The following is a 288,358-nucleotide window of genomic DNA, read 5'->3' as shown; positions in this document are numbered from 1 at the left end:
CTAACAGATCTGTACACTATCAGACCTATGTGTGTCCAGGTAAGGTTCCAGTGAATCCTGCCCTAAAGCATACCTCTCAGATAGCAAGTGAATGCAAACCATTGTGAACTTATCAGACTGGTCTATGCAGCACTGCACCCTCCTGATACATGTGTGTTAAAGAACTGAGACTTCAGGTAAAGCCACCTAGGCCTGGGAGCCTTCACATGACTTCCAAGTTGAGTGAATCACAGAGACTTCAAAATTGCACCAAGAAAAAAGAGTGGATAGAATGCAGTGCTCAGAGATCCTTCTTATCTACAGCCCCTGTTCTACAACCAGGTTTCAAAGGCTCTACCTGCACTTCTGCTTTTTGTGACAGAAGGGTCTGGCATCTATAGGACAACATATTTCAGTGGAAGTCCCACTTTCCTTGAGTTTTAGCCCTTGGTTGTGTGGAGCACAGGTATATACGTGACTTGTTATAGTGTGTTATCTTAGGTGACACTGACAGATGCTGGCTTGAGATATATTTTGATATGAAAACACCAAGGCTCTTATCTGTTGCCCAGAGAAAACCCCTGTTACCTGCAAAATACTTTGTTTAATTGGCTATAACAGGGTAATGCTGAGCCTTGTGAAGGAATGGATTCTTTAAAACATATGCAGTCAAAAGCAGAGAGCAGCACATGTAGTATAAGTTACTCTGTCCCACAAGTATGGCTCAAAAAGCCCCGGAAAGCAGAGTTACTGTAAATGTTATTTCATCCAGCCCTAGGAAAAATGCATGTTTCATCTAGATTATGTTGTATGCAGCCAGTTTTCCATACAGCTGTATTTACAACATAATGTAGCCACTGAATGCAGCTATGATACCATATAGAAACCTTTAATAAGACACCATAACTTTTGTGTCCATCCACTGGGAATGTGCTGCCAGGAGATATCATATTTACAATATAAAAGGGGACGTATTTTAGATTTGTCCCAATTAACCTTGTAATGAGATGTATTGGAGTGCTTATTAATGACAGTAATGAGATGCAGACAAGACAATGTATAAAACATCATTGGCATATAAATTAAATTCATATACACAGATACCTTTATGCACTGGACATGAAGGGAAATTATTAAGAGGCAATTTTGTAGGAAAAGTAGGTTAATTAGAAAAAAATTCAATACTATTCCTAGCTTGTATCCATCAATGTTAGGAAACCTGTTTGCCCACTGACCAAGGAATTGTTCCCAGTGCTTTTACTGTGCAAGTTACAAAACCAATTTTATGATGGTTCTCTTGGAAGTATTTGTCACAGAGCTACATATCCATTGTCCTTTGCCTATGTATTCCTGCATTGTTTAATTTGCTTTGGTATGGATGCACTGTTTAAAATGAAAACATCTCTTCTGTCTTTGAAAGCTACTCTAGGTACTTTTATTTCTCATTGACACAAGTTACAACCATCTTATCTTCAAAGATCCCACAAGTCTTAGGTTTTATAAGGCAGCATAAACACACTAGTCCCCATCATGAAAACTAACATAAGTGTTTTAATTAGTAGGTGGGAATTGTTCACCTAAAATTTGTGAAGTTATTCACACACAAGCGCTTTGTTGAACTATGACCTGCTTTTCCTGTTCTACCATTGCATATCTTCATCAAGTTATAGCTAAATCCCATCTGACTTGGAAAAATTTAAGATATGCCATTAGCAAAATGGAGACTTTAAAATGATTGTCATGACCAGCAATAACAACAAACTGATTACCATGCTGAGCTTCATAATAGCATTTCACTTTCTTTTCATTATCAGAATTATAATAAACAGATAAATTACATCCACACGTACACAAACAGCAATGTAAGCAAGGCTGAAAAAGTCACAAAATCACTTTACCAGAGGAGTGATTGGATCTCAAAGGATACTAGAAATTAGGTACAGTAAAAGTAATAGCTCATGCATGACATAGTGATCAGGAGAGGCAGGAGGCAAAGGAATAAAGCTTCAGATAACTCAGAGTTGTTCATATTATTACAATTGTATCCTGCCGTGTTACTTATTACTTCTTTAAAAATACTAAATGAAGGGAAAGGACCTTTTTTTCAGTGTTGTTTAACTCTGAGAACCACCACACCTCCCAGGTAACTTTAATGTCCTATATTTTTTAAAATAAGTTGGGAAGGGAGGAAGAATGAAGCCAAAGTGAACAAAGAATGAGCAGAAGAGGAGGAGAAGGCAGTAAAAGCCTCAAAAGAACTTAGTGCAGTAAGTTGCAGAGGTGATAAAGGGCAGTCCTCCAAAACATCAGAGCCTGTCCTCTGCCTTGCCTCTCTCTGCAGGGCTGTACTAAGGACTTGTACCAAGATGAAATTAAGTATAACAAACAAAATCAGTATTTTTCCCCTAATGCAACAGCTTCTGATCAGCATAGATTTGGAAATCAGTGCTGAGAAGTGAGACAAGTCCTTTCCCAGAAATTCTTATCTCAGACTAGTGTCTCTTTTCTAAGCTGCTGTGGAGTTTTTAAAGTCTACAAAACTTAGCACATGATGACAGAAAGGTTCAGTACCACATCATGCACTGCTTGTTTCAAATTCACTCTTTGAGTCAACATAGAAAGGTTTAGTGAAAGCTGCCCAAATTTTACACTCCTAGAAGACTTAACTGCTCATTCACAAAGGGCTTTAAATATGGGCTGGTGTCTACTGTGCACATTAACTTAACTTGTCCATTTTATTATGTGATACTGCATTGGTGAAATGATAAATGCAAAGCAAGGAATGGCTGAAGGACCTAAATACTGGGTTGGGACTATCCACTCTGCCAGAAGCCACAAGGTCAAATCTCAGCAGAGTCAAGCCAGCTCTTCTCCCTCAACTTAAACTCGACACCACAAACTGCTACAGGGTGTCTTTCATATATGTCTTTAGAAAGAACTTGTGCAGATGATCAAATCTCCTAACCATGTTTGAGGGTTTTGTTGCAGGAGGAAAATTTATTTTAGTGTTGTTGCATTAAGTTTCACAGCCATATGTCATTTTGCAGAGAGAGTTATGAGTTTCCTTTACCTGGACTTGGACACAACTGGATGCAGCACCTTGACTTACAGCAGTCAAGAGCCTGGCTCTTTGATGAAAATCAAATGGGCACTAATGTCTACTGATACTTCCCTACCTGTTTACTTTGGGTTTGCAGAAGTTTCACTCACTTTCAACTCATTTTGCAAAAGAGAAAGCTCTTACTACCATCACCACCTCCTCATATATAGTTATGACTGAAAACAGGAGATCCAGTAGAGCAATTAGCAAGCAAACTACTTGCAACTGATGCATTAAATGGCAGGAGATGGGATGGCATCAGGAATCAAAGCACGTATTTCATAAAGTCTGTTTTACGTTTCAGATGTTAGTTCTTTGCTTTTGAAAATCACAACTACTAAGTGAACTGAGCACAAAAATCTTGCTACTGAATAACAACAAAAAAAGCTAAATTAGTTACTGAGTACCCATTGCCAAGGGCAACACATTCAACAGAGGATGTGATAATGACAGACAAATTCTCACGAAATTTTCCTTCTACAGAAGCGCACAATGTCTTCGATATTTTCACTTATGCTCGAGTCACCTCCCTTCCACAGCAGCTGCTTGCAGCTCTGTCAGTGAAAGCCAACAGAGGTATGGTTTCCTGTCATTCATGACAGAATCATCCCAATTTTCAGCTGACAGGACTGGATTTTTATGGCTGTTCATGCCTTTCTTTCCTGCTCCTCCTTTGTATTTACTTTTTTTTCCCTGGGAATTTTGTTCTCTTCCTTTTACTGTTTCCCCTATTACTGTCCTTTGAGCCAATGTGGATTCCTGCACCTTCTACATCCCCTTTTCACCTTTTGTAGAGGTTATTCGTTGTTCCAGACAACAATAGAAATGAAGCAATGACAAGCACAAGGTGACTTCATTTAGTCCAGTGTACTTCAAATAGATCCAAACCACATTCTGGTTATGAGCAACACAATCTCAGCACTGAATAACAAGAAAAGATTGATCTGGTATGGGTAGGACTAATTCCTGAGTATTTTAAAGCCTAGCAGGAGGGCAAGTTTGTGGGCCATGTGGTGGTGGGTCCTGTGGGAAGAGTCAATCTTCCAGGAAGGGAGAAGCTCAGGTAATCCATAACTGTATTAACTGTACTCACAAATGGAGATTTCTGCTGTCAACAATTGTTGACAAGGATTCAGCATGGTCCCACTACCAGCCAAAAACTGTTTACCCAGTACATACACTAAGGGATCATAAATTTAACCCATCTCCATGCTTTTGCTTGGTACACGAAAGTCCTCAAGTTGCTCACTAGTCTGGCATGGGGACTTGCTAGAACCACACATCAAGGTCATTATATAGGAACATGTCTTGCTGCCTCTGACAAGCTCAGCCCCAACCACATCTGTGCCTCTATGCAGCAGTTGCTCACTGTACTGCAAGATGCAAATCCAACTTCCCATTTAAGTTAAGCAAGCACTTTCTCACCAAAACCAAACCCATCAAAACACTTACTAATTATTGGGAAATAAAATCACAGTCCATGCTGCCAGGTTCCTGAAATTACTGGAGGCCAATAAGCATGAAAGTACCTTTGTTAATGTGCTTTTTATTCCTTCATCAGAATCATTTTGTTTAGAAAGAATATTTCTCCTTATTTTCTTTTGTCAGATAAGCCCAGAACTGGGGAGCTTTTGTAACAAGGGCTAGCAAACAATGTAGAGTGTTGGAAAGAAACCATGTTTAGACAGACAGACCATGGATAACAGTGATATTGCATGTCAGGCAAGAGAAAGGAGGGACTGCAAACTAATAATGACAGGGCTATTTATTACTGAATAACCAGTCTCTAATTTCAGAAACACAAGATCTCCTATTTTCTATTGTTCATTTTAATTAGTATTTTCCCTAAATAGTCTCCTTCTTCCTATATGCTATTTATACAATAGCAAAGAAAATACAAAGTACATGCAATGTTAGCAGAACAGCAACAAAACATGATGTAAGCAGTATGTTAGCTGTGTGTTATCTGGAGAGGGGACAGTCTAGGGAATGATTTGTGTCTTTTGCAGCAGGACATTCTTGTTTCCTTTTAGAGACCTGCCTTTAATATCTCACCATATCACCACATCCCACAGAGATGCAGGCACTGTAAACAGGGTGAAACAGGTAAATGTTTCTGTGAAGAGTAGCTTCTAGCAGCTGGAGAGATCCAGCCCTGAACTGAGTTCTGTCTCTTTAAAATACTTTTTACGTTTTGGGTTTTTTCCTTAATAAGCTGACAAAATCCTTGGCAATGGCTCAGAGGCTGGTGCACTGCAAGGTACCATGTCTTGCTTTTTCCTTGCACTGCCCTCATCTGCTGTAACCAGTTGTTTACTGACGACTAGGCAAGAAACCCATGATCTAGTATGCAGGGCCCCTCCCTTGGCTACATCCTTACACTCACACAACAAAGGGCATTTGGGGAAAGGAGTATTTTCATCTTGGGCATACAGGGTTCACTTACCCTGTATGTGAAATGTCTAAACATGCTGTTCAGGATGATGTTGTATTTCTCCTTTTTCCTGTAAGATGGCACAAAACTTTCTGACAGCAGGAAAGTCAAACAATCATAAGAATGACTGTACTGGGCAAAGGTCCTTCTCACCCTGAGCCCTGCGTCCGTCACCAGACACAAGCAGTTGCCTGGGCAAGAGAGTAATCACAGGTCAGGCTTATAAGAAACTTCCTGGCTTAAATACTGCTTAGCTCTAGGTTTTATTTCTCTTAGTCATGTGTGTTTGCTGTTTAATACCACATACAAGTTCATTTTCCAAGGGCTTGTCCAGCTTCCACTTGAACTTGTAGAGTAAAGGTGTTATTCTGCAAGGAGCTTCTCAGATAGAAAAAAAAGGTACATTATTTGTCTGCTTGAACTCAGCTCCTACTAAGTTAATTTGATATTCACCTATCCTGAATTTGCATTCAGGGGTTTGAGAGCAGCTTTTCTTTGACTATAGCAACATATTTTCTCTACACTCTCCAAAAGTACCAATGCCCTCATGCTTATTTGTGCTAACTTGAGCCAAATAAAGGGAAAAAGAGGAAACAGAACTGGTAAATATAACAGTGGACACAAATAAGTACAACCTGACATCTCCTTTCCTTTTGAGTTTGTCCTGTAGTAATGAGGTGTTAACAGAAATAAGCGATGCTGCAGGATTCAGGTGCTTCTGTTACGTGGTGTCTCTCATAACATTTCCATAGGGAGTGCACGTGTAACTGTTTTGACACTATCAGCTCTTATTTACAAGCACAAGGAAAGGCAAATTTGATTCCCAACACAGGGGCTCTGAAAACAGTGTCCATCTAAAAACAAACTGTACAGATCAATATAAAATACTGTCTGTTTCTGAAAATAATCCAATCTCAGATATTTAAATACAGTGCATCTCTTATAAAGTCTTATAAATACATATCTCCCAGGATGGGAAAATAAATAAATACAATCTTTAAGAAGGGTATAGGTTTCAGCATAAAACAGTCCCTGGGCTCCTCTCACCCCCAAAGAGCCCCTGCTTATCTGCACACCTGAGGGTTTGCAGCACAGCATTTCCAACCATCAGGACCAACTGCAGTTGGCTGCTCATCCCACAGTAGCAAGAAAGCAGAGGAAGGCAGTACATCATGGGATGTTTTCCCCTTGGGCAGAGCTGAAATTCGTGTAAGGACTCGAGCATCTTCCTTCATTGACAGACTCGCTTCAGTGGTCGCCAAAACTGCACTGCTTCTCTGAGAGAGCTGGCAAAAACCAGCTGAATATTCAGTTTCTGTTGTGTTGAGCCATGATCCTCTACAAACTATTGGTGCCAAGTTTTAAGAAGCTCCATGTGCAGCGTTTTGTAAATCACTTCCAGATATGCAAATAGCATCATTAAAACATTTGCATATATCCCTAAGTTTCTACTTCAGGTCCATATGCCCAGGCTGTAGAAGAGGGCAGAAAATAACGCTGCAGCATGGCATGAGGCAGGTATGTGAGGAAGGGAGGGAACAGTGGGAGCAGTGAGATGCAGACAATCCCTGGGTGCCCTATGACAGTTGCTGCAGGAGCCCCTGCGAGCTAAAACCTATTTTGCAAAGGACCAAAATGCAAAACATATCCTCTCTGCTTTACACAAGGAGCAACTAGCATGAGCGAACAGTTCCTGACATCTTCAACGACCAGGGATCCCATCTCCAGACATACACAAAGGTGTAGCTTTTTGCCCACTCATCCCACTGCCTTTAATACTCTCCCATCCAGAAAGACTTTGTAGCATCAAGGCTTCCTCTACTACTTAAAATGCAGCGTGGAAACTTGAGAAATGTATTTGGAGAAAGGTGCAAACTACTCATATACAATCTGAAGAGTCTCTACAGGGCTAGAGACCATGAGGACCCCTGAGGAAATGAACAAACTAGGGTGGCTTAGATTTAAGAAGACAAGTCAGATAGGGCATAGGAGAGCAGCCTTCAAACATAAAAAAAACTGCTGCAAAGGAGGGAGGAATCTATTTCCCATGCCCATGGCAGAGAGGAGAAACGGTAATGGGATTAAATTGCAGGAGGAAAGATTAAAGTTAAACATTAAGGAAAATTACTGAACAATGAGGCTAGTGAAGCACTAGAATAGATTGCTTGGGGAGGATGGAGAGCCTCTGTCATTGGAGGTCTTAACAGATTAGACAAGTGTCCATCAGACATGACAGGTACAGGTGGGCTTGCCTTAAGTTGGAGAGATGGGGAAGACGGCCCCCTGAGGCCACTATCTGTCCTGCAGCCTGGGGAATCGTCATATGAATCATATCTATCCATGCTCACAATCTGCAATGATATTCTGAATAATGTTTTAAAACTACTAAAAAATATAGTCAAAATTGTAGCCCCCATGGAAAAAAAAATTACAGGGACTTTTACAAGTAAGGCTCCACTAACTTTTTCACAGCCCTGATTTGAGTTTTCACTGCTTTAGCTTTTTGTTTCATCAGTTGTGCTCTGATTAAATCCTTGGGATTTCTCGAAGCTATAAAGAGGTAGTTTTGAAAGATTCCAGTTTCTAGTGGGAACATTTTCATTATTATTTTTCCTAAAAGGAAAAGCACTGGGAAAGGACATTATTTCAATGATCAAATAGAAGAGGGAAAAGATTTTGTTTTCATTTCATGTTTTCTTCAATCATCTTCAATAAATGCCAGTTACATACTGTACTCACTGAAGTAGTAACACAGAAAAACAAACTGAAACTGTCATACTTATTGAAAAACTATCTCTTGGCCCAGTTCTATAGTAAAATGTGTATATAGATCTTGTCAGCCCTTCAACATGTGCCTAAGTCCCTAATAACCTTGATCAACTGGTCATATTCCTACATTTCCTATAACATGCATATTTGATAAAATGGCCAAAGTTTCTATCCAGAAAAGGCAAAACAAACTGCACTGCAGATGTTAATAAAAAAAATGAAATACTTTTCTCAGCTTTTTATTCTCCCAGGATCCAGAGCTGTTACAGAACTAAGTATTACTAGACATAGTTTTGAAGGATAAACCAAGCCTGCACAGCTCAACCCGTCCCACATAAGGAATTAGAGTCTGGAGAAGAAGCTGTCAGAGATTTTGGAAATTCAATGAGAATTTTCCATCCACTCCCATGAAGCCAAGTTTTCTACCCAGATCTACTGTTGCTCCAACAAGTAAGGCGTGCTGTCATGTGGCTTCCCTTACTCAAACATACAGACAGATGAGTCTATTTATGGATGATTAGAAATGAGCCTACAGAGCAGAGTCCTGGAAAAAAGTACAAGAGAGATTTGTCAGTGCAATCAGGTGTAGATCATAATGTGAAGGGGAATCTACAGTGTAAAATTAAGCACTTGGCAGGTCTACATTTGAGATAACAGCATAAACCAGTTTCACATCAATGATCAAAGAAATCTTAGTAGGCTAGTGGAGATAATATGTGGCTTGGACATTCACATGAAAAAGAAAGCATCAAATTTACTTGCAGTGCTGATTGAACAAAAGCAGTGACTAGCATGGCCTCTGCAGACCAGCTCTCCTACCTGTGTAGAAAGGATTGAAGCTGTATTGGTTCCTTTATGCAAAACCACACACTTCTGTTATCTGGTTCTAGCGCTTGGACTCATGAGACAACAGACTCAAAATTCACACTGCCGACTTCAGAAACAAATCTTTAAACTTCTGACTCAAAACAGCCACTAAAGAAACATTCCAGCCTGGTATTAACTCATTTACCTTAGCTCACTGAAGAAAGTGCACTTTTCTACTAACTTGCAGTAAAGAACATCAGCATCACCTTGTCCTCAGAATGATAAACCCACAACTGCCAAGATGACGACACCACCCCACTACCTCATGGCAGTATTTCTAACCAGAAGGCACTCTCCATAGAGACATATTTATCTAAATAGTCCAAAAGCACAGGAAGGTGCATAAATGATAGCAAGACTAAAAAGATAAGGCTAAATTCTGGAAGAATGAATTTCAGAAAGGTATGTGTCCCCCTCCTCCATCCCTGCAAGAACAGGGAAAGGTGCAGAGTCCTCCCACTGACCTGGTGTATATTTTCTCTTTAATCACTGTAAAATATTTAAATAAGGTCATAGTAAAAGGCATCATAAAAAAAAGTAGGACATGCTAATCCTTGAGAAAAAAATATATCATTCATAATGAAAGTTATCAGTTTGTGGAAGACTTTAAATTCCTAATGTCCCAAATTCTTTGTGAGTCATGTCCTATATCACAGGTTCAATGACACATCCCTGCAGGCCAATACAATTTTCTGCCTGTGCTAACAAGTTTAGTGGATAGCAAAAAGGATGTAGGACTGTCCTTTTAAAAGAAAACACGATTCAGATTACTCATCTAAGAGCACCAGTTATGCAAGTTTCTGTGTCAAAAGAGTTTCTGGAGAAAGAGTGTTCTGTGAAAATAACATTATAATTTGTTCTCCAATTAAAGTAACTGTAGGAGTAGTCATGTTCTCTAAAAGTTGGGTTTTGGTAGGGAACATGGTCAAGTAGCAGAAGGTTTGGCTGTGGAGGTCTGACCAGGCTGTTCCAGAGCTGGTATATGTGTGCAAATAGACCAGCTGAAACTCAAACACATACAGATTCCACGACTGAGTACCAAGAAGTCAACATACAAAGTCTAAGGTGTTTGTTAGTTCTTAGCAAGAAAAAGTATCAATATTCTGCTGGTTTTAAAAGGGGCAGCAGATTTTTGTTGTGTGCAGAATGGAACCACCACTGCCTGCAGCAGGAGCTGGACTGACTGGATCTCTGTCATGGGACAGAAAGCAAGACAAGAAGTGTATGACTTTTATCTGGTCATAATACAGACCAGCTTTGCTGTTGAGCATGCCTTTGCTTGGAGAGACTTGGAGAAAACCAACAAAAATAGGTCTTTGAGAGCAAAAAAGGTGATAAAAATGAAATGGAATTAATCACTGAAGACCACACAGAAAAAAATACAAGAACAGCTGGTCATCCAAAGCTAGGGAAAGTTGTATTTCCAGCATGGTAAAAAGTGCTAAGGGATACATAACTACACCAGGGAAAGCATCTTATTAGTAACAGATTTTTTAAAAACAATCCTAGTTTTAAGAAGTGATTTTCACCAGTGCTGCAAACACCTCAAAAGTTTAAAGGGACGATTTCTCTTACTCTCCATATCCATATATTACCATATCATTTAGCACAGAATAAAGACCCATCAGTTTAATTATACAGCTAAAGACAGGTGGTTGTTGTTGTTTTCTTTGATGATGATGCACTGCAACAATAAACAAGCCTGTTACTTTTATATTAGCATATGTGTTCTTTCTTTGATGATACAACACCTGGTTGGTGTGTATGTTGAACTGGAAAAAACACCTCCTGGAACCATCTCCACAGACTTAAGATTTCAAATTTAGAACAACAAAAGCTTCACTTGAATCCCTTGTTGTTGGAAGGAACAGCAATTAATTATTAAAAAAAGGAACCAAAACATTACCATCAATCCTGCTGACAAGAGGTGCTGGTGGTTACAGTGGACAGGGACAATTATGCACATATCACAGGGCCACAGACAACTTCTGAATTACAATTACACTACGAAACTCACTACAAATATCACAGATGAATACCACTGAAAAACATTATCAGGACTGGCTTCAAACATATGTTGCATTAAGTTCTGAGAGAAAATAAAGCATACACCAACTTCAGGAGAGATGTCTGTCTAGGCAAATTCTTATATGTTAAAAAATTCTGCAGTTCTGGAGTCTGTGCAGAGAATCACCAAAATAAATAAAGCAAGCAAAGCCTGGTACTGAATTAACTATTTGTACAACTGGAAGAAAGTGTCCAGTTCGGATTATTTTTGAGTGCAAGTAGAAGAAATGCACATTTGCAGGGTTTTTTTTTCTGATGATGACAGTCACGACTGTGTTGATGAATATATCAAAAGAAGATGACCAAAGGGTCCTTGCAAGATGTGCTGCAACTTGAAAAGGGATTATCATTGCAGATTGGCTGTCTGGCCAGCCCCTTTACCTGCATCATCTCACTGGCGATGGGGGATTGTCTTCATTTAAGTCCATTGCAAAATGAGGTGACAGAAGAACACTTAAATAAGAGTAGAAGAGAAATTATAAACCAAGTGGAGAAACAACAGCCCTTGAGATGGACTCTGAAGTGAGACAGTTCTTAATACTTTAGTATCAATATTTTAACATCCTGCAGGATAAAGGTCCCGAGTATTTGCTATAATGGGTTTTTAATAAGAGAAAGGAGGCAGTTAGCTCAAATAGAATCAACCTGCAAGACCAGTTGAATCAGTCTGGTCCTTCTTTCTGTCAGCAAAACCTTGGGTGAACAGAGAAATGACTAAAGTACCATCTGTACACAGAAAGTGAGGAAGATAGAGCAATATAATTGGAAAGGAGATAATTAAAGAGATGTGAAAAAAATCCTATAAATATAGATTCAAAGATGGAAAATTCAGCAAACAAACTTCAATAATTGGCATTTTTTATTCTCAGTCCAGGTTTCCTTCCATCAGTGGATCTCAAAGCAGTTTACAAATACTAGCTGATGAAATTTGTTCTTCTGCCAAGTTCCCATTGACAAAAATCACATCTGTTAATGCAACCAAGTACTGGAACAGAGTTTAGTCGTGAAGATTTGAAAAGCTTTTGGATGTTGTTTCAAAATATCATCTCCAAAGTTCCCTAAAGTAGCTGACCTGGGAAAGGAAGGCTTGCAGGCTGCTTCTGAAAAGTAGAAGTTCCATGTACAGGGAGTTTGAACCAATCCTCCAGTGTCCCAGTAAAATATCAAAGTGCTGATCACTGACAATAACTCACATATGACAGCATAAGCTTAGTTGTCCTTTGAACTAGTCCTTATTAATTAGGTATGAAATATGAACACAATGCTTTAGGTTGGCTGGTCAGACCCTCATCTGCTGTAAACTGGTATCAGGACAAATATCACTTATGTATATCTCCAACTACAAACTCTTGGTCTCACAGCACACACAACTTAAAATTCACTGTTTCACCAAACTCTTTCAGATAGCCAGTGTTAAAGAAAAAAAACCCCACAGAGATGCAGTATAGCCTGGAGTGGCACAATAGCATTCTGTGATTATACTGTCTTGACATCATTTACCACTTTTACTTCAACCTCTTTTTTTGCCCTGCTCCCATTCTTCCAGAAAATAAAATCTATAATATGTAATAATTTAGAATTAATATCTTGATTCCCTAGATCCTTTAATGAATTCAAATGCACCTAGGGAATCTAACCAAAGACATCTGTTCATGAATAGTGAGAATTATTACCAAGTCCTGGTGGAGACGGCAAGATGCCATCTCTTCCCGAAGTACCTCCCAGCTGAGAAATCAACTGTCTCCTGGCTGAATTTTCTTGTGTCAAGGTTTTACCGTGTTATGTCTCCTGAGATTACTTACTAACAAGAGCTCCCTCCCAAACTTTTACAACCCCCAGAAAGAAGGAAGATGAGCCTAGTATTTTTTTTTGTTGTCTATCTACACATGCATACTACCTTTATCATATAAAATAATGATGGCCTCAATTACTACTCCAAAGTTTCACAAATCCCTTTTTAATCATCTTTGGGTTTAACTGATTTACCCTAAACCCCTCTGACTGCCAAAAAATTAACATTTCATTAGACAAATCATAACCTACTCTCTATTCTCCAAAATCCAACCCATCTGGAAATATTCTACCTCATCAAATGTCAGACTTGCACAGTATAATGGGAAACTATTTTTATTTGAAAACCACACATACATACACACAGCAAGTGTGATATATCTATACTTATAGATGCAGATCTAGAAATATCACCACACCCACATCCCACCCACCGCTCACTACACTCCAGAAGATGTCCAGTGCCTTCATCAGTTACCGCTTTACTTCTTCCTCGCTCTTTACAAATCTTCTCTCTCCCTTCCAAACATCAATCACAGATTAATTTACCTCTACTGTCAGAAATGTAAACCATCAGCAGCTTGTTATATTGAAGAGGTTAAATGAAACTTTTGACATGACTTGTGTTTAAAATCCATCTTTAGCTGATGGCATGTCATCAGCTAGAAAATGTGTAATCAGGAGAGCAGACCTGAAAGTATGAAAAGTCAGAGAATGCAGAGTTCTGGAGGTTTTTCTTTCCTCTTTTTTTTTTTTTTTTTTTTTTTTTTAATTTAACAAGTTCTAAAATATATTTTCTATTTTTGGCTTCAAGTGTGGCTATGGTCTGAACAGTGACTGTGTAAAAATGGCACCTTCCTACTCAAAAGATCTGCTCCCTGTGTGTATTCTGAGGGGAAAAAAAAAAGCTGCTTTAGAAAAAAACTGTGGAACTGATCTCCAGCTGTTTAATCAAGGTATGGCAGTTCAATATCAGTTAAAGACCTGTTCTCTAGTTGTCTTACTTTGTAACTTTTGTAATTTCTTAGGCCCACATAATACACTCTTAGATGCATATATCTGAGTCTTTTTTTTCCCCTTTTACCATTTCCTTTTGTGCAGCTGTCAACAACACATCTGGTGGTAAATGACAGCAAGGGGCAATTACAACACTGGTTCATATCTTGTTCATATACATTCAGCATCACATGCCAATGTAAGGAGGATTCCTTGGTGCCTTCCAGCACCCAAAGCACTCAGGCTCATGTAGCTGCAGGGGTTTTACCTAAATTCTACTTGAAATCATCTTACATGAACATGCATCTTTTCTATGTTTTTATGTCCCAAATGCCTATCTCTGATCATTCTTATTGATGAAAGGTTCAAGTACAAATTGCACTGCAAATCTTTACCTTCAGATTGTGGTCCAGTGATACATGACCACCTAACTCCCACAATTGTCCTTAAAAAGATACCGAGAACCCTTTCTTTCAGCCTCCACAGCCAGGAGAACAGTAAATGTATAGACTCACACTTATAAGACACCAGCTTTGCATGCCTCCCTGCTCCAGGAGCTATCCCTGCAAGTTTTCTAATGAGGCAGACACACAGAGCAACCACAGAACCCCAAAAGACCTATTCCCATTGATTTCTAAACTACAGCCACTATTTAACTCTTGCACCACTTCCTCCCTGACCCAAATGATTCACAGTCGAATTGCTTCTAATCCATTCCTTTACCTGTGAAGCACAGATTAAGGGTATTCAACCCTTATTTGATATAATTCACATGTTCTGATACGTTTGTTGTTTTTCATGCTTTCTGACTCACTTTTATCCATAGTATTTTCATTCCCCACTAAATTATCCCAATGCATTTCATTAAAATAGCTCATCATCAGGCATATTATTCTCAGCTTTTCACCTTTTTTACCTCATGAGGATTGATTAAATCAGCATGATGGTAGCTGAGCAGTGTTTAGGACTCAGTGTGACCACATCTGATTTGTTCATAAAGGATTTTCCTTTCTCTGGATGCCAGAGGGGTGCAACTTGATGTTCACTTACTAGTACCTTTTCTATTTAGAAAATCAGCTACTGGAATTGCTCCAGATTAGTTTGTTTAATCAAAAGCACCGGATAAAATTAACACAATATTGACAGAAAGAAAACTTTAAACTCTGCAACTGTGCCAGTATTAGGTGTTCCAAGGTAATTCTTACAGTCTCGTTGCAACTTGCGGCAAACTTACAATAATAATACCTTAATAATAATAATACGTTAAATTTATACTGCAGTTGTTCTTCAGAGCTCTCCAAAGGCACTTTAGTGACTATATATAGTCATTAGTTCACCTACCACCAAACTGTGGCTACCTTAGGGATGGAACAAAAACACTCGCTTTCAGCTCTCTGCATCTTTAAAGATGTGGTTAGAAAGGAGAAAGAAATCCTCCATAGTTTCAGGTGAGCAGCTAAGTACACAGAGGGGTGATCTCCAAGAGAATGTTGACAGGACAACATGCCTTGGTCCTGGTAAGAGTTTCCATACTTAGCTAAATGTTTTAAATGCCTGGGATTATTGTGTTTGTTATGTATGTAAAATACCACTTGTCTCTCTTAGTGGAGATGTCTCAACCTGCAGCAAATCCATGAAGCAAGGATAGTGCCCAGAGGGTGAAATTACACTGCAGAACCTTTAGCATGAGCGTCTCTTCCATTCTGTCAGTCCGTAAAGCCCTGGCTTCCTGATATTTGCAGTTCCAAATTTTCAGTGTGTTCGGTTATTTTCATGATAATTTGCACCAGAATTTGAGCCTTTCACCATGTGCTTGTCACTAACTGCCTCACTGATAAAAGTGGGAAGATTTCATCTTGTTCCTAGAGTCCTCGCTTGCAAAAATACCTCTTTTTCTGCATGCAAACAGCAGAATTTGTTGAGTGAGAAGCCTTATTTCTACATGTGCTCTCTCTCTCTCCCGCCCGCCACAGTCCCTACATGGCTACTCGGTTTCTTGGCTACAGCAGCCACCAGCAAGTTAACAACATGTCCCCCTACATGCTTGGCGAAGATCCACGACGTATCTGCTGGCCCATTCTCTTGCTCGAGAAATGCTAAATAGCATTGCTGGCATTTACACGTCTCTCATCACTGCAATGCCATCGGCCCAAACACTCCTCCTCTCCTTCCCATCGGTTACCAAAGCGGAGGCAGCAGCCAAGGCTCGCTGTGCCCCCAGTTCATGTGGCAATTCAAGCCTCAGGCGTAAATGACAATCTTGCTGGAAGCCTGTTTCTGGAGAGAGAGATTTGCAGAGAAGAATTGGTGGAGAGACCCCAGGAGACTCACGGCAAAAACGATGGGCAGATCGTGATTTATAGAGCTTGCAAATGGTAATCTACCACAAGAAACTGCTTCAACCAGTATGAGCTTTCCCCAGAAATAAACACATTGCAGCACATACATATATGTTTATGGGCACAGTGAAAGCATTTACCCTCCAGAGAGCTGCAACGTGCAACAGCAAGAAGCCTGGGATCAGGTGACCCAGCTGCTCCCACCAAGTGCCATGGTGTCACCTCGAGCAGGTCTTTGTAAAATCTCCAGCTCCTTTTGTCTCCCCACAACCAGGAACTCTGTTGACTGAGCCTTAATTCAATTTGAATGCATACAACCAATGGAGTTGGAGTGAGGCTGTATTTAGCCTTTTATGGTTAGACTGAACCAGAGAATAGCACACTCAAGGTATCTTTCCCCACAATCGAGGCACATGCAATTAGATGACGGCAACAATATTACAGCATTGGGAAAATGCTTGCTTCAGAGCTCTTGTACCTGTTGGAGCAAAGTTCCCATGGGATGTTTACAAATGCTTTGTCAAAACAGAGCCCTGAGCACCTACACAGTGTCCTTCAGAGACACTGCTCACGCCAGTTAAGGGGATTAGCTGCGTTTGTGACACATTTGTCAGGTTTCCTGTTCCCCAGAGGGCACCAGATACTGGTGGCATTTGGTCCCATGGAGGTGCTACAAATATGCCAAGGTATCGTTGTTTAACTCCAGCCAGCAACTACACAACACACAGCTGCTTGCTCACTTCCCCCACGATGGGATGGGATGGGATGGGATGGGAGACAGAATCAGAAGAGCAAGAGTGAGAAAAGCCATGAGTTGAGATAAAGGCAGTTTAACAGGTAAAGCAAAAGTCATGCATGCAAAGAAAACCAAGGAATTAATTTACCACTTCCCATGGGCAGGAAAGTGTTTGGGCATCCTCAGCACAGCAGGGCTTCCTCATGCCTAATGGTTACTTGTGAAGACAAACACCATCAACTCTGAATGTCCCTCCCTTCCTCCTTGCCTGAGGTGCTGAGCAGGATGTCCTATGGTCTGGGGTATCCCCTGGGTCAGTGGGGGTCAGCTATCACAGCTGTATACCCTCTCAGATTCTTGTGTACCCCCAGCCTCCTTCCTGTTGGGGTGGGATGAGCAGCTTTGATGTTTTGTGAGCACTGGTTAGTAAATAATGAAAACATCCCTGAATTATAAACACTGTTTTCAGCATAAATCCAACACACAGGCCTACACCAGCTTCCATGAGGAAAATTAGCTCAATCCCAGCCAAAATCAGGACGTAGGGGACCTGATGTTAGCACCCCATGAGCAGCGAGCATTGCAGAAGGGATAGCTCTACCTCCAAACGGAGCAAGACCTGTGTGATTAACTCTTAAAGGCTGCTCTGTGCTCAGAGGTAATTTTGCTCTGGCATTGACTTGAGGTGTAATTTGAAATTCATGACAATCTATGTAAATGTGCTTGTGACACTGAAGAGGCACACAGTGCAGGTTATGTGTGACATCTTAAGAGCATACACATTTTTTCATAAATACTCATATAGTGTCTGCCTTTTATCTATCCTGGACCTTCTCTGCTCTCAAGTTATCTTCATCATGTTTAAAGTAACTCCCACAATTATATCAATACAAACGAATTTAGTTTGGCCTCTAATTCTATCTGCAGATTTAATAATCTTCTCTGGGTATATGTAAGAGAGAATAAAAAAAATGAAGGGTCACAGGTACTGATCATCTCTTAAACTGGAAGATACAAGAGGAAATGGAAAGGATGAGGAGAGGAAAGAACACATGGGGGATAGAAGGAAGGAAGCAAAATGCCCTCTCCACCGCTGCTCCCCTCGGCCTCAGTTTTCCCCGTGTGTTGATAAAGCTACTTGACCACAAACAGGACAGTGGTGATAATCTCCTGTTTCTTGGTGAATTTACATTCATTCCTTAACACAGCAGAGCCTTCCAAATGTCAATAAAACATTCATAAAGAGCTAGGGACAGACACTGACGTCCTAAAGCAGACAGCTTCCTGACACTGGAGATAACCTTAAAGAGGTTAAATCCGAAGCGAGTTAGAGAAAGAAGCTCTTTCATGAGCGAGATAAATATGACTAAAGTACTTTTGCTAGGGATGGTTAAAAATAAAACCTTAAAGAAGAAAAAACACGCATTCATTTTACCCGACAGACACTATTATTTCTACGTGTTTCAGATTCATTTGCAAGTTAGGAAAATTGTGATTGAAAAAAAACCCCATTAGCAATCACATTCACAAGCAGAAATTCTACTGTGTTGAGTCATAAACTGCCCTCTTGCCTCAGCTATATTGCTCTACAGAGCTAAATCTACGCTTGAGCTTTTGCTTCACCTCATTTAGCAGTGGGTATATCTTGCGGATTAATTAGAGCAATCCTCTCGTTCAATAATAGTCAATTGTTTGCCGTTCAGCCGTCGTGGGTAATTGTTTTCACGCAGCCGGTACGAAACTCTGGCTGCTTCTCGTGCTTCATTCAATCCCCTGCGGAACCCTGCGCGGAAGCTGCGCGGAGCCGCCTCTGCAGCGCCCCGCGGCGCCGCCAGAGGGCGCCCGAGCAAGAGCAATGCCGGCCGGCGGCGCGCGCCGCGGCGGCCTCAAAACGCCTGGTTTTCACCCACTTTTTTCTCCTCCCTCCTCGACAAAGCTACCCTCGGCTCTCTATATCTCACTGCTCCCCGACAGCTCTCTGCACTCCACTGCCTGCCCACCGCATCGCCCGGATAACGGACGAGATGTTTAAGAGACGCAGGAGGGGAAAAGAGCCAAAAAAACCCCCCAAACCCAACCTCAAAACAACAAAACTCCAGAGAAAGGCGACAAACCTAGTGGGAACCGACGTTTGCACAAGCTTCCTACTGCACGGTGTCATTGTAATAAACTGCAGAAATCAAGTCAATGCTTTGTATCTCCAAATCACACCAGCGAACAAAGAGGGCTGTGTTTCTGTGGCAGAAGACCTGCCAGCTCAGTCATCACTCCAGGGCTGACAGTCAAGGCTCGATCTTGAAAATGCTAATCCACACGAAGACTGATGCTTCTCTGACTATCCTTCAGGAGGTTACACGTGTATCTTTGTATAGTTATTTAAAACACACGCATAAGAAACATATATACACACTCAATTTCTTAATCCTACTTACTACAGAGAAAATTCTATTTCCTTAAGTTTTGCATATCCTTGTATATACTCCTATAGATCTTTTTAGGGAAAAAATTACTAGTTAAAAGAAGATTTCAGCCATCAAATGACTGCAATATGCACAACAGCACCAGAGCATTATTTTAGGGAAAAATCTAAAATGTTAAAGGGATCAAACTGCAAGGCTCTCTGAACTACTGTGCATGTTCAGCATAGTTAGGAGTAGTCAGCATGTCTTCCAGCTTCTTTAATGGGATGATTGATTGCTTATGAAAGTTTCTGACTCCCTTCCCATAGGCTTAGGAAAAAAAAGAGAAAAGCTTGCTTTGAGCAACCAAGATCACTTAGAATGCAAACTTTGACCAAAATGATCATGTTCAGCAATATATTTTACTTTTTTAATCTCTCCCCACCTCAGTTTCCACCTACCAACAGCCCCAGAGAACATGGGAGGGATAACTGGGGTGCTGCCTGATCTGCCCATTCCCTGAGGCTGGATCTTTCTCCTCTTTCCACCCCCTGAGATGCTGCATAGTGGGACCAGGTGGTGTCCCATGTCCAGGAACCTTTGTTTGTGCACAGCAAACAGCCTCCACCTCTTCCCCAGCTTCCTGTCCCTTCGGTTTTACTACGTCATTTTTTCTTTAAACTACCAAGCCCAGTTGGCTCTGCTCAGGCTGTGTTCAACTGTCCTAAGAACTTCCTGGGTACAGTAAAAAAAGGTCACCTCTAAGCCTGGTCTAAAACATCACCCATGGGGATGGGTCCATCGAGGCAATTAACCTCTGTGGCACCTATGCCATCCCACTGTACCCCTTGAGCATCCACAAAAGCAGAGAGAGAAGGGCCATCATTACCTCTTGAATACCAGCCATGGATGTGGCCCTGGTCTCACAATACCACAAAATTATTCCAGATTTTGGCCAGTTTCAGAAGGAAAAACCCCTACTTTTAGGTCATTTTATGAGCACAACACTGGGTGCACCCCTCTACACTGACCCACAGAGGACAGTGATTGTTTTCTTTTGTCCTTTTTGCAGAAGCCTCTAAGCAATAGACAAAGCTCCTGTCGAAAGAAATGTTTTTACAGCAGTGGAAATAATCAGTGCAAGGCTAGTTTTTAAAACCTGCTCCTAAAGTGCTTGGAACATTAAACAATTATTTATGAACACTTGAAACATTAGCTGTTCCACTTGAAACCATTGGCAGGGCTTTAATAACAGCCCAAGCAATGCTCTGGAAGCAACACCAAGGACTCTCGCTAGTCACAAGCCCTTTATTTCATTTTTAAAGCCGCTGTTGCTGTGCACCAAAATTAAAAGGTTTATCACTATGATTAAAACAAAATCTCATCACCAGCATGAGCATCTATTCCCTTCAACGCTCCACTGAGACATTCCTCTCACTTTTGGACTGTTTGGCATGCCTTTGCTTTCCTCTGCTTCTTCCTAAAACAAGTTATTCCCACAGAAAGCTTGTCTGGGGCACTGCCTACCCTCTCTCCCAGGATTCGGGCGGATTTTCACATCAAGGAGGCCAATTGACACCAGGTTAAATAGATTTCCTAATCAGGATTGCAAACTCTTTGATAATGCAAGTGCCCTAAACTTGTGCTATTTATTAAGAAAAAAAAAAAGTCTTTCTAGTAAGAGAGGGAAAGGGGAATTCAATGACAGAGATTGCTCAATGACAGGAAAAAACACATTTACTGAAGTTTGCAGCTATGCTTTTCCCTGCACTTTATTTTTCCCAGGGAGTCAAAAATTGTTCAACCTTTTAAATTTATTTTCATTTATTAACATCAAGATGTTCCAACTCAAAGCAGAATCCCATTACATGGGGTGCAGCACAGGCACACAGTCCTGTCCCTAGAATGGTATGTTTGAAGAGAAAGGGAAGGAAGAAGTTTGCTCATTTTTCAGTGAGGAGAGACTGAGACCAGGACCTGCAGGTGGGTTCCTGAACCCCAGAAGGGAAATCTAATTCTTCAGCGACCTACTCATGCTTCTGGTCTGGTACTTCCAAGCAAAATGCAAACCAAAACTCAGCCCTTTGAGTATCCAGCAGCCTAAACCCACCCTACACAAAGACCTAAGGAGGGAGAGGTTTCACAATGTCCCTTTAAATTTAAACAGCTTTATAGTTAAACAGTTTTTGGCCAAGATGTTAGAAAGCTCTGACCCTGCTCCTGGTTTGGGAGGACAGAAGCCTACATCACTGAGTCACAGTGAGCTACCAAGCAGGGCTCATTTGCCATTCTTCATCTTGTGGTTATGATGTTGCTCACAATTAGATCTCTGTATTTTTTTGCAAGTAGAGGGATGGGGGCAGGCAGAGGGCAGAAGTGCCTTTTCACTAAGTGCCAACGGCCCTGTGGTTAGGAAGTCAAGCAGCTACCACTTGACCATGGGTGCTAAAGCCAAGGCTAACAAAAAAAGGCCATATTCTACTGTGTCGAAGGAAAAAAACAGGCAGCATGGTGTTATGAAATAACTGAGGCAGAAAAAGCAGCATAAAGAGTCTGAAAGACATGAATGCCTGAGGAAATGCAGATTTTGGGGAATCTGTGAGTAAACAGGCATATGACTGACTGAGCCAAAATATATACAGGATTTCACAATATTTAAATCATGTATCTTTGTGTTCTTAAAAATAAATTAAAACTATACCAAGGCTTACACATGGGGAACTGATGCATGCTGGGTGCTACTAAATCTGTAGCAATGGCCTCATCCTGCAGCCCCCAGAAAAGCTCAACCACTGACACCAGCAGGAGCAAAGGCAAGCCAGTTGTGAGTGGTTTTAAACTCCCACATGAAGAGTCCTGAGATTCATGCAACAGAATGTGTTATGTATTGTGGACCCTGTGCTCTCTTTTTAAGATGGCTGTTAACTTGCAAAAGTTACTGTGGCAAAGGAGTGGAAAAACGATTTGATCATATGCAGTGATATTGCTCAGAGCAACAGGGAAAGACATTTGAAAAAGTGGCTTGCAGTCATTTATATACCTCTTTCCACATGTTAACCATTTTTACTTTCAATAACCATGCATCAGTGCTCTTGCTGCATTACCTTATAACTCCTTTTCTTCTTTATGGTCCTTTGTGGACACATTTTCACCTGCTTAAATCTCTGCATATCTACTAGGAAAAAAAAAGCAAGACACACGTAGGTAGTCTGTCCTAAGTTGTAAGTGTATTAGGGACATACACGTCACCCCAACCCTCAAAGGCAGCTTTATTGGCTCCTGCTAGAGACACACTGGGACTTGCTAGAAGTGCACCAGTCAGAATATGGGAAGGTTGCTAGGACTGGCACTCCTCTCTCATCCAGGTCATTTGTTACTCAGAGTGTGTTGATCTTATTAAAAGAACTATTCTTTCCTGGATGTCTGTTTGCTGCTATGCTACTTTTCCCTAAAGAGATGCTTTACATCTTTGTCTTGTTGGAGCTTTGGAACTGAAACCCTGGACTTAGAAGCCTGGCAATAACTGTATAAAGCAACTTCTGAAATTTTACCTGAATAAGTTTGGCCAATTAGATTGGGGGCAATGTTGTCATAAATCATGAATTTGCAAATAGAAATCAGACAGCTATCAGAATTTTCTCTCCCTTCCTAATTTAGAACCATTCACTCCTCTCTCTGTCATCTCCTGGAGATCTAGCTTCAACTCATCTTGCTCTTCCATGACATAGTTACAGAGATGTCTGCAAAACCTCTCAGCCTCTGAGTCACCTAATCTTACTCTTGCTGATTTAGAAGAGATTTTGAATCTTTCCTGAAAGATATTTTCAGAAAGATGCTGGCTCTTCTTTAGACACCTCTGATCACTATGTGTTCAGGAGGGTTCAGCATCCAGACTCTTTGGGAGTCTGGCTAGAATTGCCACACCTGGAGATGCTGGCCTCCACTCTCATGCCAATCTCTACTCCAGCTTTAGACCTGGAAAAGAAAATTCAATCTGGACCTATTTCAGATGTAAAGGCAGCTCTTGTAAGACTCTGAGCTGCCTCAAAGCTCCCTGGTACATAGATCTTCCACAAGGTACTTCTGCGTTTACAGATACTCCATAGCAAACAGCATGTTCCTCTGTGGTGGTATTAGTCACATTCTCACATTATGTAGAAACATTGCTTCAGATTTCAGGAGGATTTGGGGAAACACTGCAACAAGAGACTGGACTCCATCATTTCCTGTATCCTTGCTGAAACAATCCTTTCAAGTAGGTGACGCACCTACAAGCAGTCCAGTAAGGAGAGCTGAGATCTATGGAGATGTGGTTGAAACTTGGGTGAAGCATCTACACAGGAGCCAGAATTTCCCCTTTTGCCTACATCCTTAACAACTGCCTTTGGTAGCAGATTTTCCTGAAGGGAGGGGCTGAAAAAGCATATGAGTGGCTGTGCAGCAAATGGCTTTATCAGTGATTTCATTTGCAGTCTAGAAATACCAAAAGGCTTCACAATTCAAATTGCTAACACACAATCTTAGGCCTAGGGATCTTACCACTTAGAATTGAAAGTATATGGAAAACAAATGGAATGAATGAGATGCTTAGGGGGAAGATGTACAGAATAAATTAAAATTAATCCATCATACTTTAGGACACTAAGCTCTAGCTACGGTTCATCTCTTTCCCAGCTATTGATCAGATTGTAACTCACTAGTTCTTCATGAAGGAGACAAGACCATTACATTACTATGTATGTTTGAGAAATCAAAATATCACCAGCATATGAAGTAGTTGGATTTCCAGTTATGAAACATGCATTTGACTCTTGAGAATGCTGGAGGCTGAATAAAGGTTAAAAACTCAGAAATAATATTGTTCCTGCAACTTTTGCAAAAATCTTTCAGAGATGAATTTAGCAATATGTGGCTTTTAATGGTGTTACATTAAACAGCAGGATTTCCATATGGCGTGAATCTGCTGAATTGTATCGAAGATGGGGATTTTGTTCCAAATTTCTATGGCATTCTGTGATTGTGTCATTAGATACCCGCAAGCCTCTGCTACAATGCAGAGTACAGAATGTGCCAAGTAAAACAATCTTGAGTGTGCCTTCCAAGGGAAAATACTGAGACTAACGTTTAAAATTTCCTAGCCCCATTTTCTCTGAGATGCAGCGAGTTCTTTCTGGTAGAAAGGGGTTAAATGGAAATGTGTCATTTTCATAATAATAACATGGTTTATATTGAAATTTGTTCTCCTCGTCTTTTCTTTTCAGTATAAGTGTTGGTGTGTATGAGTGATATAAGGATAAGTTTGTGAGGGCAATTACCCATTATTGTTGAGTAGCTGAGTAGTCCCCTGAGCAAACTCATGCATAATTTGTTTGTTCATAAGATACCGTAGAGCTGAGGCTGCAGTATCTTCTATGCCCCAGCTTATGGGAAAATGGAAGCTTTTTCCCACTACTCTGCATTTCTTACCCTATTGTTTGAACTCTCATCATCCGTCCTGCCCCTCTATTATGGGCACCTTCCCTGAATAGGCATCGCATATCAAGCGGGTTAAGGTCAGAAATACATCACACAAAAGGGGAAACAGTGAATTCGTTTTACAAGATTCATTATGATAATCATGTCCAAATACATTATTAGAAGCATTAAAGAAATCCTTTTCTAATTTATTTTTGGGCCTTTTACTATCTGCACATCCTTGTTATCTAAGAGAAGCAGTGTGGTCTGCACAGTTGAGGTTACAAACGTGCAGTGGTCTTGGGATAGACAGGAATGGTTTGAGACACAACTTCCATGTTAAATAATTTTCCACTTTTTAAAAAACTCTAATCTTTTTTTTACACAGTTTTCTCCTCCTACAGCTCTCTCTTCCCTTATCTGTAAGAGGACTTGCCCCTTTTCCTCAGGTAGTAGCATCCCTATTACCTCTTTACGCTCACTAGAGCAGTGATTTCTTGCTTTACTGATCAGCTCTTCTGTAGCCTCACCCTGGAGAAGCCCCACAATTTAAATGTTGCTGTCTGCAGCCTTTCTTCTCTAAAGAGCTGCACACATTTAACATCACGCTGCATGGGCAATCTATTTTGTTATTAAAATTACTGTAATAGGAGTGTGAGCATTTCAAAATGATTCATGTGCACTAAGACAACTGCATATGCCTTGATTTGTAAGGGTTTGACACACACTTTTTTTTGTCTTTTAAGCCAGGGCAGTTCTATCTTATACCACAAGGAGGGAGGCAGAATGATAAACAAGGTATCTGTATCAAGACATCATTCCTTACAAGAGTTAATATTTACTGTTACCCATAAGACACTTAATTTTTTTTGCACAGGGGTTCACAGATTTATCAGTAGCAGCTCAGAAGTTGGAGGCAGCACCAGAAGCAGTAAGGAGGACACATGGAACCTTTGTACCTCTTTGGTATGGCTGTCATGCTGTGTTTTAGACCCTTTAGTTTTAGGATACTGTCTTTTAGATGATTTCCATCAACACTGTTAACCAATTACATAAAAGAAACTTCCATACATCTGTAACTGATTTTGGGTAAGATTTTCACAAGAGATCAGGTTTAGAAAACCTGCAGAAAGGCTATCCCTAGTTTTATTCTTCCATAGGAGCATTACTAGCCCAAGACAGAACATTAGACAATCCCAGCATTACTTTTTCATATTTGCACAAAGCATTATTGACAAATTACTTCTTTCTGAAAGTAATGGCACAAATAGGAGGATGAGGCATTATTTGATACTCAGATGTCAAAAGTATATATATTTTAAAATAATTTAATAATACAACTGTTTGGGAAAGACCCTTCTTTCTTGCTTAGGTACTTTGCATATATATCTCTCCTGATAATAAAGTAGGTAAGAACTTAGTTGCAGCATGATCAAAAGAATAGCTCTAACATAATTTACATCAAGTTTGGAAGAAATACTAGACCAATATGTGTATCCATCCCTCCGTAGCTCTCCTTAGGGAACTCCAGCATAAGGCATTTGTCAAATCAGCCCCCAAACTCACTCATATCTGAACAGAATGAGCTGAAGATTCAGCAAAACTGCATCCAAGAAAGAAAAAATATGAAGTGCTTGTATTCATTTATCAGCCTCTGCTTTTAATGTGAGATGCCCTAACAATCTTCCTACTAGCTCCACAGAAATTAAGTATTCTGAGAAGTTCCAAAATGGGACTCAGACTAACTTTTTCATGTTGAAGTTTCAGAGTAAATACATTAGGGTTCTAGGCTGATTTAAATGACAAAGCCAGTTATTAATTTTGATACAAGTTTTGGATGAGTTGTTCAAGACTTTATGACACCTTCCTTCACACATGGAACTCTGCCACCAGTGCTTTTATCTCCTCTTTTGCTCTGGCTGATGTTATTAGTATCAGAAGTGGTGTTTGGATGGAAAGAGGAAATGGACTTATAGATAATTTCGTAAAAGGTGGGGCCATTAATCGTGTCAGAGGAATATTTGGATCCTAAGGAAGTAGATACTCTCAGGCTGGGAGCTGTCAGTTATAGATGGACCTGAGCAGTCTCTAGAGTCAGTGCTGTCACCACAAAGCCCTCAGGTACAAGGTGAAGGCACAGTCTTTGTGGAAAGGATAAAAAAACCCTATCCTGGGAATCCATAGCTCACTCAGAAATGATGTGTACTCTTTTATTCCTATGCTGGAGAAAACTCTTTCACTACCATGAACAGGGAGGGAACTGTTGAAGAAAACAGCAGATTTTAGAACCTGATATGTTTATAGAAGGGTATTAGTGGTAACATTATCTCCTGGGGTCAGAAGAGCCTGTCTGTGGCCCAAGAGGAACTAGTTTACTTGTGAAGAACTGCCTCTCTTCTAGGTCTGCTTCCCCAGCTGATGAAATGCATTGGTTGTTTATACCAAGGCAACTTGTGCCAAAAACTGAGATCTATTGAGATTATAAGCAAAGAACAGGGAAGTGGTGAGACAAATGGGCCTTAAATGGAGAGTCAAATACCGACGAAATGGACACTTTTTCCCAGCATCTCTTAGTGACCCCAAAAATGATTCTGGGAAGGGTGTGATGTGTTTGAGTGAGACTGAAAGAGCTGTGCTGCACTTTGCATTTCCTGTGTCCATGACTCTCTAGGACTTTGTGTTAACTCACAACAGACAAAGTTTTGTGGCAGTAAAAATAAACCCCAAGCTGTATGGGACCTTCCCTGCTCCCATTCACTGTCTTGTCATCTTCTCTTTTCACTTTCACAGAGCTTTAACTTAAAATGCCTGAAAACAGATATGATACTAACTACAATGGTCCTACAGTCTCTATAGTGGATTTTTTTTCCTACCTGGATCACAACATATGATCTTTGTCTCTTTTACAGATGGGGAAATTAGAACTATTTAACCAGATCACTCATCATGCAAATGGCAGAAGGAAATGGCCCTCTACTTTCAAAGTACTTAACTGTTAATTTGTACTTGCAATACCACATCTTAGATCCAAATCATTATCAATTACCTGAATTTTTAGTACATTGGAGAATATTTATCACCATGAATCCAAAACAGTGACAGGAACACCAAAAGATGTACCAGGAAGACTTGCTATTGTAGAAAACTAGGTATTTCTGTGCTATGGCTGTGTGGGCTAAACAACAACAGGAACACCCTGATGTCTAAGAGAGTGTATCTGAAAACTTCAAAGTAATTCTTGATGTCCAAGACAGTACTGTTCCTCAGCAAGAACTCATAAGAGCTGAGAGGACACTGGGGAATCACTTGGAAAATATGACTTGCAGTTAAGCCCTTGATCAATCAGTATAGTGAAAGGAGCAGTATCACTCTTCGGAAGTTAATTAGACACTAAGAGTAATACTCTAGAAAGCTTTGAGAGCAGATTGTGTAAAGACAGATCCCCATATAAATCATTACTATACCTCAACTCTGAATTTCCATTAAATATTAAAGCTTTCTAGGCAAGCTAAGCAGATATTCTAAAATGCATATTTCAGAAATTTCCACATGTTAAAAATTAAGTACTGTCAAACAAGCTGGGTCAGGCAATGAGAGCCTTGAGGGCCTCACTGCAGTGTACTCATGTCACTCATCGTCATCTCCAAGGGCGGCGTCAGGCTCCCTGGTGATGCACAGTGCAGCCCTGGATCCCTCCAGCTCACTCCCTGCATGTCACTGCCCTACCCAGCCAGCTTGGGTTTCTTTTCCATGTATTTAGGACATACCTGTTGATACAGGTGTATCTGAGGATGTTCCAAACTGCTCCTGAGTTCTTCAGTGCACATTGTGCCAGCAGGCTTTTAGATCATGACATGGACTAAAAGAAATAGAGACGTGAAATAAAGGACTGGGCACAGAAGGGCTATGAAGAGCAGCTTGCATGAGGAGCCCAAGGCCTGACTGGGTGATAGGAATGTATTTCATCCCCTCCATTCTTCAGCTTTGCCTATGATGTTTTGCTTGGGTTTGTGATCAGACATGGAAAGAAACAGATCTGGACTGAAGATGTAATTTGAACAAACCCTTCTGACATTCTCAGATGTTGAGACAAGTCAGACTTCTCTGACCCTTGGCCTTGTTTTGGAGTTTAATTAGAAACAGAAGTCTACTAAAGTGCTCTCATTTGGGGTAACTGCATTAAGCCCCCTCTAAGACCAACTTCCCAAGAAAGTACTAGGAGCAGGGGGCTTGTTGCTGTATTTAATTGCATTAATTAAATAATTAAATTAATTATTTACAGACAAGACTAAGAAAAGTGCAGCTGAAAATTTTCTGAAATAGATTTACATCAAAGGTAGATATTTCTAATATTTCTACAGTAAAACAAAAGAAACAACTGAAGGGATCTTATTTAGTCATTGCAATAACGTAGGTAGATAATCCTCCATCCTGTTCTGTGGGGCATTTTTTCCTTACATTGAATACAAGAGTTGTTAACTTTATTTGTGAATTACATTGAGTCTTGTCCTTTTGTTGGAACAGACAGAACAGGAAAAGATGAGCAATGAAAATGTTCAAAGCAATTGGAGGGAATAGCAGACTAGATTTGCATGCAATGCTTTCAATGTGATGAAGTGTACCCAAATAAAGTGTCTCAGTTCTCGATTATTCAAATCAAGATGCTGCAATACTTTTGGACACTCAAGGCTTTGGGTTGTTTATTTATTCATTTTCTTTCTTTACTGCCTTTGTCCCCTGAGAAACCTAACAACTGAAATATAGCAACAGTGCAGAATATTTATCGGAGAAAACAAGCGCTTAACAGGATTGCAAAATTCCAGGTTCTTGAGAAGAAAAAGCAATAGGCATTAAAACAAAACCTGCTGATACTGTACTACTTTAGTGTTACAGATAAAAGAGACATCTTTTGCTTTCAAGAAGGAACCTACACATGGTTGGATAAGAGTATTAGACTGCTTTTCACCCAAGCTGCTCAGCAAAAGGAAGATCTTTGCAAAAATCCTCAAATCCTATTTTTCCACCTAGACACTATTTGGGAATACAGTCACTGCTGGATTAACTAGCAGCTAATGACTATTTAGATAGAAAACCAGTCGAGAAAATAGAACAGTGGTGAGTGTTTTTAAGCACTTTAGGCAATGATAGACAGAGTTTTCAAATGCAATTTAGACAAGGATAGATGATGCTTTGCAACTAAACCAAGATAATTCTTAAGAGATGATCCCTCTCTAGAAGTTAATGAACACCTGTCCAGTCAGAGAGATGCTGCCTGATGCGAGAACCACAGCTACAGACACCCATAGAGCCATGGGTGCAGAGACTGGGCTGCCTGGGTAACCCTTGGAAGGCTGAAGTATTTTCTTAAAAGAGTGGATGGTGTTCATGCTGGGATCTCATAGACAAACAGTTCTGCTCAAGCAAGATTTTGCCCACATTTGACAGATTTTTCAGAATGGTCACATACCTCCTGCTCCTTGCATTTTCAGCAAGGCATGTGCAATGTTTTAAAGCCACCCTGAAACCCTGTGCCCAGGCTTTCAACAGTAGGTCAAGCTGTCTTGCACAAATTGTTGTCTAAATCCAATATGTGGCCTCAACTAAAACTTAGTTGCTTCGACTGTGCAATCACCTAGTACGTTAATGAATGAGGGAATAGAAAAAAGGTTGCCTGAGCAACCTCAGTTCTGGTATTGCTTAATATCAGAGTTCTTGGCTGAGAAATCTGAACAATTCTTTTTCAATACCAAGCAGATTTCTTGGACATATCTAGAGACCACACTACCTTCACACTCTACAAGGAGAATACAAATATACATCACTCACTTCCACTACTTCAGCAAACTTGGAAAGGATCATCCCAGCTTAGAATCTGAGGTTGTCCACAGAACAAAGCAGCACATCCTAAGTTCTGACTGAGCTTGCAGCAGGGCAAGCTGTTCCCCAGAAGAGCTCCAAAGCACATTTTTTTGTTCTGCTCTTGCTCTTCCCTGACTCATGTCTCACCATGAGCTAATCAAACCTCATAGAGCAGAGAAGGTCTGGCCCATGAGATGAGAGTTGAAAATCCAGGGGAAATTTTAGTCTCGTTTGTATCACTTGCATACTGTTAGGACTGATGGCAATATATTGTCTATGTTCAGGTCTAGGATTGATTGCAGATATAATTTTGCTCTATTCTCATCTGCATGCTTTCTATATATAGCACTGTAATTTTTTTCTTCCCTTCTGGCAACTTTGACAGATTCTTTTCAAGCTCAGGATGGAAAGAAATGCCATCTTCAAAACAAAACAGGGAAAAAACGCCTAGTTCAAATTAAAATATGAATCTGATATTATTTCACCTGTGACACACCTTCCCCACTCTCCTCCAGCCTGCTACATACTTGAAAGAATTTGATACTTAAAAATATAAAGAATACCTACAAATGACTTTAAACTCCATGATCGTTTTTGAAGAACCACGCTACACTGAATCAGACAATTCTCCTCTTTTATCTACACTCCAGAGAACTGCACCTTTTTTTTTTTTCCTGAAATTCTACAGCATTTGAAAAGAAATGGTCCCAGTTTAGAGTGAGAATGCTCCAAACAGTTCTTGTGGTTTTCCATTAATTTTTGGTTGTACTGGTATTCGGTTCCAATTAGTCTCAGTTAGTGCTTCAAAGCTCTCTCTTATCTGCAGATAACATCAAAGATGAGAGCTTTGTGTTTTAAATTTGGTTTGTAGTCATTTTAAAGATATAAAGGCATCATTTGTGAATAGCTGATCAAATAGCATAAATAGTTCTTTGTTTTGGTTCCAAAGAGGCCAGAATACAACTCCTTTTTCAGAAGTTCAGCTTCGTTTAGACATCAGCCTTTATTTTCAGGGTGTTGAACTGCTAGAGCTCACATTGACTTTAGTTGCAGTTATGTGTACTCAGGCTTGAAACATACTTCCTCTTTCCACAAAAAACTTTGAGACTTCACAACTTGTCTCATTTTACTAGTCCACATCACAGACCCATACAAAACATATCGAAGAATTAGCAAGAAAAAAATCCCAGCTAACTTCCATAACCACCAATCTGTTGGCTTCTTCAGAACAACTTCATTGTCTCTCCTGTTAGACTTACTTCACTCCAGGTGGAATCTAACCTAATAATTCAGAAGGAGCTTGACCTGAAGTTTCTTTTACCCTACCCAAGAGTTCACAAAGCTGCTGTTTTCTCTCTGCTGCTGTCTTCTCTCCAGCCTGATAAGATTTTAAACAATGCCAGACGAACTTAGCAAGAGAAAAAGAAAGTAATTTCAGTAATGGTTAGCTGAGAAACAGTAGTGTTGATATAAGTTCCCTTGACTTCTTCCTGAAATAGGGTAGATGTCTAAGTATCTCTTTCTTATAAGAGTAATTTGTACAAAATCCCTCCTCCTCAGCACCTCTGAGAAAACAACCACATTTCAACCACTGTTGGGAAGCAGTTTATTTAGAAGCACAAAGGAAAAACACTTAAGTCAGTGCTCTCTCTGTTTAAAAAGCACAGTGCTTTCACTGACATCTTATCTGAGATAGTGCTGTTTAGGGAGGTGCTGTCAAGCTTTGCCAGTTAGCAAAGGAGTCCATAAGTGTTCAGATGCCACTTCATTAAAAAATGCTTGCCACTGGCTTTTTACACATGATGGAAGACATGTAGCAAATCACTGTTGTGCCTACCTGGCTTGCAAATAACTTTAACAACAGTGTGATCTGGCTGTCAGCAGCCCCAGTAAGCACTCTGCACCTGCTGAAAATAATGAAGGATTTTTCTCTGTGGCCCTACATATGTACTTAGGCACGCAGATCTGTCATATTGATACACAAGAAGCTGCCTCTGTAGTTTATCAAACCACGAAGAGACAAAGATTAAGGGTGTTTGTGGATTCCTGTAAACGAACAAACTGTGGAGGCACATACGTCATCCGTAAAAGTGCAGGTTGGGAAACAGCTTCGTTTCTGACCTAGTCCAAATGCCTCTAATTAGAGGCAAGTGATTTCCACAGGAACTCTGCAAACATCCAGCAGCCAAACCACAACAGATCTGTTCAGGGCTAACAAGCAGTGTAGAGGACAAGATAAGAGTTCAAAAAGGTCTTCACAAACCAGGGAAATAGTACAGAGAAGACTGGGGTAAAGTTCAGGAAGTACATCTGTGCAATCCAGAGCTTCAGCAGGAATAATCAGTCCCATAAAAATAAAACTGGTTACATTGCTACACTGCACAACTGAACCTGAAGAACAGGATGGATTATAAACCAAACTCAAGTCATCAACTTCATGCTGTTATGAGAAAGATAAACATCATACTGGGATGTATAAACAGGAAAAAAGTTTGTAAGACATGACAGCAACCTCACTGCTCTGTCCTGTGTGGGCAATGTCTTAGGAGAAATGTGACTGCTTTTGGATACTATATTAGCAGAAAGGTGAAGTTCCAACAGAGATCATAAAATTGATCATAGGATAATGAATGTGTGTTGAATTGTAAGAGCTGAAATAAGCTGAAGGAGCATGCAATAACATTCTTTTATCTGCTGAAAGGATTGTCACCAAGGGGATGCAAACTGGTTTGGACAAGCAGAAGAGGAAGGAAAAGAGGTAATGAATCAAATCTACAGCAATGAAAGAGTTAGGTGAGATATCAATAAAAGTTTTTGTTATGGGGATAGAAAAGCACTGGAGTAGGCTGCTTGGAAAGGGCATATACCTGGATATCTTCGTGGGACTCCAAGAACAGGTTGCCTGAGTATACTCAGAGGCTATATACCATTTTTGTTAAAAGCTCTTTCCACCCAAACAGCAAGGGAATGCAGAAGTATGCATAAAGACAACAAACAGAGAGGTAATGGAGAATTTGGCCCAGGATGGATGAAACATGAAACAGCATGGGAGGATTTTCTGCTTGAAGCCAGGATATACCAAGGCAAACATTCTTTCTGCCTTCTGCATCCCAACATCACATTATGATCCTCTCAACTTCATTTCACACTTACTCTTCATCCTCCTCTCCTAATAGTGTCCCCAACATCAATTTTTTAGTGCAGACATCATGTAACCTCCTTCATGCCCTCTTGTAAGGTCAAGAATATACTACATCTCTCTCTACTGCTCAGGGGAAACATTGAGCACAAACCAGTAAGATTATTAGGGCTCTCTATGCTAACTCAGCTTTGCAATCCTTTTCAAGGTTTATTCCATCCTACAGTCTAAGCCTATTCCAAACAGTCACCAATCTACACTGCCACTGAGTACAAGAGTGAAATAAAGTCCCATGTCTCCCCTTGCAGGACACAGTTGTTGAAAAATTAACCAGTGTCTACAAGGCAGAGTGATGGGGAGTAAAATCCTACTGTCTTTGTACTACTCAGAGCCTCTGCAGAATATAGATCATTTGTCAGTGCCAGTTTGAGGTAGTCTCTATAAACAGGCTGCTTTGCATTTGAAGCACTCACAGGACATGATAGTTGGGCTAAAAAACCATGCATTTTACATGTAATCACCAGGATAATTTGGCTGTATATCGTGTTCTCACAACTTAATATTCTACCTACAGATGCATGATCAAGAAGAGATTCCTTAACTTTGACAGGGCACATCACATTATACTCACTTTATTATTGGAAATGATCACCCCAGGGTGCAAAAGGGAGCAAAGACATGGTTTTATCATACTTTTTAGGGAAAAAAATCCACACATTTAGTGCAGTGTGGGATATTCCAAAGCTACAGAGCGCCACTTGCCAGTGCACAAGGGGCTAAATTTTACCTGCATTGTGCAAGAAAGAAATGACTGCTTAATCCAATGCTGTGCAAAATGAACACTTTAAAAAAAAACAATTCTAGGCACACACTTCATATCCTCAAGTAGAAAGTCACTTTAAGTAGTGAAATATAACGTTGTAACTGCTGTACCCATGGATGTAACCAAAAAGTCTCCTGGCTTCAGCTACACTTACTCTCAGATTCATGACAGGATCCAACTCTGGACTCCTGACCTAACATTACCTACATATGGAAACCTTGACATTTTTGATGCTTCCTAAGACCAACAGTATTTTTCCCTTTGATTTGATGGTTATTGCAGCCTATTAAAGTTTCCTATTCTCCAACTCTGCAAAAGACTTGAATGCACTCCCAGTTGAGCAGACCAGAAAGATATACCCTGGAATCTCAACAAGCACTTGATACAGTACATTTATCTGGCAGCTGATTGATATCACATCTATTTTGGCACTATTACTTTTTTTTTTTTTAATCCTCCATATAAATGCCCTGTTTCACAATCTGGAAGGAAAAGGAACAAGTGATGGCCCATAGCTATTTAATAGCTATAAAATAAACCTTATAAAATAAAAGTGAAATGAATTATCAAACCATAAACTAAAGTTCGGTGTTTAAAATGGGCCACAGCTTTAAAAATTCAATTACAGCTTTAATAGAAACAAGTTTACTCAATATTTTAATGACCTTCTCTCATAATGCTCTTTCCCCTCCTTTGCAAAGTCTGGCATTACTGAGGATGCATGGCAAACCTGCCTTTCCTCTAACTACTTTAAGATTGATTAGGAACCAGAAGTATTGATGCATTTATCCAAAATAACTTAATTAAATGAGGCAAAAAAAATAGCATAGAGAAACGTCTCAGTAGAAAACTGGAGTTGATCGAGATTAAAAAAGGTTACATTTAATGTTTCTGGATTGAAAACATTAGGACCACTAATTGAATAACAGCAAAGGAGAATAATCCTAATAGAAAAGTCATTCAATGTTTTCAGAACTCTCTGGTGGGATATTTCCCTGGGCTTCAGGCTAAGTATCATTCCCAGATTTGCAGGCAACCAACAAACAGAGGGGTCCTACAGGGCATCTCAGCTCAGAGGAGCGGAGGAAGAGATCATCTCAGAGTAGTAATGTGCATGATCTTTGTTGAAGCACTGATACAAAGTCAGGTTTGTCTCTGCTTGATTTTGTCAAACTGGTATTGTTGAGTTTTGGGGGATACATTCAGCAGTGGGCTGCCAGCACTGATGATTTCTTGTGCTCCTGGAGGCTGAGTCTAGACTCAGTCCTAGCTCCTGCTGGTATCGAGGAGAGCTTAAGTGGAAAAAAAATCTCCTTAAGGACAAAACTTCAGGGACGTTACTTCAAGCAAGAGCAGCTTTTAGGGCTGTGTTTTTGGAGGGACTTTTCTTGTCTGTTTTGCTTTATTTGGGATGCATTTGGATTTTCACACAATCTCTGGAAAAACAGGGAGGGGATGCTGAATTTTTTTCTCTCTGGTTTGATTTGGAAATGACCCATATCTCCATTTTAAACAGTGCTGCTGAAAAGTATAGTAGCATCAGGTCCAAGTTGCAATCAGATAGGTCTAGACTGATCTGTGTGGAGCCCAACTGATTTTATTAGGACCCACCAGGAGCTGTCTAACCCACCCTGACAAATCCAGATGAAAAATCAGTACCACCGAGACATTTAAAGCATTGCAGGTGCAACAATATGGAAAAAATAGGTAAGTGTTGCTGGGAGAAAGGAGGAAACTGCAATTGAAAATACATGTTTCTCAAAGCTGCATCCAAGGGAAATGGAACAAAGATCTTAAAATATTACCCCTAAATGTTTCCCCCCTGTGGTTGCAATTATTCCCAAAGTACCCTGCTTAAAATAGGTTTTCAAACCATGCAAGACTAATCATTGCAATTTGGAGATATAAGTAGGCACTTACCATGCAATTCACAATTAGCTAAAGATGGTAGAAGAATCTCAGTCATGTTGGCACAGGAGATTTAAGAAAAAAAAAGAGAAAGAAAACATTTTTTTTTCTTGCAAGAATGACATGTGATGGGAGAGTAGGGGAAGCTAATTGTCATAACAAAGGGAATATGTTATTATTTATTGGCCACACTTAAGCATGGGGATCTTGGATTATAGTATCTGGTGACAAATGCTGCTTGAAATTTTGTAAATATTGCTTAAAAGGTAAGATAACTGAGTAATTCCAAATGTGCTCTGCAACCAGCTCTTTCAAAATTCACTTCTGGGAAGCAGCATGATGTTTTCTTATTGTCCTATAGAGAAAGTAAGATGCAATATCTGGGCATCCTAAAATCCTCTTCTCTAGACTTTACCCTACTTCTGCTAATGTTTGAGCAACACTGTGGGTAATTATGGCAAGAGAATTTTTAAAGCCAGCTAATACCCTTACATTTTTAGTGCCCTCAAGGGTAGCACAGACTGCTCCCTGCCTTCTGTGCTGCTGACTGTCCAGCCCACCCAGCACAAGGGCTATCCCCATCAGAGACCCCGCAGCCTGGTTGCAGTGGATGTAGTGACAGTTGAGCTCTGCAGACCTACCTTCCTGGGTGATGATGGATTTCACCCTCCTGAGCTTGGGAGGGTCACAGCCCTCAGCTCTCCATAGGATTAGACCATTTCTTTGCTAAAGTCACAGCTGTAAACAAACAATTAAGGTCTAGTTTCTACATCCTTTGGTATTTTAACTGCCATTTAGCCAAAATATTGACAGATTTATCTGATTTGTCGCTATTAATTTCCTGCTTCCCCTTTTATTCTCCTTCTCCTTTTGCAGATTCACTGGGTTATGCAGTAATAACCTTTCCAAACCAATTTTTCTTTTTGCAAAGCTTTTGGCTTCTTTTCTCATCACTTCACTAGTGCTGGGATGCTGATTATTACCCCCCTTCTTTCTCTACCCTACCCAGCTCTAGAAGTGCATGCAAACAAAAAAGGAGGGAAAAAAAAACCCAGAAAACCCTCAGCAATAAGTTGGCTGATTCTGGCAGGAAGACAAATCTAGCACCACACAGCAGGCAGGCAGACAGTGCACTGCTCATCCTTTCGGTTTTGTCAGTGCATGGGAATGCTGGACATCAACACACAGCGAGGGATCCGGCCGCAAGCGCTCCTCCTTGGCATCTGAACCCTGCTGCTCTCACCCCCGCTTGGAATATACAGGTAAAAATAGAGAAATGCTTTAGCTAACTGGATTCAGTGAAAATATAAAGCAGTCAGAAGAAGCCCGGACAGCCCTAATCTTATTCAGGCAATGGAAGTAAACCACAGTGTACGGGCTGATAGCTACTGTGTACATAATACCCTCAGGTACTGTAACTTGCATGTGATTCTTTGCATTACAGTAAATAAATTGTCACAAGTGGCAGTAAAGATTCTTTTTTATATACACTTTGTTCAAGTTGCCTTTATAAATATTGATCATTATTTACATAATTACACCTCTCTCCTCAGCAGGCTTTACAGCAACTTTGAACCACAGTAAACCGGCAGACTGCATGCCTTCTTTTTAGCCAGACCAGATCTATTCTATGTGTTATATGTACATCTATTACCAGCATGCTATGAGCATATCACTCATTCATTTCATAATGTAATTTATAGATACATTACAAAAGAATCCATCTACAAACAGCAACTATGTAATATTGATAAAGCATTTGGAACAGAACATAAATTCACCGACTTGTATTATGTAGCATTAATAATCTGCAAAAAAAAAGTGTCTGTGTAAGCACAATTTATTATAACAGAAACCTAAACAGGGAAACATAATTCTTTGTCAGAAAGTTTCTTTTAAAGAACTTGGTGTCCCAAAATTCTCCTCTCCCCCACAGATGTCAGAAGCCGGGACAGACAAGGTAAAAATCAAACCAGCAGAAAGTTTTGAAAATGACAATCAAAATATTTCTTGGCTGAAGAAAGGTAAGTTACATTCCTGAGCTATTACCTACTGATTTGTGTTCAGAGATATTTCTCATTTATTGCAATTGTTTTTAAACTAAAAAAACCCATAAGAATATCTTATAGGCTGAAGTATGGCCAGAAATTTCTACCACATGTATTCCATAGCTTGACTTCTACAAAACGTACACTCTGCTTACGGTGCAGAAAGGCCTAAATTACCACATTTTAAAGTAACCTAAAGATCATTTTTCTAATATCTTTGCATTCCTGAGAAAGTTTTATTTTACCTGAACCATAAACCACTAAGAGGTATGGATCACCCTAATTCTAATGGAAAGTTTTTACTAATGGAAGCTACTGAATTCATATTTGTTTGGTTTTCCCAAACATGAGTAAAGATCAACCCTGAAATTGATATGTTAGAAAATAGGGGCATCAATTAGCAGAAACAACTGGCTCTTCTTTGTAAAGAAGTTACAAAAAAACAAGTATAGGGAACCTTTCCAGTTTTAAAGGCTGAAAAATGATAGATGTTAAGTAACTCATTTGCTTCACATTGTGGTGTTTTAAATACTACCTTCTATTTGTTAAACTAATTCAGAAGGGAGACGTATCTTTGCAAGGGTTTTCTTGTTGCATATCCCTGCACGCAAAGAAGAAAGGTTCTTAGGATGTATTTCTTGCTGAAAAAATTGATTTGCCAATACATAGCTTTTTTTAAACAAGAGCAGTTATATTCTAATACCAACAAAAATATTTTAGGAAGGCTCAACAAGTGACCTCATTTTGAAAGCATTAACTAAGGGAGTGTTGAGGAAAAGGCTCATTTATAGCTATTATTATGTCATCTGTAAAATGTGCATCACTATTTTAAGCTCATGTAGTTAACAGTACAGTAGATCTTTTAGTTGCAAGAGGGTTTGCAATAAAGTAGGCCTAAATTAACATCTCTGCCTTGCAGTCTTCATTGTTTATGCAGCACTTTGGCTTGAGCAGAGATGACTGGCCAACATGCAGACTTTGTTTGGCTGCACACCCCAAATCATCTGCCTGCAAGGTGTCAGCTAACCAGTAAAAACTCTGCAAGCAAATTTGCAGTTGGAGCATCACAGAGGCATACAGCTGAGAGAGACCTAGGTTTTGATCCTACAAGATAGCATTGCACTTCAGTTTGTAAACAGCAAACTCGGAACTGGATTGAGTATTTATTCCATCAGAAGAGAGTAGACTACAAGAGACTTGCAGTCTCTTCTTCTGCAGGGGCATAAAAGTACAGAAGACTTCAACCAGTCCATGTTTCTGAACAGGATAAGACTGGTGGTATGGACACTAACAGCACCATGTGGTTATTTAACCTCTGGTCCAGACTTACTCTAGTAGTCAGGTAGCCTCTTCCTGAGTTCATTTCACTTGGTGATGCTAATACATAATGTTTTATGTCTCCACTTCCTAAGGAGAGCCACCATCCAGTGCTTCTAGATGATTAGTAATGTTTTGATTGATTTTTACCTGGAGAAGTTATAATCTCTTTTAGAAAGAGCCAAATGTTGTCTACTGGCACCTCTTCTCTCTAAAGTGCCACAAAGCAGAATTGAGCCTTAAAGGTCTTGTGCAGCAGCTGAGTCAATGAACAGCTGAAATATGGCTCAAAAGGAAAGAACATTTCCTTTAAGAGTAGAAATTATCTTATGTTAAAGTTTGCTTTTAAAAAAAACTTTGTTAATTTCTTTGTTTTAAGCACTTCTGTGGGTTTTTAAAATATGGTGAACCAAATTGTCTGGAGCAGAAGCTTAACTTCTATGTTTAAATGTTTTAAAAATACCTCATGTATAGATTTCAGGCATTCCAATAAACAATGAATTGTGGAGAACAGACTTGTCAGGCACAGAAAGAAGACTATGTTCTTTTAGCATCCAGTTTTAAAGAAAAGTTATTTTTATTCATGGTTTTATATTGATTATTTGTTCCTTCTAAAAGAAACAATCATGAACCACATAGTATCAGAAATAAACAAAAAATATAGACTAGGCTGTGGCTTCAGTATCTTTCCTAGACTTCATTTTTTCCCTAATGCTTTGCAAAGTGATAGCACATGAGCAGGTAGTGCAGTGGGTCAACATGAAAATAAGGGAGTTATTACTTTTTTGTTGGCTTTCAGCATTAGAAGCTGTTTAGTCAGGGCAAGGGAAGGGGGGATTTTAATCTGTCTGCCAGTGATTTGTCTTCTACTTTTTTGGAAGAAGATATTTGGAGGTCTTGAAGTCTCTAAAAGCAGAAACCAAAGCCTCATTCTAAGGAGAAACTTCTTCCACAAAGCAGAACAGAAACCAAATCAGGCTTGTAAAAATTATTATAGGAAAACACGAGACTGTGCACATGGGATGCTGATCTTATAGTCTCACCAGGAAGAGCACAAATGGTCCTACTCGTGCCTCTGTTCTCAGGAAGTCATTTACACCTACTGCTGGACTCCTGCAGCCCTGCTACAACTGCACCAGACTGACAGGAGTTAAAGATGACACAGGGAACAAAATAATGCAGCACAAGCCAGCATAGTTTTGGAGAGAATCTTCTACACAATCATGGCTCTAGACTGTATTTTTTAAATGGACAACAGTGCAGTTGCCCTTTCTTTTTACTACTTACCCTACAAGTCTTTCTTTGCTGACAGGCATGAGGTCCTCCACAGCACCTAGCCTATGCAGAACTATAATGAAATAATATAAACAGGGAAGCAGATTGGTAAATGGATGCTCTAGGTTTGCTAGGCTTTCTTAAAGCCTTAAAACATCTCTGTATCTCCTAAGACACCGAGTACTTAAGTCTGGATGTGGACAACATGAGAGTGCAAATAAAGATGGTGAAATGATCACACTCCTATCCCAAGATGTCTCAGGGTCAAGAACATACACCATCAATCTTTTCTTAGAGTATGACATGTTCCTCAGGACTATTATTTATAAAGATTACACAACAGATTAAAAAAACCTGTTTGGAGGTTATGCATCAGACCATCACATACAAATCATCCAGACTTGATATGAATGAGCACTGAGAAAAAACAACTCTGTTTGTCTGACCTCAGCACTGATGAGAACCATCTCAAGGAAAGACTAGCACATAGGAGTAAAACCAGACAGTTACTCCCTATTTTGTGTAGGAGTGGAGAAAGTTCTCTACTTCTTCCTATGGGGAAGAGCTCATTCTTGGAGATGGGAGACAGTTTTTAATGGAGATGAAGAGTTCCCCATGACAACACCTGCAAAATGTCAGGGCAGAGCAAAACATGGGTTCATTTTCAAAGCATGTGCTAAGTTATCTGCCTTTCTACCCTGAAATACTAAAGCAGAAATCCTCAGCACACCTATTATCCCCATTACACATGCTTTGCCCTGACATGCACAAAATTCCAAATTACAAAATAGGCATACATATTTATATTTATAGAACAACCAATGTAACTTGAAAGTAACATTAAAGCAAGGTCCTCTGCATGGGTCTGGGTCCCCACGTTTCATGCAAAAGCAGACCATCACACCCCAAGCAAGAAACGTCTCTGTGAGCCCATAACCAAACACAGTTATTAGAAGATCCTGTGAAACCTGGAAGCCACACAAGATGTGCCTTTAGAAACATGGTATCCAAGGATGAGTGACACTCAGGGGCTGACCCAGAGATTGCACATCGCAGCTATGACAACAGAGCTGCCTCTCTTACATGGACTGGGGGATCTTTCTACCATGGTGGTGATTTAGTGCCAAATTAGCAGCCATGGAGGGGGAGGAAGGTCAAAACCAAGCTAAATTCACACTGGCCTCAGCATGTGGCTTTTGGAGTTCCTTAATCTCTTGATATCACTTGATGATTGCAGCCATATGGATATGTGGGAGCAGGCAGGAGCTTATCTGACTGACAAAGCTGTAAAAAAGGTGACACTGATTTTGTACAGGGAGCAGCAGTGGTCTGTTCAGTATTTCTGCAACTATTGTAAATGGAGGGGATAAAAAAAAGCGTGTGAGGGCCTAACATTGCCCTTCTACAACATCACCCAAAACTGGCCAGGAACATAGATCCAAGTTACAGAGAAATGAAATTTCATTTCAGGATATTTTCAAACAAAGCCCTCCTGTTTTATGCTGCCCAGCTGTGTACACAAATGCCCTCCATATATAACTTCCAGTGAAAAGTTAATGAAATGGCTTCCTTGCTCTCCTGGCAAAAATATAACTGAAATTCTAATCTCAAGACTTTCTTCAAAGTAGCCCCTTTTTGCACTAAAATTCCCATAAATCAAACCCCTTTTTCTTGTTGTTTAAAATAAGCCTGTTTTCATTGTCTTGCAAATAGTAAAAAGTCTAGCCCCAATTTCTTTAGTCGGCTGCTCTAGCCAGATTTTTGCTGTAGGGTGAAATTCAGCCCTGTACTGAGAGGTCAGTACAAGGTCAGCACTTAAACCATAAAATAGGGCTTAAGTGGTAAACACAGCCTCTGTTCAGGATTATATTTCACCCTTCCAAGGACTACAGTTCACGTGAAAAGGGAGATTTACTCATATCATAGACCTGGCTGTAGTGACATTATTCACGTTATTCGATTAATATTGTGTTCCAGAGGTAATCCCATTGGGTAAGATTGTGCCACATCCCAGGAATCCCATACAGGAGCAGATTATTCCTAACTGTGCTGCACCAAAACACCCCACAGCCTCATCCTGGGGTTATATTCCTGCCAGTAATAGCAAAACCTTCCTATATTGAATCACTCCAATGTCTTTCCCCAGCACGTCCCCTCACTGGTTACCCAAGGGCATAAACAGTCTTTTACAAGAAGTAATAAGCAGGAAGGACATAATGCCATGAGATTGGTTTTCAGGAGAGTTGTCCTGGAGAAACTCAAGGAATTTCCTAGGTTTTTCCCAACTTTCCAGCTTATTACCTGGTTTACAGGAGCTGGAGTAAAAGCACAAGGATAACACTTTTGTTGAGATTATTCTCAGCAGAGCATTCTGATCTGACTTATCTATCCCTGCATTTAGGGATCTAAATCACATTTTTAGAATGTCATTCTGAAATCTCAGAATTCAGTGAATGCAAATTTACAGACAAACTTGGACACTTGTTTCCTGAATTTTACTGACTTGGGTCCAGAAGCTTTTTTCACTCTTCTTCCAGCCTGAATTAAAGTCATTGGATTTAAAAGCTTTCTAGAAGGCTGATAGCAAAGAAATACCTCTCAGTTTCATGCAACAGAAAATGCCAAATGCTTATAAGATGAATGCTGTAATCCAAGCAGATCGTTTCCAGATAAGAACACCACACACACACAAAAAAAGCACATTTAAAAACTGATGACAAGGATCCCAGGGGACTCAAATTCCTGGAAGATGCCTTGTCAGCTTCAGAACTCTGACCAATTGAATTAATCAAGACAACCCTTCCTTTAAGTTGTAAAACAGTAGATTTAAAGACTCTCTTCCTACAGAGAGGGAGTATATGAAATCTGCAATGGTCCCAGCTTACCACTCCTAATTATAGCTTTATAAACTGACTGGTCCTTGATCTTTGAACTAGAGGGTCCTTGGAGATGTAAACTTTGAATACTGTCACAAAAGTGGAATGAATGTACAGTAAAGACAGTGGTATTCCTCTGGGTGACAGGGTCAGGTTTAAAGTCATACTTCCATGCTGAATGGAGTGGTTTGCTTCTTTTCAAGGTGGAAGTAGAGTCTAACTTTAGCTTCTTTAGTCAACTTGACTCCACATTTCTGAAAGCTCAAAAAAGTAATTATTGGTATTCCTTCTAATCTGTAGGAACTCAAGTGTTCTCAGGGTTATTAGCTGTTTCTTCTGGAGGAAGACAGTAAGACCTTTGAATCTAATTGGGTATGAGATGTTTAAAAGCTATGAAAAACAGACACTTCAAACCTATTAGTAAGCATTTAGTTCATTTAGAGAACTTAATTCCTTGATAGAAATCCCATCAAAACAACCACTATGCAGGCTTGATTTACTTTTACCCTGAGCTTGAAGGCAGGATAATCATGAGTATAAGCAGTTCAGTGCCAGTTTTCAGAAAGAGTTTTATAGGCCTGCAAGATTATACACTGATATTAGAGCCAGAGTGACAGTCACAGAGAGATGTAAAAAAATCCTTACTATTGGAAGGGTTCAATGAAGTACCTAGATGAAAGTTAATTAGATTATGAAATAAATAGGCCTCCCTTGGTTTCATTGAAGATTTGCAGTCATTCTCTAAAATACAACTGCTTCTAAGCACTCACAACTAAATGAATGCAGTGGTGGGCTAAACCCTGGGCATGCTGGTTGTCTATTGCTTATGAAAGGTATTACAGGAAAAGTCAAGAAGACCACCAAAAGTGGAATTATTTTAAACATTCATTGTTAGCTGAGGTTCAAAGGAATTATTTTTCCATCTGTTTTTTAAAAGAAGTATTTAGAAATAAATCCAAATGGAAAGGTATTTAAACATTATAACTGACTGCTCTAAGTGTCTGACAACAAAATACTGGACATAAAGCTCTTATCACAACAGCTTAGTGATGAGTAGTTCTGTGACTTCAGATCTGGGCTGAGAGCATATGATTGTATGAGAGGACTCAAATTCACACCTTCCAGAAGGAAACTGTCATCCCGAGCTCTCATACACTCTGTGTACTATCATGGTTTGGAGATTCACAAATATCTATGCCTGGATGGACTACTTAAAGTTCATTGCTCAAAAGAGAGAGGAATGGATACTACAGCCCACCAGGTGGGACACCTACATGAAGGACAGGAGGCTGGCTCTAGTCTTTGCCAGAGAGAGAACCCAGCTATCCAGTAAAAAGTACAAAGCCTTGAAGAGGTGGTCTCAACACACTGCTGAGAGCAGGTAGAGAGAAGTTTGAGCCTGGGTCATGCCCAGGCCTTGCTGGTGAAAACACTTGCATCAGTGGGAAGAGACTAGAACATCTCCTTCTGCTCTGCCTCAGGAGCAGTGGCTGGCAGAGGTGTCCAATGCAGGTGAAGCAGCCATAAGTACATTGAGGTGCTCCTTCTCCCTATTGCTTTAGTAGTTTTTCTACTTTAATGCCTCTTGTTTCCTCACCTCTCTCATCAACTTATCGCTCCCAGTTACCCAGTCCTCTGCATGTGCTGTACAGAAGGTGAGATCTGTGACTGGTATCTGCTGGGCAGAAGTACATCTGCAAAAATTAGGTGCTGAAGCCCTTTGTATCAGCTGAATTTTTTAATAGCTCTTACTACAAGTGAGATTCATCTCTTTAAAGAGAATTGCACAAGGACTCTTTACCACCTAAGCAATATTTAAGCACTACAGATCTTTGCTATCCCCCTAAACTAAATTAATTTTTATTTCATAGGAGTCACATAGTCTCTTAGGGTCTCTTGATTATAGAGTCTCATTTTAATTTCAGTCTTTAATCTGAACACATTAGAAAAACACAGACACAATTAACTTAATCATAAATTCCGATGGATTGTTTATTATCTGTCTACTTAATGTGCTTATGATTGCAGCAGTTAAACATCATAATGTTTTCTTCTCTCACACATAAATGAATATACACAGTACAGAAATATGTGCAGGAAGAAAAACTTCTCTGCCTGAATATGTGAGTAGGCTCCAGAGAGAGAAGTGGTTGCACTGCACACTGTTGTGCTCTACAGAAAAACACAAACATCGCCATGATAGCGTTGAGACATCTGAGAACTGATTACTGGCAAATTACATTCTTCCTGATGAAATATGCCTACAAGGAGTTCCAAAAGAAAATGCTCTTGCAGCAAAGATGCAGATAGGAACACACTTTGGCTATACCACTGCACCTATAATTTAAAAGCAGAGGTGCAGGTTTGGGGTAAATCAAATCACTTGAGTTCTTCAGAGTAAAATGCACATCAAACCAATATCTTCCTGCTGATGCAAACTCAGATTTCCAGGGAAGAGTTTTCTGCTGTGTGATTTTCATAAAGATACTTATCTTTAAAAGGAGTGAAACTCTTAACATCATATTTTCTGTTTTGTTACACACCCATGGCAACTAACACATATGCCAAAGTAGTATCACATATCCACAAATATTGAATGCCAAAATTCAGTTTGGAATATGATTCTTCCTGTTCCCACAGCATATTGAAAGCAAATCATTTCAAGCATGAATCCAGTTAAATTAGTTATTAATTTCTCTGTCATTAGACTGATTTTTAATGGCCACATAATACACCACAAGGAAGTTGCATTTGGCTTAGGAATTTTTAAGTTTAGCTAAAACTTGAAACTCACTACATTTGTCCCCCAAACAAGAATCATTAATTTTTGTTGCCTCACTCTCCATTCTCAGATGAAGCAGCCTGCAGCACGTGTGCTTATAATGTATCACTAAAGCTAGATTCAGACTGGTATTTCCTATTCCTAACCTTCCTAGTGTTTCTGACTTGGGTGTTGACAGTCAGAAAAAGTCTTCATGGTTTACTGATCTCTTTTAGCCCGCACTTCATGCTGACTCAATCATGACATTTACTCTTGCTAAATAAACCTCAGAAATAAGTTGAGAGGAGGCTTAGGAAAGCAGACTGCATCCTCAGGTAACTACAACCTTGTAGGACTGCTTCATATAACTCACTTGTCAGATACTGTTCTTTCAGCTTCCCATCTTGTGAGCTGCACTTGCTCTGTACACTCACTGAATAACAAAGTAGTCAATACTAAATCACAACTTCTTGTTGGTTAGCAGAAACCTAATATGCTGGGCAATCCACATTCTTAAATGTAGAACAACTCTGAATTGGACTCCAACAAACTGAACTTTGAGTCTCTTCGCTTTCATTTTGCTGCTTCTCAACAATTTCTCTCATATATAAATACTAAAACACCAAATAAAATTCTTCTATGAACTTGACTTTTTTTCCTGATTAAAAGTAGTGTTTTACTGGAATTTTAAGTTTTGGAAATCAATGCTTGTATTCCAGGAGTGAGCAAAACAATAAATGATGAGAGGCAGGAGAAAAAAGTTGAAAGAATCATAGGAACATACAGTTCCTATGAATCATAGGAAAAAACCAGTTATGGCACTGGGTAGTTGTTCTGGTTAGACACAGTTGTGACCAAATGTATTGTCTTTGGATATTTTAGATGTTTGCTAGCTTAAAAAAATATTATTGCTAATATAAAACAAGACATATAAAAATGTAGCATTAAGTATTTGAAATATGTCCCTTTCAGCTTCAAGCTAATCAGTGATTTTTCTAGTTTACTCAGGATTGAAATAAATAGCCTACAAGTAGATAAATAACCTTCAGGTAGATAAATAACCTTCAGGTAGATAAATAACCTTCAGGTAGATAAATAACCTTCAGGTAGATAAATAACCTTCAGGTAGATAGTCACTTGATGCACACTCCTGGTCCCTAACTTTATGATAAGGCCTGTTTCATCAGAGATGTTAATCACCAAGGAAAGAAATTCCAAACAGCAGGGGAAGCTTCCCCAGCTCTTGCTTGGAGGGAATCACCAATAGTTGTAGAAGGATAGTACAGTCTCCATGCCTGAACATTTTTTCATGAAAAATAAATAAAATATAAAACTAAGCAGTGGTTTTTACAGTATGACACAGCAGTATTACTTGCATTAGGCCAATTTACTACTTATGATAGCAGTAATAGCACTAAAAGCCAATAAAAGCGGTCTGTTCGTTCAGAGATTGGCTTTTATGGCTTATTCTAAATATTATCAAGTGAATCAAAAGCTGTCATTATAGTGTCTAAAAAGCCTTCGTACCTTGTAAGCAAACAGTGTGACTTTGACAAATAATCATTAATATGCCTATGTGAAACCAAGGCTAAAAGAGAAAGAAAAAGGAAAACCCAACATTTCACTTTACATAAATCATTAAGATCATTTCAGTTAAATTTCACACAAAATAACACAGTTTTATGCATAAAATGCCATAGTTTTCCAAAGTTTGTTTTTGTTTTATTAATCTGTGACTGTACTTCATCATAAAATAAAACTTGTCAGATAACTGAGCAGTGAGTTATTGAACTATAATGATACATCCTCATCAGTTTGGGAAAACAAGAGATGCACATGACCAGATAGTGCCTTTTGAACCAACATCTAATCTATTATTTCCTTGGCTCCCAGAAGCTCCAACAAGAACAGCATTGCTCCCAGCATCTTCTTGCTTTACAAGAGAATTGTGTTCCTATAGAACTAGAAAGGTGTAATTTATTTGTGATCTCATACCTGTCCAGTTACTCTCACAAGAAACTCAGGGTAGAAGAGACAAGGCAGCTCAGATGCACTTCATCCACCTCCTGCACCCTTAGATGTGAACAGGAATGTCCAGAGAGAACTGCACTCTCTACTGTATGTAGGGCAGACTTTGGATACACAGGATTTCCTCTTCCCAGTATTCCTTTCTGCTGCCCAGCAACACCAGGGAAAGCCTTCTTCAAAGCTGTACAGCCCAAGTCATTACCATTTGGCATTTCTAGTCTTTAAGCCTCTTGAACAGCACTGTCCAGCATGCAGTCACTAGCCATGGTTCAGGATGAAGGTGCATACAACAGCTCTGACTAGATAATCAAGGCTTTTCTCAGAGAACTTGGTTGAAACATGAACTGGACTAACAGTAAAATCTCAGCTGCATGCACAGTGTGACTCTTGCTCCTATAGGAAGTACAAGGTCAGCAAGAGTCTTTGAGAGCTCCAATTATTCTCAGCACCCTGGTCATAGATCTGCAGGCCACAGAGCTTCCTCAGCCCATAGAGTCGCCTTAGCCATGCCAGCAGACATCCAGGCTCTGGACTCAAGGCCAAAGGTATGCAACTGTGGCAAGAATTTGGGACAAACTAAGCACTTTGGGCCAGTCATGGCCACCTGTCAAGTCTGGTGCATTGAATACAAGCCTTAGGCAGTTGGCTCAAGCATTCATATTGCCACAGCGAGTGCTGTGTCTCTGGCAGCTTTCTTGCCTATTGCTATTTACAGTTTTGGGGGCCCCACTGGAATGGCAAGCTAGCAATGCTTGCAGTTGACAGTGTTATGTGATACGTCCTGCAGCTGCACAGAGTGCATGGGCTAGCAGAAATATGTGGTGCTGCACTGCCAGGGGAATTATCCCCCCAACACGGCCCTTATAAGGGCCACGTGTGTTTTGCAGGCAATTTATGTGAGCAGAAAACCAACAGACCTCCCATTCTAAGCTTCTAATTTCTTTTCCTATTATTTTCCATAGATTAAAGAACTTTCCAGAATTACTACGTCAAGAGTGAAATAGAAAGACCACAGGTAGAAACTGATATACAAGGTTTTGCCTAAGGTACCCTAAAGAACAGGAGGAAACCTTTTAGGATCCTCTAAAGGTGTATGGAATTCTATATATCTATACCAAATAAAGCTGCTTCTCTTAAAAACCCATTCCCACTGAATTATGGGTTTATTTCAACACAAGGAGTGAAAGAGTAGGTAAGAACTGTTTATCTCTTTACAAGGAAAACCCTTTGATCCATTTGAATCTCTTCTTTCAGGCAGAGTGTCTAGCAACTACTCCCTTCCAGCCCCAGCACACAAACTGAACATATTTGTGCCCAGTCAACAGTCAAGACCTAGAGAACATAAGTTGCTCACAGAATTTCCTAACACCAGTGTTCCTCTTCCATTTCCACCAACAGCATTTTGCAGTACTGATTCCAGTCTCAAGCACTCCTGTACAGTGGTAAGAAAAGATTTTTGCACAAAGGTTTGAGCAGTTTGTCCTCTTTGCTTTTCAGGTCAAGGTTCTGCAATGCATGTGTTCATCCCATACAGTTTTCTTCTATTATTTTTTCCCAAGGGTTCAATCCCCTTGTACTTTAGCCCCACCTTCATCTCTGTCACACACAAGTTCTTCATTGTTGCTGAAGAAAATCAGAGCACAGGACTCTACAGGTTGCTGTGCAACCTGAAAAAAAAACAACCTCAATCCATACAATGCTTACAAAAAGCAAAGATTGGATAGGATTCTTTTGACCAAGATTTCAAGAGTCAAGTCACTAGAATTACTCATATGCTTGAAGTTAGGCTTTTGCTTAGGCATGTTGCTGAATCTGCTTCTGACAGAAGAGGAAGATGAATGCTGTGGCCCAGATTAGAGGCCACATATTGCTTATAGTGTTGTCCTGTTTCTAATTGCTAGTGTAGCCAAGAAACTATATCCTTCCCCCCCCTTGAGACCAGCTGGAGAAATACATTTTTCCCCTTCAAACTTTGCACAACAGCTTAAAGCTTGTCTTTAATATAATACATATTTTCCTTTCCCCCCTCCAATGAGATGCATTGATATTCTTACCTACACGTACTGGGGTTTTTTTAAATGGGAAATGTTTCAAGCACTGTGTGGTAATGGACTGTGGGATATGGGATTATATATTAATCTCAAGAGCACTATGTAGACAGTACCAGTAAGTTACAAGCAGACTGGCAGAATAGGGTTTGAGTTCTTGCAGGAGGTCTCCTCCAAACTTGCCTGTTATGCTGCATTGAACTCCTCTTTAAAACCTGATGCTGAGCCACAGTGGCTTTGGTCAACTGTGCTACAAACAAGCTGCACAGAGCACTCTGTTCTGAATTACTGTCAAAACTAGGATGACCTAGTGCCCAAGGAGATGTGTTTTGAGCAGCTGACCACTATGGTTTGTTGCATAATACAAAAAAAAGCTGCTATATCCAGAGATAACAGCAAAAAAATCTGTTACTCACAGCGTGCTTCCATTGACAGGAAAAAGCTCTCTCCATCCATGGAGATTGTATTTACACACAGCAATGTCTGAAGCTGTTTGTGACTTCACACAAGCATCCTAGAGTTAAATACATCCTCACATTGTCTCCTGCCACAATAGGTCAACCTAGATTTTTCAGTGTGGTGGCTTTTACAGAAGGGAAAAGCATTTTTTGCACAACTGAAAGACTGTCATTTTAAGATGAAAAAGCCTGCTTTTCCCCCCTGAGGCAAAGTTGGAGAAAGTTTCATGGATTTGCCCTTTGTAATATTCTGGTTTGTCTGCTGCAAGAGGAGGAAATAAAAACTAATGGAAAGAGACATTTATTCTTGTATCAAAACAAAATATCTCCAAGAACATATTCTCAGACTGAACTCATAAGTATTTAAGAGACACAATTGCTAGGTCAAATGATTCACAGTGTCCAGCTCTGTTGGGGCATTTTGGTTTTTTCTAATCAGATAAGAAAACACTCTGATCAATTTTCATTTTTCATTTGAGTTTCTCAAATCCTCTTCAGCCATTAACCACTAAAACAGCCTATTTGCTCCATGAAAGTGATTCATGGGAGTAAAGGTGAAGCAATTACTTAGAAGTGTGAAATATGTTCTTTCCTAGATTTGGAAATCAGGACAGGAACATAACTCTACAGCAAAGCAACTGGAAGCTCAGCTTAGAAAAAAATCTTTACAACAGTTCAGGTTCCAACTTTCCAGACTTGTTTCATCTTCCCCTATGCCACCACTTCTCTTGAGGAATCAAGCCATCTTACAAAGACAGTGACATAATAAACCTTCATACTCAATGCTAAATTAGATATACCTTATATCTCAGTGATGTTTAATGTAAATATCCAGCTTTCTTGGATAACTGAGACCTATGACTGCAGTGACCAGTACCCAGCACTTAATGAATGCGAGCTTCACACGTTTCTGAGAAACAAACAGAAATAACTGTAGTACCCAAAATTAGCAGCTGTACAGGAGGTAAAGGTTAGAAAGGACTGTCATTGATTTCAATGACAGAAAAGTTGAGCCCTTAGTAAAAATGCTGGCACTAAATTATTAGAATCTGGCTTTGTCTGATTCTCAATCCAATTTTCTAATATTTTTTGTATTACTCTTCCAAAAAAAAATATCCCAAGTGGCAACACCTTTTTTTGGCCTGTGATAACCTAGTTTATGTAATGTCACCCTGTTCAAGATCTTCTATTTATCTTTATGAGCTCAGGACTGTGGCCCTAGAATTGTTTTTAAAGCAGCTAAACCTTCTCTCCAGAACATTCAGCTCTTTTGAAACGATGCTAACAGCCTTGTACATAAGGCCACACCGAGCTTCTCCCATCAGTGTGCCACTGGAATGCAGGTTAATGTAAAATCAGAACTGGGTCCTGTAAGTACCTCCCAGTCCTCAGTTTCCTTTGACTGCCAGGAAAGTGATGGTAGCCATCATCAACCAGGTATAACACTAGACTTAGAGATGGAACTTGGCTTGGAATCTATACAAGTTTACCCTGAAGTTTAGACAGCTTATTCACAACTACTTTCTTCATCTACTTTGTCCATAACACTACGCCCTATTTGTTTGCCCTATAATGAAGGATACCTCGACTATGGCTAGATAAGAAGTCTATTTGCTTTGTCTAAATAGTGCAATGTCTCATTTCCCATGACTACTGGAATTATTGTGTGATCTTTACAGCTCCTAATACATATTAATTTGTAATATACAAAACCATTCAAATAAATAATTGTGCAGAGTGAATAAAAAAGCAATTTAAACTTTTTCCCCCCCTAACTGGAGACACTTTTTACAAATAGTTCTTTTAAGTAGTCTTAATAGTATCTCTTTAATATTGCCATTAAAATTCACCAGAGTTCAAGAGCAGAGCAAATTTACATCTGTTAAAATAATGGAATTGACACTGATATTACATCATTGCTATTTTAAATAATCATTCTTCATAATTTTAACCTACTTGCTTTAAGTTGCAAATAAAGGGCTTGTTCCTACTTTCATCAAAGTCAATGGCAAAACTCCCTTTGGCCCTCAGGAAGCAACACCTAGCTCTGAAAATGTGGGCCTCTGGTGATATGCAGTGTGGTTTGCCTGCATTCACTAATGCAAGGAATAAATCCCTCTGAAGGAAAAATTACCAAGGTTGGTTGTATAAGCTCCAGTGAGACAGGATAATTGTACTGGACTAATCTGTTCCCCCTCCCACCACAATAAAGAAAACCCAAAAAACACAAAACTGTACAGACTACTTGGAATTCCAAAGCAGTCACAGTTGTGCTGCTTGGTTTCACAAGAAAGCAACGTTTTATATAGGTGGGTTGTGCCATTTTAGTGCAATTTTGTGGTTTTGCTTCCTTAAAATTTTGGGGGGAGACTGTATGACGAGAAGCATAATGGCAACCTTCACAAACTCACCTTCTCTTGGGAGAACATTAGAAGTTTCCCTGAAATTACATCAGGGTTCTTCTATGGAGAACTGAAACTGAACCTAAAGGAATTATAAAGACATGATACACAGCTGGAAAGCCACCTAGAAAGTGAATCAATGTACTCCTCTCCCCGATTATAGAAGGTAAAGAAAGAAGGATTTTAAAGAAACACAGGAGATAAGGTTATAACTGTCTAAAACTGGAGGAAAAGATGCTATTCGTTATCCATTTAACGCTCAGAAGAACAAAGTTCTGTACCTGTCTATTCCTTGACTGCCTCTGTGTTCTTCTTCAGAAGAAGAAAACTCTGTGTCCACACTGCAGTTTATCATTTGTAAAATCATCACCCACATAGACCTCAAGCTTTCACAGACAGGAATGTTTCAACAGCGTTTACACTGAGCATCTAGTTTGACAGATTTCTGGCCATGGCAGAAATCACCAGTCACTACAGTTAACTTTATACTAACACACTACTAAAATATGTTGAACATTTACTGGGCAATAACCACCAGCTGAGTCTTAACCATAATTTTGCACTGCACTGTAGGGCCTGTTAGATGTTATCTGGGAGCCAGAGAACTTTATTACCACTGTCATAAAAGCTAAAGCAGAATCAATCCCTTGTTCTATCATCACTGATGCCGCCTATTAGATATAAAGTATCTATCAAACCGTAGTAAATTTAGATCCTAACTGAAATGGCTATTGCCTTATTGTCTTCAGAGCAATTAGGTTTGAAAAATCCACCAGAGCAAAATGTGACCCTTTACTGTGAACAAACGCATAAACAAGCAGCACTACCAAAAGCAGGGAGGAAAGAAATTCCAGACAAATCTAGTTCTGAGGAACCTGCAGTCTTGAGTGTTTTACTGCACTTGGAATGACTTACCCTGTTGCATGTCTTTCTGCTTCTACAGCAAGATACCTGCCCCTACACTTATTTGGGAAATGAATATTATGTGGCTTGGAGAGTAGGGAAATATTTTCCAAGCAAAGACAATGGGGTGATGCTCTGCCTCAGGAGGCATTTCAGGCACTGTCACTTGATGATGTCTAAGAATAAATGAGGGAGAAAACACCTCAGGGATTAGCCCACAGAGATTTCCATGTCATGTAGGCTGGGACTAGCTGAAATGGGAGGTCCTTCCCAGATGCATCATCTATACTTCTTTTTGGTATCATTCCTTGGCTTTAAAATATATTGTCTTCCCCCTATGCCAGTGGCACTAACACAATAAGATTTTTAGTGCAACTCAGCCTTCTGGATAGCCTTGAATCACACAACAAAGCAGTGCTGTGCAGCTAAATAGGCTACAAATACAGCTTTTGTAAGCAATTTATTTTTCTGTAGCTTTCCAACCAAGCCAATGGAAGCAAACAGTATACACCTGACATGAAGGACCAGTTGGTGGCAAAACTCTTCATCGCTGGAGGAAGGAGGAACATTAAATATGTCTGTCTAACCATATCTAATCAAGCATACATTATAGGGCCTGTTTTTATATTACAGACATATCTGTCTAGATTCTTCATTCCCACACTATTCTCTAACATTAAAACCTGCTTATCTGAAGACTTCACGTAGCTGCAGAAATCTTCATGGGAAGAAGTATGTTCTCATGGCATCTATTTTTTGCTTTCCTGTGCCGTGACAACGGAGGCTGGCCTAGTGTTTCTATATATGAACACTTCTCAGGTAGCAGAACAGCTACCACAGATTGCCTGGCACCTGCTCGAGGATGAGGTGAACAGAAAGTAAAGCAAAAGTATTTTTGTTTCATCGAGAACATCTTGGCCAAGTCGTATTCATAGAAGATAAAAGTTGAGTAAAGTGTAAATCTATGAGGAATTAAAGCTTTTAATATTTGAGGAGCATGAAAAGGTGAAATCGAAGTTCTGAGCTCAAACAGGTCCAAGATGGCAAGGGGAAAAAACACAACAGTGCTAGGGAAAAAATACACTTTTCAGGAGAAATGTTCCAAAGTTGGTGGTTACATTTAGGTCTAATCTTTGTTTAATGGAATAACTTCTGAAAAAGGAATATAAAGAATAGGAACCTGAATGTCAACATATTTTAAGTATGATACATCAAGTCTACCACTGCTGGGTTAAGGAAAAACCTAATGCACTTAAAAGCTTTTTTTTTTTGCTTTCTAATATATTTTTTTAAGATCTGACTTTAATTCAGCAGCTATTAAGATAAATTAATTACAATTTGATTTTCAAGGGCCTGGATTTTCTCTTACATATATCATTCTAACTCAGGAGTAAGTCCATTCAAACAAATGAGATGAGGCTGGTGTGAACTAATTTAAATGAGATCAAATCAGACCCCAAGATATTTTTGGATTGAGTGAGTCATCCTTGTTCTGTTTGGGTGATTATATCAGTGAAGAATTAGTCTATCATCATGTAGGACTTAAGCCTGCTTTCTCTTACAGCACTGTACATCAGGAAATATTGTGTGGAGTCCACCACTATTTCACTAGCCTAAAATCAACAAAGTGGAAGAACTGATCCCACAGCCCCAGTCCCCAATACTAGCTGTATACTGGCTGCAAAGAAGCTGCCCCCATTTAAATCAGCAGATCTGGTCTTTCTTCCTCAGTCTGTTTTCCTACTAAAATTTTCATGTAAGTTATTTTAAGACTCCTTTCTCATTTAAAATATTAAGTAACTGTGGCCATAAAGGAGCACATATTCTTTTTCTGGCATCACATTCAAGAAGTTACTTTTCTTCCATCAGATCCCAGTAACACATCTACAAAGATGCTAAGGAGAAATTACATAGATAACATTTGACTACAACTCCCTCTACACAAAATGCAGGTCTGTGAGAAATCTTTAGCAGCCCAACTCTCAGCATTTTGCAACAATTTCTGTGTGAAAGTAAAACAACCATGCCAGACCTGACAGTATTATTCCTTTTTTTAGACACACACCAGGTTTGGTGGTGCTAGAACAACATGTGAACCATCCATCTTATGACTAAGAATAGGCAATACCAGCTATTCAAGAAGCCAGTTCAGGAAACATTGTGGTGGGCTGCTGTAGCTGTAGATTAAGAGAAGGAAAAATGTCTGGAAAGTCTCCAGCAACTATTGGAGTTCCTGAGAAGTTTTCCCCTCATGGTAGCGACTTTAAGGCTAATTAGAGGCAGAAAACCAAAATGGCAGTCTACAAATTCCTCAGACACCAGATGTTTACCAGAAAAATCTGTTCCCCAGCCACATACTGTCCCAGTTCTCAATGGCTTCCATGAGCCTCTCCCCTACCAGACACCAGCCAGTCTGGCTTCCCAGTACATCTGCGCACTTCTCACTTCTGAGAAACAGATAACAGTAAAACCACCTTCAAAGTGGAGAAAACCAAGTGTGGTTGCTTCTTGGATCCAGCTCAGCAACCCCAGAAACCGAGAACCATGATGGTTTACACCAGTTTCTTCATCCTACAGGCAACTACAGAGAATCATGTTTCACGGCTGGTGGTAGTCCACCAAGGATAGAGCTAGAAAACACTGGATTTAAACATTTTCCAGTACAGTTTTACTTTCTAAAATTGCACTTTTCTCTTAAGATATTTATGCACCAAGCATTACAGGTACTATGGTTTCATATTCGTGTTATACTTTGCTAATGCCATGTTGAGTTCCTCTGCATTAAGTGGTCTACTTTATCTTTTCCTCACAAGTTAGAGACATCTGTACCATAACATAACCTACAGGCAGCTCTTTTCATATCTAAATGCTAAGGATTTTAAAAAATATATATATTTATTCAGAAATTAAATGTGATTAGTAATTTTGAAAGTAATTTACAAGTAGCAATCAGCCTCAGTCACGAAGGTCAGAAGAAAAAGGACACATTAACAATCGAATGTCTTCCCTCCCTTTAAAGTTTTAATACTGCATACCTGTTAATAATGGGAAATATCCTTCTTCCAGAGTAGCATTTTCAAAACCTGTAGGATCCTTTTGCTAATTCTAATCTTCTTTTAATAAAATAATTTGTTAAAAAGGATTATAAAAAAAGGCATGAAAATGGAATGCCAATAGACATGTACTGCCCATACAATAAATAGTTAATGTATTTTCTAAATGAATGATTTAAAATAGCTATTAAAGTAAAGAGAATGAGCTTATGTTTCTAGTAATGACTTCTCTGCCTCAGAATGAAATCTGTAAATCCCTGATTGCAATTTCACATCCCAAAAGAACAAGCAGTCCTGGGACCCATGCTTATTGCCTTTATCATTAATACTAGCACATCACATATGTGGTTTTTATATCACTGCTTTGAATATTTAGATTTATACTTGTTATGCCTTATATTTTAAATCTCGTACAGCTATTCTGTCACAAAAATAAAGCTCTCCTTCAAGGCTTTTTTGTATGTACATGCATACATGTATACACAAGACTTTCAGTATAACTACAATTTTATTCATAAGAGTGCATAATGATTCAGGCTGTGATTGTTAATAAAAATGCATTTCTAACCATCAAATTTGAGTCTATTATTCTAAGTTAATTGCATTTGCCCTAAAGAGACTTGCGACTGGCTGTCAGCCTATTTGTGTCAGTTCCATTTTATTCATCAGTCAATCTTGTCTCCTCTTTTTTCACATCCCGTATATTGATCAAATAGATTTGTTAGCATGCCTCTGCAGCTTTAAAAAAAGTTTTTGTTATTTGTCAGGTTTATTTGATTACTGTATTAGTTTGTGTGTTATCTTAATTGTTATTTCCATAGAAAAGAAATACCCCTTGATGGTCCCACAAGATTCCCATTAATATAATCCGTAGAACAAGTTAGTGGCTGGAGTGACTGTGGTAAGAAAAATAAACACATTAAACCTATTTTAAAAGGTGGTATTAATCTACAACTGCATTGTACTTGATCCAAAAGCACGAACAGAAGTAAGTACAGTGTGAAACAATTTTGATAAACATCAGTGCCGTATCATTGCATATTATGCTATGTATAAAATACTTTAAGGAAAAGACATGCAATATAAAATAAACTGAGGTCATATCTGGAAGAATGGGTTTTGTGGTTAGGTGTGAAATGGAACAATATTATATATGGCTTTACAAACCAAAAATTAAACTAGAGAAACTGCTAGCAAAGGCAGGTATAAATGCTGTGTGACATGGGGAACATTTTTAGAGGAATTAAAAAAATCTGGCTTTTAGGAAGGTCTTTGTTGGAGCAAGGGATAAAGATCTAAGCAGGCACTTTCTCCCTCTTTAAAAATATGATGGTGTCCAGTGAAATACATAAATTAAGCTAGATTAACAAACTGAAGCAGTGCCTTGTGCACATTAGTTGGGTTTGGTAATGATTGTGTGAAAACACAGTTTTTATATCAATCTTCTCAAATGGGAAGGTGATGCAGCCAGCTTTTCCACACAAATGTTTCAAATGTGCCTCTGATACCTTTGTAATCAGCAAGATAACCACATAACCCTGGCTCCTCAACACAGAATCTAAAATCACATACATTTTAGGAAACAGAATGTTGTGTTCTACCTGTACTTAAGCACATTGACCAACCCAATTCCTTTCTGAAACATGAAGTTACCAGAGTCCAAATTTCTCGTGAAAAGTAAAGATCTTTCATTCATTTGTCTAGGAACAGTCTTTGTACTATCCAACTTTAGTCACCTTGAAGTTGGCTTTCTGGTCTGAGTAATTACAAGCATTTTGTCTGTAGTGAACTGCAGATGGGTAGAGCAAGAACAGGGATAAAAATCTTCCAAAAAGCAATTTTTTCTTCACTTAAACTCTTCTGTCAAGATGGGCTGAGTTAACAGCAGAGCAAGTTGACTCTTCCACTGATTATCGTAGGAGTTTAGGCCAGAATGAGCCTCTATCATACAGTTTCAAAGGCTATATGATGAACACTACCCTAAGAGAGACCTCTCTCGTTACAGCAGGAACATGTTTAAATGCCCTTACTTATCTGTGGACACCTGAAAATATCCGACTCCTAGGTTATTGTTTTTCTTCTGGAACCTCTTTGACAGTATTTCATCCTAAAGTACCATGCTAAAGCTTCAGGTGCCCTAAAATAAAGCTAAACTCACAATTGTCCTAGAGCAGTTGACAACACTCCTGTGATCCAGGAGCACACAGCACGATGAGAGTTTCAAGCCAAACTGTTATGACCAGCTAGTATGGAATATAAATAGGAACAGATGAGAAGAATACAGCCTCAACATTTAAGACAACAAAGAAAGAGTGAAATGATTGCTACATAAAAGACATTTCAAAGACCTCCCAGAAAAGCAGGCATAAAAATCCCCTATAAAAAGGCTCAGCAAGAAAACTGTCACACCCCCTAATCCTCAGCAGACTTTAACAAGATGTTTGCATGAGCCAGAGATTGTCTCCTTCCCCAGAAGACAAAAGACACAGAAAACAATACTGTCTAGCATAGGATTAGGAGGCAAGAGATAGATAAAAAGGATTCCTTACCCTTACAATTAGAAACCCCAACTCTCCAGCCAAAAGAATAATCAGAAACAGACTGCAAGCCTGTATCATAATAATTGCTGCATCTTTCTTTACTCTTTGAAAACTGATCTATTTTCTGAAGATTTTTTAAATTTATTGCCACTGCTAGAAAGGTTTCGATGGCCACTTAGCTACAAGACAACTGTTATTACCAAAGCATAGTTCAGCACACATGGCAATAGCCTTATTTCCCATTCTTTGTCTTTCCACCACCCCCAACCAAGTAAAAATTAGATGACTTATGTTCATATCAGCCTCCAGGTAAATTGTACAACGAAAAGCAAAGTTATATGTAACACATTAACAATGGATCAGCTATCTATGCCCTAAACTAGACACATATTCTTCATGCCAAACCTGGCATAAGCATGTGCTCTGATTAAAACTGAAGAAACTTAGTTGTTATAATGAGCATCTTTAGCTTTATTTGGTATTACTAATGCTTTTAAACAGAAGGCAGGGTACTGTCAAGATTAGAAAACAGACTTGAAGGGGGAGGAAATCTGCAGGCTAGAAAAAAAACTACAATCTCCAAAGTTTGACCCTCCTGCTGTAGCTAACTAGTGATCCTGAGCCATAATAGCTGTAGAAGTTTGCCACACAAAAATTCTTTCTGAAGCTGAACAAGGCAACCACAAGACACTGACAACTGCATCTCCAGAGTGTGTATTAACTTACAGACATGACTTCATCACTTAAGCAATCATATATGAAATAGAACTATACATGTCCCTGCTTTATAGCCGATTAAGGCTTAAATGGTTGGTGCAAGCAGTCATTGAGGGACAGCAACACCACCTTCAATAGGCAGTTGATGTTGCTAGCTTCTCCCAGTCTTTCCAGTTCCACCAGGAAAGGAAAAGTTAATTTATTTTTTCTTCAGGTATAGCAGACTTGCAAATTCTCACTCCATGCTCTTGTGATCCTACTGTCTATTGGACATGAAGCTTTCTGCCTTAAGCTAGTGTTCAGTAGTCTTGATCTGTGCAAGTTAGACACTACTATATGACTGCCTCACTCTGTGGCAGATTAAATAATCCCTCTAAATAAACTATTAGAAGCTACTTTCAAAGAGGTTGGTAGAGATGCAACCTTAACCATTGCCATTTGTTATGGAAAGACAAACAAATCAGACTTTGCAGAAGAATCATAGTTTGAAATAAACATATGGGAAATGGGACACATTTCTATTTTCTTTAGCAAAGCTGAAAGAAGGCATAAAACTTGGCTTAGACACGCTTGTAGAAGAAAATAGAAAAGTTATCTACAGAAATGTAAGTAAACTTTCTGGACCTCACTCCGGATCAGAGCTAGTAGTTCACCATGTACCTCACCAAAGCATGTAGCTAGCAGCATACCAGACAGCAACACAGGATGTGAATCAATGCAGGGTAGGAGGGGAGAGCAGCATGATCTGCATAGCAGCAAGTGCAAGTTAGTCTCCTCAGCCTCCCAATGCCCCAGAGAATTGAGGCATGGTGTCAGAGACTCACAAACCTGCACCTACCATCACACTTGTCTCCATGCCATGAGGGGCCCCTCTGCTGTCCTACTGAAAGGCCCGATATCCTTTAATCAAGAGCCTGGAAACAGGACCATAGCGCCCTCACTATTACCTAAAAATTACTTCCAGATCGATGTTTCCTCATTTCATAAGGAAGTAGGTTTCTGGCCACCCCTATTACAAACACAACTTGAGATTTACAAAGATAGGCTAGTATTTTTCACAAGTGCATTCAGATCTAGATTTACCAAAATAACACTGAACATCATTTCTTTGAGTGATATCTGCATGGCACAAAACCCCACATTCAGTGGGATCACAATGCCACCCAAGTATTCAATTACTTAGACAAGACTCATGTCTTTCCATCCAAACAGGAGAAACACATAGTACTACAAACACCATAGGGCTCTCTGCTTTGCCATCATTAAGGATTTAGAGTTACTCAGACGTCTTTTGTGGTGAAAGATGATATATGTAATACACCTAAAAGCTGAGGATGCATTACCACGCCAAAACATAAAATTAAAGATGGAAGAGCTAAACTTGAACCTCCACCGTGCCCTAAATCCAAGTTTCTGAAAACTAGACTGTGGGGATGTTTAATAACTTGTTCTGCTAGCTTAAAAAGCTGAAAGCTTAGCATCTTTATGTGTACCACTGGTAGAAACAGGGATGTGATGAGGCCTGTATTCAGGTTCATTACCAGTGTTTTCCTCGGTTGCGATTAATTTAATGAAGATTTTTGCCTAATTAAGATTTGCATGATTTGGCAGAGGAAACAGATACAACACCTGATATGGTATGCCCTGAAACCAAGCATTTCCATCAGCTTTAATGGGCACTAGGCTGTTCCCTTGTGGATCAGAAGCATTTCAATGATAAGGTATGCGAAGACAACTCGGACATGAGATGCCAAAAGATACAAGAAAAAAAACCATAAACTTTACTCACTCAGAAACTCAGGGATGAACAATGCATTAGTGAGCTGGGATCCTCATGGAGTCTGTTCCTTTGTTGTATCATATTGACCTTATGAAAAATGCCTGAGTCCCCTAAGGAGAAAAAAAAAAAGGAACATCTCAGAGAGAATACAGAGGTCACTGGATCCTTAAAGGGGAAAGAGATCTTCCAGCTTCTGTTAAGAGCTGCTTTTTTCATATTTGTGAAGCCAAGTAGGGGACTAAGTCTCCAGCCCCAGCAGCCTGATGTTTCTCTTTCCTCTGGTAACAATACAGTTATGAGGCACTCACAAAATGCTAATGGCTCCATGGAACAACAAAACCACCTCATCAGCTGAGATTTCCCTGCTTACTGAAAAGACAAGTAAGCTTCCTCTCCCATTCTTGTTTTCCAGAACTGGACAGTCCCATCCTACAGCCCCTTGGAGACTCAGGTAAGCCCCCCCACTTTCTCAGTTCCTTCTCCCCACAGTGCATGGCACTACACCTTTGAGACTCCTGAGGTGGCATGGTTCATGCAAGAGATTGAGCTCAATTATTCTAATTCCATAGGAGATATGAGCAACATTTTTTGCCTTAACACTAACCCATCAACTGTTTCAGCCTTCAGACCATCAGGAAAATAAAACTATCCTGGATATTAATGACTCACACATTTTAAAGTTAAAACAGCAGAACAAGCAAAGAAGTGCTGTGCAGGAGGCTAAGCCTACAAGCTCTTGAGTATGAGGATAACAAGCTCTTAACCTCACAGCTGTTTTCTTATGAAAATTGAGTAAAAACCCCAAAGAGTCAACTTATGAGCACACAAAACCTGCTTGTTTCAATTTGCAGGATCTCAGTGTATCACCACGGGTCTGAGAAACCCCCAAACTGACACCTAGCCACCTTACAAGGTCTTCTAATTCTCCAGCTTACCTGGAAAACAGCCATAACCTGGGTCTTTTCCTCTTGCCTTGATTTATCTGCTGAAGAATGAAGGCCCCTAGCCTCCTCCTTTCCCAGCTGAGGATGTTTTCCTGAGTGAGAGTTCTCAAACTAATCTATACCACCTGAAAACCTTTTGAAGGGAGAGACACACCCCTGCTGCTTCCTACTGAGCCCCAGCAGAAGTGGGCAATGCTTACCTGCTTCCTTTACTTCTGATTATGACTTTAAGTTGGCAAGTCTCTGCTCAACCCAGCCTGAGAGGTGTATTAGATTTTGAGAGTGTCCAACAGCCCTCACCATGACCATTAGTTTGCGTGTTACTGATTAGAAGATGAACACACCAGGTTGCATAGCATCCCTAGGCTAGGCTCCTCCAGTAACAATGGCCTGGCTGTATTGTCCTCTAAAAAGGTGTAGAAAGCACAATGACCCCATTAGGATCTTTCTTAACAGAGCATCCAAGACTGCTGTTGCAAGCAAAAAGCCTGCAATTGTGTAATGCAAACACTCACAATGTAAACTTTCTCAGCCAGTTAGAGGATACTGCTAGGGCTTTGGTGGGTGAGGTCAAGACAACGTTAGTCTGCTCTGATAAAACATGAGGACGTAAATAATTCTGTGCAACTCAGAAGTCACTCAGATGGTACTTCTGGCATTCCCCCCCCCCCCCCCGCTTTTGTTCTGTCAGTCTGAAGAGAACAGCTCGTGTGATGTAATTTAGAATGGAGCTTTTTTAAAGCTTTCACTCAGGAAAAGCTTCAGGAGCTCTGGGGGTATAGCTTAGCTCCGAGAAAGCAAGTTTGCATTGACAGCTTGATCCCAGAGAGAGGTGGCTGCCTGCTTGTCTAACAGGTCCTCTGGGTCTGGATGAGGCAGAGACAGAGGAGCAGTCATATTAAGTGAACGTGCGCTGCCAATGTTAAAGGAACAATTACCATTATTCTGCATAGTTCACTGTTTGCTACTGCTATTTCCTTCAATAAAACCTCTTTTCACTTGCCAATTGGAGCTTGTCATGTAACAATATTTCTTATGCACAATACACATACTAAAATGCCCCTGTGTTTTTAATACATTTATAGTTGTTAACAATAGCGGTATAGTGACAGAAAAAAATGTACTTGCTTTGAATACAGAGTAGACTGAAAAAAGAACAAACCAGAGGCCTGCTCCGAAGGATTAATGGGGGTTACATTTGGCCTAATCTGTGCTAAAATAGTGACACCTTTCCCACATCATTGGCATACACCTTTTCCTCTCAGGATCTGAGCTGTGAAGGGGTTGTTACACCTGAGCTTTGAGCAAAAGCTTCAGTGAAAGTTTTGATGTGAGGAAGTGTTGAGGAAAGGGTTGAGCTCTCACCTGCCCCATGCCAGAGCAGCCTTGAAAGGGATGGATGAGGGGTGCTGCTCCTGGGGCTTTGGTGAGCTCAATGAACTGAGGGTCATCCAATCAACCCTTTGATCTTTGTGCGTGGTCCACAGACAGGTAGAAGTGAGCTGACCTATCCTCTAGAACCTCTGAAACCTCTGGTGTTTGCTGCTCACATCATCAGCCACCTGCCAAACTCCTTGGGAGTGCGGTTTCTTGTGAAGCAGGACAAACAGCTGGCCCTGGGGAGGGACTGGCACTTCACCAAGGTTACAAGAGCTCTGCAGCTCTCCTCTGAAAGCTTGTACAATGAAAACATTGTGCTAGCACTGCACTCACCAATATTACAAAGCCAGGCGGAAATGAACACAGTGAAGGTGCCACAGTGAGAAGAAATTATGTGTTTGTGCTTGTGAGCGGGCTGAACCTAATATTTCATGCACCCAAATGAACAAGCAGCTGTTTGGAAACCTTTGTAGCACAGTTATGAAGGAAACTTTCTTCTGCTGTAAGATTTCTGTTTTCTAAGAACGCTGTTTTGCTCTGAACAAGTTAATACGCACAGGAAAAGACATCTTGAGTGTTCCTGGACTCTCCTACACTATCCAGGAATAGTGATAGACTGTGAGTTTAAACACATCCTTTCACTGCACAGCAAGAGAAATGTGTTTAATACTGCGAGCAGAACAGTTACCATGTTTGCCTTTGCCAGAGCTGGCAAGACTACTCTGTCCTAAAAGTACTTATCATAGTATTAAGGAACAGTGGATATCATCTGTGTATCCCCAGAGTAGATATTCTGCATCTTCAGTGTCCTCCAGGAAAAAAAATGTTCTGTGCATAGATGTGTAGAGTGATACACCTGCTTCAATTGCTTTGTCTACAACTCCTTCTGAGTCAAAGAGCAAAGAAGTCCAGAGAAGGATGCCATCTTGGAGGCTGTTTTGGAGCCTGGTCTGTTAACGTCCCTGGAAGTCTTTCCATTGAGGATACTGGATCAGGCCCTTGCAGAGCTAAATAAATGGTTTTCAGCATGGTCCAGCAAAGGCTGCTCAGCAGCACCTGGGGAAGTGCTCAGATGGTAATAAGACTAATAATGTCTCCTATAGTGGAAGAGTTCATCTGCCAGTTGCGTTCCAGTATGACATGCAGATGAAAGAGGAAAAAATGGAAGCGTTTGCTAGGACAGTCTGTAGAAAACATAAGACTCTCACAGATTGCCACTCATCATTGGATCCAAATCAAAGAAAAGCTTTTATAATTCATTAGAAGATGTGGGGTTTTGTAGTCATATATTATCACAAGTTAATTTACCACAAGTAGAGCTTTAAGGGCCACCTATGAGAAATGCTGCATCTTCTCTCATTTGCAGCTCTATTTGCAGCTTTTAAACTTTTGGAGTGTGTTTTAAGAATATCTTTTATGTTTCTCCCCACCAAATCAAAATGCTGACAGCCTCAGAGCTCCCCTGGCGTTAATGCTATGCAAGATTGTGACCATAACCCTGGGCAATGCCTACATTGGAAGTAAATTCTTGATGCTTAACTCTAGTGTCATTCAGAAAGTGGTACAGTTGCCAAAGACCTTGAGACATGAAAGGAAAACACTGTGCTATCTTTTCATTATGAAGTTCAGACATTCTGCCTAGAGATCTCTCTGACAATTCCACTTTTCAATAGATGGTGCTTACCAAAAAAACCCCCTGAGCATTTTAAGTGCTTTCCAAAATTAATGACACAGAGTTTAACATGGGGAAAAAATAAAATCTTTTGTAATAAACTCAATATATTCTGGTTTACATTACCTATAATTTTCAAAGCTAAACAGAGTGAGGGGTTACACGACCATGTCCATGGGTAAAATCTACCTTTAGTTACAGCATATTAAATAAAGCCCTGTCTACTTCTGGGTGCTCTGTTCTGGGTTAGGATTTTGTTTCTGTAACTCGATCGTATTGGCATACAGTCTTAACCTCATTGATGAGGTGAGTAATCAGCTGTCAGAGGAAGGAAGGAAGACTGAATTACTGCAGCACTGCTGTCAAGGCAAGGACTGTAACAATAATAATGTTTGATTTTTCTTAACTTTTAAAACAACATGATCAATTCAGATAAGATAATGCACCAAAATCTCCAGCTTTCTACTGCAGTGAGAAATAAAGAGAATTTGAGAGTTTTGAACTATCCTTCCAATACAGCAGGGAGTTGATCATAAGCATTGAGATGGACCTACCCCAGTACCTGGTGTGGGGTATCCATGCAGCCCCACCAACAAGATGCAGCTTTGCTTCTGAAATCTCTGCAGCCTTGGGAAAGGGAATGGTATGGCCTTAGGGTGGCAGGAGTGACCTACTGACATTAATAAAAACAGAGATGCTTAGCCCTCTGCTTGGAGGGAGGACAGGGATGTCAGTTTTCAGTTGAGGTTCATTTTGAGACTTGCTTGCTCTGAGTTTGTTTAACTGTCCTTATTAGTAAAATATCAGGAGAGTGCAGCCTTGAAATGAAAAGAAAGAAACAAAAGCATATGGAAAGAAAACTTTGTTCCTCTTCACAAAACGTTTTTAGGGCTGCTTCATGTGATAGAGCCACCAAACCACCTATAAGAACCAAAAATCCAACCTGGGGTTTAAATTCAGCTTCAGAAATAGCCACTCCTTCTTGGAGACTCCCAGAGAGGATGATGTTACTCCAGAGCTGCTGGAGTAATGACAGAGTGCCAGGATGCCCTGATCATAAATTGAAGAAATTAATTCAACAGAGGCAAAAGAAAAGGAAAAGTTACCTATCAGCAAGCAGTACGGGAAATGGCACAAGATCACAAGATCTATGATTCTATGATCTTGTTGGTCTTTGGACTAACCCCAACTACTGTAATGGATTTATACCACAGAGGCCATTTCATGAGGTCATAACAGTCAGGGCATAAATACAGACCTAAAGAAAAACTTGGTAGGAAAGAAAACAGCGGCTGAAGGGGCATTTGAAATATTCAATCTACAAACAAACTCTGGGGGCTCTGGCACATCTCTTCCAGAGGATACAAAGCCATATCCTACACCCTGGCCCATGGGTTTCAATGAGTCTATTGCTTGTTGACCAGCTGAGGTGCTACAGTTAACCCTTGATACCAACGCTGTACAGTTCCTGTGAAAATCAGGTGATTTATCTTGGTGCTTACCAGCTGAAGGCTCCTACAGACCTGACACCAAGCTCTGAAACAGAGTGCAGGTATGTGGGCAGGTACCTGTAAACCATCCAGTGAACATGCTGCAAAAACTGTTGGGAATTTTGCTACTGAGAGCACAAATTAGGTCCAGTGTCTAAATACAGACGATTGTCTGATGCAATAGAGACTTTTGAATCCCTACATAAAACCCTTTTCATGAAGTGTTTGGTTCCCCTTGCAAAATCCGTTGCAACTCCGAAGTGTAAGTGAGCCACATAAAATCCTCACTGATCCCTTCAATTCTTTTTTAAGCATCTTTAAATCCAAGGTGGGGTTTTTTTTTTTCCCTTCTGTACATCTTACTTTTTATAGTTAGAAGTAATTTTACAGCAAAAAAGAACATAAACAATATACACTGACTCTTGACACTCCATTGCTTTTTTAAACTAGAATAATACAAATTTGCAAATGAACAAAAGAGTGGGAGGAAGATATCTGATTTACAATGTTTTTGAGATAAAGAACACCATAAAAAAAGATCAATGTGAATAATAAAGCATTGTTAACTGAGTCATGACATTTCTATTCTCAGTGAAGATTTGAACAGTAGAGCTCTGCAAATGAGCACCTTGTGCCATTTTCAAAGTAGGAGGAAGACATATAATTATAATTTTTAAAGTGAAGAGAATTTCTTTAAAACCTCTGTGAAAAAGTTTATTGAAAAACATATCGACATATCAATATGACATAAATTACTTTAATTTTGTTAAACTAGGAGGGGGAAAACCTCTTTTTAAAGACTGGATGCAGAAAGCATTCCTTGAAAAGAATTTTCTTTATTAAAAACTCTTCTGTGAAGATGAAACAGCACTGAATGTCAGCACTACCGTGTATTTATTCTGTAACTCTTCCAACAGCTGAGATCTATAAAAGAAACATATTTTCAAAACACTTTTAACCTCCATTGTCTTGATCAGTCGTATTAACATTTTTCATGTCACCTACTGAAATACCTTAAAGGAACCTTTTATTCAGTCAGAATTAATGAAGCCGTTTTCTTAAACAGCCTAGAGAAAGTAGCAAGGACGTAGTGTTGTGCAGTTTGTTTGACATACGTTTTCTGCCATTTCACTTGTTTGTGTGACGAGAGCAAAACTTTGTATTTTCGCTATCAAATTTGCTGAGAAAAGAGATTTTGAGGGAGAAGAAAACTAACCTTGCTCTTGCTATATGTGCAATTTAAATCCACGGTGAAAATACAGCATCGATCAGATTACTCCAATTGAGTCATTTAGTGCTTTGGCATTCCTGAAGTTAGGGCCCAGCTGTGAAATCATAGCTGTGGCCAAACTTTGCTGTTAGGTGAGTGCACATGGCTCCCATTTTCTTCAAAGGGAATGACACACATGGCCAATATTTAACTTTCACCTCTTCCATTCTTCAGCTAGCAAAGCCAGAACCAATGGACTGTATGCAGGCAATTTAATAGAATTAAGAATATAATGAAGATTTTCCAGGACTTACTAGTTATTTGGGCTATATAATTCAATACACCTCAAAGTGCAGATGCTCAGCATATTCTGAAAATCAGGCCATCTCGAATGTCTTACTTTAAGCAGGTAAAATCATAAATCACTTGGCCTATTTTGGCCATGGATCCTAAGAAATGCCTCTTCAGATTCATAAGCTCTAATTTCTGCACTGGCAGAGATGGCTGAGACTTACCACATCTCAACCCTTTTTGGTTGTGGAGTTTGCACACATTTCTCCTTTGCCATTACCATTACGGGACTTGAATGCAGTGCAGATGTCCTTGAGAAAATCTAAGTGCTGGTTCTGCAGATCCCCTGGGATGGATGGGGCTGCTGGGATGGCCCGTCAGCCTGCAAGGTGTAAGTGCCACAGAGAGAAAAGAGGATGCATCCCAAAATCTAGCTGCCCCATGGTATGTGTAGATCTTCATTTCAACTCAAGGTCAAGTGGGAAACATTCCTGCCATCCTTGCTGACTCTCCTCTCCGCTTTCCCTCGATTCCATCTGTTCCTCACCCATCTCCTTCGTTCCGCACTCGCCTCCCTCTTCTTCCTGTGTCCATCTGTTCCCTTCTTCCTCAGCACAAGTTGGGGAAGGGAAGTAAATTCAGTCACTCACTGAACAGATTTCAAGATGAACCCCCTCCCTCACCAGTTCTAACTCCATTCATCATGGTAAAAATTATAATGAATAGAAATGTTGAAGGTGAAAATTTATTAGAGATTGTGTTGCTTTCTTATATCAAAAGCAGTTAAAGCTGCATATAAACATTGGCTTCATTCATTTGTCTTAATATATGGTATAATTAGGGAGAAATATTAGCGGAAGTGCTTGCTGTGTAGTCCATCAACACATGCCTGTCGGAGTTTAGGATCTGGGCCAAAACTTTTTGCCAGTCCCGTGATAGATTTATAATAAGTCTATAGAAGGCTTTGCTGTCAGTTAGGTCGCTAATTCATGAAGTTAAAACGTATGCAATGAGGTAAAAAACTCACTATTGATAAAATACCCCCTCCCAGGCTTGCACCATTAGCTTTGTTACTGTAACAATGAAACAAAGTAAGTCCAAAGCTCCTGTGAATTCCCAGCCCATCACCATAGATCAGAAGAGAAGCACTTGCACAAGTTTGTGATGTCATACGAAGGCCAATATGTATTTATAGACTTGTGTACTATTTCCTATTTCCTTGTGACAAAAATAAACAGTCTTTAAATCCCCTGTAATCTTATGCCCAAGCTCAGCAAAATGTAATGGACACGTAACCCTGAAAGCAGCCATGATATATTTGTCTAGAGCAGCTTGCTTCAGGTCAGCTGTGACTCCCACTCTCCCCTTGGCCTCTCATACGGTGATGAGAGCAGTTCCCATGGAGTTTCCTCCATCTGCTGCACTCGCTGTAAGGACAGTCCTGTTTGCCCCCAACATGACAACTCCTGGAGTCAATGACTGTCACTTAGTGGTTGGAGGTCATACATGTGCCAAACTGCACTTATTGAAAGTGTCTCTCTCTAATGTTGTTTTGTTCTTCCACCAAGACAGTTGCACCAGCTCCCTGCCTCTCCCAGTGCTCCTCGGGGTGACGCTGAGCAGTGAGGATCAGCCAGGTAAGATGCTGGCCCTGTGCATGTGTCACATCATGTAAAGATACCCCAGCATCTCCTTTCATTGCTGCTGGCAGAAAAACCATGTCCTCTAGACTGGCAAGCAAAAGTTAAGGCTTTTCCTTTTTTACTTATAATGGTTTTGAAACATGACCATCAACACCTGGGGTTTGGGTTTCATTTTACTCTGAGACTTTTCAAATCAAGTGAGTTCAGTTCAAGCCTTTATACATACAAGTTATCACCCATCAGGTCTAATGTAGCTCTGCCTGCTGCTTCTCCGGACTGAAAGAACATGGCACACAGTTCTTTCAGTGATGAGCATGTGGTATATTAAGTAGACAGGTAGCAATAGTGGTGCATGGGATAACGAAGGACAGGGAGATCAGCCAGGCATTCCTTTGGTTCTTTCCTTACACTGATACACAAAGATGCTTCCTGGTGAACTTAAAAAGTTATACAATCTAAACTGCTAGAGTTTTCCACACAGTTCAACATTAACCCTTGAGACTCTTTGCCACAGGGGTATGAGGAAAAGGGCCACTGCCAGGATGGATTGGGAACAAATGCTACCAGCCAGTAGGGACACAGGTTCTTATGTCTTTTCCTTGTAAGAGGTGTATGAGCCATATATAGAGTGATAGACCAGTTCTCCTTCCCTTTCAGTGTTAGCTCCCCATAATCAGTTGCTTCAAACTGCTCTTTGGTATTACCCATACTGCTGCATTCTCCATCCAGCATAATAGAAGACCTCTTATTCCCCCGTCCCCTGCCAAAAACAGACTTAGAGCCCTTATATGTCACTATATAATTTCAAAAGCATGCTAAGAAACTCCAGCCTCCTATTTTCCAGAGCTGTAAGACCCTGGTTTGTGCCTAAGCCAGAGAAGAAAAAGAGGTGTCCGGGGACCTGCAAATGCCAGTCTTGGTATCACTGCTCCTCATCATTAACCAGAGGGATCTGGGGCTGGCATCAGTGGAAAGTCAGTGATTTGCTCTGTGCTTTCATGAATTCAGACACTGTAGTCAGTTGTCTGAATCAGACAACTTTGAAAAAAAAAGACATTTCCTGTGAGCATTGAGACTATCTCTATCTGTAACACAAATATGGGTGAGTGATCCCAGTCTTTTACTGCAACAGCCAAAGCAAACCTCAGCTTCCCCACATGAGAAAGAAAGTTGCTACTTGATACTATTTAAAAATGGCACATTGTGGGGGTTCACCTCTAGCTGCCTCTGCCTAACAGTCTAACACTGAATAATCTGAGCTTTCCTCATCATGACACACTTACTTTTCCCTCTTAATGCACTTTAGTGTATGACTTCTACACATCAAAAACACAGACATTTGTGGAAATCTGGAGCTGAACGTAGGCTCTTAAAAGGCAGCAACAAAGTTTTACCCTCTGACCAGCTTTAATTGTAATTTTAATTTTTTTTACATTCTCATTTAGCAGTAACCATAAATAACATCAGTTATACATAATATATATTTAAAGCCTATCTGGCTCCATTTATGTGTTCCAAACTCCCAACCTACCACTGTTCCATGTAGCAACAAACTATAAAATAACAAATAAAAAGGGGTAACCACTTTTTTTTTTTTAAGGCTAATCTAGCAACATTTTTACATCTTTAGACATTTTGTGCAAACATTAAATTGATAAAAGACATAATGTAGATGGACCCACAGCTGAACAGAAGGTAATTGCACAAAAATGAAATGGAGACCTATAATTGTACATTGCTTTAGCCTCTATCGTGCTGTTTTCTGGAAGCAAGGCTCTCGCTTGTCATAGCAAGTTGTTGCTTGTTACAGTGATTGCATGAAGACTTGATCTAGCTGTACAAGACAAGTATAACATTACTTAAAGGGAGCTTTTCAAACTAAGAGTCTGACACTAAAATGTACTGTATTTTCAAAGATGTAGTATGCTTTAACAAACAGAAGAGTCCTTGAATGACAGCTTTTGTTACCCTTTTGTTTGATGGTGCTGTATTGAAAAATTCAGGTTATGTCTATGCCTTTCTATTTCTGGTTTTGATTTCCCTTGAACAGCACTTCAAGAATAAAAATTGACTTGAAGCATGAATAGTAGAAGTCAGTGGATACAGTAAACGTTAGGCTGGCATTTACTGATTACTTCCGTCTGAGTTTCTTTCAGTCTCATTTGTTGAATGCTTAAATGCATTCTGTGGGCCATGGCATTGTTGCAGAAATGGGGAACTCAGCAGATATGTTGTGATTTAGAATATATCTGGTTTAGACTTTTGGGCCAATTTTGAAAGTGAAAAATGATAGAAATTGTCATTCTTGCCCTAGGCCTCTCAATCTGAGCCATGTATATTCAACTGCTCAGACTGTGTGTAGTTTTCAGCCTGGACAAACTTGATCCATTTGTAAGTTTGGTACCTGAATAACAGGTGGGGTATATGTCTTTTGGATTCAAAAATCAATTATTACCCAATAAATCCAATGCATAAGTAGGACATTGGTTTCCAGAGGAGACTCTGAATTTACTGCCCTTCCCAACTCTCACTTGTGTCTTTCCTTCCTCATAATGCTCATAAAACCGACACTCTGTGCTTCCGCTGTCTGGCTGTTTCCCTCCACTTCTCTCTATCCCACTGTTTTTATCCTGCCTAAAGCCAAGCTGTAAACTCTCCAGGACAGGGAAAATACATATTTCCTTCATAGTAGATTTTGTCATTATTACAAGTTCAAAATCAAGCCAAAACATCTGGCAACACACATTTTAAAAGCAGTGGTTTAAAGTTAAAATGAAAGTGATGGCTTAGTATTTCTTCTTATCCTCTCTCAAGGTCTTACTCTACTAACTTCTACTCATCTTTTCTGTTTCTACATATTTCACCACATGAAGATGATCTAAATCATCATTAAATCTGACTATAGGTAAACATTTCATTGAATTCCTCACTCATTATGTAAGTAAATAGAATTATGAAAGTCATAATTACCTTGGGAGAGACTTCTACAAATCATCTTGGCTGGCCTCTCCCTCAATGCAGGACTATCTCTCTAGTAAGAGTAGGTTGCTAGTGTCCATGCCCAGCTGAGATCATCCCGCTTCCCCAGCCTCACCAGGGGCTAACCTGGGGCTTTACATCTCCCATGATGAAGAATACATTCCCACATTCAATCCCAATTGCCCTTGCTGCAGGTTTTGACAGTGGCCTCTTGTCCTTTTAGCTCTGTGTACTGCTGGGAGGAGTTGGGGTCAAACCCTGCTTATGAAGTCGAAGACAGCATCCAGCACCATTCTTTGCCTTCTCTTCTCCAGGGCAACCAAGACTGGCTCACTCAGTATCTCCCCATGCATCAGATTCTTCAGAGCTCTCACAACCTTGGTAGCCTTCACTGGATTTGCTCCAGATACTGAACTGAAACCTTTGCTTCCCCGCTCTTTAAGCCTGATGGTCCCAGTAGTTTCACCTACCTTGCAATCTAACCATCCCATCCACACTTCCTCCTTTTGGTTGGAAGGATGTTATGGGACACAACTGCAGTCTCATCAAGGTTTCACTCTCCATCAACCTTTTCTTGGCTTTTCTTTAATATATGTCTGGTACCTGAAAAATAAGTGATATGCAAGGTCTCTCTTCTGGCTCCTTGTAACAGAGTCCAGACTAACTGCTTTAAAGCACTTACCGTTCCTCTCAGAAACTAATGTTTGTAAAATTGAGGTGTTTGTAAAGATTGATTTTCTGTATATAGCTCAAGAGTAAACGTAACATCAGATTTAAGTAAGATAAAAAGTGAGACTCTGCTTGATGTGAGGTGTAAGAGTTAATCAGTTGCAGATAAGAATTGATGAGGTTGTATCATCCCAGCCATGGAGAGAATGACTGTGTTTCTTGGCTTCTTTATCATTTTGCAGAATAAGTGAAACTAAATATCAACCCACGTTTATCTGTGCCTGAGAAGTTCTTCAAGAATAAATTGAGCTCAGAACTCTTCTTAACCTTTCCCTTAGTTGGGGGTAAAAATTAAGCGCTCTCTCTGGTTTTTGAGCTGCCTTTGTAGCATGCTGTCAGCATGTGAAGTATCCCATCTTCTAATTGCCTTCCAGGCCAAAAACACAAGTGTGAATGAAGTTATGAAATAATGAATGCGGATGTTAAACAAAGACCATCTGGCTTTCTTTGCAAGAAGATTATGAGCCACGATGAGCTGGCACATCTGCATCTAGGTACCACCAACACACGTTGTTGGCTGTAAATTTAGGGAAAAAAGAGAAGCTATTGAAATAAATAGCAAGATGATTGTTTTACCTTCTTTTTACATCACAAACTGTAGTGAGGATATCACACTCAAAATAGATGTCAACTGAGGCAATAGTTCTGTTCTTTCTCCTAACCAGATCCCACCCAGTGGAAGGGGATTATTTCTCAGCCTCTGAGGCCGCTGGGTTTAAGAAAAATCTTTAGATTGCAAGTTCACAAATACTTATACTATGAATAAACTTTGCTTTGCATAAAGAGACTGAAATCATTAGCTAAGTTAGGCCTCGAAAGTAAACAACTGTAGGCTTGGAAATCCTGCATATGTTATTCTTTCAGATCTCTGTTTTACTATCTCAAACAAGGCTTTTTTTTTTCCCCTAATCCCACCAGATAACCAGCTTACAAATGAAAAACATACAGATGAAAAGCCTATGAAAGGCATTGTTATGAGTTCCGTGGCAAAATTCAGCATCACAGACGCTTCATCAAAGGGTACCAAAAATGAGAAGAAATTGTCAGATCCAAGCACATCATCCATTGCTTCCCTGGAGAAATGCAGAGAATTCGCTTACATTGAAGATGACGCATCAGTACATCAGAGAGACAGTGACGGTATGTTTTATAAAACAGATCACATTCAAGCTGATTTCTAAATAATGCCCATTGCAAGTGCACTATGTGTATCTAACTTGAAATAAAAGCTTACATGCTGAACAGGAGGTTCAAGAACACAGCCAAAAGCAGCATTAAGTTGCCCTGTGGATATTTTTATGATAGATGATCATAAACTGCCTGTAATATTAAAGGCATGGAAGAGGAGCTTAGAGTCTGTTGTACAACAGAGCACTTGTACTTTTGCAATGGGTGTTTTCAGAGGTACTAGAGTTGGTACCAGATAAAGAGAGCATCTCCCATGGACACATTTCTCCCCAGCATCAGAGGCTATTGCCTTTTGCCACTTCTTTTGCAGCTGCTGTGGCTGCTGAACAGATGTTTTGTTTGATGCTCAGCATATTACTTCTGTAGAATTGTATATGGAGTTCTCATATGGAACATAGCATCCAACTCTGCCATTCCACTGACCCATCACCAAATCCTCCCTCTGCTAACTACAAAGCTAAGGGCATGATAAGGAGCTCGGTTCATACTCTGCCCTGTTTCTGGCCAAGCTAGAAGGATGAACATGGATAGGACTTGTGGTTAGTCCTCTATATTTTGAAAAAGCATATTGGAAAACAAACTGCTATGAAAGGTAGTTCCAAACCAAAACTGAAGCAGAAGGACAATAGTTTAAATGCACTTTCACAAATGGACATTGCTAAAACATAACTTGCTCTGGGGCTGATAATGAGAACTCCTTTTCTGAAAAGGAGCTGATCCCTTTTTTTTGCATAAAAACACAAGTTAAAGCTGAGTACCTGCATTATTTTTGGTAAGAGTTTCAGAGACAAAAGCATAACCAAGAGTTAAGGAATAGAATAGGCTGTGAACAGTCATTACAAACCAAGAGGGATGACTTTTCCTAATCTAAATAATGTAACACCCCTGGTTCTAGAGGAATTATGCAGAGAACCAGCTACTCCTGGTATGCAATTATGACTTAGTGTGTTATACTGAATGTAGTCAAGACCTATCATATATATCATTTAACAGTTCCTAAATTAAGAATTTCTAAATACAGATTAACACAATAAACCACATATTGTCCAGGAACTATTGCCATCTCTATTTTATCACTGATCCTGTAACAAAAGGATGTCTCTGATCTATCTATTAGAATATATTTTAATTTCAATAAAGGCTCTGAAGGATTTGTTTCATTTAGAGGACTTGTCCTCTGGTCCAGATATTCACTGTTTTCTGAGTTTGCTGACTATCTGATCAGGCCCCTCAGCCATTACTGGCACACAGGTATGTACCATGTGATGTAAATAACAGATTTCATACTCCTTAAAAAAGCTAAAAGTGAAGGAAATTAACAAAAAACCCAATCTGTGCTCAATTAATAATGTTAAGGGCTGGATGGAAGCCAAGAAAGCCAAAGGAAGCCAGATTTGTGGTTGTCACTGCATACTCCGCTCACTCTACTCTGACAAGTTACTCCTTATTCCACACACGTGAGGCCAAATCCTGCTCACTAATGCATGGAGAACCTCTGAAGGCAGAGCAATAGCTGAGGAACTCGGCGATTATTCTGCTCAGAGAGGAGCACACACAAAGCTCACAGGTCTCCCCAAGGGTGACCATTGTGGTGTCAGCAAGCTTTGGGCCAGGTTTGCTCAGAGTGTCATCTGCATGAGCAGAGGGTGATCTGGCAGACACCAAACAAGAGCAGGGAAATTAAGAGACGAGGCAGGCTAGCAAAATTATTACAAGTTCTTCTTTTGTGCTAATTAATCTACAAATGTAGAGAACGAGAGCTGAGGTCGTTGTTCTCACTGAGATAAATGCAGTAATGCTGTTTTGCAAACAGCAGGCAAAACAGGAGAAAACAGGAGATTGCATCTTCTTTTATGCAGTTTGTGGCTAATTTATTTTCAAATACAGAAATGAATGCATAGCGATGGATGTTTAATTGCTAATATCAATTATTTATATACATTACTCCACTTAAAACAGGACAAAAAAGCCTCACACATGCAGATTTTTTGAAACGCGTTACATCCATTATCACAGTTCATGGTGTGTGCTCTGATGGGAATTTAAAAGCATCTTTGCTGCACATCACAGACTCTGTGCTGAAACATTACTTTATTATAAAATCTTGTGCTTTTTCTGTGCTCTTTCCTGGATGGAGCCCTAAGAATCATATCTATTCTCTCCAGATTACATAAGCACCATTGTGGTTAACACGTTCAGGGAAAAAAAAGCTGTTATTAGAAAAGAGATCTTTGGAGAGGAAAAAAAATCAAAGAAAGATGTTTAATTGATATATAATTTTGAATTTCATCTCTCACTTCTACATACAGGAAGGAAATTTCATAAACATAAGATATCTAAAAAGAATAGTCTTAATTATACCAAGGACTACTGGATAAAGTGATTACATTTTCTACAGTGTAAATTTCATACAATTAAATGCAGCGGTGTCACCCTATAAAATGTTTCAATTTTATCATTATTTCAGTTCATTTAGCTAGAAAAAACCCGTAAGCATGAATTTACTAAGTATCATTGAAATCTAGTCATTCTTATTCTACAAACCTGTCTTAGAAGTTAGTTGTGCTTGTCTGAACTCAAATAGATCTTGATGTATTTAAAGAAGGATCAAAACTGATAACATTGGTGATGATATGCTCCTTAGAAAGAAGTTCAGTTACATGCTATTTATTCTTGCTACCTGCTTTAACTGCTTTTGAGGTTTTTTTCTTTTTCTAAAGAAGCTGGAATGATTTTTTTTAACGTTGTTTTTCATCAAGAAAGCTTTCTTAAAAAGAAAAAAAAAAAAACAACACCAAAAAAAAGCATCATTCTGAAACCTTCCTGGCAGTGAACTTTATGTTACGTGAGACACAAAATGCCACAACAGAACCAATGCAGTAGAATGAGTTCACAGTTAGTCATCCTAGGGCAAGAAATGTGGTTATAACCATATGCTTTCCTGAAAGAACCAATGAAAAGGCATTCATATTGTTGAAGGCAGTTTTCCTTTCCAAAAACAAGGAGGGGGGGGGGAAAAAAAAGACAAATTGAAAGGTCTGGGTCTTTGCACTCCAACTGGATTCACACAGTCAGAATCTCACACCTGCTCCGAGCCCTGCTGCACCCGGAGGCAGCCTCCCCAGATGCTGTCGTTTGAACGGTGGGAACTTAATTAGTTGATTTCTGAGGGGAATAAATATAACACAAAGTTTTTGTCATGGTGACCAAGTTTTCAGGAATATTCCCTGGCTCCAGTCACACATCCTAGCTCATATTATGTTTCCAAAGTTTTATCTCCTTTCAAAAATCAACAAATCTGTGAAGCAAAAGGTGAGGAACCCGTTTCAGTGGGCAAGTGGAAGGACCCTGGGGTGAGAATCAATCAGCACATTGCTTTCTGTAAATGCTATTCTCCACACTTGCTTTTCCTCCCTGTCTTTGGCTAGGCAATCCACCTGTCATTAAACATTTTTACTGAAACAGATTAATTTCCAAAATCCAACTCAAAGCAGAAGATGAATCTCTTCTCTTTTATTCTCCCATGTGTGTGAACTTGGCCTCATTCATAAGATAATCTCTGCATTTATCCAGAGGCCATACTGAATTCATGAGCCATGGAGACACTGTGCACCCAGACTGGTCATGTAGAAAAGCAAGAACTATACCTGGAGTGTCTGAGGGCCTGATCTACTTTTCACAATAGCTTTGAGTGTTTGTGTACTGACTTCCAGCAAGGTCTGAATCAGACCTTAACACTTTTCAGCCCAGAGTCATTAAGAACGATTCAGTTCTGAACTCTTCATATATAGACAAAAATGCCTCTGAAAGGGTTTTTTTGGGGTATTTTATTGTTTTAGGATTGTTTTTTGGTTTTTTTTTTCCTTCATAGCAATAGCAGGAGCAGCCTGATGACTTTTATCTTTAGCTGCATGTTGTTGTGGAAAAGAAAATAAGCTCCAGTGTCACATGCATTGGTCAGGTAGCACATGTGGCATCACAAAGCTGCAGCGCTTCCAAACCCCTGCAAGGCTGCAAACTCCTCAGCAGAGCATCCCTGCGATGTGAGGTTCACTCCTGTGCTGAAATTCATAACCCAGATACTTTAAGAGTATAGAATCATAGAAGTATCTAGGTTGGAAAAGATCTTTAAGATCATAGAGTGTTAACATAAAGCTGGTTCAGAGTACTTGTACCTCTGAACTTCACTGACACAGAATATTTTTTGCCAAATTATTTCATGCCTCTTGTTTTTCCTGAATAAAAAACATAGAAAATCTTACATTTGCCTTTATGGAAATAGCTATCAGCAATGTATTTTTAGCCTGTGTGTTGTCTCGCATCTCACTGCTGTATAGTCATACTAGCCTGAACCTGGGTGACTGAGCACACCATTTTGCTTATGTCTCGCTGCTTTTCCTTTTTCTTAGATGAATGTGCAACACTTATCCTGGCCTGCTTGTTCTGCCAATTTTGGGACTTTCTTATAATGCTGCCTGATACCTGTGAACATTGGCTGACAGATACCTGTTGTCCATCCAATAGATACTACCAGACCTCCAATGAAGACCATGCCAACAACGACTGCAACTGTGACTGTGACATTGATTGCAGCCTTTTTGAGTCCTGCCATGAGACTGGTGAATGCCTGGAACTTGCCATGGAGATTTCTGAAGTCTGCTATCGCTAATAGGAAAATGAGTGACAAAATTCCTCAAAACTGCCTAAAAGCGAAATGACAGAGTACACAGGAGTTTGTTTGGTTGGGATTTTTTTAAAGATAACAGTAATAACCAGAGTGTTTGCCAACCAGGACTATGTGCATCATGCTGCTCCCACCCTGGAGGTCTGTACCATTCCAGCTGTATGATTTCACAAACTGCTGAAACCAATAAAGGGCAAAAAAGGGTCTTCTCCTTTGCCATAGACAACAACAGAATTCCTAAGTGCCAAGCGTGCTCGATGCTTTACCCACTGTCAATCCAAGGCTTTTATAAACCTCTAATTGCTTTAAACATGGATTTCCCTATTCATAAACACAGGATAAATTAGATTATTTTAGGACTGATATATATTAGTTCACCTTCCTAATGGATTCATACCTAAACATGTATTACACATTGTTGGTTATTATTAATAATGTATGATAGAGCATCATTTTATAATTAAAAATTTATTTATTCAATCTCTTAAAACACACTTATATGCTCAGTTTAGATAGAAAAGAAAATTAAATGAATTAGAAACCATGCTAGCTGTAATTACAGCAAATGTCTCTAAAAACCTCCAGTGAATTTTGTAGAGGAAGCATTTTAACAGGGCAGTGCAGTTCGACAGCGTATTAATGTGTGCGCCTATGGTTATGTAATAACAGGTTATGCCTATTGTTCATTAGTTATAGGGAAGGGCTTCTTAAGTGTAATTAGTCTAAATGGGAATTGACTGCACACTTCTAGAGGAGAATTACCCCGTGGATAGCCACTAACTCCTTTGCCTGGTTTTCATTTGTAAGATTTCTTGCAAGCAGCAGAATATTGCCACCTATTCTGGTGGAAACAGGCACCTCCACCTGTGCACAAAGGATTACAAAATGACAGTATCTATCCTGGTTGTGCTTTCAAACCCCCTATCTCTTTTCTGATGGCAGGTCTGATTAATAAAAAGGAAATACATATTGCACATTACACACATGACAACAAAAGCATGCAAATTCAGCTGCCTGAGAGGGTGCAGAATGCATGTATTAAGCACAGAGGAAAATATACAGTTGCTTGCTCACATTAGGTATTTCTAGACTAACACCAAAGACAGTGTTTGCTTTGTGTAGGCATTAAAACTTCTCCTCCAGATCCCACTGATCTCAGTGCAGAAGTCCCTGGAGAACCCCCCAAAACAGAGTCCTGGACAAGATGCTGGGATACTCAGCATTACTGAAATCCTTGAAGCCACTTGTTTAATAATTTGAGTTTCAAACCTATAGTTCTGACTCACAAATATTTAATGGAAGCAAAAATTGCTGTGAATTCCCTTTTTTTTTCCTCCTCATTTGTTCAAAAATTCATGTTTTCAAAAGTAAGAAGTAGACAGAAGTGCTAATAGCCTTGGTACAGGTATCTTACAAAGTTCAGTGACCTAAGGACAACAAACCTTTGAAATCCAGCAAGCAGCCCAGCATACCTTGTTTCTGTGCTCCTTCCAGGACAACACTGGGGGAGGTTTTCTTATTTTTACTGCAACATCACATTGTGAATTGTAGCCACCTGAAGGAACAAAGTCATTAGTCCTTATTGCCATACCTGCTTCAGTCTGCTGCTGGGTCTGCACCCAACCACAAGAAGCACTAACCGTCTGAGGCATGGGTTTTGTACACCCTGGGCTGGGCAGTGCTGAGTTTTAATGCTCCAGTTTGCAATCTGACATGGATTTTTGATCTTAGATCTCCCCATATTGAGCCTCACAACTAAACTCTCAATGCAATGTACCAGGCCAGAGGTTTGGATCTTTCTACCAAAGATTGTCCTCAAAAAGTGGCAAGTGGGCACGTACAAATAAAAACTGACTCAAGGCATTTAGGAGTCAGACTTGTACCACAGACTATTTCCTAGAGACATACCAAGAGAAGTGCATGTTGGCAGTCCTTGCTCTTGATGCTGCCATCCAAAAGGGGAGACTTCATGTGCAATGGTTTGAAGGGGAGGAAACCAGAGGATCACATACCCCAGAATGCTGCCAGTAATGGACGTGGAAATGAGGAACTTGTCTTGCAAGCCAAGATGTTGAGTGTCAGCTCTGGGTCTGCAAGGTAAACACAGTGGAATCACTCATGGCAAGTGAGTTCTCTATTCATCAGCTGACTTAAGGACTACTGACACAATTTTTTTTCTTCTCTTTTCCTATGAGTCATTATTCAAAATAGCTTTTTTTCATGTTGTAATCCACATGTTGGCAAACTGAGGTCATGTCTACTACAGGCCATGGCTAAGGTCAAAGACAGAATTACAATGGTCACAGCCATAGGCCTGGCTAGACAGGATGTCCAGACAATATGAATTGAATCACACTGTGGGATACATCGAGAGCTGCTGTTGTGGTGAATGGTGGTGGTTTAAATAATGCAGTAATATCTCCTTGCCTGAAGTGTACAATGGCACGTTGCTCTGTTTCCTGTTCTAGGAAGCACATTTTTAGAGGCCTTCTGTATGAGGCCAATGAAACCTTGGAAAATGTACTATTTCACACAAGGCAGCAGAAGCAACATATTATGATGACTACTTTGTTTTCTATCATAAAATTATTAATTGCAACATTGTAATTTCATGACATACAGGAACCCTTTAATGCATTGTCACCAAAGCCAGTCAGATTTTTCCATCAACTATTCTAGAAACTGGGTTTCCTCTTTGGAGAGCCATCCTATTCCCACACTAAACTGACTTCCTAGGCTAGACAAACATCCAGTTATCAGGTTTGAACACAGGCAGACATTCCAGTGAAACAGAAATCTCTGGAACAATTCAAGTCTGTCTCTGTATTTTTTTTATTTACTGGGAAGGAAGGTCTGAGTGCTTGAGTAGGAGGCGTTTGGGTGGATGGCTGTTCTGAACATGTTGGACTCAGCTGTGCTCCCTGAGAGATGTCAGCTCTGCAGCGTGTGAAACCAACTCCCCAGAACAACAAATAGAAGTTACCATTTTGCAAACGGGAACATCGCTCTGACACGACGCCTCTCCTCAGCACCAGAAATGCGCTGACAGATTGGTTGGGGGAAGAGACAGACAGAGATAATAACGATGAGCTATATTGCTACCTTCTTCAAAAAGGGACCATGGGATTCTCTCTAAGGATCTCCTCATGGAAATGACCCAGCAGTCTCATAATTGAGAGGAAAATGCCTTTTGACCTCCTTCCACTGTCTTCTCAGGACACAATACAGGTTAGGATGTAAACTCTTCAGAGCAAAAATTGTCTTTTGTTAAATGCTGTACTGCACACAGAGGACTGACCATGAAAGGCCTCAGGGTGTTTCCAAAAGTCTGAAGACCAGTTATCTCAAAGGAAATTAAATTCTCTGAACATGAGCCCTTCCCTAATGTCGTTCTGGTGCCTTACCCTCCATGCCTTACCCTCTAGGAATCCCTTTAGGTATGGGGCTAACAAAAATTAGCCCATGTACACCCCGAAATACAAGGATGGAGTATATTATCTCCTTTGACTTTCCTTGGCTTCCTGGAGCATTTTGATCCTTCATGCTCTCTCAAGCTATCATAACCAGAATGACCAACATATTCCAAATATCAAGACAATGCACAACTCTGCCTTAACTCTAGTGCCGCTTAGGGATTCAGGCTGAGTGCTACAGCTGAGCTTTACAAGACTTTGGTTCTCAGGAAGAAAGTAAAATACAAGAACAAGTAAGATGTTCACAATTGTGTTTCTCCTATTATGCTTGTACAGTATAAAAAAATCTTCAATGGTATTGGACAAAGAATGTACATATCTATTAAATTTTACTTTTAATTATATAAAATGGGTGGTTCCATTGCTTTGATTTTCATCTATGTCAAGCTATATTTTAGACCTCTTAAATGCAAGGTAACTTTCCTATCATGCAAGAAAATAAATTGACCAGATTGGGATTTCCAGGCACTGTTCCACTGTAATTCACAGTAACTGAGTATTAATCATGATTACTAATCTGTCATTCCCATGGTTTAAAAAAAAACAACCCTCCCCCCCCGGGAAAAAAAAATAGGGGAGGGAATTATTGAGAAACTGCAGTTTCTCTTAGCATACTTCATATAATTGCACAACAGAACAATTCAAAGGAATTCATTACTCTGCTGGTAGATTTCCTTAACATTCCACATGAACAGGAATTGTTGCCATCTGATGCGTGTTCCATGGCCTGTGCAAAATGAGATGGTGGGTGCAAGCCAATTCATAATGGATGTGTGCCCGTATCACAAAAAACACCATTATAATTGGTACCCTTAGGAAAAATGCCAAGGTCTGAGCGTAAACAGAGCATTTTCTGTCCCAAGAGCTAATTCTTCTGTGGTCAGAGTTGAAGCAAAATAGAAAGAGCAGTACTGAACTGCATCTGCTGCCTCTGCAAAGGGCTTCACTCTCCTGAGGTAACAGTTGGCATTAGATTTCCCTGTAAAAAAAGGAGAAAATTCACTCTTAAGGGACACAGTCATTGTGCCTCTTCCCTATGTACCCATTAAATTCATCATGGAGGTTGCACAGGTATAAAACAAAACAGAAATGGTTGCTGTTGCAGTATATAATTCATCCTCTTTCTGGGTGTATCAAGAAAATAAAATCTATTGTCAGTGTGTCAAAAAGTGGCTATTTATCAATCCCCATTTGAAATCTAAGAAATCTACAAATCAGAAAATGCCATAAGTCAATGACTTCTCATCTCCTAGTACTCTCCTGTGGCAAGTCACCATTCTCCTTGTATTGAAGAGGGACCATGGACTTCCAAAAGGCCAGTTCACAGACTGCTGGAGTATCTTGCTTTTAAAGTAAATATCTTGCTTAAAAAACAAAGAAAACAAATAAAGAAGATGTGTCCTGGACATTCTGTTGACGGTCTGCCTGAGAAGAACAGCTTAAATGACAAAGTGATACTGGAAAAGTCTGCTTCCATATTGCTTCTTTGCAACTGAAACAGTCGATCACACGCTCATGTCACAATATATTAAAATGACCATGGTACAAAGCAAGAAAAAAACCCCCCACACCTTATACAAGCTCACAAGAAAATCACCATCAATATAATTAAAATGCAGACTCAATTTATATTGCCACATTTGTCATTATTTCTACAAAGTAAAAAATAATGCCGGAGAGCAGTGAAGAAAATATTATTAGATCAACTGTATCAAAAGCATGAGTGATTCTATTAGCAAGCACAGCTGAGAAAAGACAGGATTTAAATCAAATCTAAATATGATAAGATTATACAGCCAAAGTGATATGTCCATTTTAGAAAACATCCAGGGCAGGGGCCAAAGAAGCAAAACAAAAAGTAGAATTTGGGGGTTTTTCTGTAAAACATGTTCCATCTTCTACAGCATTTGAAACCCCGATGGAAGCATCCTGTTAGCTCCTCATCATACAGTACTTGTTCTAGGTAAATAAGAAGTGTGCAGTTAATTTACAGGGACACACTTTGTTCATCTTGATTGCAGTCTATTTGCATCATTCAGTCCCTCGGAGAGTTGATGTGCCTTATTTGACACAGCCATCATACACACAAAATCTTCCACTCAGGAAAGAGCAAAGCTGCCCACAGAACCACAGCTTCTGTTCCCAAAAGCTTCTAAGGTATTGTACTGCTTCTTTGCTCCACATGGAGGGTGAAGCAAAATGAACCAAAGGTTGGTGTTAAATGGGACAGTCAGTTGCTTGAAATAAAAAGATGAGGTTTTCTAATCTGTTCTCTTTTTGGAACAGGAGTACTCACCTTGCACTTCAGGAGCCTGATCAGCAAAAATGTATCAGGAAAAACATCTCTCCAAGAAGTACTTTTTTGGAGAGTAGAGTGTCCAAGAAAGTCTACTGTATGTATAGAGACAGGTAAAGGATTGAGAAACAAAAATAGAGTGGCATTGAGTAATGTAACTGATAGCGGCTGTTACTAGCTCGTGATCTCTGATTGCTCCCTGGAACAGTTTTCTCCTGTCAGGGTAATCCTGTGAGTTCTGCTGCACCAAAGGCAAACGAGCAGTGGTATGGAAGCATCAGCAGGCCTTTGCCCCAGCTCCTGGAGATTTCTGCTTCCTCATGCGCTGCCCACTCCTGTCCTCATGTACATCCAGATGGTCTCTCTGAAATAAGTTTCATTTCTAAGGGATTTCAACACAGTTCAAAATCGGGAGTGGGGAAGGACGTGCATCAATATTCATCCGCTCAAATGTGTAATCAAATATTAATCCATTTTCAAACCCTTGATTTTACTATGCATTTCAATTTTTACTATAATCTATAACCCATACATGCCACAAAGTCATCATTGAGAGGTGGAAAAATCCAGCTACCTTTCCAAATGGAAATCAGAAGATATATTTTTAGCCACATTAAGCCAACTGCACGCAGCTCTGCACACTTATGTAATTCCAACATAAAAATAATCCATAATATTCCAGAGGAACAAATCCAGTTCTTAGTCATATAAATTTTCATATAAGTCCATCAAAACCCATTCCAAAAATGTCTCACTCTCTCTGAGCGCTAGAGTTGGAACAAAAGAGCGAGTCCTTTAAAGTGCCTTTGGAGCTTCCAGGGATGTTAAATCTAATTGCCCTTAGCATAGCACCAATCCACAAAGTTTAACTCACGGAAAATGTATTTTACCTTTTTACAAGGTATACTACACAAAGTTTATCGTGACACAGTAAAGTCAGATCAAACTTACTTCGTGTAAATTTCAAACAGAAAGACATTAACCTTTGATGCTTCACTTTGACTAACCAGGACAGAAAAAATGTCTCTTCTCATTGCAGACATACAATATAATACTAAGTTATATGACACAGTAATTTATGGTATGATAAAATATCAATTTGTGCACTTGAATGTATGTGTGTATGTAGAAATCTGTATTTATACTCACAGATATTTATAGCAATGCCTCTGTGTTCCATGAAGCATGAAAGGATGGAGAGTGGCCAAAGACTGTGACAAAAACTGTCTTAAAATGAAGCCAGAACCAACATTATTTGTTAATACCTTTCGAAGCTGTATAACTATCAGAGCGAAGGTTGAGCAGAAATTTTCCAGTGAAACAGTTGCTCATGGCAGAGTGATCATTTGCTAAATCAGACCTTGCAGCATCACAGGCAAGGTAGTACTGGGAACTGCTCATTTCCCTGGAGGCCTCCACGGGCTTTGGCAGCCCACAGAAAGAACGACCCAAGTGCTTTCCTGGGAGCCTGGGAAGTCCTTGAGATTCAGGTCAACCATCTGTTCCATTTTGTTAAAATATAAAATAAGAATCAGGACAGAAAACTTCTTTCTTTCTTTTTTTTTTCCCCCAGAATGAGCTTCCTTTGACGATCTTTCTACATGAGTTATTTCATTTTCTAACATCTATCTGAACCAGTATTTTTCCCCATGCTCTAGAATTTCTATTGGAATAAAACCTCCTCTCTTTGCCTGTAATGGCTCTGTCATGACCAGTGTTTTATAGGCATGGGAGGAGACCATGTCTGACCCAGAGTGCTCCTAATTTTAAAGACAAAAGAGGGAGAAGTATAAGACTGTACAGTCTGCAAACAGGAAAGCAGAACAAAGGGACCAAGGGTGGATTTTTTTCCTCCAAGAACTTTGTTTCTCAGCTAGAAATCTGATCTGAAGCAAGAGAAGCCAAGGGACAAATCCTGTTTATAACACAGCCAAGGACCCTGTTCCCTCAACTCAATCTCCCAGTGCACTCCACACTCCTTTAGCTGCATCTACTCTATAAAGGCCCAAGAAAACTTAAGCAGCCTTAAACAAAAAAAAGAAGTGTTTGCAATGGCACGTCTTCTTAACCAGCATCATGGAAAAGTCATGCTGCTCTGCATACAGCCTTCAGGATTGTGTCTGTAACACTTGAAATCCTGCCCAAGTCTGGCTTCGCTCGCACTAACAGGTACTCTGTGTGCTTCTGCATCTTTTCCTACCAGCAAATGTTGCAACTTTCCTATTGCGACAGCTGTAATAGGCATTCACTTTACCCTGTTTTTCCTTAACACTCCTGATTCCTTTTATATCTAGTTGGGAATACACTCAAGCGCTAATGGCACTTGTTCAGCCATCCAGAGAAGGCTCAGTGTCACCTTTCGAGTTATTTGTTTTTCCTCATTTTGGAAATCTGAACTTTGCCAAGATCCAAAGGCCTGATATTTAACTTCGATTCATCCCTCTTAAGGTCAGAAGGCACCATTAAAATTGTCTGGCAAAACAAGATCTGTGTCTACATGGAGAAAAGAGGTTTTAAATCAGTCATTCTTTCCTCTTCTGTTTGGGCGGTAGGAGGGTTCCAGGTGCCAGATAATTAAGTCACCACTGACAGATGAGACAGATGATAGACCTGTGTCCATATGCTATCACTTCTAGTTTGGTAACCTCAAGGGACGTGGCTCATGCTTCATGATAGTGATCTACAGCTGCTGGTGTTTGCTCATCGGTCAGCACAGGCTCCTTCTGCCACCACCTGATGGAAAAGTTCTAAGGATCTGAGCAGAAATGGAGCTTTTAAGGCTCCAAAGACATCACTTCATGGAAAGGAGAGTTTCAGCCCACAGACACTTCCTGCTCTCAGCCCTATGGAGTGGGAATAGCAGCAGTGCAGTCCTGCGCCACAGCAAATGGTCTGAACTCCCTCTCAAGCCACTTTCAAGTCTTTGAACCTACATCTGATAACAGTATGGTTCTAATGGTACAGGAAGAAACAGCACTAATGAAACCCACTGGTAAGGCAAAGCACGAAGAGCTGCAGGAGAGCCGACGGAATGTGGCAACAGCCAAAAGATTCAGAAACTCCTTCAGCAAACAGGGAGAGAGACATACCACCACCCAGGCAGGTCTGACATAAGGGTTTGGAACAGGAGCCTTCAAAGTTTTATTACTAGGCTCCTTTTTGTAAGGCAGGGCACAGCAAATACTCCATTTAAGGCTTCTGTGGAGTAGAACCAGAAATATCCAGCCTTGCAAATATCCTCACCAGCCAAGCGTGGAGCCGAGACATGCAAAATGAGCGCCCGTCAGCTCAGTGCCAGCACAACAGAAGGCAGAAGTGCTTCAAGGAACTTGTGACAGGTTCTCTGGATGCACCAATTCGAGACGGGCCAATCCCTGCTCGAAATGTGCAAACTCTCACACTCCTTGGCATGACCGCGCAGCCAAAATGCACATTTTTGTAAAGGATTCAGAGAAAACACGACCAAAGGGACAGGAACGCAGAAGAATTTGGCAATGAGAAGCAGATGCTTCCTAGGGAGGAGACAGGACTTAGTTTGAAAAAGGTTTGAGGGAAAACTTTATATATAGCAGTGAAGTTGCTGAAGAATTGCAGAATATCGATCTTACAGGGAGGACTATGAACAGTCACACATAGGAAGGAAACTCTGTGGAGATTCACTCCGGGGAGTGAGGCAACTTAAACAGTATAATGTTTAAATTTATAAATATCAATGCTCTGTTTTACCTTTAACAGGTGCTGCAGCCATCCATCACAACCCAGGTTACCCAGGTTTTGTCATTTGTTGCTCTCTCACAACCCTTCTGAAACCACAGAGATGATGTACCAGGGATGACCACAGCAAGAGGGTGAGTTGGTGTATGGAGCTGCAGTGTGAAAGAGGAGATAAAAATGCATACAAGGTATAAGGCAAAAGTACAGAGACTCAAGATGAACTCCAAAGCTGCTGACAAGAAAGAAATGTGACCACTATTTTTGAGGAGGGAGGTGGTACAGTCCAGGCTTGTTCCTGGCTGTCAGGATACATCTTTTTGTTGAACTTTGTCTGAGAACTGCAATGGTGCTAAGCACTGAAATGGAAAGAAAATAAAGGACAGATTGACTTGTGAGGGATGGAGTTACCTACCTAAAAGAGAGAGAAATGGCAAGTTTGAGGGGAAAGGACCCAGGACAGGGTAGAAAGTTGTGCAGGAGAAGGAAGAGAAAGGGTGTCCCTGTTCTCCTTTATTGCACTAGGAAACAGCTTGCCTTCATCCAAAGGGATCTTACTTTATTTTCTTCCCATAAGTGAGTATGAAAATGGACCTCAGTTACATCTTGAGCTAAGCCTTTGCATCCTTCAGTTAAAAAAAAAACAAGACACTTGAGGTTCTCTGGGCTTCAGTCCTCTTTGTGCTGGTGTTAATTTTATTCTTCAGGCTGAACACGATCACTCCTCATTCACATCTTAGGGCCTCCTCATAAAATTAGCCTGAGAAAGCAAAGTTGGACTGAGTTTTTTTGTCTTGCCTTGGCTTTGGAACACTCCTAAGAAACCTCATGTTTCCTTGGAAATACTCTCCCTTTGACCAAAGTAAACCTGTTCTGTTTCCACCAAGTGTCACAAGTCGTACCTCCCTCCTGTGGGACTGGAGAGTTTCCTTCCTACACAGCCAGGTTTGAAGGCCAGTTGCACTCCTGAGGCTTCAGCAACAGCCTGCAGTCTCCAGCACACCACATGCCAGAAACCAGCATCTATACGAGCTCACAAAGGGTGTAAAACATCTTGTGCAGAGTAGGAGAGAAAAAAAAAAAAAGAATATCAAAAATGCCAAGGAGCTTTGCCAAACACTTTCTGCTTCCCTGCACCTATGCCAAATGCTTTGCAGTCTTTTGCAGGGGCCATTAGAATGTTACCCCACAGTAGCCCCAGGAAGCAGGAACATTCCTTCTGCCCTCAAGAAGTGCTGGGGCAGAGCATGTGCTCCCAAGGAACTGCAGTAGTTTTGAGATGTGTACATGGAGATTAGGCTGTCTGATGCCCCTGGGGAAAAAATTTTCATCTGAGGCACAATTTAACTCCAGTCCTGCCTCAGAATCCATTTGCAACCCTGCTGACATACACAATGCTCCTGCCTTAGTTTTCCCATCTGGAAAAAAGATGTTAGTATATCCATTACACAACTACCTTGGCCACTGGAGGACTTGCATCTCTGAATGGCATTGTTTGGAAACCAAGAAGTAGAGAGCATGAGGTAGCCTCCTTTTGAAGAGTGCTTTAGCTTCTGCAGTGGTTTGGCACTGCTGCCCACACTGTCCCACATTGTTCTGCAGAGACCATGAGACAAGCTCCTCTCCAGACTTAACAAGAATCTTTGGCTTCAGGAGAAGCAGCTTTTCCCAATCTGGGATGTAGGAGGGAGGGCTTGCAGGTAAGTTCTTTCTTTCCCAGGAGGAATAAAGCTTAGAGAGAAAGTGAACCAAGGGAAGAGCTGTGCCCTTTGCTGCTTTGAAAGGAGTTGAGAGAAGCTGCATTTGCCTGTTGCAGAGAGAGGAGAGAGTTTTAAGTGCAGCAATATTTAAGCAGTACAGAAAAGCCAGTGTCCCAGTTGGAGGAAGTAATTGGGAGCATCCTGCACTGCACATGCAGCGAGAGACAGCAAGGTACCAGCCAAGCACAGCTCAGAGGAAAAGATGAAGATAAACACTTTGCAGATGAATAGACTTTATCCCAATTAAGTTCTGCACACCATATTTTGTTCCCTTTACCAGTGGTCATTCCTCAACAGCTGGTCCTGGCAGCCTGGGGTGAAGCACCAAGTGTTTTTGCCTCAGCAGCCCTTTCCCTTGGCAGCAGGGTAGCCACGGCCCTTGGTGCTGCTGGAAGCTGTGGTGAAGCCTTTCATTGTGAAAGAGTAATCTCTTCTAATGGGGAAGCATTGAAAAGCCATGAGAGGCCACACAGACATCCAAGAAGGCATAAGCCTGTTTGATAGGAAGGCAACAATACCATGGGATGGGAGAAGGTAGAGGCAGAGGGATACAGGGGTTCAGGCAACCTGTCAGTGATTACTTCTGTGTGGTTTTAGTTTCTCTATATAACCATTTGCTCAATCAGCCTCAAGTCTCCAACTGTTACCTCCCCTTCCAACATAAAAGAAATCCTCAGTGCTGAAGGGGAACGATGAAGCATACAGCACCTTCATACCTCTGAGCAAGCTTAGCCTCCCTCAGAAAGCACAGCCAAAGGCTTCTCCCAAACCACTGCCCTCATAGCTCAGCCAGAATCTGCAAAGGACAGCTGATTTTGACTTAAACACAGCTCTGCCTTATCCTCTGCTCCTGTGAGCTAGTGTCTGCATGCTGGAGCGATGGTCCCTGCTAATAGCTGCTGGGGGGGGGACACACACCCGATCCTCCTCATCCACAGAGGTTGTAAGGACACACAAAAACCCTGACAGCACAGGAGGGATGTTCCCAGCCACCTCATGACCAAAGGGTCATCCCTCCCTAGGTGCCTACCCTCATCTCCCACATCACCTCCTCTCACTGTGCAGGCACCGGTGCAGAATCCACACCCATAGTGAGATCTGGGACTGTCACTTGTGTCATGGGGCTGACTTTTGTCAAAACCTATCATTAGGACTCTGTTTCCTCACTGTTTTGAACCTTCTTACGTACAACATTGAAGGCTCAGATTTGTCAAAACACTCAAAGGTGCTGCCAGAGGCTGAGCAACTCATTTCAGTCCCTTTACAAAGCCATTTTGAGGAAAGAAACAACATGTCAGGGCAATGCCAACAACTGACTGTACCAACAAGGAGAGATTTGACGTACTTTTCTATGCTGCAGTGACTGTTATAATAAAAGACAGCAGTGCATTAGTGAAAGATTTATGCTAGTATTTCAACAATGGAAAACATGAGGTTTGCTGTATTCTCATTCACAGCGAGACAGGCAGCGAGGGCATGTCATGTAACACTATTTCCAGGAATGATGTTACAATTGAAGAAATGCTGATTTGCTGGTACAGTAACACAGTTCCTGGAAGCAGCAAAGACCCTCGTATTTTTATCATTGCAGGGGAGAATTTGACTGTACAGTCTCTTATCCCAGGCTCTTTAGGAGGGTTGGCTCTCCTGCTCCCAAAGGATAGGAAGAAAAGGTGAGTCAGAGAGGCTGCGAGAGCTGCTCTGCATGGCAGCAGCCTCCCTGGCACCGTCATCAGAGCCCTCCATGCCAGCTAAGCACAAGTGCCAGCTAATTGAATTTGCTAATGATACATTCTCTTGAAACCCTTCGCTCTGCACCCACCATTTTGTGCTTGCAATTAAATTACAAGGAGGAAAAAAAAAAGAGAAAAGAAGAAAATGCCATGTGGTGTCATTTGACATTTAGATGTCAAAGTAACTGATTGACAGAGAAAAAATCAACAGGGAAAGGCCCGTTCCTGCCAAAGCCAGCGGGGAGGTTGCCAGCGGCGTTGAGAAGAGCAGGATTGGGGCTCTCATGGGCCAACAAGATGAGGCAAGGTGGTGGGAGAGTGGAGAAGCAGGCCCTGTGCCAGCTTATCCCATCCTGGAGAGAGAGCCCCCGCAGGAGGAGGGAATCAGCCATCTCCAGGAGCATCCTTCTCCATCCTCTAGCACAGGGATTTGGAACCCATAGGCAGGGGAAGGAAGGAGGAAGGGAGGAGAACCCAGTGCCTTTGCAGGAGGGTTGTTCAGTGTAGAGGTAGGTAAGACAAAGTTCGCTCACCTTGTCAGAGGTTTTGACATCTTGGTGGGTTTTTTTATACCTCCATTCAGGATAAAGAAAGGAAGGATTTAAAATGAACAATCATTTCTTAGTTGACTATAGAGGAAAAGGTAGAGTTAAAGCAAGTCACTCATTTTAATAATTTTGAAATATTTTCTTCAATTCTTTACCTTGCAGAATTCTTACTGTTTTTAGCCTAAAACAATGAAAATTTTGAAGCCAAAAGGAAAATTTTTGAATACCAAAAATTTCATCATTTGAAAAAGCTTTTTTTTTGCCCAAAATCTCTTCAGACTGAAGAGATTCACCCCAACAGGTCCCACCCTGCACAAGAAAACCCTCAGCAATGGTAAATACAACATTTTTCCAATGAGATGAAATGTTCTTGCCCATATTCCTGGTGAGCCCAAGAGGAGACACCTGCCCTGAAGTCTGTGGGGCAGGAATTATACTGCAGAGATGAGGCCAACTCGACACATGTGTGCACATCTGCATGCTCATCCCTGTATCTTCATCATTATCTCCACATGGTCCAGGAACACGGAGCACAGCTACAGTCATGGACCTTGGTTTGCAAAAGGGAAAAGAGAGAAGAAAAGGAAAACAAATGAAGAAAAACAAAGAGTATTTCAGTTGCATTTTTTGTCTTTCCCAGACCTCGTATGAAGATTGGGTAAATCAGTGAGTCACCCACTGCAGACAGTCCTGGATCCCTCACATGCTGCTCAGCTGCTGGAGGGGCACAAAGGCACAAATTCCTGTAGGAGAAGAATGTTAATAATACAAAACTAACAGCTGTCTCTCCCTCAAGCTCACTTATGCATTGGCTATAGCAAAGAGAGCACATGAGTGAGTGTCCTTGCTTGCCTCCATCCCTGTCTCTTACAGATCCCACAGACAGCCAATGCCCCAGCTCAGGCCCTGCAGACCAGTGCTGGGCAGACAGTGGGCACTGGGAAGTCTGTGTGTTTTAATGGAATGGACGAGGTATGTATGTGGAGTTAAAAATAAAGCTTTGGGGCTTTTTTCCTTCTCTAAAGTGCAGGTGGGGCTATAAAACCCTGTTAGCATGAGTCAGAGAGCCAGACTTGGCAAAGCTTGGCTTGCCACTTTAAAAGCAGAGGACTAATTAAATCAAGTAACAACAAGGAAAAAAAAAATCTCTTTTTTTCCAATAACTAATCCAGTCTGAAATGAATTAAAAATATTTTACCTGGCCTCTATTCATGTACAGAATAAAGCAAAAAAACATGCCTGAAAAAAAACTTGCTTGCCAAAAAACGAATGCAAATTGCTCTAGCATGAAAGTGCAGACTATTTTTTAAGCAGTTTAGATAGATTGAATCATGAAGCTGAAAGCTTCCTTCTTTTCTGAGGACAGGCCAAGTGAATAGTCCTCTCTTGGGTGTTCTTTGTAGGGGAGAGCGATGGGACCATCTGAGTCATTCTGAAGATCTCATTACAGACTGCTGCTAACAGGGAGAAGTGTACCTTTTATCTTCCATTGTGTGTTTTACATCCTATTGCCACTATAAGAGGAGCTGTGAGTAGGTTCGTTAAGGTGATGTTATGGCAGAAGTTTAGGCTTTGGCTTAGTCCCATATCCCCTGTGCAGAGCTCTGCCATCGCTCATAAACCCTCGCTGAGTGATGCCCGGCAGCCCCGCCGGGCACTATGGGTGCCTCTGCGCCAGCATCAGCCCTGACGTGGAGATGCTGAGCTGGTCCTCACAGGAGATCTCATGGGCACAACTGACCTGAAAGATTTTAATAGTCATTACAGCAATTTCATTCTCCTGTCTTCCCACTTCATGCAAACATTTCAGGAAAATTAGATCCATTTTGAACTCTCCTCAATGCACAACAACGCTCATTCTTCCAGTAACTCCTCAGTTCCTTGGCACTATCCTGACAGATTTTCTTCCAGCTATTTTTTTTCTCTTTTTTTTGAATCGTATGTTGTTTATATATATAAAAAAAAAGTATCTTCAGAGATGTAAGTACCAGTGAGACACAGAAAATTAGTGTGAAAAACAGGCAGTAAAAATACTGGAATGTGACGGGAAGTAATCTATTTTTAAAAAGCAGCTAATTCCTCCTGAGCACGCCACACACACAATTAGTTAGCAACAGTCAGGCTCCACGCAGGAGTCACAGGACAAAGTTATCCAGCTTGAACTGTGCAGGACATCTGCTCAGCTCCTGACGGGATTCACTTGCCTATAAAACTCCATGGGGCAAAACGATGCCCAAATCCTGCTCCCTGTACACGACGCTCATGCCATTAACTCCAATGGAAATCTGCCCGCCTGAATAAAACAAGAAAGACTTGCTAGGGAGTTTCTATCAGCACGGTGAGCAGTAATAGACACAAAGCCTACAGCCTGCAGTTATTCATTCTGGAGATTTATTTTTATTGAGAGCTATTTAGAGAACTATCTGCAGCTGCACATTTGCAGATGCTCAGTCCAGCCTGGACCACAGAGCATTTCCCCAGGCGTGATCCCAAGTGCTGCAGAGGCACATTGGCTCCTCTCCCTGCCTCTGTGTGCTGCAGCCAGTGCTCTGCGTGCTATGTGTGGGCTTATAGCTGCACCCAAAGCTTCCATTATCATCAGGGACAAATTTGGCTGCCAAATACAGGGATTTACAGGGTGGGGTACACACCGTGTGTCACGGCAGGGTCCACTTTATCCTTGAAACCTATGCAAAAATCCCATCAGTGGTCACTAAAATTCTCAGATGCAAAGAAAACAGACACTGATTGGCATGTAGGGGAGTTCAGGGAGAGGGAGGAGGCACTGGGGAGTTGTGCAGATCCTGCCTAGGCTCCCGATCTGCTGGGTAGGTATTTCTATGGGTCCTGCTTTGAATGCAGCTCACTGAAGTACAGGACCCACAGCCACAGCAGCTCTGGTGGGCCCTGTCACAACTTGTCCTCACACTGTCCCAGGCACCTCACCTGTGCGAACGTGGCTCCATGATACTTCTGCAAGAAACAGAAAACTCTATTCCACACTTTTTTGTTCCAGAGACACTGGCCCAGGCTGCCCAGGGACGTCGTGGAATCCCCATCCCTGGAGATAGTTAAAGGACACATAGATGAGGTGCTGAGGGATGTGGTTTAGTGGTGGGCTTTGCAGTGTGAGGTGAGAGGTTGGGCATGATGACCTCAAAGTTCTTTTCCAATCAAAATGATTCTGTGATTCTAACTCAAGGCCCGTGCCCAAAATGACACGGGTAAAGCAGTACAGCCTGAGACTTTCCAAGTCCCATCCCTCACATCTTTTTCCTGAAGGCATCTTTGTTTTTTTCAGAGCGCTCATTTGAATTACATTTAATAAGATAGGCACGTCAGATTTTGTTTACAGAAGTTTACTGTTCCAGTCAGCAGGGAAAATAAAAACCTATCGACTCTGGCTTTTAAACAATAAGAACACAGAGGTTTTTTTATTAGCAGTTTATTTCAGTGCAGACAGAAACATCACTGACTATCACTGTTGTTTACTGTTAAAGGCACATCTCCTACCGCCTTTCCACACAGTGAATATTCCCATGGCAATCAATGGGAGTTTAGCACAAAGAGGAAAATATACTTCATCACGTTGTCTCTCTATATAGTAAATGCTAATTTCTTGCCAAACACAAACTTGAAAATTTCTTGCAGTACTTTGCAACACAAACCTATTCTCAGTGTGTAATTTAGGTTTTCAAGATGTGTACGTTCCCAACGGAGAGTCATTTGTGTGTGTGAGTATATGTATAGAAGAAATGAAATGTTAATGACTCCTCCATCTACGTTTCTATACTCGTTAGCTTTTCCTACTAGCTCTCTTCTGCCCTTCAGAGTGCTAATTGTGCCTGTAAAAGTCCAGGAAATTTGTGTCATAAATAGTTTCTGCCTATTATAGCCAATGAAACACATATTGAGACAAATATATGGGGCTGAACCACAAGTTATTTCACTGAAGTCAATGGGGTTACTCCACGTTTTGATTTCGATTTGGCAAAGCATGTGGTCTAAAGTTGGTCTTGGAGATGGGAATAAGATTAAGCACATGCTTACTCACATACTCGTCTGGGGCTTTTCTTTTTAGATTGATTCCATATAGGGAGCAGAATTGAGCTAAATATATTTAATATCATTTCCCTCTGATTTTCATCACTATAGATAGTAGCTTGTATCAGGAAAAGCCTACCATAAATATCACACATTTGCCAGCGAACGGGCAAATAGGAAATACTGATACTGCACTTGAATCAGTAGTAGTGCTGATTTTGATGGCCAGGTTATTGCCATCTGGCCATTAATTTTACTTGTGGGTTGGAAAATACTATGCTTTTCTGAGCTAACTGGTTAAATTTGTATTTGGGTTTCTCCGGTGTTCAGAAGTACTCCCATTTCTTTGCCTGTTCCCCAACATTTTGGGTGTGTCACACTCTTTGGTGGGTATATTTGACCCTTAAAATCAAGCTGATCTTTTATTTTCCTGTGTGCATGTGTGTTTTTAAACAAGGACACCTGCATAAAAAATGTCTATCCTCATTAGATCCATTTTCTCAATTAAATTCAAGTTTCTATGTCCAAAAGGCATAAATCTGGGTATTGATTTAGTCATAAAATAATGAAACTCCCAGCAGTCTTCTAAACCCATTTTACTTGGATGAGCTTATAAGCTTTTAAAAAATCAAGTTATTCCAGTATTTAATACACATAACTGCTTCCAGAGGTCTGAAGGCAGTAAGGCATATCTTCCCCACTCCATTTGAAGCGCTGCAGTCAGAGCTAGCCAGTCCCTCACTACTGGTTTTAGGGCTTTTGACAATTTTATTCAATGTGAGTTTGATACTTTTTCAACGGGGGCTACATCTCCCGAAGCCAAAATCAATAACCTATCAAATCAAAGCTCTATAAAATACCAATGGGCTCTTGGTGTTCTGCTCCCATAAATACAATTCAGCTTAACTCCACACTTCCAAAAGTGGCTGACTCTACACTTACTGCCCTGTTTCACCAAGTTAACTGTACCGTCAATGTGTACTTCCAAAAATCTCTTTTTAGGCAACAAATAATGATCTTTTCCTGGTAAAGAATCAAAACCAATTCCACTTAATTGAATTCAGGGGACAACTTTGAATCTTCTTTTTTTCCAAACAGGACAACATTTTGCTATGCCAGTGTTTTCTTTATTCAAAGGACACTCTCAGCTGAGCAAGTTGGACCTCTGTGTGGAGATAGCAGGAGTCTGAATAAAGCATTTGTTTCTTGTCCTATTTTAGGTTAAACTGGATTTCATAGTGCATAGAACAATGTTGGTAAACAAACTTTAAAGTACATTGGTCTTTTACTCAGTCCTGTCTACTCTCAGGGCAGTTTGAAAATATAGAAAGAATAGTAAATTGATGCAAATTTAACAAATGCCACAGTGTTTTATTTGAGGCTTTTCCACTCCTCACACAGAGGCTGAAGTTGCTGCTTGATAAAACAAAATCTGCCAGAGACAAGTATTTTATGAGCTAAGAAACACTCTCTTCTCCCACAAAGTTAAGTGTAACAGTGCAAGGAGTAATTTTCCTCGCTAAATCAGAACAAATTCAGCATACAATGTTTTTCCCCCAGCTGGCAGAGTTTATCAAACAAACTTGCCCTGCATTCTTCTGGTAACTAGGAGCAACATTTCAAACTCAGTGGATCTGCAAGGTATTTGACCTGCTGATTGATGCAAGCTTTGGTATCTTTCCTTTCCTTGCTTGCCTGTGGCACCAGAAAACTCAGTTTACTACCATGTTATTCCAGGATTTACACTGCTACATAACTGGAGCAAAGGATCCTTTCTGCTGGCTGTTTTCAAGTGATTTCAAAAGAATTGAATTGTCAGGTTTCACTGAAACTGCACACACAGAAATCTGAAGTAATGTGGTGATGAATGATCCTCCAAGTATTTTGATTATTAATGAATATGAAATATAATTACTCTTAGCAGTTTCATATATAGTCTTGACTCCTGTTCAGCAGCAAGGCTAGTTTCTAAATATAGTCTTGAGAGCAGCATGTGAAAAATGTAAAGTGTGGCTCCATTTCAAATGTGGTTGTGTATCATAAATAAAAATTAATGCCAAAAACTTTCATTCAAATTAGTGTCTTTTGGTTCTACTGTTCCTGTTCGCTCTCTAATTAATTCTTCTACCATAAATAAATAGTGAGGTGGTTGCTATTTTTTTTATCTAGGTGACATTTACATAGTTCCCCTACAGCAAACATCACAGTAACTTATTTGTGTATTGATCTCTCTGGTGTCCTCCAAAAAACCAATTCTCCAATACTACATTATTCCAGACTACAATATTCCATTATATTCTCTAATACTACATTATTTCATTATATTCTTGACTGTTCTATAAAACTAGTAAGACCATTTTCTTATAAGTGAATCAAAATAAAAAGCCAGAGTGATTTTTCAGACACAGTAATATCATCTGAAATAATCTGCTTCCACTATTCATTTCATCTCTGTAGTTAGCAAGGACAATGTCCAGATTTGGAGGGCTGAACAGCTGCCGAGCAGGACCACAACCTTTGTTTTGTGACATCTCTTGTTTTGACCCCTGCTTTCTGGTCACTGGAGAGATGATTGACTAAGTATGCAGGGAAGTCCATTTTTAGCACGCTGGACTGGAGCACGGCATGACAAACTGTGATGTCTGAGTCTTGCGTTACACCATCTGGCCTGCCATTTCCAGAGCCTCACATCAGAGTCCTGATGATGTATGTTTAAGCTTGGCACTATCATTTATCTCCTATCTTGTGTTTAAACAGATGCAAGCTGAATATAACAGAAAAGGAGACCTTGATGCAGGAGTCGTTGCGAAAAGTGATGCTCTTGAGCTGTCTACAGACTCCAAGATTAAGTGTAGAATCTGACAGGGAGGATATGTATTAAAAAATATGGGTTGACAGAATGATTTAACTAATATTTTAAAGGCAAAACATCAACTGAATTTCCATATCATTTATAATGTTACTGAACAAGGTACTACAAAGCAGGCTATCCCCTTCTGTCACCATCATCTTATTTGCAACTTTATTCTACAGATCAAGAATGTTTTAATAAAAGAAAGCTCTAGGGCCTGATTTTCAGCTGCTGTAAATCAACCCAGGTACATTGATAGCACCATGGTAGCCACATTAATGAAGCAATGCTGATTTACGTCAGCCGAGGATCTGGTTCCTAATTCTGACCCGAGTTCCATTACACAGAGAGAACTTGCTGCATCACCAGGAATATGAGACCTCGATGATGAAAATGAGCCCTTGAAATGCCATGGGTGGGAAACACGCAACTGCTCCGTCTGAACCAGATCATCAGGCCAGGAAGAGGAGAGGAGTGGAAAGGAGAGGGGTCTGTCCTGAGCCACAAGGATACGTGGTGGTGCTGGGCATAGGATCCCTACCAATCCAGTCATGCTCAGTAATTTTCCCTTCACCTCATATTAAAATACGTGTGTCCTCCTGGATCTGCCTCACATAAATCAGCACATCTGATGGAGGAATGACATCTCATGCCAGCTTTGGATTCAGCCCCTGAAGCCTAGACTAAGTTCATCAAAATAGAAATTCAACTAATTGCAATGTTTAAATTATCAGTTCAGGCCTGCACTGCTAACTCACAGAAGGAAGCAGGAACAACCAGGAGAGGATGGAGTCCCTTTAAAGTATGAAAAGTATCTTAAACAAGGGGTGCAAACCTCATTTCACTGACAGCAAAGAGAGTGTTGAGCAACTGCATTACATCTTGAACACCTGGGTCCCAACATCTAATAGAGAAAATATCCCAAGCAAACAAGCTAACTGATACAGCCAAATGGGAACTTCTAGGGGAGAAACTGGAGGTTGGAAGGGGAAGAAAATATGATGAAACAAGTAAAAGAAGAAGGTAATTGAGATGTGAACAGTTTGGGGAGGCTGAACTGTACAAAACCTGGATATGTCACCCTCTTGTTCTATCAGTATTGCTGTAAGTGACAACAGTGCTCCTATGATGTCCATGGGACATCCCAACTCTGAAACTGGACTAGGAGCAGCCACAGTGACAGGGGAACGAGGCAGCAGCCCCTGAGGGACATACACCCTGCAGCAACTCCCGAGTGACATACACTCCCAGCAGCTCCTGAGCAGACAATTTTCAACACTTATTAAAATGTTAGCAGTTTATTTTGTGAATGGAGTGATACTTTTATTGCATGCACAATTAGCCTTTAGTATTAGCAACTTCCTAGCAACTCTGTTTCTTAAAATAGAGACTTACAGTGCAAGCTTTTATCTTATATAATCCCTTGGAAAAAGATAGCTCAGACACCTTTTGGGGGTTTTAAACATCAAACCTTCAGCTTGAGACCTGTCTTTATCAAAGGAACTAGCAGCTCTATCTAGGGTTTATGTTCTTTAGAGGAATTCCAAATTGCCTGTTTTTTATAGACTACCTACATAACAACCTCCTACAGTATTTAAATTTTTGTAATTTTCTACTCCTAATGTGATCTTCACATTTAAATGCACACAGAGTATTTTACATTTATCTATTTAATATCATAGTTATGTCTTTCTTTAAATGCCTGTTATTCAACAACTTATTAATAGTGAACTGGGTTTTTTTCAAACAGAAACTATTTAAATTTAGTTAGTTTATGGTGATTTCTTATATCTTTTCAGCCAGGAAAAAAGCCTTACAAAACATGTTTGTCTATTTAACCTCAGATGTATCATCATTATGAGAGGACTAAAGCATTTTCCCTGACTTTTCACAGATACTTCACTGTTGTACATTAATAAGTATGACTCCTTTGAAACAGACTTGCTTTTTATCACCAATCCTAAAAAATTGGTTTAGCATTAAAAAACAAATAGTTTCTCCCCCTCAGGGTGCTTAACATCTTCTCAGGAAGCTGTACCAAAACCAAAAGTCAGGGAAGAGCTGTGCTTACCTTGGTTTTCGTACTGCTGTGGGGTCCCAATGCAACAGCCTCTCAGCGACCAGCTGCCAGACATGCCCCCATCCAGGGTGGTACAGAGTGCTTGGGTGCGTGGGCTATGCACGTGGGGTGAATGGGTTGAATGTGGCTCAAAGAAATGGCCTCTTGTCTGTGAGGTCTATCTGCTCTCTCCTGGGCAGGAAAAGATAAGGGAGGAGAAACCAACTATAGTGTCATTTAGCATCACACTCACCCCTGCAAAACCTAACTCCTGTGGACTTGCATTTTGGTGCACAGGTGGGCCTTGATCCAGAGCAAAGCCTTTGCATGTGCTGTACTGAAAGAGCAGAAATGCTCACAGGGTTTCAAGGACATCCTTGGCCACTACTCTGCATGAGGCCTCCAGATACATACGGCAGTGAAATGTGTATTTTCCTGACAGGTTCTGGCACGCACAGAGAGGAAGACATGAGGGCTGAGAGAGAAATGGGATCAGCTGAAGTGTTGTTCATAATGACCTGCACAGCATTGCCAACAGCAGCTCCAGTCAACGGTGTCATTGACTTCACCCACATTATTGAGCATCTCCCAGGCAGGAGGGAGGTCACTCACTCGCTTCTGGACCTCATTGCTCTGACACAGGCTGAGTAGGAGGAAATGGAGGGTTCCCCAAGGATGAGGACAACCCAGGTCCCTTCATTCCTTTGGGGCCCACAACATCAAGTGATGTCTGAGAAAGGTTTGTCTGTAAAGGCAGCCCCAGTTGCAGGGAGGGCCTTGAACCTGAAGCATGTCACCCACCTCTCTGGGTCATCCTCTTCCCTGCAGGACCTGAGCAGTTCACAGATCATGCAGCTCCTGACTTCCTCCCTTGCTATGGGTATCCAACAGAGAAACTTCAAGGAGACTTTTTCCTCCTTTTTACTTATCCACCAAGTGAGCTTTGCAAGGGCTAATTTGTATTTGAGCAGCAGTGTGTATGAACGTCTACACAAGGCAGATCAGCCACCAGAAAAGTTAATATGTGCTTTGCATTAGCTGTCTCTAATTACGGGAGGGAAGGAGCAGAGGTATAGCTCTGCCTTCCTCTGCATGAGCCACTTTGACTATTGCAAAGCTAATTAAATATGTCTCCTGTATATAAAATATATCATCTCCAGATAACAGCATACTGTTAAATTCTTCATCTTATTAAAAGCTTGCATTAATGCTTTTCCAACATAAATTTTAACTGTGGACAGGTACTATTTGAGGAGCCTGACAATAGGACTGACCTAGATTAGGCTGACAGTGCCAAAAGATATATCACCTCTGGCTGTCTGGGGGAGAAGAAGGATGAGGAATACATTCTCCATTATTGCCTAATGCTGATGTGCTGGCATTATCTCCAGAAACCCAGTGTTGCTTCTCCTTCTGCTCTCGTGGTAGAGTAGGTGACTATACGGTGCTGACTATTCGATGCTTGCTGTCTCTTATTCCACACCTTATAACTCAGCTGCAGGGAGATTTAATGGGGCATTGGATAATGAATTTAGACCCATTGATAAGTCCCCCTATAGTTTACAAAATTATGGGAGAAGTCATATAATTCCAGGTGGTTGGGCAGTAAGTTCTTGCAGGCATTTAGGTCAGGGCTTCATCTGTACAACAGCAGAAAGAAGTCTGCCTGTACCAACACTCAAAACTTGGCAAATTAAACCTTCTCTGAGGTTGCTTGGACTCTTCTGCTAGGCCTGAGCAAGCAAGAGGCAGCGATGACAGGTTTAGAAACCACAGGCAGTTTCATCACATAGGGAACATTTTGTTCTTTTAGTGTATGTGCACAGAGCTGATCTTTTCAAGGCATCCTTGTTCAAAAAGGAGACAGCAAGTGGGTTCATAAAAAAAACCACTTTACTGTCATACAACTTCTAATGCAGAAAACAAGACTGCTGAAGAGCAGCAATATTTCTCACATGCATTACTGAATATTCAAAGGATATGAAAATAGCTTTAAGAGGCTAAGAAAATAGAAATTCCAAATATTAATAGGAACTCTGCCATTGGTTTTAGCACAGAGCTTGCATTGACATTGTGAGATTGCTGTCTTAGACACTTGATTGACACAGTGATGGCTCATTCAAAGTGTATGCAAAGTCAGTGCAACTGTATTAGGCTTTTCTCTTGACTTCAGGTTTTTTAACTTTTTCCATTGACATCCCAAGGGCCATTGTACTGTCAGAATAATACTCCAGTGGCAATGCTGGTGTATGAGCTGTATCACAGACCAGTGCCTTCCCCAGACAGTGAGCTCATGGGCCCTAGCAGGGGCTCATTGAGTAAGATCGTGCAGGCACAATGGCCTATTCCAGAAGGGAAAAAAATACTCCATTGGCACCTGCTTTTGTAATACAACTGAGAGAAAGACAAAGAAAGGGAGAAAAACTGGTGGAGGAAAGACCTCTGCGGGGGGAAAAGCTATTCCTTAAGCACTAGTACAATAAAGTAAAACTTATCGTATCTAGGGATTCTGACAATAAAAGAAAATTCAGTGCCAAAGCAAAACTGAGGATTGGAAACACAATGAGCAAGAATTAGAAAGGTCACAGGATCACTTCCTCAGCAGGAGTAAACGGCTATAAATGTACTGGATTTAATACCAGACAAGAATATGTCAGGGATCTATCAAAAATGTCCTATAGAAACAGATGTTTCCACCTACTCAGAGATATGGACATGAGTCTCAGTTACCCTAAAACCCTCTCATGCACTTCTAAATATATACCCATCATATGCCCTGTAAAGTGTGAAAATGATGCAAGACAGGCTTCACGTGTATAACAAATCTTACTCTGGAATTTTACAGGGAAAAGTATAATTTATCATTAAAGTTTTTCCCAGCAGTTCCACTGGCTGTGGAAATTCACCTCCTCATTTTGGAAGGTACATACAGAAGTCTGTCTAACTCAAGGAAGCAAAACGAAAACTGACAACAAAGCATCATAATCTGCTTGATCAGCTGGAGCACAGGAATAAGAAATGCTGCTTTTTAAAAGAACAGTCTGAATTATCTTGATCTGTACGCAGAAATAAGTGACAACAACTTCTAGGTAGCACCACTGCCTAGTCGCATATTTAAACCTAAAAGTCAAGGTTGAGTGAAAAAATATTGCTGCCATGGAAGATAAATATATTACTTGTATTAGCTATAGCAGGAATATGTGCTACTGCATAAATATTTAAATTTGGATTTGGAAAAGATATATTTTGAAGAAACCAAGGCAAATAAATATTGGATTACAAATTCATATTTACAATTTCCTTTAAAAAAAACCCAACAAACCACAAACCAACAACCTTATGATTTCTATTTCACTGAGCTGGGGTGTTAATAATCTGTCTATGTTGTGCAAATGTTCAATTTGCACTCTGTCTCCAAGCTAACATTTCTCATTTCCTTTTAACTACCAGAAAAAGTGAAAACATTGCCTTAAAATATTTCCATTCAAATTTCGTAGATTAAATCACATGCTTTTAAACCTCACTCTATGACCAAGACACTTTTCTTGCAGCATTCCAACACAGCTATTTGAGAGGGATGAAAAGCAATAGAGTTGTACTAATAGAGCAACGCTAGTTTGGAACAGATAAAACAGAAATGCTGCACAGTAGGCAGCTGACAAAGCCTATTGCCAAAAGATATCCCTGAAAGAAGAGTATCAGCAAATTGTTTTTTAAAAAAGGAGGTGGGAGGAAGGGACCATTGTGCATAATTAGAGCAGAAAGGGCTTGAAATGTCTTAAAATAGAAGACATGAACCAGCCTGCAAAGAACATGAGCAAGGAGGAGGCATTTTGTTTGGTTTGCTCTTTCTTTTTTGACCTGCTGTAAAAATTGCAGCATTTACCTTCAGAGCAGCTCTTATGGGTCATTTTTACCTACAAAATTAGGCCTCCATAACCTGGGGTCTCATATGATCTGATGGTTCCTACATTAATTACTGAAGATCAGGATCTTCCCTTCTTACCTTCGGATAAGCTGCTGTTGGTCTCTGATGGTGCAGAAGTTGAACCAGAGAATTTATAGCTGTGTCAGGGCAGGAGTCAAAAAATGGTAAGCCAGGGGTAACAGAGAAAAGATTGAAAATTAACTTGGCAAGTGCCATGGTATTAAGAGTTTAAAGTATGAGAAGGAAGAACATAGACTCTGGTCACATAGATTACATGGGACAAAATGCATAAGTGGGGCTACTAGTGAAACACTCAAGGAAGAAAAGAATATCTTAATATCCTTTCAATCTACGTCAGGTTGGGTAAGATCCCAGAGGGGTGAAAAATCATGTCACTGAATGAGTCCTGTCCCCTCATGCTGGATGTCCATGTTGGTTCATGAGGGGAGGCAGCACTCCATGCAGACGTGAGAGGAATGCCAAAATCCACTCTAGCACAGGGGATGGGATGAACTGCACATCACTCTGAATTTCACTAAATGCTTGCTGGTTTTAGTTGCTCTTTTTGGGTGGCTGCCCAAGAGAACTGATTGCCAGAGAACAAAAGCTTGGGCTCACTGTGAATTGGAAGCTAATAAAATGTCCCAAGAGACAGGTGAAGACATGCCAATTGTTTTTGAAAGTGTAGACTTTTAAATATGACATGACTACCAAAAAAAAACCCAACTAAAAAACCCATCAGCTTTGTTCTTTTCCCCTAAAATCTCTCTAGGAAATGAGACAGCTGACTAAAACACATCAGACTCTCCTCTTCCTTTTCCCTGGGAAAACTTAGCTGTCTTTTACATTCTCCTCCTCCTCATTCTACAACTGACTGTTACAACAATGTCGTATAACTCCTGCCCATTACTGGACCATCAATGACTATACCAAAAGAAAATGCTGCGTACAGTTAGTGCCTTGATCCACAGAGAAACAGAAATGCCAAAGAAGCCTCAAGATAAATTCAGGTCTCACTAATTCAAGCTGCTTTACCACTCCTTCCAGCAAGCTTACCTCAGCACTGACAACTCACTGCATTCAGATGAAGTGTTGCCATCGTGTCTGTAACTGCAACATGAACTTTGACGGCACATCTGGCTCTCTGGGACACAGCAGGTTCACCCCTGGCTTTCCAAATCCTCTCCTTCTCAGGAAGTTTTTGCACTTGTTCATTAACACTTAGCTTAAAGGGCAATTTGCTGCCCACTACTGTGTGGACAGCATTTTTAATACATAATGCATACTGTGTAATGAGGACAATGAAGGCCAAGGTAAAAAATGTAAAACATTTTAATGGGATGCCTTCATGAAAGCTCCCCATCACCTTCTCTAAATACTTTACTAATGATATTCTAGCTTGAGGAGATTATTTTTTTTTTTTAATCTTGGAAACAAGTTCATAATGTACTAATAATATGCTGCTAATTGTTGAAGTAGCAAAGATCAGAAGTGTTATTCCAGCTGTTGTCACCGGGTAAATGTGCTTATGTTGCACACCCAAAGCTTCAGTGGGGTGTAAAGGATACATGTACAGGGTCTTCTTCAGGTCTGCACGGCGTGAGAGAACTTCAGCCTCAGCACAAGGGTGGAATATGGAATAATGAAGCGAAATAATAGCATTAACCAATACCTAATTAACACACAATCTATTTAATTTCTAGCTCCACCATTAGGTTACTATTAAAGTATATTTAGTTGGCCTGTGTGAAACCACATTATGGCAGCTTTTCAGAGTCAGGCCATTCACAGGCCATTTGCAATTTTCATTTCTCGTCTCTCTTTAATGTCATAGACTTAACTTCATGAAGGTCTGTAGCAGGTTAGTGAAGAAGATTGATGATTACAGTCTAATAGGTTTTTTTCTTGGCCCCTCCACAATGTGTATTAGAAACCTGCACAGATTCAGAGCAGCAATGTGTCTGTCTCCACCTGGCCTCCAAATGAAGGGGAGATGCATTTTGGGTAAAGGGAGCTGAGATTTCAGGCAGAATTATGTGGTTCTCTGCTAGGCATCAAAGTGTTTAATACATTTGCACACCCAGGCAGGTAAATGGGCCAAGGTCTTAAACCTAGTGTCCATGAAACTAACAGAATCACCCATTGTGGGACAACTTTACATCCAACGCAACATGCACTCTGTTACATCTCCTGTATTCCTGCCTTGGCTCCTGTTAGGTCGTGGCCAAAGACATATTTATCCTTGATGTGTTCAACTTCATGTCTGCATCCAAACCATTGTGTTTCCTCCTGACCAAGAAGATGGCTGCACACAAGCTCCTGTGCTGCGGTGGGCACCAAGAGGAAAGTGATGTGCTTGCAGCCCTGGATTTCAGAGTAGGTGGATGCTGGTGCAAGGGCTCAAGCCATTGTGAATCAGTTCATCAGCCTGTATTTCCTCTCACTAAGCTCTAGGCCATGGGCATTCACAATTAAACTATTCCATCTGCACCAAGCCAGCTGTGGTCACAGATACTACAGTGAGCAGCTGAGACCTTGGGAAGTCACAGTCTCCTGTGCTTTCCTGCCAAGGGATCCTGCAGCAACGGTCCATATACTTAGTTGTTAACTTTAGTAAATCATTCAAAATACTGCCTAGCCCATAACATAAAGGACAGCTGTGATTTAGTAAGGCTCTCAGGCTGGGCAGAGCAGAGCTGTCTGTGTTACCTCAAGCTAGAAAAGGATGAGTTTTCAACAGACCTCCTCAGGATATTTTAATTTGTGTAAGTGCATTCAAAGCATGAAAAGCAGACAGACAATATGTGAATTATGAACTAATTGGGGGAAGATGGAAATGAGAAGGTAAATTTCATTTACATTATCTCCCTTTTTACGCTTGCTAAGGTCTAAGGTAAAGGCTTGGTCTCTTTCTGGTCCATAAAATATGGATTGCTATTTTCAAACTACATCAACACTGCTAATAGCCATTCCCATTAGTCAGCCGTATAATAGCATTATGATGCTATGAAATATTGACATGATAAAACAATGTAAGTCAGAGGTTACTGACAGTGCACACTCTGATATTGACAAATAAATGCAGATTTTTTTTAATGCACTCCTTTTGCCACCTTTCTACCTGGCTGACAGTATATAAAAGATATCTTTCCAGATCCTTCACTCACTATTGCTAATGTCAGTTGATGGCAGAAGACCACTGAAATTAATGGGTCTATTCCTGCTGATGTTTTCCACTGTGGAAAAAGAATTAAGTAATTTGGCTAAAATGGGACCAATGCTAAAGATTTTATATCTCAGCCAGTGTGAGAGAGGCGAGATAGGAGCAAAGGTGCCAGCAACCAAGCAAGGAGATGAAAACTTACTAGTCAATGCCAAGGTTTTGGAAGTCCAAACACAAAGAAATGATCAAGGGAGGACAAAATGATGGTCTTCCAAGGTCCCTTCCAACCCTTAAGATTCTGTGATAGGTCTGGTTGCTCCAGCAGCAATTTCTTGCACCCACACACCTCTGGAAGGCAGCTACCCTGTACTGTATCTCCTTCACAAGCTAGCTGCAAAGTCAGCTTTCTGCAAAATAAACAAGCATAAATATTTATCCAGCCACTCCAAGGGAGTATTCTATTAGGCATTTTTAAATATTAAAATCACTTCTAACACCCATTCAGTGCCTCATTTTACACCCTAAATCATACTTGCACTATGTTTTATTTTGTTGAGTTTCATGTAACTTTTGATGATATAGTATAGATGAGAGGGAGAAGCCTATTTTTTCCAGAAATAATGACTACTACTCACCCACTAGAATGTATTCTAAAAGCATTAAGTCAGAAATTATCTCCTTCATGGAAAACATATCCTCTATACCAGAGGCTTCCATTCATTCATGGTTTCTTTACCTCTTGTCTTTAATGATAGCGTAACTCTCTCTCTCTAACCAAAATATGTCCACACAAAATTTCAGGCATGGCTGTGTCTATTTTCCAGTCACTCCAACTGTGCCTCCTCATTTACATCAGAAATTGGGATAAAGACTCTTGCCAGGCAATGCTGCTTCATTCACTGGTGTTTGCAAAGCATTTGGATATCCTCAGGTGCTAAGGTCCAGAGGCCCTATCCTGCATGTGTTTCTGCTTCCTTTGTACTCAAGAAGAGTCTAGCACAGTTTTGCATTTCTCCTGGAGAATATTTCTTCTGGATTCCCCCTACCCCTCCCAGGAGTCCATCCTAGGACTGAATTCTCCTCCTCATTCCTTCAATCCATCTGTTTTAATGATAATTAATTTCCACTGCATATAAATCACCAGCTACCCCTTTTTTTTCCTGGAAGAATCCTTAATCTCTAGCACACACCTCCTTTTCTATTCCTGTAACCAACTGTCCTTCTTTGATGGTTTCTACCAGGACCTCTATACAAAATCCCCAGATTGTATAAATCCCATTCTGTGGAAATGTGATTTTGCCACTGGGGTATCCAGCCCACTCCTGAGATGACAGGACCCAAGGAAGGGTCTGCAACAAGCACTGGCTTTTATGTTTTTTTCCCACACACTCTGTCGCCTCATGTCTGAGGCTGCATGTACCGCAGGAGGGTACAAAAAGGGGAGCCTGAGGAGAGCTTGTCTGGTAGGGCTTGTTCCAGGAAGACGTGTGTTTCTGGTCTCCATTATCTGGAGGAGTCAAACAGAGGACGTGTCAGTGTAAGCTGATGGGTAGTGCTGACCTAAGGAGAACACAGAACAAATATAGCTCCTGTGTGCCTTTAACAACTTAGAATTCACAGACAAGGTCTGGATAACACAGGACATTTCATCGCCAGATGCTGCAGCTCCTACCTGCACACATCGACCACACAAGGGAGTGGAGTAACACCGGGTGAAGAACGCAGGGAGGGAAAGATGAGGTCACTGCTCACCTCCTGAGACAATGACATCTTTCTTCCTTCTGACATGTGACATGTTCTCTTGCTTAAGACACGAAGTGGAGCTCTTGGTTATGGAGCCGTGTGGATGCTCTGAACTGCTGTACGATTAAAACAAGAATGAAACAGAGCAACAGGAGCAATGAAGGGAACAATAGAGAAAGGAGGAGCTCAAGCTGGCGTGTGAGGTGTCTGCCTCACAGCTACAGATGATGAAGCTGCAAAGTGGGTCCCTGTGCTGTGCCCACATTATGGGGTGTCACTGCCATCCCCAATAGCCAGATGGGACTCTGCTCCCAAACTGGAGAGGCAGATACCTAAGAGCACAGCAAGCCCGTCAGAAGGGTTTGAAGTAAGGCATCGTGATGAGCAAACGGTTCCCCACGACAGGCAAGTGTATGCTACAAATATCATGCTGCCTCCACTGATGCCTGAGGGTCACAGCCCCACATCAAAACAGCCTCTCCCATGAGACAAGGCTACCTGCAGGTACAAGTAACAGTTTGTAACTGTGTTGTGCTGTAAGGCTGATGCAAATCCTAGAGCATGCTTACATCGCTGCTAACTGCAAACGTTTCCCTTGGTCTTATGTAGCAGACAGCTCATGAGAATAGGCATTCAAAAACAGTCCTTCCCATAAGACTTAACATTACTGGGGTTTAGCACAGGTTTGAAACCTTGCTCAGACTAGGATAAGATGCTCGGAATATGCTCTCCTGAGTTAGCACTTTACGCTGCTGATTTGGCTCCTTACCTGAGCAATGCTTAATACCTGTAAAGCAGCAGAAGGCATTCCAAGTTGTGTGTTATGTTGCTGAACTGGTGGGTGAAGCATGGGCAATTACAAATGTAGTCAGAAACAAGTTTTCAGCCACAATAGATAAGAGGAGTGATATGCAAAGCAGTTACTTGTCCTTACTATTTACCTTGCTTTAGAAGCTGATGGCAACCCTCCAAAGAAATGAGTTTAAACTGAACACTGAACTCAGTTTAATTAGTTTTAAGGTATTGACACCTCAGCAAGAACCGTCAGACAAAGCTTCAGTGCTCAATCAAACATGTGGCTTTATCTGTGTCCTGTGCAAACCTGAAAACTTCTTATCACTTAATGGCTGAGCTGAGAGAAAGCTAATTTGGGATGGTAAGTGGATTGACTGACCAATTTGTGTTTTAAAACTAATCCACATGTGCTGTACTTCACAGTGCTCCTTGGTGAACTCCTCACCTTGCTCTGAAGCTTTCTGTATAAGCTATCTTCTGTGACAAGTGCAGGGAGATGCAGTGAAGAGTTAAAAGTGAATCTCCTGCCTCTTTGAACTGTTTTCTCAGTACTGCGTGTACACAGATACACTTTTGATGTGTTAACTAGAAAATCTGACTGAAAAAGAACAAAGCAGCTGTCACTGAAAGGAAGACACTGACGAAGAACCACACAGCCTTTTATTGAAGAACTGTCAAGATTGATCCTCCAGCACTCAGTTTGTCTGTAGTATTTATCAAAGACCCAGATCAGATGAAGGAAATTAAAAAAAAATAATAAAATCCTATCCACTGGACATTTATAAATGGTATCTGAAAATGCATTACATTTAAAACACCTATGAGAATGTGGGTTTGAACAGTTCAGGGACTGGAATAGAAGCACATGGGCTTTTTTTTTTTTTACAAGTCTTGGAAAATAATAATTTGTCATTGTTGAGCAAACCCACTTAATTGCTTTCAAAGTTTTAAGTAGCAAACTTGATTAAAAACTATTCTGTGCAAATAAATGAGTGAACTCATAGAACTTCAAAATCTCATGCCTTTAAAAGAGAAGCAAAGCATGCAATGCATCCTTGTAAGTAACGACATTAGTGTTACAGTTGCACCACAAGAGCTTAAAACAAGATGAGGGCACAAGTGTGCCAGAAGCCCCCCAAACACCTGGGCAGGATGCAGGAGGCCAGATGAGAAGAGGGATTGGGGCATTTGACCAAGGTCACACGAGGAGGCCTTTGGATAGTCAAATGTGCAGCCCTGAGCGTTTCAGTCCAACACCCTACCACAAGACCAGCCACTAAATGAACATTCTTGCTGGCCTAGGGCTGAAGTATGGGATGTGACAATGTGAACTAGGGTGATAAATGTCTCAGGGACTGGCAATGCCTGTTATTGAAAGGACATTTGAAAGACAAAAGCCTCTCTGGATTAATATGGCAGGTCCTGGTCCTGCACTGAGCTCCTGGGAGAATCAGCACTTGCTGATGGGTAGTACAGCAAAACCTGTGGTTACTGTGTGGTATCTCTTGGTAAATGCTGAGAGGTTGATGGTGAAGACTCCAGAGGCATCTTCCAAAAAACAGCCAACAAGACAAGTTCTTCTCCATCTTTAAAACCTCTTTAAAAGCAACAAAATTACTGTCATTTCTTCCAGAGGCAATTGCTGCACAAAGAGCTCTGAAGTACTCTGCAAGTGTTGATTAACATTCAAATTCTACTCATCTACATACACATACCTTGGGAGGGGAGGATAGGTTTCCTTTCTGTCAGTGATGGAGATGGAAGTTGCACTAAGGCATGTGGAAGCCCATGTAAAAAAAAAAAAAAGTGCTTTGTGTCATTGCCCTATGTGGAAAAGTATCAGCAAATCCTGGAAATGCTGGTGTGTTATTCTGCATCCTGGGCCATTTCAGGCACTGTTTCACATGAACTAAGAGAGCGGTTGCCTGTCTTTCTTTAGCCAAGGCTCACCCCAAGAAATCAGGAAGAAATCTGTACCTCAGCTGGTCCAGATCCTTACACCACACTCCCACACTCATGATGGTTAATACCTCCTAGCTACTGAGGCTGCCAACGTTCCCACCTCTCCTTCCAGGAGAGTACTGCATCCCTGAGCAGGATGGGGTATATGACCAAGAAAAGCATATACATGGTACATCAAAGGACTGTCCATAGGGGGTTCCTGCACACTCTCTTTGCACTGGCAAGCAAGATGCTTGCTAATAAGGTAGTCAGACCTTCATAATTAATTCATGTGCCTACCAATGAGTGTAGCACTGGCCTGTCTCTCCCTTGAGAAACAGCCCTGGGAGATGTGGCAGTGGGTTAGGCAAAGCAGGGGTTAAGGAGTTGGATTGGGAATAGACGTGTGTCTCAGTTTGACAGTCACACGCTAACTGGGGATGGCTGAACAGATGCTCTCCGAATGCTAATGTCACTCATGGTGTTCTACTTTGGGCAGAGTTTCTCCACCAGCACAAGTCATCTGGGAAACGGCTGAGCTTGGAGGAGGTGGTGGCCCTTCTCCTGTGGCACTGGGGCTCTGCCCAGCAGGAGTTTGCCCTGGGGCACATGGCCAGGCTAAAACCCTTTGCTCATTGTTAAATAGACATTTAAGTGCCTTAAACCAGCATTGCCCCTTTTTGCCAGCCCTTGGCAGGGGGTGGATTTCTATAAATCGCTGGGGGATGGAGTCTCAGCCATTCGGATACCTTTGTAGGCATTAAAAAAGTATATTGGATCTGCCATGTGCACTGTAAAGGACTTTTAGCAAGTCCTTAGCCAGCATATCTTCATCGATTTAGACACCAGTCTGTATTCAGACTGACTCCCATTCAGACTCCTACTTCTGAAGTACCTTTTGAAGCTGAAATGTCTGTGCTATCAAAGCCAGTGCGTGGTCAAGACCTTAAATAACAGGCTGCTTAGATCGAGGACGTACACAGTGCCACGGGGACCTGTGACACTGTATAGCGATCATTAACAAGATTTCAGTTGCACTTGGAGAAAGTATATATCTATAGAAACTTGGAGCAGAGGATGCCAACGTTTTTGTCACATTGGAGCTGGCCATTGTAAACAAAAGAGTGCAGCTCTTCCTGAGCATTAGCCATATAAGCTTCCCCTGAAATTAACCAGGAATTTGTCCACGTGATTACAGAGATGTGGGATTCTAGGTGCACAGGCAGAAGCTTGCTCACATAGGATGCTCTCACTGGAGTAACACTGATTTACACCACTGAGAATCTGCCCCAGAGATTTTACTTTTTTTCCTGACAAACACTTCCTGCTGTGGCAGACATAACGCCATATCAAAGGCATGTGCTGCAATACACAATAAAGATAGAGCTTTCATAATTTTCAATTACACTTCCTCTGCAATGATGTTAGTGAATCTCACCCAAAAGTAAATTATTCAGTGCAGATGATATAGAAATCGTTTGATGAGTGTCACTTTTCCATTTAAAGTTTTACCAAGATCTTCTTGGATAAGGGGCTCTTTTTTTTTTTTTCACATGACACATTTTATATTTTGTTTCTGTCCCTCACCTTCATTCATCCACCTGTTTCAACTTTTTAATATACTTTTCTAACAAAGCACTGAGTAGACATTCAAATAGGTCTATTCAGGGGAAGTGCTCATTCATTCAGCCAGAAATACTGATATATATGTTTTATTTAGTTTTAAGAATACTTAAAAAAAAATATTTGAGAATGTTAAAAGCCAGAGGCAAATATGAAAAGACAATCTTCTTTCAAGGCAGGCTTGGAGGGAGAAGTATCAGGGGCTGCACTGAGAACCCTTTCCTTTCATGTAAATAAATAGTTCATTTACGAGAGCTTTTTTAAATGGAAAAACATATCCAATACACCAATACATTTAAACTCAATCATATGGTAAAATACAGCAAACTGAAAAGCTGAATTCTGGAATGTTTTTATCTTTCTTTTCATGAAGTTATAGATACATTGAAATCTAATTTAAAAAAACTAAATTAAATGCCCCTTTAACTTCATAGTTAGTTTCTACTTACCATTCTGTGGATTAAATGTGCAACAATTAATCATTTCATTTTTCCATCTACTTTTTCCCTTCTACAAAGCTATTCAGAATCCTGCCCATGTGACAAAGCCAATAAATGATGTCCTAGATTTATCTTCATACAATGCAAAACCCTACTTTTATGTCTGCATCACTAATACATTCCATATTACCTCAGACTTACTGGTCAAGAAGCACCAGGTATCAGTACTGTAAGTGCTGCGTCAATTATTCCTGTTTGGAAACGAGTGGGTAACACTGAGCTCCAGCCACAACTACCTTTGGAAGCAAGAAAAGGAACTGGGGGAAGAAAATGAAGCTTGCATATTGCTATGAGGTGTTCTACCAACATACAGGATGCCATTATACTAAGTCAGAAAAAAACCCCCCATCTCTAAGATGCTGCAATTTTTCCAGAGGAAAAGTTTTCCAGTGGAAAAATACACTGCTGCACTACACTGCTGAGATTTCTAAGTCCAACAGAAGTTCTGCAACTGCAATTGATGCATAGTGTTTGGGAAGAAGAAACCACAAAACTTGGTGATTTATAGTTCCAATGTATAGACCAGAACCACTGTGTGATGGACAGTTTTACTCAGAATTAGTTCATTGCTGAGTGATAGTATCATCAAAGCTGTAGAGAAGCCTTTATGTGAAGAGCTGGAAATGACTTGGAATTGTTTACCTTAAAGAAAAGGGTACACAAAAGAGATAGGTAACAGAGATCAACCAGGACCTTCTGATCTCCCTGACTCAAAACATAAAGGGAACATTAAAAGATGGGAAATTGAAAACTGACAATTACTCCTATTTTCCCAGTCTGCTCAAGTGCAAAAAGCTCTTGATGTCTACAGTCTTGCAAGACTCAAGAGGGACTGGACATTTGTACAAATTTCCCTATTCAGAGAAGATGGAGCTCTACTTAACAGCCTTCTGGTAAACACAACACATGATGATTTCACTGGTCTGCCATTTCAAAAGCTAGCTTTTGAAATGGCAGACCAGTGTGGAAAGCAAAAAGCTCGTGTTTCCTTATCGTTGGATTTTATATTACAAATGTAAAGTTCCCAGACTCTTGGGGCTCATGGACCACTACAAATCCACTGATACTCTTCCTGACTTCCCCCCCTAAAAATGGAGAGCTGATAGACTTACTAGTGTTGCCATCTAACACAGATTCATGCATCAGCTACAGATCATATACCCTTGCCATATATCCAGATTGACAGCCCATGCTGGGAAAGCTGGTACAAACTTTGACTACTGCTGGCGTGCTCCTTGTACAGACTTCAAATGTGCACAGTACTCAAACAAGACCGTGGCTCAAAAGACAACAGGACACCCCTTTTTTTTGCAAGCCGGCTTATGTGTCTAAGCTAGCGATCTCTCAGGCATGGGATTCCTCCCTACCACCACCACCCATCTCTAAAAGAAAATTTGTGATTCCCATTCTTGATTTCCTTTCAACCTGTTTCTCTAAAACAATCTTCCCCTCAGGCAACGTGAGTCTCCAGCCTTTGTTTGGCTGAAGATGTAAATATTTGGGCACTCACAGATTTGATATATATATACATATTTGTTGGAACATTTACCACCTGCTATTCAAAGTTAAATCCATAGATTACAGAAAACAAGTTCTTTATCGCTTTTTGTCTAATGTAAAATTAAAGACAGCTGAAAGCCTACAAGCTTTCTCTTGCTTATGAGTCAGTTGTAGTATAATTACCCCTCTAAGGCTTGAATAGCAGTGAAGAGCCAGATCTTTGCAAAGGCCCATCATCCCAGCAAGAGCTCCAGGAGCTTCTGTGCTCCTGGGGACATTAAAGCAGAGGTCATTAAAGCAGAGACCACAGACTAATGAAAACTCCTCAACTGTACTCCGCATGAGCTCTCATCTGCCAGTAATAAAGGCTCACTTGGCTTCTGAAGCAGGGAGACCTAGGGTCTCCATAGAGCATCATGTACCTCCTTCTGAGACCAGTGCAGAAACACTGTAGTGATGCTTTGCATGAGGTTTTCCCAGATCCATTCCTTAAAAGTGACTTTTAGAAACCTGTAAGATCTTTACACAGACAAACCTTTCCTATGTGTGAGGTCGAGGTCAGCTCTAGTATGGGCAGGTTTCCCCTCTCTCCAGGTATCTCAGAAACTTCTGCAGACTCAAAACCAGATGAAGCATTTGGGTGCCTGCTTCCACAACAAGAACAAAACAAAAAAAAGCCAAAACATCAAAAAAACCCTGGCCCCAAATGAAGGAGATGTGTTTGCCAGGACAATTGTGCCACATCCCCATGATTATTGTTTTCTTCATGTTTTCATGAAGTGACCTGGGGTAGTATGAGCTGAGGAGAGAAGGCTACGTGGGAGCAGGACATGTGGAGTGTATACAGTGGTGCAGCAAAGCTGTACAAACTTGATGTAAAACTGCAGCAATGCCTCCTTCTCTGGAGGTTTTCAAAACCCACCCGGATGCATTCCTGTGTGACCTGATCTGGCTGAACCCACTTTAGCAGGAGGGTTGGACTAGATGATTTCTAAAGGTCTTTTCCAAACTCTACCATTCCATGATTCTATGACATCCAGTATCAATTGGGCTTGAGTCTCAGTACTGTGTACAAGCCCCCTTAGGTTTATTTCACCCAATGAGCTTTCAAAAGATGCCTGAATAAAAAAACACCATCTCTAAAAGAGATCAGGTTTACTGCAGACATTTCAGAACTCGCCAGTCCCTCATGACTAGTCTCAGTAAATGGATCCCAGCCCAGTTTCAATGCCCTTGTCCACTGCTGGCTTCTAGGTTCCAAGCATAGAACCAAATTGATCACCTGGTAACTGCTTTTTTTCGCTTAACTGTGCATGTGCAGCTATTTGTGAATACCCAGCTCTGTATATGGGACTCACATGATGTACACCTAATGCTACACACAACAGCATAAGCAATAACTCCAACCAAGAAGGTTTGGAAATCTGAGAAGCAGAAGCATTGATGGTTGGTCATTAAACTGACTATTTGGATCTGACTGTTACAGGAGAGGAAAGACATGTCTCTGCTTCCTAATGAAAAGGATGGACAGATATTGAAGAAGAGTTAAGTTGGACTTTAATTACTGGTTTTGATGTTTGATCTATAACTCCCTAAAAGTTTTGTATGGGAGTAATATGGAAGCATCAGAAAATTCCACTGGGATATAGATGAGGTCCACTTTGCAAAAATACCCTCTTCATAAAGAAGCTCAATGCCCTCTTTTGCTTTGGCAAACCATCCTGAATTTATGATGCATTGCATTTGGAAGGCAACACGGCACACAGCTGAGGCAAGTTACTGAAACACAGGGAGAGTAAAAGCAAAATGTTCTGAGAGTGAGGGTGCATATGGGGATGTATTTGAAAAAAAAATTATATATATATAAATATACACACACATTTGCTAGAGAAAATGTATATGTATTTATAAAAAAACCCCTAAACTTCTCAGCAGTGAAAAGTTAGAAATGATGCAAAACGCATCTGCTTTGATAAGCCTGTTATAAATCTCACAGCTTGAAGCTTTTAACTGACCCTTTCCAGTTCATGAATATTTTAGGAGAACCCAGATTAATTTAAAACAACCCTGGATCAATATATGCATTTATTTTGGCACTGTCCAAATTTCGGGTCATTGTATCATCAAAAAATTGTATCCTACATCTCCAGTTTGACTCCAAATGTAGGGTTCATTCAGGGCTGGAGCTCAAATTAGGGGTAAACCTACATAGATTGGAACCTAAAAACGTCTGTATGGAACTCAGCCAAACAAGACAATGTGGTTAACTATATTTAGAGCAATTCTATGACATAAAGTCTCTCCTATTGCCTGAAGCTAATGCTCAGAGAAGCACACAAATGTCCTGGGGAATAGGTGGTTTCCAATATCACTTTGTGATGGTACTCAGCATGGGATAACTGTAAGGAGACATTTCTCCATGCTGAGGGAGTCCATGCTACCTAATTTCAGAAAACCCAGCACCTGCTTGTTCCCCAGAGTATTTGATGGGGAGAAGAGATGCCCATCTTACTGAGAACTGACATCTCCAGCCTAGGGGGTGCACCTTCCATGCAAAAAATGGTTTCAAACAGCCCCAACCTGCTACTGTCCTGAACACTTTTGGAAGAAATCTTCTTGCCTGTATGACACTTCTTCACTCAAGTGTGCAGAGAGAGTCATAGGCTGAGAACTGAGAGGCTGACAAATGATTCTTTGAAGCTTGTTAGGATCTTGGAGCACTTTACATGCAAAAAGAAGCTCTTTGTAAGAAAAACTCCAAACCTACTGTCCAGTTTAAATACTAATGGAATTAACAACTGTTCACTGTCCCATAGATCAGTGTTCCCTGCCTCTCATGTTCACATCAGTGAGAGGCATTTCTTAATAGCTACAGTGAAAATTAAATCCTGCCTTCCTCTTAGAGTCAATGAGAGTTTTGCTCTGACTCATAATTTATTATGTACTTATGTTTTTCCTTCCTAGTACTGTTCATTTTTTTAAAGAGTTCTCTTGAAAGACTCTAGCATATATTCCACCACACTAAATATGTTTTTCATTTTAAAACCTCTCTTTCCATACATTTCCATCCACTGCTAAATTCATTTGGTGCCACTAACATAACACAGATCCTGCAGTAATCCAAGCGTTGTGCCTCTATCGCTGTTAAATTCTGTGGCAGTGACGGCCCCCATCCCCTCACCCAGTGTTAGGGGCAGCAGCCAGTACCCTGGCTGTGGTCCCTCAGGCATGCTGGGACACCCCAGTGAGCACAGCACCCTACAGAGACTTCCCAAAAGCATGGATTCATATTTATAGGTGTTTATGAGAAGGGATGTGGTGTTTCTCCCTTAATTTTAATGCCCGGAAAACATCCGTTTCCATAGGAAGAACAGCTTAAATCAGGCTTCCAGATAAAGCTATTGGTCATTTTAAATGCAGTGAATAACAGATACTAAGCTAAGACTGCATCACAACGTCAACCTTTCTACCTAATCAGACATGCCAATGGTGTTAAAAAGGCATAAACACGGACTGGTTGTACATTTGAGGTGAGTTTGTGGGGGGCTATTGAGTGCACAGATTGTACAACCAACCTCCAAGGAAATACCTCCATAAACATCCAGCCTGTGACTTCATTAAGATGCTCACTGCCTCTATGAGAAGTCCATAAGAATCTCTCTAGAAAGAATCCGATCAATATGTTATCGAGAAGATAAGTCAGTGTCAACGCTAATGTTTAAATATTCATCTACTTGTACCAACATCTTGTCTGTTACTGAAACAACAGGAATATTCAAAGATTAACTCTACATAAAAGACTGGGTAATTTTTTTTCTCCGATTCCTTGTTTTTCTCTCGTCAGTTCTACGAACAGTTGTTAAGTAGAACAGGTTGGCATTTTTTCATCAAAACGTTACTTATTTGAAAAATGGGTCTTGGAACAAACCAAGACTTTTGCAGAAAATTTTCATTTGGGGAAATTTTTCAGCTTGTTGTCAAGAAAAGTGAAAACTGAAAAGAACTCATTTTCCAGGATACACAATAGTTCTGAATATATAATCAAAAGAGCTAAAAGAACCAGACGGTATTTGTTTTAATCCAAAGAATTTGAAGTGAGAGAATATAAAAGGACTCATATTAACTGCAAGCACATTTATGAGGAGCTTCGGAAGAGAGAAGATTTGCTTCTTCTTTCAGGACCACAAGACTAACTCCAGAAAGTACCAAGGAGGGAAGGGAGGACGACTTCCTAGCATTTGCGACCCACTCAAGCCATTTCTATCATTCAGAAGAGACATCTCTACACTTGTGCCGTGGAACATCTGTTTAAAATGAGAAGTAAAGAAAAAAAAAACCTCATGTAGAAGATTAAGGAGCACGTGAAATGCTTGGGCAGAAAGATGCTGAAGCTCATTGAAGCTTGTGTTCTGTGTGGTGCTGTTTGGAGGCTCTAAATATAACCAACGTTTCTGCCACCAGAGGCAACAGTCCCCTGCAAAAAGGGAGAAAACTCATCTCCCAGACGATCATCCTGCCCTGGGAAATCCTGCTGAAGAGCAGTAGCATGTTTTCATGCAAGATGGTGAGTACATCTACCTGAGATCTGCAAAAAGTTACATATGATAGTGAACCTAGTGCCACAAGTAATTCATCTGTTACAGCATGGGCGCTGTGCAACATATCAAAACCACTTCCAACACCTTATTCCCAGGTAAGCATGGAAAGTAAATCCTGTTACCATTTCTTAGGTGGGATTTGAACATCAGAATTGGGCAAGATGACAGTAAGAGAAGCAACAGAGACAAACCACACTGTCATCAAAAGAAGTTTGTAATGGAATAGCATAGTGTTTGCCTTTTACTGTTTACCAAAAGCCTTGTTTTAATCAGAACTGTAATTAAAGCCCTTCATCATTCTAAACAGTTTCAAACTAACTGCTTCTCTCATGAGTTAAAGCATCATTTCTGCAACAGTTGTATGTGCAAGGTAATGTCAGCAGTTTGTCCAGACATGGGAAGTAGCCCATGGAAACAGAAATCCATTTGCTGGTATTTTAATACAAATCTGAAAATGCTAGTTTACACTTTTTAGAAGCTGTTACAAACTGTCAAGCAAAAAAATATGTATCTTGTGAATTAATGAGGCTTCCTAAATACACAAACTGTGTCTGTACATGGTATGCTACACTGGTGAAAGGGGGAGCAAATAAAGCACAGCAGAAAGCACTTGCAGCTGCAGCATGTGGTGGTGTCCCAAAGGACATCTTCTAGGAGAGGGCATATTGTCCCCACCTCCAGGACAGCAAGGGCTGGATTAGTCCTCATCAAGCCCCATTTTGGGAAAGGATTTGAAGAAAAGTGGAAATGGGATCTACAGCTTTCCCTTTTGCCTGAATATATTTTCAGGCTACCCCTGGATTCAAGAACATACTCACACATTCAATGGAAAAGGATTGAAGTGGGAGCTATTTGTACTCACCATGAGTCTTCCTCCGTTTGATACCACCAATAAAGTCCTGGTACCTGAAGCCTCCTGGATTGTGATGGAGACATTTGAAGTGTGAGTTAATGAAGACTAAATCCAGGCCTTGGTATTGAGAAGCATTTCTGGACATTCCCTGCATGCTGCCAATGTACTCTGCTCAGTCCCTCTCCACTTCTCTCCATTTGCCTTGGTGCAACAGGGCAACAGCAGCAGCACTAGCAGCAGAGCAAAGGAAAGAGGTCAGCTAGTACAGGTGAGGAAGAGAGAGCTCTAGAGTAAGAGGGAAGAAGTGCTGAAAGGAGAAAAGACACTGAGTAGGTGAAAATCTAGCAGCAAACACCCTCTGTGATTTGAGAGTTTTGAAGAATTTCAACCTGTTCTGGTGAGAAGGCATATGCTGTAAAACTGCATTGGGGTTCTCCAAGGAAGAGCATATCTTTTCCTGCCTTGCTTTAAAGAATTAAAACAGTGTGGAAATTAATATGTAGTTAGATTTATAATCACAGTGTAAAGCACATATGGTATTAGGCAAGGCTGGGAAAGGTATCCAGTTCTCAGTTCTCAGCTCCTTGTGTTTCCCCTCCCAACAACAGTTTAACTGTCTCACTTGAAGATCATAAACCTCTTGTTCCCAGGTGCTACCACTCCCTTCTCTTCCTCCATCAGTTAGCTGGAAAGGCAGCAAGAACCTCCCAGAGCTTCTTGCTCGCTAAAGGAGTGGGAAAGGCAATGCCTTTCTACCTTGCTAGGCAAAAGTGCAGGAATTTGCCACAAAACCTTTTGCCCTAAGGGAACTGCTGATTCATTTAAGAAAAACATTCCAAACTGGGTTTTGTTGAACTTCCAGCAAAACATTGGCATGTTTCTGGGGAAGAACTGGTGGATTCACAGTACCGTGGTGGATTCCACAGGGGAAGCCCTAACTGAGGGATGAAGGTCCTCAGCAGGGCATGTCAGAGCCCAGGCCTTCAAAAAGCAGCAAATCTCAAGGACTCACATTCCTCCTGGCACCTGGTAGGTCCACTTTCCTCCATGTGCAGCAGAGACCTCCAAGAGCAACATCTTAACAGCACAGCTTCCCCTCCTGCTTCACACTGGAAGTTCGGTTCCTATCACGTGTGCTCCAGTTGTGTGTTGAAACAGATAACTAAGATGTACCTCTATGAAACACCTTACTGACCTGCTGCCCTTGGATTTGCATACCCACACACCTCAGACATGGGTCTCCTGGATATCCTCCAGCATCAGAAGACTTATGTGTGCACTTCAGGGCTGCAGCACGGGGTACACTCAGCAGGTATTCCAGGTCACCGGTCCTGGGTCACCAGATGTCACCCACAGCACCTATGCCTTCAGAGATGTACCTTAACATGTTTCTTTCAGGGCAAGCAGGGATGGATGGATGAGATAAAGGTATAAAACCTTCTTTTCCTCTCAGAGGCCACAATAACATTCAGACTTCCATGTCAAGCTTAGGTCTGCATTTTAACATATGCATCCAGGAGACTGTGCTGAAAAAAAACCATCTAATATTATGCTTTTGAATAGAGAATTTACCTAAGTAAATAATTATTTTTAAACCCAAGATTTAGGCAGCTTTAGTATTCCACATTATGCTAATGTTTGACAATTACTAAGTGTGGGTATCAGCCAGCATTTTTTTTTTTTTAAGTTTAATTTAAAGCAATTTGACATGGAAAGGTTATTACTTTAGTTGCCAATAAAAGCTGTACTTTTAACATAAGTGTACACCAAGCCCTAGGGTATGTGACTATTATCTTTTCTGCAATTATGTGGTGTTCTACATAAATGTTTAAAAAAAAAAAAAAACCAACTTAGAAATATCAAAAGTACCAACTTAGCTACAATAGAAAAGTTGAAGAGCAGAGCTGGGAAGCCGGGCTCCCGCAGACACAACACAGGTTGAGGTTTCCTCCTAGAGGTATCGCTGGGAACGGCGTCTCATCATCCCGTCCCGTCCCCGTTCGCATCCCCATCCCCAAACCCAGCTGCTGCCATTTCCCACCCTCACTCGCATCTCCCCAGAAAAGCACCCCTTCCCCCCTCCATTTATTCTTCCCCCCCTCCCCTTCAGGTTTTCTGTGCTAAGAGGGAGGGAAAAGGTTTTTCTGATGTCCCTCTTCAGCTTTCCCTCAGGAGGAGAACTTGCCATTCCCACTTGCCTGAAGGCTGTGTTGCCCCAAGGCCATGGCTCTGAGCCCCCTCTGCACCAGGTCGAGGAGCAGCCACCAGCACAGCTCCCGATACCAACGCCAACTTTGGTCACTGCTGCACAGCCGGCCCTGCCTTGGAGTAGAAACAAGCCTTTTGCCCTGGGAAGTTACAGGAGAAGCCATGAAGAGCCATTGCTGAAGGTCCTGAACGGATGAAGCCCTGGGTAGAGGCCTGTGGAGGGGGAGGTGAAAGCCTGTCCTCAGGAGGAGACATCCTCACACATGCATGGGGAGGGACATTTCCCTCCTGACACCTGCTCTCCTCCAGGATTTGCATCTTTGGCCAAAGTGAGGATGCCATGTAAACCAAAAGTGCCTTGAGAGTGCTTCATGGCACACCCCGAGTGCCATACTCCCTTGGGCTGCTTAGTCTTGAGCTCCTCCTGTACCACGGCCTCTTCCACCCACCTCGCCGGGCCAACAAGAGACAGAGCCAGAGGCCGTGTGGGCAACGTCTCTAACCAGGGTCCAAGCCCCACATTAGCATGTGCAGACAAACGCACCCCTCTCTGCTCTGCCCCTTCAGCCCTTCAAAGGCAGAGCCTGGGGGCTAACAGACTGGCGGGAGACAAACACTAGTCCAGACACAGGAGGCTGCTGAGTTAAGAGATCATTTTGATTTTTACTTTTTTTTTTTAAGTCTGAGGGGTTTTTTTTTGTCTACTGTCTGGGTTTTGTTTTTAAACTTAATTTGAAGCTTGTGAAAGTCACAGCACAACCCTTGCTGGTTGAAGATCTTCCCAAAATCAGCCGGCACCAGGGCAATGAACTTCAGCTTCCTGCACCACCCCAACAGCGCCTTTCAGTGCTAACCTATGACCATCTCCAGAGAGGGAAAGGCAGTTCAGCCTCAGCAGCCTGTTCAGCCCTTTGTCTTTATACTGAGAAAGTGAGAAGACTGGTTACAGTTCCAGTGCCAGCTGTGGTTCATGTTTCAAATTAGCTAAAGTTTGTTATTTTACACTTTAGGTAGGAGCTGCAACAAACTGTTCACCAGCAGTCCAAGCGATAGTATACAAGCCCCTCTAGGTTTCATTGGAAGAGCTCCTGATGAGTTCACCAATGTTTGTGCATTAACCTCTGGGTGAAAAGCCAGCCAGAGGGATGTGAGAACCCCGTCGAGCCCTCCAGAGCATGACACAAAATGATGCAAGTGTGGGAGCTAAGAGAGAAAAGGTTTTGTGAGCCCAGAAAAATAATAAAATGTTTAAATCCTTAATTGTTTCTCTTGAAGATTTATCCAAAATTGAGCTTTCCTTAAGCCCGTGAGTTTGCAGAGCATTGTCAATAAATTAGATCATGCACACAAGGCAAGGATTTCAAGCCAAAAAGCTCTAGCCCTGAGTCGCTTAACAGCAACACTCCCCAGAAAAACGACTGGAGATGAAACATGAGATATGTATTAATTTTCAATGGTCTAATAGAAAATTTAATGAAGACAAGTATCTTCTTGCACTTTATCCACGATAACGATGATAGTACGTCAGCGAGACGCATACCTTACAACGTGGTGGTGAATGTCAAGTCTGAAGCCATTATAGCAATTCACCACAATAATGGCTAGCCAATGTATGGACTTGTAGCACTTAATCAAAGTAATGACATCCATCCACAATTATTTATGTTATGGTAACAAAGAGCTGCCAAATGCAAAACAAATGACATGAGGATTTGCAAGTGAATTCCTTCCCGTAAATTCTCCATAGGTTACGCTTTAAGGCCCTGGGGATGGAAGTCTGCACAAATTCAGAGTGTTATCAAAGCAGGGATGGGATTGTGCCACGTTGTTCTGCCTCTAAGCAACGAACCCGGTGCCACTGCCGAAACAAGCGCTTCGGCCAACACAACGGTACCGATCCCATTGGAGCTGCCTCTGATTTAACACCTGAGAGTTGTCTTTGGAATTTTACAGGAGGAAAAAAGGAACTCTATCTGGAAGATGAGCTTTGCTTAGATTTGCCTATCAAAGAAAACAAAGACCCAGCTGTATCAACACTTACACATGCGTTTAACTTAAAGTATATGAGCAGTCGCCACTTACCTCAATGGGCTTTGGATCGGAGCCATTAGAATTGCCAACCACGATTCTCTATGAAGTACAGTACTTTTCTTTCAGGGGCACTGAAGTGGGTGTTTGTATAAAAACACTGTCAAAAACTAAGAACACCAGTAAATATGAAATGGCAACGCTCAGGTTCAAATGCAATGAACTAATTTATTTTTTTAACACTACATCCAACTGGTTTTTACCATTCACAGATGTCACTGGAACAACTTGAATACAAAAAACTGCCTAAGAACAATACGCTACACAGACTAGCTAATATTGACTGCTTTAAAAGCGCCCCCCAGTAAACTAAACAATGGCCAAATCTTGCTGTAGCAAATGTGCCTTTATATCATTAAATATTAATTTAGCAGAAATCTGAATGCTTGGTGAAAAACATCAAAATGTTTAAAATGAAAGATTGCTCTTGTTGTTGCATTATTAGCTGGACGCTTAGCCACGTGGGCCAAAACTGGGACTAAGCTAAACTTGAATGCACTTTCCAAAGTGCCCCCTGTGAGGGGATGAGGCTGGAGGATGCGCCTCACCACAGGCTCTGGCCTCCCTCGATGACCAGGTTATGGCCCGTCATGTAGTCTGAGGCTTCGGAGGCCAAGTAGACAACAGCAGCCTGCAGGTCGGTGGCCCGAGCCAGCCTCCCGGCCGGGATATCCCTCAGCCAGCACCCCACCAGTGCCTGCAGCTCCTGGGAGTGGATGAGTGGTGTGTCCACGATGCCCCTGTAATGATCACATGCACCGAGAGTTTAGGACTGGGTTCTCCCCAGAAGGAAAGGCAGCACTTAGAGGGTTTTTTGATGGTAAATCAGAAGGAAAAGCGTGGAATAGCACACAAAGCAGATGCACAGGTCAGACCCGCTCTGCCTCTGCTGAAAGTCATGATGCAAACTTCAGTAGCGCTTCTCTCCTATTGCCTTTCACTGCCAACAGGCACTCTTAGAGGTTTTCTTCAAAGTGAGCCCATCTGAGCTAATAGCAGTAGTCCCTTACTTTTAGATTCCTCGTTGCAATCACCAGTTAATTTTTTTCCCCTAGCAAACAAGCGTGGCACTGGAACTGAAAGCGCCTGGAAGCGGGTCTGTCGCGGCTCTTGGGAACTGTCATCCTTCGAGTGATTTCTCTTCGCAGCATAATGTCACACAGCGTGTTTGTGTACAGCCCAGAAACTGAAAACAGCCCGACTTCCCATATGTCAAAAACTGGGGGAAACAAAAGCCAGCGACTTTCCGGGCACCAGAGCCTTTCCACACACACACATAAAATCTGGAGAGGCAAAAATAAGCACAGCATACCCAGCACAATTCCGCTTAAACCAACACCCCGACACATCACCCAGCATTTACCTGCCCTGCCTCTTTTGCATTAATGACTACACCATGTATTAAAACTCTGCTAAGTTCATCTTCTTCAGGTGCCTTAAAAATGAGTGATGGTCCAGAAAGCACAACACGGGGCGAACGTTTGGCTGGCTTTTATGACTTTCACTGCGACTGATTTGTCACACTCCTCCTTAACAACATATTTGTATTTTGCAAAATGTATAATTTTTTTTTCAGCCCCTGAACAAATATATTTACATAACTGTGTCTAACGAGAAATTACATTTAACTTCTCAGAAATGACAATAACTAAAACCTGAACTGCCAATTCCACTTCATTAGTGTGGTAGAAATGCATTCCAAATGTTAATAAAAATTCCAACATGCTGATAAATTAGCGCTTCTAAGGAGCATGTGACACCTTGGTTAACATATTCAACCTCAATTATATTTCTCTTCAGCACCCTGTTATCTGGAACCTTTGCTGGCAATCAGAGGTGCTGTTTTTCAGCGGCCAATTTTCTAGATAATGTAGCTTATCAACACTGTGGGTAAACTTGCCAATGAAATCAGGCTGCACTGAACCACACACACGCTAATTGCATCTCTTTTTTATGCATATTTACAGACTGTCACTTCAAAGAAATCAGTGGCCCATTGAGGCAGCCAGTTAGCTGGAAGAATTGCCTCTTGCAAATGAAAATTAGCAAACAAGCTAGTGATAAATATGAAATGAACAAAGTATAAAAATACTCGTTTTGTTCTGAAACTTCGCCGGCATCCCAATTTATACTTCCAAGGAAATCATTTTTTTTTGAGACAGACTGGATTCTGGGTATGAGGTTTACCTTTTGTTTTAAATGAAGACTGAAATCTGTTATGTTCTCTGTCACAAAGTGGAACTAATTCAGACTTTCCCCCAAACATTTCTGTTTCCACTAATCAGGTGGGATTTAAATATCAGCTTTATTATTTATTGTAATCATCAATAAACTCCAGAGCAGCTCGGAAACACTGAGCGATGCAGCTTGCTTCAGCTCCAGCAACAGAATGAAGTCAAACAGAATGAAGTATAGGACTGCAGACAGTTTAGTTCTTTCCCCCAAGCACAACCCTCAGCTCTCCCAAACTCCTGGAGAACTGGTTTTCTTCAGAGAGAAACGTGCTTTGAGCAGCAGACAGGAAAGATACCGGACTCTTTTCCCTTACATGCCTCTCACTGTGCTTACAAAACCATCAGTATAATCATTCTGGCTTTACACTATCAGAGACCAGAACAAGATCCATATGAGATTTTTTTTCTCTTTTTTTTGGTCTTTAATTCACATCTCTGTTTTAATCCCAAGGGAATGTAGATTAGTCAATCTGACACATCGTCCTCCAGCACAACAGATTTTGCTAAAAAGAGGACATTTTTCAATCTGTTCAGCAAGAAAAAAAAGTGATCTTTGGTCTGATCACTGCAACCTGCAAATCACAGTGCCGTGCCTCTGGCTGGACCTCTCTTTAGGTTCACTTCAAGTAGCACAAAGTTAGATGTGCAACAAAACTTTGTTACAAATTTTTGTTACAGAAAGGAGAGAAAAAAAAATAGAGAGCAAAACTTCAAAGTTGCAAACACACATACTGATGGCACTATAAATATTAGGCATGTCATTGATACTACACATCTTCTGGGAAAGCTTTGGTGCCAAGTTGGGCAATTTAATGTTGTCGAACCCTTTTAGGCAGATTTTAGTTGGCTTCTAACCAGTTCCAGCAAAGACAACTGCCAATGCATTAATTCCCTACCTCATCTCGTATGCAGTGCTGAGCCTATCAGTACTTTCTGTTGCATGTCAATGTAATATCAAACTGCTGGTTCCTTAATGTTAGATATGAGCATCAATATTTCATTATTGATACATAGGACAATTTGAGACATCAGGGGAGGGGAAAGAAAAAAAGCAAGACAAAACCCCCAAAAAAACAATTGCCTAAAACATTTCCACTTGGAGAGAGGCATTAGGAAAAATATCACTTATCAGATACTTAACTGGAATTGTTACGTGTGCTCAATCCCCAAATGAGAGCAAAAAAAGATTCCATCTGTGTGTAACTTGATTTCTTTCAGATGAGTTATTAATTTGAATGAGTTAAGTACACTCCACTTAATCAGGAAGTGTTTAATCACGAGATCCACTTAATTGGGACATCTCCCAAGGAATTAAGATTTAAGTCCAAAGATACTTACCAGCAACGACTGCTGCTTAATGGGGACAGTAATGCCGCTTAATTGGGATGCCTCCAGGTGATGCTGGGGTGCCCCTTCTGCCAGCTCTGCCTCTCCTCCCTCAGTGATGGGGTACACCCACAACCCACGTGATCTTGCCCTACCTGCTTTCTGACTCCTCATACCGCACAACACGGCTGCCTCCAAACCATCCAGGGGGACATGCAGGGGATGAAACCCCCTTGCCCAAACCCAAATGACTGCAGCCCAGCAATGGGGAACACACTCCATTCCCTGGGACAGAGTTTCACTGAGTCCCTGACAAGCTGACCCAGTCTCAGGTGTGAGTTGAGCTGAAGATCAACTTCCAACCCCATCCCAAAGGTCATCACATTACAGCATTTTATGCTTTCAAAACCAAGCAATTAACCTCCAAAATGGATATTGTATCAGTGCAATGCCAGCAAAAATTAAGCATTTCAATGCTGCATGTGCCAAAAATCAAAAGTCCCCTGCTCCATCACACTTCACACATGGGGGGACCAGGCAAGGAACTAAAACATACCACGGGCAGCTCAGGCCTCTGCTGCCGGTCAGTGCAGTCCCTGTTCACACCCAGACCTCCTTTGCAGCCCAGTCCCCTCAGTCCTTTTGGGAAGGCTCCAGCACCTTCTTAATTTTACATGGTGTTTGCTGTGCAGCAAACTATGAGGCAACTGCAGAAGGGCTGAGCTCAACTCCCACAGTCGAGATGCTTGCTGCTGCCTGGAGCAACAGGCTAAGTCAGCTAAAGTGCTCAAGGGGTATTGTCAACCTTTTCCCCACAGGCATGAGGCTTGCCTGGCCAGCAAAGGAAGCCTGAATCTTCAATTTTATAAATGCAATACATTATCCCCAGGAGTCTGCTGTAACATTTTATGCATTGATAAATTTTATGCATTGATAACTTTTATGCATTGCTCTGCATAAGTTTTATGCACTCATTAAGAAATTAAGTTGATAAAAAGTGACCACATAAGAAGAAGGAAAAAAGGCCAAAAGGTCTGCATGACAAAATAATGTTTCAGATCAGATTGGAGTGTTTGGAGCTTCAGACAGAGGTATGCTGAGTGCCTTAAAGCATTAATGCAGCTGTGAGTGGGAGGGCAAAACTGCTTAAGGACTCACATACTTTACTTATCTGGAGATTATCTTGGGTACTATGATGGCCTGTATCCACCCCTGTGCTCCTCACACTTCTCAAAATCCCCTACTGTTACGACTACATGCCAGGCTGGACATCCATGCTCAGAAAGACTTGTGCATTTGGGACCCTTCCGAACCCTGCAAAGTACTTTGATGGCACCCACAGATGTGTTGTGGCACTGAAAGTTCTGCCCAGGGCTGGGTACCAGGTTCGGGTGGGTTGAAGATGCCCCTGTGAGTCATTCAGTCACATCAAGAGACACAACAACGAGATCAGTGAGTTCCATGGCTCTGAGGATGGGTCCAACCCTGCACTGAAATGCAGGGAACTGGTTAGAAGCAGAAAGATAAATGTGAATATTTATTCACTCTCAAGCATATGGTGAGTTTTGCTTGTGCTAAGGAGGGATCTGAGCCATAGGAACCCCTGTAGGCTCCTTCCTCTGAACACTACCCAGAGCTCCCCAGGCAGCCCCAGCACAAGAGGCTCGGCCAAAGCTTTGAGCTGCTGGGAGAAAAACCCCGCCTGGCTGCCAGAGAGGTTCAGTCCAGGTCCCCAGCTGCCTTAGAGGCAAACCTTCTACTCAGGACAGGGGAGCTTAAAGACAGCCAAGACATTTGTCTTCATTGTGCCCTTTCTGGTTATCCCTCCACAAAGGCACACACCCACTGCTGTTGTGGGGTTTTGGGCTCAGAGATGGAGTTTAAGACAGGTAGAGACAACCAAAATGCAACCCCATTTTGGCTTGAGAAGCAGAAAAAGAGAAGTGTGACTGTTTTTGCTCCATTCTTCTTCAAAAGTGAGTTTGTGCTTCCAACTGTACAAGCCAGTGAGTTCTGATCATTCAGTGCCTGTTTTTTAAATGTATGTAAACCCTCTAGAAATGAGTAATTCCTCATCTAAGAGCCTCCTTATCCCTAATTGCTGTGAATGTAGCACTGCTATCCTACCGCCGCTGGTACAGATTACCCACGTGTCCTCAGCCACAGTTCCTGCCAGGTCCTGCTGAGCTTCCCTAATTCCCTTCATCTCCCTCGTCTCCCGAAAGCCGGTGTAAATTCACTAGCCCTAGTTGTGGGAACACTATGGCAGTGCTGCTAGCATTGGCATGGGGAAAATCCCGTTATGAAGTAAGATGCTGTTTAAAGAATCTGTGGATCACATAGAGCGGCGGCTGGAGCCACTGGTATAATTAGTAATAAATAATCATAAGGAAGAACAGCACAAGCAAGCGGAGAGCAGGCCGGCAGCAGAAACAGAGGCACTTGCCATTGAGCTCTGTGATTTTCTTTTGTACTCCGTTTTGTGGATTAAAACATGTCATTTGTTTGTCCTAATTTGATGTCCATTATATCTTCATTATTGCAATTTAACTCCTGGGTTAAAATCCTGCCCTTCTTACTTACTCTGATTGACTTCAGCGGTCAACAGAATTCGACTGCTTCCAATTAACAGCACCCACTTGGGTTTCTGCCCCACACTATCATGGACTGTTAGTTGTTTAATAAAATGACTGTGTGAGGAACAGGGAGAGAAAAAGTATGTGTGGTAAGGAAACTTTTCTTTTTGAATAAATACCATAAAATAAAGCATACAGCTTTAAGCCTCTGAAAATCAGGAAAATGTAATTTGTAGTAAATATATATATATATATTTACAAAATTACACCTGGCCTCCTGTGATTGTCAGAACTGAACAGTATCTCAATTACAGCAGCACAATGCAGCTTTTAAAGTGCCTATATATTTGTCTCAAGTAAAAAGGGGAAAGAAGTATTGTCTATTAAGTGTCAAAAGCCTTTTCTTTAACCGCAGAAGGCTTGGACAGACTAAGGAAATATTTCATCTGGAAGAGAAATGCTAAAAACTACCCTTCACGTTATTGGAAAACCTATTATCAAATGTTAAAACCTCTTCTTAAATCCCTGAGTATACACAGCAACAGAGCAGGCTTGGTTCTAAGTCTTTAAACCTTTGTTAAGGAAAAGACAACATAAAAAGGGATGCAATCCACCTGCTAATTAGAAACTTTATTTGCCGAGATACTGTTCATTTGAGCTTTTTAGAACATTTCATTCTCTTTGTACTTTCAAAACGAGACTACGTTTTACTTACGGGGAAATGCAGTTGACTTTTACTCCTCTGTCAATCCACTCGGTTCCTAATGTCTGTGTTAATTTTACGACCCCGGCTTTTGAGGCGTTGTACGCCAACTGCTTCTGCGGGTGTGGGACTGAAAGGGAATCAGAACAAGAAAATTACTGTTTCTCCACAAATTAAGATAGCTCAGGCACTGCATGGACAATCCCTTGCATTGAGATGAACTATTTGCCATTCTCCCTGATACTAGGCAGTGAGCAATGAGAACTTAGCCACCCATGACATAGACCTCGACATCTGTATTCATTCTTCTATCTAACACTTTTGCCTCAGGAGCTGGGCTGCTGGAAAACCAAATGGACAAAAAAAAAGAACAAGAAACTAAAAAAGAAACTAAGAAGGTCTCATATTTGGGCAAAGCCAAAAGCAATACATGGAACATCCATGTGCAATATTTGACTTCTCCCGGGAATGATACATAATCATATGCACACACCACTTTCATATTGCACACATACATATGTTTATACACAAAATACTTGTTCACTGTAGCACTGACGAAATATAGAACAGCATAATGATATAAGATATATAATAGGGTATGATGCAAGGTAATGCAATACTATTCAAATGCCTAATAGATTTTATATAACACATTATATTATATATAGATTCTTGGAACAAATTATTCTCCTTAATTTTTAAATTATCCACAGTCTGAAGCAAACACATCATATTATTCAATCAGTGTTTGTGTGGATGTGAGCACAGGTGTGTCCCAAAAATTCAGAACACCCACCACTTTCAAAATCTGAAGCTTTTGAAAGTGTTTCAGAGATGTCACATGTCAGTCAGAGAAGGAAAATGATCGGCTTGCTAATTACAATGTTCAGGCTTGTTAGTGCTGTGTGCTCAGGTGCCTCTGCCCCTCCACCAGCTCTCACACTTTCAGTATTCCCAGGAAAGCTACTTAAGGACAAGTCTCCAGTGTCTGGCAAGTGCTTTAAACCCCTCAGAGTCAAAGCAAGTTGGTCCAGCTGTTGGAATTTGCACCCACAAAGTGTCTCTCCTTGGACTTTTCTGGCTGCCTTAATGACTTCATTAAACAAATCCAGTGCAAGGACTGATCTGTAATCAGTGCTGCGTGGGTACTGAGAATAACTGGGCCTCTGATACTTTCATGGAGGATGAGTGAGGAAAATCAGTGCTAAGTATCAGTACTCACAAAGGCAGGTGATTGCAGCCTGTGGGGTTAGCTAACCTGGAGCTCTGGCAGAAAGAGAGTCGTTGTGTTTGCATATGGCACAGCAGGCAAACCCCACAGCATGTGAATAAAAGCACAGAAGCAGCACTGGTAGGTGGCAATAAATTGGTCATCATTTAACAAGTTGGTGCAGCAGTTCTAGATCACTGCCACCCATAGTATCCCAATGTATCCACAATGGCTTTCACCGAGAGCAGCTATTGGCTTTGAGTAGATCGATTTAAAGGGCAAAAACGGCAATAAATTGAGTTATCCAAAGTCTGAAAGAGCCAAAAGTCCTGCTGCAAATTGCTGAGCATGTGAATAAGGACCTTTGCCTGGAACACAGCTGCTCGTGAATAAATTTAAAGCACACACATGAGGGGAGCAACAAGTAGTGCTTCTTGCACGTGCTGAAGCTTTGCTCAGAATTCAGAGCCCTTTTGCTTGCTACAAGGAGCATTTCACACCACGGCACCCCTCTGCCAGCATTTATTCAGCGCTCATTCTTTGTTCAATATGAAGCAATTGGCACTTTGAGTGGCAGAACCACTTTGCCCTCTGTGCCCGCTGCCCCCCAGACACACTGCACCGCGTGGGTGCTCAAAAAGAGGTGGAACACAGTTTCTTGATTAATTGCCACGCACCAGCTCCAAGTTACATACAACTTCGGTAGTTAACCTTGTAACCTCCCAAAAGCAGTTCTTTGCTAAACTTTCCAAACATGTCTGTCTGTGATAAATCACTTGGTGTTTGCTAAGAGGATAAGAGTTTTGGCAGCAGCTCCACACCCCCAGCTCACGTGGGTGAGGACAGCAAGCTGCCTCAGGCTATCGGGAGTAGCCTTCTGATTTGGGGTGGGTTTTCAAGAGCTCTTCTGTGTAAACACTTTTGTCTTTATAAGATTATCTAAGGAAGGTAAATCAGAAGGTGAAATTTCGCCCTTCTGAGACACTCAGCCCCCTCTCAATTGGAAGAGCTCAAGAAGCTTGAGGGGCACCATGAAGCTCTGGCCGCTGGGTGGGTTTTCTGCAGCTGAGCACCCTGCACCCCTGGTCTCTTCCCTTACCTAAGCTGATCTCTTATAGATGGAAAAGCAAAACTACAACTCTCCAAACTCATAAAAAACAGGGCTAGAGTGTGTGAATAAAGCTATGCCTCCAGTCATATCCCCAAAACAGTCTGAATTTGTAAGGCTTCTTGGAGGTGAGGACACTCACTCCTGCTTCAGATGGAGAAGATGGGAAGAAAACAGAGAAAAGTGCTGCCAGCATCAGCTGCATTACATTTTAAACACCTGACACTATGTTTCTGCAAGCTTGTTCGGTGCATAAGGCTTCTAGCCTGACCTTGAAGCAGCCATGTAATGTTAATGAGAGGTGCACACAGATAGAGAAGACCAGACCACTTGCCACTGAAGATATTCACTGTAAAAATCACATCTCTCAGTTCTACCTGTACAAATGGCAGAGCTGCAGCAGCCTCGTCTGTGCTGCTGAAGCATACGTCTGGAATTATTCCAGTGAAATACCAGAATCAAAATGCACATATGCAAAATGTATGCAGCTTATCTTCAATTAATTAAAACTGATTCTGAGCAGTGTATCCGGCAAAATCACAAACAAAAACCTCCCTATCTTGCTAAGTGTCTCCTCATTTTCCTCTATCTCTAGGGAAGGACTCAACCTACCACAACAACAAAAAAAATATCCCCTAACTATTTCTAGAAACATTTCATACTATGCCAGTTGGCCAACATACTTAAATAACCAACCAACCAACATATTTATTTAACATTCAGCAGATGGACATGATATGAACATCGTGGTTTTCAGTCGTAGTTTTATAACTACTAGATTTTTTCAATGCCAAGAATCAAACAGGTTCAGAAGGTAAACACATCTCTTTGCTTTGGAACTTCTGGCCTGGCACATATAGACTTTCAGGACATTTAAATGCATCTTGCAATGACCCTTTCAGGCTGCTCTAGGGGTTGCTTTCCAGTGCTCACTCCTGCTCTAGGTCCAATACCACCCTCAAACGTAATTCCCATGTGGGTCTCAGTGGACTCAGCACACCAGCCATGGAGATGCAGCTCTGAGCTGGGGCAGGGATGGATGCCGCGGTGCAATGGCATTACCTCCTGGTTCAGCAGAACTGTGCCAGAGCCTGATGGACAAGCTGGAAATGCCTCTTCTTAAGCAGTGGGGAGCACTTCTGGGATTGCAAGAGCAAGGCCAGAAGCAGTGTACCAAACCATCAGACCCACAGCTGGTGCCAATTTCCAGAGCTTCATAACTTTCTCTAGGGTGGGATACTTCCCAGTAAATTTTGTTTTGTGACCATGATGTGGCCAGTGACAGCCCAAGCCCAGACCAGGGCCCCACTGTGCAGAGCAGAGCACAAAAGTCTGGGGCAGTTGCAATTTAAAACTTTACATTCTTTTCAAAACTATTTCTCATTGGGAGATTTTGTAACTCTGCAAAGCTGGGGCAAAGGAATGGTGCCTGTGTTTAAGCATAAGTAAAACAGCTGGTACAGACACTTGAAAAACAGATTAACAACAACATTATAAATGCATTTTTGAAGAAACATTTAAAGTTACTGTGCAATAAACTGAGCAGAATGTCACAGAATGTCAAACTGGGCACCGTAAAAATAAATGTTATTCCCAAGGAAAATAAAAAGGCTGCATATTTATGTAACATTCAGCAGATGGACATGATATTAATACAGGGGTTTTCAGTTGTACTTTTATAGCTACTAGATTTTCTTGCCTAACTTGGCAACCCAAGGCACCATTTGATTTTTGGATTTGGACAATACTGCAACAGATGTCCAGACCAATAAAATAAATTCCTAAAGGGCTATGCTTAATTTGTGTAATTGATCAATTTTTGTTACATGGGCCTCAGTTCACCAGCATGTAACTGCCTTCCAGATTAGCTCAGCAGTAGGGATTTCATTCCATATGTTGCAATGGTTTATTGGCGCTTTTGACGATGCTGCTGATTCAGCAGCGTTGGTGGAGACACCTGTTGGCAACCAGAATGAAATGAAACCCCCAGGTATCGGGGCAAAAAACAGCACAAAAACTTTCTGGTGGCTTGTAAACATCACAGGGGCACAGCTTCCTGCACTCAGCCACAGCTGCCTGGAATTACTGGGGAGCAACCAGCACCTCTGCCGTGCCACCGGTGCAGCAGAGTCAAAGGAGGTGACTCCACCTCTTCTATAAAAAGTAATAAGTGCTTTAAAACATTGAGGACAGATAAATGTTGAAAAATGATATCAATAAAAATTTTGTAGTACATTTCCTCTAATCCAAAATGTCAGTGATTTACTCCTTCCCAATACAGGTTTAATTGATTCAAATAGCATCGGTAGTAATTAAAATATGGATTCTGAAGCACAACTGTTAGCTCTCATCACTCACCTATTAAACTTGCCATAGATGCTGTGTTAATTATCTTCCCATATCCTTGATTCAGCATAATGCGGCCTGCAGCCTGTGACAGAAATTAAAGGAAAGACCAGTGACCCTTTTTGTGATTGTGCTAATAATGACATGATAATAAATTAGTCTTCACTTTTCAGAAGAGTTTATGTGCTAACACGTTTTTCTTTGAGCACTTGATATAAAAACTCAGTATAAAAATGGCTGATGCAGGAAAAAAAAAGCCCAGTGTCATTTCAGCCCCTCTTCACTGCTGGCAATAGTTTTTTCAAAATGATCACTAATGTTGGGAATGGTTCCCCAAAGTTTTCTGGTTTTCAGGATGTGTCAAATAACTACCCTCCAAAAATAAAGATCTGGCCCTTAAATACCTGGGCTTGGGCAGCTAGTGAGTACCAGCTGCTTTGGAAGATACTGATCAAAGTCTGTAATCGATATCAAGCAAATCTCTCCTTAACTCCACCAAAACTAGGACCAATCATTATTGTGGTGATTGCCAATAAACTACTTTGAAATCTGGGCAAAGTAAACACTTAGACAATCATTATCCATTTGCAAAACAACCCAGTGGAGCATCTCACACCTACTTGGCAGCACAAAAACAACCCTCGTAAATTAACGTTGAAAGTTTTGTCCCATTCTTCTAGGGAGGTCTCTTCGCTGGCAGAGTTCATGTTGATTCCTGCGTTGTTGCATGCAATGTGAACAGTGCCCCAGCGAGCCACAATTGTATCCACCATCCTTTGCACGTCCTCGGGTTTGCTTACATCTGCTGCCAGGGCAATGCTTTTAATCCCTGCAGCAAAATAAGAGGGATGAAGTCAGTACAGGAATTCATAGAGAAGGAGAGAGAGAAAAGAACCTATGTTATGCTCATTTATTAAGTCATAAGCAAAATGGGTGCTTGTTGTTGTAATTCTGGTACTGTAAAGTTGGTAACTGGTGCGAGGTTTGCCTGCTGGAGGCAAAGACAGCACCGAGGTATGAGGAGAGTCTGCCACTCCATCAGCCCGAAGCTTTGAACACTGCACCATCTTCTGTCCAAACCCTCAACTGCAGCTTCCCTTCAGCATCACCGGCCGGCGGATGGCAACAGCTCAGGACTGAGATGGAACAGAGGACTCCTTCAATTGCTCAAATGGAGATGGCTTTAACACCAGTTCCCCACAAGATGTTGTAGAAATTGAAGCAATTTGTACAAGAAGTGCTTTCTGGATAAGCCATTGCATGCAGACAGCTGGAAGCCTCAGACAAATCCAAAGCAGCTTTAGGTGGGAGCTCACTGGGAGCATCTGCAGGTCCACAGGTATGGCAGTCACAGTGTCTGGCCTTTTTTACTGCACAGCACACTTCCACAAACACTCAAATGTTCAGAAGTTGAGGAATTTACAAGATTTGAAACACGCAATAGTTGTGCTGCTTATTCATAGAGAAATTCAGGCACTGATTTTTGCACCAGTGCTGATCTATAACTTCATTCCCATCAAGAATTTCATTTACTATCAAAATCAACTTTAAATAGCCTTACAATTAAACAAAACAAGCAGCCTACTGAGGCACCTGGTGCCAGTGGGATTATACCCATCCTGAAAGTCAGACAAGGCTGCGGTGGAAAGGGTCTTTGCTCCCAAGGAGGGAGGCAGCTGCTGGGGCTGGACCATAGATCAGCAGCCTGCAAGCAAACAGTGCCCACGTTGGCAGTTACAGCTGTTAAAGCAAGACTTTTTTTCACTTCTATTTAAATTGAAAAGTCATTCCCCATGAGTGCCTCCTTCAGATCATTCTAATAAAAAATTTAAAGGAAGCCTTAAGCCTGTGCTAGGAGAACAGGAGAAGACTCTCCCAGAATGAAGCTCTGAGATGGATATTTCCATGAAAGCAAAACAAAACAATAACTGGCCAGTGATGTTTGGTGAAAATGACAGGAGAGTGGCTTTTTGGATGGAAAAGCTTCTCTCGATCTCCAGGATGGAAAAGCTCCTCTTGATCTCCAGGAGCCTGCCAGAATGCATGCTGTGAGGTGATGCTGCCCCTGGGCAACTCCATGCTAGCCATGGGAGCTGATATGCCCCCTGGTCTTCAGCTCTGCCACGGACTCCTTGCTTTCCACAGCAGAGAAAAGGGCAGACCCAGAATACAGCCACCTATGGAAATGAATTCACACTGTGCCACAAAACAAGACCTCTTATTTTATCACAGGTTTTATGCTAAATATGCAGAAAGAATAAGAATAGCCAGACAACCCCTGCTGCTCCTCTTAGTTGTTATCAAGACACGTAACATACACAGAGCTGCTGCTTATTCAGTTTACAGACAAAATGGGTGCAAGCGTGTTACTAATGGTAACAGAATGAGGCTCTTCACCTGCCCTCTAACTCTCACCCCATTTACAGCTTCATCTTATACAACAGTTCATAAAAACAAGACAAAAGGTGCCACGCGTGAGTGTCTGGTGCAGAAGCAGTGAAGGCACGCTCACTTCAAACCAGAGTCCCACACTTGACCTTAATCAATTCAGCTGATATCCCCTGCACTCAGAGAGGAAAAAAATCCCCTCACTTTCTGTCTCTCCACTGTACCCTCAAACCATCTGTTAATAAATAAAACAAGTTATGGAAAAAGAGCTTAAAATCTGTGGTCCCAACCAGGGGTAAGAAACCCAACACATGACTGTGCTGCTCCACACAGGATGGTGCCCGTGCATCTCAGCAGCCCTCAGTTCTGTTTTGTGATGTTCATGGAGGCAGTTTTGGGTTGAGAGGGGCGGAAGAGGAGCCCAGGGGGCTCCATGATGGAGACAGATCGACGCACCAAATCTATCCGAGGTGCCCTTCTGCAGGGGATGTGTTCATGCCCCCCCCGCCATGGCCTTCATCTCTGGTCTCGGTATAAATGGAAGTAATACACTGCATATAGACAAGAAGATCAGAAGTGACATTGTGGGGAAGGCATTTGCATAGTTTACAGTGAAAATGCACATTTTAAAAATCCCATCAGACTAATTCTTCCCTTAAGGCACAGACAATGATTCCCCCTGAAGACAGAGGAGCATGTAGTAGAAGGTAACCCTTAGGATTTTTTGGTTATGTTTCATCAGTTTTGGTTCTTCTGTCAGGATCCATTAGCAACTGTTGAAAAAGGTATTCACGTAGGATCTAAAAACAAAGGCCCCTGTAGCCAAGGGACACATACCCGAGCTGTCTAACAAAGTTAAAACTGAGATCACAGAGGTTCTGATGTTTAAAACTCATCACGAAACGATGGCACCATCCCAACAGACAGCAAAGGGCTCCTTGGTATAAGAAGCAAAGTGAGTTTAAGAAAGCGAAGCAAAATGGTTTGTAAAAGTATCAGTATGGGAAGGACTTGGGGCAATGAGCTTCCAACTTTGAGTTACAGACCCACAAGCAAAGGGGGGGTGGGGAGGTGGGAACCACAGCTCTTTTGTGGTTATTATAGGAGGAAAAATACACGATTGCTTCAATTTATTCATGTGAATATTCTGAGAGTAAAGCTAACTGAACCTTTTTGTCAAAACTTATTTCCAACAGAGTATGTTACTTCTTTGAAGCCAAAATGTTTCATGGAAACATATTGATTTCAACAAAAGTTTTCAAGGGAAAGCTTCTGAGGTCCATGCTAGACTCTAGTTACCTCTGGAGAGAAAGAGATTGAAAACCTGACCTTTTCAGATCCTTTCCAAAAACGGGCATTTGGATATAATTCCCTTTCACAAAAGCAGTACAAAGTCTGGATTTTGTTCCAATGAGGAAGGACAATAAATTTGAAACCTCAAAAACTGTCATGAGATGGAATAAATGTGCCCTGACCAGCTGCACTGGTCAAGTTGATAGAGAATGTTTGACCTCAAAGGATAAAGATGTGCAAAGATTGAGAGGCGAGATTTTCTTTACTTTAGACAGCAATAATATTTGCTATGCCTCATGACCTCTCCGATTGCATTCTGAAACACCCCTCCCCACCTCCTCTGGGCTTGCAGCCCACCGGTGAAGGAGCAGAGATGTAGGGCAGCCATTGAAGGATGAATAATCAAACTCTTCACTGAAAATGCCCTGGAGATAAGTTAGTATTTAAATAGGCTGTTGGCATCCAAAGTCTCATGGCTCTATCAAGTAGCCCATTTCGATCTGAATAGCCCTACTTGATATGCAGGATTTCACTGTGAAAAAACATCCAAAAAGCAAGTTAACTTGTAGGGCACAGCTACTTTGTGCCAAGACCATATGGCTTCAGTGCATAAGGAAATGAAAAGCTTCAGGGAAGGAGGGACTGAATGACTCAAGAATTTGTAATAGGAGCCGGACACTTTCTATTCTAGGTCATTATTTGGGATCAGACCAGCAATCAAAGCTTTAACTATTACACTGATACTCAGTGTAAAGTGTCTCCTGCTTACCAGAGCTGGGATTGTACAGACTGGGACTTTTTGTTTCACCTCTTCTCTGTGGAGGCTCGGGATGGCGTCAAAACCAGAAGTGAACCATTCCTCGCCCCTTCCTCGGAACGCTGAGACTGACTGATGGAAATACACCTGCAGGGACTGGTTTTGCTGGACAATATGGTTTCCAGTGGCTCAATTCCTTTCTGAAGTCAGAGTGGAAATGAATACTGATGACTTGATCTGAACAGAAATGTGAGTGTTTCCAGGGTAAAGCTCCATCTTTAGAGGCAATGAAGTACCAAACTTTGAAGAAGGCTCAGTTGTAATCTTGTGAAAGGAATTATAAAATGAGTAACACTTCCTTTCTTTTCTCATTAAAATTATATTTCCAGTTTTCTTTTGCCCCTTTACAATTGCAGTTTAGCTTGACTCCAGGGGGGAATTCAATTTTATGTTACGTTCTCTGTTTTTACTGCTAAAGTAGAAGTGGCTTGTAGTGGCTCTTACTTCTTATTTGGGATTGTGGTTATTATATCTATTAGTGTTTTGTTCCTATATCTGACCTTGCACGTATGTTTGGAAGAACTACAGCTGAGGGTTTCAAAAATTGCTTTGTTTTAATTTAGGCTGACAATACCTCTATCTTGTTTTGGTGTTTTGGCTCAAGGTCTAGACATTAGGCATGGAAGAGGTGCCAGGGAACGGGTATGCATACGCTAACGGGTTTGTAGGCCACGTCTGGCATCCATCCGTGGTGAAGCCTGAGGTGCCTCAGCTGCTGCATGATTTACTCTGAGGAACACCATATCTGTTTGTTCAATTCAGGTTATCCAGACCTCATTTGCAAGAGATGGCCCTTCTCTGTCCCTGCCAACCATGGCTCACTGTTGTATTCTCTTTGAGCACTCCTGGCAAGGAATTTTGTTTGCATCACTTCTCCTCTCTGGTTGAGTTTACGTTGATAAATAACCCTTGTCAATGATGGGATGCAGATGGCTGCTGAGACAGTGCTGATATCCAGCTTGGGCAGGAGAAACTTTGTGACTATGGCATATATTTGCTGTTTGAAAATCCTCTGCTCTGATCTATTGCCCATTGAGGCTGGATAAAAGATCATTGCTCTGTAGAGAAAGGGTGAGGTTTGAACAAGCAGCCCATTACAGCATCCATCACCGGGTTGCATACGGCGGGACCTGCAGGTCAACCCTGTGCTTACCTTTGAGGTTGAGCTCACAAGCCACTGCTTCTGCCTTTGCAAGGACCAGATCCACAACAGCCACTTTAGCACCAGCTTCCCCCAAGGCATGAGCAAAGGCTCTTCCAATGCCCTGCCCTCCGCCGGTGACATAGGCCACCTGGCCATCCAAACGCAGCCGGTCCAGGATGCGGCGCCTTTTATAGCCCCAGAAGACATCGTCCCTCACCACTTCTTTCTAAAACAGAAGCACATGGACAGTGCACAATAAGGTGCAAAGCTCAGGAAAGTGATAGCTACTCAAGGACTCTACTTGTGAGAATGAGGTGGGAGCACAATCAGGGATTCATACCTTCCTGGTTTAAGGCAAAGAGAGGACTAACTCAAGACAAAAAGCACCTTTTTTTCCTTATCGATATTAGTCCCAGTAGGAGCACTTAGGTGCAAGACAATAGAGCAGAAGGGCTGTGGTTTAGGGAGATACACCAACCACTCCACTTAAATGAGGGTAGGGTATGGTATTTCCTGACCTGTCTTCCCATGGCAGATGGGTCAGGTACCATATCTTTGAAGACGACTGATTAAACCTTCCAGTTGTTTCACCCCCAGAGCCCAGTCTTGCCCTCAGATTCAGCTGGCTCCAGGAAGGCACAGAGGCTAAGAACAAGTTTCCAAAGGCAGGATTTGGCTCAAGTGGAGTGCAATCAAAATATCTTCACAAGGCTGGTGCGCAAATAAAGATATCAGCCAACAACTTAAACCAAGCTGTCATCTGATCAGCTGCCATACATCATTCCCCCTGACTGGAATCAAAAGGAAAATACAAGATGTTTAAAATACTGAGTTTGAAATGCCAGGAATTACCAGTGAGTGTAGCTTTGGGAGCACTCATAAACTGCAAAACAATCAGGATGTTTGGATCTGGATTTACAGAGGTAGGCCATTATGATTCCAGATGGGAATTTCATTACAGCTGGATGATGCCCACTGTATAAAACGGAGAAAGATAAAAAGCACAGGGCAAGCAGAATCCAAGGCCATGAAAATATTCAGCCTAGAGACCACAGGAGGACATCAAGTGCTGCCTTTGGGGAAAAAAAGAGAGCTACTACAGAAATACTGAACTGGTTCATTACTGCTGGGTCCCAGCTCCATCTGCCCACACTCCCCTCCACAGGAAGGACCAGAGAGCAGCAGGCACAGACACCCGGCGAGCAGCATGCCAGCCCCTCTGGGGGTTACCACAGCTTTTGGCTGCTCCAAAAGCCTTTGCAAGGAATCAGCATTTAACAGCTTTAGTATAAGCCTTAAATAGTGAGGCTGATATGTGCCAGACCCTAAGTTGCTAAGTGCACGCCACACGGCACCGCTGCACAACGGAACAGGAGTTTCAGCTCATAGAACCAAGCCCTTGGAAGTCATTTTGTCATTGTCCTCAGCAGAGTCAAATATTTCCCAGAAGTGTTCAAAGGGAGGAGATACACACCTTGGATTCAATCACTGCATCTGGAGGCACAGGGATCCTTCGAATGATGCTCAGTCCACTCTGCACAGGTAAAATTATCTGCAAATATAACACATCCACATACAGTTCTCAACTGCTTTGCACCTGGCTTTGTATCACTCAAACTGCACTGATATGAAGGACAGCCTTTCCTTCCTTAGGTCACAGTAGCTCTTCTACTCCTTCAGCTGAAATTCCATCCAACACAAATATGTCAGGCATTTGTATTCGCTTGCATTCCTCTTCCAAATTCCCTCATTCCACAAATGCCAGTGGAATAAAAGTAATTTTATCTCTCCATTTTCTAAACTGGTGCTAAATGCTGAGGTTTCTGGATTTCCACTGCCTGGCTAATGCTGTCTTGAGGATGTTTCTGTCTTACTCTTGTTGCTTAGCAAACCATAATAACACTTTGGTGTTGTTCAGCATTTGCTGGAACATCTGTCCTGCACCCATAGGTGAATATCAATGTGTTTGGCCACCTATGATCTCTGATACCATTCCCACACTTCAGTGAAAGCTTCACTCAGTAGTGGAGATTCAACACCAATTTCAGCCTAGTAGAACATCAGATATGGAAACAACATGCTATTGACATGCACTGAACAGCTAATGGTAGGATTCTGGGAATGTCAGCAGTCTTTCCCTCTTCTATAAAGAAAAGTTGTTGCTCCTGGTCCATATAGCTGATAGTTGTGTTGATAGGAAACAGTCACAGGAGGCACCTCTGCATATAGCCAAGGACCTTAAGCATATGAGGTCCACAACAAAACCCCCTGGCATAAGCCTCACAGTCCTGTGTTGTGGAGAGCTGTGCCAGGGACAAGAGCAGGAGGAGACTCCCGGGAGCGAGGTGACAGATCTCCCCCATCTCACCACAGGACCAATCTCAGCATAAAGAAAGGCAGGCTGGGATCCAGCTGGGCTTGATGGCTCTCCCAGCCACAGCAGCCCCTCTGCCACCCCACTGCAGCCACAGTCTGAGGGCAAGCTTTGCAGGCTGATGGCTACTGCCCTGCGGTAGCATCATCTACACCTGCTCTTAAGGCCCTGGAGAATGTGTGTCTAATTTTGCCTTTAAAACCACATCATATTATTTATGCATCCTGTGACTTCTTTATTTTTTCTCCTGCTAGAGCAGGGCTTTGTTGACTCAGGTTGTGCTGGTGATGCCCTACAGCCTGCAGAGCCTCTAAAGCAGAGTAGCAGTTCCTTGGTTGTGCTGTAGAGTTGATTATTCATTTTTAAGTGCTTCACTTTTATCTTTCCTTTAACACTCTATATGATGTAGACAGAGAGTAGGGACCATTTCTGAATATAGAAACCCATACACAGAGCTCAAGTGAGGTGAATTATAATAAAATTTGAGTTCATTTTAGGTCCTCTGGATAATGGCACCAACAAAAGAAAGATTTTTAAAGAGTACTTTGCAAAATGCATAGATACAGAGCCAGAGGCACCTGAGCCAATTGCATTGCACTCACCTGCTCAACACGAGGATCTGAATTAATCACTGTATTTAATTTTCTGACAGCTAGTACATTTCCATCAGATACATTCTCCAGGTAGACTTGTCCTTTCATGAGTGTATTCTCCACACAGATCACTGCATCCATTCTCAGCAAGTGGTTATCCATGACAAAGCTGTAGTAGTTAACAGCGTTCCTTTGATCAGCATCAATAAAGACTATATCAAAGTGCTCATCCTCAGCATGTAATGCCTGGGTAAAAAAATACATTGGAGAAAACACTAATTATTTACCTGAAAAATTAAAGTCTTGCCATTAAAATGTCCTTTACATAAAACCCAAACCAGATGGAACCCTGTTCTTTTAAGGTAACATTGCCAGAATTACTTCTGGAGATCTTGGGAGTTTGCCATGCCTTGCAAACAATTCTTCAATGATGCTGGTGCCCAAAACTCTGAACCTCTCAAAGAAATAAAGATGTAGAAGAGGACGGCTCACCCCAGCTTGTGGTGTCGAGAGTCACAGCAGAAAGCTCTACATGTCTAGAGTCAAAGCAAATTGATTGAGCAGGGTAAGGGAGAGGACTTGCATCAAGCTCGGTGGCTGAGGTGCTGCAATAAGTTATCTCTTCTCAAAAGAGTAACTACCAACAAATTAAAGAGAGGCAAATTATATCAGTCTGGGGAAAAAAAGAGGCGTAAGGCTGATCCTGGGAATTGCAAACTAGTGAGTCCCACTTCAGTAGCAGGAAAACGATTGAAATCCCAATTAATAATAGAATTATAAAGCACATAAAAGAACAGGTCATGATAGAGATAAAGCAGCACAGCTCCCATGAAGGAAAATGATGTTTCTTTAATCTGAAAAAATGCTTTGGATGGCTCAGCAACAGAGAGGATAAAAGAGAACTGGCTGCTATCATCTAATTGGATTTTCAGAAATGTGGCACACCTTCCCCTCCAAGCAGGCTGCTGATGATAATGTACAAAAGTGTTGATGGATGACCAGATGGGAGCCTTTACAGCCTTCTCCTGTGGCAGTTAATGCACTCGCTGCCCAAGAGGCTGCTATGGAATATTTCAGACTCCATCTGGGACTATTTAACTGCATCTGTGTGCGTTGCAATGAAACAACGGCTCATCCACCTATCTCAGCAAGCAGAAACGCTTTCAAGTCTTGGCATTTTGAGTGAAAAGAGAAACAATTATGTTTTCCAGAACTCAGTGTTTCTACCACAACTTTTAACAGTACTTCTTACGTCCAGATTTCCCTTTTGTGTTTGGAGACATTGTGCACAATGAGTGATGAGTGATCCCCTGAGACGTACCAGAGAAAGCATCAATAACAAATGGCAGCAGAATGTGAATAATCTGTTTTCAGGAGTTAGGTTGATGGCTCCCAAACAGAGATTTCAGGAGCTGTTCTGAAGCAGGGAGTGCATCGTTCAGATGAGGAAATAGCGGCAAGTGAATCATTGAAGCTCTGAATTACTCCACTGTGCAAACTCGTGTCAGGGTCTGGAGCACAAGTCTTGTGAGGAGCAGCTGAGGGCATAGCAGCCTGGAGAAAAGGAGGCTGAGGGGAGACATGATCACTCTCTACAGCTACCTGAAGGGAAGTTGTGGCAAAGTGGAGGTTGGTCTCTTTTTCCCAGGTAAAAAGGGGAAAGGAAACGGCTCAAGATGTGCCAGGAGGGGTTTAGATTGGAGATTAGGAAGAGAAAACTTCTTCACCAAAAGAGTTATCAAGCATTGGTACAGGCTGCCCAAGGGAGTGGTTAGCCACCATTCCTGGAGATATTTAAAAGTTCTGGCTTAACAGCCAGACACAAGGATCTTACAGGTCTTTTTCAACCCAAATTATTCTATGATTCTATGACTGTGAGCTTGTTAATGGTTAAGAAATTAAGCCTGCCTGAGAGCATGAATAGTCACACTTAACTGCAGGTGCTTGAGAGCACAGCAGCTCTGCCAAAAGCATTCATGAGTCCACATTTAGGACACCTTTTGATACTACACTATAATGAAAGAGGACCTTAAGGCCAAATATGTGCTGGTTTATAATAAATGTAGCAGAAACTGGGACATCTGGTTTCCTGGGATTAAGCTTTTAATCTCATGACCAGTAAGAAAATTTTGCCCTGGTTGTCTCTTGAGCTGTACTGGGGAAAAGCAGCAGGGACATTTTTGCTACTTTGGAAGAGCATCTTATGTCAAGTTGCAACTCATCCAGTCTGTCCAATATAGATACTTCATGAAGGGTCAGAAGATAAAAGCTGGGAGGTGGAGTCTATCAGGAAGAGAGATGAGAGGTCTCATTCCCCAGAGAGAAGAGCCAAAGCTAAATTCGAGTAATTATCATGACTTATCACTACTTTCTGACTTGTAACCTTCCCAGGCAGAGGAGGTGGGGGCAGACATTCAGAAGCAGATGTGGCCATCTCTGAACATATGTTACTACTACTCCACGGGATGGCTCCCTAATGAAAAAGAATCTCACTTTTATGCATTGACTTCATTAGGTCCATATGGAGTTGTGTGGCTCTTTGGATATTAGCTGGACTTCTCATTTCAGCCCTCTTGCTGTACAGTCTACCTGCTAACAGCTAATCTCCTTCTTATCTATCTTCTGATGCAGATAAAACACCTTTTAACCTCACAGCTCTCATCCCAGGAGGATGCCTGTGTTGTATGTGTACCCATCACACACCTGTCTTATCCTTGCATCACCTGGGTGTGCGAGGCCACCTTCTGGAAGGCCTTTCTCTTCTACCCATTCAAGTCCTCAACAGCCAGCCATGAAGGTCACTTGGGTACCTTTCACTTCTAGATACCTTGTCCTAGACACCTATGTTGGAAACGCCTGAATGACTGCCTTTGAGTTCGTACTGGAACTCTGCCATCATTTGAGCTTCAAGTTTCCACAGCTTCAGGATTGCTGTTGGTTTTCCCATATTGAGGTGGAAAACACTTCAGGTCTATAAGGGAAATCCATGCAATTCCCTGAACCAGCTTTGCCCCTAGAGCAGCTTCTACACAAGATGGTAACAGCCACAGGAAAGGGAAGGTGCTCTATTTCCTGGAGTTCCTCAGCTAGCAGAGCATAAGTCACCAGGACAGGTAGTCACCATGGCCAGGGGACCTCACTGGAGAGGGTTTACAGTGGCTGAACCAAGACAGGCAGCAAGGAACAAAGCTGCTCTACTGGTACCTCTGACTGCAGAGCTAAGCACTAGAAATATTAGTGCAGTGATAGAGAGAACTCACTGCTGTCCCTCTCAAAATGGATAAGGGAGTTTAAGGGGAGGGATTTACCACCCTTGTCTTCCCACAACAGACTGGGACAAGCCATGCCTGGGACTTCACAGCACGCTGGAGAGGCCTTTATCCTTTGCTAGGAGAGAGGCAGAGCCCAAACATCTCCAACTGTGAGGAAAGCTGAGATCCAGAAGGAAATAATCTGCCTGCAAAATATCCTGCTGAAACTCATTTCCTGAATGTTTACAGTGCAATCCCTGCTCTTTGCTGCAGAGCCATCATAGACGGTAACAGATGGCAACAAAAAGTGTCTTAATTCAGAGCAAACTTGGCTAAAATTAATGCTTTTGCTTACAGTGAGTCATTAACTTCCTTTTGGGTTAAAAAAGAAAGAAACCTCTTGTAGCATGGCACTGCATAGAGGAGATGCACCAAAGAAAGTGCACAGTAGTAGTGCTGACAGATACAGCAAAAGATCAGGGAGATGACATCCTGAATAAAAACATGAATGGATCTTCTGCCAAAGCTCAGAGAAAACCTGATTGGAGTCCTGAGCAGAGACAACACTCTCTTGTAAGGCACATACAAACTCAATCAGAAAAAAAAATGACTGTCCAGTTCCTTTGATATGGATCCTACAGTCAGCATATTTGTAATAAAGATGTACTCAGAACTTATTACCTTCCCTATGCCTTGTTCTTGACCTAAATGTAATAGCAATCCATCCTTAGGGTACACAGAATACATGAAAAAGTACAGCTTCCTTTTAAAACACCATTAGAATATTTTACTCTATGTGGACATACACTCTTGTTACTCCTAAATGCTATTCTATTGAGTACAGTTTATATTCACCGGCAAAGCTAAATCTCTAGGGAAGCTAGAGAGGGAATGCAATTTCTAGTAATAACAGCTCACAACAGTGAATACTATCCACTTATCCCCACAATTTCCAGCTATTTTGGACTCCTTTCTGAATTAACCTTTCATATCAAAAGGAGCAATTCTGCACACTAGAGACTCCGACACAATTTCATGCATAATTTATTCACTCAGTTCAACATTAAACGCAGAGTCCTTGACTTTGTCAAGGTGGATTCTGTTGGCAGACTTCACAAGCAGCAAAACAGGAGAAATGAGATCTGCAGCTCAACCTCTTCACCTATTCTGTCTGGTAAAAAGGAGGGAAAAAAGAAAAAAGGAAACCCTGACATGCTTACACAATGCCCTGCAATCAGCAGAATCTGCTGCAAACAACGTGTTATTTTTTGTGTGGCATTTTCGATTTTCAAATGGAAGGACGAAAATCACGGATGGGAATCATTTCCTGGTAGTTTGTGTTCCCTCTGGACTCAATCCTGCATCCATTGTTCAACCAAATGTCCACTGGGAATTAAAGGAAGCTCTTTGTGCAGGATCAGGCCTCTTGCTCACAGCTGAAGCATGGGGCAAGGCACATTTTTCAGGCACAGCACAAGAGAGTTTGGAATCAAGGAGCTTGTTGGGGAAGGCTTTTAAGCACCGGCCCAGCACTCGTTGAAGAGGTGGCTAATTCCTGCTGAAAGCACCTGTATCAGAGACTGAACCCACAGGAAAACTTCACCTCAGTCCACATTTCAAAAGGTTATGTAAAATGAGTGAGGTCGTTGAGCACAGAGGCTCATGCCATGGGGTATGTGAGCAATATGCTTTGATGGGGTCCTAATTGAGCTTGGCAGAGTCCATCCCTCACACGTAGGAAAAGGGGATTTTTTTCCCTAGGTACCAAATGAACCATAATGTGCACTAACACCTCTGCTGCTCAGCATCCTTTGACAGCTCAATATCCCAGATGTTTTGCAGCTGGCTCTGATCTGGGACAAGAGACTGAGAGATTGGGCAACTCTGTCAGTGCTGTGTGACAGTTCAAAGGCAACAAGAGGCTTCAGGAAGCTGTATTCAGCTATAGACACCTCAGCAAGAAAGCTGCAGAGATATCTCCAAAGAGCAAGTGGTGGGTGGCTGCTCCTGCCTTCTAAATCCTCTGGACTGATAAGAATGAAACCCAGGGCAGCAGACACTATAGACAACAAAGACAATCCTTGCCAGAGCTTGTTCCAGCTCTCCTGACTCTCACCATGCTTTTCAAACTGTTATCCAGCTCTGCTCTAGATTAGCCTTGTGCAGATGATGGGGCATCAGCATTTACAGCCATTGTGGGTTAAGCCTGTAGGACACTCCTGATTGTCCTGACACCAATGACAAAATATGTGCCAGGTTGAGCAATAGAAGTTGAGAGCCCAGTTCAGAAATCCTGCAGAGTGGTGTCCTCATTGTGGGAATCTCTCAGGCCAAACATCTCTGCTCTCCTCATCTCCAACAGCTATTTGAGGACCTAAGCACCTGCAGAACTGGGGTCAGGATGTGCCTCCAAGTTGCAATCGCAGGATATAAAATCAACTGCAACATTCTGTTTTAAGGATTTAATTTTCATGTCTTGGCTCCTTTCTTTAATCTCTACCCAGCATGTACTCTGCCTGCCTCTAGATATTTTAATTCAGTCACAGTAAGTCAGTTGCACAGAATGGGCACTAGAGAGCAACAGCAATTCAATTAATTTCACACTCACTGCGGGGAGCTGGGGTTTAAATGCTGCACATTGCAGGTGATCTGTAACATTTCATTTGTTCATATACTTGGCAAAGCTCTTTGTTTCTTTCTTATCAAACTTGGAGGTCAGGAAAGCCAGAGGTCAGAAAGCTCCTGGCCATTTCATTTCAGAAACAAATATGGTACCTGCTAATGCAAGGAAAGTTACAATCAAGCTCACACTGACACCTCCAGATTGAAAATGGAATCTGATCAAATTGGTTTGCACAAATAATAGAAAGGCTCTTTATGACTGAAGCTGGAACAGGCATCATCTGTTAGTGTGCTAGACCTCAGCATCCTGGAGATCCATCATCTGGAATTAAACATGAGACTCCACTAGCCACTGGCCCTTGTGGGCTTTTCTCTTTCTTGGGACAAAGTCACTAGCCAGAATGACACAAATACAATTAACACGTTTGCTTGCCTGAAGCTTATCACGTTGCTCTGGAAGTGAGAAACTGAGGGTCTAATTGCCCACAGTGTTCTGAGTGGGGTGGAAATAGGGAGAGGTTGTGGTTGAATTACAAATTTCTTCCTGGCTTTCCCAATTCTTGTGAACACTGGGAGCAAGCTGTCCTCAAGAGCTGGCTCAGCAGGACACAGACACATAGAATCATGGGATCACTATGGTTGGAACAGACCTTTAAGATCCAGCCTGTTACATTTGGGATCAGAGACCCTGAAACAAAGCCCATCCACCTCAAGTAATTGAAGCCTATTAACCTACATTGTGATTCCTCTGAGCAAAAAGCTGCAGTATCTTAGTTAAAAAGGAAAATCCATCTTGCTGTCACACATACACTGTCATGAATAAGAACATACATTGCCATGAATAAGCAACAACTCCAGTGCAAGAGGGTGTTCACAGATTTGCAAGCACACATCCAGCATTTGCGGGCACGAACTCAGACCTGCCCAAATTTCTTTAAGAGCTCCCAAACTCCCCTTCCAACTGACTTTACCTCCAAAGTGTCTGCCACGGGTCCCACTCTCATGCTTATCTTTTTACCCTCTGAGGAATAATCCAATGCTTCTTGGCTGTTCACGAGATACGGCGCTTCTGCACACGCAAAGATTTTGCCATCAGCTGGCAATTCTTCCGCCATGGCCAGGATACTGTAACCTTTAAGCTTGCCAAGTAATAAAATCTTCCTGGCTCTGATCATATGGACAAACATCCTAAAAATGTGGCCTGTTGAAAGAAAAGATATCAAATCTGAACATCAGACCACAGGAAAGAGTGTACACTGTTGGCAGGGGATGGAAATTAGATGCACCTTTAAGTGATCGTTGAGGTAAGAAAAAAAACAATCTTAAAACACTTTCAAATAAGGGTTTAACAACAGAATCTGACAAAACTTCATCTGAAATGCAGCTAAAAAGACAACAGAATAAAGGGACTGGTTTTAAATGTAGAACCTTTATCATCAATGCTGCTATTGTTCAAGTGCTTGTTAAATAGTGCTTGAAATATTGCATATTTTAACATTCCCCCCATATGAAAATGGCTTTAAGATGTCTCCATATTCTTGCTGGAACCCAGTTAAAAAAAAAAAATCACTGCATTACCTTGCATTTGCTCTCAGAGTCATTATCCCTAGACAGCACCATCATTTAAGAAATTTATCATCAGTGGTGTCCTTCGAACAATGTATTAGTGTAATACATTATAAGAGTACTTCACTGTGATGATCTATTACTCAAAAGATGGGAACATCTGGGAAGAATGAATCTGGGAATAGATTTAATGTAATAGGCTTTATATGGGGATACAAGCCTGGGTGTTACTACTTGAAAAGGGGCAGTGCCTGGCCACAGGCCACCTCAGTCACAAACGCACATAAACCACTATCAGATGTCACCAAACTCAAAGCAGAGTGATTTTTTTTCCCTTCCTCTCCCTTCCAGTGAGGGTAATGATCTCCCTGCTGCTCACCAAGAGATGGGACTGGCACTGGGAATTAAAGCACTCAGGAGTAGATGTGTGGGCACACATGCATGGGCACAAGGCCACAGGGCAAATTCATGCAAAAGGAAGATCAAAGCCTATCTTTGTTTTTAAGGAATCTTCCACATTTTCTGAGCATTTCCACAGCATTCATCCTTTCCCCACTCAGGATGGAGTAGAGGATGATAAACCTTTACACCTATTCGGTGCAATTTTATCCTCTTGGTTAACCAACTTGCCATTCAAAGAGCCAGAAGCATGTTCCTCCTGCAGCCTAACTCTGGTTTCAGCTCCTCCTGTGTCCCCTGCACCGTGGCCACGTGAAGTTTTTCTGGAAATAGAAAGAAATTTCAATGTTGTCGTAAAATACTAAATCCAAGTATCCTGCACAAAAAATAGCAACCAAGACAGAACTCCTGGAAAAGGTGCATCCCTGAATTACAGTCTGAAGGATCTGGCTTGGCAACAGGCCCATCTGGGTGCTGGCAGCCACTGCAGCCACAGGGGCTTGGGAAGAAGGTGTTGTGGGACCAGTGTTCAACCCCAAATCTTTCCAGTGGGTCCCAGACAGGTGTGTCTGGCTGTCTGTTGGTTTGGAATAAATGCTTCCAGCTACCCTGGTCAGATGTTGTTCAGCTCTAGGGTAGGGTTTTGTTCAGCCAGAAAGAGGTTTCAGTGCAGGACAGGTGGAAAAGTTGTAAAAGCTAATTTTCTTTCTTTGCAAGATAGGAAAAAAGAATGGTTTTCCTCCCAAACTGCTGAGAATAGCAGGGTATCTCCAGATGCTATTTCACAGAAGCCAGGCGTGTGACAACATCTCTGGATGAAGTGAGATGCTACCTATTACAAAGAGAAGGAAACAGCCAACTGGAAGAAGCCCATAGCCTCCAGACAGATTAGATTACTCTCTCTGACAAATCAACCCCCAGAAATGGCTGGGGATACTTCTGCAGGCCAAAATTTAGAGCCATTTCAGCATTTTTTCTCCTTCCCCACAGCTCCCCCCATCGCTCCTCAGCAAAATGAGAAAGAATTCATAACCCGTGTCAGCCACACTCAGATAATCCAAGACTTAGAGTAGAACATTTCATATAACCTCTTTTCTGCCCCTCACAAATGCTTTAACAACTTTAATAAGATAATGTATAGCTATTATCATACAGCAAGCGTAAGTCAAACAACTATCAGCTATTATTTCAGCAACAGAATGAAGGCTCAGGCTTCCCGTAATCCACAGCCTGGAACAGTTTACACATTGTCAATTTGAGACAGAACCGGCTTTTTCCACATATCAAAATGTACACTGATAAATGGGAATTGTTCAGCAGACCCCACACGGCTGGGTAATATACTGGAGCTCAAAAAAGAATAATGAGGGTATCAGTTGGACTGCTGAATTAATGATACCTTAAATTAGTTTAATTAATTAGTTTAGTTACTAGAGTAATTTAGTTAGCGGATTAATTAATGTTTGTTGAGTGCTTGGAGATAAAAGCTGCATATAAAGACTGTTTTACAGGGTGGATCCAGAGGTGTAGGTTTTCTTCACTCTTTATTCATCCCAGCACCGTTCTGATCCAGGGGCCCATCCTTTGAGCCTTCCAGTGGTCACTGTGTGGAGGCTGCTTGCTGCTTTTGAACAGGATGTAGTCAAACAGTGTCACAATGAATTGGTAGAATAGCTTCCAAAATCTAGAGTTAGGACTTTGTGTTCCCACCTCCTCTCCTCCATAGGTGCACACAGACACACACACATCCACGTCCACGTGCTAAATGCTCAGGTGCAGTTAACTCTCATCTTCCTTCTGCTGTCCTCCACGCTTATGGCATATTCTGAACAGAAAATGTAAGAACATACTCATACCATCACAGAGAAAAGCACAAGGTTACAAAGGAGTATCCATACCTCTTTGAAGTTGCCATTGCATCCAAGTAAGGGTCTAGTCCAAGAGCAACATCAAGAGCTTTTTGTAAGTAATTCTTGAGCTGTTCAGGAACACGAGAGTCATTGAGGGCTATTTCTTTGGCTTTGAGAAGGTTCTCAGCAATGAGACCCGCTGGGGTTTCTGAAATGGAAAAGAAAAGTAAGAACAATGATTTTTTTTAATCTGCTCAAATCTGCAGAAGAGGAATTTAGACTGCAAAAAAAAAGAAAAGCAAGTGCTTTTTAAAAGCTTTTTTTTTTCCATACAAAATACAGGGGCTGGAAGGACTGTGAAAACAATTGTGGAAATCTTTTCAAACTGAAAAACAGATATTGTGCTTCTAATTCATGTTTGTCACGTGAATTTTCCCTTTCTTCCCCTCACAGCTGATCCTCTGGGAGGAAAAGGATAAGAATATTTTTAAAAACACCACTTTTCACTTTTGAAGCTCTGAGGCAAATACTGAACACCAAACATCTGCATCCAAACCCCACTCTTCTAGGCAGCTTTTTCCTTGGAGATAACAGGATGCTTCTCAAACTGCTCTTACAAAACCAGGCAGATCCTGCCAGGCCAGGACATGCAGGCACCAGGTGTAGCTTTGGATGAAGCATCATCTCCACTACCTGCATACCAACAGGGTGCACAAGTGCCTCTGACACGTGTCCATGCCACAGAAGCTGCTGTTCACAGTGTCTGCAGAGAATCCACCATGTTCGTGCCTTAGTACGAACCTGTCCTAATGCAGCCAAACTGACAATCAGTTCAAAAACTGATTGTGCCAAATCCATGATGGCATAATATCAAAGATACTCTCCAACTAATGATTTTTAAAGCAGGTGATGCAGGAATCACCCTGCCCTGGCAGGAATGAAACTTCCTAATGCTCCTTCTGCTGCCAACCTGCCACAACGACTTTGTGGTGGTGACACACCATCCTGAACTATCTGTTCCTCAGATCACACAATCTAACTCTGCTCTGACCCCTCAGTCCCACCTGACAAATCTGCCAGCATTTTTTTCACAAGCCAGACCCTGCCAAAATCTGATTGTTCAGGTACAGAGAAACAGTTATGTGCAACGCAACATGTCAGTGGCTGCAGACACTCCTCCAGGATGAAGATGATCCTGTTATGGGGGCAAAAGCAATGCTGCCCATGGCATTGCATATGCCTTGTGACCCCAGAAAAGCCACATGGCAGCAATGCAACGATGGCCCTCTGCAAGCTATGGCCCCACAGAGTGAGACATGGTTCTCCTCAAGTGTAAGCACACGTGCTGGATTATGAGAGCACTGGCAAGACCAGATTTCAGAGACACGGGGCAAGCAGGCTGTGAGTATAACTGGGGTGGGGCAAATTGCCCCTGGCAGCATTTTATTCCCTATGAGAGAAAAGCTGCAAACAACAAGGTGAAGGGAGTGAAAAGACATGCTTCCTGTGGAGGACTGGCCCAGACCAGCCCAGCAGCTGTGGGGCAAAGCCCCGTCCACGTGGAACTGCTACTGCTGCAGGCATCACATCCCCATCCCAGGATAGGATTCAGGAGGGGACCCTGGACATTGAAGAAGGCATCCAGCTGCCCCACGGCCTGATGGCAGAGCTTCAGTATAAAGCTCCTGGGGACATCAGGGTATCATCTCATGTAGGTAACTCCCTCATGGCCCCCTCTTGAGAAAGATTGTACAAAGGCAAATGCAACAGCCTCTTTTAGGAATAGCTTTTAAACAGAAGATTGCTAAAGGATCAGACTGCAAAGTGAAGACACATATGTGCCTCCGACTTCCCTGCTCTCCATTTCTTTCCTGTCAACTTCAAATGCAACATTGGATATACTCCCCAGACCCTGGGTCTTGTGGGTCTTCTAACCCAGCCTTGGCGGTGGCCTGGTGTCAGCTTCCAGCCAAGTGACAGTATGACAGAAGGGTGACTGTGTCTTTACTGTCTCCTCTGGCTGAGCATTTCAAGGGGTAAATCTGAGATGGACACACTGAGCACCGACATAACGTCAACAAAGGATGTGAGAATAACCAAATCTCATCATGGACGTGACTACTTTGAGCGTCTCTTTCTACAACTGCCCCACACACCAAGCTGAAGGGACAATACAGCAGATAACCCCATCACCAAAAGAGCAGAAAGGCTTCCAGTTGCTGGGATTACCATATAAATAAACTCATATCTTTGGGATCAAAGGAAAGTCTAAACCTTCCCAAAGGTCTGCTTTTCAGAGCAGTACTTGTCAGCTTTTTGTAGCAACTTACATATGACACCTCTGGGGTTTTCTGAGACAAATTCCCTGACTTTCAGTATCTAAATTACAAACAAATCTGAAAGCAGACACATCACATAAAATATATGTGCATTTTACTTGGGAATTGCCAGCTTGGAGCAGACTTAGATACTGTTTAAACAGCATCATGCTTGTGGCAGTAGCCCAACCTGATGCACAAGGAAGGCAGATTCAGCCCAGCTATGCAGCTCCTGATTGACATCTCACTCTGATCAGTTGCCATAGGGGCATCTTATACCTCTTTCAGCCCTTTTAAAACTAATTGCAAGTGCAGGAATAACCTGCAGAAAAACCGCTCCCTTCCCCAGACCATGGTAGCTTGTTGACTTCAGCAAATGCCTGAGCCCAGCTTTGCATTGTGTGACCACTCATTGTCTTTGAGCAACATTTTCATTACTGCATGAGCATCTCCAGACTGTTGTCATATGGCTGCAGGATGCTGGAGGTCAGGATCTGCTCATACTCCCTGCCAAGCACTCAGAGGCTTGTCGTTACTTTAGGACAAAAAGAAAAAGACACATTTATAATCCATGTCAGACTTTTGTAATCATCATGTTAGTCTCCTGGGTGAGTAACAGACAAAGATCCCCTGTCACTCAATAGGGAAGAAAGCAGCATTATCTCCAGCTGTTTCGTAACCTGTGTTATAACACCAACCGCCAGCACCAAGAAGTGTTACTGTGCAGAGAGAGCACTCAGCACATGGCAAGATTAACTCAGGAGCTAAGATTATACAATCTTTCCAGGAAGCACTGCGGGATTTTTTTGCAGCCTGATGATGCTTTGGGCCATCAGCAGAGGTCGGAGTTGCCTACATTTTTATTCAAGCACACGAGGAGGCAGAGCAGAGCTCAGGGTTGGCTGCACTCAAGGCTCTGAGCACTAAGGTGAGCAAAAAGTTATCTAACTACCTTTTTATAAAAAAAACCTCACTACATTACAGCAGGGAAAACACTACATTTCAGTACATAGCTTTGCACAACCCCAGCAAAGGTGCTGGACTGTACTAAGCACTAAAATACATTGCCTGTTTGCTTCCCCATGGCTTTGTCTATGCACAGGCATCTCTTTCCCTTTCCCATCCGCAGAAAAGTTTAAAAACTCCCATGAAAGGCAAGAAAAGGGCTGCTTTAAGCCTGCAGCAGCTTCACAGAAAAGATAGTGTGTTGAGTTCTTAAAATGGACCACAGCTGCCAGCAGGATGGTTCTCAGTATCTTCCTCTGTAGCTGCTGAGAGCGCAGTTGACTTGTTTTACAATTAAGCTGAATTACAGACTACAGCTTCTTCTCTTCCCAAAACCAGGCACTTTTGGTTCATAGGGGAGTCAGGATTGCAGGTGGAGCTAAGGTTGCACATAGGGTACATCAGTGTGCCTGAGCAGGCAGGCACTGCAGTGTCACAGAGGGACTCGCTGCTCCAGGGGTGAAATTGGGCTTAGATGGCACTTTTGGGTGCAGGAAGCTGAGCCAGGAAAGGGAAGGACTCTACATTTTGCAGGGGACTGCCCAGGAGAAGTCATGGAGGTAAGTACACAAAAAGATAGTCTGGATTTGGCAAAAACAAAGCAAAGATGTCACTAGGGGCCAGATCTTTGCCTCCTTTGTTTGAACAACTACCCTCATTTCACCTTCCAGTCTCTAGGTATTTTGCAGCCCCAGCCATGGCTTGCAGAAGACCTCTCCTTCCCAGCCAGAGCAGGGCATTGAATGCACATTGTGCTGCTGGATGGCTTGATGCTTAGGTGCCACCCCAGTGCTTTTGGCAGGAGCTGCTGAACACTTGGAAACCCAGGCTGACAAAATCATTCTAAATAGTTCCAGCCATCATATCACCAAGGCACCTCTGGCATTAACAATAGCTTACCACAATGCTCACTACTTCAAGTTTGCACATAAATACAACTCAGCCCTTGCATTTTAGCAAGCAATCCTGGTTATGGAAATCACAATGCAATGCCTGAGCTATTTCCTTACCCCACCATAACCCTGGACAGAAAACTGCAGGCTCTTAGGAGACCTTGTGCTGCTCCACACACCTGACATCCAGCTGTGACACATGCCCATCCTATGGATGCAACTGTAGTAGGGGAAAGCACAAGTGTGGTTGGAGCACATCTGAGGCTGCTCTAAACACATGCAGGGTCATGCACTGGGGCACAGGCACATCATAGCTCAGGGGGGGCCAAGAGCAGGCTGGCAGCATAGGCCAGACCCAACTGCCTGGCCATTAAATATTGCAGGGGCTCATGAGCAAAGCTAGACAGATTCAGCTTAATTTATCAGCATTGGTAGTGACAAGGCTGGTGGCAAGTCAGTAGCAATGGCAAGGAGAGAGGTAGAAGCTTTGGGGTGGAGCAGCAGCACAAGGAGGAGGAGGAGGAGGAAGCAGCCTGAGTGGGTAAGCTGCTGCTCATGGAAGGAATCAGGATGCTGAACTCTGCCTGAACTTCAAGTGAAGGTGAGGAAAACACACTGGCTGACACATTTTCTATGGGCTCTGCTGCTGGAAAAGAAGTAGAAAAGCTGGATGCTCCCCAGTACTCCTGTGCCTGCATCAGGGAGGCTCTGGAGCAGCTGGCAGAGAGTAAGCAAAGCACACGTTTATTTTCATACATAATGAAGCATGCTGTACTGGCAGGAATGAGCAGCACCCACTGACAGTCAGATCCAAAGCCCAAGGCAGTTCAATAGCTTCAATGGGCTTTAGATCAGGCTGTGAGAGAACAAAGTCTCTCATTCTGAAGAGCCTGGATTCCCATGTCCAGCTGGGGATTTTAGATAAGCAACAAAACAGACAGTAAACATCTGTCTGTGCATGCCAGCCCAGGCACTCGTGGCTACCAGAGCAAGTACTGAGGCAAGGTTAGAGCTGCAGGAAATGAATGTATAAAGCAAGCATCCCAGTCCATCAGAAATCAGTCACAGGCAAAGCTCTCTTGGTGCTGCACGTGTCCACCTTCCCACCCATCCCTTTCTCCTGAGAGCCTCCTCCTCCCTCTACTTGAGGTTCCTGCAGACTCATCTCCTCTGCTCAGCCTCAAAATCATCCTTCCAACAAACCCTTCCTGTACTCCTTTCTGCCAAGCCACAGAGCCTGTAGGTCACATCTCTGTGGGGCAGAGGGGGACCCAGGACTGTGACATCCCATGCTGTCCCCTCCTGTCACACCACCTCTCCTGGAGCTCCCCACCCCACACAGGGAGTTTACCTGCAGGACTATGCATGTTGTTTCTTGTCCTCCAGCCTCAGAGGATGCTGCTGTGCATTTGCTGCCTCTGCAGAGCAGCACGTTGGTGCTCAGGTGTCTGTCGAGGGGATGGGCTTCTCCACCTGGGCAGAGCCCCAGCCCCTGGGGAGCGGCTGCGCAGGAAGGATGGCCCCAGGCTGGGGCTGCACCCACCTGCCCCCACCCTGCACACAGGCAGAGGGTGAGATCCAGCAGTATCTGACATGAAACAAAGTGGAAAAAAAACCCAGGTGACTGACTTTGAATGCCTCTACTTTACATAAGAGGAATGCTCACATACAGACCTCAAGGAGCTGCTGACTCTCAAGGAGATAATCGGCAATTTCATAACCTTCTGGTCACATAGCACAAACATGTGTCCCAGCTAAACCACCAGGGATGAGGTCAAAAAAGTCCTAGGACTTTGAACCCCAGGTTATCTACAAGTGGTCCATAGCTGTGAGGTCACCCACAGCCCCACACAGACAAACAGTGGAGCACCTGCTGTTCTCGGGTCCAGCTCAGAGGTAAGAGCTCCACATGGGCTGGAGGAGGTTGTGTCACTAGTATCAATGACCCTGCATCCTTAGGAAGGGTCCCAGGAATACACTGACCAGAGAAGGTGTCAGGAGAAACCATTGAGAAGACTCAAGGCATGCAAAAGTCTAAGATGACCTTGAATTGGAGCAGAAAAGGCTGGGGAGGAATTAAAGCAAAGTAATTCAAGAGCACTGGATGGAGCTGAGGTTGGCCAGCTGTCCCCTCTTCATGTAGATGAAACAAAAACTGAAGTTAATGAGGAAATGTGGACAATCCCACAGCCAGAACAGCATCATTTGCCTCTGGGATGCATCACCCTGGGCTGACTTAGCCAAGGACCAACTCAATATACCTGCAAAGCTTGGTGAGAAAGCCAGGGGCTGGACAGAGGTGAGGAGGCTGAGGGATAGATAGTACAAGAACATGGCAGTCATGGGCAATGACAAGCAGATAGAGGTTGGAAAGTCATTTTTTCAGCTTCTAAAATGCAACAGAATATATTCCAATGCCCCCAGAATAGAACAGTGAAGTACAAATAGAAAATAAGTAAATGGACAGAAGAGTAAAAGAAAAACAAATAACTCCCAATGCTCAGAGGGTTTGCATTAATCAGAACAAGTAAACAAGATGAAGGGGACAGACCCCCTTGCATACCTAAGATTATTGCATCTTATGATTTAGTAAACAACAAACTGCATTAGACCTGCAGTCCCTGTGGAAAGCAATCCAAACTGTGTTTGGTGTGGGAGTTAAGACTTCACACAACTACACAATGAACAGGCTCAGAGCCCCCCACCAGCTCTAGAGGTGACTTTGGGCAAACTGTATCTCTTCTGATGACTATTTCTTCTTCTGTAAAATATGAATAACAGCCTGTCTTTGCAAAAGCACTTTGCCATCTGGAGATGAAGCCAGCAGTGACAGATAGTTGTTAAGTTTCCTATAACCCTCCCTGGAGCAGGGCTACATGGCTTTAGAGCTTATTCTTGTGGCTTTTTCACAAATTTGAGATAAATGTAGGTTCCTATGTGTGTTTGGTTGGAATTAAGCTTTCACTGCAGTGATAGCAGCTCTCTCATCTGATGAACTGTTGAAGAAGCACGTTTTCCAGTCTCTGCTTTTATGCCTGGTTTTGGTTTTCTTGATCTTTGCTTCTGAACAAGGACAGCTTTCAAAAATATGGTGAAGGAGAAGGCAAAGATGGGTTCATGTCTTTGAGCACTGCTGGTGAAATCAAAGGAAGATCTTCCCTTGGCTCAGCACACTGGTCTGTTTGCCAAAGGAGTGTTTGGTGTGGCAAGCTGAGCCTGGGGCCCCCTGAATTCCTCAGTGGGAAAATCACATGGAAACATTCCTTTATCACAGAGTGAGGAGCAGGGTCCTGGCAGCTGCCCACACCAATGTAAGCCCCCACCATGCCATTGCTTCCTAGAGAAGGGGAACCCATCCCTCTGACAGAGCCCATCCCACAGCAACAATCTGCCTTTGGGTCAGGGAGATGGGATCTCCCTGGGTACTCAGAGTAGGATCTGGCATAGTCTTAATACAAGAAATAGGTGGCAATTGTTGGAAAGCCTGGGCAGGGAGGGGCTGGGGGTCCCATTGCACGGACCACACTGCTAGTCCTGAAATGACCCCACTGCAGGGAAGCCTCAGGACACCAGAGTCCCATAGACAGCAAGGCAATGAAATCACAGCTCAATCATCCCCTAAACAGGCCTTCAGGGCACAAACTCTCTGCTTATTTTTTTTAAACAGATCATAAAAGCTAAAATCAACAAATAATCATTCCCTTTCTCAGCACAAGAGAATACTGGGAATGTGAGTTCAAAAGAGGTTTAAACAGCCCATGGGTTCTGCTCCTGTCTCACCCCATAAGAGCCGGTTAGAGCCACAGAGAGATCAGAGGCTGCACACAGCAAAAGGGGCTCCTGAACGTCGGGGGGAATCGCATGAATTACCTTTCATAACTCTGCATTAGCTGTAGGGCACGATGCTGGAAGTTAATGTATGCACTCCTACTGTACCTCTTCAGCATTGTAAAACTAGCTGGTTACACAAGCCCGTCCTGGTACGTGCACGTGTGTGCAGATGCTCCTACCACCCCCAAACGTGCATTCCACATTAGATAACCTGCGTTTTGTAACTGTGGAGACAAGACCTTCCCTTCCAACGCCTGGTCACCTGAAGCCTTTAAAAAGCACCCCAAATGCACCCAGTTATGGGAGATCTCTTAACAGGGAGATTTTTACCTGAGGAAACATGCCGGTGTCAGAAGAGACCTTTGTTCCTGCGGTGCAGGGCCCCCTGCCCCTGCAGCCCCAGCAGACAGACTTCCAGCTGGTGCGAGTCAAGAGCACATGGTGTAGGATCAAGAAAGGAGAAGCCCTTTCCGACTGCCAAGACAAGATCACTCTCTCTGAAGCAAAAATGTAAGTATAGGAGCCCACGTTGTTCGTTGGAGACCACACTGGATGGCTCTGGCCAGACAAACTGTGTGGGCTCCCTGGTGGGATGCATCTCAGATGGAAAAACCATCCTGTGGGCTCTTGTGGCTTAAACCCACGATTTTGTGTCCAACCCTGTGTGAGTGGGCTTCAAAGCATGTGGTATGGCTGCACTTGCTGTTCTCCTTGGCCTGACTTGGTTAGGTGACAGAGGGAATTTTATCAACAGCCTCAATCTTTGTAGATGGGAAGTTTCTCTAAACTTCTGAAAGGCTTATGCAGGGGCTGTACTTGGGCTTCTTTTTCCCCTGTATGTATCTGAAACCTTTCTGTGGCAAAGCTCAAGCACAGGAGCAAGAGAAGGATGTGTTTACAGAGATGGTTGCATATAAATGAAGTGTCTAGATGGGGAAAATCAACACAGTAGGTCACTGACAGGAGCAAAACCCATATCACATCTCTCAAACTGTAGAAGTCACTTAATGCTACTTCAGACGGAGGAGAGAGACAACTTTCCCCCAGGGATATATGCAGCTCTTTGCTGTTAATTATCCTTTAATTACAGGATACTCCTTTTCATGAGCACACAGAGCTCTGTTTGTGATGCAGGTCTTCATTAATACAGCTATGTTCTGCATGTCAGAAGTTTTCTAGCCTTTGCCATACTCAGGTTTTAAGGTCACAAGTCTAACTCTTTTCTCAGGCAGGTCAGAGGGTTCTTCACCAGCACTAGTATTGCTCAGGCAGGGCTGCTGCAGCAGGTAGAACAGGACTTTGGCAGACTCTAAGACAGCCTATTGGACCTCAGTCAATAGCAAGATCAACCTAGGGCCCAGAGCAGTTGTGCCAGCTGGCACCCAAAGCTGATTCCACCAGCTAACATTCAAAACCACTCTGTCTCTTACAAGGGTCACAAGCCAGAGACAGAGACGTGGAAAATTTTAGCAATCTATGTCCCACTTTCTTGTAGGAAGCTAGGATGATTGGTCTAGGGTTTTCTGCTGTTTTAACAACAAACTAATGGATTAGAAGGAAAACTATTTGCTTCTCCAGCCTTTCTTACTGTCTGTCTTACTGTTTTCTAAGATGTGGAAGGGTTTCTCTGGTGTCAAAGCAACTGAGCCCTGACACCCAGGAGACTCATTGCACCCTTGCAGCCCCACACTCCCATAGTGCACGGGTAGGAGACCCTGCATTCCCCAGCTACATCTTTCCACTAGTTCAGACACACACAGTACAAGAGAGGAATGTAATGATGTCAAACCATGTTTTCTGATCCTTGCCAGAGGCGAATGCATCTCCGAAGGTGGGATTTCCTGGACCATCGAAGCTCCAATCTATTTTTGCTACAAAGTGGTAGAAACATACAATATTCTGGATCCTTCTAACACTACCCTGCTCTGGGGCCACATTACTGACCCCCAACAACTAGAGCTAGCCACTAGTGGCAAAAGGAAGCTGAGGCGCTTCATTGTCATAGACGAAGTGGTCGATGAACTTTACGGCTCCAAAGTCAGAGAATACTTCGAAGAGAATAACGTTCAGCACAAAATCCTCGCCCTGCCTACCACTGAAGAAACAAAATCCATGGACCTGGTCTTGAACATCTTGCAGGAAGTCCAGAAGTTCAGCCTGGACAGGCGAACAGAGCCCATCATCGCCATCGGCGGCGGCGTCTGCCTGGACATCGTAGGGCTGGCCGCGTCGCTCTACCGAAGACGTACCCCTTACATTCGGGTCCCGACCACCCTCCTCTCTTACGTCGATGCCAGCGTGGGGGCAAAGAATGGGGTGAATTTCCTGCAGTGCAAGAACAAGCTCGGGGGCTACACCCCTCCAGTGGCCAGTTTCCTGGACAGATCCTTCATCCAGAGCATTCCTCGGCGACACATCTCCAACGGCCTCGGGGAGATTTTAAAGGTAGGGATTTCTGCAACTGTAGTTTTCAAAGCTGAAATCACAGAGTCACAGAATACTTTGGGGCGGGGGGAAGGGACATTCAAAGCTCATCTAGTCCAACCCCTCTGCCATGAGCAGGGATATCTTCAACCAGATCAGGTCATTCAGTTCAACCTGACCTTGAATGGTTCCAGGGGTGGGGCATCCACCACCTCACTGGGAACCTGTGCCAGTGTTTCATATCCTCATAATACACAATTTCTCTATAATCTCCTCTGAATCTATCTTCTTTTAGTTCAAACCATTACCCCTTGTCCTATCACAACAGGCTTTATTTAAAAGTCTGTCTCAATGTTCCTTCTAAGTCCCCTTTAACTACCAAAAAGCTGCAGTGCTGCTAAGACCAGCAGAATCCATGGCTCTGCATAAACCACCCTATAGAAACACGGGTGGGCCATCAAGGCTGCATGGGGAATTTTAACTCTCTTGAGCCTATAAATATTCTCACAGTTGCTAAACTTGTTAGAACATGCCTCACACAGAAGGCCTTAGGCTAACCCTGCGAAGTAAACTGCAAAACTCAGACAGAAACTCAGCACAACCAGGAAAGAAAGCATCTTCCCATTGAGGCTGATCCACAGCACTCCAAAATGGACTGCTGCCAGAGAATCTGAGGCTCATTACACTGGGCCTTAACGATCTGCAAGATCATTTGCACCTTCCTCATACTGAATGTGGTTAATCAGTCAAATTCTACTTCTAAAATTACCTGGGAAGTGCACAGTGAATGGCTTAATGCCTGAAGAGCTTCAAAAACTTTTGATAAAGCAGAGTTAAAGCTATTAAAATGTGCTAGAGATGAGTTTATCAGCAGCATATTGCAGACCTTGCACAGTGGGAACTCCCCATGATATCTGGGGTTTCTGGCAGGCACTGGTAAACCCACAGGTCACCATTCCCTACTGCAGGAGGGGACTAACACCCAAGTCAGAGGGTGAAAAAAGATGTAACAATGAAACCACTTCTGAATCCTCATATTGCCCATATCACACAGCTTTCTCACCATTCCTTGCCCAGAAAGGGATTAGATTAGATGGCAAAAGGATTAGATGAGAGTTGTCCTGGGAAAATCCACCATCCAGTCCCTTATCCTGGGGATTCATGTGAGACCATCTCGAGTTTCCTGCCAGGCACACAGATAGCCAAAGCTCATTACAAACCATCTGGAGCACGTAGTGAGCTCACAGTATGGCCAGGATTGCCCAGTAGCAAGGGTCATGCTCACCAGTGCTCCCATCATGTCTGCCATTTTACTAGAGCCCCACTGGGCATTCCCACGTTGCCTTTTGCATACACCTTCACTTACCAGAGCTGATGTGTAACACCACCAGGTCACATTTGCTAGAGTCCTGAATAAATCCCAAACTGATGTATCCTCCCTACTCCCATGGTCCCATACACAGACTAACCAGGAACTGTGTCTCCAGAAATACTTTTGCATTGTTGCAGAGGTAGAACTTGCCCTTGTACAAAGTGTGTAGGTATTTCTTTGCTAGTGTTTAACACAATATTATGGTCCAGTCTATTGAAACAATCAAGTTTGCAACAGCACGTACAAAGATCACATCATCATCTCTAATTATCTCTTCTGTTCTACCATAGATGGCACTCATGAAGCACAAAGGGCTGTTTGACCTGCTCAAGAGCCATGGCAAGTATCTGCTGGACACCAAGTTCCAGTCCTACAGCGGCTCTGTCAACGAGGAGGATGCTGCACTGCAGACTACCAGGATTGCCATTGAAACCATGTTGGAAGAGCTGGCTCCCAACCTCTGGGAGGATGACCTGGACAGACTGGTTGATTTTGGTCACCTCATAAGCCCAGAGCTGGAAATGGTGAGTGACAGCCTTTATATTTCAACATCTGTTTAAAAAAGAAAAAGAAGTTGTCAATCAGCAGCGTGAAAACTTTGTGTCCACGCTACCTCAGGTCACCCAACACTTCCAGGCTGCTCCTGTCAGATAAAGAGGTTGCCTTCTCTGCCCCACTTACCCAACACTCCACCAGTGTTTCCTATTCAGAGAGCAGGTCAGTTGTTGCATCTTCAGAGCCTCTTCAGAAGGACCTGGACAGGCTGGGTAGATGGGCCAAGGCCAATTGCATAACGTTCAACAGGGCCAAGGGCTGGATTCTGCCAGAATCCAGCCAGAGAGGCTTGAGAGCTGCCCTGTGGAAAAGGACCAGGGGATGTTAATTGACAGCAGCTGAGCATGAGCCAGCAGTGTACCCAGCTGGGCAAGAAGGCCAATGGCATCCTGGCCGGTGTCAGAAATAGTGTGACCAGCAGGGCCAAGGAGGTGATTGTCCCTTTATACTCCAGCACTTGTGAGGCTGCACTTTGAATAGTGTGTCCAGTTCTGGGCCCCTCACTGCAATAAGGACATTGAGGTGCTGGAGCTTGTCCAGAGACAGGCAACAAAGCTGGTGAAGGGTCTAGAGAACAGGTCTTATGAGGAGTGGCTGAGGGAACTGGGGATGTTTAGCCTAGAGAAGACTGAGAGGAGATATGATGACTCTCTACAACTACCTTAAGGAGAACTGAAGTGAGATGGGGGTCAATCTCTCCAGTAATGAATGACAGAACACAAGGAAATGGGTTCAAGTAGTGCCAGGGAAGGTTTAGATTGGACATTAGGAGGAACTTTTTCCACTGAGAGGGTTATTAAGCACTGGAACAGGCTTCCCAGGGAGGTACTGGAGTCCTCATCCCTGGAGATATTCAGAAGACACGCAGATGAAGTACTGGGGGATGTGGTTCACCTTAGTGATGGGCTTGGCAGTGTGAGGTGAGTGGTTGGATTTGATGCTCTTAAAGATCTTTTCCAACCATAAGGATTCCATGATCATATCAAGCATTTACCAAAGCACAAAGACAAGATTTCATTGAAGCCATGAGAAATCACCAACGTGAGTGAGGCACAGAGACCATAGCCTGTATTACTGGGGAGAAATTGCCACTGAGGAATAAGGAGGGAGGAGCAGACCTTATGCAAAGCTCAAAGCTTGTCTCCCCAACCCATGCTGCTCTTCATCAGTGATCTGAACAGGAGTGAATTAGATCCTGGATGCCTGTGGGAGCTTTTAGATGCAATTAATCACCTGTAAAAGAGACCATAAATCACAAGACATTAACATCCAGCAAACCTGTCTTTCCACTGCTGTGAGTCATTATATCAGTTTTCACCAGTACTTCTAGGAAAAGCCTACTTGTTTACTATTTGGCAACTCAAACCTTTCCCCCCACCCTCCTTTGCTCCGTTGCAGCGGGTTTTGCCGTCGCTGATGCACGGGGAGGCTGTGAACATCGACATGGCCTTCATGACGTACGTCGCCTACGCACGCGGCCTCCTCAGCGACGAGGAGAAGGAGCAGATCATCCAGTGCATGAGGGGCCTGGAGCTGCCCGTCTGGCACCACGGCTGCAACTGGGCCCTCATCAAGAGAGCCCTGATGGAGCGGCTGAAGCACAGCGGGGGACAGCCCCGGATGCCTCTCCCCACGGGCCTCGGCGTGGCAGGTACAGTGGGCACAGGGACGTGGGAGCACAGGCACTTGGACAGCTCTGGTTTTACTTGTGCCTTTCTTAACATCTCAAGAGATGGGATCCTTCTTGTGCATGTAACCACCAGAGCCCAGTTAAGGCCCAAGGTCTGATTAATTGTAGTGTCACAAGGGAAACACAATTCCCTTTGTTATGCTTGAAAATCTATGTTAATTATCCTTGGCAATCACAGAATCATTTCAGATGGATGAGACCTTTAAAGATTATTGAGTCCAACCTCTCCCCTCATAATGCCAAGCCCTAAACAATGGCTCTCAGCAACTCAGCTATGTGTCTTTTAACTATCCCCAGGGATGAGGAGCTCACTACCTGAGCCTGGGCAGCCTGGGACAGTGTCTGAAAACCCTCTCAAGGAAAAAGTTCTTCCTCAGCTCCAATCTAAACCTCCCCCTGGTGCAACCTGAGCCCACTTCATCTTGTCCTATCATTCATTACTTGGGAGTAAGGGATCAACCTCCCCCTCACTACAACCTCTTGTCAAGTAGTTGTAGAGGGAAAAAACAATTTAAGAGTATTAACAATTGTAGAGAGTTGGCAAAAATAATGTAACCCGTTACTGTGCCCAGAACTAATACCTGAAAACTAACCAGTATTTGTTCAATATCTGTGGTGACACACTTATAAGATTTTGAAAACAAAAACCCCAACCCCTACATGGAAAAAGTGCTTGAGACCAAGTGTGATCTCTTGCATCAGTATCCATCCAGAATATTCTGATGAAGCTCAGTCTCTGCACGTTCACAAGAAAACAGACTCTCACAAACAGCCTGGAGAAACTACCCTCCCCACTCGTGAATAGTGTATGCAAGCAGGGAAAGCTTCCAGCTAACTGCAAGTCTTGTTTTACAGAGATATTCAATGACACTAGTGAAGAGACCCTGGAAAGAGCCTATGAGCTGTGGGTCAGGGACTGCAGGACAGTGCTGGAAGATGAGCCAACTGTCTTCTGAGAGCTGCAAGCCCGAGCTGGTGGTCCTGCCCCACACATGGAGATGTTGGACATTGTAAGTCAGAAGGCAGGACTGAATTTGAAACAAGACAAATCCAGCAGCACCTCTGAAAGCACATACACCCCAGAGCTGCAAAGAACAAGTAGATTGTTGGCATCTGACCTGACTTACCTCTTTTGATCCATTTGCAAGGGAACTCGTTAGTGCCCAAGAAGCGATCGCTCAGAAGTGAAACCACTGAGTGCCCATAGTGTAGTTCATAGTGAGCTGTTTCCTCTGGGGAAGGTATGGCTGCTGTTCTTTCATCCATTTGGTTAATCCAACCTGGGGGCTGCCATGGCCTTGCACAGCACTGGCTCACCATTGCTTGTTGTTGGACCCCTCAGGTCAGCAAATGTGTCTGGCTCATAGACCATAGAAAAAGAGAGGCATCTTCACAGCACCATGCAAAATCTCCATGCTATATAACATATTTGAAGTCGGTTATCTGCTTCACTGGTTTTGGCATTCTCAGCCTTGTTTTCTCAGCTCATTCAAACTAGCAATAAAAAGGAAACTTAGCTGCCAGCCTTTGCTCCCAGGATAAGAGAATGACACACACCAGCTACAGGCACCATCACACAGCCACAGACCAGCAGATACCGCTGCTGTGATGCACAATGGGATGCACAGCATGGCAGCCCTGTGTCTTGGGACTCGGATACTGAGGACATGCTGGTAAAACCATTCTTGCTGCCCAAACCTATGGTGGTGGTTTCACTGTGTGAGCCCTGCAAGCCACTGCTGTGGCAAACATGTTGCTGCCTCCATCAGTGTTGCCTAGGAACAAAGTTGAGCTCCAGGCAATTCCACAAGACCCCTGGGTGTCCCCACAGAGCATCTGCCACCAGCCTCGTTATACCCAGCTGGCCAGGGCTCCTTCCCCATGGCAGTGCTTTCCCAGTAGATAAGATCAGCTTGGGGAAAACCAAGAGAAGTCAGGGGACTCAAAGTGAGTTTATCATCCTCAAGCAGCCTCAATGTCATGTCTCAGCATCCTGGCAGACTCAGAGCAGAGATGTATAACTCAGGTTATACATCAGATGCCGACTGTGAAAAATGTAAAGGCAATGTCATCCTTCTCCCTGGAGGTTGAATCAAAGGAATCACAATCAGCAAACAGTCTTTGAATTATTTACTGCATTATTGTTTTTTCCCTCATGTCTGTCATACCAGTTTCTGCTGATGTGCTGGCTTCTGTTTTGCTGAAGTAATAAAAGCTATTAAAACTGGAAAACTTTCAAACGATTCCATTGCTGCACATGGCACCTGCCCATGAGCATCATCATGTGCTCGAGACAGGCACTGGAGAAGTCTAACATCATAAATCTCTTGAGCCTGGAGATGATGTACCTAGGAAGTACACAAAAGGACTTCCTTGGCCCTGCATTTCTCCAGCTTCAGAATGGGGTTTCATAGAGATGGCACCATCTTCCCAAGCAGACCTCCCACAGGGCTCTCACAGCAAACAGCATCAGAGCACATGCTCAGAGCTGCATCTTCCCACAGAAATGATCCCATCATGCCCTGAGTTAAGAAAGCCTGAAATGCTGTTCTTTTTCCAGGCTATCTAACATAGGTTCATTCAGCCAGTTCCTGACAGCAGCCAATGAGGGAGGAAAGCACTGCATCTGCTCACAGGGAAGCCAGCAGCACCGTCAGCCTATCGCTAGAACAGGTAGGGACAGGGCAAAACCAGGCTAGATGAGGACCTTCACTTTTTAGGAGCATGAGAGAGCCCCAAGGATAGCAGTGCTGAGAGCCTCTGGGAGGGGAGTATTGTCTCTGTCCCACCTGGTGCTGACCACATCTCTGAGGTGATCTGGGACCAGAGACCTGCAGTTCTGGTGCTCCTGTCCCAGAGTTTACAGTGATTACCCAGGTACCCTTGTGAGTGGTTTAGCTGCTCTCCAGGAGCTGGACAGGCCATCTTTCACATCTGATAATCTAGAAGTGCATGAAGCATAGGATTATTGGCTGCCTAACAGTCAGCATCCTTCAGGGCAGCAGTCCTGATCCCAATTACCTACAGGAGGAGGTACAAGACATACATCAACTTCAGTCACTTATTTTAACCATCCAGGGAGAGACTCTCAGGAGCTCAACAGCACTTTGCACTTCAGTCCCACAGAAAGCCAAGCAGCAGCTTAGCAGAGTCTAGACTACCCGAGACCAGAGGAGTCACAAAACCACACACACTCAGTGCAAGCCCAGCGTCTCGGACTGCCGTGCTGTGGGTGACAGTGATGTGGCTGATGGTCACTTGCCAGCCATTCCCACACATCAGCCCTCCCTCCATCTTCAGGAGCCGATGTGTGTGTGTATGTAACAACATATCAAAGGAGCTGCAGCACAATTAAGACTGAGAAGTGAACACATGATTATTATTTTTCAGGCTCTTTTCTCCTGCGGGTGACAGAACACAATCAACCCCTGACATGCTTGGTTGCTTAGTAGCAGACAGCCACATTTTTAATTATATACTAAAATATGCTAAAGAACATAAAACGGCTGTGTGACTAATAGGTGTGTATCAAGAAAGGCATGTGACAGCAGCTAAATTGCTTCACTGTCTGATAAAGAGTGCCTCTGCCAGGCTTGTCATTGAGAGATCAAGTGAAGGAGGTGGAAAGTATTATTAATAAAACAGCGACTTTTAAAAATACACCTCATTGTTTGCAGGGCTTTTTTTTCCCTCCTTTCTCATGCCTAGCATTAATTTAATTCCTTTCCACTTATTCAGCTTTAATTCCTGATTTTTCCAAATGGAGCTGTTATCATTGGACCTAAAATCTCCACTTATCTTCTTATTACCTTCAATGACACGCTACTCCAAAGAGCAAAGCAGAAAGCTGTCTGGGACCCAGCTGGGCTCTGCAGGGCAAGCTCTTCATTGGTTTGCTTGAACAAGATTCTTGTAGTGGTCAGAGAACAACAAATTCTTATTTACATGCTCTGAAGTGATTTCTTTTGCAGCAATGTGCTCTGGAAACTGCCTTTCAGCAGGGGAAAAAGAAAAGAGAAGGATGATGAGCTCTGGTATTTTTTTTACAAAGGAGCCTCTAAAGTCTTTTTACTACTCATGTCCAGTCAATAGTAGCATTCAGTACAAAATGAGAGTCAGGAGAGAGGTCTTGAGGACATTAAAAGATTGTAACTATTCAAAGGAGCAGAGCTCAACACCCCAGCGACTGCCCTGCTCCTCACTCGGCTCAACACGTGCCCACCCACCCTGTGCTCGCCTGTCTGGGGCCGTTACTGCTGGTACAAACTACCCACTGCCTTCAGAGAAGGTGGCTTGCAGATACCAGTGTGAACTCACAGCTTGCCCCGGAGCAAGGCAAGTTCACCGGCCTGTGCCGGGCTGGAGCTGCCGTGGGGGCTGCGGCTTCTGTCTCGTCTGCGCTGTGCTGCAGCTGAAATCCCCCCTGGCAGGTCTGTGCCCACTCAGGGAAGCCTGCCCACATTAAAGCCTCGCAGCTGGCTGGGGAGGATGCAGCCCCACAAAAGAGAGCTAGTCCTTGCTTGTTCAGTTCGTGTCCAACTCTTGTTGCCATTGAAGGAGAGAAGCCAGCGGGAGCGGCGAGCTCTGGAGTGGCACTGCTGAAGGGTGAGGGCACAGCGAATGCACCTGGACGAGGACACAGTGCCCAGAGCTGTGTGCCACATCTACCAAACTTGCTCAGAGCCCACAGTGCATCCCAGGGACTCAGTGCCCCTGCCAGCACCCAGCCTGGCCCTGCTCCCACGGGGTGAGTGCAATGTCCTGACACCGGGTTCATGCTGGAGATGGGCACTTGCCTATCTTCCCTCCCTTGTAACTGCAGCTGCCCTACCTACCAATCACCACAGCCAGGCAACTGCAGATGGGCCGTGCCCACCTCCTAAAGCCTTTGACAGCATTCTACAGCCACCTCAATCACTCAGAGAGGGTCCCCTGGCCTCCCCTGCCCACAGCAGACACGTGAGGAATTAAGGGTTTCTCCCATAGCTCTTCTGAGACAGTATCCACAATATACAACCACAGACATCAACCCCACGGTGACTTTTAGAAAGACATTAAAGCAGCAATCAGTATTTAGATGCTTTGCACATCCAGGCTCATCCTACTGACCATAGCAGCCTTCTTGCTGCCTTGCACAACTCTTGGACACCACTAATGGTGAGCTCTGTCACAAGAACCATCACTTCCCACAGCCACAGAGCCAAGTGCAGGGATGGGCTGAGAGAGGCCACGCCAGGGGCTGGGAGCTGTCACAAGAGCACCTGTCTGCATTCAGTCTTGTCCAAGTTCAACAGAAGCCTTCTCACTCCTTTGCAATCTTGATGAGAAAGTCCTAACAAGGAAGAAACTGCAGCTTCAGGCCTCAGTAGAGACATGAGCCTCAACATGCACCTGTCAAAAGTCACTCTCAAAAACTGAGTAGTTTCAAGTCAGGATGCACTTTGGATCACAGGCAAAGACAACAGCCACGGTCAGTGCTCATGTCCTTAACCTGTGAAGCAGCATCCTATTAAGCCTTATTGATATTAATGAGTGTGTGACCCTTTCTCAAGCCTTGCATTTTTTAAAGTGCACTTCAAAGGAGCTGGAGGAACACAGAGCATGACCACCACTCAGTGCCAGGACCACCCACTGATGTGATGGCAAGAGGAGCAGCAGTAGCTGAACCAGCTGAGGCAGCACACTCACCAGCTCCTTGCAGGTGTCTAGTTGCTGCCAGGCTCTCAGGGGCACCTCATTGGAAGGAGAGCATGAGGTGGTGACATGATAAAAGGGTCCTGCTGTGCTACCACACCACACAGCCCAGCCCTGCAGCATCCCATAGCCTAGCCACAGGGCGTTCCAGCAAACCACACCACACTAGATGTTGGTGACCTTAACATCCACTTTCTTACCCTGTACAGCATTTTTCAGACTTGTCCCAAGGAACTAAAAGGCTCCTAAGAAGACCTGCTACCACCTCTCTGCTGACCCCCAGAGCAACTGCTGACAGCCATTATACGTTTTCTTCCTGCTCCTCCTGGGTTCTCCAACCCAGCCAAACCCTGGAGCTGCTCTCACTGACAGCAAGAAAAAAATCACTCCCAAAATGCAGCCCTAGCACAACTGACCACTCAAAGGAAAATCAAAATAAGAGCTGAAACCAAAACTTAAATTAGCAATTATATCCTAGGCTGGTGATAAACAGACTTCCTCTTGCAGTACTACAAGACAAGGTCTTAATGCTGTGCTGAATTCCTGAAGAAATAGCATTACAAAGCCTGCTGGAAACACTCACAAGCTTTAACTCAAGTATCTTCTCCAAAGCAGGCAAGAGGGCTTTTCCATTGCTGCCCTAGCTGAGCCAGTTAGCTTCACCCAGCCATTTTTGGGTAGGATGGTTTGTAACTTGAGTGATATAGGACAGCTAATCATTTTTTAATAGCACCTGAACTGAGTACTATCTGCTCCTAATAGGTATCAGATTTTCAAGACAGGTCAAATTCAAAACCCAAGTTGTCTGCATTCAGGGCTGAACATCCATGAAAATGCACTAACCACAGCAACGTCCACAGAGACGGGGAGGACTCCACGCTGTGAGCACAGGAAGCAACAGCCTGTCCAAGAACAAGACCAGAAGGGATGAAAGCAACAGAGACAGAAAAATCATGAAGATGAGAAGACAAAACAAGACTCCAGTTGGCTCCTAACAGCCAGTCACTGCAGCTCCCAGCACAGCCCAGGAGCAGCTGCTTGCATGTGGGGTGAGTGGAGGGTTCAGGAGTGACCTGAGGGTGAGAAGAAAGGACTGAGACGTCCCTGTGCACAGCTGGAGAAGGTAGTGAGGTGCTTCTGTGTAGGGCTGCAGGGGTAGGTGACCTTGCAGGGGTGACAGTGAGGCAGACAGTCAGAGGTGCCCTGCAGCCCCACCGAGCCCATGCCTGACCCTGAGAAGAGCAACTCAATTGTGGGGGAGGTGATGGCTGGTAGATACCCCTTTGGAAAAGGAGGGAGGTGAAAAGTCTTCCATAGAGAGGGACCTGGGAATCCTGGGTGACAACAGATTGAATGTGAGCCACCACTGTACCCTCATGACCAAGGCTAATGGCATCCTGGGGGGCATCAAGAAGAGTGTGGGCAGCAGGTCAAGGGAGGTTCTGCTGCCCCTCTACTCTGCCCTGGTGAGGCCTCATCTGGGGTCCTGTGTCCAGTTTTGGTCTCTCCAGTTCAAGAGTGACAGAGAACTTCTGGAGAGAGTCCAGCATGGGGCTAACAAGATGCTGAGAGGACTGGAACATCTCTGACAAAGACAGGCTATGAGACCTGAGGCTGTTGAACCTGGAGAAGAGAAGGCTGAGGGGAGACCTCACCAACACATATAAATACCTAAAGGGTGTGGAGTCTCCTTCTCTGGAGGTTTCCAAAGCTGCCTGGACACGCTTCTGTGCCCCTTATGGAGGGGGCTGAGCTGGATGATCTCTGCAAGAGCCCACAGGAAGGGTGAGAGGCAGTGATGTTTCTCCTCTTCCCCTTACACTGCACCATAAGCTTCAGGTCCATCCGCTTCGGCACGTATTCGGGAAGCCCAAGCAGGACCCAGACAAAGGCCCCATCCCCGCTGTGCTAGCACCGTATAAACACAACCAGAGAGCTCTGGTGACACCAGGGCTGCTGACCAACACCAGGTCAGGCACACGGACACAGGAGCACTGCTGGGACTCCAACGGCACAGAGAAACAGGATCGACTGACACGGAAAACGAGTGGCTTACACAGACGTATGTGAAAAACCAAATGCTTTAATCCATCTATCAAGAACAACAGTTCAAATTATTTCATTGGATACATTAATATTGATCCATAATTTACAGTGCTATGGACCATACACAAATTATTGCTGCAGTCCACAGCAGATGAATATCAACATTACAGTACCAAGCATCATAGCAAGAGGCAGTAATTAATGTCACTTTTTCAAGAAATATAGGTATTTATACTATTATCAACATCAGCTTCCCCCCCAGTGCATTTTATGTCAAACAACATAAATGTAAGTGCATTATTTTGTGCTTTGTGCTTTCCTTATGTACCTTCTTTTTGCTTTTACAGGTTTGTAAGAGTTAAATATTGCTTTGTAGGCCAAAAGCAGTAAGGAAGAACTTCACGGTACTCTGCACTTTCCTGCTTGTGGCATGGCTTTGGCAAAGTGAGAACTGGTCGGTGCCCTGTCCACCCAGTGTCACACCAGACACTGCCATCAGACCGGGCACCAACTCCTGCCTGCCACACTCCACCCAGCTCATGCCAAACCCAGCCTGCAATTGCTGTCTCTGTCCTCTGACATTAATCTTTCACAAAATGTCACCATCACACAATCCACAGGCAAAGACATCTCCAGGTAGCATCTGCCTGGAGATCTGTGTCTCCTAGAGACATCCCCCACTGCAGTATCAATGTGCTTCCACTCAAAGGGTGGGCAACATCAGAGGAAGGCTGTAGCCAAAGGAAACACGGGGTGAGGAGCGAGCAGGGCACAGCTAGGTCGTATGTTGCCCCAGAGCAACACAACAGCACAGGGAACACACAACACAGCTGCTGGGGCCACAGTGACTGCTATCAAGAATTCCAGCTCTTGAGATAACGGTTTTGCTTGAATCCTGCCTCATCTCCACACAGCACATAGCCAAAAATCCTTAGTCCTGGCTGTCAGCGAGTGCCAGTGTTTCACGTAAGCTTGAAAAATATTGATATACCACAGTCTAGACTCAAATTCCAAATGCCCAGCACAGGCATCAAACCAAAAGCCTTACCCAACATATTCAGTGGTTCTCAGTTACTGCACTCCAGAGTGCACACCCTGATTTTGTACAATGCTGCAGAGCTGTCTCACTGGGCAGGGAAGGGTAACACAGCCCTGTGTAACAGCTACATGCATTTCACAGCCCTGATCCACTTTACCTGTCACCATTACCAAAGGGCAGCCCCAGAAGCCTCAGAGCTAACCATGGCACAGCTGCCTGCAGGGAATTCCCCTGCCCAAGGACCACGATGGCCACAGTGCATCCTGCAGGCTCCCGGGTCCTGCCCTGGGCCAGAGCTTCACTACCCGAGGAAAGACACATTCCCAAAAGCTGTCTGGGGTGGGGGGGAGAGGCATCATTATAATCTAAGTCCAGCTCCTCCTTTGAAAAAGAAAGAACAGAAAAGAAAGAGAAAAGTCACAACCCTGTGGTTGCATCGACACCAACACAGAGCTCACTGCCCTGGCAGAGACGGGGACGGCCGGAGAGAGGGCAACAGCCACGGGCAGAGCGAGAGGAGCGCAGGCCCCAGAGCCTCTGCAGCTCCTGACACCGTCCCCATCGCTGCTCAATTCACATTTGATTTCTGAACACTAACTGCTGCGACCGAGGTTTCCTTACTGAGCCTGCCAAACCAGCACTCCAGCCACTGACCGTTTCACCTACCCTACGGAACTCCCAGTGCAGCGCCAAGGGGAAGGGGAAGCTCTTGTTCGCTCTGTGTAGGCACCACGCTACACCGCAACGCCCTGTCCGACACCACCCCAAAGCTCTCTCCCATGCCCCACTTCAGTCAGTGCTAGTCGAGGAAGACTACAACTAGAGTTTAAGGCACTTCATTCTGAACGCCATCCGCTCGCCTGCGAGTGAGAAATCCATCCAGTCCCTCTGCTCCCAGCCCCACAGGTCACCTCTGTACAACACCTAGGCTGATAGATACACTAACTACCGGTATTGCATAGGACTACGCTTGAGTAGATAATGCACCCAACTACTTTTACAACATTGTTGCATGTTAAAAATTAATAATCTTGTCATCAAGTAACAGTTATTTGCAGATACAGTAATTTACTCTCTTTTTTTTGTCTGTTTGTTTTTTCCTTAAGTCAGCCTCAGTGCTGAAATAAAACACAAATTCCTATTAAGGGTATATTAACTACGTAGTTATGTTTCCAAGCATCTTAACTACTCTTTTTTTGTTTTCTCCTGTATCACTAAAAATAAATATGTAGGTTCAGTTTCTCTACAGAGCTGTTTTATTACCTAATCTAGATTTGTACTCTACCTTAAATGTGTTTAAAAACGTTTCCAAAGTGAGACTGTAATATACAAAATATTCTCAAAACCTCTCTTAAAACACAGAACCCTGCACAAAAAGCTTCCTTTCAAGTGTTTACAAAGAACGCAGAAAACTTCCAATGGAGGTTTAAAAACATCAAAAAACTGTTGCAATATTAAGAAGCAAAAAAAAAAAAGACCTTACAAATGAAATACAAATATATTTAAAACAAAACAAGAAGCTGAGGGTAACTAAGGGCCCCATGCAAATCAAAATCAACTGTACAATGCCATTTAAAAAAACAACAAATGACAAAATAAAGTCAATTAGATATGTACAACATCATGTGCCCAGCTGAGAAAACGTTGCAACTTCTGCTTTGCCCAACAACTGTATCCCAACTTACAGTGCTCCTGCTTGGTTTACTGCTGGCAAGCCATCACAAAACCAAAACAAAAACCTAAGAGAGCAAAAAAAACCCCCCCTTGAACCGTGATCAAAAAGGCAAACCCAAATCAGCTCAGAGTGAAAGGAAGCGGCGCCCCCAGAGAGACACTCGCATCTCCCTGCAGTTCTACATCACCATCAACACAATCAGGATGTCTGGTCACTTTTGTTGTTGTTTGTATTCTGAGCGGAGTAGGGTGCGTATTTTTTCCCTAAACATTTGCCACGTAAAGACCAATGTTTGAGGGACACTGTATCTTTAAGGCAGCACTCAATTAACACCATTACAAATTGGACTTCTTTTTTGGTTTTGGTTTCTTTACATTCCTTAACTTTACATTTCGTTTCCAAGGAAATAGGTTGCATTTACAATTCTATGATTCCTCCCTCCCAACCACCCCAACCCCCCCCCCCCCAAAAGTAGAAACAGACTCTTCAGTTGTAATTCTATTGCTTTGAGTAGATTTGACCAGTTCAAAGTTCTTGGCAATCCAGTTCACAGATACTGTACATGTGCTGTACAAGATTTTGGAGGCGTTGGTAGTTTTAAAATAGAATATACAAGTTTCTTCACAAAAATCCTAAAAAAAATCCTATATATATAATATACACACATACACACACACACACACACACAGGGCTACTGAGGAAGCACAAGGGGGAAAAAAAAAATCATCAAAAAAATTCTACAAAAGGTAAATTATTTCATCTACTGATCAAGAACCAAAAGCAGTTTATGAAAGGTGTGGCAAATGTATGCTAACAAGCATGATCGGTGTCCTCCATGCTCACACTGCTCCGCCTGCTACTCGTCTTCGATGCTCCAGGAGACACAGAGGAAAGTAGTGGGTCAGTTACTCCAACTGGGGAGAGAGTATCGTCCATCAGGATGTCTTCCAGTTTGGATCCCATTTTGGGAGGAACGCCGTAAGTGCCTGTCGGTTCAGCCACGTTTCCGAGGTTGTCGCTGAAGGTGATGGTGCCGTCGGTGAGATCCAGGGTGGTGGTGCAGGACAGGTCTGTGTGGTGTGGCATGATGTCTTGGTTGCAGTTGTCCAGCACAGGTTCTTGTTTGATGACCCTGTTGACCATATCGGGGGAGCAAAGGCCGGTAGATGGAACAAGGGACAGTCCGTGTGCCCGAGCTTGCATCTCAAGTTCCTGCAAAGGAGGATAAAGGACAAATCAAAAATAAATCTGAGCCATCTTGTGCTCTTAAGTACTGCAGTTAGTTGCTTTCTGTCAGACACAAACCTCCCTCCTTTCCAGCAGCAAGTGCTTGCACCTTGCACACTTCTGCACTCGAACATTAGCCTCTTGAAGAGGTGGGTGAAGACAACCCCACTCAGGCCCTTCACACTTCCCCTCAGAACCCACACCAGTGCCAAAAGCAAGAGCCCTGTAGCACACATTTTCCCTCGGGGCCATCCTCAAACCTGTGCCATGGTTGGAAATTTTGGCATCAGGTGAGGTGAGGTCTGGTTCAGGGGTCTGGTTTTTATGTGATTCTGACTAAAGAAGGAACCAGATGAAAGATGCTTAAAAAGTAATCTGACCTGGCATTGCAATACCACTGCTTGATGTTGCTCTGCAGAAGGGTTGTGTGACTATCATCTCACTCTAGCAAACAGATTGCTCAACAAAGTACAGAAACTCTGCTGAAGCTCAGCCCAGCCTGTTCTATTTTAAAGCTGTTTACTGACACACTTGACTCTTGGGTATTTGTAGCTTCCTTATCCACTTTGTGGATTAGCTGTTCAGGGGTCTCCTGTCACGGGACAGCCAGCATCAAAGTTCAGCTGTTGGCCCTGCAGGTGAGCAGCAGTATGAGAACAACTGGGACAGAACCATCTCCATGTTACTTGTCCTCACCCCCAATTCTAGATGTACTTCTGTAACTACCCTTTTATGGAGTGGAGATTCAGATCTCTTTGGTCACCTGCAGAACAGAGTTGACAACAAAAGCTGTATAGATGGAAGGTTCAAACACTGTATAGGTGCAAGGTTAAGGTTTCCTATCCAGTTTGGGGTGAAGGCAAAGTAATTAATTAGAGAAAGGGAGCTGTCACCCATAAACCTGTGTCATACAGGCTATTGGGAGCCTGGGTGAATCTAACAAGGCAACAACCCATGGAGAAAACATTCATGTCACCTACTGCTTTTCAGTGTGGAAAAGGAAAACTTTTATAGTCCAACAGACTTCAAGGAATGAAGACAACCAAACATAGTTCTTTGGATAAGCAACCAGCTCAGAATCCATAGGTCTTGGGTGTCTTGCTGTAAAGAGTCCTCACATTAAGTGTTGTGCCATGCAGTTGCCCTCAGACAAGCCAGGGTAGCCTCCACATCAAATACAGCTGCCAGGCCCCAAGATATCTACAGGGACTCAAGATACAGTCTGCCACCAATACTGCCCACTCGTCTTGTAAGCACTTTTCCCTCTCTACCAGAAAGCAGATGACAGATTCCTGCAGAGCCTCAGGGAAAGGCTGATGAAGAGAGGAAATAAGAGAACAGAGGTAGAAGACTTCGATCTTCAGAGCTTCTCTGACAGAGAGGGCCTAAACTGCTCCACACACAACTTATAAAACCCACAAGCAAAACAAAAAGATTTCACTTACTGCTACTCATCTGAAATCACTTCAGAAAGAAAACAAACACTAAAGCGACAGGTAACAAAAAGACTCCACAGACAACTGAAGTGAACATATCCTCGAACAGCTGAGCTGAATTTCATCACCACCAACAAACAGGTGACATATGAAGTCCCACAGCCTTAGGTCTGGCACCCAGAAGAAGAAAAGAAATTACACTACAAACTTTCTCACCATTAATTAAATCAGCGGTTCCTTCTAACCCACATTCCTACCAACAAGCTTCAGGTACCACTGTTTGCAGCCACACGCTAAAACACTGAGAGTATTTGAAGCTTCTCTGTCAGCAAACCTGTATTCTGAGCAGCAGGTGCCTGTTGGCATGTTCCAGCTTCTTCTGCCTGTTCTCCAGCTCCTTGGTGCGCTGCTGCTCTCGCTGCAGCTTACGGATGTAGTCCACCGACGCCTTCAGGATGGTTCCCTTATTCCAGCGCATGTCCCTTGGAAACCAACACAAAGGGAAGGGTTAAGGCTCTTGGGGAAGCTTTATTTTCTAGTCATCACCTTCACATTGGCAGCTCTGATTACACCTCACATACAGTAATGCCTGGCTAATATTTATTCCGAGTTTATGAACAGAGCAGGCATCTACAATGCACTAGAGGGGGCCAGAGTGCAGCTCTTGGCAGCAGTCTGCAGCCAGCCCCGAGGGCACAGAGCCCAGGAGCTGCCCTGGGCCCTTCCCAGCACACCCAGGCAGCCCTTGCCCTTGCCTTGGGCACAGGTTGGGACCTGCCCAGTGCAGAGCTGAAGACCAGGGCTCCTTTCATTGCTGACCTGATGGCAAGGCTGCAAAACAACAACGTCCAAACCCCAACATCACCCAGCTTGCTGGCTGGGTGATGCCTGACTTCAGTCAGGGAATTAAAAGGACCATGTGTGACCTGGTGCTTCTGTGAGAGAAAGATCTGACACCCTTTAGCTCCCAAGAATAAGTAAGCAACCATCTTAGCAGCACTGTGTGACAGCTGTGTTACAGCAGGAAGAGAAAAGCTCAAAACAGCCGTGTATTTGAGTGCTTTAAACTTAAACCACCACATTGCAGCCTGGGGGTAATGGTGCTTCATTCAGGGGGTACATGGCTCCTGTACCGCTTCTCCCACAGAATTCCTCCCATATTCACTTTAGAGAGAGGGGCTGCCTGCATCCCACACCATCTTATTTTGTTTAAATGAAGTTTACTGTAGGCTGCCAGTCTGAATCCAAGGATTCCGCTGTCCTGTAGGCTAATACTGTGCAATACTGTCTTGCTGGCCTTAGAGAAAGCAGATGAGCTTCTCTGAAGAGTAGCTATGAGTTACTCCATGAGCAACTGCCTTAAAACAATGGAAATTCTCCCCAAAAGCATGACAGGACACTGATTCAGAATTAAGTGAGACTTTCAAGCTCCAGAGCAGTGTGGGATTCCTTGCTATTGAATCAGCATTGGGAATGCATAAAAACAAGTTAGTAGCAGTAAAATTACCTACAAGAACTACTGGGAAATGACCACAAACACTGGCAAACTATCAGTGGGCAGACACACAGCTACACTCTTTATTTTTCTTCTTTTTTTCTTGGAAGGAAAGAGAATATGATGGCTTCCCAGAAGAACTGCTCCCCTTCTTCACAGGAAGAGGGAATGGTTCTGTCTTGCCAAGCTATGATATCTAATAAATTAAAAGAATCACTTAGCAAGGCAAGCAGCCAGGCAGTCAGCTAAGCAGGAAGGCTAGGACAGGGTTTCACATCCTGACAACTCCACCTCTGGTCAGGCAGCCAATCCTAGCACCAACCCCAGCCCTGCCAAAGCTGCCACACAACCCTACGAGAATTACCATGTTAACATGTTAGGAAAGTTCCAAAATGCAAAAACTCAACACCAAAGCAATTCTGAAAATAATATAACGGAAGCTCCAAGCATTTCTACAGCTGTGGAGTGCCAAGATCATACAAGAAAACTTTGGATTATTGCCTTTCTTTTTGTAAATCCTTTCCCTCCTCTAAGATTTTAACATGTCCCTCCCATAGTCTCCTGGGCCACGTTATACTTACGGGTCATTTGACTTGGGTATCAAAGTGCCTAGTTCTTTTATACGGTCATTGATATTGAATCTTCTTCTTCGTTCAACTTGGGGAAAAACAACACAGAAGGTCACAAGGAATAGTCACACTTAATTATAACATACCAAGTGCTTCAGCAAAGACTTAAGTGCCTTTGAAATGTTTGCCTGAAGCTTAAAAATCCCTGTGACAGAGTAATTCACTTTGCTCTCCCACACGTGCACAGGCTAAGACAGAAGTTCTGTCTACACTGTAAGAACGTGGGACTGCTGAAGTGACAAGGTGAAAGAGAGACTCTGTCAAGCCGGACGGCTGTGTTAGTACACAAGTCAAATGAGAAGCAAATGTTTTCCAAGGGAAAAAGCATCACAGGCAAACTCAGAGACAAAAATTTAGATGCTCAAGGAAATCCCAAAGCAGGAATAATGTCTCTTTTTTAAAGCACTCTTCCAGATGCAACATTTCAAATCCAAAAGTCAAACTTAAATATCAGCTTTTCATGGAAAAGGCTTCTGAATAGCTCAAGGCATGAAAGGGTTCCTTTTTTCTAGTAATGTACAGTATGAGAGGATCTTTTATGTCACAAGATGCTCATAATTTAGATGGTTTTTTTTTCCAAACATGGAAATAATGTGTTCCCTTCACAAATGGAATTGATAAACTTGCCACACTTGAGGACACGTGCTGGTGTTTAAAGTCACAGAGACCACATAGTGAAGATTTTAGATTAATTTAAAGAATAAAAAGGCAAAATTGTGCAAGGTGGATTTGTTAAAAGCCATTCCATTGATAACAATCACCCACTCACTTGGTTTACTGAAAACAAATGAGAAGTTTAAAGTTCCAGAGTAGATTTAAGCACACATCTCACATAAATTTGAGGTATTTGATCCATGGGCATAATGAACTGGTACCTCACTCAGCTCTAAAACATCAGCACTCAAACACTTAATGCCTAAAAAGCATTACTAGAATTGGTGTAAAATGTAAAGAACCAAAACTTACTCAAGTTGTGATTGTCTTTCTTTTGCCTCTCCTTAGCCAAGGCTCTTGCTTCTGACTCTGTAGGAAAAATACATGCTGTGCATGTGAATGAAGTAATTAGAACTGAAGTAATTCAAACACAACGTTTCTGTCCGTGAAACATTTGTGCAGTGAGCCTGGTCGGTATTTGTCCAGCCAACCATTAGACCCCTTCCCAGGAGCGAGAAGGGCCTGTACAGTCAGCTGTGATTGCCAGAACACAACGCTGGTGTTGAACCTTCCCCCTGCACCTGAGGAGCATTTCTTCCCAACAGTTGCCATACTGGCTTCCATGACGAGAACGTTTCCCACGGAGGCCCTGATTCAGCAAGGTATCTGAGGACAAGAAACTGCTGAAATCCAACATACCTTCTCCTACTTGTACATACAGCCAACACACTTAGGTAGCACACAGAGGCTGAACCAGAGGAACAGCATGCTTACTGCATTGCAGGATGTGAAGCAGCCAGGAGACTGAGGCTCTACTCAGCACAATTACAGCTACGTTCTTTTGTGGCACGTGCATGCACATCACCACAAGGCTCAAGGTGTAACCCAAGTGACCTATTAAAAACACAGCATTTGCCAGCTACACTAACTGTTCCAATTACATGAGAAAATAGATGAAAAATTCAACACCTTTACTAGCAATAACATTAGAAAATAGTGGTCCTTGCTTCAGGAAAAGCAAAGAGAAAAATAATGTCAACCAGGCTGCAGAGGAGTATGAGGTGCTGTCTCCAACTCACAACTGCCCCTAACCTTTAACTTCTAACTGCTCCACACATTTATTGTTGGATTTCAGTATTCAATAGTTCAGGTAAAAACAGAAGTAAAGTTGTTCTTTTCAGTTTTCATTCCGTCTCGCATTTCTCCAGCAGTTTTAGGTATTTGCATGTTTGCTCTTCTATTTTTTGAAAAAGATGAGGCCATTAACCTTTGTCCTGTTGCATTTACATCTCAAAACCAGTCAGTATTATTTAGTTTCACATTAAGTCAGTGAGGAGGAAAAAGTGTATCATCTACTAGCACGTTCCATTACAGAAACAACCCTTCACTGACTCCTGTTTCTTTGTGTCCCATAAAAGTCAAAATAGCAGATAATCAAGATTTCCCTTTGAGTACTGGAAGCTTGGTACTTCACCGCTTAGGTTACAAAGCTATCCCAATATTCTACATAGTATTACAAGACAGTGCATGTCTTCATAAAACTTGAGCTTAATCTGACATTGCCTTATGAAACACATTTGAAGTTTGCAAGGTCCAAACTGATAGAGACTGCACTCCTGGGTGAGCAAGAGTCCCGTTAAACAGTTCAGTAACTACAGCTGAGAACTCACACCTGTCATCAACATCAGATGCTGAGACAACAGATTTGATTTTTTGGGAGAGTTCATCATCATTTTGATATTTATACAGTAGGATGAAGGAAAGTTTCTGACAAATGCTAGATTTAAATATTGCAAGCTCTCTGCAGCCTGGCTGCAACAGCAATGCTAGGAAGTGGAGAGCCAAAATATTCCTGCCTTTAAGAACATGCTGATTTTGAAATCACAAGCTGTCAGGAAACACCATCCAGAGAGCTTTCTGCACAAAAGTTTGGTCAGAGCAATGTCAAAGTGACTGCTGTTAAATTTGGGGTTAATTCCTAAACCTCTTCTAAATTAAATGCAATCTGCCAGCATATATTTTGCACAGAAAAAGCACTGACCTAAATTGTTTCTGACTTCAGGTGAATATAGCATATAGACATTTAACTTAGTTCAGGGCTACTCTGACATACTGCCGACTTCCCTAAGACCACTCTGTCACCAATTTCCCCTCCCTTTCTGGCTTCATTGCCTCGAGTGTGATGGTCACAACCATCTGCAGTGAATCCACCAGCCCAGACATCCAACAAGCTGGGTGTTCAGTTTGCAGTCTACAGCCATCTATATCTTTCTATAATTGGGGCAACGAAACTGTCTGTAATGCAGGACTTGGAGCAGTTTTCATCCCCTCCCACCTTTCTCTTAACATAGTTTCATCACGGTACAAGCTGGTCTCTTTCTAGCAACCACACATCATTGTGCAGCGTGCATTCATTTGGCGCTGCTCTCAACTTCTGTGCAGTCATATAATTGCAGGTACCTGCCAGCTCAGAGATGTGGCATTTCCTCCTGACAAGCCAACTCCTGGGCTATTAAAACTGCTCCACTTAAACTAATTCCTGCCCAGAACCTGCTTTGCAACTGAGTCAGCGTGTGAGTTTTCACAACAGAAACCCAGAAGGACGACAGACATGACAGGAACTATGCCTCTAGTGTACTGCATGCAGTATGAATCCCTACTGGGCTTTAAGCACAGCCATTTGGGGGTATTAAGATGATTTTGTCATCAGTTCTAGAATGGATCTCCATTTGCTCCTCCTGTGGACAAGCTTGCCTTGTATAGTGTACCCTACACATGGTTATATCCTCTCCAATGAAGCAGAACAGCAAAAATAGACACAGAAAACATGAAACTTCCTATTTCTTCCTTCAAAATACTTCAGTTCTGTACATATGTGCTTAAGAAAAAGAGGTTTTCATGTCCCACTTCCCTCCTCCCGCCTCCCACAGCTTATTCACAGTGTGGCTGGAGGAAGCAACATGACAAATTTACAGGGTACTTCATTTTCATCTGCATAAGAGATGCATACTCTCTCTCAAGGGCCTAGTTTCACATTTTGTAAGATCTAGGTATCCAATTTCATATGACAACAGGTTATTTGCTCATTACTGCCCTCCTCTACAGGAATAAAGCCTCAATGAGTAGCATTCCCTGATGTGAATCCCATAGAGTCCAGATGTAAAGTCACTGAAGTTTGGTGTTGACAGAACAAACAATAAACCCAAACTAGAAAAACAGTTCTGCAAGAGATGCATGGAAGCTTCCTGTGACACAATGTTTTCTATGTGTAGGTCTGACTGTAGCACCTAGGGGCCCGATCTGAACTTGTGTCAGTGAACACACATGAACACGATGGCATTGCAGGCTAATATATCTGCTAACGAACAGTCTGCAAAGCAAGACATCACTATTCATCCACAACAGAAGTTATGGCCAATATCACCTGAATTCAAAGCAATTACACTATTGCTGCAAGGTGGTATTTCAGATTTATTTACCTGTGAGTTCCCTCTTTATATTAGGAAGATTAGCTGGACAGGAGTTGCTGATGTTCAGTCCTGGAGGAGGCATGCTTTGGTTGCCATAAATATCAATCAAATTGCCAGACACAGGCAACTGGAAAAGATAAGAAAGAAAAAAGATCACTTGGTTTGCCCTTATGGAAGGCTTTGTACAGAAGAACAGTTAGTATCTGCTAAGAAATCTGTGCTGTTTTCCATGGGCAAACACAGAGTGCAACGTCAGCAGAAGTCACAGATACAGACAGGCAGCAGGAATAAATACCTCCATTGGGAAAGTTCTGTCCTCTTTCCCCATGAATATGCAGACAGAGAATACACAGAAAAGGTAACATCCTGACAGCATTGCTGTATTGTTGCTCCTTATTTTTCAGTGTTACATCTGTAACTCCATCACTTCTCTTACTCCAAACATCTGAAAGCCTATCAAACTCTCCTGGAGGAAGCCCCCATTTTTCCACAAATACATGAGTGAAAGTATTTGGCAAGTTGTCACATGCTTGAGGAAGAACACTGTATTAATGCACCACATTTTTCATGTGATTTGAAAGCTACCTACACAGAAAACATTTAAGTTTACTTTGTTTTTCACCTTACATAACAGGAACATGCATCAGTAGGAGGAGGATTATTTTTACATCAAGTTTCTCCAATTACTTGTTCCTTCTGCTATTCTTCTTTAGGTATGTTTAAGGGAGGAGATTTATAGAGAAACAGGACAGTATTGCAACAAGACTTAGTAAAGCTATCCTTTCAAATGGAGAAGTAGTTTAAAAAGTTTACAGCTCTCCTGAGTGGATTACTTTATCCATCTCTATTTTGTTTTCAAACTAGGTTTTGAGAAGACAAGTAAAAACTACTGTGATGTCTTATCTGAGTGGCGGTACTTCTTATCATCCTTGTTGCAAAGAAAACCAGCGCCTCCAGGACACTGATCCTGCAGAGATCAGAGTAAGCACTAACTTTACACCTATGTAAATAATGCTGTTGAATACAATGGAGTGAGTCAGTTGGATTATTAAACTCCTACTGATGGTCTTTGCCAGACTGAGACCTAAGAATATTTCTCTGTCATCTGGAGCTACAATAAGAAGTGAAGTTGATATGCACCCATTGAAGTACTACCAGCCTGAAGCCATGCTGATACTTGTCTTGAACACACAAAGGCCGAAAACAAAGTGCCCTGACCCAATATCTTTACGTGACAGAGGAAAAAGGTAACTGAATTCTCACCAAGACACAGCCTTACAATTCCTCATCCTCCCTTTAGCTCTTGAATGCAAGATTAGGGGAAAAAAGCATCTATAATATAGCTAAGGTCGCAGCTGTCCATCACAGACTCTGGTCCCAGCTGTGACCTTCCCACATCAATAGCAGGATGACCACTCACTCTCACTGCTCTACAAGGCTGACTCTTGTGTCTTTTGGCCCCTCAAATGCATCCATGACACAGGCACAGCAATAGCGTCATACACCCTTCTGACTTGGATGCACTTTTTCTATTCATGCTCCAAAGTATGGGGAGAACACAAAGACCTTGTTTGTAGCCCAGGGACTTGAAGTTCAAAACTAGACATGTGAAATCTAATTAGGAATTTCAGGGAATTAAAAAAAGAAAGTTGGTTATTATTTCAGAAATGTAGAAATAGTGTCTCAAAGCCTGAGTAGGCTACAGTGAAACATGGAGAACAGGTATGGGCACCAAGCTCCTTTCCCTACTGCAAGATGGACCATGCTTGTTAAAATAAGCTTGTGATTTAGTCATTTTTTCCTCAAAGGTGTCAACACTGTGCCAGATTTTGTGTAAAGAAAGAGGATCTGTGTAAAAAGTCACCACAAAGGGAGAGAGTAATGCAGGCAGCAGCTGCTGAACGTGCACAAAGAAGTCCTGCAGAAGTGCCAAGGCCAGAGGAACCCAACCAAGAGCTGTGCAACAACCACAGCTGGATAAAGGAAGATGAAGGGAGAAATTTGCACACCTTCTAAATGTGATCAGTGATCCATAAGCAAAGAGAGTGATCTGCTTCTTTCTTTGTCTACTTTTCTCAGCAAACTAAGCTTCACTGGTCAACGCCTCAGTTTTAATGTTTTACTACGAGTGGGACTACATGTATGGTCCACACTCAGCCTGAGCCTCTGAGAGGTCTCTTCTCCAAGTCACCTCTTCGGGACTAACTTTGTACAATTCCAGGTCCTTCAGGCTCTGTGCAAAAATCACTGAGACATCAACCATGTGATCAAGAATGCTGTTCCTAAGGTACAGACTGGAATGGATCCTGTTCCCCAGCTCATGCAGCCTACAATGTATTGTGCTGTTCCCTTACAGTTCCTGTAAGTCCTCTCTACTAGAGACTCTCTCTAGAGTCCTCTCTACTTTTGGAGTTTAACTTCCACAGGAAACTCACTGCATGTACTCACACAGCTTAACTCTTGCTAGGATTACTTAGTTGGATGAACTAGCTGTCATCTGAACTTGGCATACAAGTACTTTACACAGTGCCTAGCCTAATTTAATTATTACAATCATATCTATACAGAAAACCCTCTCAGCAAACTAGTGACCATTCAGGGGTATCTTTCATCACAGAAGCAAAGTCATTTAACTTGTGCCCCAACACCAAAGTTTACAAACACTTCCAAGAGCAGTTGATTGCAATGAGCCCTTTTCAATTAAGAGGCACTTGGAAACTTCCCTTAGCTCTTTCTACACAGAAATCTCTGATTTTGCTTATCAATTAAGTACTGTTACCAAACGTAACAAACTGGTCCTTTTGTTCTTTGTTGGTTACGGAACAACAGCAGCCTTTGTCGCAGTCTCAGCGCAGCTATTTATAAGTTGTGTCTCTTTGGAGACCATTTCCTCTCTTGATTTTTCCCACCTCAACTTAGCTCAGTCTACAGACCTTAATTCCTTATTAGTAAGATGTTATGTGTTTTAAGAGTTAAATCCTCTTCCAAAAGAAAAGTGTCTGTTACATCAGGTTCTTCTTTTTTTTTTTGGCAAACCGAATGTTGGGAAATATGGTTCAACTTCCATTTCTTCAGGATTGCTACCAGAGGCTGAAAGATGCTTTTTGCCTCCAGCAAAGTAAAGAAATCTCAATTCCATCCTTATTTTGCAGACTTCATCACATACAGTGGACAACTGCTGAAATTTCACAGCAAATATGGATCAGGCAGCTTCTACAAGGCTTGTTGTCAATGCAGCAAGCGGGAGGAACGGAGACTACCCTAAATATTGACTGCATGGACTCCTTGAACCAAAAGTGTTCAGAGTACCATTGTGTGCACGTTTGGAAGCAAAGAGCTGCTGCTGGGGTCTCTGTGAAATGAGAGGAGAAGAAAAGCATGAAGACATCCAAGTCCTCTCTAATTAGACAGGTCCCAGTCCAAGGGAACTTTGGAGAAAGGACTCCAGAACGCCCCCAATCCCTCCATTAAAAGAAAAAGTCACTACTGTGAAAACTTTTTCACAGTTTTGTAAAGCTTCCTCTCAAATTCCAGGACAGATGCAGTTTTCAACTCATCCTAAAGCAAAAATCATTTTTTTTTCTGTAGGACTCTGCAGTTATTTGTCCCTCTCCTCAAAGGGCACTATTCAGCATGGGATGTTGAGAGCCATTTCCTGCAGTATGCACCACATCCGAGGGCTGTGAGAATCTGTGGGAGTGTAGCAATAGGGTAATGGGACATCAGACAAGTACTGTCAGCAAATGTAAACCTATGCCACAAAGTCAGTGCTATGTGTAAGCGGCAAGTTTTGGCACTGGATTAAAAAGAAACAGATGCCAGCGCTGGCAGACATCAACTCGGCCAGATCTAACAGCACTTGAGTCTAAGGCAAAAAATCCACTGAAGTTACCCTCCACAGAAGATCAAAATAAGACTATGCCAGAAGTATGATTATATCAATGCTCACAGCAATGTGAGCCAGCAAAGAGAAACAGCAGCTTGGAGGAAATCTGCACTTTCCCTCAACTCACTGACTTTCATACCTCCGTGTTCTTGGCTTTTGTCACAGGCCTCCTACATCCCCTTCCCCCTTTCAGTTTTTAAGCTTCCTGATTCCTTCCCCTTTTCTTTCTTCCTCTAAATTTTGTAACGTCTTTAGTGTCATCCACCTAGTGACTTGGCTCCATTTGACGTCAGGTAAAGCTATAGGTATGATGGATGGTAAAGTTAACAGCTAAACCTGAGCTCCTGAACAAGGATGCTAAGTGTGGCACACAGTTTCTTACTTGAACATTTTAAGATACAGTAACTTTGGGTGCTGGAGGTTTATTGTAGGCCTTCTGAAGCCACGTATAATGTCCATGGCAACCTTCAGTATCAATGGGTATGAGCTCACTGCTGTCAGTCCAGTTCACTCCTCTGATACAAACCTCTCACAAACTAACTTGACTTTGAACTAAGAAAAGCAAAATCCTTTGTACTCCCTCGACCCGACTCCATCTGATGTTTTTAAATTGGTGTTGTATATTGCAACTGTATCTCTTAAGCTCTTCAAAGAAAACCTAATTACACTCTATGGGACAACACAGTAACTGCCTAATTGCCTGGAAAAAGAAGTCATACTATAGTTTTGTGTTCTCTGAAGGAAAGACAGACTTAACAGAGAAACCAGAAGAAAGGACCATGGTACCGTATTTGCCATTTGCAGGGCTGGGTCCATCAAGCCAAGGATTTCTTCATTGTAACTTGACTCCAGACTAATTATGTCATCGATCACATCATCCATCTGCAGTAGAAAAGATGGACAAAGTAAAACAAAACTGTTCACACAACTACTAAAACACAGAGTGTAACAAAGCACTTCAGCCACACAATGTCTCTGCAGCATGGGCCCAAGCAGAGGCACCTGTGCAGTTCTGCCATGCTCCAAATCCAATCCCTCAGCTGTGACTCCTGCTTTTCAGACAGGACAGACAGGTCATGAAAAAGCTGAGGCTTCATGGTCTCACCAGCAGTAACTGTGCACTACCTGTCTGTCCAGTGACACATCAGTCCTGCTGGGAATGGCAGAGGGTAGAGCTCCCTGTAGAATGACCTATGCTAACAATGCAAACTCCTCTCCCCATGCAGCACTGCCTGCCCACCCTCCACCTCCTCCCACTAGTTGTGGTGTCTAAACCTGCATAAACAGGGGTCTAAACAGTAATGCCCAAGCCTCTAACTCTTGGGGGGGAAGGAGAGGCTGCCCATCCTCAACAACAGAATCTGTTGGATTCATGTCCCTAGCAATACGTCTAAGAAAGCTTCACTCAAGAGCAGCTTGGAGATGCCTTTAGGTGGTGCAGGACATTTTTCTGGGGCTGGGCTGGAACGTGCCTCCGTATGCTCCTGAGCAGGAGAAACAGAGCCCTTCAAAGCACCCATGCAGGTGCTCTGAATAGTCTTGCAGGATTGATTTATTTCCTTTTTGCTCACTACAAAAAAAGGACCTTAAATGACAGTCATCTATGCATAACACTGATGGTAGAAATAGTACTATATGGGATTTTCCTGTCAGCTCTAGAAAGTGTGATGAGAACAAGTTACACTGATCGAATGGAAGGGCAAGGAAGGAAATAACAGCTATAGCCCATATCCAAAGTCTTGTTACCAGGAAAAAGAAAATCTCCAAGTTTATGAAACAAAACTTCACTTTTTAAACAAAAGGAGGACTCCTGAGGAAGAATTACCACAGATGGATTAAAGCTTCCTCTTATCACCATCTACATAGAAACAGTCTTCGAAACTATTAGGACAAGAACACATACATGCAGTCTTGGGAAAAACCCATTAGAAAAGCTTACCTGAAGTGAAACCTTAAAGCATGGCTGCTATGTTCTTCTGCTATAGCATTACACAGCTACAATTTTTTGGATGTCTTAAGCACTTTTGACATCAATGCTAATAAACAATGTGTTGTTTTGTTCCTTAAATATATCTTGTGTTTAACTTAAAGGCACTACGGGGCAAGTTTATTCTTCAACATAACATCAGAGAAACATGCTCATTAGAAAAGGGACCTGTGCTCCAACTCCTGTGTCATCCAGTACCTGCATGCATGATGCTCGTGAGTGTGTATTCAGAGCCGGGCACTCACTCTCAACCCTGCTTTGCTCTTCAAATTTATAAAATCCCTGCAGAAATAAAAAGGAAAAAAAAGAAGAAAAAAAAAAAAAGAAAAGGCAAAGCATGGATCTGAGTTCATGGCACAGTCTCTGTCCCAAAAAGAGCATGATTGAAACAGTGTCATGCACACATGTGCCTGATGACACAGCAAAGGGAAGCTGTAAACATCTCGATGGAAAAAATAAAAAAGGTTTGGGTACAACTGGGATGACAGGATGGAACTATTTGATTTATTTTGAAGCTGTGGAGCACAAGTAATTTGTTTTACACATGTCAAATATGTTCTGCAGTAACTGTTTCTCAAAGGTGTACATTGACTTTTTTCCTCACAGATTTCATCTGTATTAAAAATCTGGCTGAATGAGAGAGGATGAGGACACACAAGGAGCTCTACAATTGTCTCTTATTTGTCATGTTATGAAAATACTGACACTTGTTGATGTCTCTCAAATAATCTTCCTTCAGCAGCTGAGCATATGTGTGACATCCAACTAAGTTTTTGCCAGCAAAGATTAAGACAAAGTTGTAAAGGACTTCTAGACATAGGCTAGTGAAGTCATATTTGTGGCACTGAGCTCGTCATGAAATGGCAATCAGTAACGTTTTAGGGTGTATCAGCTGGGATAATCTGGCCTTTCAGACTTGCTCAAACTAAAATACCTCAAAAAGCTTAGTGTTTTCAGTTATTTTTGCTATGCTCTTTGCTCTTTCTACACTGAATGAGCCATAAATAACATTATTTCAGAAAGCTACAGCTTACAAAACTGCTTTGTACTCTCCAAAGGTCAATTATTCACTGCATGCATCAAGTAAGAAGGAAAAGAAAAAAAGGGAAAGAAGTTTTAATAATCATAAACTAGTTAAAATAGTTTGAAGAATACAAAGTTAAAGAGGTACTGTTTTTTTTTGCCAAACTGTTCTACGCAAATGCACTTTCATCCAGCGGACAGAGGTAGCAGTGAACAGTTCCGAACAGAGGACAAACACAACAACGAGCAAATATGGTTTAAAACAGAAAGAAAGTAAACTGCAATTCCATTTACCAAAGAATAGAGACAGTGAGAGCATCTTACCTCTTTCTCACAGTTGGAGTTAAGGGTAAGCATAGCCATCGGGCTGTTGGGTGCGCTGCTTCCAGTTCCAGGCGGCATGACATGATCACCGGGCTGGTTTGGACATGGCAAGCTCAGGGCTTGGTTGGCATGTTTATTTGCTAGAGTGGTAGAGAGGTACTGCTTTACCTGCTGCCGTTGGGCTTGCTCAATATGGTACTTGGTTGGATTCTCAAGGTGAGTCTGCACCTGTGTGACAATTTAAAAAGTGCTTTATTGCTTTCCAAGACCATTATACGTGCTGTTCATTTGAGCTATACATCTGTTACAAATAACCAGTTAAGCATTTGACTTAAAATGTACAAACCTGTGCAGCTCCAAGGAAGCCAACAGCACCTAACTAACATCTGGTGGAAAGTAATCAGTGTATGAGCTAGTGTTTCAATAACTGATTTATCAAGAGTAAACCAAGAAGATCCACTTATTTTTCTACAACGTGAGGTTTTTCTCTGAAAGACAATGGTCAGGTTTTCCAGTTTATACAGATACACCAAGACAGACAGTCCTGCATGCAGACCTCTGGCTACATGACATTTGGTTTTCACTAAAATACAGAGAAACAAGTTGGACTGCAGGACTCATTTTACTTGTTGGTAGCTACCAATTAAAACCACACAGTACGGATTGCTACCCTTTATCAAATGTCAGGTAACAGAGACATCAAAAAGTCTGATGGAGTTTGCTTTTTGTTTTAGGCTTTGTTGGTTTGTTCTGTTTTTGCTTTTTTTCCCTCAATAACACATTGGTTAAAAAAAGGGATTACATCAGTTTCTTGCCTACAAATTATTTATGTCTCAGATATATAACCTAAATCATATACAAATAAGACAGCTTGTTTATAAACACATTATGCAAATAAGGTGCAAGAAAAGAAGTGTTTCAGTTCAGATCAATCACTGTCCTCAACAACAACTATTTCTGTATATAAAATAAGCTTTTTAGTACCTAGATTTTTCTTATATACAATAAAAAACCTTACAAACTATTCTCATGCACCCGAAAATCAGCAAGAGACGAAAGGCAGCTTTTTCCCATGTAAGATTCTCACTATGTCCTGAAAACTCTTTGCCACCTTTCTTTCATGGCTCTTCTTGTCATTTGAAGGTAGAAACAAACCAACCAAAATGCAATAATACTCTGAGAAGGGTTTTTTTGCTTTAAAAGTTCTATTAAAGGGACTTTTGCCATTGCAAGTGACTATGTATGTCTCTGATCTACTTTAAATATAATTCTGCAAGAACGACTCACCTGATAATGATTATACTCAAGCATTTCCAGCATGCTACTTAGAAGCTGCAAGAGAAGCAACTGCAATATCCTCCACTTGGTGCTACTCCAGTCTGAGGGATGCTCGTAGCCAAGCACCATAAACAAGCTACCCCAAAACAGCAGAAAGAACTTGAATGCCACTGCCCAGACTTATAGTAACCTACGCTAATTAGCCATGCATGTAGAGAAACAAACAGTTCACACAAGGGCTCCTCTTGGAAGCTATGCAAGTTTAGCCCTAAGTATTGGTACTACTTTTTTTTTTCCCTGGCTTTGACATCATGCTTTTTCATAAACATAAAAGGACCTTTTAAGTGATGAGCTATCAAAGTCAGATTGACAGTTCCCTCAAGGCTAATTTTGCTATTCATCTTTCTTTCCAGTCGTACTAATAGACAATGGTATTTTTCTTTAGCAGTAAGGTTAAAAGTTGTTAAGTAAGAAAAAAGACTGAACAAATGTGCTATAAGCTAAACACATATCTCCTGGTAGTGGGATGCATGGGATAGACCCACAGGGCTACACAGCCCTATCTTCAGCTCCCAGGTGTAGCAGTCCACCACTCTGGTGGAGTGGTGGCTGAGTGGGGCAAAGACCTGCAGCTGAACACAAAGGATTTGAAAGAGCTCTAACCTCAGCCTCCCTGGTGCTTCAGGACCCATCAATTCCACATCGGTCTACAGCTGGAAGAAGTTTTCCAGTTCAGGAATGGCTGAATATAGTCTAAAGTGTATTCCAAATGCACTTATCTTCACTTGTACCCAAGTCACAGTACTGTGGACAGTCCCTACACCTTCTAGAACTTCTTGTTCTTATTATCCAACTCCTCAGTAAACCCTTCACTCAAACACAGGTAATCAAAAGTCCTTCAACTTGCATAATTTTCCAGAGTCTCTGCTGCATAGGGAAGCACACTTAAGATCACGTTTGTAGAGTTTAACCTGACTTGTTGCACTACATCACATGACAACACAATACAGAAGTCCACAGTGATAAGTACAGCACTTCCTTTGCCAGTCCCAAACTGCCTTATCAATTTTCCTATGACCAGTGGCAAGAGTTACACTCCCCAGATAAGACTATTTTCCAATTAAATCTTCATCTTCTGAGTAGATAAAGTTATCGGTAAATGAGTTCTTTTCGTAACACTTATATTTGAACATGTTACTTTAATAACAAGTCCCACTCGTCTGACAGAATTCGCACTTTCCTTTTAATCCACAGCTGGTCAAACATACTTTCACACTTGAATATGAGAACACACCATTATTCTCCAACCAGAGGAGAATGTGATAGAACTACTCCAACTTGGCATGTCAGTGCAACAAGGACAAGAGCTCTCATAGGATGGAAAGAGCTTCACACACACCTTCCTTCTTGGATAGATGTACCAGTTTCAACTACCTTCACTCCAGCCAAGTGCGAGGTCCAACAAGCTATGCAGGAGGCATCTGAGCAACTTCAGTTTGATTCTTTGTGTCACTTACAGGCCTCTTGAGCTGCCTTATGAGCTCCATTGTCAAAATCTTGTCGGGACTACCTTTATTAACCCAGTGCTTTTTGTTGAGATTAACTCTGTCTTTGGCCTACAGCATCCTTCTCTAGTCTTTACATCAAAGCAAACCCAAATGTGCCTACTTGGGAAAATGTCCTGAGATGTACCAGTCACGGTCTGCCTGTAGATATGCCATAAAACATTCAACTTTTTGACAAAGTATCTCTCAAGCAAAGAGCTGTAAAAATGACATTCCACTACCCTAAATTTGAAACCATGAATAAAAGCTTTGACTTGAGATCTAATTTTGGTCCTCATTCCCTTCCTGCCCTTCTTGGGTGAAGAATAGTGCTTGTTGTTCTTCCAAATTCAAGAGAAATAATTTATTGATTTAGATACACTCCCTAAGAAATGTATCTGAATGGGGACATGCAAGACAAAAAAAGGAACAACTTGAAACTGAATCCTCTGGATCTCCAACCATCTATCTCCAGCAAATTCAATCCAAGCTTTGCTATAACATTACTAAACTGAGTAGGGTATTGAGGTTTGGACATTTTGGTATTGGCAAAAGGAAGAAATAATGGAAAGATATAATGGAAGTATTATCTGCAGAACTTTGGAAATTATTTAATACAAGGTGTCAAAACCAGCTAAGTTTATCATACCATGGTAACAGAAGAATTTGTCTCTAAGAAACTACAGATCAAGGATGGCCAGATAGCAGCCTCCAGTCTGGATTCAGCCCAGAAACACTGCTAGGAATGCTCTATTTTCAAGCACTGTTCAGGTGCATTTTTAATTTGCATGGTTATCAAGGTACTCCTTACACGGGCAGCAGAATAACGTTGCCTTAGAAGCAGACGCCCAGAACTGGTTTCATATCAAAGTAGCTTTAGATGGCAGCTCAGCAGCATCTCCAGTCATCTCCATGGGCTGGCTCCATGCACTATCATTGCACCAGGCACTCAGCACTACAAGTCTCAGGGGTCAGCAACTCAAACTCTATCCATTCTTGCCATACCGACACTGAGCTAGTGTGTTGTTTTTTTTATTGAGCTGAAGGGCTTAGGAAGGCCTTACAAGACTGAGCTGGGCTGGAAAAATCCTGGATGGAGCCAGGCTGATCACTCAGCCTGCACTTATCCCTCGCTCTTTGGAGCAACCTGGAGAACAATCCTACCTTGAGCAGGGGAAAGGTTTTCTCATACCTTCACTAATCTCAACATCTGACTGCTAATTCCAGTGCATACATCCAGTTTGAGTATCTGACCAGGGCAAAAAACAGTTCCTGAGAAGCTGCCACATCACAGAAACAGCAGTAATAACCCATATCTATATCACAGATTTTTCCCAGTCTTTGGGTGTAGTGCCAAACAAGCAAACATTTCATCAGTGGCTTGTACTAGCTTTAAGCATACACATCGTATCAGTGGGAACTTTAGGTGTACTTCAGACTACATCCTTCAAAATCCTTGTATTATATTAAACATCAGTGACAGGGCTCCTGAGGAGATTCACTTCCTTCATTTGGAAAACTAAAAATGTTTCCTAAAGGAAAACGAATTTAAGGGCTTGGGAATTTAAACTCAAAGTGTACTGCTCAAATTAGCTCCTCTGTATGAAGTCAACACTTCTGACACTTGTTCCTCCTGTCAAGTCCTGCTGAGAATCTCCCAGACTTACTAATAACTTGTTAATGATAGCACAAACTTGAAATAGTGCCACGTGGCAACAGAGCAAGGCATTCCCATTCCCAGTGGGTCGGCATGGATCAAGTCCCTATTGTAGAGACACACAAGAGAGTTCACTCTTGGACAGGTCCAGAGCAGAGGAGCCTATTGGCTTGGCCAACACATTTTGCATAAGGTAATCCAGAAACTAAATGGCTAATGAATACAATAAAGGGGAACTTAGACCCGAATAAAAACTAGTAATCAGCTGTGGCTTTGCCACCAATTATCCACCCTCTAGGAAAACTTCAAGTTCATAGAATCATTTAGGTTGGTAAAGACCTTTAAGATTGAGTCAAACCATAGATGGAATAAGATCAAGTTTTGCTGCATTGGTATTTCTGGATGAAGATAACTAGGCTAAGTTGGCAGGCCTGTGTTATTTATATACTTGTGAATTTGACCATGCATAGGTTGATTTGTTTGAAATGGGTAACTGCAGGAGGCAATCACAAACCCAGTGTGTCTGGTGTTAAGATGATTTGTTCAAGGTGGAATACTGCTTATTAGTAACTGAGATGGCAAAACTACTAATCACAACGTGTTACTTATCTTCAAGTAACAGTGCTTTCAACCTTCTCTTGAGAAGGCAAAAGAGAAAGATGAAAAATGTTTTCTCTCTCAGTGTGATCACAAAACATTTTTGGATGAATAGCCTTAAGTGCTGCATTGGTAATCAGAATTAGGAGGAGATTCTTCTCACCAAAAACATCACCAAGTCTTCCCGTGAAAGTTAAGTCAAATCACTTAATGCTTCATTTAAGCACAGATAGGCTTGGGCACAGGGACATACTAGAGATTTACAGCTAACAGAGGACAGCTAACCAAGGAGGGAGGAAGAGTCTTCCTCCCAGTCCCACTTTTTTTTTTCCCCTTTTTTTATTAAAAGACCATTTGTTTCAAGTAAATTGCCTCAGGACTTACAATTTACGATTACAAATAAAATACTTTTTGGTCAGTTTTCTGGGTTCAATAGAACTTTTTGTTGCTTAGACAGCTAAATGTCACGGGATTTTTAATAAAGGTTAAAATTCTGTGTCATTTAACAATTAATGATACCCAAAGAAAAACGATACAAACCCACATCCACTGAAGTGTCCTGCCAGAGTTACAGGCTTCAATTGGGACTACTTGCAGTTGAAAGTCTGTTCAACAGTCCCGGGGCTCAAAGCTGCTTGTTAAAGTTGCTTTAATCCATCACTTTCAAGTATAAAAAACAAACTGCAGCAGCAACAAATTGTTTTCTAGAACTCTGAATAAAACCAGAAAACTGTGTAAGGAGGTATCTATATTCTCAGGGCAGGGGGGAAAAAGAAAAACCCTGAAAAAACTGAGAGGAAAGATCTATGAGAAAGATAACCCATTAGTGCCCCTTGCATTAAGAGTGATTTATCCTCCTGAAGTTTTCTAATCAGGTTCAAGATTCTGCAAGTCGTGTTCACCACAGCTTAATCCATTAAGTCTGGAAAAGGCCATAAAAAACTTCCATTACGTGCTTCATTGCAATGCCAGGAAGGATCCTTCTACCACCCAACTTGGAGCAATCCAAATAACCAGCCAGACAATGGTTTAACTCAAAGACATTTTCCCACATGCTGCATTCAAACATTAAGCAATGCATCACATTTTTCCCCCTAAGGATGTCAGTGACCTGAAGTTGCTTCACATGAAAAATTCAGTCCTTTTGCTTTCTGAAACTTCTCCAGGCCTCCAAGATGGAACAGCTTACTCATTTGAAATGTAATCAATATGAAGTTGATTGGCTTGTGATATAACATCCTCTACTCTCCAGCTGCTGTTCCACCCTTCCCTTCATCTCTTCTAGACCATATTCGTTCCCCTTCCTTTTGGTCCATAACCCAGAAAGAATGGCCAGAACACTGACCAGAGAGCCAAAGAGCAAGAAAAAGGTGAAGAGCTATTTGTTATTAACTAAGGAATGACAGGCAGCATGAGTTGATTCCAGTATTTTACCTTAGAATGTAGCCAACACAAGGAATCAGTATTAGTAAAATTAAACTCTCTGGTTACTTAGTTCATCTAAAAAACCCCTCTGAACTTGGAAACCAAGGCAAGTATGAGAAAGTTATGCAAGATCTGGCATCATGATTGCAGTCTAAGCAGATCCAACAGTCATCTTCAAGCACAAATAGTTATGAAAAAGAAAAGGCATATTGTACAGAATGAACATCATTTATACAACTAGGGGTTGTTTTGCCCATCACCAAAAAATCCTCTGTGTAACGTGACTTTTTATTCAAAGGAAAGACATGAAGCAGACAAAAAAGAACAAAGTTTTTTGTGGATGAGTACTTAAAAATTGTGCCTTAGCTATAGAAGCACATGACAACAGTATCTAAGGAAATTAAAGAGAGGTTGGCCAAATTCGCTTAAGGCAACAGGAATTGATGTAATTTGCAGGTTAGTGGCATGCTAGCTGCCATTCCTCAAGTGTGACATTCACACAGCATTCAATCCTTTGAAGTCCTGATTTTTTTTTCGTTAGGAAACCAGCATTTCATCTGTTTACTTCCCAGCACACACGCTGTAAATCTTAGTTTGATACAGTTTCTGAGAGAGTATCAAAAAGCATTGCAGCATTTTAGGACCGGTAAGTAACTGACTCCCTAGAATGTCAGAAACAAATCTTTTGCTATGATTTCGCCTACTCCAGGTGCTTCAGAGCACAAATATTTTATGACTAATAGACAACAGTATCAGCCACATAACTGCATCTGACAGGCAAGTTTGAATGATGGTACTGTCACAATAAAAAGCTTAATTCAAGCACCCCGTATTTATACCCACTTCTGCCACCCTCCTCCTGTAAGGAAGCTGGGCAGCACTTTCACCAGTGCTAGCGGTTTGAGATTGCTCACAGTATTACATGACTGACTCCTTAACAGGAGCTGCCAGAGATAAAGTTGCCTACAAAACAGTTCTCTTGCAAGACCTGGAATGGAGATCTGAACTCAAGAGGGAACGGAATCGTAGCACTACAGATATTTCAGCTGCCCAAGAGCCAAAAGCTAGAACAGATGGTCTGAAGTCATCTCTGCTCCCAGCTTCCCCTTGCAAAACCTTTCATAGCACAAGCATAACCATTCACCCTTCCTACAGCCCAAGCAACACCAACACAAGATTTACCAGATCACTCTAACACAGTTCACTGTCGACTTGAAAGAGCCACTTCAGAGAGGTAAACGTATTTGTCCAACCTTATCTTCCTCCTAAGGTTGCCAAGCACAGTGCTAGTGCCAGCTTTGATTTGTAGTCACATATTTAGAGCTTGAGCAAGACTATCAGTTACATTTCAGAGAGGTTACTAATCCAGCCACCATTCCAGCCTTCAGTAACCCCTGCTAGACCTGCACAAGGGTATTTCACTTCTAGGTCTCTGGTTCACCATATGCCTGCTGGAAAACAATGTCTTTAATGACTTCACTCTACTGCAGTTCCCATGGCAGAGAAGAGGTGCATACTACTCACCTTTCTGCACAGCAGGGCCTTGACAGGACAGACTGCTACTAAAATCACATCAGCCTTCACACATGAAACCATTTAGAGATTCTGGGTACACTTGTAGAGCCCACACCTGAGCCAGCATGCACTTTGCTATACAGAAGGAGCAACATGAGTTTTTCCTCAAGTCCTGCAATGTCCTGAGGAGTTCGTAAAGGTATGAAGAGCTATCCTTCTCCACACTTGGTTTTGCTTAGGTTGCTCATTTGTCAAATGTGAAGAATGTGAATGGGACTGGGTAAAAAAAAAAATGGCATAATTCACAGACAATGAACACAGGAGAAAATAGAAATCAGTTTTATAAAGAGTTTAGACAAAAAGTAAGAATTAAGCTTAGAACTGAAGAAGAGACAGCACATGCTGACTTTAAGATATAAAGCCTTATTACCAACTTCTCAGAGACACAGAGTTACCCACACACAGAATGGGACTGGTTGGTTGGTTGTCCAGACTTTCATCATTAAAATTCAAGAAGCTTTAGGTCTCCATGCCAAAAGCAGGTTTTAGTGCAGTAAACATACTTTAGCCCTGCATGGATTTGTCTTAGTGGGTTGTCACGCAACACTGACCATTTACAGGTGAAATTTAAGCTAAAGAGCTATTTTGCCCAAACTGTAAATAGAAAGTGTAAGAAAGGGAAAAAAACCCCAAACCCAAGCCATTACTTCCAAAAATTTTAAAAACCCATACCCTCAACACTGGTCTCATTTGTCATTATGAGGCTTGTGAAAGGTTGTTCAACTTTATAGCATGAGACATGGTTCTGAGCCAAGATAACTTCAAATGCTGAGGAACGTCACCTTCAGTACTTCGGGGCTAAGCAAGATGTGAGTTCTATTGAAAAGTCTCTCAAATCCACAATGCCAGCTTGTGAGAAAGAAATGCTGTTCAGAACATTGCCTGTGGGCTACTGAAGTATTTATTTAAATTTCAGCATTCAGCACTGAAACACAAGACAGGGAGATGTAAAGACAGCACTATATCAGACCATACAAACACCCAAATGCCATGAACAGAAACAATTGTCTGCTTCTCTCTTTTTAAACAAAAGCTATGTGTAAACTCAAATGCAACTCCTGGATTATTATACTCAAGGGGAAAAAAAAACCACTTGAGGCACACTGCACATCAGAAGAACACTACAGACTCAGATTAGTTTGGGCTGGAAGAGACCTTTAAAGGTCATCTAGTCCAACATCTACGTCTTGTTGCATGCTTCTCTAAAGGCATATACACTTGCTGCATACATGTCTAAAAATGCTCTAGGTGAAAGACTGCTACACTCATTGCTCACATAATTACACAGGGACTAGGAGGTTGGCAGCGTGCTCTCAAGGTCACTTACAAAGCACATATCAAGAACATGCCACTAACCATGACCCAAATGTGAAAACATGAACCAAAAGCACCAAACCCAACCAGCACCATGCAGTGTGCACTGGAACAACTTGTCCTGTGCATGCACCAAAAACCCCTCCTACTGGAACTTTTAAAGAAGGATCCAAAAATAAGACTGAAAATAATTTCAAAAGGACCATTTAATTTAACAAACTGCTTGGCAACACACTGGCTGCAGCATAAAGGACACTTTTTCTGGAACACACCTGTTTTGAGGCTATCTACTTCACAAGAAATACACAGCGCCAGGAGAAGTTATCAAGAGAATGAAGATTTTGTTAATTCAAAACAGTTTTATGCTGTTACCATGCCCTGAGCTTCTACATGTCACAGTTAATAAAGAATTAGAAAGACACAGCTGGGCTCTATACCACTTCGCCTACAGCCAATGATGTCTCATGTCAGCCCCAATATGGAAGGCTTGAATAGGCAGAAAAATAAAGCAGTCTAGATACAACCATTTTATTTGCAGTACTAATATGATCATTAGACACAGCCTAAAATCATAATAAATCGCTGACTTCATTTAAATGAAGGAAATGCAAGCTGGCTTACCACTGAACTCCTTGATTTTTATCCTTCTGCTCAATGAGCTGTGATGTTATTTACGACTGTATTAAAACCTCCTGAGTTATAATAAAACAGTTTCAGTACCTCAGAGTGCTTGATCATCATGTTCACTAATGTAAGATAATCCAAGTCACCTTCATGCAAACTCAATTGGCTACGAGCTGAAGCATGCTGCTAAACACAAGAAGTGGCACTCAAGGGGGGGAATTTGACACAAAAGTGGGTACACTCCTTGTACAAGGTGGTAAGGTACTGTTCTGGAGGAATGGGGCCAAACTGATGCCATCGAGTATCCGTATCACACCAGTGCTGCCAGGGTTACTTTTGAGCAGCAGTGGCTCCTCCTAGGGAGCAGAATGCAGAGGTCCAACACTTCCATTAAGCAACACACATCTTTTATTTCCTGACATCTCACTCACAAAGTTGGTTCTGCAGCAGACATCAGAGCAGCCACAAGAGATTAAAGGTAACAACAGGAGGAAATAAAGTATGTTTATTCCACTCCAATTTTAAACCCGGAAACCACCACAAAACTTAGCACTTCAGTTTTTCCTTAGCTAAAGAAACACTGCCATAATACTTCTGTAACACAAAGACACATTTAAGGCAAATAGCCATTAGGTTGCATGACCTCATCTCTACACCCCATGATCTTATTCCCACAATAGTCAGACAGTAGCTATCATCTGGCTCACATAAAAAAACACTATCCAACTAATATCAGCTCATTTATTAAACAAGGTTGTCAACATTTCAGCCCTTTTAAATCTTGGGCTTTACATACATGGAGACATAGCATCACCATCTATTTTATACTGACAGAAACAACATCCAGCCACTCAGCCATTTCTGTAACCTTCTCCACACTTGCCCCTCCATGTCTTCCAGAGATAAGCTGTTGAAAATCTTCCTCCTCATGTTATTTCACATATGGTATGCAGATAATTAGTTACACTGTGAAATAAGAAGGTCCTGTCCACATATCTGACCCTTCCAGGCCAGAAGATGAGGTGCTTGTAGGACCATCACCTGAACCAGTCAAATGTTTTGACAAAACCCAAGTTAACTGTCAGTAGCCCTGTTTATATTCCAGTTGTAACAAAAAAGCTGCAGCTAGACCATTACTTCAACAGATATTGCACAAGCACATCCCTTATAAAAACACTTTAAAGGCTGTGAAAAAAGGATTTATATATATATTTATTGTATATCTTTTTCAGATGGTCTGAACTCCTGCTGTGATGCTCTTCCAGCACATACACACACCCTGGCAGAACTGCGTTTTCAGCATACGAGCACACGCAAGACCTCCAGCCTGCAAGCGATGACAAGCTCTTGATTCCCTACTGCATGGAAACCTACCAAGTCTGGAGTTAGGGCTCTTTCTGAAGGGCTGGAATCACATTTTATTACATGATACCAAACAAATTCCACTTTCCCAAACGGCTTATAGAGAACTCTTCTCAATGGTTTCATCCGAACTCCAAAAAAATGCAAAACCAGCAGCTCACCAGGAGAAGCACATTCACAAAACAAAGAAGAGTGTGTGCTATCATGTCAGTTCTCCAAAGGTTAGCAGCAACTAAGAACACTAATAAATTCAGAAGCAATAGCTTTGTCAGAAGATCAAAATGTTTTTTTGAGGAAGAAATTGAGGGCCTCCAGGCTCAGTCTCAGAAGAATCCTGTTTGAAATCGCACTTGACCCACAATAACGTAATCCTTCAAATGCCATTACAAGAACAGGACTATGTTCACAAGGGGAAAGAGGTGTAGTAGCTTCCACTGAAACCATATTTATTTATGTAAAAAAATCATGCATCTCTTTTAACACTGAATAAAAGACAAATAGCATGACATGTATTTTACAACATACCCCTCATCACTGATTGATAGCATAGACAAAGTTTTAGCTACACTAGAAATTGTATGGGAACATAACACAATTCAAGGCAACCAGATCCTAGAGGTAGATGGAGGTAATTAGAGATTAGATGTGGATTAACTAGATCCTAACACAATCTTCTCCTCCTTCCTCATCCTTTTTTAAACCTCAATTGTAAACCCATTTTAGTATATCATTACTTCACAGATGGAATCAGTATTGTTAGAGATCTTAATGCTGCAAAACTGCAAATAAACTCATGCTGAATGGAGTTTATTTTAAATTAAATAAAGTTTGAACAGAGGAAAAGTAAAAGTGTTGGACTTTTTTAACATCTGCTAGGAGACAGAGGAGATGCCAGTATATCCACAATGGCAAACAGTTGGGTTTGACAACAGCAGATGTAGTTGCAGCTGGTCCCAAGGACACCAGTTAGCTGCACACCCTCAAGCAGTGTGGTGCAAGATGTGTGACCCAGCAAGAGAATAGTTCCAAACACTACATGCAGTTCAAACCCTTGTGTGGTACTAGCTCCAGTCTGCTCTCACAACCTGAACTTCCAGCAGTTGCTGGAGAACACGAGGTCTTCTTGTTTAATTTTGTCTGACAAGAACCTAATCAGTACTCATTCATAGCACTGGGAAAAAAATAACACAACATACAGTAAGTGAGGGCAACTGGGAATTTATCTCCAAATTGCACTGCTGCACCGCACTAAAGGCAGTGCCAGCCCGAGGTGTCTCTGCCAGTGCCCAGCTGCCTGTTTCTGCCCTGCCACATCAGCTCACTGCTCCTACCCTACAGCAAATACCAGGGCTGCAAGGGCCATCAACAACCACCTTTGCTGCCAGTTAGTGTATCACCGAACCATACCCCATGCACATAAAGGGCACCAATAAGGAATTGTTTGAGGAACAGCCAGAGCTGCTTCTGCCTTACCCCAACTGGTGGCCTATAGCTATATACAGCTGATAGCAATAGTTACTTAAGTATATTATCTGCAGTTGCAGCCATTAGAGAAGAAAATGCACAGTTGGATTAACTATGCTCCTCTGATAGTTATCTGCCATCATTTCCTAGGTCCTGTAGCAGTGAGCACATTCCTCACTCCGCATCCAAAGTGTTTCTCCTGGACACTGCTTGCTCAGATCACTCAGAGCCATCAAGACCTGACTTAGTCTTCACAGCCTGCCACCTTTCACCAGAGTAGATAAACAGAATTAACACGTTTTCTTGGAGAAGGTGTAAGTTCAGAGAGAAAGGTTTTCCATGGACAAGTCCTGGGAGTAAGCAGAAGCTCTGGCTGGAAACTCTTCCCTCATTGCTTGCATTAACGACTGCAAGGAAAGGCAAAAGGCAATTCCTCACAGTGGCTCATGCAAGCAGCACTTGGCAAAGAGCAACCACTCACTGAAAGACAGCACTCCAGAGCAGAAGGCACCACTTGTCTTCCCCTCAAAAAGCCAACGTACATTAGAAAAGGATAAACTCTTTTGAAAAGCCACAGTAGCATGATTAAATACTACTTTTCCTTTTACACAGCAAACCACACAGGACTAAACCCTTAAGGAATATACGAACTTTCATGTGAATGGAGCCCATTAACTGCTGTGCAATGAATGGTGCCTGTGGTCCAGAATTCATTTCCTTTTAGAAAGTGAAGAGGATAGAGAAAGCTTGCTATTGCTACACACAAGTGCTGACTCATTCAAGGACATTTTACTCCTTCCCTGAACAAACTGTTTCTTTGAGACCCAGGCTGTCGTGGTGTTTCAGAGGAGTACAATTTCGGTGGGAGTCAGGAAGGAGCACTGTAAAGCAGTCAAATTATACTATAGGAAAATACTGTCAGGCTGATCCAGGCTGTCTCCTCAATTAGTAAATTTTGATAATATAGATAATTGCTATGGTTGCTTTATTTCTTTTAACAGAAGTCTCACTTCTGAAAAGTTTCTGTTTAATAAGACAAGAAATAACTTAATTCTTATCTTGTTAAACAGTTATTTAAAGTTTAAAGCAGTCCCTGAAATGCTAACATTGCTTCAACAGCACAGCCCTGCTCTTGTGAGACTGTAGCAGCAGTAAAAGCAGCTCTGCCCCCTTCAGCAAAAAACAGCTGTCTGTCAAAAGCAGCTTTATCTGTAGAGCTGCCACTGGGACAGTGATGCTGGTTAAGGGCAACAGCGCTCTGGATTGCTGATATGGGTGAACTGGAACAAGTATTTCCTGAGAGTATTACCCTCTCTAGACAGGACTCCCCAAACTGAGAAGAAGCAACAACCCAAACACCTAAAGAAAACACACACGGAGAGAGAAGTCACAGCCCTAGGAAGTTAGAAATAGTCGCTCCCTATAGGTCCTTGACAGGTCATTTATAAGGACCTGAGAAAGGCAGATGAGCTGTTTTCCACACCTCAGTCACAGCTCCTTTCAAGGAATGGAATATTTCACAAAAAGTATAATTTCCATTACTTGCCTGTTAATATTTTCTTCTGAACAGAACAGAGAGTTTTAATTAATAGCCAACCATCAAACCCACAAACAAATTTTGATGGTTTCAACCAGAAATTTCCTGAGGATTTTTAGGAAGGAAGCCTAAAATATCAGCTTTGATTCAGCTCCTGTGACATACAAATTCCTTCTCAAATTCGTACACTATTTCTGATTCCAGGTTGGGATAACTTCTGGTTTCATACCACCACCAGTACGTTTTAGTAATGCAGTTTAATGACAAGGCCTTTCAGCATAACTAGGAAAGAAATGGAAATGTCAGTGTTGAGATAGGAAGGGAAAGACACACTGAAACTCACTCTTGGGATTTTCTGGAATTTGCAGCAATGAACTCCTAGGCCTTTTAAAGATGCTGAGGTGGCTGACTTCTGCTGAGACCTCATGCTCGTCTCCAGCATTAACTCCCAACATTGCTGTACCCACAGCATCCTTAGCCTGTGATGCTTTGTGGCGAGGGGATCTGCTGCTCTCCATGTTCAAAAGGAGAAGACAGATAGATGGATCCATACAAGAAGTACAGTGCCCCAAGACAGAAGAACAGCTCTTTAAAACACTGGTTTCCTTAAATGCATGAGACACATTCCCGCTGCTGACAACGTGTTCATTTGGAGATATGGCACAGATTCCAGCCAAGTCAGTAACAAAAACACTGTTGTCAGAAGTCAGGGTTTCAAGTAGGTGGGATGCCTGAAAAAAGCTAATGGCTTCTGGGTTGTGTAAGCCACATGCAATTGAAAATACAGTAATATTTACTACTTTTGCTTTTCAGAAAGCCATCACATACTTCTTCAAATGATGTTTCCTTCACTAGCTCACACGATTTTTATCACAAAGCAGGAAGGGGGGGATATAATCCAACACAACGCAGTTGCCTCTTACACAGCTTTGAGGATAGGGAATGTTCAATGGGAAACACACTCCAGTTTTATCACCTAAGCTTTTGAAGCATTCTAGCTTTACTTTCCAAACAGGTTTATTCATTCTACTGGATGCTAACAGCAGCTTCATTTAAAAGAGACAGCCTGCTTTCCACAGACTTTCTCTCAGTAATTGGTTTTCACATGTAGTAACTACCATGTACAGCATGTAACTGGTTAACAGCTTAAAGGTGCCTCTGGGACATCAGATAGTGAAACTAAAATACAGCAACACAAGCAAACAACATGATTCAAATAATGTGTCAAAACAGTTTTCAACACCCTGGTATTAGCCTTCATCACAGAAAGAAACAGCCTAGAAAGGCTTGTACAGCAGCTGAGAGCTTTCCCCAGAAATACACAGGCTCCTGGAAACTGTAATGCCATCTGCTGAGAGATTATGAATAGTGCAACGCAATGAATGGCATAACTGAATGTATTCCCAGTGCTTCTGAGCATTCTGTGTACCAGTTTAATTACTGTAAAATTGACAGCAGAAATGCTCATGATCAAAACCAAAAAGAGGGAGGCAAAAAACCTGCTTGAACTAAGTTACCCAAGAGTTTTCAAAGAACTAGTCAGAACTTCAACTATTGATCTTGAGCGTGTCGAGGACATTAAGTCACAGAGGTCCATACCAAAATATCACTCCAGTATCTTCAAAAGATAATATGGTGTGGGAAACACAAACTATTGATTCGACATGGACACTCTAACTTCGCAAAACCACTGGGATTGAAAGGAGCTCTGTTTGTTGGGTTTTGCTTGTTTGCAGGTTTGGGAGAGTTTTGGTTGTTTTTTTAAAACATAGTTGATTTTCTGACCCACATCATTACCCACAAGCTGGAAAAAAAAAAGGTACCTAGTACTAAGTTCATTTAAACTACAAAACTTCATTTAAAAGTCTTAAGTTCATAAACAAGTGGGTAAAAGGTGACAACCTGCTGTATTGAGTTGTTACCCCAGTGAGCTCTCTGCAAGCTTTTGAAGGCAGCAAGGTATTTCTGTAGTTGGTAACAAAAGAATTGCTGAGAACTAAAGATTGGCAGAGTGATAGTTACACAAAGGCAAGCACTTTTTTTTTTTCCCCCCAATTTACCCATCTGCTAAGCATATAGAAGCAAACACTGTTTTCCTCTGTTACAGTGGCAACTAACAAACACAAGCTTCTTCAGAACACATCCCATCCAAGAGTATGTGCAGAGGGCACATATGGAAGGCAAATGAAGAGGTCGTATTTTCTTATTTGTACTAAAATACTATATCCAATTCTGCCTCAGACAATTCAGCAGTTTGAAGAAGTTCAGAAAAAGTCTTGCAAAGGATTCAGGATCTGGCAAGGCTGCCTTAAGCAGAAAGCTAGCACAGCCTGCTTTTCCTCTAGCCCATAACGGTTTTAGAAATGTTGCAATCCGAGTCTGACATTAATTATAAAAGGAAGATTTACAGTAATAGTAACTTAATTCTTCAAGTCAGACAGACAGACCTAACCAGATCTGCTAGCCAACAACTGTTTGACTTAACAAATTAAAATTGGATGCTGCCATGCAGATATCTCCCAAAAAAGTGCAAAGACAGCAGCGTATTGATCCAGTTCTAGCCTGATCCTCTCATTAAATTTCTGAGTAATGCTATTCCTATCTGTAAAGAATGCTGCATGAATATTTTCCTAAACAAATACAAGCCAGATGAGTTCTGTCCTCAATTCAGTGAGGATTTCCACCACAAGCACCAAAGAAATGCATTACTAAAGCAGATGAAGCTGGCACTCGTTTCCAAGAGATGAAGGGTTAAAGCAGTTACCCATTTCCTTAACTGGACAACCATTGCATTCAGTAAAGTCTGCATTCAGTTGAATTCCATCAGGCCATGCGTTCTTAACAGGATCTGACACGTATCTCTTGAGGATCTTGGATTTTTTTTTTCCTCCTCTCTGCCTCTCAGTAGTAGACCCTAGTAATAAAGACATCTAAACAGCCAAATAGTAATCCAAACACAAAATAATATGTAATACGAAGTTGGAGAGACTGATGACAGGATCAAATATTTAACTTCAAAAAAAAAAAACCAAAAACTGAACCAAAAAACACACTTGGCAGGTCCTTTACAGACAACACAATACTGGTTTTTGTTTCAAGTTCATAACTTGGCTCTTAAAGTAGTTGATAATGAACCAGCAGGCATTATTTTAAATCAACCAGTTTTATTAAATGAGCCAGAAAGGAAAGAGGCAGGGCTAATTACCAACATTCCTTGATGAATTACCTAGCGGTGTGTGGTAAATCTTCGGGCGTCTTTGTCTTTATCCCCAAATTTATCCCTTACTTATTTCTCAAGAGGTTAAAGGACATGAGGCTAATTAAGGAACCAATCCAATGACAGACAGATTCATTCAAGGTAAGGCTGGTTTTTACTCTTTCAAGCTTTTGCATCTCTGCCTGGTACTTCTTAATCTAATTTTTTTTTGGGGGGGGGAAATGTTGACTGCTGGGGAAGGGTGGAAAAGTGCTAATCTTGTCACGGTCAGGCAGGTCGAAATTGCCATGCAGTGCTGGGCAAAATGCTACATATTTGTAATTTAGCCAATAAGAAATTCCTTAAGCCTCTCTTGAATGGCAGGAATGTCTCCAGCTTGTCACTTTGAATTCTTTCACTACACAGGTTCAGCGTCTCGGAGAATAAAGCTGCCAAGCTAGCTGAAGAACTGAAATATTTGCGAGCACACATAACACCAAAAGATTACTTAAAGCAGATCTAAACTTTCACATTTAAAATTTAACATCTATCTAAGGTGTCAGCAGAGGCCAGCCTAGACCTCTGCCCAACTCCCCTGCTGTCCAGTACCACATGTAGCTCAAGGCACTATTTTCTGATGAATTAAGCTATGGAAGCAACAAGTCAAACTTCAACCATCAGCACTGATCCTCTTCACACAACCTGGGCTCCATAAGGAAAGCAGAATAAGGTGATTTTTAAATTAACGTTGACTGAAAAATGACAATACAAGCCATTAAAATCTGCTATTTGGTGGGCTGCAGAGCCTCATCAATGTTTTTAATACCCACAAGTATGGGCACCTACAAATCTCTGGAAGATTAACTTATCTTCTGCAGCTCTGAAACAGCCCCTGACATGTGGTGAACCACCATTTTCCCAAGGTCTGGTAAATCAGCCATCACATAATACGGCTAGACCATGAGAAAAAAAGTGCTTTGAAGCTGTACCAGAACAAACTTAGCAAGCTCTCCTTAGCTTTGGGGATGTTATCATGACAGTGGGGGATGACAGCAAATCCTCGAGACCACCAACTAGGGGATATACCACTAGGAAACTTCTAAAAGGTGAACAGAGCTCAGATCTCCAGATGCCTGTATAGTTTTGTGCAAATATATCCTTATTTCCTCTGTATATTTCACACTACCAGGTAACCACTGTGAACTTGTAGGGTGACAGCTCTAAGATAACGAGTGGTTTCTCAGCTACCTTCTCACTCTGCTCAGTTACCTGTAGGTCACAGTACCACCTGCCCAGGAACTAGCCTGGCCTCCTCCAGCAACATAATTCAACAATAGCACAGTTTTGGGAGCTACATTTTATGTTAACCATGACCATAGCTGAAAAACCAAGATGGAAAGATCAGACACCTTCATCAGCTTTTTTCTCAAGAGCCAGGAAACACATACAATTGCGTCCATAGTAAAAAGAAATTTAAGACAAAGGGTGCAAGCAATTATTTTGCACTGACAGCCCAGCAGTCAGATACTTGTACACTGAAGCATGTTGCCCCCTTGAATTCCATGCATTTTTCATGTCTAATAGCCTAGGTGTGAAGCAAGAGTTTACATTTTACCTCTATTACTAAGCACAGACATCTAGCACCAGTGCTTGCTTTGGAACAGCTTCCAACTCACTAAACAGGCAAAGATTTATCTTTTACTTACATGTAGGCTTAGGAGACAAGGCAAGGCTTTAGTGGTTCTGTAGTTAAACATAAGTTTTTCATTACAAAGAATTTGCTGTAGGCTTAAGTGATGTATACCACAGTCACTGAGCATGAGTAGCCTTAGTTTAAATGTTCTATCTGTAGTTCACCAGGCTCAGTCTGGCAAATCCCTTGCCTAAGTTCTCAATTGCAAATACACGCCATGCTTACATAACACACAGCACACACTACTATCTACCATTGTCAGGTTAGATTACATTAACTTTTAATCAGATAAGTGTGTCCACAAACACACATTTGCTGTAGCAGATGCTGCCACACATTTATCTTGACGTCCCATTGTTCCTGTTCTTCAGAACTGCGAGTTAAGTCCCCTACACAATGAAGTTTGATGGTAATTATTACACTAAGAATACTACTGCTAACTGCAAGGCAGGACTGCATTACCACCACAGGTCACTCTGTAATAGGCACACTGGAAGGAGGAAGTATTTTTTGGTATAGGTCCATAGTCATTAACATCACTCAGAAGGCATGCCTGGCATTTCAAAAATGACAAAATACAGGGTATCTGATGCAAAGAGCTTATCGCAGTGGCACATTTCAAATCGGAATGAGCAATGACATGAGGGGAAAGGCAAGAGGCCAGTCTGGTTGCCTGCACCCTTCCAAGCAGTGCTGCTGCAGTGCTGCTCTCCTGTCCACTTGAAAACAAAATGTTGTTGAAAGGGGAAAAGAACACAAATTACAGCAACGGGACAGCATAAAGGAAGAGACAAACCCACTCTGGTGTCAGTGATCAGCTCACAATACTGCCATGAGATGGGCAAAAGCTCTTGGAATGATGAAAGAAGAGTGGAAATAGTATCTAGTTCTAGGCTTTGAAAAGAGGTTTCAGCTCCTTTAGGAACCTAGGTGAACAAAGAAAGGCCACAATGACAAGATGTGGCTGTAGAGAGCTGTATTTCTAGCACCACAAGTGTCACGAAGACACGGACCTAGGCAGTGGGCACGGGGAATCCCAAGCAGGGTCCTCGGCAGCAGAGACATCTCTACATGTCCAGCATATTACAAATGCTGCATACAAATACACTATTAATAATGTGTAAATAACAAATATTTTAAATGGTTTTTTTGTAGCCTGTATTCCCCAGCATACGTTTTTACATACAGGTCACATTTTGGGATGAACTGCTTTGTTAGCAGGAACAGGTACTATATGGGAGCACAGAGGAAAGATCTCAAGCTGCAGACCAAGAAAGCAGGACCCACCTTACCCAGATTCCTTGGAGCACAGGAACTGTTTGCTCACTCCAGAAACAAGGATGAAGGGGATGTTAGGATCCTGAAAGGGACCTGTTAGATGATCTGCTGCTCAGGAGAACTGTTTACATCTCATTACCCACCAAGCACTTTTGCAGCACCCAAGAGACATCTGCAGTACTGCAGGAATAGGCCAGCCCATGCAGCAGACACCCACTTCGGGTTCTCACCTCAGCCCTTGAGGTTGTACTTGACAGAGGCATCTGATGTGGCTCTCATTTCAGTGCCTGTGCCAAATGGAAGTTACAGTCTAACCTCAATGGCAGGCAAAGAGAGATGAGCAGAGATATAAGCAGCTCTGCAGATTTCTTACTGTACTGCTTATTTGGTGTGATAACACTTGGGAGAAACGGGAAGTAAACCAACTGCGTCCTTGGGAGCATTAACATGCAGCAGCAAGGATGGACTGGGACAGGGGTCACAACATTTCACCACAACACATCCAGTTTAGGCTTCCATTAACCCTTGTGCCATGGTCTGGTGCATCCAACGACAGTTCAAGTGTCACATCCATGCACCAACTGAGGAACACCAACAAACAACATGGAGGGGTAGAGGGAAGAATTGTTCACCCTCAGTCTAACAGTTTGCCAGTAGCTTGGCAGGCAGGAGATGACTTGCTTGACAGGAATCCTGCAATTTAGCTGGTAGGAAAGGGGGCTGGGAGCAGGTGAGGGAAGGCATGAAAGATACAAAAAGCAGAATCCAGCAACTCTATCACATGAACAGGAGGTAGTCCCTAAATAATTGGCAACAGACAGATTGCTAGGACTACAGGAAAAAAGCTAATTCTGTGATACCAAGCAGAAAGACAGCAACAGATCATGTCCAAGCCAGCTATGGGGAAGCTGAATAACAGAGCAAGAGCACATTCTCGCAATTTCTAGCAGCCAAAGATTCCACTGCCTTTAACAAATTGGACTCCATGAAGTATAGGATTAATAGCAGTAACATTTTGCAAATGGGTGACTGAGAAGCCAAAAGACCAACCTTTCCTCAGGTCTCAGTGACTACAGGTAGGGACCTCCTCAGGCCCTGGGCTAACCCTGCTTATAGAAATGCAGCAACATGATCCAGAGATCAGCTCTGGAATACTTAAGTCGAGACCTGTGTTGTTGCTTCTGCTTCAACAGATAAGGACTCCTACCAGATAAGAGAAAAACTGTGATCAACAATAAGAAAAAACAAGAGCTTAATACTAATGAAGCATACAAAACTAAAACTGTATGGAAGACATAAAACAATCCACTGAAGACATCTTAGGATGAACTCTGATCCAATATTGATAGGGCTTGGAACTACTCCAGTGATCGACATTTTAAGTCATGTCCTCATGTTTCCAAGGCAGAACAAGAAGTTGAATTGCAGCAGAAGAGACTCTTGAGACATCTCCCTGTAGCACTGGTCCTCAACTAGCAACAGGAGAAGGATGACAAAGTTCTTAAAGATAAACCAATCTGCACATCTGTGAAACTGACATAAGCTGTGCAGAAGGATAACTGAAAGCCATAATAAGTCTTCCTTCTGCTATTAGATTCAAAGAGATAGTTTCAAGTGCATTAGATCTATTCTCAGTCCATCTCAATTACGTTGCACAAAGCAACACAAAATTTGAATTCCAGTAGGTCATTTCCTATCTTGCCAAGCTACATTACTTGGCAGAAAAGTGATGCAATAAGAAGCCATTGCTCAGGACCATGAAATCCTATCGATTCATACAGCCTTGAGCATACCACATGAACACAATTTGGAGATTCCTATGCAACATGACAAAGCTTTGAATGCATTTCTCTTTCTGTATTGTTTCTAAATGAAGACCTTGAAAAAGAAATATAAAATCCAAACTCACTGAATACCTTTGGCTTCTTTTAAAGTAGCCATTTCAACCTACCATCCTCACACTGTGAGATACAGGAGAAAGGGAAAGTCACACAGTGCAATTAAAACCACAAAATGCTGACAAATTCAACAGGTTTGGAGATCTGGTAAGACTTGGTAACAAACAAACAAAAACAATCAACAAAAACAGCTACTACATTTGGATTAACTTGTTTGTGAAGTAATGTACAAAAAGATTTATTTAAAAGAAAGTTGCCTTGCAGATTAACATTTGGAAAGTGTAAAAATCCCCTTTTTGTCTATCCCATTCTTTAAGGTCACTAAATTCAGACCATCTGGATAATAAAGTTACCAACTTAGTTCCCTATTTATCTAATTAAAACTTCTGTAAAGCTCATGGAAAATTTGTCTACAGCTAAAAAACAACTGAAGTGGAAAGAGCAGCTGCAGGGAAATGATGTCATTCGTACAGTGTTACTGCAGGCAGAGCTGGCTGTCAACATACCAGCACCAAGAAGATCCTGATTTATTGTTAATCTCATCTTTTGAGCCAAATAACCTGTTTAAAAAGAAAAACAAACTCACAAAAATATATAGACCTTTCAGACAAATTCTACTCTCACAGAAGCATCAGTGGTAAGTTTTCAGACAGATGATGACTTCAAGCCTGCTATTTTGTACTAAGTTTTTTGTAGTGAAATGGTCCACTTGTATCAGTATGGACAAAAGGATTAATCTTTAGCTGCCTTTCCCCCCCAAAAAAACCCACAAGGAGCAAAACTAGGCCTAGCAGTCTCGGTTCTCATTGGCAGAGACCAAGGGGACCCGTTTTTGCTAATTTTGACTGTTAATTATGTAAATGCTCATATGAGATGAAAGGCATCATTTTATTCCAGTAGGTAGCTCACAACTCAACAAGCATCACTTTTAATGCACAATTCTGTCACCCAAAGGTAGTTTTCAGTTATTACTTTTAATTTACAAGCCAGTTAAGGATCTACTCTCTATTTTTTCTGTTCTACGGTGGTTTTTGGTTAAAAACGAATGCAGGGGAGGTGTCCTCCCTCTTTCCAGGAGATCCTCCTCCATCAGGAGGTAATAGAGAAAATATACTACTTCTGCAATCCTGAAGAGTAAGGATTCAGGTTTGAGTCCTTCCCTAGAAGTTCCCTACCAATGCAGGTTACAGATTTGCATACAAATGCTATGACAGGCCAGTTCCTAGCAACCCCATTTATAATAATAGAGCATCATCTTCCCTTTTCAATGCCTTCTGTAGTTTGTCCCTCAGATACAATGAGTTGCCTCCTCTCTAATATACATAGACAATTGTAAAACAAACAATACAGACAACTGCTAACACTTCTTTGAGACATTATACTTCTTTAACAACACAATATTAATCAGAAAATGCTTTCCTGCAAGTTTTCAGAGGCTTAAAAAAAACAAAGCCCTGAAATTCACGTCATGCCCTATTAGGATGAATGGAGGTAATAATGTGAGATATGCTTATTTAAACCAAGTGCATTACAAATAAAAAGCTTTTTCAGAGCACCTACACATCTGCTGGATCTGAGTTACAACTATGGTGTCATAACCTGGAAACAAGATTAACAAATCGTTATACACAAACATTGTGCATAAGGTTAGACAGAATAGCTCTTCCCAGTCCATTTCAGACTCCTTACTATATGCACATGTGCACACACACATTTCATTTTTAATAGAAATATGAGTGTGTATGTATGGAATTCTAAGTTTGACTGTTGCCTTTTTTGCTCCAAGATCACCGACCGTACACGACTATAATTCCACTGTCTCAGTTAAGTATTAATTTCAGCCCTGTCAACACAAAACCAGAATGCAGATTCAATAAGTAAAAGCACCCTACATTGCCTCGATTATCCCATCACATACACTGCCTCCAAACCCTGGTCCTGCAAGGCTACTTTAAAACTAAATCTTTGAATACATTCTCATGGATATATAATGGCGATGAGCAAACCACAGGCGGCTTGTAACCAAGTAACTGAGCTCAATTAACTTATCTGGTGAGAAAAACGGTTACTAAATAACAGCCTGGAACAAAAAAAAAGATTTAATAACCCAGAACAAACAGATAACTCTTCAAAACTATTGAAAATTTACATTTTCATGAAATGTAACATCCAATTGCTCCAACATGTTTTGCCTTTCTCTACTCACATGTTTCACATTGCTTTATTCTACTTGGAATTATCCCGTGCATGAAATTATCTCTTTTCTTATAGCTCTTCACGTTTTTCCCCCAAGTAATTAGCAAGCTACATCCCCTTTGACAGAGGGATACTAACAAGCTCCTACAGTTTCCAGTAGGACAAGGAATCCAAAGCTACTAATAGCAAACAAGTCATTTAAGCAAAAAAGGATTACGAAGGCTGGTTGCAAGAGGCTGGAAACTCACCCGTATTTCAGATTAAGGCTGAGCAGCTCTTTTGTAATGAGTCCTGACTCCATTTTACAGAAATATTTCATTCTTTTCTTTTTAAAACCCAAAATTTTGATGTGAATATCTACTAATAATGTCATCTTTTTGACTATAATTTAGTACTAAAAGACGGAGCAGCGCTTTTTCCAAAGGTAAATGATGGAAACCTCGGTTTTGTAACAAAACCTCGCTCCCAAGATCTCAAAGTTTAAAGAAAACAAAAGTCACACCGATTTTTCCCAAAAGATTTTCCATTTTTCACTACCAGGACACCAAAACAAGCCACACATCAAGGCAGAGAGTAGTTTATTTGCTAAATTTCACTCCTGAAAGTCTCTGTGACCATGTCCTTACTAAATAAAGTAGGTTTAGCTGAGTGAGAACTCCTAAAGAGAAAGGCAAAGAGAGCGGCGTACCTTGAGGACCTCCATGGGTACCTGGGTGGCAGGGGGCAGGCTGGTGGGGACGCTGACGTTGATGGCAGGTGTCTGGCTGACAGGTACTCGCTGCTGCATGAACTGGGCTGCTTGCTGCTTCTGCTGCTGCTCCCGACGCTCCTGCTCCTGCATCTGCTCACGCATGAGCTGCTGGCGTAGCAGGATTCGTGAGGTCATGCTGGAGGAGCTTAAGGGAGGCTTGGAAGCGCCAGGATGCTCGGAATTGCTGTGGGAAGACCAGAGAGAAACAGCTCAGCTTTCACAAGTGGGATCGTGGCTCCAGCAGTGGGAGCTTGCAGAATTACCCTGGACCGTGGGGTGGGATGGGTGAGGACACACTGCACCACACAAGGGGGAATTCAGAGCTGATTTACTGCAGGTACTCAGCAGCCACATTAGGCTGCTTTAACTTGACTGCAACTAATCACTTCCAAACCCCAATACCCAGCTGTAAACAGCTATTTGCCAGCTCCATTTTTACAGTAACCATCCATAAGAAATACAAATGCTTTTACAGATAGCAGCAGGGATTCATATCTCCTTTTTAAAAGAAGTAATAATGGGCTGTGTCAAGTCTAATAATAGGTATGGATAATACACCAGGTATAATGATCTAGCTCAATAACAGATTAAATAAATTTGTGTCTCCCACAAAAACACAACATAACAAAGTTCAGTTATTTTCTGTAAAACACTACCTCAAGATTGCATTTGCAGGTTGTGACACTCCTCATAGCCAGAAACTAGATCAAAAAAAATCTAAACCCAACTCCTACTTCAGGCCTACTGGCATCTTCCAAGCCCAAAGAACAGGTAGAGGAAACCATAATAACAACTTCATTTCAGTCACACTTGATAAAGTGTATCAGGCTGGTCCAAGCTAACACACTGCACTGCTTCACCACTTAAGAACTATTTCTAAGGCACTGGCAAGCAGTTTCCTACTAGATGGCACAGAACAAATCATGGGACTTTGCCATAGACTGCAGAGATGTCTTCTAAAGCAACCCATCATTTCATTAGCCTTAAGAATCAAAATCCATTTAGAAGACGTTTCTGTAGCATAAAGCAGAACAATTAGGGTATGTAAAGTACCAAGCTACACATCCTTCAAGAAGAGGATGTTGGAAGTGGCTAAGAATACATGACTCGAGCTGCAGTATGGATAGTTCAGGATTTTGGGTTCTGATTTTGACTGCTGCAGCTGACTGCTGTCAGCCCAGGGAAGGAAAGTGCTCCTTACATTATAATGATGCAGGGCAATGCCCAGGGAAGCCAGCAGAACCCTCCTGCTCTAACAGGAGACTATTCTTGAAAACCTCACCTCTGGCTCCAGTGTTCAGGTGCTACTGCAGGATGCTGATAGGACAGCCTGCAGTACTCAGAGGTCTTGCACCAAGAGCTACTTGTGCTTGGGGTACTGCAGCCAACAGAACTACAAGCTTTCCAGCTTTGTTTAGGATCGATGTCGAAAACAGTTCAGAGTGGAAACCAAAAAGGAGAACCCACACTTACTCCCCCAAGAGATCAAACTCTGCTTTTCCAGAGCACACATTTTGCAGGCAGAGAGGCAGGGGACCATCTTGCTATTTAAGACCTGTCAGGTTGAAACATTCACAGAGACACTGATCCTTTTGATAAAACAAGAGAAAACCTTTGTGGTGAAACTAATGCAGCTGTGGAATAATCGCACTAATTAGCTGCTCAGGACAAGTCATTGACTGTGATACTTGTAAAAAACGCCACTCTTTCAATTAAGGGTGAAGCATTCTCACATCTAAACCCAGCAGAGTGTTTCCTGGCTGCACATCTGAACCACTTGCAGGTTTCCAAACTGAAGAGATGCTTTATGTCCCTGACCAGGATAGTTACAAATCAGTCATCTCCCAATTTTTTTTGATCGTGTACCCCTACCAGTAAAAAAATGTTTGAGCATGCACCCTCAGTATCCTTATTTATTTGATACATGTATTACCAAAGTGCTGGTACTTTCTTCCCTCCCACCAACAACATTGCACATCCCACTTTGGAGACCACTGTGACAGATGATAATAAATGAGCAAAAAAAAGGGCCCTCAAGTGCTGCTTTTAAGGAAGGATTCATTCTCCTCACATTGAGGAAAAGTGTATTTGTACTTTATAATCACACTAAACAGATTTTTCATTTGTGTGCTCCTGGCATTCTTTACAGATATCTAATGCTGCTAAATTGGTAACCCAGCAGATCCTCCCACCTTCTTTCATTTTGAACTGTTTCTCCACCTACCAAAGCAAAGTGTGCTGAAAGCCATCTCAGAAAAATCTTCCCATATATTACAATTTTGGGGAATGTGAGGGAGAAGGAAGAAGAAATTATTTCCTTGGCATTTCAAACAGCCTCTGCCAGAAACCTCATCACGCTCACGCAATTCCTGTACCTACTCACACCAACAACTCAACTGTCCTTACAGCTTCCTTGCAGCCAATTTGAGGGGTCTACTGTAGACTGAGAACTGCCATCGAAAGCTTCAAGCATTGTGTCTTTAAAAGAACAATCTCAGAACATCTTGTTCTGCAAAATTCTCTCCCAAAGGGTAAAGACTCTTCCAGGTTTTATTTCTTTTGCAATGCTGCTCAATATTTTAATTATTCACTGAGGGAAAAAACAAAAGCTGAGATGTAATTAGGTAAGCAGCACAAGCTCAGGCAATATACTTTTTAAACAAGTATCAAAAGAAGAGTAGACACCAGCAAGGGGAGGAAGAGTTCACATCCAGAACACCAGATCTGGGTGGCCAGATGAAGAGAAAGAAAAAGCTTAAGATGAGATTAGTGAATATCCTGTTCATCCTTATTTCAAAGGAGAGGCCAGAAACCAGCACAGCTACAGAGCCACAAGCTCAGCGGCTGCATCCCTCAGTTATTCGTGCACGTTATGACGTTACATAGCAGAGAGGAGCCCTGAACGCGGCAGCGCGGGTAGCAACGTGCTGCCAGACCACAGCTCCTGCCGTCAATGCTGCCCACTTCAAACTGCTGCACAACACCTGCCAGCCTGACCAGATGCTCCTGTCACAAAGACTGTGAAGGAAACTGGACAAACACAAGACAGCTCCTGCCATGCAGATTTGCATTACTTACCCTCAGGGACTGTACAGCTCCTGCCGTGGCTCCTTCCACTCACCACGAGTAGCACTGAACACGTGCGGAAAACTGTCTGAAACTTTGGTATGTCATCCTCTAAGCCTGTCCCATGCATAACACGGACCATCCTCCCACCCAGTTTCCCTTCCTCACTGCGTCTGCTCTTCTTCTCAACCACAGGACACGCTGAGTGAAGCTCTGAGGTGAAACCTTTAAGGTTGGAACCTCTGAGGTGTACCCTTTGAAGGGCAAACAGGTGGTTTCTCAGAAACTCAGTTTTGCCATCAAAAAAACAATTAAAACTTTTTATATCAAAGGCTTCATCAAGAGACTTCTGAAACTTTATGTTTTTAATGCTTCTTGATCTTTACGTGCTGCTGCACAGGCAGATCTTCTCCCATGACCGAGCACAGTGCCATGTACCGCAGTATGACCCAGCACCCGGACAGGTGGATTCAAAACTCTCCTACATGAACTGATTCACCCCCAGATTACGATAAGTCAGTTACAGAGCCCACACACACACACAACTGATACATGATGTGATTTAGATACTTCCTGCAAACATGGTTTATGGGCATCACTTAATTGCAATAAATGAAACCGACTCATCCTTTTAATTGACATATGATTAAACTGGTTATCCATTAGCAGTCTAATATGCATAGTGTAATACAGACTGAGAGTTATTAGTTATGAGTGTCATCTGCCAATCCAATTAATCATTAAGTGATAACACTTTATTAAATAAGCTTCAATTACATGTCCTTTGCACAGATGCCTGGGAAATGTTACTTACTGCATACATAAGTTATAATGCAGATGGCTATTGCATAATAAAAGACAACTGATCAGATTAAAATGAAGTTTGATTTGGTTGCCATCAACTCCAGAGATTACAGAGACCGTACCTTTTAGAACCTAATCTACCTTCCCAGGTTCATAGTGATTATTTTATCTCTGTCTCCTTAGGCAAACGGGCAAACTCATCTTTTGTTGGTCAGTTTTGTTTTCAGATTCTTATAAATTGATTAAATAAGTTCTCTGGTTCACACACACATTATTTGAGTTGTCTGGTTTACAAAGGTTATTTTGCATTAGCTGTGTATTTGTTAGGAAATATCATTTGGAGATTCTGAACTGGGAAGATTACTTAACTCAGCTTTTTAATTACTGTTTTAGAATTCTTTTTTAAGAAAAAATAAGTCAACAATGTAAAGGTTCTTAGACTAGTTACAACAACTAAAAACACAGATCAACTCCTCAAACTTCCTCAGACAGTCAAACTTCCTGAGACAGTCAAGAACCGAAAAAACCCATTTTTTCAAAAGCACTTGCTCTGGGCAGGATGAACTACTCTGCTCTAAGCAAAGAAATGGTACACAGGAGAGAGGCAGTTGCTCTCCCCTGTTCATGCCAACTGCTTGTTAATGGGTTAGTCCACCACGAAATCAGCCAAGAAAAGCAGGTTTAGCACCTCAAGAAATCTACTTGAGCTGCACCAGATCTCAGAGGCAAGAAATAACACAGGATTTAAATGTTTGTGTTTCATGTCTTACCCTTATCCCATTCATAATTATTGACAGAGGAAAGAAAATTGTCCACATTTAAGTATCAAGTATCTGATATTAGCATAAAACTATCTTGATCTTCAAAGCAAGCAGATGAGAGGTTGCCAACATTACAACTCATATATTTGGCCTGGCCTCCAGAAGGCATTACCAGAAGAGACCACTGCACAGCTCCCCTTCCAACACTCCTCCTCTTTCATGATTACTCGAGTTTCCTCAAAACTAAACTTCATTTTGTCCAGATTCTGTTTTCAGTCTCTCTACAGACCAGAAAAACTTTGTATTGCTAGTACCACATAAGTGGCTGAAGCAACACTTCTATAGATGGACTTGCTTTGGCAGGGGAGTTGGACTAGATGATCTCTAAAGGTCCCTTCCAACGCCTACCGTTCTATGATTCTATGATAGATAGCAGCATCTAACCTGCCAGCCAGCATTGCTGCTTACCACACAGAGCAGTGATGGACAACAGAAGGATAACAAAAAGAGAAACAAAAACACAAAACACTCAAACCACAAAAAATGCAAGAGGGAGGCATTACCCCCCAAAAAAGAACCAGAATTCCCACAAACTACAACAAAGCCCCCTATACGATCTCTTCTCACTCATCTTCAGCTAAAGCATGGGATTGCAAGTACAAGGAAACTACCAGGGCATTTTCCCAGGAGCACTTTGTACTTCCTTCCTAAAATTTAACAACTGATTGTGGGTTGCAGTGATGCTCCACTTACCATGCCAACTGACTGGCACTGCTCAAAGTATCCATGTTAAAAAACTCCAGCCAACAGCTGGCACCCTCGTATGTCCTTCCTGGCCAAGGACAGAACAATTACATAAAAGGTGTGGAGACCTTTATCAGCCTTTATAACAAAGTGGGGACTACATTCCAGGGCTCTCTATGAAAGGTTTCCGCATTTGAAGGTTACATGTTTAAAGAGAGACACTGTTATATCTGCTCCATCATCAAGGTGAACATTTTTCTATCCCTTTATCTTGACCTGCACCAGCTCAGAGCTGCTCTCCTGCAACAGCACCACTTAATCTATACCATGGGCTGCACCCACAGAACAATCCTCAACCCAACAGGCATCCATCCCTATATCCAAATGCATTGCATGCACCTGGCTGGCAGTGGGAAGAGGATAAAAACCCTCCAACATCCACCATGCAGATCTATTATCCAAGGCTGATCTAAAATCTAATTAATTCAGTGGACACATTTGTCTTTAAAAGGAAAAAAAAACCACCCAAACAAACATCACACCAACAAGAAACACCACAAACAAAACACTTCAATTCTCAGTTAAGAGTATTTTTAAGTAGCTATATACCATTTAGTAGTTTTCCATTTTTCTTCCTGTCTTTAAAACACACCTTCACAAGCTGCTGAACATAATGCTTTCTGAACTTAATGAAAATCTCTCTCATGACCCAGGAGCACTTGGTAAATAATTATTAAGCTCTGGAGGTGGCTTTTGCATGAGTGTTGACTTAATAAAATGCTGAAAGTTGATCTGCTTGAATGCCCATTTACTTGGGGACACAGCTTGCAGTATAGCTTGGAAAGCTTGATCAACACCAGATTAAGGAACAAGGTAAAACTGAAGAGGTTCACTCTTGAAGCTGCAAAGGTCACATTTTACAACCTTTCACTACCGCTCCTGTTAAAAGAGAAATGAATAATTCCAAACCGAGAGTATCCTCAAAGCCTTCTATATCATAATGACTACAACGCATCAAGTCTTCTTTTATGCCTAAACTGAACCTCCATTAGTCCAATGTGTGTTTGACATGAAATTTCAGGAGGAGAGATATGTATCTTTAGAATTTTTTTTTAAACATGGACTGTTTTATAAGTCTTTCCCTTCTGAAAGTCACCATTCTTCTCTCAGCCAGTCAGCCACAGCTCCTGTGGCTCTGCAAAAGACAGTGGTCAGCTCCCAAGCACAGTATTTTTAACTCCCAGAACACAAACTCCATCACAACAGATCAGTCACGCAACCTGCTCACGGTGCCGTCGCTCCGGGAAAGTGCCACTTACAGACAGAAGCTGTCAAAGGAGCAGGGCGTGAACATCTGAACTCTAACAGCTTCCATCTTTCCCCCCAACTCCTTGTGTCCAAGGGCTTTTGCTGAGCACCCTCGGGTGAAAGTCAAGCGGGCGGCCGTGTCTCTAGGGGTGGCTCCAGATAAGGACCTGGCAACTCCAATCCCAAGGGAGCAGCGAGGCGGCAGCAGTGCCCAGCGCCTGCCGGCACTACAGACCTGTGCAATCCAGCACCTACCGACAAGAGAAGGGTGGGTGGATGCAGCCATGCACGAGGTCTTCAAAGATCATTAAAACTCCACAACAGACCAGAAGTTCAGAGTTAGGATCTCACTATATCTTGCCTCACCTGCATGAGCAAACCGCACAAACTCCTGATGGAGACAGTCCAGAGTAAGGTGTGGGTCTGCAGCAAGCACAGATCAACGCCCGGCACTACCGTGGGGCTGATTGTGACCCTTGGACCTGTGCCAGGCTGCTGTGCACCCCTTGCCAGCCTTGAGCCCTCCCCTCCGCTGTCCCATGAAGGGACAACCTGCTGCAGGTCTGGGAGAAAGGGCAGACACACGTTGAGTTGAAAGCACTTCTCCCATTCATTAATTAAAAGGGGTGTGACCAGGCCATTAATGCCATCAGAGGAGTGGATAAGGGCTGTCTGTAACGGCAGTTTTCTCACGATCTTTATCACCAAAAAGATGAAGGGGAAGAGTGTGAGCAAGTTAAATTTGTTTTCTGGGACAGAAATCTTTCTCATTCAAGGTTCACCTAGGCAAATCTCCACCTAAGAACCACTGGAGACGCACCTTACAAGAGCTAGCCACACATCTGTAACAATACAGAGACCCGACATTATGGTGTGTACACAGTTTTCCTTGTTTCACCTCTGCTCAATGGGGCTGAATCCCTTAGAAAAGGAGCAGGCAGGTGAAAACACCTATACACACAGGTACCTCAAGGTCTCAAAAATGTTCCATTAGGGGTTAAAGGAATTTAAAATGTAGCTGACTTCATTACCCAATGCTATTTGATGCTCTCCCTCAAGCCTTCAAAGCCAACACAAACTTGGGGAAAATATTAGAAAATTTTAAAAAGGGGGGGGGGGAATAAAAAGCAAGAGACAGACTTGTCTTTCACTTAAAGCCTGACCTTGTCAAAGGCTTTTTGAACTATTTTTCAGACACTACATCTACGGGTATTTCCCTCTCTAAAGAGCTCTACATACATTTGCAAAACAAAAAGCCAGATAGCTAAAACAACCAAGCCATGATAAAAGCAAAAGCAAGGAGATAACACTCCACTAACAACCTCTGGAGTTCTTGATTTTATAACACACAATTTACCTTCTTTTATCTGGGTAAATACAGAAGATAACACCATAGCTGAGAGGGAAGATGACTGTACTTTTTGATACTTTGCAACTGCATAGTGCCTAGATCTGACTCCACATCACCTTTCCATCATATCTTGGTTTAGAAATTACCTATCACATAGGCTGATAGCAAGTTTATTCCCAGAGGCAGCCCCTGCAGAAAACAAGACTTAATCATGTGTTCACAACTTGCACCCATCATTCACATGCTCAGATCCCCTCCCAGCCAAAAAACCACCTGGCTCCTCAAGGTTTACAGTGACCCGGCAAATCCCAGCCTAAACCTTTCCACTCATCCAAGGTTTTCTGCTTATTGACTCTACTGTTCCAGCACTATTCAAATGCTCTCCAAGGACAATGAGGAGCTGCCTTGTCCTGCACTGCTGACATCCTTGCCCTGGTATGCTGAGCAAACAGGATCTCAAGAAGCAAAAGGGAAAGTGTTTCTGGAAGATTTGCTTTAAATGATTAAGAACCTGAAAGCATTATAATGAAAACCACAAAGTGAATTCAATGCTCAGCATATGATAGGTCGGTGTTAACAGTGTGTGGGACTTGCTTGTTGCAGTAAACACTACGTGTAAGGGAACAAACCCATACACATTATTACAATAACTCTAACATTAAAATTATCTTGGTCAGATATGCAAACTATCTCTTCAGTCCCTAGCCACAGTGTGAGCTGTTCATGACAGGACCTGACCAGATCAGGAAGCATCTTGAGCAACTTTTCTTCTGAACACAGCAACTCTCCAGACTGCAGAAACCAATTCCTGAGCATATACACATTTTTAAAGAACTTGAGAGTCCTTAAGCATTGCTCACAGTTCTGCTACATTTTTAGCTATCTGTTGAAGAGTTACTGGGGCAAATTGGACTGTTTTATCATGCAGAGGTAGAGACGGTATTCAGCAAGAAGTTACTTTACAAACCATTTGTATATTTGCACTGCAGTTGTGACCTGCCATTGATTACAGAACAGATGTACCACTCTTGCTGCCTTCAGTATCCACAGTGCAGACAGGAAGGTATGATAAGCTCCAGCTATCCAGCTAAGAAAGCATTACTGGTGTTTACAAACTTGCTAACTGAGGCTAAGCAAAATGACAGTTCACTGAAGAACTGCCCAACTGCAGACAGCTACAGAAGAAATGGTCTTCAATTCCCTTGCTTCAATGTGACCTACAACATATCCCTGACTCAGAATAATCCCAAACTAAAGCTCCTGAAGAAAACAAACCCATGCAGTCCATCAGATGATGTTGCTAAGCTACCACAGGATCCAGCAGCATCTTCAGTACAGCTGTATCCAGCAATAAGATCCTTCTGTCCCCAAGCCCTTATCCCAAAGCCCAGACACTCCCAGCTCAGGGATCTCCCACGGTAGGTACAGTTTCTGTGTGCTTACAGCCTCTGAGTGTACACTGTGGGTCATGTCAGAACTCCTCAGGGTCTGCTCTGCAGCTGCACAAGGATGGCTGGGGCAGGTCAGTGTGAGTGTTGATTAGAGAACTTCTTCACCTGCCATCCAACAGCCGTCAATTCTGTTTTAAGTTCATGACATCTGTATCAACTGCAATCTTTCACAGAAATATTAAGTATGGACTTAAAGGCTGAAGTACTGGGGAATGGGCATCTCCAGGGACTGTTCTGGCAATTTCCCCTCCCCTCCTGTAGAAAAAATAATCTCCATCTTGTTTCTAGCCAGAAATTGTTGATGAACACCTGAGAGAGGTGAAAGAGGACTATAACGACTTAAACTTGGGGTCACATGTAAATACAAGAAATACCAAATCAAAAACATGATTATAGCATGAAATCTCATACAAAATAAAAACATGCAAACAACATTTCTACTTTCTGATTTCACAAGGTGTCAAAATACATATAAAAAGATCCTCCTCATATCTTTCCTTAACAACTCAAATATAGCCCTGCTAATACACAGCCTTAATTTCATTTTCCAGTCACCTTTTTGTTCTGCATATTTTGTATGTTGCAGCTAAAAGGCATGAGCTTTACTCAAAGAACAGACACCAGGAAAAATACTCAGAAAGAACTTCATGCAATCAAATAACATCTCAGAAATAAAGTTTCTGCAGTCCTAGGAAAAGGCTACGTTAAAGTAAAACTGTTCACCGTTGTCCATGTTTTGCACAGTTTAATGACATCTGAGATATGCTGTCCATGCAACTTGCTGCAGAAATACTACTTACTTTTCAAAATACATTACAGTTATTAGTTTATTTTAAAAAAAATAAAAGGCAGCCAACTCCAAACTATTTACAAGCCTTTTTGTTAGACCCTTCTAATCTCTTCTGCACTGCCAGAAGCATAGCACTTGAATGGCTATTTCTGTTCAAAGCTATATTTGTTGTGGAACTACTGCAAACCCCTGAATCATGTAAACAGAGGCAAGAGCCAAAAAAATGTTTCATTGGACTTGAAGTTCACATCTGCCTTAGTTACTAGGCCAAAAAAAAAAAAAAAGGCAAGCACTTAGTTTATAACCAATAAATCCTGCAAAGACTACAGTTAATCACGAATTCCCGCAACAGGCTTTTGTTTAATCTGGTTTATTTAGCATTCCTGACCTTGGCAAAGTATCTGCGGGAGCACCCACTGTTGCTGTGGAGCAGCAATTCACACCTTCTGATATTTTAGGCTACAGCAGCCGACTACACAGGGCTGCTTTAGTCAACCAGGTTTATAAACTTGCAGCAAAGTCACCTGGAAATGATGTACAGTTCCAGACTTGCTGGAGCCCAGCAGCCAGCAGTGTGGCTGTCCCTAAAAAAAGCCATATTATAATGGCTCTCAGTCTGGACTTGGGAGCAGCCGCATATTTCTCGAAAATAAATGCTTGGCAAGCACGCTGCAGGGAGCAAAATGACTCTCCCATTTCTTGAGCTTGGTTCAGAAAGGTTAGCACTAGAAACCACCCCCACACTTCAACCTACCACTTCAGATGCAAATTTCACCTTCTTGTCACTGAACCTTCTTCTATTCCTTCTGATCCTCCTCCAGCAGAAAGAATTCCCAATATTCCAAACATACTGTAAACTATGAAAAGCCCCAAAACAACAAAATCCCATGCAGGTATTTGATCCCAACTTCACAGATTTCCAAGAGCTATCCCTGCAAGCGAGCACAAACTCTGCCAAGAGGTCTTTGGCACTGAACTTTAGAAGAGGCACCACAGGTACAAGGACAACAAGCATATTTTTGAAGAAGAATGGAACATCTTAACTGGATTAAGGAAAGCCAAAAAATGTTTCCCTCATTATCCATAGCAAAAAAAAAAAAAAAGGATTAAATCTTAGTAGCCTGGTTTTGCCATACAACAATTCTGAGATTTAGTAGCTGCTTGATATTGAGTTGACAGTATCTGTCTAACACACTGAAATATTTTCCCCAGCCTTTTAGACAGGCTGCTGCACAGCTACATTCAGGAACTCCAATTGGTTTTCCAAGAACTCAGAGGAAAAAAAAAATAATCTATTTTTAGTAACTTCCAGAACAAACATGATGATTTGTGATTCTTGTTTTGCTTTTTAAAGGTCGATAATGAAACATCTTGTCTATTTAAACTTGCACTATTTACCACTTACTGTAGAGTTCAACACTGTACTAATAATTCAGGAAGAGTTATAAGATATTTTACCTGTAAGTGTTACACTTACATATTGTTATACACCTCTAATCTGATTATACAACTCCTATTCTTAATAGAAGGCTTTACATTCAGTTTTGCCTTGAACTGACATTATAGACTACTTAAAACTGTATTAAGCCAGTATCAACCTGTACACACTCCAGGGTATAGAAAGCTAGCATCAAGTTGCCAAAGTTATTCAATTAACACTTGCACAGTCAAAGAGTCTGCAATCCTCCTCACAAGTTACCAAAAAACCCCTAAACCCACAAACCCTCATGCCTGGGCTAGGGAATGCCATCTTCTGCAGGATTTCTTAGCCAGACGTCTCCCTTTCTACACTAGATGGAGCTTTGTGCCCTGCTTCCCCAGACTGTAGCCTAGCTCTGCTCTCACTAGGGATAAAAAGGGGTGAAGAGGCAAGGGGTGAAACGCCAATAGCCGACTTCACCCCAAACAAACAGGAACAGCACAATACCAAGCAAGTATCTGGGCCTCACCATGCCCTTCCTGGTCCTGCTCTTCCTCTCAACCTCTCATTAATTTCTTGTTAAAATAACTGGTTTGTTATTTTCAAAGAATCTAAGATTTCAGTAACTCCAAAGCTCATACTACACTGCAACTTCTGCCAGCCTTTACTATGGCCATGAGGGCACTGTCTTGAGTTCACACCACATTAAAATCACATTGTTTTTTCTCCCCTTATCACAGGAGAGCATTTAAGTTTATTACTAGATTACACACCTCAATTGGTCTTGGATCTCTCCTCACATGACCACTTGTTTTCTTTTAAAATAACTTCTTCAATCTCCTCTGTAGTAACCTGAAACATCTGCACCTAATACTTCTGCTAAGGCTCCAGACTTGGACCCATTGACACTTTGGGGAAACTCATTGATTAATGTAAAATTCCCTTTAACTTGAATCTGCTGGATTTGTCTTGTATTGTTTCAGAACATAGCCCAGGAGAAACAGCTTATACTTCTGGTGAGCTGCCACAAACTCCTACAGGATCTTTCAAAGCCCAACAGGATATGGTTAATTATCAGTATTTCTATGATTAATTTAAACTCAATGGGACAGAGAAGAGCCCAGGGGAATGAGTCACTCCTAATGGCACAAGTGGCCAGCACTGAAAGGGTAAAAAAGCATCAGCCTCAGGCTATGTCAGACAAAGCAATACCAGAGAGAATGGAGAAGCACTAGGATCAGCAGTTCAAGATGTCCATGTAAGAACTTGCTGGCAAGGGCTCCTGCCTGAGCACCTCTGCTCAAGAACAAGGAGCTGAAAATGAAGTGATGACAGAAAAAAGATCCCATTTCATAGTGGAAAGCTAAAGAAAAGTTTGACATTTTGATCTCATAAAATTGAGGTTGATGGGAATGAGTGTTGCTGTCTATAAATACAGCAGGGAAACGAACTCCCAGAAGAGAAAAAGTCCAGCATTTCACCATGAGATACAAACCAGCTATGAACAAGATTAAATTGGTACCAACAGTGTCATTCTGAGAAGTCCAGTCCTGAAACTGTTTCCAACTGGAGGACTGGCAAAGGAACAACTTGCATCTTCTCAGATAAAGACTCATTGCTTAAAGTAGGTCACTGTGGAACAAAGCAGTCTGCAAAGGATTGCAGGCCACAGAAGATGTCCTCCAGCCAAAAGCTCCAACAGGACAGATGCAGGACAAAGCAAACTCTTTGTCAGAGCACACAGATCTCATGTAGTGCTGGAATATTGCACACAACAGGAGATATCAAATGCAATCCTTCTGGAAGGTGAGCATGCTAGCTTGAACAAGCTTCTCAGAAGGTCCCACCAAAATAAGATGGTCTTCCAGAGCTACCAGCCCATTTAGATCCTCATACCATCCAGTATGCTAAGTTGGCTGGAAAGCAAGTATCAACAGTCATTGCGCTGCAACTTCTTGGAAATCCTCTCTCCTCCCTCACCCCCACATTCTAGGATGTCATTGTCTGTATCCTCTCCCATGTTAGCCCAGCTGAGTGAGCCAGAGTTCAGAAGTGTTGAACTGAAGTAGTACCTCAAAAATGTGACCCCTCCTTTCTAACTAATTTAGAAATAACTTCAGTGCCTATGTCACCACTTCACAAGTAAGTGACTACAGTTTCACTGACCCCATATTTTGTGTCTGTCTGCTAATGGGTTTCCACAGGGAACCATGCAGAGACCTAAGGGGTTACGGTGCTTTCTTAATTTGAGGCAGTCAGACTTTCAAATGGAATGTCAATAGATAAGCCTTCAAGTACTAATATTAGGAAATGGTCTGAAAATAGGCTGCAAATAAAGGTCATTTTTGTAATGCAGAAGTTTCACCAAGTCACTAGTTCTTAAATAGGCAAAAGCTCCCATCAAGCAGTACAAATAACTGACATAACAGAACACAAGAAAGCTAGAGTTAGAAAACTGTGGGAGCAGGTGATGAAAAGGAGAAGCTGTTATTCGTTCACATCGGAAGGATCAGCCTCGGTCTCTATTTTCCTTCTGTTAACCACACCACATCATTGAGTTTAATTGGCCCACAGAGTCAGCATTAAGTTTTGCCTAAATCAAACGTTCTGGGTAGGTCACCAGTTTTGAGCAAAAAATATTTGTTTCTTTATTCAGTCAAAGGATAAAATAAAGATAGGGAAATAAAAGGCACATCTACCATACTCTCCTCTCCTAGCAAATCTCCCCTGGTTCTAGACAATGGCTTCCTGATCAGCCCATAGATACCTCCAGCAGTCCAAACTGGACAGTCAAAACTGATCTGTCAATTGAAGTATTTTTTTTCCCCATCAAGATGTTTATAGCATGCAGATAACTTAGAGCAGACGTTGATAGAAGAAGAAAACACATATTCCCTTCAAGAGAACTCATTTTGCAAGGAGAACTAAGATAATTTGCCTTCAAGAGTTTTAACGCCATACCTTTACTTGCCCACCACTTTCTGCCATCCTGGAAAGCTGAAGCTCTCATGCTTTAAACTACCAGGCTAATCTATAGAAGCTCACTTTCCCTAAAGCTAAAAACTGATAACCCAAAGATTAGGGGTCCCTCCAAACACAAACATAAAACCAAGAAATACCTACTACAAAAAGAGACAACTCAAAGTAGACAGAAGGTATGCAGAAAGAGATATTTAATCCAAGGCAGATTTAAATGTGATGCCTTTCAAAGACAAGACAGCAGCTCAAGGGTCCAACAACCACACATCATCTGACAAAGATACCATCGCCATTTCAACACAATGACTTTGAGCATAGCCTCTTAGTGACTTACTTGGGGGGAACAGCCTGGACAGCACAGATGGGTTCAAACCACATCTCTAAATTGCCATATCATTCACGTTCTGTAGCCAAGAGTCATGTGGCTCATTATCCTACCTATCATTGAAAAGCAACACAAGACATAACTGAAGGTAAACCTGTCAGGATCATACACCACCTACTCACTAGTTTAGCAGAGAAGAACGCTTTTGGTCTGTTACAGCAACATAAAAACCCAAACCTTTGGCATTCTGCTACTGTTTGACATCCCTAGACTTGCCATCCAAAATTTCCATCAAAGTTCAAAAGTGAAACAGAATAAAAACACCTTCACTGGTCATGTTATTTCCAACCTGGGAACAAAGAACTTCAGCCTCCAGTGCTCTTTAAATACCGTCTAATTTATCCAGAAAAATAGGTAATAATTAAATAGTACACAAAACCAAAGTATGCAACCTGAAAAACACCTCCCATATGGCAGTGCAAGCACTTTCCAAAGGCACATTAGCTTACACTGCTAAAACTGGGGTGTTTCTAAATAATCATGGCAAAGCAGAGATAGTCTACAAAACATACAACAATGTTAAGCTCAAAATAGTACACTGGGGGAAAAAAACGCAGACCAAGTGTATTAGGTATCATGTTCTAATGATTAAGTCCACACACATTGTTTGAAACTGAAATCTTTGGTATGTGAATGATTGTGTATGAGTTCTTAAAAATCTAACTAGTCTTTAGCACAACTGAAAAGCCAGCACATTAAATCCTTACAGACTGGGATTCAAAAAATTCCCTGAAACAAGAGCAAAAAAGCCCAAGGCAAAAAAAAATCCCATAAAGATTCACCATTCAACCCACCACACGCCTCTGCAAAACCTGCACCAGGTAAAACAGGGATTGCAAAGTCAGCCAGAATATGCAGTTCCCAGGCCAAAGGGTTTTGGTTTTCAAACAGGTCCAAGACTTTGGTACTGTAGTGCCCCAGAACAGGACTGGAGATGAAACATTAGCAAGTGTCAGCAAGTGAGGCACTTAGGACTGATACCAGCAGTATGGAACAGAAAAGAAATAGAACAGTCTTACAGTTATTACTTCAGGTTACTTGTATCCTTCCTTATTTAAGGAAAACCTCAATATATTGCTATAGAAAAGGGCAATAAAAGGGTCCTGGAATTTCAGTGAATGCAGAAGACCACAGTCTGAGAGGCTGAAAAGCCTTCCCCGTGTCCACGTGCAAACACAGGCTGAAGTCAGTAGGAACAGTCTAATTCACCTCTAAGAGAAAACCATGGCACTTCCAACTAAGCTTAAGGAAAATAAGCTGGGAGTAGTATCCTCACAATGAAACCACACCACAAAAATGCTTGCTGAACCATGGCAACTCCTCTGTATTACTCTAAAGACATGTTACTACAAGGATAATTCACGGATAAGACCCACTTTCCAAAATCACTCTCTCATGCTGATACTTTCCCACCCTGAATAAAAAGATGGAACCCACAATCTTGCTTCCCTGGGGTAACAGGTACACAGAGACCATGCTCCAGAAAACCAGAAGTAAATCTGTTAGAAACTGTCTAGTGTGTTCTAGATTTAGCTGCAGCAGCTGAAAAACATGGTTTCTAACCGATTTATCATTTTCTCACTGCATTATTCAACAGCTGCACCACTTTATCAACTGTCCAAGTACCATCCTCCAAGATGCAACATACAAGAGCTTTTCCATAATCATTTTTTCCATCATAATTAGAGCAGCAAATCAAAACTTGATATTACCAGAAAATTGCTAAGTTTGCCATAGAAAAGTCCATCTGTAGAACTTTTAAATTGAGATTAAATGTAATAAAAACCTATGGAACTAATAAACCAAATATGCAAATACAAGGCGAGTCCCACACTGCGTGCATTTTTGTATTAGTTATACTCAGGTCTTTAATTGAAATGAAAAAAGTATACAATTTGTTTTTTCTGGCTAAAAGTTCAGTGTTTAAACTTTTAATGCATGTGAAATAACAATTTACCAATGGGAACGTGCAGATGGATGGAAAAACGACAAGCAAACAAAAAAACCCACAACAACCGAAGTATCTATCACAAACCAATGTATCTACAGAAAATAGATATAACACTGCATTGCCACAGAGCAATGAAGCAACATGCTGCTTGGAAACATCCTTCCATTCCTATGTAACATAATGGTGGTATGAATTACTGCCAAAGTAAACTTCCAAAATGTTTGCCATGGAAGAAAATCAAGCAAATTGAAGTTCTATGTGCGGAACCCCGTTTCAAGACTGAAGGTTTCTTTGTTCCCTTTAGAGTCAGGTCGTTTCAAACTTTGATGCCTACATATTTTATTGTGCTTGCAAAGACTTTATTAAAAGAAAGAAAGAAAAAAGGAAGATTTATAGTTTTAAAAATACACTCCTAAAAAAGATTTTAAAAGTCCTGTTAAATGCCCTGTGTGAAAATATTACCAAGTGTAACATTTATCCTATTCTATCAATCTGCTCCCTTTTGACATCTGAAGCAAAACATTATTTCACATAGTGAAACAGAAGGTATGTTTTCTCAAAACACATGTTTGTGTAAAATCCAGGAAAGATATATATTTACCATTTTAATACAAATTATTTAATCTAGCTTCTTAAATAGCAGTTTCTGACGATTAACAGCAGTAAATACAGATAAGACCTTTATTCAACTACCATGCTAAATTTCAAGTTTCTGTAAGCAGCCCGATAAAGCAGCTCAAATCTTCCTCCCTTGCATATCTGTTATCTAAAAACCACAGACAATATCATTTCAGACACCAGAAAGTTACTTGGAACTTCCTACGCTGTGGGTCAGCCGCCCCAACAGATCTCTCCACACAAACAAGACTTTTCCTTCTCCCATCTCTGCTTTCTGTTTAGGTCTCTTGCATTTCCATGGGTTTAAGGCCAAACCTTCAGCACACAGGCACCTAAGCAAGAGCAATTTCTGAAAGTTACTTCAGAATGTTGATGTTAATGATTCAAGATATTTCTTGGGGTATTTGTCCTAGTAATCTTAGGATTTCAACTCAAATTGCAAGGTCAGGCTCGTAACTGCTGCACAACTGGGGGAGAAAAAGATGCTGATTTTAATGAGACTGTTAGCAACTCTCACTGAGCATTTACAGCACTAAAATCAAGCAAACATTCTGTGCCTGGTAAGAAAATTTAGCTGGGATGTGGTCCCAAACCCAAGAAAATCTTGCTTCCCATGGACTAACGCTCTTTTGGCCCAGGTGGCATTTGACAACAGCATTTTTAGCTGAAAACTCTCCTGTTCTTACTGCATCTGGGGAAACTGCAGTGGCGAGGCAGCGTCGACCCCACCATGTACAGCGTCAGTTCTGCTGTCCACGGCGTTTGCAACAGAGTGAACCATGAACCAGCTGGCTGACCATGAAAGCACAGACAGAGGTCTTGTGCATGCTTGTTAGGCTGTTTTGTAGAAGAAAAAGAAATGAGCAAGAAAATATTTACTACCCTGTGTGGGTTTGGGTTTTTTTTGTTGTTGCAAGTCAGATAATTTCTCCCTTTTATTCCTACCTGGGCCAGGAGAAGAGGGGGAAAAATAAAACTAAATGATCATATATAACACTGCTTGTTCTCCAACTACAAGTCAGCTGCAGGAGCTGACGTGTAGACACAACCTGTGCTGGCATCAGAAGTGACAATTGCTCTCCACAGCTCTGCTGCAAGCTTAGAGAAGAAAAAGGACCAAGAACTTACCCATGGGATTCATGTTTCAATCTAGCAAGGCAAGAGCTCACTGGGAACTGTTCTCCTGATGGCCACAAAACCAAGACCAGACAGAAAGGTCTTAGTAAGCACTGGCTTCCAGAAACTGCACTTCCACTCCTACCATCCACCTCCTAACCCCGCCGCTGCATTTGTGGCTGCCTTTGTTAGAATACTTCTGCAAATGAAAACAGATGAGTAACTATTGCTGCTTTAGCAAGCTCCCAAGCCCATGGTCACTAATAATAGCTTTGTTCCTTTTATTACTAAACAAAACAACAAAAAAAAAGAAGTTTAAATGCTTGTATAAAACGCACATTGCTGAATGTTTCCTTTCATTGATCCACTGCCGTTTCCCATACAGGCTTAGGCCAGGTCTCTCGAAACATTTCTGTGGATCAACACATTGCAGAGCAATCTCAGGCTTTTTGAAGGGGCATCTCTCATCAAAAAGAAGAATTTAAAAAAAACAAGAAGGTTTTGTGCTCTTTCACTTTAGATATTCAGAGTTCAGTTAAAAGAAAACATAAGAGAGAAGACTGAGCAAACACATTTGCACTCTTTTCATCAACTTAAGCCCAAACACAGACCTGAGCACACTGGTATGCGACATCCTGGGGCTTATTAACTGAGAAAGGCTGGTACTTTGACAGGCTGAGCTCCGGAGCTCCCAGCTCCCCTGGCACACCAGCACAACACCGCCAGCGCCGACTGTGCTCCAGCAGCAAACAGGTGGGATGGGAGGGAAAGGGCAGTGTGCTGCGAAGAGAAAGAGGAGAAGGGCAACAGGAGAGGAATAAAATGGAGAGAGCATGAAGCCATTGCTGTGAAATGATAGTGGAAGACTGACTGATGACAAGAAACCTTCCCTTGCACTACCCTTGTCCTGGTCTGCCACTGCTAAGAAAGAAAGACCAACCAACCAACCAGAATAAAAGAATCAAATCAATCACAAGAACTCCTGAAAGCAATAAAAATATCTGCCTTTTTATATTTACAATATAAATATACTTGCAATATCATCCCTTTTTATCCAAAAGGCTTTTACCCAACGGAGCCTTACACTGCACATCCCAGGACCTGCTTATATACCCTCCTCCTTCTCCCATAGCCCATGGGCTGAGCAGAGGCTGTGCCTCTCGGCTTCCCTGGTCTTACAAGCAGGTTTTCACACCCAGCTGGGAACAAACCACAGCACCGCCAAGCCCAGGGCCTCTGTTAGCCTGCACCGTGTTCCTGGGAAATGACTCCAAGCTGCTGGGCTTTGGCCACCCATGCTGGAAGGCAAGTAGACATCCAGAGAAAAAGATATTGAACATTTAAAAGTCAGGCCACAGCCTTTTCATATTGTTAACATCCTGAAGCTTCCAAGGGCTTTTAACTTATTAAATTTCTATCATTGGGTTGACTGTTGCTGAATAATCCTGAGCATCAAACAGCCAATGGGGTTTTTTTGACAGGAAGTAACCAAGCCAGAAGCAGCGAAAGCATCCTCTTGTTCTTGTGTGAGCCCTGGGTTTTTTTTTAGTTTATTTAAACAATGGCCCCATGAAACAGCTTACAATAATGACTGTTACAAAATAGGAAGCCCAATTATTAGGCAAGCTTTGTCTTCGTAATTCAATCAGCCTAGGGAGGATATGACAGGCACCATGAAGACAAAGGACTGGACTTGGTGACCCCAGGCATCTCTTTCAGGACTCTTGTTTCTGCAACTGAGTTACTTCAGAGCTGAAGTTCACTTTTGCTCATTTATGAGATGAGCCATTCCTGTAACTGTGGCAGCAAAGCACACACATCACCAAGCATGCACACCAAAGGCACGCACTTCGGAGAGGCTGTGATGAGAACTCTTACTGAAAATAGTTAAAAATGGAAAAGCAAAGTTTTGTATGTAATCTTTTTAGTGATCAAGTGGTACACACAGCAGAACAGATAAATCACAAATTAGTCTTTAAACAAATAGCCAAGCATAGCTTTGCAAATCAACAAAAAAATAACTATTCAAAGTGATCTTTAAATAGGTGTAGGATTCAAAGGCAATGGATTTCTATGTGCTTGTCAAAGGCATCACTAGGACCAGCTCTGGAGTGATATAGTTTGGACCAGATAATGGGGCAAACCAGCCACCCTGTCATTACAATAACCCTACTGAAACTATGAAAATCAGGTCTAAGTGCTCGTCTGAGCCATACTTGTGTAGACAACAGCAACACAAGTGACTGAGCAACAGCAATACAGGAACCTGTAAGTGAATCATTAACAAGCAATGATTTCTCCATTACTCAGTGTGGCTATAGAGTTACTATGGGTAAGGTTTGCTTCTAAAAAAAGGGAACAGCCAACAACATGAGTACTAACACATTCATCAAAGCTCAATACAATGTAGAAAGGAAAGAGGAAGGCACAGCTACTAGTCTTTATCCACAAGAACTGTTCATTGAGGAAGGAAGGTTCCATGGCTCAGAGCAACAGCGCTGGAACAGCATCACACACTCCTTCCAAGGGGGTCATGTTCAGGGGCTCAGGTCAATTAGTTGTTGATTTTGCACTACAGCAAGAAATTATTAACTCATTCTGAAAAAGCTACACATTTGTCAGATTAGTGATGATTTAGATCAATAACCAACAACCTAAATGTCAACAGTTTGATCTCTACACAACTGTTTCCATACTTCTTTACCCACATTCTACGGTAAATACTCCCGGTACATTTTCTCCAAGCATTTGTGGTCTATGCTACTGAAAATAAGCAACAGGATAACCAAGCTGACATTCTCAGCCAATCTTTAGGCAACATTAGCAAGCAATTAAAGCTGTTGCATGAGGAATTTTAAGTGCTCTATGACTTGATGCCAAACAAGAGCCAGTCAAGCACTGGAATTTATGTTCTACAATTCTGTTCCACACAGAAACAGAAGACAAATTTAAAGAAAATATTTTTGAAGCAAGGATTCAACCAATTACCAAAACATCTATTATTGCTTATATGCTAATATATGCTGAAAGGCATCCTGCAAACATGAACATGCAAAGCATTCTGACTGCTTCCTACCAAAACTGCCTAAGTTGACATATTCCTTTGAAACATTCCAATCTCATTCCAACTAGGGGCAGTAATCTTCTTTTTATTGTTTTGTTGGCTAAAGATAATTAATGGATATGTTAATTGCACCTCAGTCAGTTTGGGTGCAGCATATCCTGGGAACACTTTTAAAGACCTGAACCAAATCTCAGCTCCAAAAGCAAATGAGCATTTTGCCACCCACTGCATATAAAGAGACTCAACAGGTCAGGTAGCAGAGAACACAGCTTTTGTCCCAAGAGCTGATCACTTAATCCCAGCTACGCCTCTTCATTATGTTGCCAGGAAAACTAGATAGAATAACAGAGAAAGCCATGCATTTCATGAGGGGAAGAGTTACAAGATGTTCAAGAGGAAAAGCTTGTTTTTAAATACATCAGAAAATAAAGCAGATTCTGTGAACTGTCACCCACAGCAACAATTGCACATGGGTTTGATAATATGGGTTGAAAATAATTATTTTCGTAAACACACCAAGTGGAGCAGAAAAAAATGTTACAATGAACAAAGCAAGTAAACCAAGTTAAATAAGGCAAATGAAGCCTGAGTTACATTTTCAGACTGATCTGCTGTTCATATAAAGAATGCTCTAGTTGGAGATTAGGGGTGAGAAACAAGAACTCATTAGCTCTTCTTCAGGGTTCATGATTCAAATCTGACAAAACACACACTTCAGTGTTTCCAAGCTTAAAGAAAATTCCAGCAGGGTCACAGAAGATGCTATTTATAGCTGGCTTAATCTCCGTGCACTCAAACACAGCTTTTGTACATACACGTATTTTGTTAGCACTTAAAGAAAAAAAAAAATCAACTCTGTTACTGAAAACTTAATTATCCACAAGTTCTGAAAATGCAAATAACTTTTTCCTCTTAATATTAGCTGCTCCTAATTGAAAGGTACTGAAAGCCAGCCTATTTTTTTTTTCCAGACAAAACTAGTACTGGAAAAAAAACAGGTCCTGGAAAATATTCAGTGACAAAACATGAAAGAAGAACATGGAAAGTTACCAGCAATTAATTTCTTCAATAGGAAAAACTCTTCCCATCCTCAATGTACCTATCAGTTCAGTTGAGATTGTCCTGAAACCTGGAACATCGAGGCAGTAAAACACATTGGGAAGTGCCCAGTGGAAAGCCAATAGTCCCAGTCTCTAGGGTCGTTCTGCAAGATAAGCATTGCTAAGACCCTGACAAGAAGAGACTACAAATCAATGGTTCTGTGCTTTGCCTTGCTTCCTGACTGGCTGCTCACCACACAGATTGTTTAGGTGTGAAGCTGTCATAAGAGGACAAAGCAAATGAGTCAGACACCTGTGTAATCTACACTGTAATCTACACCAGGAGAGATGATGGGATGGCTCCTGTGCCAGGTGAACGGTGCCTCACCAAGCTGACTGCCCTCTCAGGTGGGATGGCTGCTTAGCAGACAATCAGGGAGCAGCAAGTGCTGCTTACATAACCACAAGATGTGAGCAAATCTGGACAGGCTGCCTGGCTCTACAGGCAGTGCTCAGCAGGGCAAACTACATTGGATGGGCTCGTTAACAGTAGTCATCTTTGCATGGGTCAACATTGGGATCAACACTTCCATCAGTGACCATTGGGAGATAAGCAAAGCTTGACTAGGCAAGGCTGCTTGGAGCCTTGCCTGACTTTGAATATGGACATTAAGCCAAGGGGTATTGCACCTGGTGACCTTCAAGGGTCCCTTTCAATCTAAATTAGTTTTGTTCCAGTAACATTGAAGTTTAGTCTTTGTCTCTGAAGTTACTTATCATACACTTGAAATATTTTATCCATTAAAGTGTAAAAGGTTTCAGCCATGGCAGATGGGATGAAAATATGTGGCCCATGCACTGCATCACCCCTTGGAAAGATACATAAGAACATTTACACTTGCAACAAAGCTCTTGCTGCTCTTTAATAGCTACTCTATACATGTATTGCCACACAGGCTCCATATAAGTAATTTACTTACAGCCTCCTTGTTGCTATATTCTTCCTTAGTCTTTGTAAGTAAGTTTGTCTGTTGACCCACTACAATTTTAAGACATTAAGAGTTGAATGTTCCTACCAGACACACTCTTAATGGAATTATGTAGAGAAATCATATAAGCTTTCAACAATGTTGACCACTAAAATTCAGCTAGCCAAGTCAACAAGAAACCACTGAATCCTTACATAGATTCTCCTCTCCCCACTGAGCATGCCTAGCACAGAACACCACGTGGAGACAGCAAATTTCCCTAACTGCCTTCTCAAAATACTAACGGATCAAACCTGACTGCAAGGGAATGGTGAGCAGCTGAACCCTCCTCCCGCCTTGAAACAACATTCTGGTGACTCAGCCCGCAGCATTTTCCCCGTTCAAATCCAACACACACGCAGACACACGGATTATTTAGCATACTGCTACTCTGCAACAGTGCCAGGGTCTGAGATAAGTTTTACTACCTTTAAGCAAGTTTAGGAAAGATTATAACTTGAAGGAGCATAGCAATGCATCTTTAGCAAACACTACTGTCAGTGACAACGCTGCATTTAAGGCACTGAGTTAATAGCTATTCAGCATTGAAAATCCAAGTACTTTACCAATTTTCATGCATTGGAAAAAAAAAAAAGCAGAAGCAGTCAGAATCTCCCCTTCTCAGCTTTCTGTGATAGAAATCTTCTAGCAGTCATAATTCATAACCAGCTATCATTTCTCTTAAGGTACGCCTCAAGGAAACTTGATGTACATCCAAACTTCTGCAAGCTTGCTGCTTTCTGTTGGATACACCTTTCATTTTCCCTAAGAGTGCAAATCATGTTCTGGAAATGCTACAGCATGCCAGGGATACTTAAAATAGAACAGTCTGTAGCTGGTGATACTGCAAATATAAACACAGCTATTGGTATAGCAGTGGGAGTTCATAGCAGTGACACGGACCCAGAGCAGCTTGTGGTCAAACTCCACTGGCAAACAGCCATAGCTCCCTAAAACACAAGCAGAAGAAAAGGAATGGCCATTCAACAGTTTGAATGGGACTAATGCAAACAAAATGAGTTGTGGCAAATTCCCAGCACAATTCCAACCCTCGGGCTTCACCGTTAACTAAGTTCAGGAATTTCAGTGCAGGAAGAAGGGAGGTAAGACAGGTACAAAAGTGCTTTAGTAAAGTAACTGTTAGAGAACAAGCTGATTGCTAATCTGTGTAATTTTGACCTTGCTGTACAACACAAAAAAAAGGCATTTGCAGTCAGCAGCTGAGGCATCATGTCTAGCTGCCACTTTTATATGATCAGAGGAAAACACAATCATGGCTTTCTGTAATAACAGACTTGAGAGAATGATACAAACACCAAACCAAGAACATCAGAGAAAAAAGCTGGAGTGAGAAAGGGTTAGCCACCGAACTAGCAAAGCCTACAAACCTCTAAGTCCACTTAAAAATATTAGATGTTGAAGTTACCAAAGCACACCAACAGTTACAACTGCGTTCAAGTTGAATATAATAATGTCATGTTTATTTCTGTCCTTGACTCCAGACTAGGTGCTCCAGCTATATTTGTGCTTGTTGTCACATTTTAAAGGAAATACACACAGTGACCGAGCAGAGCAGCAGAGGGTGTATTAGATTATCTATTTCAGAGAGCAGCCTTGGTGCATCACCAAGTTAATAAACAATTTCAGGTCAATAGAAAGAGCAAAGCATGTCTTGAGAAATACTTCTCCAAACATTTTTAAAGAACTGCTTCTATTGGACTAAGAGCAAACAATATTTCATCAATTTTAGAATAATTTAGTGAATCTTTTTTGATAAACTAAAACGAAAAAAAATATTTCAAAGCCTTCATCTAAAAGGTGACTAAGCCTTTAGACACGTGGTGACCCAGCTACTGGTCAGAGCCACTTGAGCATACAGTCCATCTGGCAGTGTCATTCAAGTCACTGGGCATTGCAGCACATACATCTTGACTGCAAGTCTTCTCAAGGCTTCTGAAGAAAACACTCATGATCTCTGCTTACTGCTGAGTGCATTGCACAGAGCACCAGTGGGAAGAAACACCAGTGTCCCAGCACTCACACCTGATTTCAGTTGTACTGCTGCTGACTATTAATTACTGGGTAAAAAACAAAGACAAGACAGAGAGGCTTAGGATCTACATGTTGCAAAATAAGGAATGGAAGACTTCGCTTTAGTTGCTTGATCTCTACTTAGGCTGCACTATCACACAGAGTAACTTCCAATATCCTTCCTGCAAGCAGCACACACTTCAAAAGGATGTTCACTGTGCTATCACCAAGAGTTCAAACGTCGGGTAGAAACAAAAACTGAACTTCTTGCTGAAGATAGAAAAGATTGCTCCCAAAGGATGACTAGTCCTGTGACAAATGACATCTGCTAGCAGCAGCACTTTAGCTTTAGGGGCAACTTAAGTATGGTATTTGCACTCAGAGAAGGGGTTCAAGCATTTTAGGGTAATACTACCTCAGGAAGGCAAAGTCAGACCTGGAGTAAATCTAGTCATTATTTTGCAACAAATCGAAGTACCATGTCACTGAAGCTCCTCTGAAGTAATTTCAAATTGACCAAAAACTGGCAAAGATGTAAATTCTACATGAGTAATTTATTTCTTGGTCTTTCCAGGAGAAAGAAAAAAAAAAGGCAAAATGCAAAGTGTTCTTAAAATAAATGTCCCTAGTCTTGGACATTTCACACACCAAAAAGAATCAGCTTCACATTTGGTGAAATATCTGAGAGATGTGCAAGGTCTGCCACCAGAAGTTGCTGCAGGAGAGGTCCCACTGCACTTGTTTTCAAAGATGCCAGAGATGTAGAAATGTTCCCTTTTTAGTTTCTACTTCCACTCACTCCCTCAAATGTAAGGCTGATAATTTGGCCCATAGGAGAACACTTCTTTCAGCTTTTCGTGAAACACCCCATGCAGGAGGTGAGACCATGGATTCAACCCTTCCAGGTCCAGTACTCCTTCCAGTGCTCAACCTAGATGCCACAAACACATTTTTTTTGCTTCTAGAGGGAGGTTTTCAAGAAAAGCCATTGCCAACACACAAAGACATCAGACTGGCTACATCTACATGTTTAGCACACAGATCTTGATCACTATCTTCCATTTTGGAAAGGTAAGCGTGACCAGTCTTGCATAGAAGCCCCTACTCCTCTCACTGCCTCCCTACATCAGGCTACAAGTTCTGGGACAGAAAGTTGACCATCCTTCTCTCTCCTTCCCTTTTGATCTTTCTTACCACTCCAGCTCAAGCTTAGGCTGCAGATAACATGAGCCAGACCCAAGCATCTGTGCATAAGTCGTTGATTAAAAGGTTTTGGTCCAGAACTCAACAGAGACTCAGAGTAGATGTCCCAAACCACCCTCGGTCAATCTTAACAATATTCAGTACAGCTCCTCCACTTCCTCTAAATAAAAAAAGAATCCAGGACAGATGACCACGGGATGTATCCACAAAGTACTTGCTAAGAGCAGATGGACCAATCCATTTGCCTGAAACATCAGAAGTTATATTATTTTAGTAACAAAAAGTGGTGTTCTGGCAGCCATGATACTCACAGGAGATGAGCAATTCAGGAGTTCTTAAGCAGACTGCATCATTAGATCAACAGAGACACATGAAGAGGAAAACAAAAGCTTTTAGCAGACAGTCCCTCATTAAGTTATCTATCAGGTCCTCACACCTAGCACAGTTCAGACCACCACCATGCTCCAAAATACACCTTTTTTGCTTTGGTATTTCTCACATGACACAGAAGCACAGCAAGAAGACAGGACACTAGACAAAGTCATTTCTCTCCTTGGAGGTCAGCACAGTTATATCCCAGGTCTATGAGTTCCAGCATCTACCTTCTCACACAACTGAAGAAAACTACTAAACTCTAAGAAAACACTTACTTAACAGTTGACCAAAGCTAAAATAGCATTCAGTGACCTGCTGTTCCAATAGCATGTCAACAGATGGATCATCATCAGCAACACTGAGATTTTTTACATGCCACTGGTTGCATAAACCAAGAAAAGGGCTGTTGTGGAATAATTGGAATGAACTAATAATTTAACCATAGAACATCAATTCCTTTTTGCTACATGTTGCATAAGCTGAGTTCTTATATGCAAACCCAACCCAACTTAAATTTTATTAGCTTTGGGGAAGAGGAGGGGTAACAGGGGAATAACTATTTATGATGGAAATAAAAAATCCTAATGCAATCAAGTCATCACTTACAATTAATTTGGCAAGTTTTTCTTTATTGTAGGATGGAAATCAAGTCATAGAATCATAGAATCATTTGGTCTGGAAGAGACCTTCAAGCTCATGGAGTGCAACCTTTGTCCCAGCCCTATCAACCACCAGCCCATTCCCCTCAGTGCAACATCCACTCCTGAAACTCCTCTAGGATGATGACTCCAGCACCTCCCTGGGCAGCCCATTCCAATGCCTGACAATCCTTTCAAGAAAGGAATTCCTCCTCAAATCCAGATTGAACCTCCCCTGGTGCAACTTGAGGCCACTTCCTCTTGTCCTATTGCTTGTTACTAGGGAGAACAGACCGACCCCTGCCTTGCTACAGCTTGCAAGGCAGGGGTAGTTGAAGAGAGAGTAAAATCTCCCTTGAGCCTTCTTTTCTCCAGGCTAAACAGTCCCAGAGGTAGCCTTTCTCTGTATCCTCTCCAGCACCTCAAGTGTCACATCTGAATTCTTCCCCTTCCATAACAGAGCCACAGCAAGGTTTTAACATCACCAACGTCATGCAGTACAGCCTTCACGCAAAATCCTAGTTATCCCACTACTAGTCATAGAAGCAAACATAAATCACAGGGAGATGTAAGTTACAAAGCCCACAGTATGGCTAGTTTGGAGCATAGACATATGGATTAAAGGGCAGTCAAACAGATGATAAAAACCTGGATTCCTCCGTATTGTGAACTTATAAAGAATCAAAATCTTGCTATTAGGCAGGAAGCCACAGAAATTTAATGCAGCTTTCAGTGCTACAGGGAGGGGACAAAGGGGAGATACAGTGGAAAACTTCATGTCAAAAGAAAGGCTGTAGTAAGAGAGGCTTTCTCCTGTTGGAAAAGGAGGGCACAGGAAAATGCAGGAAAAAGAGATGCAGAGAAGCAGCTGCCAGGACAACAGTCAGCATGCAAGGAAGAATCCTGAGGGGTATGACACAGGTGGGGAGCACAGCATGAGAAAGGGAAGGTGACAAGGAAAGACCGGGCCAGAGCACAGTGTGCAACTAAGCATCATCATAGTAAGGATGGAGGAATCTGGGTGTATATGTCTGGGGTGTATATGGAGAAAGCCAGATTGAGCAAGATATGAGTCCAAGGGCATCAGCTCTTAAAACATCTAAAAGAAGTTTAAAAAAATAATTATTGAAAAACTGAGAAACATAAGAACAGGAAACTCCAAATGCTTTTTGGTTTTGTTCTGTTTAAGTAAAGGTCAAAGCTACAAGTGTTGTGTAATGAAAACTAAAGGACAGCTTCAAGAAGTGAGCTGGTCAGAGTTCACTTTCCGTGCATGGGACTGTGCAGGAGAGCACTTCTCAGACTCAACCATGAGCAGACAGTGCGGGAACTTCCTTTTCCAGTAACCTGATGGAAAGGAAATAGCCTGTTGTATGTGTTACTACTCCAGCTTTAGCACTGACCAGGCTATTCCTACCTGTCAAAGAATATCACTGCCGTTAGCTTAAGGCCATGATTATCAGTAATTGCAACTAAGCTATTCTGTCAGAACAGGCGGAAGGGTTGCTTATGTTCTGCAACATCTTGTAAAAAACCTCTTGACTTTCAGAAGCTTACAGGACACTTTTGCTTGCTGACACTAACATCAGATTATATGATATGATATATGATATGGCAAGGTCCAAGGCTCTGTTCCTGACTGCTGCTCATCTACACCACCTGAGAGGAAGTCCATCCCTTTTCTCTATTTCCCCATTTGCAAAGCAGGAATGATGATAAAGGCCTCTTCTATAAAGCATTTTTTTTAATTAGAAAACACAGCCTCTGTTGTCCAGACACAAACAATGGTCCCTGTTCTAAAGAAAATGGAGAGAGGCCAAATACTTGGATGTATAACCCAAGCAGAGCTGCACAGAGGACGCAGTCTGATAGCAAGCTTAGAGATGTCCAGCAGCGCTGGCGTTAACGTGCGGGGGGAAGCACCCACACACCTCCCTGACTTCTCTCTCCTTCCAGAACACCACTCCATATTCTTCACATTTCACTACACAAGCAGCTTAAGTTGCTTTTTATAGTTGTTTTCTCTCATTGTGTGTATCTGGGCTGTTGAAAGATCTGTTTTCTTATCCACAGCATGTTGTATTTGCCTCTGCAGTTTTTCCTTACGCCTCTGCCCAGATGTGAACCGAAACTAGTTAAGTAATAGTTCACCCTTGATGATGCAGAGTTTCTAATGAGGGACTTCCCAAGAAAATAACACTCAGACTTTGAGTAATAATTATTCATACACGTTAAAAATAAACACAGCTCCTAATACTTTTAATTTGACAGTTTCCACCAAGAAATTATGTTCCCCTTAAATATTTACATTACAAAAAGAAATCGTACAACGTGTCTCCCAGTGATGGAGGAGCTGAAGAGTGGCCTTTCTGGGCTCACTGGAGACCTCAATTACAGTTGTCTTCTTTCAGGCTAGGTAAAAAATTGATGAAGGTCAAAAGCATTCATTTGCTTTACGTATTTGAGCAAAATGAATTAAGTGTTTAAGTGGGTGAAGGTTTTGCCCATCTGCATTAAAAGCTACAATTACATCTGAAAGCATTAAACAAACCAGATGTTGAATGACTGACTGCAATTCCAACAGACAGTAACACAAATCCAGAGACTTCTAATGATTATTTCACTCGTTGTGGGTGGGATTGTTATCTCTCCCTAACTGAAAACAGCTTATTTAGGAAAGTCACAAAGCTTAAGGGTTTTTTAATACATTTTTTTTCTTCCCTCATTTATTAACATACCATGGGGTTTGTGCACATTCACTCATATACACACCAATTCTCCACCTGCCATATATAAGCTGCTTCTTTGTTTGCGCTGTCACAGCACACAGGAGCAGTCAATATCAATCAGCACCTTGTACAAACAGCACTACACAAATAACAAATATGACCACCCATGAACTTATTATAGAAGACAGACAACATAAGTAAAATGGAGGGAGACAAAAGTGTGCCAAGGAAAGAGCAGCAGCCTCTACAACAGATGCCAGCCAAAGGGAGGAGTTTGCCTGTTTTTTAATAACAATGATAAAAACCCAACCAACTCCTACCACAAATCTCTTCTTCACTCCAAAGAAAACCAAAATACTCAGGAAGGGGAAATACTTTTTCAGTGCTAAAGTTAACTTTTTCTAACTCATTTTGATGTGTCAAGGCCAACAGACAGAAGCTTTTACTTTAAACGGTGTTGTAGCTGATAGTCTTCCTCCCCATGTGCTGCTCTGCTGAATGTTCCCCTTCATTTTCTATGAGCAATGTTGATTTTATGTAATGCTGCCATAGGAAGTGTTGCAGCAGAACATATCTGAAGATATCTACACCTGGTAATTTACCCCCTGTGCTGGCAAGCTGAAGATCTCAAAGGAAAGAATGGAAGGCAGAGACAGATGGAAAACCCAAGCTAACATGACTGTTTCTATTAAGAGAACTTTGTCAAATAATAACTCAAAAGTAAATGAAGACATGGGGCAGAAACAGAGCCACAAGAGCAAATAAGGCAAGGTAAGCAGATTCAGTGAGACGCTTGCTGCAAAAGGTTTGTGAAATGACTCACCCAGTTCTCTGTTCCTCTCTCCAAGCTTAGCTCAACACTGCATCAGAGGGAAGTGTTACACGTCAGGAAAAAGGGTGGAGTTGACAGAACATTTCCTGGGCAATCACAGGAGCAATAAGCAGCCTGTTTGTCCACCCAGTGCAAATTATAGGAACATCAACACTGCTCAAACAGACACAGCATGCAAGAGCACTCTGCAAGCTGCTCCATCACCCTTGCACAGCCAAGGTGTAAGAGACGGGTTATAACCTATCCCTGCCATAACAAGCTCCCGAGTAGGTGGCATCCACTGGTAACACTGCAGAGATTCCTGTGTGCCACCAAGACAACCTTCAAAACATGACACTGACTCTCTGCCAGTCTCTCAACTTCCAGCACAGTTCATAATTAAGACCATTTTTAAAGGCTCACTCGAATAATAATTATGAAACTGTCAGACAAGGCAGATGAGTCCAAAACAAAAGCTTTGAGAAGCAGCAACAAATGTGCTATCATATGAGACAAATCTGGAACAGTGACTTTCAAGGTGGGAAGGGAAGAAGATAAAGAACATGCATGAAATTATAGTAGCCAGTTTACCATACTAACAGAAAAAAACCCCTCCAAGATGAGAAAGCAAGTATGGGAATCCCGGTGGAACTGTTGAGTTCTGGGGGACAGAAGACAGATGTGAAAGGATAAGGAAAGTTGTCATAACTAAAAATATATTTGACATACTTAATTTCAAGACAGAAACAATGGCCAAGGGACAGACCCGGAAAGACCCAATTTTTGCTGCATAAATAACCAAAAGATCTTCTAGAGATATAGTCCCGCTTATTCCATATGAAGGGCCAAAAGCACATACACAACCAAGAGTCATTAAAGCCAGATCAAGGAGATTAAGCAGAAACTCACCTTGACACCAGCTCCCAGCCAGTTGCTGACACCTGCCCTAGAAACCTTCTGGACACAGCTCCTGCCAGGCCAGACTGCCTCACGCTTCCCTGCTGCCTCAGTCCCCTTGGAACAAGGCTCCCAATACCCCATCGCCTTCTCTCGCGTATCCAGCCAATACCTTCATATCCTGTGCTATTCATCTTTCTCATCTTCTTTTCATCCTCATAGCAGAGCTATTACCTACAACACTCCTAATCACAGTTAATTGGTGTATGCTACATGGAAGAGATCCATAATCTTCAAAGCATCTTCCAAACAAACTGTAGCAAGAGATTTCCCCCTCTGCTCAAGGCATTTGGCAGAAGCATAGCAGCAGACATTACACCAAATGGCCTTTTTGTTTCCACTCCCTGAGTCACAACCCTATGCATCAAAGATTGATTTCACGCCTATCTGGGATGAATGAGATTTCCTAAACATTTATGACATGCTAAAGAACAAAAGCAGCAAGGGGAAGGTATGACTCACCAAGTATTTGTTAATCTATAGCTGATCTTCAGAAGTTATTACATTTGTATCATATTTCAGAAATAAACATTGAGATTTCCAACGGTTATCTCAGACCACCAGCACACAGCACTCTATCATTACAGGCTACCACAGCTGCTGGAAGGACAAAACCGCTCACAGTAGCCTTCTCCAGGAGACAAAAAATTACCAGATTACCCAGCAAAGGCATCCTTAAACAATGACATACTCATTGACTAAAGGTTCTTTCCCCCTCCCATTATCATCCCTACTTTCTTCTGCTAGGTGTAAATGGCAGCACAGACCACTTGTTTCTTTTTAACCTCAAAACCTGAGAAGAATTGTGATGAACTACCATGTTGTCTCTTCCCATCCTCAGAAGTATTTGGCACAAGAAGAGGCAACACCTATTCCACAGGTGAACAGATAAACCACCTCCCTTGGCTGTCTGAATCATGGTTCTAAATTAAGCAGAAGAATATGGAAAATCCCAAGCTTTCCTTTGCCTCCCCATAATCCTATTCCCAGTTTCAAGCGGTAAGTCCCACAGAATTTCAGGGAGCAGTTCTGCTCTAAGGTAGGGACAAGCAGGCTACAGGCTTCTGTCCTGGCTGCATTTTCTTCTCCCAACACACTTTTAAAAAGTAGAAAAAGAGAAAAACCCAGGCTAGAGAGGTGGATTTGCATGTTGGAAGTCATTAGGTGAGGGAAGGGGATGCAACACTTAAAGCTAGACTTAAGAGTGGCAACTTCAAGTTTAGGTGATCTTGTAAATACTCCAGTGCAGACTTTTTACTCATCTTTTTTAGGAAATGCTGGTTGCACCACAAACACTGCAGCCTGTAAAAGCTCAGCAAAAGAAATCTCACATTTGGAAAGGGTTTTAAGCTACTGAAAAATCCTGATCTCAATGAAACCACTGGGGTGGGGAGAGGACAATACTCAGGGAAGTTGAACCTACCACATCTAGTGATGCCAACAAACTGAACCTCAGATTCAGGAACGTGACAACAGCCACTACCACACCATCGATACCACCATCCTACACAACGGCTATTATCAAGTACACTAGAAGAAACTACAAAACCCAAGTAGTAGGAAAGCTTATTCTCTGATGTTCCCAAAGCACAGTGCTGGCTGTGACTCTAGCACACGCTCTCTCACCTCAGTTATCCAAGCATATCCAACCCTGCCAGTCAATGCAACAGCACTGATGTTTACAGGAGAATGCAGAGGGCTCTTCCTCCAGAGCAAAAGCACCACATATTATTCCACCTACTTTTACAGAAACTTTGGCTTGTTTATAATCATCCAGAGACTTTGGTCTGTGTTGTCCCATGCACAGGAAACAATGCAACAATGTAACCTAAAACGTGCAAACAAAACATGCAAACAAAAACAGAAAGACACAAAACCACAACACCAACATTTAAGTTACACCTATTTACAAGGAACTGGACATCAAAGCAGACAGAAGACAAGTAATTCTGCAGCATTCACACCTGATGTAGAACCCCCATGTTCCACTGCCACTTGCCAGATGTGATGGGACCTCAAAAGGACATCAGAGCAAATCAAGTTCACTTCCCCTAACCTCCACTGATACCAGGTTGGTTGGTTGGTTAGTTTGTGTTTTTTATCCTTCCCCCTTTTTTTTTAACCTTGTTCTGGCTCTACTTTGGCAGAACCAAAGTATTTTTGTCAGTTTTCACTGTTTCCTTTTTTCCAGGCCATATTTTTACCGTATGTGGGCACTTCTGTTTGATAACAAAAGGAATTAAGCACTCAGCTACTTTAAAGACTGTTTCTTTTCAGTATGATGTTCCCATTGTATTTTTTTATGTCCACCTTCAATGACTTCTAATATGCTAAGCCCAGGCCTTGGGGTTTTTCAAATGGAGCCAATCTCCTGACACCACTGGCAACAGAAGCATTGCTTGAACAGAGAGGAACCAACAGTTCCTCTTAACAGAATATGGTAATGAATGAGACAATCTCCATTAACTATGGTTAATAACCTCAGTTTCACACCCTACAGAAGTTCTGCTGCTTAGCAAATGAGGAATGGGCAACCTTCACTTAACTTTTTCTTGTTTAAACGCAATTTTGTGTGCTAACTGGGGACCAACATAAGTTTATCTAACTCAGCAATTTATTTCTCTTTATGGGAAAGCTCAACAACTCATCTTTCATTCAAAGCAAGCCTTTGTTTGACTTCAGGTGCTCTTATGGTCTTAATGTAATCAGGAGGGAGCCTTCATCCTGTTACATTATATCTTGCTCCCCACCAGGTAAATTCTCCACTGGCTAACAGTTAAAAAAAGAGCTGGACTACAAACAAACATGAATCCAATAACTGAAAAGAAGCAGAGTGATCTGTTATTCCAATTCCTGCCAGCAAGTGTTGCTGTTTACCAAGGGAAAGCAAGAAATAAAGAAAAAAAAAGGAATAAAAAAAGGTATTGCTACATTTCCTGTTTGTATTAAATCCTTCCATGCAGATTTCTAATTCATCTCTTGAAACTCAACGTGGCTTCAGAGGAACACACTTTAGGTAGCTTCTGAAAGCAGAAAGCTCGCAGATTATTTTCTGCAATGAACATGCATATGATCTTTGGCAGTGTTGATAAGCACATTGCAAATGCCCAAGGAGAAAATTTGTGTGGGGAGATAACTGCAGAAACTATTCTTAGTAACAGAGTTCTGCATCTGTTAAACTAAGTCTTGCTGGCACTGTGATGAAAATTTATATTCACAAACACGTGCTCCTAATGTTGTGGAAAAGATCCTACTTTAAATTCAGTTTTATGTAACTTGAAGTATCTTGGAGCTCCTGGAGGTATTTTCATTATGTACCAAGAAGGAGCAGAGCTTGGAGCAGCGGTCTCCAGCACAGGGCTCATAAACAATAGCCAGTGGTGTGTGTGGGCATCAGAACCCTGCAAGTTAAAAAGCACAGCAAAAGGCAGAACAAGGCCTGATCTCCTACAGAAATAGGTTACACAGTCATAGGCCTAAATGTGGCTGAAAACAAGGCTTCAAAACTGGGGGTTTTCTGGCTAAACCACTGTCACTCAGCATGGGAAACTGATATTAATTAAATTTAAGCAAATCCTTAATGTTCAGTATGTACCATGGAGTTTCATTTCCTGATCCGCTCATGCAGGTAACTTAAGTCTGACAGAGACGCAGTGAAAAAGACTGCAGGTGAAAATAACACGGTGCAGGCCTCGTGTGGCGGTGAATAAGAAGGGAAACTTGGTCTGGAGACAGAATGAAATTCAAGAGCTTGTTTCCTCTCATAGCCTTTTTAATTTTGGACACTATGAGAAGCTGGGCAGAAGTTTGCTCTCCTCAATATGTCTTCAGTGCCTTTTAAATTAGACCAAGTAGAAATCATGGCATTTCTTATGTAACTTCCCTGTAACAGTCTGAGTTTGACATCATCTGAAGACCACTATTACACTTTCTTGCAACACTTACTTTGTAAGTGGCCACATGAAAAAGTCATTATCCCACTTAAGAACAACTAGGACCTTTACTTGTAGAGTAGCTGTAGAGAGGTCAAAGCCTGAAAGGGTTTTGGAGAGAGAAAAAACAAACCCCAACACTGTAAGTTGCAGAGATTCCAGCAAAACCATTTTCTAGTCAGCTGAACAGCCAAAAGCAGTATTAGTCTGTACCACTTAGAACTCACTCACTCACAGCCTCTTCCTCCTGGCTCTCAGGGGACATAGTCTGGTATACTTTTTGAAAGACAGCCCTCCTCTTTAACCACCTTTTATTAAAAAGCTCCATTTAAAAGCTGATGGTATAGACAGGGCCCTACAGGAGTCACAAAGAAAGTATTTTTTTCTGCTAACCCATCCTCATGGCAACAGCCAGAAATACCCTTCAGTAACCCGTATGTGTCAACAAGCTCCATTACAGGATGTTTGGTACAGCAGTTATTTCACAAGCCTCTGGTGGGACTGTAAATTCTGGCAGTGTCAAATACATTTCCTTTTATTACAAAACCCATTTTGAAGCCATTGGATAGATTTCTTATTTGTAAACTAGCACTTCTAAATATAGAGTATTACTTGGATTACAGACTTATTTTTTTTCTTCCTGACGCTGCAGAAATGGAGAAAAAGAAAAAGCAGGAGCACTGGCACATGCAAGCAGGCAAGTTTTCAAATACTAGAAAAGTTTTTAAGTTCTTGGAGAATGGGACTCTGGATTTGAAGGAAAGGACTGATTCCCAACTTCCAGCTAAAACACTGTCCTTGACTTCACCTCTCTGTAAAATGGAAACTCTTCCTCTGGCCAGGCTCACCTGCAATGTGACTTGTGGCCTCCTTCAGAAAGCAAAGGGATGTAGTGGGAAAAATTAAAGGTCCATCAAGCACCTGGTTAGAATAGGATGGCAAACTTTCGTAACTCCCCATTTCTTCTCTGCTCAAGGTACAAATACTACCCAGTGGTCCCTCAGCCAAACTGAGGGAAGCAGATCACTCTCACAAGGCACCTGCTCCTCCAAAGACAGACAGTCTTTTAGAAGTCTCAGACTAAGTTGTTTCAACATATGCACTGAAATGCTCCATGATATGGACTGTGTAAGTCCATAAAATACGACACATAGATTAACTGAACTCTGTACTTGCATCAACTAACAACTACGTTCATAACTACAGGATGAGCACAGAGAACTTTCCTCTATATGCAAAGATGAACACAGCTTAGCATGAGAGACCTCTAAATAAACACTAAATCAAACTAACAAACACAAATGACAGCATAATGACTAATACCCCATTTAAAGCAAAGGACCACACAGCTCTTTCTTAAGGACTCAGGAGATTTTGATGTCTTTGAGCTGTCTCATCTCAGATGAGCTTTTTTCACCAATTCTGGATTAACTGGCTCAGTTTTCTACTCAGAGTTAAGTGATACCCAAGCTTTTGATTTCTTCACTAAAATCTGCTCTGCAGCTAGAATTAATATCAAGGCCTACCCAAACAGTTTGGTACAAATAAACTGGGGGAGGGTTGCATACATTAGTTCCCAGATCTTTGGATATACTTGGGGGGAAGGGGGGGTAGGAGGGCACTGTTCCAATAATTTCTTCAAATTATAGCAGCAGAACAGAGTGTGAAGCTGGGTGGCATGTAGCTGCCAACACATCAAGCACTTGCAATGATTCATTAGCCCAGACTTTGATGAGTTGTTGCTGGTTTCAAAAAAACTAGAGAAAGAAGGAACTAGACATCCAACATGCCAGAGCACAGTTGATTGGTACCCAAATACCAGGGGTGCTGGGCAAACACGTGGAATAAGCAGACTCACCATCCATCCAGCTCAGCGCCCCATCTCCAATGGGAAAGCACAGAAGCCCATCTGTGCTTTGCTCCCTCCATGAGCCTCCAGAATCCCCAGTCATTAACCAACAAGTAGAGCAAATCCAGACCAGTGTCTGCTCCATCATGAAACTGTGTCATCTCTTTCTGAACCCACTAGTACCACCTACTTCTATAGCTTCCTGCAGCAACCAAACCCATGATTTAACTACCTGCTTAAACTTACTTATTTCCCTACAAACCTACACTATTGCAGTCCATGTATTTCTTTTAACACAGGTAGGTGTCTTGTCAAATGTTGGAAAAGTAGGCTGCATCTTTATGTCATATAAATTAACTGGTAGAAGAGAGAATAACCAAGAGAACAGCCATTGACTACATACCACTTTGATGGTTCAGCATTTGTATTCAATCATCATCTAACTTTGTGTATTTTTTTAGTGAAAACATTACCATAATTTCCGATTTATTGAACCCTATTCTTTGCCTGTTTTTCCTATTAAACCTTTTTCCAGGCTTCCATCCTCCCTCTCTCTAGAGAAAGGGTCTTTTAAAAGTTTTTATCAAGTGTCATGTACAATTTAGCCTGCTCTAGCTATTCCAGATGGCCTGCAATGCACCAAATTTGTTCACTCACCATGAATTATCCAATAGGGAAGAAAGAAATGGAAGGGAGACGGGATTTGTAAAGCAAGAATCTTGCTGGTACCTCAGGAATTGTGAAACTCTGTTTCTTCTAATAAAAATCACACAGAATTGGATCCAATTCACAGAAATACGAAACATTCCCATTGACTTCACCCTTGTCTCTAACCCAGACAGCTTTTTCATGGAAAGAGGGCCACAGCACAAGCAGGTATTCAGACTGTTGGCACACCTTACTGGAATCTCTTGCCTGAAAAAACAGGCATTAACATATGGAAGAACTGGAACAAGCACTTCTATTTTTTTCTGAGTTAGCATATTCCCTGCATTACAAGGTATTTGGCAAAACAGACAGCAAATAATGAGTTAGGATGAAGAATTACAGACCAGACCTTGGTATTTCCATCTATGTGATGGTACTTTTTTCTCTACAGAATCCCCGTTCAAGTTGTGCGTTGTACTGGACAAATAATCACTGTGACTGCATTTGAGCCTTTTCTCGTCTTTGAAAAAGGAGCTCCTGTACAGCACTATTTCATTACAACAGGTTTTGTCATGTCTCCACTGACACTATTTCCTTGGCATATCACATCCTCACTGAGACCTTACAGCTGTCTGAGGCTGTGCTACCAGGAATCTCTGGGCCATAGTGAACTACCAATGACTATCCAAGAAGACAGGACTGTGATTCAGAATCACAGGCTCCTTATGCTTGAGAAAAGCTGCAAGCTGGCCATCCACAATGCTACATTTCTCCAGCAACACCTGCTTAGTGCTTTCTCTCATTTACAAAATAAGGTCCTCAGAAGTACCTCCAAGCATACCTGCCCTGTCATTCTCTATCAAGCCTGTCTCAAAAGCTCTCTTCTGGGCAGGACGCCGACCGGGGTTTTGACAACAGCAAGGCAGTGGGTGCAATAGGACTCCTTCCCATCATGCTGACAGCTCTGCCTCATTGTTTCCCCCTGTAGCCATCTGCTTGTCGTGTCTTATTCTCAGATTGCAGATCTGCTGCGAAGCATCCCACCGCCTTCCTTCATGCTCACATAGCACCTACCAGCAGCACAGCATGCTGGGTCCTGAGCAGGGATCCTAAGTGTTATAGTAGAATAAGTCACAACATGCAGAACAAAAGCTGCTTACAGAGAACTTTGTTGTTGGAGCTCTACACTGATCGAAAAACAACATATTTCATCATAATTTCCCTGCCGAGTGCCAACTACAGAGGAGCCTTCTTCAACTAGTACAGCTCCAAAGCATCCTATATCAAAGTCCTTAGCCTATACATAAAACCACTGAAAAGAAACAAGGTTAATATTCTAATTAATTGTTCAGCATGAAAATATGGTCTCTGACATAATGTAATAGCTATTTTGGCACAACTTTTGAGGAGCATGAGTAAGCACCCTCTCCTAATTGATGTGCAGATCCTGGAGTGGGTAGTAACTGCATAATAGCTTCATGTTGTCTTCTGAAAGTTAACACAGATGTGAACCCCATAAAAAGGAGTCCACAGTCACCAGCAATGGCTACACACTGGAAGAATTTAATCCTGTTTCATCCATTATCTACATTTTCTGTCTCCCATGGAAAACAAATGAATGCAGGAAAGCCTGGACTTCACAGCTGCAGTTGATGCAGGTGGCTCCAGGCCTCAGTGGTGGCAGAAGGACTCAAGCAGCCAATTTAAATATCTTGGCTTCACAAGTTACCATTCAGCAGCTGAGCAGCGAGAGCAGACACGTGTGCTGTTAGACCACAGCTAATGTGTACTAAGACAGCTTAGCTTAGTCTACAGTCAAAGAGGTGAGTGTTAACCTGCATTACCTCATATTTGCTATGAAGCAGGACTTTGCACACAGATAACCACTGCAGTATAGCTGACATCAGTAAATTATTACACAGAATTAACTAAACTAAGCTTGAACTGTAGGATGATTAGCTCAGTGAGCTGGTATATTTGGGATGTGATTCCTATGGAGTAAGCATAAACCTCGAGAAAAAGTCCTGGCAGGTTACCAGACTGCTGGCATTACTGCTTATTCATTGAAGAGGCTCAGTATGTTAAGAATCAGTCATACAAAGTCATCAAACTTGACTCAATGGTAAAGATGTCACTGAATGTAAGCACTGTACTTGTCACATTTTCTACTGGAATACTGCTTTTAAGACAGCAAAATTCAGCTGCACACAGAAAGCCAGCCACATGCCAGCCACCACACAACTCACACCACTTTTACTAAGTTTTTCTAAGGTCAGCAGTAAGATTTTAAGTTCCATCTAATCCAACGTAACTGCAAGCTGCTATGAAGGGAGACATCCTGCCTCCCCAGAGACCTAGTTCCCAGCCCTCTCCCCCTGACTGTGTAGCCTTAGCACAAGTCAGTTTCTAAGCAGATGGAAAGCTTTTTTCTTTTGAGCCTGTGTGGTCCTTTCCCACTCAATGGGCAAGACAAACCAACTCTCCCTGCAGCCATTTAGCAGCCAGTTCTGTGAGGGGTACAGGACTGCGACTCAGGGCACAGAGAGGCTGGGTCATACCTTCAGAAGTGGCCACAGGAGATGAGGCGTTGCAAAACCCACACCCCACGTAGTGCATAGTCCTTCCTCTGGCATTCATAAGTGGACTTTTACCCCACATTACTGCCTTGGAAATAAAGTAGTTAAGTGATAAGAAGCTATTCTTTTCCCTTAAATCACTCAAATGATAGAAAAGACAAAGCCTCTGATTCCACAGATCTAAGCTCCAGGAGATGTCTGGGTGAACACTGACCCTCCTGCATCCTCACCTCTGAAATCTACTGGAGTGGACAATACCAAAGAATTGGTAGAAGTGCACATCAACATGAGAACATGTACCACAGGAAAGCATGACAGACAGTATTGCTCTGCAAATGCCTCTGGGTTCATGTTCTGAATTGGCACTCTTATATAGTCCCTGAAAGATCAAATAAAGAAAGATAGATGAATAACATCTTGTGCATGTGATGTTCAGTAGAAAAGGGGAAAGCTGCCCCTTACTCCCTCAGGCACTCAGAATCTCTAGGCAGCACAGACTGGTGATGTTTCCAGGGCTGTGCCTTATAACCAAAAGCCAGTGAAAGTATATGAATTGATGTGATGCTAGCAGCCCAGTCCCGAGAAGCACGGGACTTCCCAGCTGGCAACAGACTCCATGCAGACGTGCAATAAGGCTGAGAATTTCTGGGGAAAATAAAACCCATTTCCCTTGGCACAGCAGCTCTGCTCTTGCAGAGGGGAGCAGCAGTATGTAGCTATACTCCAATGCTGGGAGCAGTTAAACAGTCCTCTTACCAGGATAGCTGGGGAGCACTTTTTAACAGTAATGGCTGTGGTAGGATGTAAAATACACACCCAGCAGTATGAAGAACGCTGAAAGATAAGTCACAAAGGCCAATTTTTGTGAAGTGACCCTGATGCCTGCAGTTATAGTTTTCCTTTCACATATCACGCTTCTGTGCCTCTCTCCAGCAACAAACTCAGCAGAGTATGACAGAGTTTGGGTCCAAGTCTTCAGAAACAACGCAGAAGGGGACCCTAACAGTTGGTATGACCCAGTTGAACCAGGAGTCCTTCCATCTTTAGACACTTTTCTCCTGGCCTCTGTTAATGCCTCACATCTTCTGACAGTTTTGTCAGAGCCATCCAACATCTTGGTTTCAGAAAAAGCTGTACAATAAACCTAAGTGTAGTAACAAGTCAGTGTGCCACAACAGAAATCCCAACTTCATTACTAATTCCTAATTTAATTCAGAACATTCCTTAACCATGCAAATGCGGAGGGTAAGGCAATGCCTTCAAAATGCTTTTCATTAAGAACTCAGCATCTAGCACAGCTCCCTGTAAACTGCATATAATCTAATTTCTGCACTACCCTCAGCTTCTCATTACTGAATAGCTTTCGTGTTTTAATTCACATGGCATTAGATTTGCTGCACTAAACGAGTACCTTCCGAACTCCTGAATAAAATGGAGGTTAATTACTAAACCAGATTTTTAAGTGAGAGTAAAACTCTATTAATGCCTAAAGCAATGCTAAACTCGACAACTTAACTGAAGTTAAGCATTGCAGAGTTAAACTGCTCCAACAGCTTTATTCAAGTAGCAGCTCACACAATGTGAACAAGACCTCCCAAGATCCTGTTTTACATAAATGATGGAGGACTGGACTCCTCCTGCTCCCAAATCTTGCATTTGCACTGAGATACTCAAGTGGCGTTTTGAGATGGCCTTGGAAGCAGATGTCCAGACTCCTGTTCACCTCTGCTTCACTGAGCCTTAGAATAAACAAGGGGAGTGAAACCAAAGCGATGGAGTAAAAAGAGTCCTCACTGCAGGTAGTATATTTAGAGACCAAAACATCCAGATCTGGTAACACACAGCATTTACATAGTATTAATTTTGTCACCAAGGCACCTAACAGCTAACTAAGCCTTGCAGGAGCTCAGGTATTGCTGCATGCTGTTTACCATCCGAAGTCACTCTCATTTACATGAGAAAAGGTAAAAAGGATTGCATAAATGCAGACATCATCCTCATCTATAAACCAGGTGAGAATGGTAAAAAGGATCATTTAATCTACTGGTCTCAGATTTGTTTGGAGCTCCTAGATGGCAATAATTAAATATTCAAGTTCCTTCCTCTGAAAGTGTTACTCTGGGAAAGCATCCTTAATTTTCTGTTTACTTCTCCATAGTTACTAGAAATGCAAAAGGAACCAAGTCTGAAGCAATAAGCATGGTTTACTTTCTATACTTGATGTTTTGATATTGTCAGTCAGCTCCAGTTACCCAAACATGTCAGAGTTTGACAATATAGAAAAATGAATGCAGCCTCAGAAAATACAACCTGGAGACCATACAGTCAGTACATGTTCATTTCTATGTCTGACATCAAGTGCATCAAGTAAGAGTGCTATGGCACAGCATAGCACTGGACTCTTATTTGCTATTAACAGCGGCATTAAAGATTTCTATTTAATTGCTACACTATATTTTACCCTCGAAGGCAGCTCTGAAGTCAACTTTTCCAGTAATTCCTATAACCTTTTTTAATGCTAAAGAATATGTTCTGCAAGATCTCTGGTTTGTTGGCCCTTGAAGCTGACAAAAGCAATCTGCAGAAAACTTGCAGTGTAGTTCTAGATAACTGCGTGATGCAGGACAGCCAAGGCAAGATCAGTCCCTGACTGAAGCTTAGATATCACACCAAACTGAGTATCTATTTAATATAGCTTGGCAGAAGTGCACTGTACACTGTTCCAAAGAACAGAGACATAGTTGCAGGTTACAAAAAGGTACTTTGTGCACAGCACACTGAGGAACAGATTCTAGAATTATCCTGGAGCATGAAATGGACAAAGTTCATGTTTACTATTTTAGAAGTAATTTTTACTTCAGTGTATGAATTCACAGCAGACAAGTTAGTACTGGTACATCAAAGAACGGCAATATTTTAGTCAACAGCCTTGTGGAATTATTACACATGTTAAACAGTCCAGATAACATCACAAGCCATAAGCATCTGTCAAATGTTTTGCACAAACAACACCAAGCTACAACTCTGCAGCACCGGACACGACTTCTGCACTGAAGCCCAAGTGCTTATTAAATGTAACATTAGGTTGTAGGGTACTTTGCATCCATCTGCAATGGGGAATGACAGAGCGAAACAACAGCTTGTGTCAAGCAAGACTGAATCGAGACATGGAAGAAAACCTGTCGGCCTTTAAGCCAAGACTGAAGAGGATGCAGAAGGTTTGTGCATCAGGTATTTATGCCTATATAAGCATTTCTTTTAGGACAAATTGCAACAGTTTAGATAAGAAATATGTTGCCTTGCCTTACTTCAAAAAGCAACCTACTCTGCATAGAATCATAGAATGGTAGGGGTTGAAAGAGACCTATAGAGATCATCTAGTCCAACCTTCCTGCAGAAGCAGCTCAACCTAGATCAGGTCGCACAGAAACATGTCCAGGTGGGTCTTGAAGACCTCCAAGAAAGGAGATACAATAGAATGATGAACAAGAGACCTGAATGAGATGATCTCCAGAAGTGTCACCTCACTAACTGTGAAAAAGTTACAACTGCTGAAAATAGCCCTGTTCCAAGTTTTCAGAATCCACCCATGTGACACAAATATTAGGCTACTAACACTGTGGCTAGCTTTGAGAACAACCTACTTTGGATTCAGAATGCTACAGACACAGTTCCTTTTTCAGAGGAGCCACACAAGCACAGCAGGCACACACATATAAAAGTGCTCAAGGAACTGTTCTTCATGTGTATTTAGATTTGCAGGTGCTTAAATCATCTCTCAAACACCTAAAACTTTCCAATGCCAAGAAATTAAGCACTTTGCTTCCCCTCACTTGAAAAACAGAAAAAACCCACAGCACCCAAAACCCATAAGCCAACACTATCATCACAACATCAGAAACTAAATGGGCAGCTAGGTCTTTGAGGGGGATGAAGAAAAACCTGACTGACAGTGCTTCTCCTCTGTTAAGTTGACTATATTGAAATTCAGTTAGTTCTGCATCTCATGTTGAATAAAATATGCATTTATCTTCTTCTAGTGGCATTTTGTTACTTTTCTAAGTAGTATTTCAATGAAAGTGGAATACGTTAAAAACGAGTGTCAAGCTCAAAAGTACATCAGATTTAACAGTCTGCCATATGCTGAACACTCTTCTTCCCAATATGGGCTGGAACTTCAGCACAAAATAGTCTTGAGCAGCACAGTTCACGTGCTTATGCTGTGCTAGGTCAGAGGATAACACTCCCAGGTTTGTTAAGGCCCTGGGGCTGCACAAGTCTAAACCTACAAGTATAAAACCAATTTAATTCTTTAGGATTCTGAAAGAAAGAATACATGGAAGGGTTCTGCTGAATGGAGGTTTGACCAAGGGAGGTCTTTAAACATATGCTTAACTTCAGCTGGCGTGTCAGTCTGATCTCTTTCAAAGAAGCCTTGGCATGAACTCTGGATGCTTTCTTTAGCTTGCTGTTCCCACTATGCCAAGGATTCAAAGTACACTGTGGGGTGGGGGGAAGCCTATGGCAGACATTTGCTCAGGGAGCATGCTTTTGGGAAAGACTATCTATCATTTTAGCATTTTTATTACTTTTACAACTTCAAACAAGCCCAAGTTGTTTCTAAAATCCAGGCCATTAAGCAGCATGTACGTACCTCGCCAAATTTTCACTCAAATTCTCATCTTCATCTAACAAAATGCCAGGAAACAGAAAAGAGCCTGTTATCAAAAACTTCGATAAAATTCCATTAAATTATCCAGATGGTTTTCATTCCACAGAAAATACTAAACCAGCAGTTTGCAGAGCATAGCCTTTCTAAATACACAAAATAAAGAGAAAACAATGCACAAGTGGAAAGTGCAAATGCTGAGCCCGTTGTATTTTTGTTCCAGCAGAAATGCAACACAATCAATACAATCTTGCAGTTCCCAAGCACCTATCTTTCTGCTGCCAGGCATGCTCTGCAACTCTAAGTGCTCCTAAAAAAAGTACACACAGTTCCTAGTTCAACTACTTATTTTTCCCTATGCCACATGCAGAAAAAAGAACTGCATTTCCATCACATAGCCTCAAAGCCTACAGCACTACAAGAAGCCAAACAGCACCTACTGAACAACCTGTGTACTTTGGATGACTCTGCAAGCAGCCAGATTTAGCATTCATCCAAAACAGCCCATTCTGTCACTCTCAAATACGGGGTAAAATGTCTTAAGTAACGATTACAAAGTTGGAATTTCAAGAGCTGTGAAAGTCCTCGCCATAAAAAGTAAACCCACTGAAAACAGACAAGGACACATACTGTAAGTTCCTGCAGTGTGTTATTTAATAAACCCCAATGCAAAGGTATTAAATTACAGATGGGAAACACACATCAGATAATTGGATGACACCACCAGAAATCATTCAAACCCACCACCAGTAGAATTAGAAAACCTATCTGAAAGATCAGCGAGAGATGAGCCATGGAAAAATACCTCTGCAGTTACAGATGGATATTCATCCCTTTTTATATGGCATCTCACTACAACGTTTCATAGCAACGGGGCAAGAGTTATCAGATAGCAGGGGATGGGACTGGTAACCATACAAACCAGTACCATCCTCCTGCTCATAGCACATCTCCAAAATGAGATGAGAAAACAGGCAAGTGAGCAAACCCATTACTTAAGCAATAAAGAGCTGTAAGAAATCACTGAAGCATTTCTTCTGTAGAGGATCATGTTCTTCCCTGCAGTACTGCTGGGTTTCCACATTAGCTGGGTAGGATGGCACAGACAGACAAGAGCACCACCACAATCTGCTGAACATTGCAACAGCTCTGGGTATGAAAACAGTGGTATTACCAGCAGAGACTGCACCCAGCATCAGAGGTGCTCCAGGTTAGAGCTCACTGCAAGAGGCACCTTTTCTCACCAGCCTCCTTTCATCGAGCTGGTACACAGCTCAGCACAGCAGAACAGAGTTTGGGAACACAAGATCATTGGACCTGTTCCTCTGCAGGTCTAGAGCTCCAGGTTAGAGCTCACTGCAAGAGGCACCTTTTCTCACTAGCCTCCTTTCATCAAGCTGGTACAGTCAGCACAGCAGAACAGCGTTTGGGAACACGAGATCATTGGACCTGTTCCTCTGCAGGTCTATTTTTAGGCTCAAGTGGTACTACAAGGCAAAAGGCCAAATGGTCAACAGTTTCAAAGAGCAAGTCCCTAAGGATCCCACCTGAGACTCAAGAAAACACATACTCCCTGGATCAGTGCAAGAGATCACTGCAGAGACCTCAGACCTAGAGAAGGGAAATTTTGTGCTGCGGTCATACCACCCCAGCACAACTGTTACAAGCACCTTCATTACAAAGGCTAAGGGAGGGATAACAGTCTCTTCTACAAACAAGGGCTGCTTTGGAAAGATGGTAACTACTCCCTAATCAGAAGGACCTCCCCCAGAAAGTAGGAGGCTGCTGTAAAGGTATGGTAGCTGATTCCTTTGGGAAATACCAAAAAGGCTGCAAGAAAGATGTTCCCCAGCTCTGCAAACACACAGCAGGCCCCTTCCAGTCAACCCTGTTTTGTTTCAGGGGCAGCTCCAGCACACTGAAGATTCTCCTAATGCTTTCATGCTTTTCTACATTACTCAATACAGTTTAAAAACAGAAAGTCCTTGCTGGCCCATAGCATCATCATGGCTAGCAGCTCCTACAGCACAGCTTTGCACAGTGAGTATCAGAAGCTCTATTAGCTGGGAACCAAATTATCACTTGCAGAATAGTTTTGCAATTAGATTGAAACTGTAAATTGTGCAACAAGCTAAACCAAAAAACAAGTTTGTGATACAGACATAATCTTATTTCATCTCCTGCCTTACTCTACTCCTTCATAACTCACAGATTCAAGCTTCTTTTGCTGTACCACGAATTAGTTCATGTTCCTAGAAAATTAAGCACTCTTAAGAAGTAACGTACACTTGTCTCCACTTCTAATATTCACCTTTGCCAGAAAGCTTCCTCACCATTATATATGAGCTACTCAGGGAGGCCCTTTGGCCATCAGTACCATGAAAGAGTCCATAACACCCCTCTACTTCCTTGCCCTCCCACAAAAGTTCAGGAATCTCTGGTTCTCATCACCCTAAAGATGTTTTCTCTTCATCCAAGTATCTATCTGTGCCTTAAATATCACCACTTGTATTTCAAGCAGGTCCACATATTTCATGCTGTGACCACTACACCTTCTAGAAACACATGGAGCCAAAAACTACCTATTTTCTGAGCATGTCTTCCTTGCCTCCTGGTATGGCTGGTCCATGCTGTACAAACAACTATTTTCTGGAGCAGACTGTGAACCATCCCAGGTGAATGCTCATCCTCTTCTGTTACACCAAACCACTCTTGTCCCTATCAGTTCAATGAATACTATACGAGGCAAAACAGACTAGCTTCTGCAGAAGAGACACCTCAAAGAGCCCACAGTTTATTGGTCTGGGCACACCAAAGGGTGGTGGCCATGGTCAATCCCATGTTTTGAGTCATAGACAGGACTGGAACTCAAAATTCCTGTGTCCCAAGTGGATAAAGCTGGAAGGGGGACGTCATGCTACCTGCTTTTCCTCATCTCTCTAAGAGCAGACCTGTCTTTGGCACGTCACTCTGAGAAAGGTTTAGGGACAGGTCACCTACACTATGAAACATTCAAGGGCCAGCATTCAACATCCACACCAGCCTCTTATACCCTTCACTGGTTGACTCCAGCAATCCCCACCACAAGCTTTGTCTTCACAAGCTTTCTCTGAAGCCACCTTTACTCTGTGCTTTCTGGAAGGAGCCCAGACACCCACCTCACGGACATTTTTAATACCACTAGGCAGCACAACACAGTAAAATGAGATGATGCAACACTAAACCAAAGTTCCTCTTATGAATATAGCCCTAGGTGTCCAACAGGATGTGACAGGTGGACAGGCAGGCGAGCCGAGCAGGAGGATGAGGTCACAAAATGAGCAGTTGCACAGCATACTACTAATCTTAAATTCCAAACTCATTATGCACAAGCCTAACAAACAAAGGAACAGCTTAGCACATTCACAATGTGCCTTCTCCAAGGGTGGAATAATTATTTATCAGATAGTAACCTTCATGTTACAACAGTAATAAATAAATAAATGGTCACAGTAACTCTTCTGAACCACGCATATGTCTTCCCTAGATAGATTGACATCTGGGATGTGCCTTTAGCTTGCCTGAGCTTGGGTTGAATTGTAAATATTTGCTACAAATAACATAAAGCTTGGAAGACCGAGCATAAACCCAAACACAGCAGTTAATGGCATCCCAGGAGACCCATTGCAAGAACCCCACACCACCCTGAACTGCCCAGCTTCCAATGAACAGCCCGTAAGAGTTTTTCCCTTTGCTCTTCTTTAAGATTACTCCCTCCTGCATCTTGTGTACACATCTCAATATCCTTCTGATTTCATTCTCTCAGGTTACAACTGTTATTTATTCAGGCTGAAGTTCACAAACATTATAAAAAGAGTCTGCACTTCTTCATGCCTAGTTTGGCTTTACACCTCTGTGTTACCATGCAGGGACGCAGCCAGGGAAAGTAATTCAAAGGTAAGTCATATTTTATAGAAACCCCTTTATATAAGAACCAAAGATTCCTTAAAGGAAATACTAGATGTGCACAAAATATGCTCAGCCAGGCTCTCTCACTCAGATTCCTCAAACTGATGTTTTTCCATGTCTATGCAACTACTCAGACACCCCAAAACCACAACCCACCCTTGCCCATCTCTTGCCATCTGACAGCTTCAAAGCCTGCTCCCATCTTCTCACCCAGAAACAGTTCCCAGATGTTTGAGATCCATGCTGAGTTTTCTAGCAAGCTGCTTCTCCTCCAAAATGGATCACAGTAATTCCTATTTTCTGTTTCTGTTTACATGTTACAACAGGACGGCTGGCAGTAAGATTAGTAACGATCATCCATCCTTCCCGTCTCCATTCTCTGAAGCATCTTTGGCTCAGGACATACCAGTTGTTCCCACTTCTTGTTACGTTTGTCCTGTCTCCAGATACCAACATCCCTGCCCTACTAGGTTTCTACCATTCCTACTCCAGTTTGTGCTATCACGCACTGCAAAGACAAGAAACAGCGTGTCGACATCCCAAGCAAGCTTTGACAATATAGTATCTGTTCTTGGCATCATGCTTTAAATACATTAACCTGGGCAAGCTTCCAGGACCTAAACATCTCAAAAATGATTGACACCTTCCCAGGTACCAAAACCACTAATTTTTAACATGTAAAGTCTTTTCTCTCAGAATTCATCACTAACCAAATCTTTAATGTAATAGTAGGCCAAAGCAGGCACGTAATCCTCACATGCAGGCAAGTGAAGCTTGCCTTTGTAGGTTCAGATACAAAACTCCTCTCTGCAGCCTCAGTGGTCTCTTCACAACTCATGTCATATCAGAAGACCCCATTATGTTCCACCCAGCCACACCAGCCCAAGCAGCACTTTCAGCTGGGTTTATGCCCATTTTGGGTCAAAATAAGCAGCACAAAGCAAGGTGCAACGTACCTGTGCCACTAGGTCACCATTTTTGGGGCAGCACCTAAGAAGGATGAATCCAGTTCTTCCAAGAGATGGGAACTGCCACATTGTCTCAAGTGTGACTGTTTCCCTTAGCTGAAATGTCCCTACTAAATACCAGCTGCAGGACTGACCTCCAGCTACCTGACACCGTATCTGGTACTTTAATGTTAAGAGAAAAAGGGTCTGAGAAAAAAAAAAAAAGGTATTTGTTTGTTCCTTCAAGTAATATAGAATTCATAAACTCCACATCTGAAAATGTCTGCCTACATTGTAAAGGAATAATCTTCATGAGAAACTGACTTAAAAAAGAACTTGTTTACTGTTAGAGGCTGTTAATTACAGCACTAAAATACTAGCCCCAACCCCACATTAAGCTTGCATTCCGTTTTACATAGCACTCTACGTAACAATCATCACAGCAAGCACCTCTGTTGGCTCATGCTGGAAGAAGTAATTATACATCACAGCAACACATTTTTGCCCTTCAACCTGCCAGTCCAGTCCATGCAGCAGCCATGAACACCAGGTCAGGGTGGGGGGAGCCTACAGAGAGTTTATATACAATCACTTACTGCTGAAGGAAAATAAGCTGTAAACCAGCCCCTGGCTTGCATGCTTGGCAGAAAGCTGCTAACACAAACATTACAGCACACCTCGCAGCAGAGATGTTACCAGAAAAAATGAGCTCGATCTAAAGGCAGTATTAGTGGTTAAAGTATTAGCTAGCAGTTGCATTGCAAACCTTCCTTATTAATTTTCACCATTTTTGTACTCATCCCAGGTATAGTCACACCATCCTCTATCACTTGAACACTCCTATGCCCTCTTTGTAATGCTTATTCCCAGGTGAAGCCCACACACATCAGTGACTGGGGCCTATGAAAGCCACAAGCTGAAATCCTGGCCAAAGACATTGGGACAGAGCCCTTTTAAACAGCACCCCAAAATTCCTGAGTGCTCATCCACAGTAAGCTGACCCTGGACATGTCTAACACTGAAACTGCATGTAACTCCTACCTTGGAGATGGGCAGGACAGGCTGACCCGTTTCTGACATATCATAGTCTCTGGTTCCAGGGAATGTAAATATTTCAACCTTGACACTCAAGGCAGCATCAGCTCTTTCACAGTTGTTGCAGATAAAGCAGTAGCATTGTTATATTATGAATATGCAACAATATTCCTTTTCCTGTGCTGTTTTTCCCCAGGATGAAGCGTAAAGCTACATGTGAGCCAACAGTCCTGTTACTGTTTAGCTGCTGGGAGAAGTAAGAAAATAAACAAACAAATAATCAGTTTTAGTATGTCAGTGATGCAATAGTTAATTGTCCATCAAAATCTGCCATGCCACGCTGCTTAATCATGTTGTCTTTGTTCCAATCAAAATGACATTAAAGACAGCAAACTTTACCAAACAAATATGCTACAAACTAATGTATTTCAAAAACTTTTCAAATGCAAAACAGAACGAGACAGACAATAATGGCCAAAAGCCTGACCAGCTTAATGGAAGTTGGACTCTCATTTCGTTCTCAAGACTGAAACAGCAGATCATTCTCGGAAGACAATTAACAGCCAACAAGCAAGTTCAATTTTTAGCAGAAAAGTAAACAGAAAACTTACTCCTTCCTGGTTATTTTCAAAGCCTTAAAGTGCATTGCTTTAGAAAGCAAACCTAGAAATAAGAGGACAGCTTAGAAAGTGCCAGAAAAGGTTTCTCCTGTACCCTCATTTTGAAGCAGCTCTACAGATTTCTTCTCATTCAACTTTTAATCACAGAATGCAGTGAGAGGTTGAATTTGTTTATAAAATAACACATCTGAGAGTCTCTCCTGCTCTCCTTTCCCAGTTTTTCTTATAGATGCTGACCAAACCATACAGCAGGAATTAGTCACGCTGCCTCCAACTGTGCTGGAAAAGACCTCTGATGCATCACCCTACGCGCCAAATAAAAACATACACAGTGCAGAATAAGCTCCTCAATGACTTGTTAACGACAACTGTAGGTTCACAGTAACTCCAAAAAGACTGGTCTGGAGGCGTGTGAAATTACCTCCAGTACACACTGGGAAACAAGCAGTACCAGGGGCACGCCAGCTATCCATCAGCAGGGTTGATTCAGTTTCTTTTCAACCATTTAAAAAGCAGAAGAATATATTGATTCAAATTATCACCTGGGTTCTGTGAATCGACAGCAGCCAGCTGGGGAAGCTTCCTGCTCACCAGAAAGGTATGGATTTATTTCAGGCAGAATGCATATGTACTTACACAACTAACACAGCCAGCAGTCTGGTAAATACAAGGAACGCACATGTGCATGCTCAAAGGTGCACACTCAATGCAGTCAGCTCAGTCTCAAAATGTCTGTGCACTCTCTGATCAGCCTGACAGCTAAATAAAACTCTCCTGAGGAAAGCAGGTTAGAGAAGTAAAAAGGTGATGCTCAATAGTTCACATCAGAGCAAAGGCCAAACTGAATTTCATGGGCTAGTTCTGTTTCCTTGCTAAAAACAGCAATGGCCTGCTGCAAATAACAGTGAGAGATTTGGACAAAATAAAAAGTCAACAAGGATCCCTCACCACAGCAAATGCTCTGCTACAGACAAGGAGCAGCACTGGCTCCCAGTCCAAAGAAATATAAAGCAATACCACTTATTGTCTCCACATGTTTATACAGTATCCACTCCAACTGTAGCTTCTCCTTTCGAGACTCATTTCAAAACCAAAAGCAGTACCAAAAGATGTGGTGAGGGTTTCCTTCCCAGTGAAGCGAATCTGAAGTGCAGAATTAACATGGGATTTATTGACTCACTCACACAAATGTTACCGGAGAGACTGCAGAGAGACATACTTTTGGCTTAGCTCTACTCCCACAGCCGTCCGTTAAGACTTTTCCCGTTGACTCCAGGCAGCGCTAGCCTACGTATCACTTGCAACTCTGCTAGTGTTACCTTTTACTTTCAAATACGAAATGTTCCTCTGTAACAGACGGAAAAATATTTCAGGAACTTTTAAAATCTGTTCCTCCAAGATACATTTTGACTTTTATTTTTTTTTAAACACACAGAGGCACGGTTCCTGGATGCAAGCACATGTGACCTGTTCTAAATAAAGGATATTTTCCACTTCTTGCACAACTGGAACAGATATAAGCAGTAGCTTGAACAAACTGCATTGCAGAACCCAACCAGAATATAAAACACTTGAATTAAGATCCATAAATAGCAGTAATATGAAAAGACTACCTCAAATAAGGCACAAACTCAATGTTGAGAAGCCTAATGTAATCAAGTTCAAATTTAATCACCCTGTAAAGTTCATTTACAAAATTAAATTTGATCAGCTGCAGACTAAGGCACTTCAGGAAAAAAAAGTCCTCTTTGGCTCCAGATGAAGTAACATTTGTGAAACGTGTGTCCCTAGTGAAATTCGTATTTCCTCAACAAATACCAGGTATTAAAAGGGAAGTTTTAACTAAGACTTCAGTGTTTAGCACAGCACTAGGAGAGGGGGGAAAAAAACATCCTAAATGGACAGAGATGAAGAACTAGCTGATATAAGTAAAACATTAAAAGTCTACATTTTAAACCCCCCCCACATGTGGACACCAGGAATTACAAGAATTTTATAAACACCACTGTTTTAATAGTGACAAACTCCACATCTCAAGGCTATTGCTCATAAAGCAAGAATAAGCTTCCCAAAAAAAACAGCATGCAACTTAAAAGCATTCTCTAATAGGTTTTTTTTTCCCCCCAATAAAAATACTTCAGTAACTGCATCATTCGGGTGCTTTTTAACCACTCTGAAGTAAGCAAGCTGGGAAAGGGCAACAGAAAATAGCACAAAGAGCAGTAATTTACCTGCAGGTACATGGTTTTATTAAGAGCAAGGTAGTAAATTACCACAACTGACAATAACTTGATGGCATTTGTTAGGTCACACATACCACCCAAATGGGTACACATTACAGAGAACAAAAAAAAAAAAAACACAAAAACAAAGAACAAGACAACCAGAGAAAAGCAATTGAATATGGAACTTCTTTTGCTGCATTGGGCACATCTGGATAAGTTCAGATCACCCTGTACAAATGCAGACTGTAACATCTCTACTTCAAGATACCAGTTTGATATAATGAAATATCACTTTAATAAGTCATATGATGTACAGAATCCACATAAGCAGCATGACAGATGTAGCTTAAGCCTAGAGTACCCTGATGACTGCATGTAGACACGTCAGGATGTGTGTTTACTTAGGTAATAACTGATAATTTTCTTCACTGATTGCCTTAAAAGAAAAAAATCAGTTCATCATGCACTGCTTGTATCAGAAACCAGAAAAGAAATCTTATTTACTTGCTCATTACATAAACACATTTATATCTAAGCTTATGCACTTACAAACTAGAACTATGATCCTTCAGGAATATGGTAGGAAAGGAATAAAGTATGGATGGATTAGGGTGGGGGGGAAATATATCTCATTGTCTTTCTGGCTAGTCACACAGTTCAGTTTCCTTCCACAGTGAAAAGTGACTCTGGAGAAACCAAAACAACTGAAACATCTTCTCAGTTTTCAAAGACATTCAACCACAGCAAATTCCAGTGAACCCTTAAATGGAGCTAGCACTTAGCACAAGAAGCTAACTCCTCATGAGTCTGAGGGATTTAGGAAATATGGTTGGAACTGATGTATCTCAGCTCCATGCATTCTCTCCACCCCCTACGATTAAAGCTTTTTGCTGGGCTTACATTTTTCCTTGGCCTCTAGCATTCAATTGTGGCTTGGCCTAAGTTAGTACAGTATTTACTGCAAAAAGCTTTTATTATCGGACTCCTTGTGGCTTTGGATTGCAGACTTGAATTACGAAATACGGATGGAGGAGCTGTGAGGGCACACTGGAGAGGAGAAATCTTTGCTCGTTTTCCAGTACATGACAACCGGTTAATCTGGAAGGAAGCAAACAGGAGTGTTTTACTGAGTGAAGGACAGCAGTATCAGTAGGGCTCAGTTAAACTGGGCAACAAAAAAGTTTCTTCTTGGTTCAGAGCACTTTTACGTATTTCAGAGCTGGATGGCTTTTTTCTATGTACGATTTCAGCTACTGTGAGTAAGCCAGGCAAGCTTCTCACCTCTTATAGTTAAAAAAGAACAGAGAAAGCCCTGAATGTTGCTAGGAAATAAGCAGTTCTCACCAGGGAAAAGAGTAGATCATTATTTAGATTAATTTCCTAACATCAGCTATTGCCTCTGGTTTGCCTGTTCCCCAGGCACCTTTCTTTGCTCTGGTTGCAGAGAAGACAGTAGGAAAGCAATTCCCATGGCCACAGTCCCATTGCTACACCACTGACCTGGTGCTACTCCACTAACTGACATGCAATTACTCCTGATTTACATCCACAAGAGAAAGCAGCAGGGCAATGTTGGACACCCTTGATAATCATCAGTCAGACTGGTTTCAGGCCTGAGCAAAGCTGAAGGACTACAGAAGCCCTCTTAGATTATGATCTGAACATCATGAAGCAAACAGGTTTATAAGCAACTTTTGACTCCTGTGACCATCAAGTTTTAATCAGCCTGGCTCCGGGGAGAGATTTATATGGACCTGGCAGGAGCCCCTAGCTCCTTTGCTTCTTCATCTCCCACAAGACCAGGAAGACAAGACTCTACCTCAAGGTAAGAGCTGCATGTGAGCTGAGCAGACTCCACACTGAGGTTAATGTGTCTGTTCACTATCTAACAGGAAAAAAAAAAAAAACACGGGTTGTTATTCCACCCTTGGGGCTCCTTCTTGTATGGATGAGTACATGTTGCAACACCTAAAGCTGACTGTGACAAGCTGGTCACTTCTCCTACCCAACAAACCCTTCCAGAAACATCAGAACAGATGCTTGTCTGAGGCACCACCAGGATGCCAGGACTGATACAGAGGTCTCTTTAAACCCCAAGTGGGCAGTGCTGACTCTGCAGGACTATCAGGTAAGAACATACTAGGACAGGAAAGTTTGAAGTCTAGAAAAGTTTCAGGTGACAACATTTAGAAGATGGCCAAATACTCCAGTGCTTCATTACAAAGCATTATTCACTTTCCCCTAAGAAAAGCAAACAACACAGGGATGCATTCAGGTCCCAAAGCATTGAGTAACAGGAATTAAAAGCAGTTGGAACATCTCTGCAAGCTCCAATACAAACCTGCTATCTGTGCTCCATGCCCACACTATGTGAAGGCACAAACTGCTGACTGCAAAGTGGACGACCATAATGGGACAACTCCTGCACGCTCATCGGAACCACAGCTGGTGCAAACAGGGCTACTGACAACAGCGTAGTTGTCACACTCTACCCCGTGACTGCTGCTCTCCACTGGCAACACCAGCACTGAACCTGAAGCCCTGTGGTCCTCCCAGCTGCCTTCATCACAACTGGAGCACATCCATTGCTGGTGAAGCCATCTCATCTGCACTGTCTTTTTTCCACCTACTAGCCTGGCTCCCAGCTAATTACTTGGATAATGGTAACCTCCCTGCACAACTCTGGAGGGCAGAGAAGTTCTGTCAGCTTTGCTTAGGTTGGTTGGCCTATCAGGCTGTAAAAGGTTGCACATCCTCAGCACAACACATAACCACTTCTCATCAATAACACAGGTTGAATCAGAGGTAGAGCTGCTGTGAAGACAGGCTGCAGGAGGTTTGCCAGCCCGATTTGCCAGCCCTTGCAACAGTGACAGGATTTGTAACATCTTTCACTACAAGACCTTCAATGTTTCTGAAACATTCCCAGCACAATCAAAATATTATTTATTTACTTTGGAGTGTGTCTGACAGGTGGTACAACCTCAGCTCATTCTAGTAACATTTTGTTTTTAAACATTTACCTTCCCATTCATTTTTCAGATGCACCCACAGCAGAAGGAAGAACACTGTTCAAAACTAAAGACCAGGACTATGAAGACAGGATGACAACAAGCTTGATTACAAACAACAAGTACTTGCAGCAACGACTTTTTATTCAGTTGAACTACTCAGGAGAGCATGTAGTGACGACATGGAGGGTTTGTTACCACTAGAGGACTTTGAATGAGAAAGCAGAGAGAGAAACATGCTATTGCTGACAAGGTAGATGCTCAAGGCACAGGAGCATTTGCTTTCCTTCTCCCGTACTAGGATGGGATGCAGGTACCTAACACCCCATAAGGGGGAGAGGCACACAACGCCTTATTTCCCTTTACGGACCCTATCTCTGCAACGCAGCCACTCCAGATAAGAAAAAACCGTATATATGAGGAAAAACACACTTGACGGAGAAAGTGACATACCCAGGCAAAAGTTCGCAGTCCTCAAAGCAACTACAAGTAAGAAACCTGCTCTCAAAATCAACCCCCCCCAGCCCGAGCCAACCTCTCGCACCACAAGCCCTTGCCACAACTCGGCGGCCCCTGCGCTGGCCTCACCCGCGCGGCCGCACCTGCCGGGGGCGCGGGGGGCTGCGGGCGCGACCGGCCGCGCTGGCCGGGGACAGGAGCCACCGGTGTCCCGGCCTGCCCCAGAGCGGCTCGCCCGGCGTGACAGCGAGGTCCCGCACGGCCGACAATGCCCTTTACATAACGCCGGCCCGGCCCGCCCTCCCGCCCAACAACGCCGCTATTATGGCAGGAAAGCACTAAATGGCCGCCCGGCTGCGCAGGATGCCTCCTCTCAGCGCGGGGGTGGCTGAGACGGAGAAGGGGGGTATTTCAGCGTTTACAAAGGGCCTGACTCAGCGCGGGGCCCCGCCGCGCCGCCCCGGTTCCGCAGCGCGGGGGCACCGCGTCCTCCGCCCGCCGGAGCGGGTCGCCGGCCACCGCCTGTCCCACCTGCTCTTGAGGGGCTGGCTCTTCAGCTCGTAGTAGGTCTTGGGCTCCTCGTGGAACTCCTCGCCCACCTCAAAGTCCGGCACGATCCCCGACTCCGCCTGCATCGTCGCCGCCGCCGCTGCGAGAGGGAGAGACGGGAGGTTACCGCCGAGCCGAGCCCCGCCGCGCCGCGCCGCCCGCTCCCGCGCACACACAGCGCCGCCGCCCGCCCCGCCTGGGACTTGTAGTCCGCCCCGGGGCCGGCCCGGCCGCCTCCGCCCGCCGCGTACTACAACTCCCGCCGGGCCGCACCGCACTGCACCGCGCCGGGAAGGGCCGCGCCGCGTCCGCTCGGTTCGGCCGCTGTCAGGCGGGGGTGCCGAGCCGAGCCCAGCCCGGCCGTGCCGTGCCGTGCCGTGCCCGCCACCTGCACCCCGAGTGCGCGCTCCTCGCGCTGACGTCACGCGGCTCTGACGACAGGCAGCGCCGCGCGTGACATCACGCCTGCCCTCAGCCCGGCCGCAGCGGAGCTCGGCACGGCCCGGCCCGCGGGGGCACAAACGCAAAGCGCCTTTCCTCACACCCTCGCGAAGGGTCTGGGCGATGACAGCAGAGGCGGCGGCCTCGGCGCCACAACCAGGCTCCTGCGCAGCTCCGGGCGCGGGCAGTGGCCTCGTTGGGAGCGCTGCGGGAGGTTGGAGCGGAGCAGAGGGTTCCTCTCAGCCGAGGAGCGTGCGATGAGTTAGAGTGCAGATCACAGAGAAGATCCACGGGCGATAGAGGGTGGGACGTTTATGGTAATTCACTTTGTGGGGTACGGTAGCAATGGGCATTCACGTCCCAGGACTGTTTGCCCTGTGCAGAACTAGTTTTCAGCACAAGAACGTGTAGCTCTAAGGGGCGTCCTTCACACTTCATGTGCCGCTAAAAACAGGCAGAGGCTCGCTGCATGGTGAAGAAAGGTACAATAAAATCAAACATTTGAGAATCAGACGGGTTTCGATTATTTGCAGCAGAGAATTGTCAACGCTGCCTCATCTCCCAGATTGGCTCTGGCAGGATTAGGAAACTGAGATAATCTTTGATGGATTTGCCACGCTCCATCGTACCCACAATAGGCACTTGGTCCCAGAAGCAGGAGGGCAGGTGAGGAGGCCTTGGCACGGGTGGCGTCAGGGATCAGAGACATCCCATTCCTGCTCAGCTACTGGAGAGTGATGGACTTGGTCCTTCCTCAGGTTCAAAGCACTAGGGGCAGAGGGTTCTGGACTTAGTAAAAAGATCCTGTTTAGCCTTTGTTGTTTCCTTCAGACTAGGGTTTTGATGAGAGGCCACAATGCTGCAGGGAGCTCGATTTCAGGAGTGAGGCCCTCACAAGGGGCTGTATATCAGCACTGACCATCAGGATGTTCCTCTGTACAACCCAGAAGGCAAGAAACCTTCCTCAGCTCTGCCTTTTTTCCTTACATGCTGTGATGGTAGGGTGAGAGAGATCTTCTAATTCAGGAATGCTGCAGGAAATGTCATTCGTGGCATTTCTCCAGAGCTTTGACCTCACTAAATGATGTCACACATCAACTCAAAGGCCCAGGACATTTAAGGACACTTGACAACTGATGTCAAATAATTCTCGTGCCGTCATACTGCTCGCAGCTAAAATCACACCACTCCTGTTGTATCATTGCAGCACCACTGACTCCATACAACCAGATAAGTCAGAAAAAACAGCTTCTACACACATCTTTTTCCTGGGCACAGCTGCCAAATCTGCTTTGTGCTGCAGTGGGGACTGCTCACACCTGGACAGCCAGGATCCCCACTCATTTCAATGTGAGATTTGATGGAATAAACTCCAGATTTTTAGCTTAGTTTAGAAATTCAGGTCGCAGATTATTATGCAGCTGCCAAACTCCAAGCAATGACTTACAAGAAAGAGTAATGACTTTAATGAATCAGATACAACAAATTGGATAAGGCCCTGAAGAATGTTCTTTTGAGCCCACATTGGCAGATGGCTGGGATAACTCGACAGAGGAGTAGGCTTGCTAACAGTGCTTTCGGGGGAAAAAAGGCAACCAACAAACAAACAATTAAAAACAATATCGAATAAAACCCCACTGCTGAGCTACAGTTACAGCCTGAGCCTCTGTGGGCTGGGGGGTGTCTCTGACAAACTGTGTTTTCATGAGAAATGCTACACGATTTGATGCAAAGCGGCACGGAACAGGACTCGTCTCTTTGTAGTGACTTTGCTGCTATTTTTCCAGGTGTAAAAATGAGATACTCTCTTCTGCTCTTCAAAATGTATGACTTATGAGCTTTCAGCTCTGCTTTAATTATAGCACTAGTTCTAAAGAACTAAGATCTAGTATGCAAATATATGTCCTAGGCAATGCTGCTTCACTTGAGATACCGCAGCTTCTGCAGGGCTGGCATGTACAGCTCACAGGGAGGGAGGAAGCTGGTTTTCTTTTCATCAGACCATGAAGCTTTTATTTCTGCCTTTCCTCCCTCCTCTGTGCAATGCAAAGTTTGTATTTGATGTTCAGATGGGGGCAGCTTCTCATTGCAGCTGGGCTGATTGGGACCTTCACACTGTTTTGCTGAGTCATACAAAGCTTTATTCTATTCATAATAGGTGTCATTTGTGTTTAGAATACCTTTTTTAGAGCCTCTCTTTCAGGGTAAAGGAACAATACTTTCACTGTGCTTAAGCAGGATACTAATACCTCAGCATGCCCCAAAACAAACATGATGCTTAAAGATGAATTCTGTTATGCCAATAATGCAGTTAGATTTCCACAAACAAAATTAAATTAAACCCAAAATACATATTAGCTGAAATTAAAGATGAAGTGATTATGTTGTTGACACAGGGTTTAGATTTCTGTGTAGTTATTCCATACAGCTAGATTTCTCTATAGCTCTGTTGTTTTCCAGTGATTGGTGTCAAACTGCTTTAGGGAGGGGAGCAAGAATGGTTATCCCACTTAGCAAAGTGAAAAACAAAGCACAGAAAGCATTTGCCAAACATCAAATCAGTGGCAGAACACAAACTTTAGTGTTTGTGTTATGGGCATAACCCTAATGAGACTCTTACCAGGAAGGCTTTCTGTAACCTTGTCAGTCCACTAAGAGCAATGACCTAAGAGCAAGTCTGAAACACTCTCTAGGAAGTAAAGCTCCGTTTTGTCAGGAGTACAGTTCCATAGCCAGATTTAGGAATCACTGGGAATGCACAGCTTGGTTTTATATTGCCTGAAACTGGCCCTGGTTTCAAGAATGATTTCATGCAAATTGTAGTCAGAATAAAACAAACAACTGCATCCATATCAACAACTACCTGTTGAAGATAATGCTCCTTTTGCCCACACTTGGATTTCAACCATTCTCCCTTTTTTTTTTTCAAATGGAATTAAATTTTCATGCCTTAACTCCTTCCTAGACTTGCCTATTAACATTTAGCAAAATAGACAGTCTCAGTGCTTATAGGACACTTCTGTCCCGTTCTTTACCCAAACTAACACAACCCCCACCAAAAGCCGTGAGCGATTGTGTTGGGGCTCCCCAGCTCTGCTTAGCTCACCACTGTCATGCAGATATCTTTGCTCTGGTCTGCATCCTTCAGTTATTTTCCAACTGATGAGTTTGGTGTTGCTAAAGTTGTTAAAGTAAGTGTCCAGATTATTAGAAAGATTCACCTTTTCAAACCAGATTGTCGTCTAGTCAGAGAAAAAAGCACAGAGGTTCAGGAGACTGAAGGGCTTTGGCCTTGCAGCTCCTGAGGAGAAGGGTTTATCAGAAGACACAGCTCTTCCTCATTCTGAACCAACATTTCCTGTGATTTCAGCAATGATTTTCAAGATACTGTGGGGTGCACAATTTAATGTGCAGCAAGCACATGGGGCAGGGCTGATATTTCCACACACCCTCCCTAGGATTGCTTTTTTACAATTCCCTCATTTGTTGTATCTTCACTTACAGTTATCACTTTTTTTTTTTTCTCTTCTGGCCTACAAATACAATTTTAAATGTTTCTCCCATCAGTGATTTTGCTCAAACCACAGTCTGGGAATCTCTAGTTGACAGCAGGGAGGGGCAGCATGGATTGGTATCTGTACAAGCAGGCAAAAAATCGACACCTGACTCAACAATGAGTTCCTGATTGGGAAGGATTTCTCCACACCAACTATTGTACATTCATTTGAAGAGGAAAGGAAGCTGCTATTCAAAAAAATAAACAGACATGTGACAATTTGGAAGAAAGTTCCCAGACCTTTGAAGTTGTACTCAGTATCATACACTGTGAAATTCAGGAAGATAATGCAACTTATCCCTGCAGACTAAAAGACAGGAAGTTGTTATTGCTCTTTATCTCCCTACAAGGCAGAAAATTTGTTTAAAAGCTTTCAGTATTCAATACAGAAAGAAAGGTGGCATTTAAGTTAGAGCTTCCAGTACCCATGGAGAGATTATGTAGAGTGTCATAAGAGCACCCTGTCCCGTTTCTTTCCACCAGCTGCATATATTGCCAGTTCAAATCTCCCATTCCCAATATCTCATCAAAATTATTTCACTCTCTCGAGTCAGATGTAGCAGAGCCCCTCTCTGCTCACACTCTTTGCATTCTACCTCATCTCTTGTCCTGGTTTCTTTTTATCCAGTCACACCGTTCCTTCACAGACTCCCAATTTGTCACCTTTCTCCTTCCCTCTCCAGCTGCCACCCCGTCTCTTTGCCCACCCAAGATGCATTCCTCCTCTTTCAGACCTCAGCTCCCTCCACCTCCCAGCAACACCCTCACACACTTTTTCAGGATTTAATCACAGTTTCTGCCTACCCTGAGTGCCATCTGAGCTTTGTCTCCCATAAGGTGCAGTTTTCATCATTTTCTGCCTTCAAATCAAGGAGGTTTACTTCTCCCCACTCAGGAGAATAAACCTAACATGTTCCTCT

The 288,358-nt window shown here is 42.0% G+C and overlaps 4 protein-coding genes across 7 annotated transcripts; 2 read left to right on the top strand and 2 right to left on the bottom strand.

Moving 5' to 3' along the window:
* The first annotated feature begins 38,596 nt into the window (after positions 1 to 38,596).
* Positions 38,597 to 81,061, top strand: MDFIC2 (MyoD family inhibitor domain containing 2). Of its 2 annotated transcripts, XM_062008082.1 has the most exons (5): positions 38,597 to 38,684; positions 63,279 to 63,317; positions 71,422 to 71,490; positions 76,123 to 76,344; positions 80,802 to 81,061. In XM_062008082.1, exons 1-5 carry the CDS (start codon positions 38,597 to 38,599, stop codon positions 81,059 to 81,061), a joined length of 678 nt encoding a protein of 225 aa, XP_061864066.1. The 2 variants fall into 2 exon arrangements, with proteins under 2 accessions (XP_061864066.1, XP_061864067.1); XM_062008083.1 differs by lacking the exon at positions 71,422 to 71,490.
* A 47,621-nt stretch (positions 81,062 to 128,682) lies between these two features.
* LOC104552977 (D-threitol dehydrogenase-like) lies at positions 128,683 to 155,591 on the bottom strand. The gene is made up of 8 exons (XM_010195444.2): positions 155,448 to 155,591; positions 148,613 to 148,849; positions 147,111 to 147,188; positions 145,646 to 145,862; positions 140,615 to 140,823; positions 140,007 to 140,079; positions 135,343 to 135,460; positions 128,683 to 129,231 (listed from the first exon to the last, which is right to left on the bottom strand). Exons 1-8 carry the CDS (start codon positions 155,589 to 155,591, stop codon positions 129,036 to 129,038), a joined length of 1,272 nt encoding a protein of 423 aa, XP_010193746.2. The 3' UTR covers positions 128,683 to 129,035.
* Positions 155,592 to 161,500: 5,909 nt separating this feature from the next.
* Positions 161,501 to 173,335, top strand: LOC104552976 (2-epi-5-epi-valiolone synthase). Its single transcript, XM_010195443.2, has 6 exons — positions 161,501 to 161,537; positions 166,657 to 166,848; positions 168,150 to 168,783; positions 170,425 to 170,658; positions 172,088 to 172,340; positions 173,235 to 173,335. The coding sequence occupies exons 2-6, from the start codon at positions 166,679 to 166,681 to the stop codon at positions 173,333 to 173,335; spliced, it is 1,392 nt and encodes a 463-aa protein (XP_010193745.2). The 5' UTR covers positions 161,501 to 161,537; positions 166,657 to 166,678.
* A 6,801-nt stretch (positions 173,336 to 180,136) lies between these two features.
* Positions 180,137 to 283,792, bottom strand: MITF (melanocyte inducing transcription factor). Of its 3 annotated transcripts, none has more exons than XM_062008033.1 (10): positions 283,715 to 283,792; positions 283,424 to 283,541; positions 224,291 to 224,537; positions 198,965 to 199,192; positions 196,417 to 196,512; positions 191,754 to 191,871; positions 188,587 to 188,661; positions 187,573 to 187,648; positions 185,831 to 185,978; positions 180,137 to 184,045 (listed from the first exon to the last, which is right to left on the bottom strand). In XM_062008033.1, the coding sequence occupies exons 2-10, from the start codon at positions 283,525 to 283,527 to the stop codon at positions 183,644 to 183,646; spliced, it is 1,494 nt and encodes a 497-aa protein (XP_061864017.1). In that variant the 5' UTR covers positions 283,528 to 283,541; positions 283,715 to 283,792; the 3' UTR covers positions 180,137 to 183,643. The 3 variants fall into 3 exon arrangements, with proteins under 3 accessions (XP_061864017.1, XP_061864016.1, XP_061864018.1); XM_062008032.1 differs by having other exon boundaries at positions 283,693 to 283,766; XM_062008034.1 differs by lacking the exon at positions 283,715 to 283,792 and having other exon boundaries at positions 188,587 to 188,643; positions 283,424 to 283,599.
* Positions 283,793 to 288,358: the final 4,566 nt, after the last annotated feature.

Source organism: Colius striatus, chromosome 15 (genome assembly GCF_028858725.1).
Source record: "Colius striatus isolate bColStr4 chromosome 15, bColStr4.1.hap1, whole genome shotgun sequence".
Lineage (NCBI taxonomy): Eukaryota > Metazoa > Chordata > Aves > Coliiformes > Coliidae > Colius > Colius striatus.
Note: the sequence above shows the minus strand (reverse complement) of the source record. Positions and strands in the feature narration are given on the sequence as shown.

Excerpts from the sequence above, each read along its gene's own strand:
- MDFIC2 (XM_062008082.1), top strand. The coding sequence starts at position 38,597 with ATGTCAGAAGCCGGGACAGACAAGGTAAAAATCAAACCAGCAGAAAGT. Across the intron at positions 63,318-71,421 it reads ACAGCCCCTTGGAGACTCAG|ACAGTTGCACCAGCTCCCTG; the intron begins GTAAGCCCCCCC and ends TCTTCCACCAAG. Across the intron at positions 76,345-80,801 it reads ACATCAGAGAGACAGTGACG|ATGAATGTGCAACACTTATC; the intron begins GTATGTTTTATA and ends CCTTTTTCTTAG.
- LOC104552976 (XM_010195443.2), top strand. The coding sequence starts at position 166,679 with ATGCCGGTGTCAGAAGAGACCTTTGTTCCTGCGGTGCAGGGCCCCCTG. Across the intron at positions 170,659-172,087 it reads TAAGCCCAGAGCTGGAAATG|CGGGTTTTGCCGTCGCTGAT; the intron begins GTGAGTGACAGC and ends GCTCCGTTGCAG. Across the intron at positions 172,341-173,234 it reads CACGGGCCTCGGCGTGGCAG|AGATATTCAATGACACTAGT; the intron begins GTACAGTGGGCA and ends CTTGTTTTACAG.
- LOC104552977 (XM_010195444.2), bottom strand. The coding sequence starts at position 155,591 with ATGGCGGAAGAATTGCCAGCTGATGGCAAAATCTTTGCGTGTGCAGAA. Across the intron at positions 148,850-155,447 it reads CCGTGGCAGACACTTTGGAG|GCATTACATGCTGAGGATGA; the intron begins GTAAAGTCAGTT and ends TTTTTTACCCAG. Across the intron at positions 129,232-135,342 it reads AAAGTCAACTGCATTTCCCC|GGGCATCGTGGACACACCAC; the intron begins GTAAGTAAAACG and ends TGATCATTACAG.
- MITF (XM_062008033.1), bottom strand. The coding sequence starts at position 283,527 with ATGCAGGCGGAGTCGGGGATCGTGCCGGACTTTGAGGTGGGCGAGGAG. Across the intron at positions 199,193-224,290 it reads TACCCATGGAGGTCCTCAAG|GTGCAGACTCACCTTGAGAA; the intron begins GTACGCCGCTCT and ends ATTGTCACACAG. Across the intron at positions 184,046-185,830 it reads ACCTGCTGCTCAGAATACAG|GAACTTGAGATGCAAGCTCG; the intron begins GTTTGCTGACAG and ends CCTCCTTTGCAG.